Raw genomic sequence first — 286,592 nt, 5'->3', positions numbered from 1 at the left:
ATATCTTACGGTTTTGGATTTGATCGTATGGGGGAAATCAGGGAAGGTAGGTGCGATTGCAGACCCCCTCGACGGGGTGCGAGACAGTGTTAGAGTGGCGCTGTCATCAACGGCGCCAGCCCCTGCTACATCAAGTCCTTTCCCACTTCGAGTGAGAGTACAGATCTGCGGGCACCCTCCCTCTAACAGGGGAGACCCTGATCCGTCTTTATCACACTCATACCAAGTGTTATCCCAATCAGACCCCCCTTCTCCATATGGCCACTGAGGGAATTGATCCCAATTATTTTCGTTTCCTGCCTGTTTGTTCCCCTGTGGGAGAGCAGGATATAACTTAGTCGCTGGCTGCAGCACATTAACCAGTGCAGCGTGACCAGGAGTTAATTCCTTCTTTAGTTTCTCATTCTCCTGTACTGCCTCTTTTAGCTTTTTTTCCTATACTCTTTCGTAGCGAGTAAAGTATATTTTCTTCCGGGTTTTTATTTTCCCCGTAAACACACTTTTAAGTCACATCCCAATTTCTTTCTTTTTCGTCATGTATCTGCCACTACTGGTGCCGGCCGTGCACCAGGGTGGGAGCTACATGCTTGTGCTTTTGCCAATCAATACTCATATATGCTTTCTTTACAGGCGTCTTCGCCCCAAATTCCCTCTGACAAACTCAGCTTTTTCCATATTTTTCTCCTTCTTTTCCGTCAACTTACACTTTTCCGATATTTAAACGGACCCTTCCACCACTTTCTCAAACCATCAGTTAGCGCACATGTTCGGTCTCTTTAAGATTAACTTTTGTCTTGTGTGAGGTAACAGCTCATTCAGTAGGGGGATGTTTTCACTTGGAAAAACCTGTGCATTACTGCACTCATTCAGCTAAGGGCGTCTGTTACCTCCAGATCTAAATGCCTCACTGAGACTTTAGAGAGGACTTACACCGCACTGTTCACAGGTAAGAAACGAGACCTCGAAAACCCCCTTTCCTGATCAGTAATTCACCATCCCCAGAACGCCAGCATCGCTGCTTTTGCCCCGGGGTGGACTTACGCACTGAGCTCAATCAGGGCGATTCTCGGGTCTCAACGTCTTTTAAATCCTGCTACTTAATGCTTTGCTCTTTTATTATGAGGTGTGTTTATGTTAGTGTCGTGCGTGTGTATATGTATTTCACAAACAAGGAAAACACCAAAAACATACACACATATATCTCTTCTACTCCTGTTTCCTTTAAAACAAAAAAAACCACGCCACGCCAGAAACCACGCCACTCCAATCTGTGCACGATCAAGGCGTAGCTAATCTCAGGACCCCGGGCGTAATTAAAGCCCACACCAATCCTGGATTATACGTGCATTTAATGCACCACTCAGCTCCAGAACCCCGGGCGCAATTAAGGCCCACACCGATCCCGAGCCACAGAACTCCGGGTGCAATTAAGACCCACACCAGTCCTGACCTTCAGAACTCCGGGTGCAATTAAGACCCACACCAGTCCTGAACTACGTGCATTTAATGCACCACTTGCTCTAGAACCCCGGGCGCAATTAAGGCCCACACCGATTCTGAGCCTCAGAACTCCGGGTGCAATTAAGACCCAAACCAGTTCTGACCTTCAGAACTCCGGGTGCAATTAAGACCCACACCAGTCCTGAACTTCACGGTAAGGGTCCAAAACCCGTTCAAAACTCCACGCGCAATTAAGGCATACACCAGCTTCGAACGCCTGTACACAATACCGCGGAACCCCTGCCAGACCAAATTCTGGGCTTACAGCAACCAACCCATTACATACACCGGTGCCTTCCCCGGGCCAGAGGAATTCAGAAACTCACGTTTACTCCGTCATCTCGGGCGATTCTCGCAGGGAGCAGAGATTTCCCAATCGGTCAGAGAGAGTCGGGACTTTTAAATAAAAGAGGAGTCCTTACCTCTTAGTTATGTGCGCGCTGACCGTCTCTCCTGCCGATGGGAAGTTCTGCGCCTTCTGGAGCATCCGCCGACTACGCCAAATTTGTTGTAACAGAAGAAATAAGGTTCTTGATCCCGAGATGAAGTAAAACAGATGAGTTTATTGCATGCAAGGAACAATAAAGCCGAAGTCTTGTTTCCCGCAAGAAACAACAAAACCGAAGTATTGTTCCCCGTACTGTTACAAACTTTTGGGTTATATACAGTTTTCTTCTCCGTTTCTGACGTCACTCGGTCTGATGGTAAAGAGGGGGGTTCATGGTATTTGGCCAGTTTACGATGTTCTGGGCAAATGGTCAGTTTAACATTACACCCAGGGGGGTTCCTAGCTGGCATCTGCAATCCTTATCAGTTAACCCCCTTTCCTGCCATAAACCCCAGCTTGTGACTTGGAAGTCTAAACCCCCTACAGAAAAGATTAAATTCAAACCCCCGTCTTCACATCTTTCTTCATATGTGATTGGAACAGGTATGATATTCGGATTTCTGAACAACTTGTTGTTTCTTTCTTTTACTTGTTAACAAACACAGCATAATTCTTTCTATTCTATCTTAAAGATAGATAGACTTTATTGACCCCAAAGGGAAATTAAGGTTAATTAAAGCCTCAATTAATTTGAAGGAAATTAAAGCCATACTGTATGTTATGCAATATTATAGTAAGCATACATTTTTTTGTTGGAATGTCACCACATCGAGCACCTCATTCAATCTTTTACCAAAAGAAGCAGTCACAATTCTATTTTCTTGGTGTGAATTTCACATTTTCTAATTGGTGTTTTTCCTCATTTCACCACTAGAGGTATCGATTGCTATTTCAAGACCCTTAATCCATGTGGCTTGGATTATTCCCTCAATTCAAAACTTTTTGATCATTGCTTTTTGCAAAGTGAACTGTTTCATTTAGTATATTGTAAATACGTCTTTAAGACCAATTAAGTGATATTAACGAGAGTTCACTACAATTTTTTGTTTCTTGGAATTCAGTAGAGTTGGTTACAATGTTTCTGGATCTTCCCACGTTATTGCTTTATTATCAACAAAATGAAAAAGAATTTACTTCTGAGACATGTGGATAATTATTAGGAACATTTCCACAGTTATAAAAGGATTTAATCTTTTGGAAGGAATTCTTGCACGCCTTCCCATCTTTCTGAACCTTCTACTCTGTTACTGGAACAGGAGATATCCTCTTCTTGACTGGAGAGGTGCCATGTGTAGCGGCAATGCTTGTTAATAAGACAGAATTAAGCTTTGGTAAACATCCTAAATGAGGCCCCATCTCACCCTCCATCTCTGTGGTGCAGCCACAGAGAACGTATTCATGCAGGCTGATTTAAGATGTTTTCTTTTGATAAGGAACAAGCTCCCAGACGGGGATGCACTTAGCTAAGCCTGGCTATCATGATCAATGGTCATCCATTGGCGCCTATCTGTCTAGGGAGTGCCAGATGGACATCTGGACTGCATTCCTAAGTATCAGGAGTAAGTGACTCATATCTCACCTTGATCAACCAATCAGGGACTGGTAGGGCCGAGTAACCCAGGTGGGACTCTGATGCCCATGGAACTTTCAGCCAATCAATGAGCTGAAGTTCCTCCAGGTAAAAACAGGCAACACAGAGGGCCTGAGAGATTCAGTAGGATTTCAGAGGAGGATTCTGTGGACTTTTCTAAAGGGAATTCAAAGGAGAATTCCAGGGCAGGACGGCCCAGGAGCAGAAGGCTCCCAAGGGCAGGACATTCTCGCAGCGTGCCTCCTGACCATCCTGAGACTCAGCCCGGACAACCACGGAATGGCCAGTGTGTCCAAGTGCCAGAACTTTCCTTTGTTCTAAGAGTCTAGAGCGGAGGTTGCCAGAGAGTAACCAGAGGATCCACCTGAGGTTAGCACCAGCAGCAGGCCTCGTGAACAGGTCAGAACTGTGGACAGCTGAATCACTATTCAGAACTAGCTCTTCACCAGGAACGAACTGGTCCTCTTCCTGACTTGCTGGGACCCACAGTCATCTTTTCTCCTGTGCACAAACTTTGCTAGTTAAAGCCAACACTAACTAGCCGGTCAATGAGCATCAGCAGTGCACTGTCGCAAACCGCACAGCACAGCCTGGCACCTAGCCAGACAGCGCGGATTGGACAGCAACAAGCCTGCAACTGTTTCTTTGTGCCCGCAGGAGATCTGAATCCCCAAAGATTGGATGAGTATTCAACTTCACTGCATTACAGTTCGAGAATTCAATTGTTATCCCAACCAGTTGATATCAATTTAATTCCTAAGAGTTATGTACTTGTTTTGAGTATCTAATGTAGAAGTTATAACCAAGTTCATTTACGAAACGGTCTAAATGAATGATATACTGAACGTATGTCCTCTTGTTATATGTAACTCTTTGTAACTGACTGAATATATACCTTTTGTATTCTGATAACCCTCTCGATAAGATCTGTTAGGTTTACTTGCATATTCTATGTATTAATAAATGTATCCTCGTGTATTAGTACCTGTGTGTGTGCGTTGTTTGAGCTATATCGCATGGTTGGATTCTAAAGCCATCAAAAGAATCAATTTTGTGATTTACTGCTACAATTAATAATTGTCCCAGTAAATGCCCAAACCCTACAGAACTGGTGCCTTCAGAGAGCACACTACATTACACATGCTTAATTAGCATTCCTACATGGCAGGAGCTTTTATAATGTTGTCTCTTATATTTCCTTGATAAGTAGGTTTATAGTACTTATTGCCTTGTGAAGAAGAGCAGACTTTATTCGGAGATGTCACCTAAGTGGGAAAAGTATACAGACTTGTCTGTTGGCAGCCCCTGAACCCATTACCCTATAAGCAGAGTATGTCTTACAGAGTAGTGGGAAAATAAATAAGGAAAATAGAGAAAATAGCTTGGCTGCAGATAACAAGAAGAACACAAAAGTACAGAGGAGGCAGCAGGAACAGAAGGACAAGACACATCTGTAGGCTCAGTAAATGGAGTCTTGGGCAGCTCAGGGGTTCTTGCAGCCGACTGGAGAGCTGAACCGTGAATGACATTATCAGGCAATGTAGACGTATGCTGGGGCACCAAGCATTGAAGATCATGAAGTATAGTGAGAAGCACTTTCCTTGGGTATTTTTTTTAAGTTCATGTTTCTGGAAATTGTACTGGAGTGTGGTACAGTCCAGCAGTCTTGATTGAATGGAAAAATAGTTGCCAGTGTTCTGAAACACATGTGTTTCTCCAGTGCCAGGGTATGCAGGAGAAACTGCTTGTGTTTCATTTCTATCCTAATATTCTGTTTGCCTATACAAACCCACATTGTTTAGAAAACATAAATAATGTGTCAACAGAAACACCCAATTATTTTTGGTCACAAGACTATATGTATGTTAGTACTCTCTTTTTTGTAATTATGCTTCATGCTACTATGTGTATGTGAAACCCTGCACGTATCGATATTAAGCGTCCCCTGCCAAGCGATTACAGTCTCAAATCTGATCAAACTCATCTTTTCATTTGCTGATTATGGAGTATTATGCTGATAATGGGGTTAATCTTACTGATTGGATATCATATGCAAATAAGCCTAGTTTAACTAGATTAACTAGTGAATCTTGATCTTTGACAGAAATTAAGAAATGCAAGGATTCTTGCACAGATCTCTGTATTGCTCCAGTTGACCAGAGTCAAAGGAGTTTCAAGTAATTGTGTTGACTGAGAGTTTGTGTTCCTGTTGAACTTTGGAAGATTGCCAAATCACATGAAGATTAGGAACATTTCCATGGAAGTGTTGAGTAGGAATACTTTTGTAACAGTATGGGTGTGTGACAGGTGAATTACCTTGAACCTGCACCCTGCTGTATCCATGTTAATCCACACCCACATAACTGATAGTTATTTGGCCTTTTGAGTATCAGATGAATATGAAGCTACACAAATTAAAAAGTAAACTGTATTAGGTTACCAGAAATATTACAAATGATCAGAGGTCATTTATAGCACATCTAAACCATATGTTGAGAAATGATTCAGGGGTATTATTTAGGTTGTTAGTTTTAAATACCAGCTTCAACAAAGTGGTTGGGTAGCTCATTCCATACTTTCACAATCTTTTTGGATAAAGATGTGCCTCCTGTTCACAGCTTTTACAGTTTTAAGAGCACTTCAACATAGTTTGCACTCGTGTCCTCTAGTTGGGTCCAACTGTTGACTTTTTCAATGCATTTAATTGTTTGAATACTTGTATCAGGTCCCCTCCATATTCTTGTCTGTCCAAGGCTTAAAAGTTCAGTTTCTTCAGCCTGTCGGTGTAGGACATTGCTTTAAGCCTCGGAATGGAGTTTTTGAAGCCAAGTCTTCACATCTCACAAAACATCCTATTTTCTCTCAGTCTTCGGCTGCTGTCATTCCTCATGTATTCAGTTGCTCTTGAAGTAAGACACAAGATGTAAAAAGGGTTAACTTAAGTCAGTTCTGCCTGAAAATTAGACTTCTAAGCAACAGGGGTTTATGGCAGGAAAGGGGGTTAACTGATAAGGATTCCAGATGCGAGCTAGGAACCCCCTGTGGGCGTAATCTTAAACTGACCATTTGGCCAGGGTCTCTTAACTGGCCAAATACCATGACCCCCCCTCTTTACCATAACACAGAATGACATCCGAAGCAGTAGTACTGTTTATTTAATATATATGGAATATAATGAATGACCTATTGATATATTGTACAGTATGTGAAATAAAACGTCCGATTGCCATATATTTGACTCGCAAGTTCTCAATTTAAATTATATGTCTCAAAATTTATAGAGATGCAGTCATTCAAAGTCTGCGGTACAAACCAGGAGTGAAGTGGCATAAATATCAATGTCACGAGTACAGACTGACCAAGTCTTAAATATCCCAGAGAACCTGCTGCAGTGTGTCTTCTCACTACAGCCAGGTGCTCTGCAGTTTCTTGTCTCTTCAGTGATCCAATAAAAGTGAAGATGTAGCCGGTGTTTGCTGTAGATGTACAGTAACACGCTCTGCTGGTGCAGCTGGCCAGACAAAATAAGAATAATTCAACAGGTAAATGTCACCAGTCAAGTCAAAACAACTTGCTCTGCAATCTTCTCACTCAATGGAAAGTTGTGTCACTGCCTCTGATCGCTGATCTAAGAAATCTGTTGGCTATTTGGTTGCTTAATCAAAACTATCCACCTTGTTTCCCAAACAAAAGAACTGCTTCTGAAGCGATTGTTGCTGCAGTGGTTAGGGCTCTGGAATTCTTTAAGGGAGAGTGGGAGTTCAGATCCTACAGTAGTTGAGTCACTGCAGCTACAGTATGCCCTTAAGTGAGATCATTTACTCAGTTTGCTTCAGTTCAGTTAAATCGCCTGCTGTATTAGGACAACATTTTATGGATCAACAATTAAAAGAAATTAATGTACTATTGCTGTTACTTCTTGCTGCTATTATTGTTGCTTTGATATCTGCTTATACATCTTGTAATACAATAATCAGATTATATAATTATGGTCTCTACAGCAAACATCTGAAATGAGAGTCTTTCCTTTGTTGTGTTTTTCCTTTTTCATCTGTGACTGGTCAAGAACTGTGCAGATGGGGTAAGGGTTGGTCATGTCCTCATCTCCCTCTATTGAAACTGAGTCTCACAGCACAGTGCTGCAGGTGTAGGCCTGAATTGGGCACAGATTCAATGAGGTGAAGGACAAGGACAGTGAGGTTGAAGAAAATCTTAACATGTTAATTGCAGTAATTACAAGAAATGCAGCTCAAAATGAACAGTAAGAATTATTGAATGTTACAGCTTATAAATATGTGATTTAACACATTTAACAAATTGTGTTTCTTAATATAATATTGTTGAAATCTTTAGCAGTTTCAATAAATGTGTTTAACAAACGCTGAATTTTGTAATTTCTTCTTTTTTGTTGACCTGCATTAATAAGAATATACATTTTTACCAGTATTCCCAGTTGTGTATTTTGTGATCAATACCTACTACTGCAGCAGATAGTATTCAGATGGGAAACCTATCTTCACTGTTACTTTTGACAATCAGTGGATAATTATCTGCTGTGGAAGATTTCTCATATCTGTAGGGTAGCCAGGATTCTCATACTTCAAATTCAGCATGTCAGGACTAAGTTACCTGTTGAAGGTGTAAAAGAAGAACAGAGTTGCAGTGTACTGTATCAATACAGCTTCCCTGACAGCTAAATCCCTCTGGAGAGTGCTGGTGTTTAACACTGACGAATCGGGTGCCCAGTGTCTGAGCTCTGCAGATCTGGATCATTGTGTCCTCTAGTGGCCATCTGAGGTAACTGCACTCATTTGTACTAAACACCCTTTCCCTCACTGTCCCAATCTCTTACTTTGCTGGAGTGCTTTATAAAATCATGGTTTTTGTGTTATATAGTATTTTTAAAAGCAATTTTTATTTAGCTAATTTTATCTCTAAAGACATGAAATTGAAATTAAATATTTAGTCAAGATCTCCCCTTCTCATGTTGAAATATGGCCCTTTTTCTTCAGGAGAAAAAAAGTATTGATAATGAAGTAGAGATGGGTAATAGATTCCTACAAAGGCTGTGTTACCCAAAGACTTCTGCAAAACAGGTTCACAAACACAACCAGACACATAGAAAGAGAACATACAGACAGTTACACACAAGCATACACAAAAGGCAATGCTTTCACCACTTTGTAAACAAAACCAGCAGCCCATACTGTACGTCTGTTAAGGAAAAGCTCTCATCCTCTGTCAACTCATTAATTTTTTGTCTCATTTTTGAAAAGCTGAAATTGTTCCCTGTGAGTGTTTCCACCATCTTTGACTCTGCATCCTCCACGTGAGAGGACCACTGTGGGTAATGGTTCAGAGAAGACATACACCTGCAGTGTTAGACACACAAACACACAGATCAGGAAGGAAACCGAAAACATTTCACCAGTGCATGGATTGTGCACAGCTGACTCCACGGCTCTCCCAGAACCTTCTGGACTGAAATCTGAATTTCCAGGGTTACACTGCACACCTGACTATCAACACAGATCTATTGCTGTTTCTCATCTTTCAGAAAGGGAACTGAATTCACAGGCTCACAGCTGATCTTGGAGCCCAGTCTCAGACTGACCATGTGGATCCTGACACTCCAGACAGGTACATGATGGTGTCCAGAAGGTTCTGAGCCCCCAGCTCACTTAAAGTCCCCATGAGAGCCACCATGGCGCGCAGACCCCCCCCCCAGAGCCCAGCACAGCCATGGGGGAACACAGTCCTGACTGAGGAAGAGAGAAAAAGACAGAATCGAACACAGAGGAAGTTATGGACACCAGGTCTACTAATTCAGTGACTACTAAAATAACATTAATACTTACTCATTTTTATAGTATCATCCTTTCAGCCTCCTCTCATTCTGTTTCAGAGAGAATTGAGCTCATATGTACAGCACTTGAGAGGTTTGAGGTTTTCAGATGTGTAATTTTTTCTGAAGCTCTACTGTTCTGATGCAGTGTTGCCTCTCTATCATTTACAGGCAGTGTGCAGCAGTAATGTCTCTTATCTTGCAAACAGAGGGCTGTGGAATTGTTCTCCTATTGCAGCGCTGGCCATCTGCTGTGAGCCAGACACTTCACCTGAACTGCTCAAGTCTTCCCAGCTGTACAAATGAGAGCAGCATTGCTGAGGATGACCCTATGGCAGACTGGTCTCCAGTCCAGGAGGAGAACCTACAGATCTTCTGTCAGTCTGGACACCAGGATGTGTAGGAAAAATATGATTTCTTGTTCAAATAGATTTGGTTGCTTTCTCTGTGAGTTGCAACATTTTGGCATTATTGTGTTGAAGATAGAGTACTTGGATTAGTTTTATTAAAGAACAGGAAAGTTTAGATATTACTTCAATGCACTATTTTAACTAAATAAAATTGCTGTTTTTTCATTTTTCTGCAGTTCTCCAGTGTGGTTTGCCAGTACTCTCTGACCTGTCTGCTTACCAAGTGTCTTTTTCAACCCTGCCATCCTTACAGGTTAGTGCCAGTTAGAGGAGCAGAGAGTTTTTCACTTACACAAGGTCATCAGAAAAGTTAAGAAAGAGAGGAGGCCATCCAGCCCATCTGCCATGAGGTAGTCAGCCGTTCAAATTGAGTACAAATTGAGAAAGAATTGCTTCCTGTTTTAAATCCTCAATTTTAAATGCATATAATTCAAAGTACAGGATTTTTCACTTCAGCTTGACTTTAACATTCTTTCTTTCACATTCAGTAAGACTGATGTTCGGAATGAAACGATAAACCGAGGTCCTGACTCTCAGTAGTCATTAAAAATTCCTGGGCATTTCCCACAAGAGTAGGGAGTTATCCTGGTGTCCGGGCCAAATTTCCCCAATGATTGGATGCACTTGCCCTGCAATGGACTGACGCCCCGTCCAGGGTGTATCCTGCCTTGTGCTCGTTGCTTGCTGGGTAGACTCCGGCTTCCCGCAACACTGTATGGTATAAAGCAGTTTAGTAAATGACATGACATGACATTCAGTTTGAAACAAATGGAGATAGTCCTCAATAATTATATATTAACACTGTGTTACTCTGGTAGTCTTCAAGTACTCAGAGTATAAGAAGGGAGTTGAAATGCTGGCTTTTAACAACTAATTAGAAGTAGTATAAACACTATTCAACAGTTTTTTGCAATAAGGAATTTTAGTTCACAGCTTAGGACAATATGTTCTTACAGGGCAATATTTGTAGCAGTCAGGACTAAATAGTTTACTATTTAAATCTAATTTGTGTTCCAGAGGACTGCTCACACTATCACTTACAGGCAGTTTGTTGGAGATACCGAAGAATTCTTAATAAAGAATCAGTTTTGGTTATTGATTGAGTGATGAAATATATATATATATATTTGAGTTTTGGGGATTATGTGCCCGCTACAAAGTGTTCATTGTTTGCATTCATTGACCTGTTTAATGCATAAATTACCCCTAATACACTACACAGACATTCTAACCTTTCTTTAGGTTTAGTTTTCAAAGATACTGTAAATACCACTCTTGCATGTGTGCAAGACCTATTTAATTTAGTGCTGGGGATTTCTAGTAAAAAAAACTAGTCACCAGTGTAAAAGACAGAAGCAGCAGGAAACAATTTAAATATCACCTTCTAAGCCTCCAAACTGATTTGATCCCTTGCTTTTTTGGTTAATTATTTTCTACAGTAACCATGTTTCCAAAATTAACTTACCGGCATTAAGAAGATAAATACTCATGTACCGTGTGAAGGTCTGCATTGTCTTCTGCTTATGAAGAATGTGTGCTGTTTTCGTGCTTCAGTGGCTCTGTCAAGGAAACAATGTACTGTATAATATCAGGAGAAAATTCTACACATCTAGAAGACACAAGGACACAGGCACCCAAGAACAAGCTGGTCTAGATCAGATTAGAGAGAGTTACAGACTTACTCATACTAATGTGATTCTCATCATCACACTTCCAAGTTTATCCTGACATATTACCTGAATTGAGCAAGAACCTGTTAATTTCAAGATGGGCTTCCCTGTCATGTCCTTTAACTTTCATTCTGGACTGGTCACTGGAGCAGGAAAAGAATCTCCTGGCAACCTGAGTCTTTTATCTTCACAAGTAAAGCTGACAATTGTTTTATATCTTTGAAGTGCAATACGGTTTATCAGCTAACAGTGATAAACTACTGCCAACATAGACAAGACATATATATATATTAAATCATGCACACTTTAACTCACTTCAGGATTCTTCTGAATTAAAATTTCCCTAAAATCCTGCAAAATACTTTCAGAAATGTGATCCAGCACTGTGTTACGTGAGACAATATTTTTAAAGTGTTCTTCTAAGATTGCACATAATTGACATGAATAATTGCACATTGCAAAAAAAACAACTTTGAAACAGACATTTTATTAAGCACCCAATTTATGCCAGATCTTTATTGCTTTTGATTTCCAAAAAGATTCATCAGTGAGTTAAAGTACAGACAGTATAGCTGTGTAGATGGCAGAGTGGATATAGTGGACAATTATGTAACTGAGGGCTCAGGTGGCACAAAAGAATAGGTTGGTCTTGTGGGAATTGAGTCTGGATCTCCTCACTCAGGCTGTATATCTCCAACAAAAGACGGATAGTCATCTTATCTGCCCATATCTGTTAATCGGCGCTGGTAACTTGACTGTGACAGTATTCAGCTCATGAAAGGAATGTAAGATTGAAAGTGCCATACTAACAGCCACGTGTTGCCATCAAGTTCTAGCTGTCTGAAGTGTCCTCGGATGTAAACACAGTAATGACCACTGTGGCTTTCCAAACACCTGAGAACCTGTTCAGAGCCACAGTCCTCCTCCCACTGATGATCACCTGGCTGGGGCACTTCAGAGTTCACAGTGTGAAAAAAGCAGATAGGTCCCACAGTGCACATGTTCTTAATAGCAGTGGTAGCGTGAATTGAAATTAGTGGAAGTGTAAAATGAAAAAAATATCACTTTTGGCCATGGACACCCATCTGTAATCAATAGAGGTTTAACTACAGTAGACTTCATGATAAAAGCATCTGTCTCTTTCAGTTCCCTTTAAAGACTTTAGAGATCTCAACTCACTTAATACTTCACAAAGATTTCACAGCTCACTTATCACACAGTGACATGACAAACACCTCAAAGATAAAAGAGCTCTCAAAACAAATTGGCAGCAAAGTGGTACAAAGGCCCCGATCATGAGAAGGCAACTTCACTTTTTGAGTACACTCACATCCATCATTAAGAAGTGGAATGTGTGTCATAGCTCCCAGACTTCACCTGCTGTAGATCAGGCCACATTCACAAATGAGCAAAGGGACCGGCAGAAAACATGTCAGGAAAATCAGCAGAAGGCTTTGAAACATTTGTACATTCCTGTTGCTAAGGTGGTAAAATATTCACATAGTCCTAATAACTCAGTGCAAGGGCATTTGTCCATTCTATACCTCACATAAAACAATAGATTGATACAGTAGATTGCATTCAGAAAAAATCACAGCCCTTTTTGACAGTTTAATCTCTTAGTAGTTTTCAATTGGGGGATAAGAGAAGGATGTCCTTCAGGAAGACAATGAGTTGTGAAATACTGTGTATGTTGACATAAGGAAGAATACATTTCATACTGTACGTGTAAAAGAACAGAGAAAGCGAATGGAAGTCTGGGTTAAGGTGTTCTTTAGGATTAAAATGCTTCACAGGCAGAAATAAAATACTAATCTACTTAATAACTACAAAGAAGCTATATCCCTGGAAGAATAAATTAGAAAAATTAATTGCCCTCAGTAGCAAAACAGTATCTAGATATAACTGAAGGATCCTTTTAATATCTTTGGAATCAAACTGTTACTGTGTTTAATTTGAGCAAATGACTATTTCCATGTCTTCTTAAGATCTTCTATAAATTAAAACACTGAAGTGGTTTAAAATTGTCCCTTGGGAAAGGGAAAAACAATACATTTTCAGTCATTATTTCTCCATGTTATGTGCAGAATTTTACAATGTTGAGGAATTAAGAAAGTAGAATTTAAAGTGACTCAGAAAACAGACCTTTGGAACCTGAGCTTATACAATCTTATCAGTCAGTCAGTATTTTAAGCAAACATAATTTGATCATATAGCTTTCTAAGCTGGAATCATAACTGTTAAAAAAATAATAAACGTGCTAATAACATCTTGTTTTCACCTCAGTGTGAAAGATAAGATAGGCTTTTTTATAGCACACCTTGTATTAGAAGAGGAAACTTTTCACAGCCAATTTCAGGGCACCAACATTTCTTTTATCTCCCTATTTCTAATTAAATATATTTTTGCTTAATTGCATTTCTAATGAAACAATGATTCATGAGTTATGTGTTTATATGTTATGTTTAAGTTAGGTGTTGACAGAGATGGATTTCTATTATCAGGTAAGGAGAAATATATCACTGAAACCAGAAGAAACATTGTGAAGCTCGGTCATTAATTTACTGAAAGAATCTGAAATTGATACAGTACATTTTTAGAGTGCTTTGAGGAGTGTTAGGAACCAATAAAACACAGCAATGTACAGTCTCATACGTGGTTTCTGAATACTGTGGAGCAATACTATATATGTGGAACCTTTTTTGCGTGTTTTATTTCCTTACGGGATGTACAACTGTTTAGATGTATACAAGAGACAATACACATTGCTCTTTTATATTAATTAATTTGCAAAAAGAAGAGTATAACAATATTCTTTAATGAAATTTGAACTTTGCATGGAGCAATATTATTGCATATGTATTGCAATGTATAAATAGGGGACAAAGTCGATAGACAAATATTCACAGTACTACTGGGTTTTGTGAGTGCAATTTAATTTTACATTTATAAAATAAATGTTCCATTTTGTAATGTTCTATTAAAAACAGGAACAGGACATACCAAGAAAACCATGTACAGTACCACAGTTTTTAATGAGGCACGTGGGCCGAATACCTGGACATTGTCGCACATCGAGTTATAAAGAACTCGAAGTAGGTCTTCCAAATGAGCCCGAAGCGCTACGAGTCCGAGAAGGGTGAGGCAGAAGAGCAGTCAGTAGTTCCAGGTGAGGCGGTCAAATCCAGGTAGTGAAAACAGAGAGGCAAACAAATCAGAGAGGGGCGAGACAAAAGGGAAGTCGAAAGGGTTCGAGGCGAGAAGAGTCTTCATTGTAGTGGTCAAAGGCAGAGGTGAGCTCAGGAGGCGGAAGAATTCCTAATACCTGGCGAGGACTAGGAGGGTTTAAATAGTGAAGGAAGAGGAGATTGAATAATGAGGATCAATTGATGCAGGTTGTGCTCGTAACAGACATCCAAAACTACATTTTCCAACATCCCACACAAGTTAAAGAATTCTGTGAATTTACAAATTGAAATATTAAAATGACTACATACAATTACTACATAAAGACATATGATCATTAGACTAAGAAAAACACATTTTAAATGAAGCTGCGCACTGTCCAAAAATGTAGTATGCTTATTGTTAAAATGAAATCTGATGTTCTTTCTACATGACTGCATCTGTAATGCAAAATGTTCCAGCATGCATTCTTTCTGGCAGAAATGGCCTCTATATGGCTGGAAGTGGAAACCCACCAGTGTGCTTATGTTGAAGCTCCTCTTTACTTTAAAACATCTTAGTGACCATGTTTAAGCGAGTGTTGAGTGGGTTTGAATGCTGTGTCCTTTCATTGTTGCCACCACAGCTGTTCACCCAATTAAAAGAACATTGTTACATGCACTTTGGGAATGTTGCACTGTGGCTATCTGAAATGCACAGCTGCAGCTGCTGACAGGTAGAGATCCTGATTTTCAGAGGCTGGCGAGGATGCCAGAGTGGAGGATGAAAGAAGGTCACCGGAGACAGCTGAGAGAGAGGAGAAATGGAGAATGGAATCTAGTTCTTTTGAAAACATTAGTAATCTGCATAGCAATGGAGCTAAAAAGGTATTGGATGGGCTTTGGTGTTTCTGGGAGATAATAATAACAATAATAATTATAATGATAATAATAATTGCTTACACTTACATAGCGCTTTTCAGCTATCAGTGGAGAGGAGAGCAGAGAGTAATGAAGCCAATTCATAGATGGGGAGATGTCAGGGTCCAGATCAGGAGTTTCAGGTGTTTAGCTTTCTAGTTTCTGGCAGATGAAAACAGGAAACACCCAGACAATAGAATCAAGAGTCCTCTATAATTCTAAGGGGTATGGTTGAATTAACTTTCTTCCTTTTTACTTGTTATACTGTAGCTATGGCATAACTGCAACAGGCCTAAGTAAGATATATTCTAAAAGACTTCAGAAACTCAAAATTTTATATTTAAGCTCAAGTTTTAAAATTACTATAATTACATTTATTGAAGGTAATTTTATGTAAGTTCTGTCTAGAAAAGTACCCAAGCAGAAGGTAAATGCAAATTGCTTATTCCCTTAGGAAGTACACAGATTACAAATGTTTGGTGTGATCCTATTGCTTGTTTTTGAATATTTGGGAAGATTATCACTTGATAATTGAAGATTGTGTTGTGTGAGATCCAGACTTCGGAGATGATCTGACATTTTTCAAGAGTGCAAGTACATCTGTTGCAGACTAGAGATGGTGGGTAGCATATCAAACTTTGCTTCCCTGGTTCAACAGAGCTCTTCTCTACTTCCTCTTGTTTCTTGGATTTGTCTCTTACTGAGTTGTTTACTTTCCGTTTTTTGTTCTTTTCCGTGATATTCATTAGCTGCAGACAAACAATTTTTGCTTGGCTAGTTTAAATTTAACATTAAAATTCAATCTTTTACCAATAGAAGCAGTCACAATACTATTTTCTTGGTGTGAATTTCAAATTTTCTAATTGGTGTTTTTCCTCATTTCACCACTAGATTTATCGATTGGTATTTCAAGACCCTTAATCCATGTGGCTTGGATTATCCCCCCAATTCAAAATCTTTTTGATCATTGCTTTTTGCAAAGTGAACTGTTTCATTTAGTATATTGTAAATACGTCTTTAAGACCAATTAAGTGATATTTACGAGAGCTTTTTGTTTCTTGGAATTCAGTAGAGTTGGTTACAATGTTTCTGGATCTTCCCACACTATTGCTTTATTATCAACAAAATGAAAAAAATGTACTTCTGGGACATGTGGGCAATTATTAGGAACATTTCCCCAGCTTTTAAAGGATCTAATCTTTTGGAAGGAGTTCTTGCATACCTTCCCATCTTTCTGAACCTTCTACTCTGTTACTGGGACAGGAGATATCCTCTTCTTGACTGGAGAGGTGCCATGCTTAATTAGCATTCCTACATGGCAGGAGATTGTATAATGCTGTCTCTTATATTTCCTTGATAAGTAGGTTTATAGTACTTATTGCCTTGTGAAGTCACAAGAAGAGCAGACTTTATTCCGAGATGTCACTTAAGTGGGAAAAGTATACAGACCTGTCTGTTGGCAGCACATGAACAGATTAGCAGATAGTATGTCTTACAGATCAGTGGAAAAATAAATGAGGAAAATAGAGAAAATAGCTTGGCTGTAGATAACAAGAAGAACACAAAAATACGAAGGAGGCAGCAGGAACAGAAGGACAAGACACATCTGTAGGCTCAGTAAATGGAGTCTTGGGCAGCTCAGGGGTCCTTGCAGCTGACTGGAGTGCTGCACCATGAATGACATCATCAGGCATTGTAGAAGTATGCTGGGGCACCAAGCATTGAAGATCTTGAAGTATAGTGAGAAGCACTTTCCTTAGGTATTTTTTTATAAATCCGTGTTTCTGGAAATTTTACTGGAGTGTGGTACAGTCCAGCAGTCTTGATTGAATGGAAAAATAGTTGCTAGTGTTCTGAAGCACTTGTGTTCCTCCAGAGCCATTGTATGCAGGAGAAACTGCCTGTGTTTCACTTCTATCCTAATATTCTGTTTGCCTATACTGCTGCTTCCCCACGTTGTCTAGAAAACATAAATAATGTGTCAAGAGAAACACCCAATTCTTTTTGGTCACTAGACTCTTGTATGTCAGTGCTCCCTTTTTTGTGTTACTTTGTGTACAGGATGTGAAACCCTGCACGTATCGATATTAAACTTCCCCTGCCCAGCGTTTACAGTCTCAAATTTGATCAAACTAACCTTTTTATTTGCTGATTATGGAGTATTTGTTAATCTTACTGATTGGATATCATATGCAAACAAGCCTAGTTTAACTAGATTAACTAGTGAATCTTGATCATTGACAGAAATTAAGAAATGCAAGGATTCTTGCACAGATCTCTGTATTGCTCCAGTTGACCAGAGTCAAAAGAGTTTCAAGTAATTGTGCTGATTGAGAGTTTGTGTTCCTGTTGAACTTTGGAAGATTGCCAAATCACATGAAGATTAGGAACATTTCCATGGAAGTGTTGAGTAGGAATACTTTTGTAACAGTATGTGACAGATGAATTACCTTGAACAAAAAGGTTACCGCAGTCTGCTCCCTACTGTATCCATGTTAATCCACACCCACATAACTGATAGTTATTTGGCCTTTTGAGTATCAGATGAATATGAAGCTACACAAATTAAAAAGTAAACTGTATTAGGTTACCAGAAATATTACAAATGATCAGAGGTCATTTATAGCACATCTAAAATATGTTGAGAATTGATTCAGGGGTATTATTTAGGTTGTTAGTTTTAAATACCATCTTCAACAATGTGGTTGGGTAGCTTATTCCATACTTTCACAATCCTTTTGGATAAAGATGTGCCTCCTGTTCATAGCTTTTACAGTTTTAAGAGCACTTCAACATAGTTTGCACTCGTGGCCTCTAGTTGGGTCCAACTGTTGACTTTTTCAATGCATTTGATTGTTTGAATACTAGTATCAGATCCCCTCCATATTCTTCTCTGTCTAAGGCTTAAAAGTTCAGTTTCTTCAGCCTGTCGGTGTAGGACATTGCTTTAAGCCTCGGAATGGAGTTTTTGAAGCCAAGTCTTCACATCTCACAAAACATCCTATTTTCTCTCAGTCTTCGGCTGCTGTCATTCAGTTGCTCTTGAAGTAAGACACAAGATGTAAAAAGGGTTAACTTAAGTCAGTTCTGCCTGAAAATTAGACTTCTAAGCAACAGGGGTTTATGGCAGGAAAGGGGGTTAACTGATAAGGATTCCAGATGCGAGCTAGGAACCCCCTGTGGGCGTAATCTTAAACTGACCATTTGGCCAGGGTCTCTTAACTGGCCAAATACCATGACCCCCCCTCTTTACCATAACACAGAATGACATCCGAAGCAGTAGTACTGTTTATTTCAAATATAAGGAATATAATGAATGACCTATTGATATATTGTACAGTATGTGAAATAAAATGTCCGATTGCCATATATTTGACTCACAAATTCTCAATTTAAATTACATGTCTCAGAATTTATAGAGATGCAGTCATTCAAAGTGTGCGATCCAATCAAAGTGGAGATGTGGCCGGTGTTTGCTGTAGATGTACAGTAACACGCTCTGCTGGTGCAGCTGGCCAGACAAAATAAGAATAATTCAACAGGTAAATGTCACCAGTCAAGTCAAAACAACTTGCTCTGCAATCTTCTCACTCAAAGGAAAGTCGTGTCACTGCCTCTGATCGCTGATCTAAGAAATCTGTTGGCTATTTGGTTGCTTAATCAAAACTATCCACCTTGTTTCCCAAACAAAAGAACTGCTTCTGAAGCGCTAGTTGCTGCAGTGGTTAGGGCTCTGGAATTCTTTAAGGGAGAGTGGGAGTTCAGATCCTACAGTAGTTGAGTCACTGCAGCTACAGTATGCCCTTAAGTGAGATCATTTACTCAGTTTGCTTCAGTTCAGTTAAATCGCCTGCTGTATTAGGACAACATTTTATGGATCAACAAATAAAAGAAATTAATGTACTATTGCTGTAACTTCTTGCTGCTATTATTGTTGCTTTGATATCTGATTATACATCTTGTAATGCAATAATCAGATTATATAATTATGGTATCTACAGCAAACATCTGAAATGAGAGTCTTTCCTTGTGTTTTTCCTTTTTCATCTGTGACTGGTCAAGAACTGTGCAGATGGGGTAAGGGTTGGTCATGTCCTCATCTCCCTCTATTGAAACTGAGTCTCACAGCACGGTGCTGCAGGTGTAGGCCTGGACTGGGCACAGAATTAATGAGGTGAAGGACAAGGACAGTGAGGTTGAAGAGAATCTTAACATGTTAATTGCAGTAATTACAAGAAATGCAGCTCAAAATGAACAGTAAGAATTATTGAGTGTTACAGCTTATAAATATGTGATTTAACACAATTAACAAATTGTGTTTCTTAATATAATATTGTTGAAATCTTCTATAATATTGTTGAATTCAATAAATGTGTTCAACAAACGCTGAATTTTGTAATTTCTTCTTTTTTGTTGACCTGCATTAATAAGAATATACATTTTTACTAGTATTCCCAGTTGTGTATTTTGTGATCAATACCTACTACTGCAGCAGATAGTATTCGTATGGGAAACCTAACTTCACTGTTGCTTTTGACAATCAGTGGATAATTATCTGCTGTGGAAGATTTCTCATATCTGTAGGGTAGCCAGGATTCTCATACTTCAAATTCATCTTGTCAGAACTAAGTTACTGTACCTGTTGAAGGTGTAAAAGAAGAACACAGAGTTGCAGTGTACTGTATCAATACAGCTTCCCTGACAGCTAAATCCCTCTGGAGAGTGCTGGTGTTTAACACTGACAAATCGGGTGCCCAGTGTCTGAGTTATGCAGATCTGGATCATTGTGTCCTCTAGTGGCCATCTGAGGTAGCTGCACTCATTTGTACTAAACACCCTTTCCCTCACTGTCCCAATCTGTCTTACTTTGCTGGAGTGCTTTATAAAATCATGTTTTTTTTGTGTTATAAAGTATTATTAATAGCAATTTTTATTTAGCTAATTTTATCTCTAAAGACATGAAATTGAAATTAAATATTGAGTCAAGATCTCCCCTTCTCATTTTGAAATATGGCCCTTCTTCTTCAGGAGAAAAAAAGTATTGATAATAAAGTAGAGATGGGTAATAGATTCCTACAAAGGCTGTGTTACCCAAAGACTTCTGCAAAACAGGTTCACAAACACAACCAGACACATAGAAAGAGAACATACAGACAGTTACACACAAGCATACACAAAAGGCAATGCTTTCACCACTTTGTAAACAAAACCGGCAGCCCATACTGTATGTCTGTTAAGGAAAAGCTCTCATCCTCTGTCAACTCATTAATTTTTGTCTCATTTTTGAAAAGCTGAAATTGTCCCTTATGAGTGTTTCCACCATCTTTGACTCTGCATCCTCCACGTGAGAGGACCACTGTGGGTAATGGTTCAGAGAAGACATACACCTCCAGTGTTAGACACACAAACACACAAATCAGGAAGGAAACCGAAAACATTTCACCAGTGCACGGATTGTGCACAGCTGATTCCACGGCTCTCCCAGAACCTTCTGGACTGAAATCTGAATTTCCAGGGTTACACTGCACACCTGACTATCAACACAGATCTATTGCTGTTTCTCATCTTTCAGAAAGGGAACTGAATTCACAGGCTCACAGCTGATCTTGGAGCCCAGTCTCAGACTGACCAGGTGGATCCTGACACTCCACACAGGTACATGATGGTGTCCAGCAGGTTCTGAGCCCCCAGCTCACTTAAAGTCCCCATGAGAGCCACCATGGCGCGCAGACCCCCTCCCCCCCCAGAGCCCAGCACAGTGATTGGGGGAACACAGTTCTGACTGAGGAAGAGAGAAGAAGACAGAATCGAACACAGAGGAAGTTATGGACACCAGGTCTAGTGATTCAGTGACTTCTAAAATAACATTAATACTTATTCATTTTTATAGTATCATCCTTTCAGCCTCCTCTCATTCTGTTTCAGAGAGAATTGAGCTCATATGTACAGCACTTGAGAGGTTTGAGGTTTTCAGATGTGTAATTTTTTCTGAAGCTCTACTGTTCTGATGCAGTGTTGCCTCTCTATCATTTACAGGCAGTGTGCAGCAGTAATGTCTCTTATCTTGCAAACAGAGGGCTGTGGAATTGTTGTCCAATTGCAGAGCTGGCCTGCTGCTGTGAGCCTGACACTTCACCTGAACTGCTCAAGTCTTCCCAGCTGTAGAAATGAGAGCAGCATTGCTGAGGATGACCCTATGGCAGACTGGTCTCCATTCCAGGAGGAGAACCTACAGACCTTCTGTCAGTCTGGATACTAGGATGTGTGTGGGGTTTAAGAGTAAGCTTTTGGACTGATAACGGACAGGCTGTTTTATTATATAAACTTAGTGTGTTTACAATATATACAGATATATTTCAGAACAATATTCTTCACTTTTTTGAGTGAACGATGTGAAACATAGTACTGTGTACCAGGCCTGTCTGATTCATATAACAAAAGCGCAGTTAATAATGTTCAAAATACAAAACTAAAAATATATTTTGTTAATATAGTTTAAAAATTGTGTGCAAATAACTGAAGGTATCTAAATTAGTATAGAACAAGAAATGAAGTGTGTATAAATGTTAGTAATTAATCATGTTTTAGTTTGTATCTAATCTAATCTAATATAATCTCTTTATTCCAAAGTTAAATGCTTGGTGTTTGTTCAATAAAACCTTGAATCCTGGGTTCCTGGCTCCTGTTTTTTTAAGGAGTTTTTGAATGGAGTTTGACTGGAGGCCAGTACAGTCCCAATGTTCTCACAGACTAATGGAGCTGCACTCCATCTCTGATATCCACACATCAAAGCCAACTAGAGTCCATGGCTTGTGCTATTTTCTACACTAGTTGCTGCTCTTCCTCTAGATTCACACTCCATCTCGACAGTTTAACTAACACAGCAAATGCTGAGGCAAAAATGCCAAACCTTGATTCGGCACTAAAGAGTACTTTGTATTACTGTTGGAGAGTCCACCTGAGGAATGGCTCCAATTTACAGATGAAACAAGGGTGCTGTGTTCCTGATATATTAGAGGATACTGGTTCCTCTTTGTGTTTGTGTAGTGGGCTCGAAATTAGATGTATTCGTTAAAAAAGAAGCACACCTCTTTTTTGTTTGCTTGTTAAAATTTAGTACTTTTTTATTTTTCTTAAAGATAATACACACAATGAAAAATCTGGTTTGAGAACAAGTTTATATGCTGTTTAAAAGTTCATCCTGTAGATGGCATTTGGCAGTGGCAGTGATAAGAAAATGTGGTGTGGAAGTAATTAGAAAGTAATTAGTTAAGCCAGTGTAGAAGCCACACTGGGTAAGGATGTTGTTTAGAGTAAATGTTGATTGGAAATATTATTTTTGCTGTGCGGTTATGCAGGGAAGCAAGATGGCGAACTCCAGGGTAAGGAACGTGGTGCAGATGTAGAGCAACAGGTGACATGGGTGGAGTTGATGATAACAGTGGAACTGTGAATGGACTTCAGTTAAATATGTAAGATTTACACTTGATTTATACCAGGATTGATATTCAGCAGTGGAAAAACAGTCCTCATCTCATCCCAATCAAACCCCCCCCAAAAGAAGTCCTTTAATATCATTTAACACAACAAGATCATGTCAATATCAATTTGTCACAAACCACACGCAAGCATGCAAATGCTCCTGCGTTTCCCCGAGCTCTACTCTCCCTAAACGCCCACGCACCAATTAAATCCACACTATTTAAACCCTCACACATCTCCTTTTCCTCGCTCACTGTTGAGGTTTCCCCCCTGAGCTCAGTACCCTGTTACTTTCCCTGCGATTTCCAAATTACTACTCTCCCGGTATTCGACTCCTAGCTCTCATCCTCGCCTCTCATTAATGTATTTCGCCTCCACCAAACCTTCCTGACCCCAAGCTTTCGTCCAAGACGACTTCGCCTACAGCCTTTGTACTTTGCCTCCTCGGAACCGTCCTGGCTGTTGACCCCTAGCTATTGTCCAAGACGACGACTTTGTCCCTAGATTTGGCACTGAACCACAAGGGATTTCCAGCACAGCCAGGCACAGGGTCCTACCTTCTGTTGCTTCGAGGTATGTGACACAATTAACCAAAATGATGCCAAAAACATTGAGTCCTAAATCCATCTTCCTTACTATTCTAAAATATACATTACAATAGAGTGTTTGGATTTTTTTTTATTTTAAATATGTTGTGCCAAACAAAGGGCATCAGCTGAGAGTTTGTGTGCTAAAAGTCGTCTTTATTTCATATGCATATGGAAGTCTTGCTTTTAGGCACAAGACTTAAAGATAATGCTTACAGTGCTCTTTTATACAGTGAAACAAACGATACAAGATACACTCCCACATGACTCTCTACTTGCACTGTGGCTATGTATGGTCATTCTAGAAAGCTGACCAGGACATTTATTTTCTTTAATGCCAGCTTGCATCGCAAGCATCCCCTTCTGCTGAATGGACCATTTGTTCCAGGAAAGGTCACTGGTCATTTCCCTGAGAACTACGCAAGCTATGCGTAAAGACCCCATGTGACTATCTTATCCTTTGAGACCAGACATACTGGAACGGATTTAGTCAAATCTAAGTAAAAAGATACACAGTTAACAAGATATAATACAAACTTTTAGTTAATTCCCTCAGATATGAAAAGTAAAATGCAACCTACTGATGGAAAAACATGATTTCTTTTTCAAATAGATTTGATTGCTGTCACTGTCAGTTCTACTATTTTGGCATTATTTTGTTGAAGATACAGTACTTGGATTAGTTTTATCACAAGAACAAGAATGTTTAGATTTTCCTTCAATGCACTTTTTTAACAAAATGAAATTGCTGTTTTTTCAGTTTTCTGCAGTTCTCCATTGTGGTTTGCCAGTACTTCTGACGCTTGTGATTCAGCCCCTGTTCCTCACTGGAAGAAGGAGAACCTGCAGACACTTCTCTGACCTGTCTGCTTGCCAAGTGTCTTTTTTGACCCTGCCACCCTTACAGGTTGGTGCCAGTTAGAGGAGCAGAGAGTTTTTCACTGACACAGGGTCATCAGAAAAGTTAGAAAAGAGAGAAGGCCGTCCAGCCCATCTGCAATGAGGTAGTCAGCCGTTCAAATTGAGTACAAATTGAGTAGACAAATTGACAAAGAATTGCTTCCTTTGCTCAATTTTAAATGCATTTTTTCTTTTACACTCAGTAAGACTGAGGTTCGGAAAGAGATGATAAGCCAAGGTCCTGACTCTCAGTGGTCATTAAAAATCCCTGGGCATTTCTCACAAGAGTAGGGAGTTATCTTGGTGTCCGGTCCAAATTTTCCTCCTCTGCCTTTACCGTGGCCTCCAAATTATCCCCATGTGTGATTGGCTTGCACTTGCCCTGCGGTGGACTGACGCCCTGTCCAGGGAGTACCCTGCCTTGTGCTTGTTGCTTTCCAGGTAGACTCTGGCTTCCCACGACACCATATGGTATAAAGCAGTTTAGTAAATGACATGACATGACATTCAGTTCAAAACAAATGGAGATGAGTTTGTGAACTGTATGTCCTCAATAATTGTGTATTAACACTGTGTTACCCTGGTAGTCTTCAAGTACTCAGAGTATAAGAAGGGAGTTGGAATGCTGGCTTTTTTCAACTAATTAGAAGTAGTATAATAACTATTCAACAGTTTATTGTAATGGGGAATTTCAGTACACAACTTGGGACAATATATTCTTAAAGGGCAATATTTGTTGCAGTCAGGACTAAATAGTTTACCATTTGAAATGGAAATCTAATAAGTAAATTGATTCTTAAAATGTAGAGAGCTATGCAAAAAATATATTGGTGCTTTTAGAAAATATATTCTAAGGATGTAACTGCTGTGCTACAGTACGTGCAGATTTTTAGAAAACAGTGCGTCAAAGTACACTGTTTAGGTTACTTTAGAAGACAATGTACGAAAACAATATATGCTGTCTGGGTCGTTAGATTAGCCGAAAGTAACTGATAAGCTTTGAATAACGAATCTAGTGGTGCTTCTTCTTTCGTTTTATGATATAATTTGTTTTGTCTTAGGGAAAGGGGAAATGTTAGAAGAGACAAAGTGCTGAGCTTTCTCTTACAGCGCAACATCTTATAAAAACCCTGTACTGCTTGTAACAAATTGAGTCTCTGATGCACTTTGTAAAGTGGCAGCAGGGCTCCCAATATTGCAATATTGAAATAAAGATAGGTGAGAACTCTCTCTTGTGGCTTCCTTGATAGTTATATTTCCATGACAGAACCCTGAAATTGGAAATCATTAAAAAGTTGGAGCGTGTGGTTGGTGTCTTTGATGTATGAGGGAAGATCTTCAATCAGCGGTCTCATGAGGCTGTCGAGAAAGGCTGAGATGTAAGTACAGATGCAGCCATTCAAAATGGGTGAGGTATTTCGCGGCATACCCCGGTGGGCGTGTCACAGTATCACGCGGTATCACGCATTTCACGTGTGTCACGTGACTAACTATCCGGCGTCGCCTTGTAAAACCGCCAGGGGGAGCTTAACCTCTCATGTACAGCATTTGAGCCTTTAATTTTGAACTGTGTATTACAGCATGTTAATCATCAGTCATTAAAATGTTGGTATATATTATGAAAGCAAGATTGCTCAGTTGGACAGAAGTACACAACCTACCTTTATCAGAAATATTTATGCATCAAAGCCTTTACTGAAGATATTACTAATAGTATTAATAATGGATGACTTTGGACAAGCTGTATACTCAAAGTATAATTTCTTTAGCACATTTGTACAAGCACTTGGAATCTGTCCAAGCCATACTTTGTCAGGCATTTTGTTTTACTTCAACGGGGCATAAAAACTTCCTTGCTTTTAACAGGGCGTTTCATAATTTCTAGCTACGAAAATGATTTAAAATGCGACACCTATCATTCAACTAGAGCTTAAAATATCACAAGGAAAAATACACACCGGTATTCCATTTCTCCCTAAACATTGTAAGCTTCGAAGTCTTTAACTAACGTGATACCGGAGTCAACAAGCATACTTTTAGAATTTGATTAAAAGGGAATATAATATGGAATCGCGTATCTAAAGAATTTAATAACGGTATGATTATATCCGTGTACTGCGGCAGGACTGTGTAAGGCTGTTTCGCCTACCTGAACATGCGAGCTGTCTTGTAGCCTACTGGTCTAGGTGCGTGACTTCCAACTGGTAGGTTGTGTGTTCGAATCCAGCTGGTGCTGGACTTTTATTTTAACAAACATTTCTTCGAAAAAATAGGTAAGCGATATTATGGACAATCAATTGACTTTTATATTTCAAAATATCGCAACATGATCGATATTTGCGATATTTTGAATATATCTTCCCTTCTGACAGTGGTTCCTGCTTCTATTGTGTGTGTGTGTGCAACAGTAAATTGTTATAGAGAAATGGAGGCGGGACAGTATGCGTTACAATATAAACATTTATATTGATTTAAATCGTGTTCTGATTTAAATCGCAAACGCGTGTTTAATTATGTGTTTTTTAATCATGATCAGGCTAATGCATTTCTACATTTTCTGTATGAACCAGCTTAGAGGTTCATACAGAAAGACAGCTTGTGTTTAAATTGAGTGTAAGGTAATTTATGCTTCTAAAGTCATGGTCAGTATTGTTGTACTGTGCTGTACTGTGTCACATTATTTTATAGCGTTTTTATTGCGTTATTAAATCCGGTGGCGCTGTGTTAGTTTCCTGACTCACATTATTTAAACTGCGACACTGATCATTCATCTCTAAATAAACTTTATTTTATATAGCATTTTAAGCGAATAGGTAATTAGATTGCTCATAAACCTAATCACTTTTTCTTCATAAACACAGCGTGATTGCTCTTTGAAAATGCTTTTCCTTTATTTTTAAAGTAGGCTCAGATTTCAACTATAGATCGTATTATTATAAACTTTCTTGGAAAAATGTATTTTATGTAAACCATGTTTGCTATTAATTCATTTAGGGCTAAAATACGTTCATTGTCTTCTAATCGAGTCGAGTTGACATTGGAAGCCTGCCACACCCGGACCGTTAACGCATTAGCACGTCAAAGCCCATTGAGCCAGTATTGGCTTTAGTATCCCCCCCTTCTCCCCTCAATTCAATTCAATTCAAGGTGTTTTATTTACATGACAGATGGGTACAAGCAGTGTTGGGTACTGTATGTATATTGTAACGCTTACGGCAGACAGGCACTGTGTAGGAGCCGACGCACCAGAGCAGCGCCTGCAATTTTTATATTTATAACTTAGTTTTTAAAATTAGTCAAGCAATACGAAGCATCTCCTTTTACTTAGTGCCTGAGCATACTGCAACGCGTGTGAAGCCCATAAACGATATTAATTTTGGAACTTAAACATACAGTATATGGCTGGTCTCGGTACTTTAAAGAAAACATACACACCAGTATTCCATTTCTCCCTAAACATTTTAAGCATCGAAGTCTTTAACTAACGCGATACCGGAGTCAACAAGCATACTTTTAGAATTTGATTAAAAGGGAATATAATATGGAATCGCGTATCTACAGAATTTAAAGACCAGACAATCGCAAACTCGTTTTCAATAAAATTATTTTATTCATTCAGCAGTTTGTGAGAGGGACATCCAGCAGGGAGAGACACACACACCGGTTTTCATTGACAACATTGTTTTTTTTTCAATTCCTCTTGTCTAACAGGAATGTTTTGTTTGTGGACAGACTGTTAGACAAGAGGAAAAGACTGCCTCCTCCTACGAAGCATTTCGTTGATCCGATCACGAATTCTTTTCCAGTCGTACGCAGCAAGGGTTGAGAATCTCCGATTCACCATCGTACTAATGGTTTCCCGGAGATTGGGTTAAAAAAAACAAAAAACATACTAACAACTGTGCCATCCTACTCCTTAGTTAATACATTTTATTATTCATAAACAGTTAACATTGTTAGCAAAATATTTTGAATTATATTTAACCCTATTTTTTCTTTAGTTTTGTATTTAACTTATTATATGATAGTCAGACTTAATGTATATTTGAACAATGAAAATATATTTTTACAAGATTTTACATTAAGCACTTAAAATTAATATGGTTAATAATAGTAAACTGTAACATGCTGTAACAAGATCGGTTACAAGAAGAAAATGCTTTCAGAGAAAATGTTTCAACCAAACTTATTCCCACACACCCCGCCCCCACTACCATTAGAATATACACAAACATTTTAGCGTTTCATTCTGAGCAGAAGACTCTCACACCTGAAGAGTGCTGGCTGTGACGAATTAAACCGGTTTTACAGGTTTCAATCACAGACCATGTGACATGGGACTCAGTAAACTACAGTAACACCGTATTTGATAACGCTTTAAAAACGCTATAAAATAATGTGACTTGGCACAGAACAAGTTTACAACACAGTACAAAGATAAATGCTGACCATGACTTTAGAAGCATAAATTGCCTTACACTCAATTTAAACACAAGCTGTCTTTAGCCCTCTAAGCTGGTTCATACAGAAATGTAGAGATCTAGGCTCAGAACACACAGCTTCATTAGCGAATACATATGCAGGACAACTGGAGAAGACGTTTTACAGAGGATGGATTTTTAGAAACATCCCATCAGACATCCCATCATATTCACAACGTGAAATCTAGAAAATAATATTACGTAACCAAAATCCGCAATATGGAAACAGAACCTGTGTAATTGTTGATAGATGATGAACTCGTAACATTTTTTCAAGACGAACTACAACATTTAAAAAATGACTTGTATGTACTTGATATCTCTAATCAATCCACGGGTCCCAGCACAAAACGAAAGTAAAACGCATACCGTTTCTCGCTTCTTATTGCTCAAAAGTAATTTGACCGTATGAAATGCATAATATAAACCTAGAAACATATACGTGAGCAGTACTTAAGCACTGTAGTATCGGTGTTAAGACATACCTCTCAAATACTGTAAATCAAGTTAAAAATATCTCAAGACCGATTCTGGTCGTAATGAAACCATGCAAGGGAGTTTTTATGTCCGTTGCAGTTCTTTTGCAACATGAATATAATTATATCGTTATTAATTTCTTGAGATACGCGATTCCATATTATATTCCCTTTTAATCAAATTCTAAAAGTATGCTTGTTGACTCCGGTATCACGTTAGTTAAAGACTTCGAAGCTTACAATGTTTAGGGAGAAATGGAATACCGGTGTGTATTTTTTTCTTTAAAGTACCGAGACCAGCCATATACTGTATGTTTATGTTAAGATTTCCCTTCAGTGGTAAAATTAGATATGAATATTCAATACTTAAACGGGCACAGTTAAGACATTAAATATACATGTACATATTGTATACAGTACAGTTTGCATACGGTAATATGTTTATGTTACGCGATTAAAAAAGAAATAAATAAAACTGGAAGGTCCAGCACCACCATTATGTTTATATGGTTGTTTTTGTTGGTTGGTTGTTATTATGGTTATTAATAATTCGATCTATAGTTGTAATCTGAGCCTAAATAAAAAGAAAAAGCAAGTGATTAGGTTTATGAGCAATCTAATTACTTATTCGTTTAAAACGCTATATAAAATAAAGTTTATTATTAATTTGCTGGACAGAGCGGTGAACATTATTATGCATAAGACAAAGATAACGATCCTGATCAGTTTAGAAATCTGTGTACGCTGTAAGGTTTTTACTTCTTAAACTTTTAAAATACACGTTTAGAATTGAAAGAAATTCTCTTCCTGGTATAGCAAACCAGCACGTCTTTTTTCTCCAATCAGAGGGGTGTCAGATGGTGTCAGCCAATCACCATTCTGCGTTGGGTAGCAACGGGTGACTGTTCTCAGGCGGAAGATGTAAACAGCTTAATGTTCGTGTTAAATATATTTTTTTTAATTAAAATTCATTCTATACAGCAATCGCATATTTGGGTACCGTTTCATAAAACTTTCATGCTTAAAATGTTTAGGGAGAAATGGAAGACTGGTGTGTATTTTTTCTTTAAACTACCAAGACCAGCCATACACAGTACAGTTTACATACATACAGTAATGTTTTAAATTAATATCGTTTATGACCTTCAGATGCGTTATGCTCCTCTTCTTTTTATGCTCAGCTACTAAAATTTCCCTTTAGTGGTAAAATCCATATAAATATTCAAAACTAAGCGGATTAAAATGTGCACAGTAAAGACATTAAATGATTCAATCTTTGCACTACCAACCAATGCACCACGAGTGCCCCTGTCGGTCATTTTGGCCAGCCAATCACTTGCCCTGCGGTATGCTCCGGTGCCCCGCGGTGGCTTGTGGGTAGGTTACCGTACCGCGGGTTTTTACCGCGCATTTTGAATGGCTGCATCTGTACGTTCACTTAACTCGATAGTAAGACTAATGCCAAGTGTTATCGCTGTTAACAGTAAACGGAACCCCAACTGTGTGCAAGCTGTAATACGGGTTGTGTGCCGTCCTGGAATTCTTCTTTTTCAAAAAGTTTTTGTTTGTCATTACCCTGTCTCTGTACACATGAATATCCGTGCAAACGGACACACAAATAGTGTTTCTTCTCCCATCAAAATGCACTTTTCCTGCATTTTGCTGTGTAAATCCAAATTCAAATGCATTTGATGTCAGCACACTGTAGTCTAAAAGCTTTTAATCATTATTATAATTGCTTACACTTATACTGTTCTGTATAATGATTATTTTTTTTGTAAGAGGCTGCACAGAGATTACTGTATTATTAGTCAACAGAGGGTTGCACTGAAAACTGAATTGAGAGTCTCCGTCTCTGCTAGCAAACGCTGCTGCTCTTCTTACTGATGTGACTCTTGTCTCAGTGTAATTGCCATATTACTGACACTAGAGGGCAGCACTGAACACTGAATTGAGAGTCTCACTTAAAAAACACTGCTCTGCTCCTCTTATTATGTCACTTGTCTCAGTGTGTGAGAACAGTGCTGCTCTTTCATTTCTCCCTGCCTGTCCAACACATTGTTTCATCCTATAAATACAGCTTCTCTTAAGAATCCAGTCTGCCTGATATTGAGATACCTCACCTGTGAACCTATCTGAGATGATTTGCTGCCTCACACCTCTTCTTTGTACTCGGGATGTTCACCAGTTTCACTCTGTTTCATCAGTTTCTGTATATGATCCACTGAAAGTATTGAAGTAAGAACAGCATTTGAATCTGCAGCTCATAACAAAAAAAACTTGCAGTAAAATAATTATACTTTAAGATTACAGTTGAGAGGGTATCTTTGAAACCAACCCTCAATAGCAGTGATAAACTGCCAAGGTCTTGCAAGATTATTTTCTCTGAGTCAACATACAGTACAGTATGTGTTTTCTTGTAAATAGAGAAGTGTTGGACAATATGAGGTTGTGCAGCTACACAACCTTTCTCTGAGTTCACCAGCCCCGGTTCTGAGCTGTAAAACAGACCAGCTCCACTGGGTTCCAAACTGTATGTTTGGAAAGCCGTGTCATTTCAACTTGTCACAGAAACAGCGATAAACATGCATTTACCCCAGTATTGCTCACTGACACTGTGCTCTACTTCATGTACACAAAAGACAGAACACGTGAAACTGTACAAACATGTACTGTTCATGGGTTTTCTACCAACTCTTTAAACATTGAACAGAGTATATTTACGATGACTTGACACTCAGATGTAATACCTATGTTGGCTTACTTTTACTGTTATTATTGGTCACTCATTAAATCTTTAAACACAAAAAAACTCTATGCCAGCAACCATATCACCCTGCAACTCACAACTGGCAGCCCACTGAAGCTTAGCAGGTGTGAGCCTGCTCAGTACCTGGATGGGAGACGCCTGGGAAAAAACTAAGGCTGGTGCTGGAAGGGGTATCAATGTGACCAGTAGGGGGCACTTATCCTGTGGTCTGTGTGGTTCCTAATTATGGGGACAGTATTCTGTAAAAAGATGCTGTCCTGGTTCTCTGTTACTATAAATCCCAGGGCATTTCTCAAAAAAGAGTAGGGTTGTTACCCTGATGTCCTAGCCAAATTTCCCACTGGCCCTTACCAATCATGGCCTCAATGGCAATAATCCTCCTCTTTGTCACTCTGCTGTCCTCCCCACTGAGAGCTGGTGTGTGGGGAGCGTTCTGGTGCACTATGGCTGCTATTGCATCATCCAGGTGGAGCTGCACAATAGTGGCGGTGGAGGGGATCCCCATTACCTGTAAAGTGCTTTGAGTGGGTGTCCACATTGTCAGTGAACAATACTGGTGCGTGTTTGTTGCCGTTTCTGTGACAAGTAGAAATGACACAGCTTTTCAAATGTACAGTATGTTATTCTTGTTGTAATACAAAACAGTCAATAAAACCAATATTGAGTTGAGCTCTGAATGTCTGAAGCACATTGAGAGCCCAGAAATCCTCTGCAGACTCCACCCACATTCAGGCTGTCCCTGTGAGTGTGAAGGGATCAGAGCCCAGTGGAGCAGCTCAGAACCGGGGCTGGGAAACTCAAGAGAAGGGTAGTGTAGCTGCACAGCCCCGTATTGTCCAACACTTTTCTACTTACAAGAAAACACATATGTTGACTCAGAGATAATAATCTTGCCAGACCTTGGCAGCATATCACTCTTACTGAAGGTTGGTTTCAAAGATACCCTCTCAACTGTAATTTTAAAGTATAATTATTGCACTGCAGATTCAAATGCTGTTCTTACTTCAATACTTTCAGTGCATTATATTGTAACGCTTGCGGCCGACAGGTACTGTGTAAGAGCCGGCTTACCAGAGCAGTGACGTCACCGCCCTTCCCAGTAATAGCAGGACCACAGCCCCTGGGCTGTGAAGAGATCTCTCTTTGGCTCACTGGGCTGGGTCCCTCCTGAGTGATGTGGGAGTCCTGGGTTCAAGCCCCTGATGGTGGTGGACCAACCTAATGCGGCAAGGGCGCCCGCCTAAGCCCCCGTTGTGTTACAATATACAGAAACTGATGAGACAGAGTGAAACTGGTGAACATCCTGAAGTACAAAGAAGTGTGAGGCAGCAAAGCATCTCAGATAGGTTCACGGGTGAGGTATCTCAATATCAGGCAGACTGGATTCTTAGGAGAGGCTGTATTGATAGGATGAAACAATCTGTTGGACAGGTAGGGTGAAATGAAAGAGCAGCACTGTTCTCATACACTGAGACAAGTGTCATATAAGAGGAGCAGAGCAGTGTTTTTTTTTTGGGAAAGACTGAGACTCTCAATTCAGTGTTCAGGGCTGCCCTCTAGTGTCAGTAATATGGAAATTACACTGAGACAAGAGACATCAGCAGAGCAGCAGCGTTTGCTAGCAGAGACGAGACTCTCAATTCAGTTTTCAGTGCTGCCCTCTGTTGACTAATTATACAGAACAGTCTTGTGTGCAAAACTCTTAATACAATGATTCAAATGACTCAAATGAGGAGCAACAATTCTATAATTCTATAAATGGAAGTGAAGAATTCAGTCAAAACTGTAACTTTTAATGATTCAAACAAAAAAGGAAAATGGTCACTTTTAAATTTGCTCCTCAAGCAGAATAATTTGGTCTAAAGTGCAGTTTACTGTACATCAGTCACACTTTGTGCACATCTATCACAGAACCTGTTTGAAGACAGAAATTTGAATATACTGTAGTACCACAAGTCAAGATAAACATACAAATACAATCAATCCACATCTCTCTTATTGGCCTATTTAGGCATTATGTTTGATACTGCATAATTAGGCAGTTGGTGCAGCTCTAATTTCATTTGAGACAGTGGCATATCTGTGTTGTTGACCTCAACAGTTGACCTGTCACCCCTCACGGTGGACTTTCTGGACATCTCGATCCCCGCTTGGGGCAGGGCAGTGTGCTTCCCTGTGAGGGAACCCCGCTCTCGAGTGCTTCGCTCACGTGGTAAATAAAGATCGAAGGGCGATCCGTGAAGGACTTGCCCCCGCGGATCCCATCCTTCTCCCAGAACCATTCTTTTAAGACCAGGAAGAGTTCAGTCCAGCTGTCAAAGTGGACACTCCACAGGGCCTCTCTCTTGTGGAGGGCGAGAGGGGGGTTAAATCTGATGTTCAGAGACTCCTTGACCGTGCCGGTGGACAGGAGGGAGTCCTCGGCCATTGTTTCGACCGAGTTGTCCGTTTTGTGTCTGTTTGTAGCCTGGACACCCCCACTGGTCTGATTTATTTCCAAAACTCATGAATCCAGAAGCACACAGCTGCTCGAAGGTCTTTACTCACAGCCTGAGGCAGCAGATCTGTGCCTCCATCTCTTTTGTAAAACCTGGGGGAAACAGATCAGAAGGACAAATCATTTTTATGTTCCTTCCCATTTCCCAGTACTGTCAATCTGAAAACATCATAAATATGAATATGGTCTCTGTATTAGAATGACTATGTGTCTCAAGACTATAATATGTCATCTCAACACTTTTTGATCAATTTTCTCTGTTTTAAGGAAGAGTCACAAGTTCTAATAGAAATTTAGAGCTGCAGAGATTCTTATTCAGACATTCTCTAGCAGGGATCATACTGCATAGTTCACAAGGAATAACAGCATCCAGGAATCAGGTGCTTTGCAGATATTTGATCATTTGATTATAAAAAGTTTTGGTTTTATCTGCTTGGTTATGAGGAAGCCTATTGGTGATCCAGACGAGGAGGCTCGACCTCCAAAAAGAAACAAGTGAACCCCAAAACTGCACTGCAGAAACAGACAGAAGGAACATTGAAATACAGACATAACATTAAAGGAGAAGGACATTAAAAACTGTGGGACACTCTGACACAGAGACTGACCATCAGCCTGTGTGTCACCTGAGCGACACTTGTCGTCCCAGAGAAAAACTGGGCCAGTCAGTGTGTCCAGTCTCACTCTCTCTGTCAAGATACTGTTACTGACTGTGAACAACCCTGTTACAGCCCGAACTGATCTGTCTAAAATGGAATACTGTATATATCTGAGACATGTTAAAACAAAACGGGCACATTACAGGAAGTAATTGAATTATACTTGGCTTTTTATGCATTTTAGTTTAGTAAATCTTTATGTGAGTGAAAATACAGTTTGGAGGAACAATTTCTTTAGTTCTGTCAATGCTGCCTGGCAGCACTGGGGCCTGGATTCAATTTTATTTCAATTTCTATTTCATTTCAATTCACAGTGCTAACTGTGTGGAGTTTGCATGTTCTCCTCATGTTCTCATGCGGAAAATTAACCCCGGCGTGAGTGTGTGTGATTGTGTCTGGCTGCCCTGCAATGGATGGGAATCTCATCCAGAGTGTATCCAGCCTTCCACCCTTTGTAAGTAACACAAGTAATGTGGCATCGTATTGCATTCTGTATATATGTGTTTCTTATGATTCTCCTTTCTCTTCTTGTATCTTTCTTTTTTTTGGTATCTCTGTTATTTCAAGCACACCACAAAACAAAAGGGTTGGTTTGGCATTAAGTTTACTTTGACTTTGTGCCCCATTACTGGTTAATGTGGTTAGGAAATGGATGGGTGGGTGGATTTTTCTGTGCCACTAGGAAACATACTTCTCATGAGCATGATGAATACCAGAGATATCAGCTGAGATCAGTATCTTGTTTTCCAGCCTCATTATCAAAATGATTGAAATGAGAAATAATATAATTAGATTTCTTTGAATACTGTGACTATGTTGAATGATCTCTTATAGTAGTATAATAAACTTGATCTGTAAGTGCACCTGCAGAAGGTCCCAGCTGCAGCAGTGCAGTCACCGTGCAGTCCTGCTGAGGGAGGTTTTTGTACGGCTGTGTAACACTGTGTGAACACATGAGTACTGCTAGGGTAGTGGAAACTCTGACAGTAATAATCTCCTGCATCTTCGGCCTGGACTCCAGTGATGGTCAGAGTGAAGTCAGTCCCAGATCCACTGCCACTGAAACGCTCTGGGATCCCAGTCTGACGGGTAGTTGCATAATAGATCAGGAGTTTAGGAGCTTCTCCAGGTTTCTGTTGGTACCAGTGGAGGCGATTATTACTGTACACTGCAGGACTGGTCTTACAGCTCACAGTGACTGTCTGTCCAGAGAGAACAGATTTCACTGCTGGAGTCTGAGTCACAGTAAGCTGTCCACTGGATTCTGAAAACAAGACAAAACACAAGAAATACAGGAATTTAATAACTAGAATACATTAATTTATTTTAGGTATTTTACACTTTTCTATAAAGCTTGTTGAAATAATATTTTACAAGGTATATGCTCTATCAAAGTTAACACCTGGATATGTATTAAATCATACCCTGAGCGCAGATGAGGAGAGTCCAGAGGAAGATGGTGATGAAGATCATTGTTGCTGTGGGTTCTGTTGCCATGAAGGGCAGCTCTCAGTCATGAAGTGTTAAACTCACAGGGCTATAAACACTCCCAGAGCACTGAATCTTGTGCTGCCAATGCAAAGTGTCTCTTATATGCAAATTGTCTTCCTTGCTTCAGCAGCACTTGTAGCCAGTCAGTGCTGGAAACACAGGCTTGGTGCTGTGTGTTATGACAGAGCAAGATGAGCAGTTTAGCATGAAAACTCCCAGGACAGCAGAACTAGACAGAGAACAGCTTTATAAGGAGTAGAGGATGACTCCTTATGACTCCTTATAAAGACTCCTTATAAAGTTAACTTCTTCTTAATGTTCAGTACACGCACTACATTTTATATAAACATAACCATAGACAAGTGTTAAGATTTCATAATCATTAAAACATATTTATGGTCTTTTCTAAATCGCAAATGGAACAATACATCAATGGATTGTACTTATAAGATAACAATACATCTGTAGTTTTTCAAATGTTTTTCTATTATTACATAGGCTGATATTCCAGACTTATTACAAATTGATTGCCAAGCCTTTACTAAATTGATATTGCTGCTAAATCACCAAATGGGACCTCGCAATATAAAAGTCACAGTTTTATCAGGGCCCAAAGGCAATTTTTATTTATTGAACAACTTCCCTGTTCACACTAACTCAACAAACATGAAACCTAATATTTTCTGAAAACCTTTTTTCTATTTCTATTTATTTCTTATCTTATCTCTCAGTTACTATAAATTTTAACTTCACTTTTTGTCTCATTTAATCCCAATATTTAAGCAGGGGGCTTAAATATTGCAGCAGGGGGCGCTCACCCTGTGGTCTGTGTGAGTTCTTATGCCTCAGTATAGCGATGGGGATACTATAATGTAAAGATGTGTTGTCCTTTGGATGAAATGTAAAACCAAGGTCCTGATTCTCTGCGGTCATTAAAAATCCCAGGGAATTTCTTGAAAAGAGTAGGGGTGTAACCCTGGCATCCTGGCCAAATTTCCCCCTGGCCTTTACCCATCATGGCCTCCTAATAACCCCCCTCTCTGAACTGGCTCCATCACTCTGCTCTCCTCTCCACTGAGAGCTGGGGTGTGGGGAGCAGACTGGCGGCTCATCCAGGTGAGGCTGCACACTGCTGGTGGTGGAGGGGATCCCCATGACCTGTAAAGAGCTCTGAGTGGAGGGTCCAGAAAAGTGTTGTATACTGTAAGTGTAGGGAATTATTATTATTAGAACAATCATTCTAATAACAAACAAGTACAAACAACTGAAAAGAGAAGAAAGGAAACATAACATTTAAGCTGTAGAGCCTTCTTCTGGTGTGAGGAGCTATAAGATTTGTATTATCATTAGTTGCATTGCAGCTCTGGGGCCCTGGGTTCAAGTCAAAATCTGGGGTGCTGTCTGTGTGGAGTTTGCATGTTCTCACTGTGCTCACATGGGTTTCCTCCGGGTGCTCCGGTTTTCTCCCACAGTCCAGAGACATGCTGTGAGATAAATTTATTATTATATCTCACATATTAATTTATTAATGTGAGAATTTGCCCTGGTATGAATGTGTTTGTCTGTGTGTGTCCTGTAATGGACTGGCGTCCTGTCCAGGATGTACCTTTCTTGTGCCCGTTGCTTGCTGGGATAGGCTCCGTCTACCTGGTGACCATGAATTAGAAGAAGCAGTACGAACATTATCAATAATATAATATACAGTAATATAATATCATATAATATCATATCATTATTACTATTTTAGACTCTTGTTTTCTTTATCATTCTGTGACAGAAGCATATAAACTGCTCTGCAAAATGTTTTGAGTTTCCTCCCCATATTAAATTGAGACTTATTTTGGAAGGTGTGAGAAATCTGGAATCAAATTAGTTATTGTAGGGAGTCCCCGAGTATTTCCTGTCATGCAGCAGAAAATGCCCCCTGTCTCTGCTTCTCTCTGCTCAAGGTAATAGGATTGTCTGTCCTCTCTGGACAGGCAGGTCTGTCTGTGTCCAATCTCTATGGGCACGCTGTGGTCAGTTAGCCTGTACTTCATCAGTATTGATAGTGATGAGGTGATGTGTTATACAGTATGTTTTAATCTTTTCATTGACGCTCACTGTCTGAGAGCAGCTGAGCTCCTCCTCAGACTGTGTCCTGTGTCTTTGTCTTCACCCTCAGCACCTGCAGGAGGTACCAGGTGCAGCCATGCAGTCGCTGTGTAGTCCTGCTGAGGGAGGTTTTTGTACGGCTGTGTAACACTGTGTGAACAGATATTTACTGTTGGTGTAGTGCCAACTCTGACAGTAATAAACTGCTGCATCTTCAGGCTGGACTCAGATCCATTGCCACTGAAATGCTCTGGGATCCCAGTATAACGGTTAGTTGCTGCATAGATTAAGAGTTTAGGAACTTCTCCAGCTTTCTGTTGGTACCAGGACAGTGATAAGTGATCTCATAGTGATAAGAGCCAGCAGTATACACTGCAGGACTGGTCTTACAGCTGACAGTGACTGTTTGTCCATTGAGAAAATATTTCACATCTGGAGTCTGAGTCACAGTAATGCTGCCAATGCAAAGTGTCTCTTCTATACAAATTGTCTTCAGCAGCACTTGTAGCCAGTCAGTGCTGGAAATACAGGCTTGGTGCTGTGTGCTGTGACAGAACAAGATGAGCAGTTTATCATGAAGACTCCCAGGATAGCAGCACTATACAGAGAGCAGCTTTAATAAGAAGCAGAGGATGAGACACAACCAGCTGAGCCCTTATTCCACTCAACACAGCTGGAATGGAGTGAAGTGTTGAGAGTCTGGTTAAAGCAGTATGTGGCTCTGTGTGTTCAGACACAGCAGGACTGATTGTCTAGATTGTCTTTTCACCTGAAAATGGAGCCAGAAAATGATTCCTATACATTGTGTTTCAACATGGAGCTCATGCTTGTCTTGTCTGCTTAGACAAAATGCTCAAAGAAGGTACAAACTGCTCAGAGATACAATGATACAAGAAACAAGGAGCTAGTGGGCCCATCTTGCTCTCTCATTTTCAGTTAGCTAATTGGAAGGCTGTGGGTTGAAATTCCTGTTGTTGTGCCCTTTTAGAACGCACTTCACCCAGATTGCTGCAGTAAAATGCTTGGATGGATCAATGGCAGTCTTAAAAATGACAGCCAAACTAATTAGTGATTTTTGATGATTAGTGGTGTTCTTCCAGCCCAGCCTCTTCTTGAATAGAATCACCTTCAACACTGCAGCTATGACAGCTTGTGCCACACACCTACACTTCAGTGTGTAAAGAAGTACTTCCTGTTTTCAATTCCATAAAATCTCTTTCCTCTCCTATTACTTTCCCGGGATCCAGACAAGATCCGGGTGTTGATTTTGACATAGGATATTTGATAACCTTAGACCCTTTCAGGATTTTGAATTTTTAATCCTGATTCCTCTCCTGTGCTCTCTGTTTTCACTGTGAATAATGTCTGCGGTGCATTTGGCTTCATTCAACATGTTTTAGCCACAATATTTCACCAGAAGCATGTCTCCATTAAAAGTTCTTTTTAAATTATTATTAAGTCTTTTTAAAATATTTTCTAGGCAGATATTTTACAGCAGAGATGTCAGACAGAAAGACGGGAAATGCTGTTCTTCAGCAGCTTTCAAATGGCCTGGCTAAAATCAATCAGAGCCGATTTCCTGGAAAATATAAGGTATGGTGCTACTAATTTACACTGTATCCGAGGTTCATGTGGCCACTGAAGATGAGTGAGATCACCTCAACCTAGTCAAAAGAAGAACGTAAAGGCCAAAACTTACATCCGTAAGTGGCTAAGCCTCCCACAATGTCTTTCAGAGAAAGGACTCTTTGGGAGGAACACTCTCCGGCTTCCTATAAAATCTTTCAGCCTAGGCCAGAAGCAGGAGAAAAGCTTGTTAATCATAGAACAAAGAGAGTCCAGCGCCCAGATAACAGAGGTGTCAATGCACAAGTGCATACTGGGAGAAGTTGTACGGCACACGATGACATGTGGAAGGCAGTGAATAGGCTGCAACACCAGGAGGTGGTTGGCTCAGTCCAAACAGGTTGAGCAGGAGTCAGATGGGGGCAGGCACTTCGCCTGTGGTCCTAAGCTAATGAGAAGGAACAGAAGGAGATGGTGGTCATGGAAGCGACAAAGATAGAAGAGGAGAGATGGAGGGTGTCACATGGACAACAGGGGAGCAGGACTAAGTGGGAGACTGTGGTGAACTGGAAAATCAGCTGGAGGGACATGTGGAAAGTCCCACAAGCATGCTTCAGCTTCCTGATCTGGGCAGCCTATGAAATTTGGCCTTGCTCCAAGAACCTCCATTGATGGTACGGGATAGAGGAGGCCTGCCATCTTTGCAGTACCCTTCAATACTGTAACAAGCGGTGTGAAGAACCCTATGCAGGTCGGGTAGCGAACAAGTCCAGTAGGGCAAGGCGAAGTCGGAGTTGGGTAGCCAGGCAGTGTCATTATCCAGGGAGGCGTTGAGAGGTTGCAAACAAATCCGTAGGGCGGGACGAAGATGGAGTTGGGTTGGCAATCAGTGTTGTATCCAGGAGGCTTGAAGAAAGGGATCGCAAAGGTTTCGAAAGGGAAGAGCTCAGGAAAACAGTAAACTGTTTAATACCAAGCGCTGAAGTGAAGGTTGAGGAGGTTTAAATAGCAGGTGTGGTGAGAAGCGAGAGACGTGATAGGATGACTAGATTGTGCATTGTTGTATTTTGGGAATTGGATCGGGCTGGAGTCTGTTTGACAGGGTTCGTGGGAATGTGCCAGCATTTATTCGCATTATGTGAGAGTGCGACAAATACAAGCCTCCAGCATATTCTGACGGGCTACAAGATGGCTTTCTCGCTGGGCCGATACAGGTGGCGATATGCCCAGGTTCTCTGGAATCTGGCAGAGGTGCTGGAGACCAAGCAGCAGGAGGCAAAGGGAAATAGTCCTCCAGCAGCAGCACAGCAGGTTGAGCTCGTCAGGCGAGGTCAGGAAGTGGGACAGTGCAGGAGGAGGGTGACATCAAAGATCCTCACACCAGGAGTGGAGTGGAAGATGGAGGTGGATCTCTGCAGGCAGCTCCAGTTCCCTAGAGGAATCTGCAGCACGGCACTGATATAATAGTGTGGGCAGAAAAGACCAAGACTTATGATTTTTCTTTCTCTTCTTGTATCTATCTTTTTTGTATCTCTGTTATTTCAAGCGCACCGCCAAAAATTCATAAGAATACAAAGGCACTGTTTGGCATTAAAGTTTACTTTGACTTTGTGCACATGTACTGGGTAAAGTGGTTAGAAAATGGATGGACTTTTTGGTATCACCAGAGAACACACTTTTAATGAGCAGAAAAATAAAATGCCTTGAATATCAGAGATGGCAGATGTGATCAGCATCTCTCTCTACAGCCTCACACTCAAAATGGTTGAAATGAGAAATAATATAATCACAGTTCTTTGAATATTGTGACTGTGTTAAATGATCTCTTATGGTAGTAAAATAAACTTGTAAGTGCACCTGCAGGAGGGCCCAGCTGCAGCACTACAGTCAGTGAGCAGTTGCTGCTGAGGGAGGTTTTTGTATGGCTGTGTAACACTGTGTGAACAGATATTTACTGTTGAGGTAGTGGAGACTCTGACAGTAATAATCTGCTGCATCTTCTCCTGTGACTCCTGTGATGGTCAGAGTGAAGTCAGTCCCAGATCCACTGCCACTGAAACGCTCTGGGATCCCAGTATACCGATTAGTTGCTGCGTAGATCAGGAGTTTAGGGGCTTCTCCAGCTTTCTGTTGGTACCAGGCTAGGTATACATTACCATGCACAGCAGGACTGGTCTGACAGCTCACAGTGACTGTCTGTCCAGAGAGAACAGATTTCACTGCTGGAGTTTGAGTCACAGTAACCTGTCCAATGGATTTTGAAAACAAGACAAAATATGATTAATACAGGAATACAGAAAGCCAAAAAATATCTGTAAAACATTTAAAACATATAAAACATTTAAACTTTAAACATATTATGTTTAAGTCAATATGTAGACAAGTATTAAAGTATACCCTGTACAGAGATGAGGATTGTCCAGATGAAGATGGTGATGAGGGTCATTGTTGCAGTGGGTTCTGTTACCATGAAGGACAGCTGTCAGTCATGAAGTGTTAAACTCACAGGGCTATAAACACTCCCAGAGCACTGAAGCATGTGCTGCCAATGCAAAGTGTCTCTTCTATGCAAATTGTCTTCCTGCGTTCAGCAGCACTTGCAGCCAGTCGGTACTGGAAACACAGGCTTGGTGCTGTGTGTTGTGACAGAGCAAGATGAGCAGTTTAGTATGAACACTCCCAGGACAGCAGGACTAGACAGAGAGCAGCTTTATAAGGAGCAGAGGATGAGACACAATCAGCTGAGCCCTTCTTACACTCAACACAGCTGGGATGGAGTTGAGTGTGGAGAGTCTGGTTAAAGCACATGGCTCTGTGTGTTCAGACACAGCAGGACTGAAGCATTAAAGCTCAAAATGAAAGTTGCCATTATAAGACTTCAGTTAACTTCTGCTTAATGTTCAGTGATTAAATCCCTCCTCAATCCCACTACTTTGTGGGTGGGGCTGGAGAGCCAGAGATTGAACAAGACATCTGTGATTTCACGTAGAAACTCTGGGGGAGTTTGCCCTCTGGTGGCACAAAGTGATTTTACTTTCCTGTGATAAAAAAATTGCAAAAACGGTGAAAAAGAAAAGTACGTTGAATGTACAGTACATTTCTAAGCCAATTCAATTTTCCATCTCAAGAACTCACCTTCCTTGTGCAAACCCTGAAAACCATCAGAGAGCCAAATATCCACTTGTAGCACCAGTTGTGTTTCCTGCTTTTAATGAGATTATTTTTCAAACTACATTCCCCCTCAAATCCAGTACAGAACAGGCTCTGTGCAGGTCCTGGCATGAAAATAGAGTATCATCCTGGTTTCTTATAAAATACAATCATATTTAAAATTATACATACTGGAGCTCATAGGTTTCAGATCTGTACATGCTTTGGAGTTTCACTCTGGTGCCTGAAATGCAACCAATTGGATCTGTAGAAGGAAAAACCTCTTTGTGGGCATGTCTGATACCTTGTCTGCCTCCAAAGTGGGCGTGATCCATAATATGTCACTCCCACTGTGGGCATGTCTGACACCACATCAGACATTCATCTTCAATTGATCAACTAGTAGGAGCTGTTCAATCAGAATAAAATGTTGACAAATTGAGAACAGGCTGTGTAAAGATTTGTGTGCTGACACTGCACAACTAAAGTGTGATAAAAGTCTGAACAAGCAAGAATATCAATGAAGTTATGAACACATGCTGGAGGAGCAGAGCTCAGCTGGAATGAAAACTGCTCTGATTTATTTTCATGCCCAGGGAAATGTGAGAATGACTGTTAGTGAGGCTCTGATCTCTGGAGGGGCTCTGCCTGGGCTTACAGCATCCCAGCCTGTAGAGATCACTGTGCTTTGGAAAGAAGAGCCCAGAGGCCCTGCAGGCTTTTTTAAAGCTCCATCTTTACAAGCAGAATGGCTTTGGCAGATCCTTTGTCGTTCACATGCTGGGCCGCCCGCACAGCGCACTTCCTGGACGTCTCGATCTCCGCGTGGACCAGGATGATGTGCTCCCCTGCTAAACAACTTACACAGACCTGACTGTGTTTCTGTGGAGTAATCACACAAATCATGAAAAGCTTGCCCAATTTGAACATTCAGTGAACACATGTATATCTTTTTAATTTTAAAAGCTTAGCTGGGAATGTATTTTAAAAATATTATAGTGCTTTCGGGTTCACAACTTGTAATGTAATGTAGTCGGCCGTATGTGTTTCAATATTTTACATCGCTATTAATCACAGAATATAAAATAATTAAAAATATACACAAAATATACTTTTTTTCAAGTTGAAAAAGAATGTAATTAATTTCATACCAGTTACACCTCTTTAAAAATACAGCTGTAAGTGCTAACAATGTCAATTTAGGACGGGGCTGAGAAAAGTGTCATTCTAACGGCACATGAAGATTTCACTGTGATGAATGTTAGAAACAGTGGGTTGTGTTCGCTGCTGGTGGTCTTCAGAGCCTCATGGCTTGTGAATATATCCTGGGGGTTTGAACAACAGCAGCAGTGCTGTGGAAACCAGACATTAGCAGAGTCCTCACTAGCTGGGCTGTGACAGTACCCACTTGGATGATGCAACAGCAGCCATAGCGCGCCAGACCGCTCACCACACATCAGCTTTTAGTGTGGAGTAGAGCAAAGTAATGAATCCAATTCATAGATGGGGATTATTAGGAGGCCATGACTGGTAAGGGCCAATGGGAAATTTGGCCAGGACACCGGGGTTACACCCCTACTCTTTTCGAGAAATGCCCTGGGATTTTTAACGACCACACAGAGTCAGGACCTCTATGTTACATCTCATCCAAAGGACAGCACCTGTTTACAGTATAGAGTCCCTGTCACTATACTGGGGCATTAGGACCCACATAGACTGCAGGGTGAGGGACCCCTGCTGGCCTAACTAACACCTCTTCCAGCAGCAACCTCAGTTTTTCCCAGGAGGTCTCCCATCCAGGTACTGACCAGGCTCATACCTGCTTATCTTCAGTGGGTTACCAGTTGTGAGCTGCAGGGTGATATGGCTGCTGGCGATATAATTATTATGAGTTCAAGTAGGAAGTTGCATCAGTAGGGCTAAGCTAAAAATGAAGAGGTAAAGATTGCATGCTGAAAGGAGAAGAAAAGAGACACAACGTTTCGGCTGTGGAGTCTTCTTCACGTGTGAAGACAGCTCCACCCACACCTGAAGAAGGCTCCACAGCTGAAACTGTCTCTGCACAGAAAGAAAAACATTTATCTCTTCCCGAATCATTATTATACACTGATGGACAGGTCTAAACAGAAGAGAGAAGACAATTAACAAAGTTAATTTAGACAGAGGGGGATGAGGAATCGTTGTGTAGAGATGATCACAGACAAACACCCCCCCCCCCCCCGTCTATACAATTCTGTGATGCCCTGGTCATTCCAGTGGACTAGAATACAGCCCAGTGAAGGAGAGGTGCCTGCAGTACAGAGAGAAAGAGTAACACCGCAGAGAAGGAGATCAAATATCACAGCTCATTCCCGCATAGTGAGTTGGGATCGGAGCTGGATCTGGATTTGGACATTTATAAAGAGCTACAGCTACCGCCCCTGTACTTCTAATCTTTAACCTGTAAAGTCTTATGGGGTAGCAGAACAGTAAAGTTACACTCTAGCAGCTATATCACCCTGCAGCTCACTGCTAGTAGCCCCACTGGAGACTGAGCAGGTGTGAGCCTGGCCAGTACCTGTAGGGGAGATTCCTAAGAAAGCCGAGGCTGCTGCTGAAACAGGTGTTAGTGGGGCCAGTAGGGGGTGCTCACCCTGCGGTCTGTGTGTGTCCTAATGTCCTAGTATAGTGATGAGGACACTAGACTGTAAAACAGGTGCCGTCCTTCGGAGGAGATGTAAAACCGAGGTCCTGACTCTCTGTGGTCATGTGTTTCTCGAAAAGAGTAGGGGTGTTACCTTTACTCTGGCCTTTACCCAGAGACAAGCCAGACAGCCTGTGGTTAAAAAGCTGTTACAGAGTCTGGTGGAGCTAGCCTGTACACTGTGATATCTTTTTCCAGATGGTAGGAGGTCAAAGAGTTTATGGGAGAGGTGGGATAGGTCATCTACTACAATGGAGGCTCTGTGTCAGCAGTGTTTGTGATAGGTAACAGAAATGGAAGGGGAGGAGGCTCCAATGATCTTTTCAGCTGTTTCCACAATTCATTGCAGGGTCTTGCGGTCTGAAGCGATGTTTTAACCTTTCTTCCTTTACACAGTACAATTAAGGGTCAGACCACGGATGATATTCTTTAACCATCTTTCATGTAGTGGAATTTGTGTTTGATTCATCATTATGTTGATTGTGTTTTGCTTGCATTTTAGTAACTTTGTTGCGGAAGCTCAGTGTCTGAGTGCAGCTGAGCTCCTCCTCTTGCTGGGTCCTGTGTCTTTGCCTTCACCCTCAGCCCCTGCAGGAGGTCCCAGCTGCAGCAGTGCAGTCACTGTGCAGTTCTGCTGAGGGAGGTTTTTGTATGGCTGTGTAACACTGTGTGAGCACCCATTTCCCGCTGAGGTAGTGTTCACTCTGACAGTAATAATCTGCTGTATCTTCAGCCTGGACTCCTGTGATGGTCAGAGTGAAGTCCGTCCCAGATCCACTGCCACTGAAACGCTCTGGGATCCCAGTCTCACGTCTATTTGCCTGATAAATAAGGAGTTTCGGTGCTTCTCCAGGTTTGTGGTAGTACCAGGCTAAGTATTTGTTATTATAAACTGCAGGACTGGTTTTGCATGTGATAGTAACTCTCTCTCCGTTCTGGGCAGATATCATTGGAGTCTGAGTCACAGTAACCTGTCCGCTGGACTCTGGAAAAAGACAAATAAACAAAGACAAACTTGATAACACGTTTGAAATAAACAATTTTTCAGCTTTTAAATGATGTCTTGTTCTCCGGCCTTACACAAAATACTCCTTTTCACAGTAAATACAAAATAGGTATTGAAAAGGAATCTTTCCCACCCTGAGCAGCGATGAGGAGCGTCCAGAGGAAGATGGTGATGAAGGTCATTGTGGTTGTGGGTTCTGTTGCCATAAAGGGCAGCTCTCAGTCATGAAGTGTTAAACTCACAGGGCTATAAACACTCCCAGAGCACTGAAGCATGTGCTGCCAATGCAAAGTGTCTCTTCTATGCAAATTGTTTTCCTGGGTTCAGCAGTACTTGTAGCTAGTCAGTGCTGGAAACACAGGCTTGGTGCTGTGTGTTGTGACAGAGCAAGAGGAGCAGTTTAGCATGAACACTCCCAGGACAGGAGGACTAGACAGAGAACAGCTTTATAAGGAGCAGAGGATGAGACACAATCAGCTGAGCCCTTATTCCACTCAACACAGCTGTAGTGGAGTGGAGTGTGGAGAGTCTGGTTAAAGCAGCACCTGGCCTTGTGTGTTCAGACACAGCAGGACTGAAGGATTAAAGCTCAGAATGTAAGTTTCCAATGTAAGACATCATTTAACCTCTTCTTAATGTTCAGTGACACAGGTGATTAAGTCCCTCCTCAGTTCCATCACTTTGTGTGTGGGGCTGGAGAGAGAGACATGGAACAGGACAGCTTGACTTCAGGGAGAGACTCTGGGGGAGTGAGCCCTCTGGTGGAACCAAATTATTTTAATTCTTAGGAAAATAAATTTACTGAAACCTCCACTCTACAAATTGTCTTTTCACCTGAAAATGCAGCCTGAAATATCATTCCCATACATTGTGTTTCAGAATGGAGCTCATGCTTGTCATGACTTAGATAAAATGGTCAAGGAAAGTAAAAATTGTTAAAAGACACAAGAACGATTAATGCTTGGCTGGATCAATGGACTGCTTTGAAAGGGATAACCAAATTAATTGGTGATTTTTGATTATCAGAGTTTAATAGAATTGTCTTCACCATTATTGCCATGATAGCTTGTTTCACGCATAGATGCCTCCTGTTCTTGAATGGAAATACTCTTTCCACTCGTATTGCTTTCCCCAAATCCAGCCTTGACCCAGGTGTTGATCTTGACAGAGGGTATCTGATAAGACCCCTCTGGGATTTTGAATTTTCAATCAGTCCTTTTTGTAAGGGTTCGTATTGCTTTCCCCAAATCCAGCCTTGACCCAGGTGTTGATCTGGACAGAGGGTATCTTATAAGACCCCTTTGGGATTTTGAATTTTCAATCAGTCCTGATTCCTCTCCTGTGTTCTGTTTTCACTGTGAATAAAGTACACAGTGTATCTGGCTTCATTCAATGTGTTTTAGACACAATATTTCACCAGAAGCTACTCTACCATCACACACTGGACAAGGGGATGGTGTCCTTAAAGAACAACAGGGCTGGCTAACAGGTGAAGAACCCTTACAGAAAGCACTAGAGAAAACAAAACATCTAAGACCCAAACACCCTCTTGTAGCACCAGTTGTGTTTCCTGCTTTTAGAGAGCTTTCTTCAAGAGTTGCTGGTATAAATAGAGGCACATGAATTATTTGTTCTCTGACACAGCTTTGGTGAAAAGAGTAATAACAGGCACAGTGGGTTAAACACATATTTGTTTACAATGACAATACAAACAGCACACTACACACAATATAAACACACAGTACAACACACGGGTTACTGTATTTACAAGTATACAGACAAGGCCTACATCTAGACTACCCAGAAAACCTCAAGCTGCTACTGAATACTTGGCTTTTTAATAATGCGTACAGAGGCCAAAGGAGAGATAAGCTGCCGAGAGACAAAGTTTTCTAAAAGCTACAGAATAACAAGCTCTGCATGATTCAGTTATCGAGCTTCAATTGAGACTTTTCAGATGATCTTGAAGTAAGGACTCTTGCCTGGTACAATCTTCCAGTTCTGTCTGCTCCGATTTTCTCTTTCTTGTAGTGCCCTACTTTTCCTTCTTCATCTTTTCTGTCCTTCTCTTGATCTGATCTTATATAGTATCTTTCTGGACTTCTGATTGACACTTAAGTATTTACTGAGACCTTAATTAAGGTAAACCAAGGTAAACTTTATGACTGCTTTGATCACAGAATCCGGACTCTCTACACCTCAGCAAACATTTCTCCTGATTTGAAGCTGGAAATGTTTACACTGCCAGTTGTTACACACTTTATCTAGATTCTTAGACACCTCAATTGCCATCTACCTCAGCCTTAACAATATTTACAAAAACAAAAATTCTAATGTTATTTAACAAGAAGAATTTTAATATTAATATGTCAAGGATGATGAGCCCTAAATGTAGGAACTTCTTTTAAATGTTAGCTTTGTACAGTAGCTTACTGACTGCACCACCAGGCACCTTAAAGGGTGCAAAGGCCCCTTTACCCCTGTAACAGGCCCTCATAGACTGTTGACTATCTGTCACTGAGGACACTGTGAAGAGAAGAGCTATTTGTTACTGTTTCTGGTTAAAAAAATGGGGAAGTTGCTCCACCTTATGGCCACTCTGAGTTGGTGTCTCTCCCTTGAGCATGTTTGTGTCAGGACTGTACTTTGATCTGAAACCAGAATGAAGAGCCTCAGGCTTGTGATTGCACTTTTGGTCTAGCACCTGTGCCCTTAACAGTATTATCTGGCATTCTCCAGACATTTTCACTATTGTACTGTTTATGGAGCCCAGAAAAATCTAGCAGCCAGCTTCAGCTAAAGGAAAAGGGAAACTGGACTGAAAAACTGCTTCTGTTTTGCTAAAAAGCAAATTTTTCAGTTTTAATTTTGCCATTTTAAAGTACTTTAACTTTGTCTTTTGTACTGTATAAACTTAGAGTATTTTCTTGTTTCAACATTATTTTCACTTAGAATGTTTTTTAATGCCATTACTGTCTCTTGCTACTAGTTTGTCACATTTTAAATAAGAACCTGTTTCAGTTATGAAAAATTCTGTGTTCACCATTCTTTTATGTTGCAGTTCCAGATGACTGTACTGTTTCTTCCTCACATGTGTAGTATGTCTTTGTAGTGTTGAGTCTGTTTTGTGTCATTTCCTGCTCTGGTGAGGCTGGAGAAGAAGGATGTTCTGTATGATGTGAGATCACCCAGCTCTGCCATAACAAATACACATTTGCTGTTATATGTTCTATATATCTCGTCACCTTCATTAAAACCCATGCCTACAATGCATTTCCTTTGATATCTTCAAATATTCCTATATTCCTATACAACAGTATAAACTTAAACTTGTTTTAAGTTCCTGGTGTTTACTGCTGCCATTCAAGTGTTTGTACACAGCAGTTGCAAGACAATTGGTGTGTTAATCAAGACCCAGGTCAGTGGAAACCCAAATATTCCCAATGTTATTTTGGTGATGAGTAATGTAACTATACTTAGAGATTCACCCAGGTTCAATTACCTTCATTGTTTTAATTAAAAAAAAATATTGGATACTTAAAACAGGAAAGTAATGTAACTTTGAAGTAAGGAACATATACTGTATTTGCATTTTATATCAGAATGATGTTAAGAATAATAACCGCACCTTTGTTGCAATGTAAGGGTTGTTTCATTTAAAGTATAAAATGGAATTTCAGTGGCTCTTACTGAAGAGCTTATTTTTACTAGGGAAGAGTTATTAGTATTAGTAAAGGACGCCTTAGTTTATTTTTTTGTTGAAAAGGCTATGATCGAGCAAACAGTATTTGCCACTGAACAGGGTTTGTGAGGAACAAAATTAATAAATACATCTACAGGTTACTTCTTTTTTTTCAAAAGATAAGTTAAATAGCATTAAGAGGATTATGGTTTTTACCTAATATTTACAGTATAAATGATGTACAAACTCAACCCTATTCAGTGTGATTGAAGGAGTTCTGCAGCTGTTCTCAGTCTCAGTCTTCTGTGGTTCCTGTTGATGAGCCAGAGCAGCTCCTGTAGAGCTGAGGGAGGTTTTTGTACGGCTGTGTAACACTGTGTGAACACATCACCACTGTGGTAACTCTGACAGTAATAATCTCCTGTATCTTCAGCCTGGACTCCTGTAATGGTCAGAGTGAAGTCAGTCCCAGATCCACTGCCACTGAAACGTTCTGGGATCCCAGACTGACGGATTGTTGCTCCACAGATCAGAAGTTTAGGAGCTTCTCCGGGTTTCTGATAGTACCAAGCAAGACAGTGGCTCCATGAACTACCACAATAACAACCGCTGCTGCTCACAGAACTGCTGATCTTGCAGCCCACAGTGACTGTCTGTGCTGGGAGAACAGATGTCACTGATGGAGTCTGAGTCACAGTGATCTGGCCGCTGGAACCTGAAACAAATATTTGCACATTACTAACAAAATAATTGTATTAAGATAAAACATATCTGAGAGGCCTAGAACAGAATTGTGTTTTGTAAAAAAAAAAGCAGGGTTTGAAACATTTAAAATTAAATTTGTACAAATTACAAGTATCCCTGTATTATGTTATACTAATTTAATGACTCACCATGCATAGAACTTACTATGCATTTAGACTGTGGTCAGAAACCAGAGCACCTGGAGGAAACCCACACAAACACAGCGAGGACATACAGTAAAAACTCCACACAGAGAGCAACCCAAGTCCAGAACTGAAGCCAGGGCCCTAGCACATCAAGGTAGCAGTGCTAACCACTGTGCCACCCTATTTATTAACTTAGATACTGTACATTTAAAAGTCATGTGTAAAAAATATAATATAACATATTATACTGTAGATTTGTACATTATGTACAAATTCAGTTTTGTTCAGTTCTCCTGTAGCAGCTCAACTGTTCTTGTCAGCCTCAGAACTGTTGATGAGCCAGAGCAGCTCCTGTAGAGCTGAGGGAGGTTTTTGTACAGACATGTATCACTGTGTGAATGGAGTGCTCCAATCCTGCCCACAGTAGTAATCTCCTGCATCTTCAGCCTGGACTCCAGTGATTTTCAGTGTGAAGACTGTCCCAGAGTAACTGCCAGTGAATCTATCAGGAATCCCAGACTGATGGTTTGTTGCCCAATAAACCAGGAGCTGTGGAGCCTGGCCAGGTTTTTGCAGGTACCAGTTGAGCTCATTGCTAACAGACTGACTGGCTGTACAGCTGATAGAGACAGTTTCTCCTGGGAGAACAGACTGAGCTGGAGACTGAGTCAGAACAATCTGTCCACTGGACTCTGGAGAGGGAATGGTTATACTGTTATACTGTAAGTAAGAGATTATTAATAATTGCTTGTTATAAACATTTCTGTATGGTTTCACTTAAAAAAAAACATTTACTATAATTTTGCATTACGTTATCAATAAGTTTTAGTACAATATTCAGAACAATCTCAGTCACAGAAAACAAGAAACATCTTTCTTTCTAAGCCTTAGGCAAAGAGCCCCAGTAAAATTTATAATTTTATTGGAATACATCAGAGTCCTATTCTCATCAATATGTACAGTATGATTAAGCTGCGATTGAAAGGGCAGTAAGAATAAATAAATACAAGACTGAGTTACACCTCAAAGCAATTTAACCAGAGCCTGTAGATTCACTGTTGGCCACATCTGAGAGGAAAAGGGAATTCTAGTGTTGATTCTACTGGAGAGGGAGGAGATATGACAACCAGGCACCTGCAGTGAGATCACCGAACAGAGCTGTCTGTTGAGGTACAATGAGGCAGCAGATGTTTCCACTGTAAGGTGCTCAGACACTGGTGGCTGATGTTACTTTTATATTTCTGCCAGGTTGCTTGTGAGCCAAATTTATGCCATGGTCACTCCCTGTGTGTAATCAAAATGGAGCAGATTGACTTCCTTATAAATATATCTTTCTCTTTAATAGATATTTGATGTTAAGTCATAAATGTCAAAGCAGTGTGACAAATAATCAAGAAGAATTAGGTTTTGGACCAAATTAGGGATGAAGCGTTCAAGAGGCACAGATCAGAAGAAGAATACTTTTCTCTTTAAGTATAGTGACATTCATCATTATGTCCTGGAATGTGCATCATATCACCCAGACCCCTGTATAAGACTCCTGCTTCTCCTGCTGCTCAGTGTGGAAGAGGGAAGTGATTAGAAATGCTACAGTGAAGCTGTTCTGTGTCTAAACCAGGAGTCATTGTTCACACATTGACATTATTCTAGTCTCTATAGATACAGTAACTCATTTGTATGGGTAGAAATGGACTAAGTAAAGTCTGTGTAATTCTAGAGGAAATCATATTTGACTCACCCAATAAATTAAAAATGAGTAGAAAATTAACTTTTCATTAGCACAATAACCCGAAGCTCAAGTGCAGAGCCACACTGAAGAGGTCTGACAGGAAGAGACTGAGTCCTTGAGTGTTCCAGTCCCAGTCAAAGCCCAGACTTGTATCCCATAGAAAAGTGATGGAGAGGCTTGACAGCTGAAGTTCATAATCAATCCCCAGACCAAGTGAGGACTGAAGCAGTTTTACCAGGAAGAATAAACACAATTACACCATCCTGCTGTACACATTGAGGGAGACATACTGTATCCAGGAATGTTGACAACAGTATTTACAGCCAAATTTGCTTCTCAGCAATGACTGCCTTACAGGACTGCATAATGATGCCTCAGTACATTTCACTGTCTATATCATCCTTGAAGGTTTCACTGACATTTAACTTCCTACACCTATAACAGAGTTAATTTTAAGCTCAATGAATAGAAATGCTTGAAAAAACAAGAATTAGACACATTACTTGGAATTCAACAAAGGGTCTATATCATGAAGTATACTGTTCCTTGTAATACTACAGCGTTACTTGTAGTTAATACAATTCGTTTATACGTGTAAATAGGAAAGCTTTGTGGTACATATGGAAAAAAAGCAGTTATTTTCAAGTGCAAGAAAGTAATCATGTATTTCACGCATTAAAAACCAAAAATCCAAAGTCCAAACTAAAATCACAGACCTGAAACTCATGAAAATATATATTAATTTTTTTTCACTTTTTGTCCTGTAAATCAATGATAGACTATATATTAAACTCTGTGTATTATCTGTACCTGTATAGTTTTTACTTATTGTATTGACATGTTGTATCTAAACAAAGGCATTCAGAATACTGGAAACTGCCTAATTTGCAGAAAGACCTAATTTCATAAACATGACAATATTAGAAACAGATGCCACGATATCTGAAAAAAATTGGATAATTTTATCTTTTATGTGAAATTAATAAATATGGATAAGAGTGTGTCTTTCTTATAATGACTACAAGTAACAGAATACAGTATGGATTTAAAAAAAACTTTCAGTTTTTCACTTGTTAATTCTGTTTTCATGTTTGAACATGTGCATGAAACTTTTATTTTCCCTGTCGTTTAAAAATAGTATAAATATGAAATTCTTGCATTACTCTAATATTTTTCTTCAATGTCAATCAAACCCCATCTACACACTGTTCTGATTGACTGAGTGTGGACTGTGGGCTCAGGATGATCTGGGATATTACACAGGGTCACTATGAGCTCAGACAGTAGAGACAGTGAGAGACTGTAGGTGTGAGATGAGGACGTCAATAACATCACTGTTCCTTTTCACACAGACTTTCAGATTTATCAGCTGGGCTTTATGATCTTGTGTTTGAGCTTTCTTTCTGTTACGGAGTGCATGACTGATTACTTTCAAATGAACACAATTGAATTAAGTGTATGAAATACATTATAGAGTTTGCAAACGTGTTTATATTACACCTAAAAATAGTTTTTGGTATATTTTATACTGTGTTTAATTATTTAAAAATATTTTAATTTAGGGCATTTCAGGAATCCTTCTTCAGGTGCTTAGAAAGAAAGGCAACCATTGGCACAGAGGAGATAAATGCCAACAATCTGCAATGAACTGCAATGTGTTTTGTTGGCTTTATCTATGTACTATTGAACAGCACAGGGATCGATGATCTGTCTCTGTCTTGTGGTCAGAGTTGAAAACTGCAGTCTTCAATGATTGTGTTTCTATGTGACAATAAACACACCAGAAGGAGAATCATCAAGAGCTTCAGTGTCTTCAGGCTCCTGATTCATCTGATTGTCATTCTAACAGATCCAGTGTCCTGTGAACAGGCAGCCCCACTTGTTAATAAGAAATTAACTCTACTGCCTGAACAGTAGCCTTTTCTTTCTCTTCTCAGTGATGGAAGTTATCATTGGAATAAACATAAACAACATATAATATTGTTTAAAATGCTAAACAGATGTACTTTTAAATTTTATCAAGAATTAATAACATATTATCTACTTACTGTAGTTGTTCAAAGCACAAATCATTCATTATTTTTCATTTTCAATTTCATTTAATAATGTGGATTCATGTAGAAGTAATTTGGGTAAAAAATGACTATAACATTAAGATAAAAGTTTAATATATAATATGTACAAACTTAGTTGTGCTCAGTTCACTTGCAACAGCTCTGCAGCTGTTCTCAGCCTCAGTCCTCTGTGGTTCCTGTTGATGAGCCAAAGCAGCTCCTGTAGAGCTGAGGGAGGTTTTTGTACAGACGTGTATCACTGTGTGAAAGGGAAGCTTCTACCCTGCTGACAGTAATAATCTCCTGCATCTTCAGCCTGGACTCCAGTGATTGCCAGTGTAAAGGCTGTTCCAGACCCACTGCCAGTGAATCGATCAGGAACCCCAGACTGACGGGTTGTTGCACCATAAACCAGGAGCTGTGGAGCCTGACCAGGTTTCTGCAGGTACCAGTTCAGGTAGCTGTAACTACCACTGGTAACAGAGCTGCTGGCTGTACAGCTAATCGAGACAGAGCTTCCTAGCAGAACAGACTGGGCTGGAGACTGAGTCAGAACAATCTGCCCACTGGACTCTGGAGGTGAAATGGAAGCAAAGAAAGAGTATTAATACTTGCTTGTTATAAATGTTTGCTGTTTTTACACACTGAACTTTTAAAAATTAGGTTAAATATTTAGACAAAATCATGAAAATCAAATTTACTTTATCACACATTATGAAAGAAGATTTATTTCTTAATCCTCACCTTGAGCAAAGAGCCCCAGTGTCCCCAGCAGTAGAATCAGTGGCATCATTGTCCTGTGTGTCAGTGACTCTGAAAGGGCTGAACAGTGACTGGTCCACACTGTGAGTCTTAAAGGGTTTGGAGCAGTGAGGCGGCACAGGTATGCAAAGCTCCTTTCTGTATACAAATCCTGTCATAGACAGTTAGATGAGATCTGAGCTGTGAAAACAGATGGGGCTTGTTAGGGTTTCATGTCTGTTAATGTTTTGCTCATTTTATCCCAGTCAAAGATGAGTTACTAATCTCTAACATGCTAAAAACACAGCTTATCATATCACAGCTTGATCTTCATACTGTAAATTTAATACTGAAAATACATTGCCACAAATGTACTTTAAGTTTCAATTCTCATTTTATAAGAAGTTCTAGTATTATAAAGATGCTTTGATGGGGAACCAGTAAAGTAACAGAGAAAAGGCTGAATTCATGTCCTCAATAGCACCTCAGTGTGATGGAGACCTGGGAATATTATCCACCTGGATAACTGATTCCTGTTAAAAAGAGATGTGGGGGAATAACCTGTTGGTCTGAAAGAAGTTATATTGAGTGCAGTACCGTTCATCAGGAAAAAAAGAGAACTGTATATTCAGCTTCAGTAATGAGCTCAGATAGAATTAAATTAACTGCAATATAGGGTAATTGATTTAACTGATTAAGGAAGTTGTTTCAAATAAACATTTTGATAAGTTGTGTCCAGTTCAGAAATGTGCAATAAATATATTTCTTTAATACCACCAAAATGTTTGGCTAAACTTGCGACCTCTGAACCTAAGCAGGGCTGGCCTTGGTCAGGACTGTAATGGGAAACCAATAATATGATTGTGTTTCTGTGAGTGGTGCTTGTAGAGCAAGAGTGTGCAGACCTTCCTCTGTATCAGGAATTCAGTAGCTGCGCTGTTGGAGGTGCTGTCCTATTAATAGGGTGTGCGACACAGTGGTTGTTTTCTCACCAGAAGTCCTGCTAGTCACCACTAGAAGGCGCACTGTCAACACAGGACCAGAGTTATTTCAGAACCACAACCCTGTTACAGGTGTTCAGTCAAATTCTTGAGCTGCTGATTATTAAAGACCCATGACACTTTTAGAATGTTCACCACAGAATCCAATGATATCAATTTGCACAAACAATAGTAATGCCATATTTAGTTATCTTCAAGAGTATGGATGCTGAGCAAGTAGACTGATTGATTGAAGTTAGACCATAACAGATGGTATAGTTCAAGTTCAAGCTCAAAACTTAATTGCCATAACAACTAGTTGCATGAAATTTGGTTTGGAAAGCTCACAAAATTAAATACTTGTAATACAAACAAACCCAACATATTCACAGACCATCCTAACTATAGCGTATGTATGTATTTTATGGTGTATTACTTATTTTGACCTTATATTTCTTTGTCATTCCAGAGTAACCAATTAGCATTTGCATAAAACACAATTCATACAGCACATACTGTATACAGCAGTAGCAGATCCTCTTTGAGGTATCATGAATAGAAGGGGTTTTGCAATAAACCCAAAATTTTCTCAGTTTTACTGAGGTTATCCCAAGCTCAGGCAATAACAAAGTGTTATTTTTTCTGCCCTCCCATTATTGTTGTACTTGGTCTTGAACCTTCATTTCTCTTTCATACTGTAAGATTTATTGTTATTTGGTCTTTAACCTTAATTTATCTTTCCACACTCCCTTTTTTACACCTTTCATAACCTGGAGTTCAGCCCAGCAGACACTGTTGGGCCCAAGGCTGCTGATACAGTACATGTGATATAATGAATGACGCAAAGTACTGGCAAAACCTACAGGAAAACATGTTTGACTCACTAATCTAAACAATGGGCAAAAAATTCACTCTTCGTTGTGAATAATGATCCAAATGAACCACAAGGCCAAAACCACACTGAAGAGGTTTGACAAGAAGAGACTGGATGACCTTGAGTGTTCCAGTCCCAGTCAAAGCCCAGACTTGAATTCGATAGCAAAGTGATGGAGAGACTTGACAAGTGTGGTTCATTAACTCTGTCAAGAAGAATGGATACAATTACAGAATCCCACAGTGCAAATCCATTACAGACCTGTCCAAACCTGTAACCTGTGTAATAACTGAGCTGAAAGGAGCACAGTGGTCTAGGCTGGTGATGAATCCTACATGCAGGCAGCCAGATGAGTGAGCAGGAGGGCAGACAGGCGAACAGGCAGTAGACTGCAAGCAGGTGGGAGACAGTCAGAGAAACAGTCCTGTGACCATGCTGTGGTCATGCAAATGGGATATCAAGGATAAGAAGCAATGTGCACACACAAAAGGAGTATAGTCAGGTGAAGTGAGAAGGTCTGTAGCACAGGAGAGGATCCAGACAAGGTAGAAACTGTCTGGGTCAGAGACAGGGGAAACAAGCGAAGCACAAGGGAGATCTGAAACCTAGTATTAAAGCCTAGTTATGGCTGTATTATACAGCAGTTCATAAGAAAGTTCAACTTATCCTTCATGAGCCCTCCCGACCTCTTCATTCCCATTTCCATGAGCTGCCTCCAGGGAGGTGGTTTAGAAAGCTTGTGGCCAAGAAAAATGTCTACAAGAAATCCTCTGTTCCCTGAGGAATTGGTATATTAAACACAGCTCAGTGACTGTTTCCTGTATGGAGCTATGGGAATATGTGTAATGGTAGCGGAGCTGGTTTCAGCACGGTGACGTCATCGCCCTCCCTACGCGTAGCACGGACCTCGGCCGGCTGGGATTGAGGGAGGTCTCCTTTAGCTCACTCAGCTGGTTCCCTGTTGCGTTGCGCCAGAGACCTGGGTTCATACACAGGCGTTGTGGGACAAACCGGTGGGGTGGTGCGGCGAGGGCACGATGCAGAACATAATCGTAGTGTAGTATGGGCAGAGCAAGATGTGTGTACTGTATACAATACATACTTTTGCATGCCTAGTACTATTGTTTGTATTGAATGTGTATTTATTTTATGTTGAGTATTGTGTTTTTTTAGTTTTGTATGGTGATGCCAAAGACAAATTTCCACCCTTTTGGACAGAAAATAACGTTATATCTTAACTTATATCGTTAATGAAGTTCAGCTTTTGTCTCAGTTCAGTTGCTTCCTACAGTAAACTGTGTTCTGTGTCATTGTCTTCATCTCAGTAGGTCCCAGCTGCAGCAGTGCAGTCGCTGTGCTGAGGGAGGTTTTTGTACGGCTGTGTAACATTGTGTGAACACACCACCACTGTGGTAACTCTGACAGTAATAATCTGCTGCATCTTCAGCCTGGACTCCTGTGATGGTCAGAGTGAAGTCAGACCCAGATCCACTGCCACTAAAACGCTCTGGGATCCCAGTCTGACGGGTAGTTGCATAATAGATTAGGAGTTTAGGAGCTTCTCCAGGTTTCTGTTGGTACCAGGATAGGCAGTCATTGCTTGAATAGCAGCTGTATACTGCTGTGCTGGTCTTACAGCTCACAGTAATTGTCTGTCCTGGAGTTACAGATTTCACTGATGGAGTCTGAGTCACAGTAATCTGTCCTCTGGATTCTGAAAATAATAAGAACATCATTATATTTATATTGTTTGTTTTCATTGCCAGCATTATATTTTGCAATGTTCAATGTATTATATTTCAATTATATCCTCCTGAAAAAATAAAAATAAATAATGAAATAATATCTTACTCTGAGTGCAGACGATGAGTGTCCAGAGGAAGATGGTGATGAAGGTCATTGTTGCTGTGGGTTCTGTTGCCATGAAGGGCAGCTCTCAGTCGTGAAGTGTTAAACTCACAGGGCTATAAACACTCCCAGAGCACTGAAGCATGTGCTGCCAATGCAAAGTGTCTCTTCTATGCAAATTGTCTTCCTGGGTTCAGCAGCACTCGTAGCCAGTCAGTGCTGGAAACACGGGCTTGGTGCTGTGTGTTGTGACAGAGCATGAGGAGCAGTTTAGCATGAACACTCCAGTGAACACAACAGATAGTGACTTTATTTTCTATGAAATTACATTTATCGAAATCTCCTCCACACTTTTCACCTGAAAAACCAATCCTGTTCCAAAATGGATCTTACGCTTGTCTTGACTGCTTAGATTAAATGATCAAAGAAGGTACAAGCTGCTCATAGACACAAGAAAGATTGCAAATGAGGAGGCTAGTGGGCCCATCTTGCTTTCTTGGATTCAATTAGCTGATTAGAAGGCTGTAAGTTGAAATCTCAGCTAGACCACTGCTGCCCCTGTTGTGCCCTTTTAGAATGCACTTCACCCAGATTGCTCCAGTTAAACACATGGCTGATGTCCCTGCTATGTGCAGGGAGGGCGATGATGTCACCATGTCCAAGCTACCTCGCTAAACAGAGAATTTAAAAACTAGAATGCTAAAACTTCTTTTAGCTATTTTATACTTTTTTATGAATCTTGTTTACATAATATGGTTAAAGCTACTGTAAATACTTCATCACAAATAAATAAAAACTATGTTTAAGTAAATACACAGACAAAGATTAAATTAAATTATAAAAATATATATATTTTATAATTATAATTATAATATAAAAAATATATTATACAAAAGATTAAATTATACCCTGCGCAGAGATGAGTCTCTTCTATGCAAATTGGTTTCCTTGGTCAGTAAACCATAGGCTGTTATTATAGCAGTTGCTTAGAGCAAGGAGTTTTTTCTGAAGTATGAAAACAACCTTATTTGATACATATCTATATGACAAAAAGAGTTATGATCTGCTTGCAGAGTGAAAGTTCAGTCTGCACCACAGATTTTCTTTTACTTATTGCAGATAAAAACAGTTGACACAGTAGCTACTATCGCTGCCTCACAGCACTTGAGCACTGGGTTGAATTCCTGTGGTGCTCTCTGCATGGTGTTTATATGATTTCACCTGGTTCAAGTGAGTTTTCCCCTGGTGCTTTAGTTTCATCCCACAGTCTAAAGGACATACCAGGCTTATTGGCTTCTGGGAAAGTGGTTTGACAATGACCATGTTTGTTTCTGTGTCTGCCGTGTGGTGGACTGCTGTCACGTACTGTACAGGGTGTATCCTGCCCTGTGCTGTTTGCTGTCTGGGATAGACTCTGGCTCCCTCATGACCACGAATGGGATCAAGCGGCTAGAAAATTGATGGATGGAATATCAATAAAGTCCAACACCGAAATGTATTTTCAAATGACATAGAATGATAATCATTAATCATCATGAGGTAATAACCACTTTATGTGGTTATAGTGATCATTTATTTGTATTTTCTTCCCTCAGCCCTGGAAAAACATTTTGAATGACTCAGTGCTGTCTTTATTCTCTGCAGTGTGGGACAGGGTGTAGTCAAAGGATTTTTACAGGTGTTACAATCCTTCCTCCTACCCCTGTGTGATTGAAGAGACCCCGGAGAGGAGGAACACTCTAACATAACAAGTGTAGCTGCTAGTGGACTGGTGAGATGAGTGAGTCACAAGTTGTGGGCACACTGGAAGAGCAGACATACAAAAGACTTTGAAGACAAGGGAGGACCCACTCCAGATCTGTCCTGCTGTTGTCTCTGTATTAAAATATTTCCCCAAGAAATAAAGTTGCACATGATTTGAAAAAGGGATGAAATTATTTGTTGTTTTGTTTTGAATGTTTCAAAAAAGCATTTAGTAGATGCAAAAAGAGAGAGAACACACTCTGAGTCCTTCCACAGGTGGGATTCAAACCAGAAAAAAATCCATGAGCAGTCAAAGATGTCCAAGTGTCCTTCAATAAATTTGGTTTCCATACATCCTAAATTCATTGTAGTTTAATTCCGTCTCTGTCTTGAGCCTCGTCTGACCACCTAAATGTTCCCATATTATGCCAATACAGATGCAATATTAATAATTCTATTGCTTCTCATTGCAATGCATTTCTCATTGCATTGTCACTGTGCAAAGTGTCATTTGACAAATGTATAGACTTTGTGCAAATATAATATAATAATTTTCAAAAGAAATCAGGGATGTAAAAGTGTCCCATTTCTTCATTCACGAGTACAGGTAAAGATAGCCACAGTTAAGCTTTTCATTACTGCCCTGTAATATTGTGTGAAAAGTGGGTAGTTTTGATCTTTATAAGAAGATAAAATACGCCCAGTGTGAGAGGGGACAGGAGACAAGGAGATAAGCCTGATAGAGCTGGAGAGGAGAGGAAGAAGACTGATAGGCTGGAACCCACTCAGGCCATGAAGAAACAGAAATGTAGCAGCCCTGTGGTATTGATACTGTATGTTGATGTTGTCAATGAGAACCCTCTTGTGGGCATTGCAAGAGCTTTTTGAGTGTAATAAATAGTGTGATGGGCTGGAGCCACAGGTGTTGGTGCAGACAGCATGATGAGTGAGGAAACAGGCCTTCATTGATTAAAGATTATAACATCTCTCACTGCTGAGATATTCAGAAACACTGTTAAGTAAATAAGAATAATTTAAAATAAAGGTGGGTAACTAGATCTGTCACACTGTTAGAGTTTTTACAAAACACACAAACAAATCTCTGTTGTAACTGAACCTCAGCAGGTTTCTGTTTTCACTCGCAACATTTTACCTGAGTGTTTAACCATAATTGTGTGCATCTCTGTGTGAACCTGTGCAAGTATCTATCTGCACAGGTTTTAAGCAAAGTCGGTGTCTGATTCACTAACACTGCAATGAGGTCGGATCAGTGGCGGATTAAGGTGATCAGAGGCCCCTAGGCTACATGTTGTGTAGCCCCCCCATCCCATTACCAGAAGAAAGTGAGAGAAAATACTGTAATAATTCAGTGATGCGCTCGGAGTATGAGCTGCTACCGCCTATTCAAACGGAATGTAAGGCGGCACACGCAGGGAACACACGTGTACACAGGGAGCCCAAATACACACACACAACAAAAGCCTGTAATGTAAGTACAGCAATGCAACCAATAAATCAGATTCACAGCCAGTCTGCGAGCTGACAACAGAAATCATGCGCACGCTTACTTTGAAACCGAAGATACACAACAACAAGATCGGCACAGCAGAGACCAATGACCACCCTGTTTGAGCGCATTATTTCAAGAACAGCAGGACACTCCCAACTTGTGCAAGTCCATTGCAGCCAATAGATTCAAATCAGTCAATACACTGCATCGACGATTAGAAATTTTTCTATATGGGCTTTCAAGAAGGGATCAAACTCGCTGATAACTTCGAGGACACCCATGAAGTTCCCGTTGTCGGGGCGCCCGAAGGTTTTGCTGCATCCCCTAAAAGACAGCCCTCGCTCTGCTAAACACTTCACCACTGCAACCACGCTTTTCAAGACATTAGTCCAATACTCATATTCATTGTCAAACTGTCTTTTTAGTTCTGAATCTAATTTGACCATTATCAGCACAGCGCATAACGTATGTAACCATAGCCTTTTTATGGCTCTCCAACAGTTGTTCAGCCAAGCGTGCGGCGGCATTTTTCCAGTCTCTATAGCCTACGGTCAGTCCGGACTGATTATCGGCGTCCTCAAATAATTTACATTCGAAAACAAAACACTGCACCTTTCGAAGGGGAACACAGCAGCCATTCTCTTGACACATACTCGCCATTTTTGAGTTTTCTGTTGAAGAGGGTTTTAGAGAAATACCTCTTTTGGTGTTTATGTTGTCTTTCTGATGCTGCAACATCAGCGTCTTGGTTTTGACACGATTTCGGGCCCAACCTAGGCCAGTATGCCTGCATCTGTTCATCTATTTTACCCCAGCAAGCTGGGTCTGACCTATACGTGCTGTTAGCTCCATGGCAGCAAGTGCAACAGCCATTGCGGCGGCTCGGATATGGCTCGTTGATCATATGGAGATGGTGGTGGCGTTTCAGATGGCTCTGCCTCTGACTCATGTTCCTTTGATTCCGTTGTGGGAGCTGGCTTGTCCTCATGATTGGTGTTGATGTAGACTGAGCCCAGGCTAGAGCTCGCTGCAGCTAACTTTTCAACCACGGTTGCTGTAGCACTGGCTGTAATGTTAGCCTTAAACTCAGGATCGGGGTCCGGCTCAGCAAACTTGAAATAACCAGTCAATCTGGGGATCTTTCTAAGTAGATCCTGCTCACACGTGCTTTTCGTCTTTGCACCCCACTATCATATTTTCTATCTCACATTTTGAGGCTAGTGAAGTACAAGTAAAGATGGGGGTTAAATTAAGTCCTTTCTGCTTGAAGACTAGACTTCTAAGCAACAGGAGTTTATGGCAGGAAAGGGAGAACTGATAAGGATTCCAGATGCGAGCTAGGAGAGCTACTGTAGGAAACTCCCTGGGGACTCCCTGACCATTTGGCCAAAAAGCTGTAAACTGGCCAAACACGTGACCTCGCCCCCTTTACCATAATAACGAGTGACGTCAGAAGCGGAAAGGAAAGGATATATCAACCTAAAGGTTGTACCAGCACTTGGAACAATATTTCGGTTTTGTTGTTTAACTTCATCTCGGGATCCAGAACCCTATTCTTTCTGTTACAACACTAGCTACCGTAAACTTGATCTAGAGGTTAACTGATGAATCTGACAAAATGAATTTGAACTGCGAAACCATTTCATCTAACCAATCATTGGTTCACAAATTATTCAACACTTTTATGGACCAATGGGGGCCCACAGGTCCATTTAAAAAAATACTCTGGCCAGTCAGGGGCCCCTGATCAATCCAGGACCCCTAGGCTACAGCCTATGCTAGTCTGTTCTTTAATCCACCCCTGCTTATCCTGCTGTTACTGGCATCTCTGTTCATTCTTAAGGAAATGTCCACCTCTCCCACTGAGCCCCTGTGTGTCACTTGTCTCCAACATGAACCTGAAGGGAACTTATACAGGGAGGGTCAGATCTGCTGTCCAGGAAGGCAGTCTCCTGCCCCACTACAGGCAATAACACTCAACCACTGTTACACTACCATCAACGATACCTATCACTCTACTCCTCGTCCGCCTTTCAGTCAATCAGATCAGCCGTCTGTGCTCCTATTTCATGTTCTCAGGCAGAAACAGAACCTGGGAGTGAGAACGATACAAAGCTGTTTTGGATAACCTTTAGATAATTGATTTTAATACAATCTCCCCCTTAGATCTTATACACTCATTGTCCAGGGCAACTGTGAGTGTCACGCCTTCATCCCACCACATTCTCACATGGAAGCCCACTCATGCTAATCACACTCCAGCCCCGAGCACATCTGCTAAACGAGAATGCTCCTGCCAATCAGCCAACCACGACATTCCATCAATCAGCGCACCTTCTCCCTCGCACAATTTGCTCAGCGGGTCATTCGTGACAGTGAGGGTCTTCTCAGACAACCTCTTACACCAAGTGCTCATTTAGGGGGCTGGTGTCCCCCAGGTGCAGCCAATCGCCCTAATTTCCTTGGGGTACTGTGAGACTTTATATTCCACATACTTCCTCTCTCACACTCTTCCTCTCCTCTCTCCTCTCTTTTCCACTCTGTTCTTCCTCTCTCACACTCTTCCTCTCCTCTCTCTCTTTCCCACTCTATTCTTCCTCTCACACTCTTCCTCTCCTCTCTCTTTCCCACTCTATTCTTCCTCTCTCTATTCCACTCTGGTCTTCCTCTCTCACACTCTTCCTCTACTCTCTCCTCTCCTCTTTTCCACTCTATTCTTCCTCTCTCACACTCTTCCTCTCCTCTCTTTTCCACTCTCTTCTTCCTCTCTCACACTCTTCCTCTCCTATCTCTCTCTATTCCACTCTCTTCTTTCTCTGTATTCACCCCTCTCTCTCTGTGTGTTTCTCACGAGACTGAGTGAGTGGGTGGAGCTTCGGTGTGTTTGAATCATGTGGCGGTGTTTCTTCACTGGTTTTGTGTTTTTCTGTCTTTTTTGGGGAAAACCGGAGTTCATTTTCACATTATGGCCGGTTCTGGAGGCTCTGACCCCCCAGACCTCTCCTTTGAGAAATTAACTCGACACCATGGTGTGAAAATCTCCCCTGCGGAGTTCTGTCCGCTGGAGAGGTGCATTCTTGCAGTCGGGGAGGTCGTGGGCTACAGGAACATCAGGTCTGCTTCCCCCACGAGTGGAGGTATAGTCATTTTCCTGCAATCTACTGATCTGGCAAACACCCTGGTGGAGAAGGGGGTCGTCCTGGACGGCACCTTCACCCCGTTACTGCCTCTCGCGGCCCCGGCTCGAAAGATCACCCTCTCCGGTATGGACAGGTGGTCTCTTCGATCAAGAGGGTCCCTCTGGGCTGCAGGGCACCGCAGCTGAAGCACGTCATCTTTTTCCGGAGACAAGTGTACATCATCTTAAAAAACCCCACAGAAGAGATCAATGTGGCCCTTAAATTTCGGATTGACAGCTGTGCCTACGTTATATTCGTGACTTCGGAATCAATGAAGTGCTTAGGGTGCGGGAGCGAGGGGCATGTGGTGAAGAACTGCCCGGAGGTGGAGGACGAGACGGGCAGGGAGCCTCAGCCCCAGGGCGCACAGGAGCCCAGCAGACAGCATCAGGCAGCGGGGAGCTGAGCAGCGCAGGGAGGCAGCGGGGAGTCAGAGCCCACGGCCGGGGTGCAGGAGAGGAGATCGCTGGAGGGAGCAGGTGAGCCCGAGCCGGTGGTGTCCCAAGCAGGAGAACAGACAGTAAAGAGTGGACCACCGCAGCCCTCAGAAGAGCAGGGAGCCCCCCACACCGGAGAGCAAGAGACGAGCGCTGGCGGAGCAGGGGAGCAGCAGAGCCCCGCTGCTCAGGAGAGTCAGGAAGTGAGAGAGAGAGAGAGAGCATGCAGTGACACCGACGGAGGAAAACGCGTCTCAAGTGCCAGCGAAAACTGTAGACACAGTGTGGGGAGGAAATGAATTATCATCTGGAAAAATAGATGATGGTTTTAAGACGCCGCGGAGAAAGCGCACGTGTACAGCTGTCTGTCCACTGAGCCGGGGGTCACTTCTAGAGCTGTCTGTCCACTGGGCCGGGGGTCACGTGTACTGCTGTCTGACCACTGGGCCGGAAAAAATCTGTGCAGAGGGCGGTGCAGAAAAAGCGCAGCACGGAGGGCTCGGTGGAGCCCGGGGGCCGCGAGTGACTCCGACACCGGGAGAGTGAGGACGCGCTGGAGTGTCCTCGCCGCCCGGAGCTCCTCGAAGTTCGGGAGCGACAACGAGGGCGGCTTCACCGACTCCTCTCTTGCCTCGGGCTCCTCGGCCCGGCAGAGCTGCAGAGGAGGCTACAGTTTCCAGAGTAGCAGGGATTTCTTAGAGAAGACTAAAGGTAAGAGGGGAACTGTGGTTGAGGACTTTTTCCCCCGAGACAGAGCTCTTTGTCCTCTCCGTGACGCGTCATCTGAAGAGGGGCTCGGGTGCGAATGACTTCAGCGATCAGGAGAGATGGCGTCTGAAGATCCTATTAGGTAAGATGGGGGTAGGACCACGGAACGCACCTCAGCACGAATGAGTCCTGTCTCTCACGTCACACCACATTTTCGTGTTTTATGTTCTTTCTCTTTTTCTTTTCCGCAAACATGGGCGTCATTAGAATAGGGAGTTTGAACACCAATGGGTGCCGGAGGGCTTTGAAGTGAGCTGCGGTGTTGGAGATTATCAAAGAAAAGAGCCTGCAGGTGACTTTCCTGCAGGAGACCCACACCAACAGCTCCAACATCGTCGCCTGACAGCGGGAGTGGCAGGGGGACATCGTGTACAGTCACGGGTCCCCTGTGAGCGCGGTGGTCACAGTGCTGTTCTCTGTGGGGTTCAAGCCCCTCTCTGTCGCTGTCCAGGAGGTGGTGAAGGGTCACCTGCTACTCGTGCGAGTAGTTCTCGGGAAGAAAACCTTTGTTTTTATTAATGTTTATGCACCCACCGATGGCAGGGAGAGGGTCACCTTCTTCGGGGAGCTTGAGACTGCACTGGCGACCTGCCAGCCTGAAGAGCTGGTCTTCCTGGGGGGTGATTTTAACTGCACAGAGAGCAGCACACTGGACACGAATCACGCAGAGCCACATGGCCCATCGGCCAGGGAGCTGCGCAGGATCCTCGTCCAGTCTGACCTCATTGACATCTGGAGGAGATGTCATGGGGACACGAGGCAGTACACCTGGGCCAAGGTCAGGGGGAATACCCTCTCTCTGGCCAGGCTAGACCGATTCTACTGCCATAAACATCATTACAGCATCGTCAAGCAGTGCTCCATCTGTCCAGTGGGCCTGTCGGACCACTGTCTCACTGTCTGCACAGTTGTTGTGCCATCAGCGAGGTCCTGCAGTGCCTACTGGCACTTTAATATCCAACTGCTTGACGATGCTCACTTCTGTGACTGCCTCGTGTTCTTCTGGCAGCAGTGGAGGAGTCAGAAAGCCCACTTTGTCTCCCTGAGGCAGTGGTGGGATATTGGCAAGGTGCAGATTCGCCAGTTCTGCCAGCAGTACACTGGAAGTGTCACGAGAGGTATCCGTGAGTCCATGAAGGCTCTGGAGAGAGACATTCTGGAGCTCCACCAGGCTCTGGAGTGTCGTGCAGACAGGAGGCTAATTGATGACCTCCACACCCAAAAAGAATCACTCATTGGCCTTCTGGACACAAAAGTACAAGGAGCTCTAATAAATTCTAGGGTTCAGAGTGCATCACAGGTAGACGCCCGGACTCGCTATTTCTTCGGCCTAGAGAAGAAACCGGGCCAGAGCCGGCAGATCCACTGCCTGCGCTCGGAGACAGGGCAGGAGCTGCACGAGGCCGGGCAGATCCAGGAGAGGACCGTGCAGTTCTATAAAGCGCTCTTCTCCAGCGAGGCTAGTGAGGACTCGGTCCGCACACGCAGGTTCCTTGAAGACCTTCCACAGGTCCCCGAAGAGGAAAGGGCAGGGCTGGAGAGGCCTCTCTCCCTGGAGGAGCTCTCCACCGCACTCAGTGGCTTGAGCAATGGCAAGACCCCTGGTCTCGATGGCCTGCCAGCCGAATTCTATCGTGCCTTCTGGGCTGTGCTGGGTCCTGACCTGCTCGATGTATATTTGGAAAGTCTGGAGCAGGGGGATCTGCCACTGAGTTGCAGGAGAGCTGTTGTCACCCTGCTGCCCAAGAAAGGGGACCTGTGTGACATTAAGAACTGGAGACCTGTTGCCCTGCTGTGTGTGGATTATAAAATCCTGTCCAAGGCTCTGGCCAACAGGCTGAAGGTGGTGCTGGGGTCTGTGGTGCACTCCGACCAATCGTACTGCGTGCCCGGAAGGTCAATCTTTGATAACATATTTCTGATTCGAGATGTTTTGGCCACCTCCAGACTATTGGGTTTAGACACTGGTCTCATTTCGTTAGACCAGGAAAAGGCCTTCGATAGGGTTGAACATCAGTATTTGTGGAGGACCATGAGGTCGTTCGGGTTCAGCCCTGTCTTTGTTGCCATGATTCAGGTGCTGTACAGTGACATCTTCAGTGTGCTAAAGGTCAACGGAGGGCTGAGTGCTCCGTTTCCAGTGCGGAGGGGAGTCAGGCAGGGCTGTGCACTCTCAGGAATGCTCTACTCCCTTGCCATCGAGCCTCTGCTACATCAGCTGCGCCGGGTCATCAGGGGCCTGTCCATCCCGGGCTGCCCCGACTCCACTGTCAAGATCTCGGCGTACGCTGATGACATCATGGTCGTGGTCAGTGGAGAACAGGATGTCAGGGCGCTACAGACAACTTTAAGTGATTTCCAGCGGCTATCATCAGCCAAAGTGAACTGGGCCAAGAGTAGCGCCCTACTCCTGGGGGAGTGGAGCGAGATGGGTCCCCCAGTCTTGCCAGAGAGGCTCAGCTGGACCAGAGGGGGACTCAAATACCTGGGGGTGCACCTGGGGGATGAGGCCAGCGTGAAAAAGAACTGTGAGGGGCTCCTCGAAAAAGTGAAAGGTCGTCTGGACCGCTGGCGCTGGCTGCTCCCCCAGATCTCCTACAGAGGCTGGGTTCTGATTGTCAACACCCTGGTGGCTTCGATGTTGTGGCATTGCCTGGTGTGCCTGGAGCCACCAGCCGGACTGGTCGAGGAGCTGCAGGCCACGCTCCTCGACTTCTTCTGGGTCGGACTGCACTGGCTGCGGAGGGGCATCCTCTATCTGCCCAGAGAGGACGTAGGGCAAGGATTCATCGACATCCGGAGCCGGGTGGACGCCTTTCGCTTGCAGACAGTGCAGAAGCTGCTGTTCGGCCCGGCCTCGCTGTCCTGGAGGGAGCTGACCTTTACCCTGCTGCGTCGAGCAGGACACCTCGGGCCCGACTGTGTGCTCTTCCTGATGGACACCAGCAGGGTTGACCTGTCTCCACTGCCGCCTTTCCAGCGCAGTCTCCTGGAGGCCTGGCGGCATCTGCGCGTGCAGAGAGAAGAGGAGCGGCCCAGTCTATACTGGACACTCAGGGAACCGTTAATACACAATCCACGAATGGACATAGAACCGGGCCGCTCCTTGGACTTTACCAGCAGACTGGTCTGCGCCAACATCACACAGCTCCACCACCTGCTGGACGTGGATCAGGGCTGCTGGCGCAGCGTGGAGTGGGCGTGTGACGCGCTGGGACTACACTCGCGGCGGTGTGTAGACAGGTTTCTTAGTCAACTTCGCTCTGCTCTGCCTCTCGAGGAGATGCTGCTGGTCCAGGGTCTGTTTGAGGACCATCGCCTTCCAACCACACAGCCTCCTTTCCCGGGTCTGCTAGTATCTCCTGCGCTCAGTCCCGGACCGACGGGATCTCTCCTTGAGCCCCTTGCTTCAAAGGAGAGGTCTCTAGCTGGTGTTGGGGGGAAATGTCTGTACAGACTAGTCGTAACATCTAGACACCAGGCCCAGCTGTCCGCTCTCCCTGACACTCCCTGGAGGGCTCGTCTGGGAGTGCCGGATTACGTCCAGCCTGCCTGGGGTAGCCTCTACAGATTTCCCCTCAACAAGAGGGCTGGTTAAATGGAGGGTCCCGCACACCATCCTGGGGGTCAACTCATTTGTGTCGGTTCTGGACCCGCCGGTGTCCAGAACGCTCAGAGGGAGACGGTGTTCCACTGCTACAGCGCCTGCCCCCACCTGTCGCCCATGTTTGCCGTACTGATCCGGCTCTTCACCAACCTTGGCCTGGTCTTCATCGACGTTATTTTCGTGTTTGGGGTGGGTCATACGAAAAAATTGAAAACTCGGACCCTCCTCGCCAACCTTCTGCTGGGCCAGGCCAAACTCACCATCTACAAGACTCGGAAAAATAAGATCTCTGGTTCCGGGACTGTAGACTTGGTGAGGATGTTTGAAGGGTTGGTGAAGAGCAAGATATCGTTAGAATTTTTGTTTTATAAATCTCATAATGACCTCGGAACGTTTGAAAAGCATTGGTGTTTTGGAAATGTCCTGTGCAGGATTGTTAATAATGAAAGATTATTATTCCAATTATGATTTTATTTTCTTAATTCTTGAAATGGGGTTTTAAGACTCAAGATTAATACTTTGTTTTTTCTGTCAATAAAGTTTGATTGAACTCTCTCTCCTCTCTCTCTTTTCCACTGTATTCTTCCTCTCTCACACTCTTCATCTCCTCTCTCTTTTCCACTCTATTCTTTCTCTCACACTCTTCCTCTCCTCTCTCTCTTTTCCACTCTACCAGCTACCGGAAAGCTGTCTGATCAGGGTGAGTCTGTGAAGTCTAAAGACTGGTCAGTTACTAAACTGAGAGATCTGTAGCAACTCCATCACAGGCTTGAAGCTCCGCAGTGATTAATGTTTGGGCACAACACACCAGGGTATAGTTCTGCACATCTGTGCCACTGACATCCTCTCTAGAGCACAAAGCTGTTGGCCTTTTGGTATTGGTCCCTTCCTGTATTGTCCAATCTGAATTTTTCTTAAGGCTTGACATCACCTCATCAGCTGTGCCTAGGGGCTGCACAGTGATGCAGAGGTGAGCATAGCAGCCCTGCGGATCCCAGGTTCAATCCCTGACCTGGAGTGCTATCTGTGTGGAGTCTGCATGTTCTCACCTTGTCACATGGGTCTTACAGTCCAAAGCTGTGCTGGTGGGTGTGTCTGTGTGTGCCCTCTGATGGCCTGGAGTCTCCTTACCTGATTTGTAACAGAGGTCTTAAACCCAAGCAGGAGTTAAAATATAGGTATCTAATGAACAATCTGCCAGAACTAACGCTTGCTGTCTACAATTTCAGTAGCAGGCTGATATACAATTTTGGCTCTGCATAAAGGAGAAAGGGCATTGAGTTAAATGACGAGGATGTTGGATATGTACATGTGCAAGAGAGTAGTTCAAGACAGGGCAAACCGCCAGTCCTACTGAAGCCTTCAGTGACTTTTCTTCTGCGCCATTCTTTGAGATTAAAGAGAGAATTCCCCCCGTGATGTTACCAGGTTTGATGTTTAACCAAAGTGAAACAGGAAAAATACCCTTTTTTTCTGTCATTAGGGTCTTAAGGCATTAAGGATCTGTGCCTGTGGCTGGAAGGGTTTGCAGGTTCAAATCCCGCAGCCGGCAGAGGAATCCTACTCTGTTGGGCCCCTGAGCAAGGCCTTTATCCCCAACTGCTCCAGGGGCGCTGTATAAATGGCTGACCCTGCGCTCTGACCCCCAGCTTCTCTCCCTGTCTGTGTGACTCATGGAGAGCAAGCTGGGGTATGCAAAAAGACACATTCCTAATGCAATAAATTGTGGCTGATGAAGTGATCTGGTCTTGTCGATGATTACAACGTTGGAGTTAAAGAGGACATTAGGCGCCCTCTCATGGCTTTGGGCAGAATTACAGGCTGCCCTGCCGCACCTCAGAACAGAAGTTACATCTTTACACAAAGGGTGGTGGGGGTGTGGAACCAGCTACACAGCCATGTTGTTGAAGCCGATACCCTGGCTTCTTTCAAGAAACAGCAGGATGAGATCCTCAGATCATGACACTGGGGGCAGTTCTATACACAAAGAGTAGCGGGGTTGTGGAACATGCTAACCCAGCCATGCTGTTGAAGCCAATGCCCTGGCTTCTTTCAAGAAACAGAAAATGTCCGCTATGATTTTAAGATTTCGCTAGATGATGGCTTGTCTTGCCCAGGTGTGGGCATAGATAACCTGGCGTGATTCTCAAGGAGGGAGGCAGTTCTATACACAAAGAGTAGCGGGGGTGTGGAACATGCTGTTGAAGCCAATGCCCTGGTTTCTTTCAAGAAACAGCAGGATGAGATCCTCAGATCATGACATGGGGGTGGGGGCAGTTCTATACACAAAGAGTAGCGGGGGCGTGGAACATGCTGTTGAAGCCAATGCTCTGGCTTCTTTCAAGAAACAGAAGATGTCCGCTATGATTTTAAGATTCTCCTGGATGATGCTCAGATGTGGGCCTAGCTAGCCTGGCGTGATTCAGTTCCTGGGTGAAAAGGGAGAGTTTGGTGCCCAGCTTGTCCGTGGTTCATTGCAAACGATCACCCTGCTTACTTACAGCCTGGAGGAGGGAGGTAACTGTCAGGTCTCACCACTGGAGGTGTCTATGTTCACTTTGAGCCTCTGGGCAATACATGTATGTGTATTTACAACTCTCCAGACCCTCTGCAGACTGACCATTGGGTACTATTGGCTGCAGAGTTTGTTCCAGCCTGATCCGCAGGTAGAGTGAACCAGTGAGTAGTATTTAATAATAATAATAAGAAGAAGAATAAGAATAATAATAGCTTACACAGGTAATGGGGATCCCCTCCACCCCCAGCAGTGTGTACCCCCACCTGGATGAGGCGCCAGTCCGCTCCCCACACCCCAGCTCTCAGGGGGGAGGAGAGCAGAGTGATGGAGCCAGTTCAGAGAGGGGGGTTATTAGGAGGCCATGATGGGTAAAGGCCAGGGGGGAAATTTGCCCAGGACACCGGGGTAACACCCCTACTCTTCTCGAGAAACACCCTGGGGTTTTTAATGACCACAGAGAGTCAGGACCTCGGTTTTACGTCTCATCCGAAGGACGGCGGCTGTTTACAGTCTAGTGTCCCCCGTCACTATACTGGGGCATTAGGACCCACACAGACCGCAGGGTGAGTGCCCCCTGCTGACCCCACTGACACCTCTTCCAGCAGCAGCCTCAGCTTTCCCAGGAGTCTCCCCTCCAGGTACTGGCCAGGCTCCAGGGTGATTTGCCAGTGAAACCGTCTGGGAGAGGAGAGCAGTATTTCTACTGGATTGGAAGAGCTGGATCCACAAGCCTGCTTGTTTACAGGGTCACAGGGCCGCTCCATCTCACCGGAAGTCCTTCTGCCTCATTCTGAATCCCAGGACATGGCGCTGAGCAGACCTGCAGATTTCCTCTAGTTTGTGATGTGAATTGGAGGTTTTACAAGTCACTGTGTCCAATTGACTTTCATTGTGGTCTGAAATGCACCCCTCAATGCCGATCCTTTTGATCCCCGACACTATAAAAATAGCCGCGCACTGTGGATAATAGGGATTACCGATTGTTTTGTTTGGCAAGTGGTTGTTAAGGCTGGATTCGCACAACAAAGAGTTCCTCCAAGCCTCCTGGGTGATACCGCTTGCTGTAACCTATTCACTGTCCCTGAGCCCTGACCAGACTCCCACTTGGAGCGATGGTGCTGTGGCTGAGGATCTGCGCCTGTGGCTGGGAGGTTGCCAGTTCAAATCTCGCAGCTGGCAGAGGAATCCTACTCCGTGGGGGCCCCTGAGCAAGGCCCTTCACCCCAGCTGCTCCAGGGGCGCCGTATAAATGTGCTCTGTCCCCCAGCTTCTCTCTCCCTGTCAGTGTGTCTCATGGAGAGCAAGCTGGGATATGTGAAAAGACGCATTCCTAATGTAAGAAATTGTATATGGCTGATAAAGTGATCTTATCTTGTCTTACACGAGAAAACTCCAGGGCAGTGATTACAACATTGGAGTTATAGAGGAAATTAGGCACCCTCTCATAGCTTTGGGCAGAATTACAGGCAGCCCTGCCACACCTCAGAACAGAAGTTACATCTTTACACAAAGGGTGGTGGGGGTGGGGAACCAACATCACAGCCATGTTGTTGAAGCCGATATCCTGGCTTCTTTCAAGAAACAGCAGGATGAGATCCTCAGATCATGACATGGGGGGGGGTTCTATACACAAAGAGTAGCTGGGGTGTGGAACATCCTAACCCAGCCATGCTGTTGAAGCCAATGCCCTGGCTTCTTTCAAGAAACAGAAAATGGCTCTTGATGTAATCTCAGGTGTGAAGGCCACTATCCACCCACCCATTTCCTCACTGCTCCCCCCAATTCAGGGTGCACAGGGAAGCCGGAGCCTATCCCAGCAAGCAACGGGCACAAGGCAGGGTACACCTTGGATGGGATGCCAGTCCATCACAGGGCACACACAGACAGTCACATCAGGGCCAAATTTTCCCCAGAAGCCAGCTCACCTTCTAGTATGTCTGGACCGTGGGAGGAAACCGACACGAACACGAGGAGAACACGCAGACTCCACACAGACAGCACCCCAGTTCTAGAACTGAGACCAGGACCTCAGTGCTGTCAGTATCTTATATAAATAGTTGAAGGAGGGAGCTGGGTCAGCATGACTTGGTGGCAAAGGAACAAGTAAAGATTTATTCCACGCTGAAAAGATGAGGAAAAAAACACAACGTTTCGGCTGTAGAGCCATCTTAGGGTGTACTGTTTCTTTTCTTCTGTTTTTCAGCATGGAATAAACCTTTAATTGTTCCTTTTATATAAATATACTTGTTTTCTTTACCTACAAGGATCAGAACTGAACTGTACAGTATATGATTAAGACACGGTGTCAGGTTTCACGCCACCTGCCCTGACCGCGGTTGGAGTTTTTCCCAAGTCATTGCGGGCGCAAGGGATCGTGGTGAAATTGCCGCATCCAGCAGAAACGTAGAATGAAAACAGGTGTCCAGTAGAAGAGACGGTTACACGGTTAGGCAATAAGTACTGGGCTTTTCGAAATATTGTGTTTTCTTGCTGATACCCGACGTTTTCAGAGATTTCCCAGACTTAGCTTTGTCGCTGCATTTAAAGACACATCGTTTTATAGTGTCCCCCTTTAAAAAATAAACTGTAAATGAACAGAGTACCAAGGGGAACCCTGTCTTTCCAGAAGCCACGCTTATTTGTGTTGAAAACAAAGTTCTGCCGTTTTCTAAAAAGTCATAATTAGGCTTGTCACGAATCCTTCGACTCTTGCTGGACACAAATGACCGTAAAACATCTACCGTTAAAATCAGAAGGAATTGTTCATCTCTTTATTTTTTTACCTGTTCACGGGTTCAACCTGTAATATTTTAGCGGGTTAAAATGTGTGTTTATTACATTTAACAACATTCAATCGCAGCCGCGCCGCTTTAAGGTGAAATATGTTCTTTTTCCAGACGCGTCTCTCCCACTGTGACGAATGGAGTGGTCTGAAACCCCCTCAATTTTCTGAGTAAAATTGAAAGACGGGTCCAAGCACACCGAATAATCAACGGGCCTCCCTTTAACACGGCAAATGAACCAGCTCCAGGCGCACAGCGGTCTGAAAGTCGACTTTAACAGAAGTTAAATATTCTTTGTTATATTTTAGAGCGCAGGATGCCTATTTTTACAGTACATCAGTGCACCTCAGGGCGGTGTTCATCAGGTACCTAAGCGATATTACCTCAGGGTGCCGCTGTAACCTGGAGCGCAGATCTGACGGCCACAGCCTGATGTAGCTCTACATTAACAATAATAATAATTGCTTACATTTACAGTGCCTTGCGAAAGTATTCGGCCCCCTTGAACTTTTCAACCTTTTGCCACATTTCAGGCTTCAAACATAAAGATATAAATTTTTTATTTTATGTGAAGAATCACCAACAAGTGGGACACAATTGTGAAGTGGAACGAAATCTATTGGATTTTTGAAACTTTTTTAACTAATAAAAAAAATGAAAAGTGGGGCATGCAAAATTATTCGGCCCCCTTGCGTTAATACATTGTAGAGCCACCTTTTGCTGCGATTACAGCTGCAAGTCGCTTGGGGTATGTCTCTATCAGGTTTGCACATCGAGAGACTGAAATTCTTGCCCATTCTTCCTTGCAAAACAGCTCGAGCTCAGTGAGGTTGGATGGAGAGCGTTTGTGAACAGCAGTTTTCAGCTCTTTCCACAGATTCTCGATTGGATTCAGGTCTGGACTTTGACTTGGCCATTCAAACACCTGGATACGTTTATTTGTGAACCATTCCTTTGTAGATTTTGCTGTATGTTTGGGATCATTGTCTTGTTGGAAGATAAATCTCCGTCCCAGTTTCAGGTCTTTTGTAGACTCCAACAGGTTTTCATCCAGAATGGTCCTGTATTTGGCTGCATCCATCTTCCCCTCAATTTTAACCATCTTCCCTGTCCCTGCTGAAGAAAAGCAGGCCCAAACCATGATGCTGCCACCACCATGTTTGACAGTGGGGATGGTGTGTTGAGGGTGATGAGCTGTGTTGCTTTTACGCCAAACATATCGTTTTGCATTGTGGGCAAAAAGTTCGATTTTGGTTTCATCTGACCAGAGCACCTTCTTCCACATGTTTGGGGTGTCTCCCAGGTGGCTTGTGGCAAACTTTAGACGAGACTTTTTATGGATATCTTTGAGAAATGGCTTTCTTCTTGCCACTCTTCCATAAAGGCCAGATTTGTGCAGTGTAAGACTGATTGTTGTCCTATGGACAGACTCTCCCACCTCAGCTGTAGTTCTCTGCAGTTCATCCAGAGTGATCATGGGCCTCTTGGCTGCATCTCTGATCAGTCTTCTCCTTGTCTGAGCTGAAAGTTTAGAGGGACGGCCAGGTCTTGGTAGATTTGCAGTGGTCTGATACTCCTTCCATTTCAAGATGATCGCTTGCACAGTGCTCCTTGGGATGTTTGAAGCTTGGGAAATCTTTTTGTATCCAAATCCGGCTTTAAACTTCTCCACAACAGTATTACGGACCTGCCTGGTGTGTTCCTTGGTCTTCATGATGCTCTCTGCGCTTTCAACAGAACCTTGAGACTATCACAGAGCAGGTGCATTTATACAGAGACTTGATTACACACAGGTGGATTCTATTTATCACCATCAGTCATTTAGGACAACATTGGATCATTCAGAGATCCTCGCTGAACTTCTGGAGTGAGTTTGCTGCACTGAAAGTAAAGGGGCCGAATAATTTTGCACGCCCCACTTTTCATTTTTTTATTAGTTAAAAAAGTTTCAAAAATCCAATAGATTTCGTTCCACTTCACAATTGTGTCCCACTTGTTGGTGATTCTTCACATAAAATAAAAAATTTATATCTTTATGTTTGAAGCCTGAAATGTGGCAAAAGGTTGAAAAGTTCAAGGGGGCCGAATACTTTCGCAAGGCACTGTATATAGCGTTTTTCTGGACACTCCACTCGGAGCTCTGTACAGGTCATGGAGATCCCTTCCACCCCCAGCAGTGTGTACCCCCACCTGGATGAGGTGCCAGTCCGCTCCCCACACCCCAGCTCTCAGTGGGGAGGAGAGCGGAGTGATGGAGCCAGTTCAGAGAGGGGGGTTATTAGGAGGCCATGATGGGTAAAGGCCAGGGGGGGAATTTGGCCAGGACACTGGGGTAACACCCCTACTCTTCTCGAGAAACACCCTGGGATTTTTAATGACCACAGAGAGTCAGGACCTCAGTTTGACGTCTCATCCGAAGGACGGCGCCTGTTTACAGTCTAGTGTCCCCTGTCACTATACTGGGGCATCAGGACCCACACAGACCGCATTACATGCACCAATATTCACATGTATTTTTTTATAGCGCCTTTCACAACAAGGTTGCCCCCCAGGGCGCCAACAAGCAGGGGATCGTTAGCAATGAAACACCGGAATGTATCTATACCGCAGCGCTGTATGAGTTAGCGATGTTTTTTTTTAAAAAAAAAACTACTGCTTTGCGAGTAATTGCGATACGTCCCACCCCCTGCGTCCGCTGTGCTTTCCTGAGCTCCCAACCCAACCGGTAGCAGGAGTTTGCGTAGTTACCAGGGTTTCACAAGAGAGGGGAGTCCGCAGGGCATTTGGATGAGCAGCAACAAGTGAAAACGGCCAAGAGCCAGCTTTCACCGTCTCTCTATCTGCACACACGGGCGCTGCTGGAGCTGAACCCGCCGCGGACGCGATGTCGGACCCAGGTTAGCCTCGCCCTGTTGGACGCCGGTGTCCTCATTTCGGACTTATCGGGGAGGGCGGGGAGTTTCACACATCCGAACCGCTGCTTCCCTCACTGCAGGCGGAAGCTAAGACAGCGATCGGTAGCGAAACGGGGGGGTTTCACCCCTGAAGTTGTGACAGACGGACCTGTATTCCACATATGCGCGAACAAGGCTGGGTTTTGGCCCGATCGCTTGAGGCAGTCGCTATAGGAGGCAACAAATCTTAATCATTTTTGTGTCAGCTTGGCCCGGAGTTGTGTATTTCCGCGATATAACGTGAGTTCTATGTTGCAGGAGGCGCCGGCTGTGAACACGGCTCGCTCGGACTATGATTTGATCTCATTCAGATTGAACAACCGCTGCCGATCGCCCGTTCAGACGTTTTCACCAAAAAAATCACTCCCACCCACCTTGAAGTATATATGCATTTGTATGTTTAACGCCGCAGGTGAATCGGCCGTTTCGTTTTGCGGTTTAATACTCAAATTTTCCACCTGGGTCCAGAGCGGCTGTATTTCAGTTCTCTGCTAGTTCCGACGGTAGGCTGTTGAATTAATGTGCAGCTGGGAGCGACTGAGCACTTTCGTGACTTCAACACACGGTGTGGCACAGTAGCTCAGGTGGGGAGCCGCGTCAGCAGGCGTAGTCTGCAAAGGAGCAAGTAATAGGTGTATTCCCGGCTGAAAGGAGAAGACAGAAAACGCAACGTTTCGGCTGTGAAGCCTCCTTCAGGTGTAGTACAGTGTGGTGAAGTCTTGTGAATGGCAATCCTACCGCGAAACGTACTGCTCTCGTTCACCTTAACAATCACAGTCTTCATCGCCTTTCAGAGAAGAGCATCATTGTGGTCTTCATAAATTAGTGCTTATTAATAATGTTCGCATATCCCAGTAAATCGAGGCGGAAGCTGCAAAGGTTAACAATCGTTGTTTTAAACCACCGCTCTGTCAGTGTGTCGTAGCATCACGCCCTCAAAGATTAATGGACGGCACTGATTTTTATACCCGAGACGAGCGCCCCCTGGTGTTCATGTTCCACCACAATGACGAGGGAAACGGACCCATCCAGCTTCGAACAGGTTCTGGCAAGTCAGGGGCGCCGGGGAAACCGGATCTTATCCCAGCAAGCAACGGGCACAAGGCAGGGTACACCCTGGACGGGACGCCAGTCCATCACAGGACACACACAGACACTCGCACCAGGGCCAGTTTTCCCAGAAACTAATGAAACCACCAGCATGTCTTTGCACTGTGGGAGGAAACCCGTGGAAAAATAGGCAGAACGTGCAAACTCCACCCAGACAGATGCCCACGACTGGAACCCAGGGCCCAGGTGGTGCAAGGCAACAAGACTAACTGCTGGGCCACCCTGTCAACTCTCTTTCTATTTAATTTGTAATAATTTAGTTTTGTAATAATAATAATCATAATCATTATAATTGCTCACACTTATATAGCACTTTTCTGGACACTCCACTCAAAGCGCTTTACAGGTCACGGGGATCCCCTCCACCCCCAGCAGTGTGTACCCCCACCTGGGTGAGGCGCCAGTCCGCTCCCCACACACCAGCTCTCAGTGGGGAGGAGAGCAGAGTGATGTAGCCAGTTCAGAGAGGGGGGTTATTTGGAAGCCATGATGGGTAAAGGCCAGGGGGGAAATATGGCCAGGACACCGGAGTAACACCCCTACTCTTATCGAGAAACACCCTGGGATTTTTAATGACCACAGAGTGTCAGGATTTACATCTCATCAGAAGGACGGCGCCTGTTTACAGTCTAGTGTCCCCCGTCACTATACTGGGGCATTAGGACCCACAAAGGCCGCAGGGTGAGCGCCCCCTGCTGGCCCCACTAACACCTCTTCCAGCAGCAGCCTCAGCTTTCCCAGGAGTCTCCCCCTCCAGGTACTGATCAGGCTCCCACCTGCTGAGTCTCCAGTGGGGCTGCCAGTTGTGAGTTGCAGGGTGATATGGCCGCTGTTCTGTGCATGAATAGAACAGAAATTGTTAGAAGCAAATTATTATTTTTGCCATTCCACTCTTGCTGTTTAAGTGCTCACGGGGCGGAAGACAGCCTGTGCTGTTTTGGAATACACGTGAGGAGCTGGCCTGGCTGTTTTTGTCCGATACAGTTTGCCCTGAAAGGCGCAGTGATAACTACATGGGTCTCATGGGTCTGTGGTCCCTGCAGGCAAAGTGATCTCCTATTCCGAGCTCAAGGCCCTCCTGGGGAAGAGCCTGGAACTGCTGCTGGTTGACGTGCGCACCCAAGAGGAGGTGGACAAGGGGAAAATTCCGGGCTCTATCCACATTCCCGGTAAGCCTCCTACAGCCCGGCTCTTGAAAACACAAGGCAGGTCCTAACGAGAGGAGGGGGGCATTCAGCCATATCGAGCCCATTCTTGAACAATAAACAGGGTGTCGGGTTCAACAGCCTGGCTGTGCAGCTTGTTCCATACTCCCACCACCCTCTGTGTAAAGAAGGACCTCCTGTCCTGACTGGAGGATCTCACCCAGCTGTGTCTTGAGAGCAGCCAGGGTAGGGGCTTCAACCACAGGTCTGGGCAGCTTGTTCCACACTTCCACCACCCTTTGTGTAAAGGGGTATTCCCTGCCCTGACTGGAGGATCTCACCCAGCTGTGTCTTGAGAGCAGCCAGGGTAGGGGCTTCAACCACAGCGCTGGGCAGCTTATTCCACACCCCCACCACCCTCTGTGTAAAGAAGGGTCTCCTGTCCCGACTGGAGGATCTTATCCAGCTGTGTCTTGAGAGCAGCCAGGGTAGGGGCTTCAACCAAAGGGCTGGGCAGCTTGTTCCCCACCCCCACCGCCCTCTGTGTAAAGTGATGCCTCCTGTCTTGACCGATGGATGGCATCCAGCCATTTCTTAGAAAGCAGCCGGGACAGAGGAGTTTTAAAGCCCCCTCCCTGGTCTGGATTTATGTTTTTTGACCTCTTTGTGTAAAAAAATGTGTAACATTCTGAGCCAGAAGACCGTGACTAACATAATCTGGGTTTCTCACAGGCTAGAGCACAGCTGGGTCTTTCATATATACTGTCAACTCCCTTCAAAGAACGATCAAAGACATCAATAACCAATAAAAAACTCAAATCTGAGCGATAATGTAAGTCCTGCACCTATCGCAATGTTTTGCTCACTTTCCACCCAGAAGCCTGAGGAGTCTTAAGTATAAATGAGCAAAAACCTAGTGTTAAGGACTGTTTTTTTAAAAACTTTTAGGTTAGATACTAAAATTAAAAGTGAATTCATATTTAAGTGCCCACACTTAATTTATGATGTTGCTGAAGCTTCATCAGGGGATAATTAATAATTATTTCTCATTTTATTACTAATAAAATAAGTAATTGGAGCGGTGGCTAAAGATCTGTGCCACTGGCTGGAAGGTTGCCGGTTTGAATCCTGTGGCCGGCAGAGGAATCCTACTCCGTTTGGCCCCTGAGCAAGGCCCTTCACCCCAGCTGCTCCAGGGGTGCTGTATAAATGGCCAACCCTGCGCTCTGACCCCCAGCTTCTCTCTCCCTGTCTGTGTGTCTCCTGGAGAGCAAGCTGGGGTCTGTGGAAAGACACATTCCTAATGCAAGAAATTGTATATGGCCAATAAAGTGATCTGAACTTAAAATTATATATATAAAAACAATGATTTAATTAATTAAATAAATGGAATCTGGTTCTGTTTGACTATATTTCCATTCCCTTATGTCCTACATGACTTCCTTTCAGGTTTATATCACTGTGAAGGTGCCCTGAGCTTTTGCTCGGCCTCACTGCGTGCCCGCTTGCTTTAATCTCGTCTATCCGAAAAGGCCTCGTACCCGGAACCCACCCTCGTCCCCGTTTCTTCCAGATACCAGGGAGTGTACTGTACCGGGATTGTCAGACCTCCCAGCTCCGCAGTTCTGATTGTAACGCAGTGGCGCGTTTCCTCTCCCGCCCTGTAGTGGGCGCTGTGGAGCGGGAGCTGGCCCTGGACCCGGCGGCCTTCCAGGACAAGTACGGCGTGCAGAAGCCCCCCCCAGACGCCCCCCGGCTCGTCTTCCACTGTCAGATGGGTCGCCGAGGAGCAACGGCCACAGAGACAGCACGCGCCCTCGGATTCGAGAAGTATGTTTTCCTGGCGATCCAGTTCGCCCTGTGCCTCTTAAAGCTATTTCAGTACAGGCCTTGCAGTCAGCTGCTGAGCCGCTAATTTGCTCCTTCTATCTGATTAATTAATCATGTTGGTTCGATTTGGTAATTAATTGATTAGCAAGCCAAATCTGGGATGGATCACCCCGTCCGACAGCACCCTGTCACTGGATTAGAGGGTATCGATGAGGAATAGCTGACACTGGTGATAAAGGGCGCCTCCTACTGGTCGACGCCAGGAAGTACTCCCGACAGCTTTGGTCTATGAGTTGGAGCCGGGGTCTCCTCTGAGTTTCCCCCGGGAAAGATCAGGGTTCTCCCAGGGTGGGGATGACCAACAGGTGTGTAGGGAAGAGCACCTCCTACTGTTGGACACTGAGAATACCGATCGGGTCAGTTCAGTCTAAGCTCCTGGGATGACTGAAAGTTGTTATTGCAGTTATGTCATGTAAGTAGTGATGAAACTAATTCAGTTCATCTTCAGCAGGGAAACCAGGATATAATATTGAGAGGAAACGGTATTTGAAGTTTTTTAAGGGAAACTTGCTCTGCAGTGCATCACAGTGCACGCCACCTGGTGTTTTTTCCTGCTGCTTCTTGAGTCCTTCGTACCTGAGGGCGTTTTCTCTCTCTCTCTTTCGTTACTTTCAGGGCCCGGAATTATGCTGGCGGATACAAGGAGTGGGCAGAGAAGGAGAGGTGCTGAAGTTGCCCGCATCGCTATAAAACCCTGCGGGTTCTTGGATCTCCGTATTCCGAACTTGCAACCTAGCGAAAGTGATCAACACACACACTGCTGTGGAAATGCCTACACTTATATAGCGCTTTTCTGGACACTCCACTCAAAGCGCTTTACAGGTCATGGGGATCCCCTCCACCCCCAGCAGTGTGCAGCCCCACCTGGATGAGGCGCCAGTCCGCTCCCCACACCCCAGCTCTCAGTGGGGAGGAGAGCAGATGAAGCCAATTCATAGATTAATCCACAATAGCAGATGAACGTTTTCAGCGTCAAAAATGTACCTACTGTAACAGTTTTACTCGAGTTTTCTAGCATTTTGAACAGCTCCGATCTAGTACTGCTGCTCGGTGTTGGGAAAAACTAGGTTTCAAATGTCATCATCGAGTTAAATCTCAAATTCCCTCCGGCAAGACTGCTTAACGACGTGGTCACGAGATAAACTACTAATGAGCGGCCAGCAGAAAGTGTTGCAGTGGCTGATCTCACCGGCTTTAACCATCTGATTTAATTGGCTCGTAGGCGGGGGTCCTCCTTAACAGCGTCCTCTCCTCTCTATACATAGTTTATAAAATTTAAAAGGCTTCTGGCTGGGCTGCAGAAACACAGGTCAGGACAGTCTGTTAGCATGAAGCATGAAATTGCAGTAGGCGATACCAGAGGCAGGGTGTAATCCGAATTCACGAGCGCATTCAGTAATTAACGAGAAACCGTAATTAACGAGCCCAGGACAGCTGCCCTAACAAGTAGAAGAACTTCCTGAGCGCCGTATCCGGAAGGAATAGGATGAAGATTCGTGTTGCTTTGACTACAGAGCCTTCCGATATTGCTGATCGGTCAACACTGTTGTCTTCAATTAGGCTGTGAAGCTCTTAGCTTCTAGCAGGAATGTCGCCTTTAAATTGTATCTATATGTAATATGATTCTTCACAGCAAAGAGAAACTAGATCCAAGACACGGTTTTAGTCTCTTTAAGCCTGAAATGACCAAATGCAAAATATCCCAGACATCTGCACAGCAGTGTGTATGTTCACGAGGTCTGGAGATGCTAAAACGTCCTTATTTTAGATTGTTAAACTGGAACTGAAATAAAGCCATTTTCCGTTCTGGACATCTGGTCGGTTGTTTTTGTTCGACGGGCTTGACAAAACAAAACGAACGTTTTGTATTCCATACCGAAAAGAAACGAGACACCGTCGTGGTTGAGAAAGAGCCGGCCCTGTTTTCTGTTTTTCAAGGGTCTTTCTACTTTGGGCTTGGTGCGGTTTCTCTCTTTTTTAAAAAAAAACACCTTCACCTCCTCTGGATCACAATTCGGTGTTTCTCCGACGCTGCGCGGCGTGTCGGAAAGCCGAGCTGGTGGCTGCTGTCGGGGCGGATCTGTTGCGACGTTTTTTTTTCTCTTTCTCTCCTGCTGGTTCTCTATAATCTTCCCCCCCCGGTAGGTTTTCCCATCTTTGGATCTTTGAGTCCTGGTGCGCTGTGTGCTTTCTCTTCCCGGAAAGTCTTCATTAGTCTGCCCGAGCCGTTTAGTATGGAAGCGACTTAGTAATTCTTGAGCTCAGCTGGCAAGACCTGGGTTCGAGCCTATGCAGGGAGGCACGAAGTAGGGTGGGAGAGGCGAGGGTACAAGCCCTAGAACCCGAATCCGTTACAATAACAAGAGGACAATGAAATATGGGTTTTTTCGAAGTCGCAAATGTGAGATATAAAGTCGCAATTCTGAGTTACTAAGTCGCAATTCTGAGATACCATAGCGCGTTTTTGTTTTTTACTCCCTGGCGGAAAAGGGCTTCCATAGGTTTAGTCCAAACTTTTGTTCCGCTTGGACTTAAGCGTCCTGGGAGGGTGAATTTGTTTTGTTCCTTTACGGTTCTGCTTCTGAAGTATAACCTTCCTCCCCCCGTCTCTGCCCCCCTCGGTTCACCGCAAGCTCTGCCAACTTTCCTTTAACGTAGCGCTTTTCTAATATTTGAAACCCCCCTCTTTTGAATCGCCTTTAGGCCTTGAACTGGGCTAAGTTTTTATTTTTTTGAAGAGTATTCTGTCATTAGAAATTGCAGTGTTGAACGGTGTTCTCCATGAGCATTGTTTCAGGGTTAAATAGGTTAAGAGTCAGGAATAGCCCATACATATAAGCTGTAACTGTTAAAAATGCCAGTGCATTACATGCCAAACGCAACAGTTTGAAAAGCTGAAGCCTTTTCTTTCAAACTTTTGCTTTTAAGTCATCATTCCCATTTAGGGCAAAGCAGTGCAGAGAGCCATATAGGCAAGAAACAAATTGTGAAGATATAATATCACTTTTCCTAAAAATCCTTTCTGTCCTAGAACACAACCATGCCATCAAACATCCTCCATGTTTTCTAATTATCCTAACCCTAGCTAAGGGTTTGACTAAAGTCCGTTGCCTTCAGCAGTTGGTTGAAAGGGATCGGATCAATAAGACGATCTCCTCTCCTCAGGATGAAATGTTTCCCTCCAACTTGCTCCTTTGCCACTCTGATGGTGCTGCAGCCTGCCTGCTCGGATGTCTTCCCTAGGGGGCGCTCTTACAGATGGGGGGGAGCTCGATTTCAGCTGTAGCACCCTCTTTTCTGACGCTTCCTTGTCCTACAGGCATCTGTGTCCGTGTCAGGTGGTCTTCAGCCACACGCGGGAGGTAGCAGGTGGTCAGAGAGCTGTACCAGATCACCATCATTATGGAAAAAAGCTCTCTATAATGACAAGAAACACCTGCCTTTGCATTTAATAATAATGATGATGTTGCTTTATCGGCCCTATACAATTTCTTGCATTAGGAACGCGTCTTTTCACAGACCCCAGCTTGCTCTCCATGAGACACATAGACAGGGAGAGAAGCTGGGGGCAGTCATCAGTCATTTATACAGGGTCAGTCATTTATACAGCACCCCTGGAGCAGCTGGGGTGAAGGGCCTTGCTCAAGGGTCTAACAGAGTAGGATGCCTCTGCCAGCTGCCGGATTTGAACCGGCAACCTTCCAGTCACAGGCACAGATCCTTAACCACAGAGCCGTATAGCCAATTTGAACCGAGATCTTCGCCGACCACAGTTTGTTCGGGAGATGTGAACCCAGACTCTCGCCGACCGCAGACCAGCGCCCTTCACGACAAGCCACAGCGCCACAATTGTCTCACGTTTGCCTGCATTTGTCTCAGGCGGCCCTCCTCCAGCCTTGCAGGTGCCCCTGGGCTGATCCCTCCTGGGGGGGGTTCAAGCCTCCAATGGCCAGGAGGGCTGCCCGTTAACCAAGCAGGTTAAGCCAGTCGCACAGTGTCGCACCAAGAATTCCACGCGCTCACTCCTTGGATGTTGGTGTCCCCGGTGAGCTATCGACGACACCTCAACACTTCAGCGTTCCCAGCTTGATTTTAAAAGCCGGCATCCTTATGCTCCAGTGCTACAGCTTGAAGGCTATTGGGATGTGAGATTGAGTCCCGCACGTCACCATTAACGTGCGCCCATTAATTCTTATTTATAATCATCTTCATCATTTTACACTTCTATAGCGCCTTTCGGGACCCTCCACTCTGAGCTCTTTCCAGGTCATGGGGATCCCCCTCCACCCCCCAGCAGTGTGTACCCCCATCCGGATGAGGCGCCAGTCCGCTCCCCACACCCCAGCTCTCAGTGGGGAGGAGAGCAGAGTGATGGAGCCAGGGGGGTTATTAGGAGGCCATGATGGGTAAAGGCCAGGGGGGAAATTTGGCCAGGACACTGGGGTAACACCTCTACTCTTTTCGAGAAACACCCTGGGATTTTTAATGACCACAGAGAGTCAGGACCTCGGTTGTACGTCTCATCCAAAGGACGGCGCCTGTTTACAGTCTAGTGTCCCCAGTCACTATACTGGGGCATCAGGACCTACACAAACCGCAGGGTGAGCGCCCCCTGCTGGCCCCACTAACACCTCTTCCAGCAGCAGCCTCAGCTTTCCCAGGAGTCTCCCCTCCAGGTACTGTCCAGGCTCACACCTGCTGAGTCTCCAGTGGGGCTGCCAGTTTGTCCTTTGGCTGTACTAATGCAGTAGCTCCAGGGTTCTGCACTGTATTTTCTGTGCTTCTAGCTCTGTTTACGTTATTTTAAGCAACACACTGACTGCAGACTCTTGCAAGAAGACACGGGCTGTATTTTGACACTTTATTGGCAAAAACGTGGAAAAGTGCAAGTCTAACAGTCAATAATAAGACTGAAGATTTAACAAGAGGGAGCAGTAGAAAAAAAAGTAGGAATCCCATATAGAAATGCAGCATAAAAAATATTCAAAATGCCCTTTATTTCCAAAGTCAGCATTTCACTTTGTCTGTGACAGGTGCAGATCAGCTTTAGGCTGCTAACAATGTTTTTAAAAGCAAGTTTTACAGATTTTTAAGGTGCAGATCTAGCAAGAGAACACAGAAGAGAAATGCCATCTTTTCACAGGATCTTTTTAATCTTGCCTATGGCTTCTCCCCTAGAGTAGAAGGAGTAAGAAAAAAGACGAGACTCTTATTTCACATGCTGTGCGTTAAAACAACCCAGGAGACAGGCACTGTTGTTCAAAAGCTAGAGATATTATTCTCCATCAGGCTTTCTGCCGAGTACTTTTCCAACTTGGTGTGGAAACAGTCCGGATCTGTTACCGTTAGGGGCAATTAAAACCAATTTTTTTAAGCTTACAGTGGATTACAAAGGATCTGTACTCTGCAGTACAAAAAAGCAGCCTTTTATCATGATCTGCAGAGAAGAGCAAAAAAATGTTCATGATGAGGGATTGCCTGTCAATTAGGCCTGGTTGATTCATGCAATTGAACAGCTACTGCAATACTTCCTATTGGCTGCATATGTACTGTATAGTTCACCTTGAGTATTCGAAGACTCGACTGCAAGGTAAATTAAAGGTTTAGAAGCCTCACCAGAGTGCCCTTGCATGGATAACATCCCAAATTGCTAGAATAACTGAAAACACAACTGAAGGCACCCCGAGTCTCAAAGCTGATTCCTGGAGAGTGTGGTGTGTTCTGCTTTTATGCATGGATGCTCCAGCTACGGTGCTCAAGGGAACGTTTCCGCAGGTCTTTCCTCCCGGCGGCTGTCAGGGTGTATAACGCTGCCCTAGGACGAGGCTAGGACTGTTAGCCCCTCATCTGCTAATCTATGGACAGCATGGTGCTCCATTGTACTTTTTGAACAATCTGAATGAACCATATTTGCACAAATTTTATTGTTTTTACAGTGACTATGATCATCATATTTTGCACACACCTATGTATTTATTTTTATTTATTTTGTATAATTTTTCATCTATTCTGATGTCTGTTTTTGCTTGTCTTGGGCTAGACTGTTGTAACACATCAACTTCCCTTTGGGATCAATAAAGTCTTATCTATTTATCTTAAGGTCCAAACTCAGTAAGTCAACCCATTAACCTCATTATGGACTTCATTGAACTAATAAAGGTTTTTTTCATTTCTTAAGATCTTTCACAGTTGGTTACAGTACACGTTGGTACACCTCCGAGCCTCGTTAGGATCACTGTCATTCCTGTTTGTTAAATAATTAGAGCAGGTCCTGACACCCCTATTCTAAGTGAAATGTTGATGCTCGTGTTGCCCACTGGAACTCCTGATTGTGTCTAGGATGTCTGCACTGCAGTGTAAAGAGCAGCTGCCCCAAAATGCCTTTTACAGCAATCCACTGCAGGGTGGTTTGAGAGGAGAGAAATAAGTATTACAAAGCTGACCTCAGACTGAAAGAAATTCATATTTTAAAAAAGCATGACACCTGTGCTCAACTGAGTAAATACTGCAACACATTTTTTTTCATGGATCAGTTATTGGAAATAAGGTTACAAAACCAACTGAAAATAAGTAATTCAGTGGTTTTCAAAACTATGCATATCTGTCAGAAAGTAAGAATCACAAAGTCCACATACTTCTGATGCCTCTGTGAGCATGAGGTCACAGTTCCCAAAGGGTGACTCTCGTTGTACCGAAGACAGGAAACAACGTGTTGAATTATCAAGCGCCCTGGCATGCTTTAAGTGCTAGTAAAGTATAATAAATCTCTTTTGGTTTTTGAGAGCTCTTGTCTCAGGTGAAATCGCACGTCTTGCCTTAAAGCCAGGTCTTCATCCCCGGTCCTGAAGAGTTTCGCCAATTCACTGCTTGGAATCCAGCGATGGCGAAAAACCATGTTTACTCGAACCAAGATCCTTTTAATAAGGTGACTTTTTTTTAAATAAAGCACTTAAAAGATCATTTGGCACCAAAAAACAAAAGTGAAGATACAGCATCCCTCCAGCTAGACTCGAGTTCCCTTTAATTAAACCGGTGACCTGCTTCCTTGATTAACTTACAGGTGTCACCCAGTTGAGAGACGATAAAACAGGCGATTCAAGATGACTTAGTAGACCAACTGTCAGGACATCCTGTGACCCTCGTCCCACGCCAGAATTCCTAAAAACTCGGAATTCTCTCTTTTACCTGGACCATCATCTCTGGAGTCGAGCTTCCAGTCCAATTTTTTTTCCCAGGTAGTCAGGAAAGGGCAGCTCTTGTCTCAAAGCGAGACAGACCTACGACCTGCCCGGACGAGAGCTGGGACGTTTGTTCGTTTTTACCTCTGTGCTCGCGGCGGCCGGGTTTTGAAGGAATCGGGCGATTTCAGTCCGTCAGTACTGGGGGAGGGGGGGGGACGCTGCCGCCGGCGATCTGAAAAGTCGGTCCGAGCCCCTGGAGCTGCGCGGATCTTCCGAAACCTCCGATAGGGGCCCGGGATTTCAGAGTCTTTCGAGAGAAGGCACCTACGGGTAACGTCCGGCACACAAAGGAACAATCTTGGTCCTCGATGTTTTAAGGTCACAAGGGGAGGGGGGAACAAACTTATTCTACCAAGGGATCAGCAGCACTTTTTATTGGGGGTCTTTGTTTCAGTCTCTGCACTGGTCTCGGAGGGGGGGGGGAACTGTGGGGGGTCAGCTCGAGCAGAAAGAGAAATCCGCCAATGGAAGCACCGAGTGGAAAGCGTGAGTCCCGCCCCTTGGCGTTGTCGGACGTGGCCGGGAAATGCGTTTTATTCATGTTTTTGGTGTCTGTCATACAAGACGTCTGCGCTGCGTCCAGACGGTTTTGCTTCACTCGTCCGGGAGACGATAGGAGAACAGCCCCTTAGGAAGAGGCCTCGAGTTCAGTCAGGATTGCGGGGACGCGCGAGTCGACTCGCCCCGCTGACGGCTCCTTCCGGACAGGCGGCCAATCAGGACGCCGGGTGGCAGAGCCTTCTGGGAGTCGGCCATTTTAAATAAGGTACCTGGGGCGGGATGCTACAATCTGTGTGCGGGCTTTTCGGCGTCTCTGTGCCGGTCCCACCCCCTCCCCGACACGACGACAGCCGGGAATCTGTGTCGCCCGTGAACTCTACCTCTCCCCTCCTTCTCGTCTCGGCAGGGCCCCAGAGGCACCCTGCCACAGGAATGCTGGGAAATGACTGGAAGCAGAAGGACAATGACCTGCTGGGAGACCCGTGAGCTGGACGAGCCTTGGGGGGGGGAAAGGGTGGGGGGAAGGCAGAGGGGAGCTGGGGAGAATGGAGACAGAGAGAGACGGGGGGGGCAAGGGGGAGAGAGAGCGCAGGCGCCCAGCGGGGGGCGCTAGGGAGCCCGGCCGCGGCGCACGCAGACGTTGGGCTTGGCGGCATGGCTGAAGCCCTGCTTGCACAGGCACTTGTAGGAGCCCGGGACGTTGACGCAGCGGCCGTTCTGGCAGGGGTAGGCCCGCGCGCTCAGCTCCGCGCACTCGTCGATGTCTGGGGAGAGGAGAGAGAGAGAGGGGGGGGGAACACGTGTCAGCGACTCCATTTGGCACCGCCACCTCCCGAGGAATTCTCTGCTCTTTCAAATGTGTGTCCCCACAACCCTAACTTTAGACTCCACCGAACGCGTCCCGACAGTCACTGGGGAGGGGCCTGGTTTAGTAGCTTGAATACACGCAACACAGCAAAAACAGACTGAGCAGGACTGTGAAGACCAGCACCATCGCTGGTGCAAAACAGCTACAGAAGGCAGAAACAAGCAGCGCAGAAGACCAGTACAATCACCGCCCGTCATCACCTTACACAGCGGAGATCATTTCGAACAACATGACACCTTCCATCCAGATCTATCGATTTAGACCACCTCGATTCAAGTGCAGTACAACTAGGTTATCTTTTATTCCCACAGCTATAAACCTGCTTTATTTGGAGAAAAAAAATCATTGCATATTTTATTTATATTTATATTTAATCTCCTAATGCATGTCTCTTATTAGGTAATGGGTTCATGTGGTGTTAAATGTATTGCGTGCTTTGTTGATTCTGCCTGCAAAGTAAATTTCGGTATCTGGGACAATAACAGGAAGGACGTTCATTTTTCGGCCCAAAACTAATCCAAAACTAAGCAGCTGTTTGTGTTGGGAGAGCCTGGTGGGGGGGGGGTGTCTAGCCCAGTTACTCTCTCTTAAGTGCTGGAGCACTGTTCTGCCATCACTACGGCCAAAAGAGAGGAGAGAGAGATGGATGATGGGAAAGGATGCAGCAAGAGGGGGAATGATGGGAAGGGAGGAAGGAGGAAGAGAGATGGATGATGGGAAAGGACGCAGCAAGAGGGGGAATGATGGGAAGGGAGGAAGGAGGAAGAGAGATGGATGATGGGAAAGGACACAGAAAGAGGGGGAACGATGGGAAGGGAGGAAGGAGAGAGGAGTTTGGAGGTTCTGTTCTGTAGGGTACCTACCGATGCAGCGCATCCTGGTGTGGTCGAGCCTGAAGCCAGGGTTGCACTCACACATGGTGCCCAGGTAGGAGCGCACGCAACGCCCGTTGGCACAGCTGCACTCGTCCGAGTCCTCTTCCGAACTGTCTCCTTCTGGGAGAGAGGGACAGTGAAGGAGGAGGAGACAGAGAAACAGGTGGTGGAGAGAGAGAAAGGGATGACGGGAAAGGGCACAAGAGGGGATGATGGGAGGGGAGAAAGGAGGGAGACGTATAGGAACAGAGAGGAGAGAGGGATGATGGGAAGGGGCACAGCACGAGGGGGGGATAATGGGAAGGGAGAAAGGGGCACGTGAGATGGAGCAAGGGAGGGGTGGCAGGAAGACACAAGTAAATGAGAACGAGACAGTTAGGGGGAGGGACAACATAGCAACATGCTACCTAGGTACAATTCTGATCCTGGTGTCCCGAACTCTCTTGTACCTTTAACAGTCAATGTCTTGACTTCATACGAAGTAAAAGACTATATGTATTAACTATACTATAATAAACTACAATTTACTATACTATAATATATACTATATTAAAAAATAACTCTTTAATTGACTAGTCAGGTTGAAATAAAAACCAGAAGGCCCTGCGGGATCTGGACTGGAGAGCCCTGCTTTAGAGGGATTTAACTGGTCATTAACTTGATGAGACCCAAAATCCAGGAGCACCCAGGCCGTTCGCCCAGTTCTGTGCAGTAACCAAGCCCAGAGGCGTCTGGGGCCGACGGCGCCAGCTCACCGGGCTTGTAGTTGGAGAACGCAGCCAGGAACTCGCCTTCCCCGTCCGACTCAGTGTCCAGGTGCAGCTCGCACAGCCGGTTGAAGATAACTGGCCGGGACAGAAAGGGAGATGGTTGGCCCCCCTGTCCGCCTTGCAAACGAATCGTCCGGGCTTCGCGCATTCGTAGACACAGAAAGGCATGCTGGGAGGGAGGGGGCGCAAACAGGAAAACTGCGCCCCCGGGTACACCAAGCAGCTTTCCGATCATGCGATGTGTGCTGGGGACCACATTGACGATGGTGACCGGTCATGAATCCATGATTTGAACCGGCACTGATTTTGCAACACAGGGTAACAGTTCTAGCCTGCCTGTACGCATTTCTTACGAACAATACAACGGTAACAATTTAAAAATATATATATATTTTTTTAAATGGGAACCGTAGTCCCTAACCCTAACCCTAACCCTAACCCTAACCCTAATCCACTGACGGAATCGCAAAATTTGACAACATTCCGAATTAGGCACAAAATACTTTTGGGAAAATGCTGGAGAGTCTCCGTGTTGTCGAGGGTTTCCACAAATTGTGACATGAAGCAGCCCTTCCTGCTCACTAGTCCCTGTGATGACTAATGCACTGAGATGTACGAGCGAATAAGTACAGGTTGTGCAGCAGACATTTCAGCGCAGAAATGTTCCGGCGTGATCCGCAGGCAGAGTTAACCAGTGAGCAGTATTTGCCAGTGAAACCGCCTGGGAGAGAAGAGCAGTATTTCTACTGGATTAGAAGAGCTGGATTCACAAGCCTGCTTGTTTAGTGTCACAGGGCCTAGGTTAGGTTACCCTCATCCTAACCCTAACCTTAGCCCTAGCCCTAGCAGCAGGGCAGGGAATCCTGATAGCTTGACTGCACCCTGGGTTGCTGGGGGAGTCTGCTGTACCTCCTGGAAACTCTACCATGGCGAAGGTGCAGCAGATGGGGGTACCTGAGTTGCGCTGGGGGCAGGTGCGGCACTCGGGACCCCAGCCCCGGCCGTAGTGGCAGCAGCACTCGGAGTAGGTGACCCGCAGGCGGTTCTGGGGCATGCTGCAGATCAGGTCCTCGTCCACCTGCAGGAAGCACACGTCCTTGTGGGCAGCAGTGCGGTCTGGTGGAGGAGGAGAGGGAGAGAGAGAGAAAGAGACACAGACACGCCTTACAGGTCTGGGAGCGCCTTCCCAGAATGCCCTCGCTGCGGAAGAACGCTCACGTCAAGAGCTACTGCGTGTTCTGGGGGCGGCTTGTCAACTTGAATGCCTGCTTAGCTTCACCGGCAGCCCCACTGGAGACTCAGCAGGTGTGAGCCTGGCCAGTACCTGGAAGGGAGACTCCTGGGAAAGCTTAGGCTGCTGCTGGAAGAGGTGTTAGTGGGGCCAGCAGGGTGCGCTCACCCTGCGGTCTATGTGGGTCCTAATGCCCCAGTATAATGACGGGGACACTATATTGAAAATGGCGCCGTCCTCCGGATGAGACGTAAAACTGAGGTCCTGACTCTCTGTGCGGATTAAAAATCCCAGGGTGTTTCTCGAGAAGAGTAGGGGTGTTACCCCGGTGTCCTGGCCAAATTTCCCCCTGGCCTTTACCCATCATGGCCTCCTAATAACCCCCATCTCTGAACTGGCTCCATCACTCTGCTCTCCTCCCCACTGAGAGCTGGGGTGTGGGGAGCAGACTGGCGCCTCATCCAGGTAATAATAATAATAATAATAATAATAATAATAAACTTTATTTTATATAGCGCCTTTAAAGGTGGCTTCTCAAAGCGCTTTACAGGATGACAATAACAATAAATAAGAAGACTAAACAATAAATAAGAAAATTTCACAAGACAGGACACAATTATAATTACAACAATACAACAATAAAGATAGAGGAGACCGTGGAAGATGGTATTAAGAAGAGCAGAGGGGTGAAGAATGGAACCAGAATGGAAAGGCTTTTCTGAAGAAGAAGGTTTTGAGTCTGGATTTGAAGGAGTTTAGAGAAGGTGACTCTCTAATATCCTTGGGCAAAGAGTTCCAGAGCTTGGGGGCATAGCAGGAGAAGGCCCTGTCGCCCATACAATGTAGACGGGCTTGGGGGACAGTAAGGAGAGCAGAATTTGAAGAGCGGAGGTTGCGAGGTGGGGAGTAGGGCGATAAAAGTTCAGACAGGTATTGAGGTGCCAAGCCATGTAAAGCCTTGTAGGTGAGCATGAGGATTTTAAAGTCTACGCGGAATTTGACCGGAAGCCAGTGCAAGGACTCGAGGATAGGAGTAATGTGAACACTTGTACTAGACCTGGTCAGGATTCTGGCTGCTGAATTTTGGACATACTGCAGCTTGTTCAGAGTAGATTTAGATACACCAGGGAGCAGAGCATTGCAGTAGTCAATTCGGGAGAATACAAATATGTTGATCAGGTGGGGCTGCGCACTGCTGGTGGTGGAGGGGGATCCCCATGACCTGTAAAGTGCTATATTGGTGTTGTTATTATTCAAAACGCGTCTCTGAGGAGCAGGTCAGGCCAGATGGCGTCACTGAATCTGTTCTCGAACCCTGCTTCCGTTCTCGACTGCTTCAGGATCAGCTCTGAAACAAGCCCCCCTCCCCTCCCAGATCCTGCTGCCCAGCCTTTGCTGACGGAGGCAGCTCTTGACCTTTGGATCATTCGGTACAGCGGCCAGGCTGGCGAGACGAGCCGAACAGGTCCGCTCTGCGGTGTCATCTCTGACCTGTTTGCGGCACATTCCTGTATTGACGAATCACCCAGAAGCCAGCAGGCGCGTGCAAGAAACCAAACAGGGCCAACGGGGCCCTTGTGCTCTGGTATGTTCTGTATTAATCAAGGGATTTCAAATCTCATGAGATTGCATCACTACGACCTTTAACACCTGACATTGATTCGTTTTAGCTAGATTTGTACGGCATACTGCCTTGGACTTTCTACAGGGACCTTCATTCGGATTTGAATCAAGTGTGTAGGAATTGGTGTGCAAATCCACACGCATATACCTGTTTGATAAACCTGGTGACATTTTTAGCTGCTGCAACAGTAGTTGTATACAGAAGATGTAGGAGAACAGCACTGTTCAGAAGCCGGAGAGGACACCCTGAGAGAGCAGGCAGGCATCTATTTAAATACCCGAATTACCTTCTGCACCCCTCCAAAGACTGCTGGAATGCACTGGAATTCAATAATGGTGGAGTGTGTGGAAGTGTTGTTGTGCTAGGCTTAAAGAATTGAAAAAAAAATGCTTAAAAATCAGCCCTACATTCTCGTTTTCACGATGCAGATAAATGGTAGACGTATTTCTAAATAGTAAACTGTCACATGGGAATTAGTGCTTACTGCCTCATCGCTTCTGGGTCCCGAGTTTGATTTGGGAGTGAGATACCTTCTGGGTGGAGTCTGCATGGTCTGTCCCATGTTCTTGTGAAGAGTGCATGTGTTCTTGCCCCTACTATTGGGATTCAATCCTGATCGCTCACAGCACAGCGCCCCTCCCTGGACAGGGGATAGCTCCTCCACCATGAGAGAGTTCTACATCTTCCACATGGCCTACATTGCAGGGGGGGGGTGATGTGATGTCACTGCTAGATGTGATGTCACTGCTGGAACTGGCTCAGGCGCGCTGAGGCCCGTTACAGTCAAACAGGTTGCTTCCTCTTTCTCCCACCTTCCAAAGACCTGGCGTCTCTGAATTTATCCCTGTGTGCTTGTGTGTGGTACATCGGTATGGGGTATGGGGGTATCAGCCTGCCTTAAGCCCTAAGCATCCGGGACTTTCACCAGGAATGAGAGCATTTTTTGGGGGGGAACAGGCGAACCGACAATTTGGGGATCGGATCCTTATAGCCGACAAAATCCACACATTCCACTGGAACAACAGATCCTGAAGTCAACAGACTAGCCGCCCTATTCACCCAATGCTGACCTTCGTCTTCGCAAATACAGCAGCCTCACTCATGCAGTTTTAGAGCATGCAATACGTATTCTTGGTTTTTGATACCGAAAACACTCACGGCCAAGTCAGATTGAAATGTAGAGGGGTGCTCTCTTTCCACGGTGTTAAACTATGAGGTTAAATGACATGCGCTAAGTTAGACGTTCCCCCCAGTTCATGAAAACATAAAGAAGTTATAAATGAGAGACAGAGAGCTGGCCTGCCCAGCTCGAGTTGCTAGTGGATACAGTAAGCGACCTACTGATCTCCCTTACGAAAACCTTCAATGTGAAGAGAATTTCACTGCTTTCCTTAATATACCCCAATCCAGGGTCTGATGTTTATTAAAGTAGTCCGGTCAATTCTTTCTTCCAACAAGCACTCTACTGCGTCTGTCCATTTGGACTTTGTCCCTGAGCCCTACATAGGCTCAGAAGTCCTGCTGGCCAGGCCTGTTCCAACCCATAGGGGATCCCTGGTGCTCATCATCACCTCTGCCTGTGGTGTAATAGTTCTTTAGATCGACTTATCTGACCTCTTCCCACCTCTTTGCTGCTATTTTCAGTTAACAGTACCCAGAAAGGTAGGGTATGGAGGTGCAGTGGCAGGTGTTACTGCCTTACAGCGCTGGGGCCCTGGGTTCAGGTCTGGACTCGGGGTGCTATCTGTGTGGAGTTTGCATGTCCCCCTCCCCCGTTGGCATGGGTTTTCTCTGGGTGCTCCAGTTTCCTCCCACGGTCCAAAGACGTACTGGTCGATGTAACTGGCTTCTGGGAAAACTGGCCCTGGTGTGAGTGTGTGTGTGCCCTGTGATGGACTGGTGTCCCGTCCAAGGTGTATCCAGCCTTGTGCCCATTGCTTTCTGGGATAGACTCGGGCCCCCACGTGATCCTGAATTGGATGGAGCAGTTAGAATATGTATGCATGGTTACAAGAACCTCACTGATGAACACACTCCCGTTTTGTATTATTCCTAGTCTTGCTACTGACAGCTACTGTGTATTTAACTTGAAGCCTGCCTGCAGGATTGTCGCCTCTCCTTCACATCGAGCGGTACTGCTCGAGCTCCTAACAGGAGCTCCATAACGACACTTTCTGTGTGCACATTTCATTACCATGTAAATCCCTAAGATACCAGCACATGTGACCAGAAAACATCTTTAATTATATATATATAGAACCTATAAATATATATTTTCAGGTCAACAGTAAACTGGTCACTTCATCTTTTGCTAGAAATTTACAAAAAAGATTTAACAGTTTTACAAACTGTAATAACAACTCTCTGCTGAGATACAAAGGGTCATAATATTGTTAAGAAGCATCTCCAGGGTGTTTTAATTTTATGAGATTTATGGATGTTAAGGAGCTGATGATGTGGTCTTATTACAGTATCTCAGCTTTGAACGAGAAGAGTAAAATGTTCCTCTTTAACTCACATCTTTTTTGGGGGGGAACTGAACTTGGCCATTGAGCACAAGCGCTAAAACCATTCCAGAAAATCAATTTAAGTGGAGGAGATGAGAGATGAATCACTTTGGGTGGGTATTAACCAACTAGAATCAGTAATGTCACAATGCTGAAGGTAAGCCGAGATGATATTAGGGGTTTTCTAGAAGCAGAATGGTGTACCCAACATGAATATTCGGAGTACACTGTCTACACAAAATACAAACTTATAATTCAGTCAACAGAGCATTTTTCTGACTACCCTGTACATTCAACTAATATACAGCCTCTTCACAAATCAACCAGATACAAACATCAAAGCAGTATATAATCTATACTGTAGTATTTGCCTAATATAGTGTTTTTATAAAGTCTAAAATCTGAAATATAGACTACAGGACAACACTTTGGATCAGGGATTTCAAATGGAATTTACAACTACTATGAGAGAACAGTCCTGTCAGGACCACATTCCCCAGAACCCTCTGGGGGAGTGAGCTGCTGCTCTCAAGTCACCTGACCAGTTGCAGGAAGACAATTGGTCAGGTAACGGTTCAAAACCCAGGAAGCAGAGGCGTCCTGTGTCAGTCTGTGTGAATGGAAGCCTACTGTCTTGAGGGGCTGAGGGCGGAACCCCTGTCTGCACCAAGACCTGAGCCAGATAACTTCTGCTTACTGCTTTTTTTAAACAGTCATCTGATCCATTGTCTTTGGGCGACCAATCAGGTGACGGAGAGCAGTGCCTTACTGCCCCCAGAGGATTTTGGGAAATGCAGTCCTGACAGGCCTACTTATAAGGAGCGCTTACTTATATATATATCCTGAAGCATTAACGGCGAGACCGTGATGAAATATTAACTAGGTTCTGCTGTCGACTGGAATTAATAACAACATCATAATCCTGACCACAGCCTGAATCATGACAGTCCTAACTCAAAACATCTAGTTATGCAACATTGTTTATAACTTTGCATTACATCATTAACAACATTATTTTAGACAGGAATACATGCTATAATATACAACAGTATCCTATGTTATTACTTTTTATAGTAATTTATATTATGCAATATCATATTCCTATTATATTACATTGCGGCGCCCTTTCGTACTGAATACAAACTTTGAACCGTTTTTTTAACCTGAATGGTTCACCACTCAGAAAAAGGGATGCGTGTCATGTTATTAACGGGCAGCGGGGTGAGCGCCTGTACGCGGTTAATTGTTTTGTGAGGCCATCACCGCCAACGGTTGCCGGGTAACATCTTTTCAGAGCTCAGCCACCTCCAGATGCAGGAGAACAAGGCGCTTCAACGGAAAGCAGCGTAGCAGCGTCAAGCGCCTGGCAGGAGGGGGGTCATTAAAAGCCGTTAAATGGATTAAGCCGCAGGGCACTGATCCCAGCTGCGCCCGCGCGTGCAGAACTGCCAGGCAGGAATAGCAGATCCAGGCTCTCTCAGCTTTCCTGCCCAGGAAGATCACAAGCGGGCGAGCCGATCACAGAGCGGGAGATCAGGTGCAAGAGAGAGAGAGAGAGACAGAGACAGAGACATGAGGACTTGAAGGAAGAGAAGGTCCTTCCCCACTTTAAGAAGGACAAGGAAGAGGAGGGAGCTAGCCTGGCTAAAGGTGAAAGGGCAAAGGTCAAGGGGCAGTGCAGTGCCTAGGGGGTGGACTGCTACAGTATTGTAACAGACATGGATGGTGTAAAATAATTTTGCCAAAAAAGTTAAGACAATATCAGAAAACCCCTTGGTTTTAATTCCCCAAAGAGTATATAAAGATATTCATGGGGGATTGCAGATATCGCAGTCATGTTTTCATAAGCCCAGAGATACTGTAGAGTACAGGGTTCTGAATTCCCTTTCAGTGAATCATATGCAGTTTTATGACCAAAGGCTTTTGAACAAGAACTTACCTTCTTTTACCTCTCCTTCTAACTTCAGATATTTACGTGACCCAAGTTTAGTTTTTACAGGTCCTAACCTTTAGTATTTGTAATAAATGCTTTGAAGTTCCTGAGAAATCAAAAGTATAAGGCTTGCGATACACTAGAGGTTAAATATGCGATGGTATAGATTCTGTGAAAACACTGAAGTACAGCATTGCAAATATTAAAGTCAATGCTATAATATGCTGTATAATATATAATGTGCTACAGTGTCTGCTGACCCTCGTCATGTCTATCAAAGCAGGTGAATATCAATATCAATATTGATTATGATACGGCAACACCAAGACACCCTCTCCTTTAGGGCTTTCATGTCAGCTGGAGGACGGACACCCAGAATTCCAGATTATGGGGGCTGACATCCCTTTGTTCCCAGTTGCATCGGAGATCTCGTGTTCCAGTCGGAAATGAGTTAGCCAGAGTCGGACGGGTTCGAACCCGCACACCTCTGCCCTCTGCATCTGAGCAGAGGCTTTTCCGTGATGAGATAACAGCTTGGAGGCTGAGAAACACGCATGCTCGACGGGTTCTTCGGTGGGGGTAGATTCTATACTTGTTTGCTGGTGTACCATGGTAAAGGTGGATTGCAGTGCAGTAAAGCATGGTAAAACCACAGTGAAAACGCAGGAAAGCTCCGCTCGCACAGGAACAAAGCTGCTGCCCATTTTTTTGGGAAAATGAACCCAAGAGCAGGGGACAGGTATACCAGATGGCACAAGCAGGGAAAAGCAGGCGAAACAGAAATCCAGAGTCTGTGGTCAGAAACTGGCTGTGGTCAAAGCTGGTACTGGACACTGTAGCGAAGCACAAACAGTCTGTACAGCAAGCCGGGGTCTAAACTGAGATTACCAGTGTAGAGAGAAACCAGAGCAGGGGGTGATCCAAAAGACATGGTAGAAAACAAAACGCTGTCAGGAATCCGAGGAAGTACAGGACAGGAGATGGGGGAATTATAAAATTGAGGGGCTTCCAGCGACACTCGTAGAGCAGACTCAGTCATAGAGGTCACCTCTGTACCCCCTTCCCAGCAAACCTTAGACATTCTGTACCACCTGGTGCGGCTGTTGATGCAAATCACCCTGCAGGTGATGCAGGTTTACTGGAGGACTGTACTTCCCATGGTAACCGGTACAGTGTGACAGGCTCGTGGAGGGGTGGCTGGTTACTGTGGCAAATGCCAGCTGACCCTGCAGCGCTCCAACCCCCTCCACCCCACCCCACTTCCACAGTGGGAGCAAGCCTGACAAGTGACAAGGACTGGACAGCACTGCACACACACGAACACCAAGCAGCAGCCATGTTACCCTGCAATTCACATCTGGCAAACTTCTGAAGCTCATAAGGAGTGATCCTGGCAAGTACCTGGAGGGGAGACTCCTGGGAAAAACCAAGGTTGCTGCTGGAAGAGGTGTTAGTGGGACCAGTAGGGGGCGCCACCCCGGGGTCTATGTGGGTCCGAATGCCCCAGTATAGAGATGGAGACACTAAACCGAGGTGCTGACTCTCTGGGGTCATTAAAAACCCCAGGGCGTTTCTCGAAAAAAGTAGGGGTGTTATCCCACTGTCCTGGCCAAATTCCCCCCTGGCCTTTAGTCATCATGGCCTCCTAATAACCCCCCTCTCTGAACTGGCTCCATCACTCTGCTCTCCTCCCCACTGAGAGCTGGGGTGTGGGGAGCGGACTGGTGCCTCATCCAGGTGGGGGCGGCACACTGCTGGGGGTGGAGGGGATCCCCATGACCTGGAAAGAGCTCTGAGTGGAGGGTCCAATAAGTGTAAGCGATTCTTATTATAATCACAGGAAACATTCATGGGGGGCTGTTGATTTTTACTGCGCTTTCCTCCTTTCCGCGATTCTGTCAAGCTATGAAATGTCGCTCTTCCGAGTGGCGAAACTCAAGTTTTACTGCCTGCCTTCCCGACAACTGAACAAGCACACGGCGCACAAAAAGCAGCTGCAGCCTGTCCGAAATTTGGGACTGGGGAATTGGGAAAGGGAGGGGGAGAAACCCGCAATCTCGATTCCCGGTGACGACCTCCTCCCGGACGCACGCAACGCCACGCTGATGGCTTCCTGCCGGCCAGTCGGCGGCCTGAAGGAGGCTCTGTTGTGCCGAGGGTCGGCCCCGACCCCCTGGGCCCGTCACTAATGGGGGCACCCCCCCCCTCCTGCAGTCAGTACATGGCCCAGCCTTGCCAGCGCCACTCCCACCCTGGCAGCAGCTAGCCCTAACGCTAAAGTTGCTCAGCAGCGTTTGATACCCACCGTCATAGACGCACTGTTTGAGCGCAGCGCTGAAGGTGAAGGGCTGAGTGCAGATGCAGTGATAGGAACCAGGCGTATTGATACACACTCCATTCTTACAATAGGATGGGTCCTGACATTCATTCACATCTGCAAGGGATCACCACAGACATGGGGGTTACACAAGGCAAAAACAATCCGGGTACATCGCACAGGTGTCTCTCTCTCTCTCCCTGCTGTCTCGCCCCAACAAGCGGCACGGGCAGGCAAAAGCAGGACCGCCTCGCCTGGGTCGAGCCCCAGCCCCTCCCCCCCCCGGCCATGGGGGACGTGGAAGAGGGGTGGGGGGGGTAGCAAAAGAGGCATGTGTTTCGGCCCCCAGGGCGAAATCAAAGGAGGGGCTTGAAACACAACCCTTCCTCGAGCCACAGGCATGTGCGCGCACAACACTCGAGCAGACTCCCTGATCGGCTGGCTAGTCAGGCAACTGATCGCGCTGATGACTGCAGGTGGTGCAGGGCGGAAAGACGGGGCGGTCTCGTTGGGTGGAGGCAGTGTGGGGGAGCTGATGCTGAGACTCGAAGTGACGTCATAAAAAGGACAGAGAAACCAACAGGCTCTTTGATTTCTGGGGGTTTGATGGATGCAGATGCAGATGGATGCAGCATGACCACATACTGTATAACACCTGATACACACTCATTCCTGCTCTGCTCACATGTCACAATCTGGGTGTTTTGAGTTACTCAAAACCTGTGCTTTTCTGCGCAGCGATTTTGCACTCTGCAGGGCCTAACGGTTGAAGTCCAAACTCAAGAGATAGATCACTTTTTTGGCCATATACAATGTCTTGCATTATGAATGTGTCTTTTCACATACCCCAACTTGCTCTCCATGAGACACACAGACAGGGAGAGAGAAGCTGGGGGTCAGAGCACAGGGTCGGCCATTTATACAGCACCCCTGGAGCAGTTGGGGTGAAGGGCCTTGCTCCTTGCTCAGGGGCCCAATAGGGTAGGATTCCTCTGCCGGCCGCGGGATCTGAACTGGCAACCTTCCAGCCACAGGCGCAGATCCTGAGCCACAGTGCCATCGCTCTGCCCGAACTGGTGTCAGGTTTAAAAAAACAGCACTATAAAGCCTTTTCCTTATCTTCTGTGATAGACACAGTGTCAGGGGGCCTCTGTCTATCTGATTTTCAAGGATACCTGCTATCGAGAGTCTCCTAGCCTACTTAGAACTGACAGATAAAGACGTGTATATGCTGACGATCTCTCTCAAGACAGACGAGAGATATCTTGGTAAACTGATCATTGTCTTGTGACAGTTCTGTGGCTTTCCCATCATCATTTCCTGGGGGCCAGTACTATAGTAAGCAAGTGAAAACAGAGTAGAGACCCCCTAGAGTCCACAGCAGGAGTATGGTAAAATTGTGGTAAAAGCGCAACATTTATTTACCAGTGTAAAGATCAATAAGAGGTATCCGGTTTGCATCCTGCATTACAAATAGTGGCCAAAACACATACTGGAACACATTTATCAAATGTTAATGACCATCAACAAATATGCATTTTTAAAATGCATATCATTATATCTCAGACATCTGTCATTATATTTCAATGTATACTGACGTTACTCCCGCAACGTTAAAAGACGGATTTTAGACTGCATTCAGATTTCCAGTATCTGGGCACTGTGCAGGATGCACGTTCTACCAATGAAGTGCATTTTCTGCATTGCAATGTTTTTTCACGTGTGCATTCGATATGTTTTTATCTTGGTCATTCCATCCGTATGGCAGCAGGTGATGTACTGTAGTTTCCTTATGTGTGAACTATGGAAGGAAGGAAGACTGAGGAATGTGTGATCCCTGCTCTTGATGTGGAAACCTGTTTCTCTCAACACTGCAGACAACATTCGGAATTTGCCTCGTGGTTGGGACTCGGCTGAGCTGTGTGCGTCAGTCACACTTACCTGTAACGTTCGGGAGACAGTTATCATCTCATCCTTCTGCTCTGACTGAACTGCCCCAGCTTAGATCTCCCCCCCTCCCTGGCCCTCCCTCGTTAATCGCCCATCATGGATTATTCAAGCGCAGGGGTCGTACCAATATTCATATTTTCAAAGAACCCCTTTCGCCTCTTTCAATCAGACAGGGATCGCTTGAAATTGAACGGAACCTGCCAAAACCGGGGACGGCGCAATTCGAGGTCTCCTGTCCCTCTTGTTTTCATCTTGCTGTTAATACCTATTGGCTGACGGGTGACCTCCCTCTGTCAGCCCGACTGAGGAGATCCCCTGCTCGTCTGACGCCCCGAATCTTTTGCAGGATCGCGACGATCGATTTCTGCCTGGCTCGTCACGGGGCCAGGCAGGAAGAACAAGGGCACAAGTCGGAAACCACAGAGCAGTGCACTTAAAAGTGAGAACAGGGGGCAGGAGCCTTTACACTAAGAGGAGTGGGAGTCTGGAACACGCACCCAGCCACGTCACTAAAATGAACACCCTGGCCCCTCTTATTTGTACCTTTTTTATGCTCTTATCACAGCCTTGCTGAAACCAATTTAAAAATATACCGGAGTAACAGTACATGGCCAGAAACACATTCAAAAAGGTGTCTACCCATTATGTGAAATCTGCTTATTCCTGGTAAGAGTAGCAGTGACTCAACACCTATCCCTGGATGGGCCATCGGTTCTTAAAGGGTACGCACACACGCCCAAGCACACTGGGACATTTTAAAGACCCCGACATGCCATTGGAAGACGAGCCAACAACGGAACACCAAAAAAAAGAACATGCAAACTCCACACGGAAGATGCCCCAGTCCGGAACAGAATGAACCCCGGACCGAAGAGCTGCGAGGTGCTCACTGCTGTGCGTATTTAAATATCAGTGAACATATTTAACAATTAGAAGTTTCTACAGTTCCTAAATTCCCTAATTTGGGCCTCTTTTGTTCTTAAAAAAAGAAAAACCACAGTAAGTGCCTCACACTTGCTTATCATTGTATGTTATATGCAATGTCTATGCTGTAAGGGGCTGACTGGTGTAACATGCACCTACAGTAGTTTAAGGGATTAATTTACCCCTGTTCGCCCTCTGATCTGGGGCTCTGGGGGAGCTCTGCTACTAAACCAGGAGCCGCGATCAGTGGAAAACCACATTCAGGAAAGGCACGGATTTCAGATCGTCAGCGCTTGGTTCGTCCCGAAACAGACCCAGGGAGAAGGACGTCCAGAACAGACTAACTCAAGCTGGAAATGTCTTTAGGATGCTTCACAACATTTAGAAGTCACCCCAATATAGTACTCGCACCCTGCTGGAGCTATACTAGAGCTGTGTCTAACCCTAACTCTTCGGTATGGCTCAGAACGTTAGGGCATGGCGCAGGGAGATCTGAACCAGCTCACAACACTTCATCCCACAGGCTTGGGAAGGATCCTACGCCTCTCCCGGAACAAGGACTACCTCCGGGCGACGAAAGGCTAGCCCCCCCATGCCATCGAGAGAGTACGGCCACCGTCGGGAAGAGAAGACGGGGGAGACGGATCGCGAGAAGGGAGAACTCCATCACTAAGGCTGCCCTGCGCTGGACTCCTGAAGGGGGAAGACGCCAGCGAGGAAGACCCCGAACCACCTGGCGGAGATCTGTGGAAGGAGAACCTGCAGGCTGTGAGCCATAGCTGGGATACCATAGAAGAACTGGCTAAAGACCGACGGATCTTTTCCGCTGTTCTACAAGCCAGCAGGCGTGATATAAGAAGACCCCAGGGAGACCGGAGATGAAGGCCAAGGGAGGAGGAGGAGGTCCCGTCTTGCGGCGGTTTTCAACAGGTCCCTTTCCATTTTAAGCAACACCCGCCGGCTTAAAATCGCGCTGAAGGGGTCGGGAGGGGTCAGGGTTGGGGGGGTTGGGGGGCAGTCCTTCGAATATGAAGATGGGTACGCCCTTACTCACCACCCTGTTCCTCGGGGGGGATGCAGCTGTTGCGGTCGGTGGCCAGGGTCCAGGGCAGGGAGCAGATGCAGTAGTAGGACCCCAGGGTGTTCAGGCAACGCCCGTTCTTGCAGTTGGCCGGGTCCTGGCATTCGTCCACATCTGCAACGGCACCCTGCCGTGTTAGGAGGGGGTGGGGGTGGGGGATCGCCTCCAGACAACAGCACACAACACAGAACGGGGCTTCCCAAACTCACTTCCCAAAGTGTGTCCAGCGATGGACTGATGTCCCGTCCAGGGTGTGTGTGTGTGTCTAGTGATGGACTGGTGTATCGTCTAGGGCGTGTGTGTGGCATGTGATGGGACTGCTGTCCCGTCCATGGGATGTGAGTGTGTGTGTATCCTGTGATGGGACTGCTATCCCGTCCAGGGTGTGTGTGTGTCCTGTGATGGGACTGGCATGTCCAGGGTGTGTGTGCGTGTCCGGTGATGGACTGCTGTCCCATCCAGGGGGTGTGTAGGTGTGTTTGCGTGTCCAGTGATGGACTGCTGTCCCGTCCAGGGGTTGTGTGGGTGCATGTACGTGTCATGTGATGGGACTGGCATGTCCAGGGTGTGTGTGTGTGTCCGGTGATGGACTGCTGTCCCGTCCAGGGGGTGTGTGGGTGTGTGTGCATGTCCAGTGATGGACTGCTGTCCCGTCCAGGGGGTGTGTGGGTGTGTGTGCGTGTCCAGTGATGGACTGCTGTCCTGTCCAGGGTGTGTGTGCGTGTCCGGTGATGGACTGGCATGTTCAGGGTGTGTGCGTGTCCTGTGATGGACTGGCATCCCGTCCAGGGTGTGTGGGTGTGTGTACGTGTGTCCCGTGATGGACTGGCGTCCCGTCCAGGGTGCGTGGGTGTGTGTACACGTGTCCAGTGATGGCCTGGCATCCCGACAAGGGGGTGTGTGGGTGTGTGTGCGTGTCCTGTGATGGACTGGCGTCCCGTCCAGGGTGTGTGTGTGTATGTGTGTCCAGTGGTGGACTGGTGTCCCGTCCAGGGGGTGGCCTTACTTTGTGCCCTGTGCTTCTGGGACAGCCTCTGAGGTGCTGTGGCCCTGACGAGGAATAAGCATCTTTCTGACACTTTCTAAATCTCGAAGAGCCGCGCCGCGCTGCTGCAGTGTACCGGCCAGGACCGGTCTGCTGCCCTTCAGAACAGGACTTCCTCCCTTGCCACGTACCTACGACCGCGGGCATCACACACTTCTTCTTGGACGAGTCGGAGGCCCAGGGGGGGGTGCAGGTGCAGAAGAAGGAGCCCCTAGTGTTGACGCAGGCCCCGTTGGCACACAGCGACTCGTCGTGGCACTCGTCCACGTCTGGTGGCACAGAACAGCGCCCGATCAGGGCAAGCTCCCCTCTTCATCGCGGCACCGCAGCAGGGAAGACCCAACTCTCGTCGACTGGGGGGCAGGCCTGCATCTCAGGCTACCCGTGACCCCCAGCTTAGTAAAAGAGGGCTTTTAAGTGACGTTTCAGAGGCGTCCCCAACACCAGTGTTTTGTTTTTTTCAGCTAGCCTAACCTTGCTCCTATACAGCACATAGGTGTTCAAACAGAGATCTTTGACACAGCTTTTAATCATACAAACAAAAAACGACATGGCCAAACGTTTTGCCCTTTCAAAAGCCATTTAGCTGGGCGGAGTGGTTGGCCTTGCGGACTGGGGTGCTGTCTGGGTGGAGTTTACATGTTCTTCATCAGTTTGCACGAGTTTCCTCCTATAGTGCAAAGACATCCTGGCTGGGGGGTTAAGCAGCTTTGGGAAAATTGGTCCTGGTCTGAGTGTGTGTCTGTGTCTGTGTGCGTCCTGTGATGGACTGGCATCCTATCCAGGGTGTACCCTGCCATGTGCCTGTCGCCTGCTGGGATAGACTCTGGCCCCCCAGTGACCCTGAATTGGATAGAGCCGTTAGCAGATGGAAGAATGGCCGGAAAAGCCCTTTAATTTGCGAGAGTCCGCAGCACAGTGCCAGCTGTACCTGTTGGTTTACGCAACGAAGGCAGAAGAGAAAAAATAAAATCTTCGTCCCCTGCATGATCGCCCCAGACACTCAGACGACAAGACAAGAAGAAAGGCTTGTTATCCGTCTCTCTGACTGGACTTGTCAACGCTCTCCCCTGCTTTCCCAGTTACTATCATTTCCAGGTATGGAGACCGAGACCGGATAATAGCTGAGCTACAAACTGCATTGCCTTCGAGGAACGCCCGGAAGGGAAAGAAAAAAGCTATTTTCCTTTTCGGAATCAGAAGTTCACCTCATTGACAGTTCGCCTAGTTAACTAGTTAACGATTTGGCTGTTGTGACCTGTGCGGTAGTGAGTTGTTCGTTTTTCTGAGGACGTCATCCAGCTGTTTCTTGAAAGATGTTCAGCTTCAACCACATGGCTGGGCAGCTTGTTCCACACTCCCACCCCCCTCTGTGTAAAGAAGAGCTTGCTGTCCTGACTGGAGGATCCCATCCAGCTGTTTCTTGAAAGCAGTTCAGCTTCAACCACATGGCTGGGCAGCTTGTTCCCCCTCTCCCACCACCCTTTGTGTAAAGTGGTCCTGACTGTCTGGAGGATCTCATCCAGCTGTGTCTTGAGAGATGCCAGGGTATCGGCTTTAATCACATGGCTGGGCCCCCCTCCCACCACCCTTTGTGTAAAGTGGCCCTGTCCTGACTGGAGGATCTCACCCAGCTGTGTCTTGAGAGCAGCCAGTGTAGGGGCTTCAACCACAGGGCTGGGCAGCTTGTTCCACACTCCCACTGCCCTCTGTGTAAAGAAGGACCCCCTGTTTTCGCTTTTAAATGCGTTCCCACACAGCTTTCACTTGTGCTCTCTGGTTTGGGTTTCACTCTTCAGTCGCTGACTGGAAATCAGCTGCGCTAAGGAAAGTCGGGGATACCTCAGCCCAGCTCTGGGGGTGCTCAGGCAGACAGGAGCCTGTGCTTGGGAGCAAGCAGTCAGGCCAACCAGCGACCAACAAGCTCAGGATGATGGGATGATCCTCTTACTGGCTAAGCTGATCAGCTATCACTGAGGTAAACAGACTGTGCCAGTGGATTGCAGAATGACTGCCCTTGCGTGAGACGTGTTTGATTTGATCAATGAAGGGAACTCGTCTCTGTCTTAATTCTATCTGAACCATTTAGTGGCTTAAACAGCAAACGTTTCTTCTGCAATGCTCCAGTGATTAACAGGGCAAACTCGCCACCGTTGGATGTCTGCTCCAAAATCTGGAAAAATATTCCCCTTTAATTTTGTTTTCCCAATTTGGGGTTTTATTCTGGAGGGCTAAGAAAACTGTGCCAGGACACCTGATTTTATAAAGCCTCACGCAGGATCTGTCTATGAGCCTCAATGTTTGTATCCGAAGGAGGAGACGGGGACAAGCTCTGGGAAAAAAACTGCGACACTCCACACAAGCTACAACTTGCAAAACTGACTTTCGAAGAAAGAAAACTGAATGTTGTTTGTTGTTTTGTTTTTCTCATTTCTGTTTTGGCTGTTTCTTTCTAGTGTGTGTAGTGAGACAAACATAAAAACAATCTGATGGTTCAGACCTGGTGCCCAACGTGTTCCCTTGAATTCAAGCCCTGAACCGAGCCTCTTCCAAGTTAAAGGGGAGCTGCAACGCCATTTTTAAATTTTGAGGTTAGAAAAAGTCGGTAGTGATGAGTGCATTTCAAACTACGGTGAACGTAAATTGTGCACAGTAACTTGTAAAACCTCCTGTTTAGGAGCGGCCCTGTGACCCTGTAAACAAGCAGGCTTGTGGATCCAGCTCTTCTAATCCAGTAGAAATACTGCTCTCCTCTTCCAGACGGTTTCACTGACAAATACTCCTCACTGGTTAACTCTGCCTGCGGATCACGCTGGAACATTTCTGCGGTGAAATGTCTGCTGCACAACCTGTACTTATTCCCTCGTACATCTCAGTACATTAGTCAGTACAGGGACTAGTGAGCAGGAAGGGCCGCTTCTCATCTCAGTACATCAGTCAGCACAGGGACTAGAGAGCAGGAAGGGCCGCTTCACATCTCAGTACATTAGTCATCACAGGGACTAGTGAGCAAGAAGGGCTGCTTCAAGTCGCAGCTCTCATGAAATCTCGACAACATGGCAACCTTACAGTACTTTCACAAAGTTCATGATTGTAGACTTAATTTGGAATTTGTCTTTTTTTCTAAAACGTCAATGAATTGATTGTGTTACGAGATTTGCTAAACGGGTGTGAGACGTTAGGACTGCAGCTCCCCTTATATGATCAGCAAGACATATAAAGGTGGAAACTGCCTCTAGACTGCGGAGAGTGGGTGATGTTTGAAACAGTTTTCTCTCTCTCGAGCCTCTTTGAGGTAAAGGCACTGTTTGGTACCATGTTGAGAAACCGCTGGTCGGGGCCAAGGAACGAGAGTGAGAGTTCAAACGGATTGTGGCATGAAAGTGGCCCTCCCTGCTCACTAGTCACTGTAAGCAAATGAGAAACATGGTTTCCTAACAATGTTAATTATTATGAGTGTGTTTTAGTTAGTTGGCAGGTTGCTCTTTTATTCCAATGCTTAAAAGTACCTAAAAAATGTGTCTGCTTGTATGCGCCAGTTTGATGAAAATATTTTACTGCTAATATTGTAGCGAAATTCACTTGGTCTAAAGAATGTTTACACTGTTAATAGGGCTGTGTTTGCGTCAATAGAAGTTTTGTTGCCTCGCTCTGAAGCGCAGGCGATGACAGCAATATGGCATTACACATACTGCGAAACTTTGTCTCTTTTGGGATGTAAACTGGAGCTTATACACCATCTCGTGTACTTGGTAGTTTCATTGTGGTTTGACATGCATTCATCATTGCTGAAGCATCATAACCCCAAAATGTAAAAAGAGCTTTGCAGTTCCCTTTTAAGATGACCTCTATGCGCCCTCTTGTGGCTTTGGGTAGAACTACCAGCTACATCTCACCTACCTCTGACTACAGCTCAGACACCACAATAGAGAGAACTGAATTACCAATGCACTCCAGCAGGTTACTGTCGTAGTAGAAGCCTTGCTGACAGTAACACTCATACCCAGGCTGTGTATTCACACAGTGGCCTTCTTTACAGATCTCTTCCTTGAACAGCACACACTCGTCGATATCTGCCAAGACACAGAGAGAAACCAAAACACCCAGCAGGAATGAGACAAAGCATTCATGTGAGAAGAGAGAGCCTGAAACTGCACCTACTGTGTGCCAACAGATGCCCATGCCCTCAGGAGAGCTTACTCCCCTGAAGTGCTCAGTTTGGCAAAAACCATTAAGATATGTTTAATAATAATATTAATCGACTCAAAGCTCTTTACAGGTAATAGGGATCCCCTCCACCACCCCCACATGGATGATGCGCCAGAACACTCCCCACACCCCCAGCTCTCAGTGGGGAGGAGAGCAGAGTGATGGAGCCAGTTCAGAGAGGGGGGTTATTAGGAGGCCATGATGGGTAAAGGCCAGGGGGGAAATTTGGCCAGGATGCCAGGGTAACACCCCTACTCTTTTCAAGAAACGCCCTGGGATTTTTAAATGACCACAGAGAATCAGGGCCTCATTTGTCTCATTTGAAAGACGGCACCTTTTTACAGTCTAGTGTCCCCGTCACTATGCTGGGGCATTAGGACCCACACAGACCACAGGGTGAGCGCCCCCTACTGGCCCCACTAACACCTCTTCCAGCAGCACCTTTATCTTTCCCAGGAGGTTTCCCAGTCAGGTACAGGCCAGGCTCACAGCTGCTTTTGTTTGAATACAATTAGACTTTGCATTTTCCACCACAATGCTTGAGAAGGGTGGCTGTTGTTGTTGACAAGCAGTTTATTGAAGCACTTATGTGGAGAAATTAAATCTGCAGGATCTCTATAGTGCACTCCAACAATCAACATGTCGGGCACATTAATTACATTAATACATTTTGTGCTGTCTAAGACAAAACAAACAAAACAGCTTGTATCGGAGGGGAAGTTCAGCTGTATAACAGAAATAGGGGTGTGTATGTATCTCTTGTTTTAGCGAGAACCTACCTCTGTGCGCTGGCAGCCCATACTCTGTGATGCTCTCCTCGATGTAGAAGCCTCTTCCAATCGGACACAGGGAGTGGAACTCCGCTGCGGAAAACAAGCATCGGAAAGCAGCTTCAGGGAAAGAACACGACAGTGTCACAGTTTAAAACGTTGCTGCCTCGCAGCGCTTGGGCCCTGGGCTCAGATGTGGACCTGGGGTGCTTGTCTGGGTGGAGTTTGCATGTTCCCCCTGTGATCATGTGGGTTTCCTCCCACAGCCCAGAGACATGCTAGTAGGTTAACTGGCTTCTGGGCAAACCGGCCCTGGCATGAGTGCATGTATGGGTGAGTGTGTGCCCTGCGATGGACTGGCATCTTGTCCAGGGTGTACCCTGCCTTGTGCCTGTTTCTTGCTGGGATAGGCTCCAGCTCCCCTGTGACCCTGATCTGGAAGATGCCATTTGAAAATGGATGGAAGGCTCATTAGGGCTCACACTGCTGGTCCAGATGCACACCATTTTTTACACACCTTTCCATAAGGGAATTATTATTTCACCCTTCTATAATATTATTTTCCACGATGACTGAAACAAAGACCTTAGACCGTTCCCTTATGTTAAGAAAGCAGGCAGCACAGCGACTTTCTCGGAAACTAGATGCTGGCATTTATATTCTCCAGGTCCGTATGTTCTTCTGCCTTGTCCTGGGGTGAGCCTGTCCTCGTTCTATTCATGGGAACACTGAGGGTATGCCTGTTCATGCAAGCAGGGTCTCAACGTCTGCAAAATGAATGATTTGGTCTCTCCACTGGGGGGGTTGGCTGGAATCAGAGCAGAGCTGGATAAAAATGAGACAAGGGTTGCTCATTTCAACTTCCAAATGATCTTGCACAGAAGAAATGGATCTGAGACGAATCTGTAGTAGTTAGCGAGTGAGCCTCTCCCTGCCCCCTGCCCAAGTACCCACAACCCAGCACCAGCAGCTCAGCCTGCACTGGAATGGACGCTCCAGGTTCTGTGTCAGCAGTGTGGGGAATGACAGTTTTATTGCCCATTTCATTACAGTGGGGCATGCTGATCACAGAGCAGAGAGAGAGGGATTCATGTTGTTTATTGTAGCTGATTACTACACATTTGTGATTGCTGTTGTTTGTTTTAGTTGATCAGTATTATTTTACTTAACTTAAAGCCAATGCATTAGTGTTTTGTTATATAAGAGCTTTACTTATGTCTTTTAAACTGAATACTATAGTATAAACTGCAGTAGATTATGTGGCGTCCAACTTGGACTTGGTTGTATTTGAATCTGGCAATCGGCGATGGTCCTCTGCACCGAACCTTCGCGAATGTCTAGACCCTGCTATACTGTTCTTTTGTATGTGACTGGTGTGACTGATACAGCTCAATGATGAACAGAAGTTTAAATAGAAAGAATCACGACTAGATCTAATTTAGCAAAGTTAGAAAGCTTTGATACTGCCTAGCTTCAGAACCAATTTAATTAGGCCTCATTGCTTAGTATCAGTCTCTTATTTTTTGCACGTTATTGGTGGAAATAAAGCTGCACTGACGTTTGAACTGATAAGACTGAATTTAATATATTTCCCCATTCATTTTAAAGGCTTGTTGCAAAACTGGACACACACACAGAAGTGGGCTGAGTTAAGGGTGGGGGGAGTAGACGGTCGTACCGGAATTGTGGACGGGACAGGGGTAGATCTCGCACCTGTCCCCCCAGCCCACCCCGACGGTGCAGCAGCATTCCTGCTTGGTGATGTTGACGGCCAGGACACTGTCGCAGAATACTGTGTCGTCCAGGTTCAGATAGCACTCCTTCTTGTCGTCGTCGTCCGTCTCGATCTCTGCAGAAGAAAACAGGAGCTTGTCATGCTGGCACCCCCCCCCATGGATCACCACTGAGCCCCCCAGCTAGCATTGCCACAGCATCCAGAGGAGTTTCTACTGGTTGCAGGGGTTATCTGATCCAACAGGAAGCCTGTTCCACCTGTGAACCATTTATGACCCAACCCATCTCAGGTGCAGCAGGCTTCCTGTCGGATCACGTAACCCTGGCAACCAGTACCTTAGCAGTGCTCTGGGCTCTGTTATAGAATTTTGCTCTGAACCACAGCTGAGTTCCCAAGCTTTGTGTTCCCTCCCGTGTGTTACTCTATTGGCTTCCTAGCCTACCTTTGTCTCAATTTCACCTTTCCACTTGTGCTTCGCTCTCGAGTCTACTTGGATTTCATTCTTCCTTTGTTAGACCACAACTCTGGACTGTTTGCTTGCTCGTATCCACTGTGCTGCATCCTCGAACCGCTGCTTTCCCCCCCATATAAGCAGCGGCCACTACAAAGCTGGCTAGCTTGCCTTCACTCGTGACCTCCTTGTATAAAAGCATGTTCTCCAGCTGCCCATGGTCTGAGTAGTCCTTGTTTCCTCTTGCAATTCTTTACACTCGAAGCAAAGGTCTTGGTTTCAGAAGGAGAAGATTTGTTTCAGGGAGTCTTTAGCACTGGATCTGGTGAGGATCCTTTTAGCGGGGTGTAGCAAGGTGCCTGTTTATTCCACCCCCAAGCCACAAGAGGGCACCCATGTCTTCTCAATTCTCTGAATGTGGTTCCTCTCTTAGTGAGCAGTGGTACGGAAACAACATCCCCAACAACCTGCCAGCTCATGTTTCCTGTTAGCGGGTGGAAAATCCAACACTTGATTTCCCAGCTAATCGCTTGGGAACACATAGATCCAATGCATGATGAATTCCCAGCTAATCATGTTTAAAGATACGGATCAATTCAAATGCTGATCCGTTACGGAGGTGATTTTAGAGGGCTGCGATAAAAAAAAAATCTGCAAACACTTCTTCTCACAAGGACCAGACCAGGGTTTTGAGCTTACTGCTTTCTTAAAGGTGTAATGAAATCTGTACTTGGATGCTGGGATCAGGGGATTTTAAAAAGCAGGGACACCTGAGTGTGGCTCAGCTGATGAAAGGCAGATCAGAGGATGCAGGCATTCCTCGGGTGGTTTAGATCTGGACAGCGTCATTGCGACTGGGATTCTCCCCAGAAACCAGGTTACACCACAGGGAGAGCATCGTTGGGGCTGAGCCTTCTCCATAGGGAAGCAGCACCTGTTGCTTGCAAGGTAAGTGTTAGCTTGCAGTGAAGACAGCTCCTCAATTCAGTGCTTCCCTCTACCGGATTTGAAGGCTGATGGTGGCCTGTTTGTTGAAGGACATCAAGAGGAGGTCTTTATCATTCTTTTGGAATTCCAATCCATGACTGTTAGTATCTAGGTATAACAGATTCTCCTGTCACGTAGCCTGCTTGTGGAGGATTCACACACATTAAACCCATCTTCTCTCAGATATTTATATGGGAGGTACTTACTGAGTTTCGGACCAAACTGATATCTTACCCTTCCTGCCCGAGTTAGGTCCTCAACCTTCGCTGTTCCACTTTCCCTGTTACATCTTGATTAAATAGATTTTTAAATCACTGGCAGATCCTGTTTGGCCAGAGGACAAGACTTGAACTTCGGTCATCTGGCAGTCAGAAACAGCAACCTTCAGTTTTAATTTTCCTCTTTACTTGAACAGTCTCCGTAAATGCCCCTTGTTGTGCCTAACCTGAGATATCACAGTTCTATCTCCCTGGGTGTGGCCACTCTCCGTCTGGTTTTGTTCTCCTGTATGACGAGAAAAATCAGCTCCCTTAAGGTGCTACTGAATCCTCTCATTTCCATGTGAGGAATGCACCCCGAGACACTTCTTTGATTCTCAAGAGTTGACACATTGGCCCAGCTGTATGAGCCCAGCTCATCACTGCACTCCTTCGTGTCACATCAGGAATGCCCGACAAAGCCGATAACACCGCCATGCCTTATGGGATGGGTAGCACCGAGTGATGATGTCATGTGTTTCGGCGGTTCACCGTTTAACCAAATCGCCATGAAGGCCCTGGCTGACTAACATTCCTCCTACCCCTTTGGCAGAATGCCTACTGCTCAGGGAATCCCAGCTACGGCAGACTCAAGACCCAGGTTTGATTCAGCGCTGTCTGGGCCTAAGGACTCATGGTGTGTTCCGAGTGAATACATTTACTGGTTGATTCCTGGCTGCAAAATAAAGAAACAAAAGCCGAAGAAACAGCGGGGAAGGTGGCAGGTCTTTTTTCGCAGATCACAGATGTAATCTACCTTCACAGCTGTGCTTGTCCTCTGAGCTGATGAAGCCCTCATGGCACAGGCAGATATAGTTGCCCTCCACATTCTGGCACAGCCCGTTCGGCTGGCAAAGACTCCTGTCGTGCGCGCACTCGTCGATGTCTACGAGGGGACAGAAATAACATGAAGGCAAGGCTGCCAAGATTTCACCTTTACTATGACCAAGAATATATATATATATAAAAAACAGTTTTCCTCAAAGCTGATCCAGACCTTACAAGCAAAGGAGGCAGAGAGTCTACGTGGCCTCCTCTTGTCTCTAAACATCGTTGTTCGGCCACAGAGCCGTACAGATCATGGACTGGAAACCGGATACGCATGGACCTTGTTTCAGAATATATTAACACAGTTAAAGATCTGTACTAGGCTGAATAAAAACTCATTCCATGCTGAAAGGGAAAGAAAGAGACAACGTTTCGGCTGTGGAGTCTTCTTCGGGTGTCACGTACACCTTTACCTGTTCCTGGACAAAAAGCAGTTGCTACGCTATGGAGGGTTTAGGATATTTCAGAAAGCTGCACAGTGCGACAGGAGTTCAGGAGGCCTCCAGTCATTGTACAAAATTTTGCTACCAGAAAGACGGCCTCTTTCTTCCTGTCTTAAAATCCAGCAAGCCAAGCAATTACCCTCCCCCCCCCCCCCCCAATTAAGACTAAGCTAATTTTGTATCAATCCCGAAGTCAGCGCTCTTAGGGGATCAACAGAGGAGACCGGACCAATGTTGATACAGTAATTAACAAAGAGAAGAAAGAAAAACAGGAGAAGGATCAGGACCGCAAGAGAGCAGACCTCAACTGACAGACCGTAAGAACGGAACACCAGTTAATCTGAGCACTAAACTCTAGGCTTTAGGTAAGGGACTGCTCTCTTATCAATGTGTAAATACCGATTTCTTATAGACAGATAGGACTTTATTGATCCCGAAGGGAAATTGATGAGGGATCAATAAAGGTGAAATAATGGATGATTATATGTGTGTAGCTTTCGTCTCTCGCTTGTTTAGTGATGTCAAGTTTGGAGTCGGGAAGAGGTTCCCCACTCATTTAGCGTCCATTTGAGGAAGAAATTTAGTATTGAACAGGATCTTTACTTTATAAAGAACGACATCCCCCATTTTCCTATATACAGTATCCGATAACTCACACTTTTATTAATATCTAAACAAAATAGATGTAGATGTTGTGCTTTGGGGTCTGTAAATTATTGCAAGCAAATATTAGTTTGTTTTTTTTACATTTGCTGCCTGGTTTCTTCGCCCTGCCAGAGACAAAAGAAATCATGTGCCAATAAGCCTTCCCGTTTCTTCATTCCTGACCAGAGGGAATGTGCAGTTCTTAACTTTTTAAGGATTTGCTTGACAGGCAAACTTTATCCAGCAGCCCGATTTTTATCTGCTTCTCTCTTTTTTTTTTTTAATCACTACCACGTGACGCCCTACATGAAATTACTCACACCCCCTAACCCATTACAATACCTTCTGATGGACGATGAGGTTCCAGAAAACAAGAGCAGGAAGGGAAGTTTTGTTTGTGCTGGAAAATGGCGGGCTTTCACAGGAAATAATAATAATAACTGCTTACACTTATATAGTGCTTTTCTGGACACTCCACTCAAAGCGCTTTACAGGTAATGGGGATCCCCTCCACCCCCAGCAGTGTGCAGCCCCACCTGGATGAGGCGCCAATCCACTCCCCACACCCCAGCTGTCAGTGGGGAGGAGAGCAGAGTGATGGAGCCAGTTCAGAGAGGGGGGTAATTAGGAGGCCATGATGGGTAAAGGCCAGGGGGGAAATTTGGCCAGGACACCGGGGTAACACCCCTACTCTTCTCGAGAAATGCCCTGGGATTTTTAATGACCACAGAGAGTCAGGACCTCGATTTTACGTCTCATCCGAAGGACGGCGCCTGTTTACAGTCTAGTGTCCCCGTCACTATGCTGGGACATTAGGACTCACACAGACCGCAGGGTGAGCGCCCCCTGCTGGCGCAACTAATACCTCTTCCACCAGCAACCTTAGTTTTAACCAGGAGGTCTCTTCATCCAGGCACTGACCAGGCTCCCACCTGCTGAGCTTCAATGGGGCTGCCAGTTATGAGTTGCAGAGCGATATGGCTGCTGGCTTGAAATGAACATTTGGACTGGGACATGCTTTCTCTGCTGCACTACAATCACCGTGTCGGACACTAAGCTCAGGGAGACGCGGCCCCTGTGCCCGCTAGTGTCACTGGTGATTATATCTCCTGACCAATGGCAAGCACCAGCCTACCTTGGCAGAGACGCCCACTGACCAGCTGGAAGCCCTTGGGGCACTCGCACCGGTAGGAGCCCATGGTGTTGATGCAGCGGCCCCTCTGACAGTTCGAGGGTCTCTCACACTCGTTGATGTCTGCATGGGGAGGGGGGAGGGGGGGGGAGAAGCCAAACCTGTCAATCTATCAATCAATCAAAGTTGATTTATCAAATGCACAAACAATACAGCATGCAGCAGTAGTTGCTGGCAATGAAATGTATTTTCGACATGCTCAAAGGGAGTGGTATAAATCAGAAAATGAAAGGTTACATAATAATACTGTAGATAATAATGCAATAGAAATGGAATAAAATCAACTCAAGACAGAGCTCAATATACATAGAGCTGCAATGCGTCCAGGGTGTATGCAATACATTATGTCTAAGTAGTGCAGCAGGCCGAATACAGTGAAAACTGTGTGTCAATGTAGCCATTACAGGTGATTTGCTGAAGGTGACTGCAGCTCGGCTATTTAGCAGTCTTATTGGAGGTAGAAGCTGTTCTGTAATCTGTTAATCTTTGACTGAATGCTTCGATACCGGACGGTAGGTAATAATAATAATAATAATAATAATTGCTTACACTTATATAGCGCTTTTCTGGACACTCCACTCAAAGCGCTTTACAGGTAATGGGGTTCCCCTCCACCACCACCAATGTGCAGCATCCACCTGGATGATGCGACGGCAGCCATAGTGCCCCAGAACGCTCACCACACATCAGCTATCAGTGGGGAGGAGAGCAGAGTAATGTAGCCAATTCATAGAGGGGGATTATTAGGAGGCCATGATTGGTAAGGGCCAATGGGAAATTTGGCCAGGACACCGGGGTAACACCCATATTCTTTTCGAGAAACGCCCTGGGATTTTGAATGACCACAGAGTGTCGGGACCTCGGTTTTACGTCTCATCCGAAGGACGGCGCCTGTTTACAGTCTAGTGTCCCCGTCACTATACTGGGGCATTAGGACCCACACAGACCGCAGGGTGAGCGCCCCCTGCTGGCCCCACTAACACCTCTTCCAGCAGCAGCCTCAGCTTTCCCAGGAGTCTCCCCTCCAGGTACTGACCAGGCTCACACCTGCTGAGCTCCAGTGGGGCTGCCAGCGGTGAGCTGCAGGGCGATATGGCTGCTGGCATTTCAAGGCTGAGAAAGGAAAAGGGTCCCATCTACCTCACTGACTTTCTGCTTTTTCAGACTTCACCCCTTTCTTTATGATCAGGTCAGTTTAATCTGCTGCAGGTCCCCAAACTACCTGCTCTGGGTTCCTCACTGGAACAGCCAGACAAGAAGTTTTCCACTGAGACCTTTAAAGGATCTTAACATCCTTCTCTACCAACAAGCTGCTCAACTCCCAGTACTATAAACTGTCTGATTTCCCATCTTTTTCCTTCTTAGTCATTTTCAAGCTCCTTGACTTCTCTTTTAGCTTTTTTTTGTAATTTCTAACTGTGTGGTTTTGCGTGACGTTAATGATCCCTGGCCTCAAAGGAACATCTTGCGGATGACCGAATCCCATTGGTCTGGAACAGAGGAATTTAATTTCTCCAAGCGGTGCGTTTTTCTAGTTGAAGCGGTGCAGTTATCCTACGTAAATTTCATTTGTGCCCAATTTTTTCACGGGGCTAAGCATTTTCAATTCAACTCCAAATACTTTATTCATCTCCAGGAGGGGGTAATTTAAGCCGCAGGCATGCAACAATGACTCATTCCACATAAAATAACATTACTAAGAAAATATCAAATAAAAAACAGCCAACAGACCATAGAAAAGTTGCAGGTGGTGCTTTTGCCTGTATAGAATACCCGGTACCATATGGGGTTGGATTCAAACTGGGCCCAATCCTCCCGGCATAAAACTGGCGCCACATCCACAATGCCGACATGCACTGCAGATCTTGAGCAACCCTGGGAGGGACGTCACCCTTAAAATATCACGTCGAGAGGGCTCATCGCACCCCGTTATTAATATACTGTATACTGTTGCGTAGTGTCAAAGAGTATACTGTATACTATACTGTAAACAGGCGTCGTCTTTCAGATGAGACGTAAAACCGAGCTCCTGACTCTCTGTGGTCATTAAAAATCCCAGGGTGTTTCTCAAAAAGAGTAGGGGTGTTACCCCAGTGTCCTGGCCAAATTTCCCTCCTGGCCTTTACCCATCATGGCCTCCTAATAACCCCCCTCTCTGAACTGGCTCCATCACTCTGCTCTCCTCCCCACTGAGAGCTGGTGTGTGGGGAGCGGACTGGCGCCTCATCCAGGTGGGGCTGCACACTGGTGGTGGTGGAGGGGATCCCCATGACCTGTAAAGCGCTTTGAGTGGAGTGTCCAGAAAAGCGCTATATAAGTGTAAGCAATTATTATTATTATAATCATTATTATAAAGAGTCAGTTTTGAAGGACATGCCGCAGTGATCTCACAGCTTTGACAGTGACGTTCCTGGCAAAGACTTGCAAACCACCCCCCACCCCCCCCAAAAAAACAAACAAAATCTCCACTTCTTTTCTTTAAAAAACACAAAATAAATGAACCGAAATGGCTAACTGGCCACATCAGAACTAGAAATCATTTTGGAAACAGTATTAAAGTGACATGTTGATACTGGGTGCTATGTAAGGGAAATTAATTCTAATGCTGTCAATGCTACAGCTTCCCGGGGTAAAATACGGCACCGTGAAATTGAGGAGATCTGTCCTTTTCTTGGAAAACCTTCTTGATGGGACAGTCTGCCTCCTCACCCCCATCTTTCTTTGTACAACTGTCTGGTAGAGGCCAGATGCGCAAAATCTGCACTTGAAATTTGCCAGCAGCCATATCACCCTGCAGTTCCCCACTGGCAACCCCCCCTGAAGCTCAGCAGGTGTGAGTGTGGTCAGTACCTGGAGGGGAGACTCCTGGGAAAATTGAGGCTGCTGCTGGAAGAGGTGTTAGTGGGGCCAGCAGGGGGCACTCACCCCATGGCCTGTGTGCCTCAGTATAGTGATGGGGATACTATACAGTACTTTAAAAAGGCACCAATGAGACATAAAAATCATTAAAAATCCCAGGGCGTTTCTCGAGAAGAGTAGGGGTGTAACCCTGGTGTCCTGGCCAAATTTCCCCCCTGGCCTTTACCCATCATGGCCTCCTAATAACCCCCCTCTCTGAACTGGCTCCATCACTCTGCTCTCTTCCCCACTGAGAGCTGGGGTGTGGGGACCGTTCTGGTGCACTATGGCTGCCGTCGCATCATCCAGGTGGGGCTGCACACTGGTGGTGGGGGGAGGGGATTCCCATTACCTGTAAAGTGCTTTGATTGGAGTGTCCAGACAAGCGCTATATAAGTGTAAGCAATTATTATTATTATTGAAATGATTTGATCATGAGATACAGACGTTCTCTAGGTGAGAATTAAACAGAGATTGTGTCGGGAAGCTCAGGGCTGGTGCCACAGCTCGTTAATCAAGCAAGTTCTAAAACAAAGGAAGGAGGCATACTCACACGAATATTTTTATTCCACAAGTGAACATCCCTGACTAATACAAGCTCTGAGTGTGTGGCTCATTCTTCCTTTTTAATTCTACCTTGCTCCTGGCTGTTGTCCTAACTGTCTTTACAGACATGGTAAGGGTGTAACACTAGTTAAAGTGCGGGATAATATTCTGAGTGCAACAATAATATTGATAGACAAACTTGAACAATTTCAGACAGTGAAATGTTTTAATCTGATGATGCACGCATACGTTGAATACCCCCAATGCATTCCTAGTTTTAATCTGATGATGCATGCACACGATGGTATCGAAATCTCCAGAGATGTCTGACTTTTATGGGTTTACAGTCAAAGACTGCACAAGACGTGTTAACTAACATAATACACCATTTCGGTTCAGTACAAAATGTTGTTCAGGAATGTTGTTCTACTGTTCTATGTGTGCTATAACTTCTCCATATGACCTCTCCATTGATAATGCATTTAAATGAAAAAAACAGTGTTGGTGAATTCTACATGCTATAACCCACAATTAGCAGTTTTGGTGCCAAACTACCCAAGCAAACTGGAAAAGTATCTAAATGCAATGGGCTGATGTCCGGTTATGATCGCTTGGAATGAAGCGAAGACTTTTACCTCTATTTGAATGGGTATTGTAATGGGTGTCGCTTTCACAGGTGTTTTGCTTCTGAAAAAGAAATTTGGGCTCTAACTGCGCTCGTAAAGCTGGGGATAAGGGTGTCTATTGTCGGGACTCGTGCTTTCTTTCTCCCAGGTTATTTAGGCAGAGCTTTGCTGAAACGGGGTGAGAACGGGACAGGGCAGAGGGAGGCCTACCTTCGCAGTGGCTGCCCTCCTGCGTGGGCTGGTACCCGGGGTAACACTGGCAGTGGAAGGAGCCTTCGGTGTTGATGCAGTGCCCGTTGGCACAGAGCCGGGCATCCTCGCACTCGTTGATGTCTGTTGACAGGGAGCACAGTGGTGGTGGTGGGGGTGGGGATGGGAGTCACGGGCTGGCACAGACCATCATCACGGCGGGAGGGGGGGGGGGAGTGGGCGGATCTCACCTCGGCAGCCCTTGCTGTCGGACTCTGGGACGAAGCCCTCGTGGCACAGGCAGCGGTAGGTGCCCACCAGGTTCTCGCAGTGGCCGTTGGGGCACACGCCGGGGGTCTGGCACTCGTTGATGTCTGCAAGATTCCAGCAAGGCGAGGGTTAACCCGCCTGCTTCCCCCCGCCCCCCCCATGATTCCCTTCACCCACCCCGAAGAGAAACGTCAACCAGCCAAAATGTCAAGAGATCCGAGTCCAAGCCACCTGCCAATCCACCACATCAAACGCAGAACCACCTGGAAACATAACTATATTTTCTAAAAATATAGTTAAATATATAATAATACAAATATTTTTAGCATATTTATCTCTTTTATCTTTAAAAGAGGCTTCTTAAAGCACTTGACAGTAAGGGGAAGAAAAGCACACAGCTGGAGGAGAGAGCAGGATTAGACAATTAAAACAAAGGTTTGGAATACAGCAGGAAAGCAGAGGGACAGACACAGAACCCGTTAAATCAAACCCTTCTGAAGGAGAAGAAGCTGTGAGTTTGGATTTGAGGGAGTTTAGAGAAGGTGGCTCTCCGATATCCTTGGGGACAGAACTCCAGAGCTCTGGAGCACAGCAGGAGAAGACCCTGTCATCCAAAATATTTACTTAACATTAGTTTGATTTAAATGTATATGGAAATGTTTCAAATATACATACTATCATGTACAAAATTATGTAAAATTATGTCTAAGACAGTTAACATTAATGTCAGTTTTCATGTCTGAAATTTAAGATTAAAATATCTAAAATTATACACTAGTGTTTCTACTTTTCTGCAGTATACTGTAGAACACTTATATTTTCTAATGGTCTTTTTTCATATAGATATAGATACGTGTTTAATACTGCAATGCTTCTGAAGTGTCCCTCTGCAGACATGTTCCTGTCGATTTTATCAGCGATTGTCAAATTGTGAAAAATGAGGAGATCTGACTGGTTACTTGGATAAGTGCCCGTAAGACAGTAAGGATGAGCGGTGGAATGGAACTGGCTGGGGAACTGGCCCTCCTTGAGGGCTGGAGTCGGCCTATCCTGATGAAAACCGTCAATCCACGCCCATCATCCTTGTTGAAAGAGCAGCCCATTTGTGATTGATTAAAATCATCAGGAAAAATAGGATATACACCTTCCAACTGAACAGGATAATTACTAAATTAAGCACCTTACATTGGGCTTTTATAAATTTTCAAAAAGTCCATGTATTTTGACATATATACGTTATTAGTATATTGACTTCAGTGGGACACTTTTCCGATCAACAGTGCAAAGGTGCTCCTTTAACTGGCAGAGATTAAGCAAACAGTGATCAGGAATAGTCTGTAAAAATGGTGGCGATGCACAGTGTTAATCTGCAGGAAAATGACCAGCGTAGACAGTTTATTCAGTACGCTGGTTTACGTTGTGCAAACTGTTTTTTGGCATCTCCTTTTGACCTACTCCCAGAAACATCAGCTGAATTGATAACTAATCCCACTTATAAGAACATAAAAACAATCTAAGTGAGGAGATTGGCACTTTTGCCCCGTTAGGTTAATGAATCCCAGGATCTCCTCCAGCTGTCTTGAAAGAAGCCGGGGAACCGCCTTCAACGGCATGGCTGGGTAGCTTGTTCCACGCCCCCACCACCCTTTGTGAAAAGCAGCGTCTCCACACCCGGCACTGGGCAATAAGAGCAGCCCTGGCCCGGCAGACTTTGCGATAAATGTACTGTGGTAGGAACACTAGAGTCAAAAAGCCCCGAGATTATTATCGAGGGAAACGTGCAGAGGCAGTGTCTGGCTGAAAAAGAAAGGACCCTTAATTTACGAAGAGAAAGACTAAACCGTCGGAAGAGCCCAGCGTCCCACGCCATGTTTCAGACAGCTCCCAGCATCCCCTCGAAACAGGCCACGTCTATTCTACAGAGGAAGGAAACAACGTTACTGCACGTGCAGGCTGCTCCGCATTCCCCTGGAGAGAGAAGGTTATCCAGCACCCTGCCTCCTCCCTCCCGCTGGATTGCACTCACTGGCCAAAATATTAGGAACCCCCTCAACGGGTTCGGGCTTCGGCAGCAGGAACAACCAGAAATGGACTCGAAACACTTGCCGCCCGATGTTCCCCCGCAGGATCCCCTTCAGTCCAGGTTGTGAGGAGTGGGGAGTTGGACTGCCGGCCCGCCTGGATCCCGCTGGGGATCAAAGTCCGTTTTACCGCTCCTCGAGGCCCAACCACACCTTGCCGGCCACCGTGGGTGCACGGCAGGGCCCGGCCTCCTGCAGATATACCCTTCCCGGACTCGCAATCCAGTCGGGTCGAAGCCGGGCAGAGCGGGGGGCGACACCAAGCCCGAGGTTGGCATGTGCGGCGGCCCAATTAGCGCCGTGCCGGACCAGGATGGCGAGACGAAATCGAGCGAGCGAGCGAGCCTCTCCCTGCGCCCTGCCCAGCTACCCACTCCCCAGCACCCGCAGCTCAGCCTGCTCAGGGTAACACACCGGAGCCAACGCTCCAGGTTCTGTGTCAGCAGTGCTGGGAATGACAGGCCGGAGACGACTTTGCAGGCTCTCTGACAGTTTTATCCTTCATTACAGTGGGGCGTGCTGATCACAGAGGCAGAGAGAGACTGCAGGCATCCGCTGCACAGCAGAGGAGGGATTCATGTTCTTTATTTTAGCTGATTACTATCAGTTTGTGTTTGCATTTGTTCGTTTCAGTTGATCAGTTTTATTGTGGTTAACTTAAAGCTAACGCATTAGTACTTTAATTATCCGATAAGGGAGGGTTTCCGATGTCTTTGAGCCAATCATTCTATAAACTGCAGTACACGATGGTGTAATTACGGTACAGGGGGGTGAATTTGGCTGTTCGCAACAGTTCACTGCACCGGACCCTCGTGGGTGTGGAGACCCTGCTGTATCCCAACACTGCGGACAGCGAGCACGGGGTGTCGCACGTATCGGAACACATCCATCCGCTTCTGGAGCGAGACCCCCCCCCCCTAGCTAAAAGAGAAACCAGCCGAGAGAGGTCAAGGAAAGGCCACCCGAAACCCAGAAGGAGTGTGTGCATGCAGACCCCAGCACAGGAGCCCAGCTGCCCCCAGCGTGTCAGCTTAGAGAGGGAGACCCGGCCCGACCGAGCAGGTCCCGACGCAAACTGGCCACCCCATTCGTCACACGAGCGAGTTCAACCCGCCCGATACGTGCATCGTGGGATTGCTCAGCAACTGCCTCGTCTTCCGCCACCAGCAATGACCTACTGTATGAATCACACTCACCTCTTCAGGCTGAATAACTTACTGGATCATTTTTCTTTATTAGCTCCTTATCTGCCCAGCACTGCGGCACAGTGGTCAGCATTGCTGTCTCATAGATAGCTCTGGAGCCCTTCAATTCTGGCCTTGTGGTTCTGTCTGTGTGGAGTTTGCATGTTCTCCCCGTGTTCCATGTCTCCTAAGGGGGCTCCGATTTCCTCCAGCACTCCAGAGACATGCTGGGAAATGCCCTGGCTTCTGGGAAACCGTGCTCTGGTGTGTGTGTCTGTGTCTGTGTCTGTGTCTGTGTCTGTGTCTGTGTCTGTGTCTGTGTCTGTGTCTGTGTCTGTGTCTGTGTCTGTGTCTGTGTCTGTGTCTGTGTCTGTGTCTGTGTCTGTGCTCTCTCTGCACTGCGAGCGAATCTCACAGTCTTGTGCCTTGGTCTGAAAACCACACGCATTTACGTCGAGTACTGGGTTGACTAAAAAAAAAATGAAGCGATGAACGGAAAATAGTGAAATTGTTGTGGAGACGAGCGATTCCATTAATTAAGCCATGTGTTTCCGTTCCTGAAAAAAAGGGGGAACTATCGATATGAATAATGCGCTATTAATATTTTTGATGGAAAATTTCACGCATTAGGGATTTGGACCCCGGAGAGCTGCGTTGGTCGATGAAGAAAAAAAACACAGAGAGTTTCCTCGCAGCTGAATCACTGGGTCACAGACAAATACTGTGTACCTTCGTCCCCGTCACTTCATTTTCAAAACGCGTGGGTTTCCTCCCACAGTCCAAAGGCATGCTGGGAGGTGAACTGGCCTCTGGGAAAACTGGCCCTGGTGGGGTGTGTGTGTGTTTGCCCTGTGATGGACTGGTGTCCCACCCAGGGTGTACCCTGCCTTGCACCCGTTTCTTCCCAGGATAGGTGCCAATGTGCCACCTTCTTAATATTCCCAAATTCCTTCAAAAGCTGCTATGGGATGACCAGTGTGCACCGGGGGGGAAGGGGGGGGCGGGAGGCAGGCAGGGAGCTGGATCCGAGAGTACGTGCCTGGACTCCGCTGGGTAACGCTCCGGCTCGTGACACTGTGGGCAGCTGCAAACAGATGCATACGTCAGTGCGTGTCCAGAAGTGCCGTCACTACAGCAGCAAGAGAGAAATGCCCACCCACCTGCTGGTTTCCATTCCAGCCGGGCCTAATGGGGCCTTAATGGAAGTAACAGCTGGGTTGACGGGTGTCTCTGCAGGTTTTCTACATAAGAAGTGACTTGGCTTTTGAAAGGCAGTGGATAAAAGCCGGACCTCCGACGCATGACAGGGCAGAAAGGGGTTCAAATGGATCCCCCTGATAAAGTCAGTTCGGGGCTGACGGCCGGGCTGGAATGAAAACCCGGCAGGTGTGAGTGCTAGGGCTTCCTGGATCAGGATTGGGGAAAAGACGAAAACGGCTGGATTCCAGCTAAAGGAGCAGAGGGAATCATCTGGATTGCTGCCGTTGGCTGCGCCAGAGGAGTTCTGCGATGTGGACAGTGAGGCTTCTGCGATCCGGGTATCAGTAAACCAGAGATGAGCATCACCAGCTGGTAGGAACAGCCTGCCATCCCGTACTCCTATATCCGACTGGGCCAGTGCCCGTTCTTAGCGACTGCTCAGCCCTGTACCGCAAAACGCGATCTGACTTGGCCTTTAACGATGCAGAGCAGCTCTTCATCTGTCGGCTCTGCTCTCACACCAGGCTGCCGAGAAACAGGAGGACGAGACAAAAAAAAGAGACGATTTTGGGGGTCCGGGCCTCGGACAGTCGGGATGGGGGGGGCTCACCGTAACAGATGCCGTCCTTGGCGCGGTGCCCGGGGGGGCAGGGTACACACTCGTAGGAACCAGGCGTGTTCTCGCACTGCTCGTTGGGGCAGGTGTGGGGGTCCAGACACTCGTCGATATCTGGAACCACAGCAAGGGAGCATCTTCATTAAAACTTGGGGGGGGGGGGGGGGGCGTGGGGTGACACACCGCTGCCCCCTCTTCGAGCTTTCCTGAACCCCGTCTTTGCAATTCGCCAGGTCGCGGCAGAGCAGGCCACCCCCGATCTCGTGCTTATACTGGTAATTAACGTTAAAAGTGGCTTCTGAAAGGTACTTTACAGTAAGGACACAGTGAGAGGAGACTGCAGGATTAGACAATTACAGTGAGGTTTTGGGATACAGCAGGAAAGCAGAGGGACAGACACAGAGCCAGTTAAATTAAAACCCTTCTGAAGAAGGAGGAGGTTTGGAGTCTGGATTCGAAAGCGCTCAGGGGAGGTGACTCTCTGCTACTCTTGGGGACAGAACTCCAGAGCTCTGGGACGCAGCAGGAGAAGACCCTGATCTCGCGCCTATACTGGTAATAAAACTTTAAAAGTGGCTTCTGAAAGGTACTTTACAGTAAGGACACAGTGAGAGGAGACTGCAGGATGAGACCATTACAGTGAGGTTTTGGAATACAGTCGGAAAGCAGAGGGACAGACACAGAGCCAGTCTGCATTTGAGGGAGTTTAGAGAAGGTGGCTCTCTGATATCCTTGGGGACAGAACTCCAGAGCTCTGGGGTGCAGCAGGAGAAGACCCTGTCGCCCCCAGAGTGTAGATAGGCTTGGGGGACAGACAGGAGACCAGAGGCTGTGAGGTGGGGAGGGGGAAGACAGTAACTCAGACAGGTACGGAGGTGCCAGGCCATGCAGAGCCCTACAGGCGAGCAGGAGGATTTTGTAGTCGACACGAAACCTGACAGGAAGCCAGTGCGGGGACTCCAGGACAGGAGTGATGTGATCACTGGCCCACGGACCTGGTCAGGATTCTGGCTGCCGAACTCTGGGCAGACTGGAGTTTGCCCAGTGTGGATTTAGAAACCCCAGTGAGCAGAGCATTCCAGTACTCAATTCAAGACGAGTCCAACGTGTTTTCAGCAACAGTCGAAGACAACACAGGACGTAGTCTGGCGATACTGCTGGGGGGGGGGGGGGGGGGGGAGATGATGTTTTTACAATATTTTGCACATGCAGATGAAACGTCACCCCCCCCTCAACCCCCCACCGAGGTCTTCAATTTAGAATGTAATTCAAGTACAGCGCCGTCCGCAGACTGGGTGGTGGAAAAACGGAAAGTTAGATCAAAAGAAAAATTTTGAAAAAAAGGAAGAGATGAATGAGAATGCTAAAGAGAAATAAAGCAGAAATGCGAGCCAAACCGAGAATGAGACGGCGACGAGAGAGGAAGGGAAGCGTGTTGTTCTTGTTCAAGATGGCGGAGCGGCGGGGGGCTCGCTTACCCTCGCAGACGGGGTGCCGGTGGGACTTGCTCTTGTAGCCCTCGTAGCACTCGCACCTGTAGCCGCCGGGCAGGTTGACGCAGCGCCCGCTCTCCCCGCAGGGGTTGTGCTTGACGCACTCGTTCACGTCTGGGGGGGGTGACGGGACAGAGAGGAGACTCAAGAGCCGTCCGCTGTCCGACGACTGGAAATCTCCCCCCCTCTCATAAAAACAAACTACCGATTTCGGCAGCGCGTCCGTGAGAGGAAAAAAAAAACCAGCCCGTTGTTTCTGCGTTTGTAGAGGGGCTTCGCCGCGTATTAAACGCGCCTGCGAGACGTATTTCATCGGGAGTTAACGAGAAAGTTCTGTCCAGGTGCCTGATTGTGGGGGTGCGTAGACCCCCTTTCCCCCCCCGGGGGGGGGGGCACTTTCACTCCGAAACGTGCAAAAAGAGCGGGAAACGCCGATGGAATGAGGTCGACTGACGTGACGCACTTGAAATTAGTCTTCATGGCCGAACCCCCGTGATGGATGGGGCGCCCGTCGCTGCGATACCTCTAGTTTCTGGAACAGCGGAGCGTTTCAAGATGGCGTTCAGGGGGAGAGGCTGAGGAGGAATTGTGAGTTTTTCCATGACCTGAATGTTCCGTTATGACATTATTTATTACAATTATAATATAGGTGGGTAGCTGCATCAGCATGCGTAGGCTGCAAAGGAACAAGTGATTCCAGGCTGAAAAAAAAATTAGAAAGAGAGCACAACGTTTCGGCCGCGGAGCCTTCTTCAGGTGTGAGAAAGTTACCTTTGCCTACTGCCCTGTCTTTCTCACACCAGAAGAGGGCTCCACAGCCGAAACGTTGTTTTCTTTCTTCTCTTTTTTTCAGTATGGAATAAACCTATTACTTGTTCCTAATAATAATATATAATATAATAATGTAACACTACAGGGTTCAGGTGGGCACCCTCACCACTGCCACCATATGCGTTACACTGATGTTATATATATGACATATCATATGAATGTTGACTACAGAAATATAAGGACGTAACACTAGTTGTTTAGACTTCGGTAATAATTTAAGTACAGCTAATAAGGTTGTTTTTTTAAGTTTAAGAATTTTGATATGAGTAGTACCGGGAAGAGAAAAGACAGTGCTGGGTCGTCGAAAGAGAAGTCTAAGATACCTCCATCGTGTATGTATAGCACTACAAGAAAATCAATGGCAACTACTGAGAAAAGCGAAGCAACTGGAGGTGATGTGGGGAAAAAATAATGGAGATGCACTCGTACGTACGCAAGAGGAGCTCCAGACCAACGTCTCGGAGTAGATGTAATACAGTCGGAATTGAAGGTCTTAAAAATAGTCCATGGACTGTGTGTTTAAAGAGGTTGAGGAACTGAAGAATGAAGTTTTGAAATGAGTAAATACTGAACAAGAAAAGCAGATTTAAAGACCTTGAATTGGGTGAAAAAAAAAGTTTGTAGTACAGCTGCTACAGAGGCGTGTGATTATTGATCTGGAGCACCTAGAGAATGCTGTTCCAGCTCGTTTCTCGTGAGTCACTAGTGTGTCCCTCCTTCGTGGGGCCCTAAAGATTTCGTAGGTCCCCAGTCTCTGTGCCTGCGGTGCCTCATGGGAAAATCCGGCGCTGGTTCTGCCATGCAGTAGTTTCTGTTTTACGTTGTCGTGCAGATTTGTTTTTATCATGGTGTCAGTGTAAGAAAAGTTTTAGCTGACCTCTGACCCCAACAGGAGTGTTGTGGTGTCTGGGGATGGGGTTTTTCTTTTTCTTTCTCTTCATTTGTCCCTGATAAAGTTTGATAACCGGCCAGGGTTATCACGTTTTTTTTTAACCTTCCCCGAGTGAAGGAAAGCTTAGGTTAGGAAATTAGTTCAATTGTACTGGAGGTTGATAGGCTTGCTGGCACAGAATACTTTTAAGACATACTTTAAAAGTCTCAGCTAAAACTGTTTTTTTTTGTTGAAATCAAATTATTTGCGCGTATTTCCCATCCTTTCCTGGCTTCGCGTATTTTTCGTTGAGTATTTGTGACGTTTTCCTGCTTCAAAAGGGCTGGTCTTTCCTGGGTCTTGCCCCAGGTGGTACCTAAGGGACACCCCCCCCCCCCCCCCTTACCTGCACAGGTGCGCTTGCCAAGGTGAATCTGCAGCTTGTAGCCATGGTTACAGCGGCAGGTGTAGGACCCGCCCGTGTTGATGCACTGGCCCCGCCCACTGCCGCAGGGCTCCGCCTCGCACTCGTTGTCGTCTGAAACCGAGAAGGCCTCCTCATTTCATCGCCTGGACCACAGTTAGTGCCCCCCCCAGTGCAGTCAAACAGGCAGGCATCTAGTGGGATCTTTCCTCTTACTGGGCGTCCTGGACAAATTTCCCCCTGGCCTTTACCCATCATGGCCTCCTAATAACCCCCCTCTCTGAACTGGCTCCATCACTCTGCTCTCCTCCCCACTGAGAGCTGGGGTGTGGGGAGCGGACTGGCGCCTCATCCAGGTGGGGGTACACACTGCTGGGGGTGGAGGGGGGATCCCCAGGACCTGGAAAGAGCTCTGGGTGGAGGGTCCAGGAAAGGCGATATAGAAGTGTGAGCATTATTATTAATATTATTACTCCTATCCGTGCCCCTGTGGTTGTCACCCCCAAGTGCCACCATGCCTGTGGGCAGCCCCCTCTCCCCCACGGCGTGCCCACTCTTCAGGAGGTGGTCACAAGCTCCACTGCGCCTAACGGGAGGAGCAGCACCTGTTGAAGGACTTTGCTGAAGTCATCAAACAGCGGGCAAAAACGACAGGCGTCACCATTCAGCTGAAAGAGAACAGAGACCCTGGCTGCCCAGTGCCCAGCATAGTGCTAACTGTGAGCTGGCAGTTAAACGAATCCTGGTCCATCCATCCATTGTCTAACCACTATATCCAGTACGGGCTCGTGCGGGAGCTGGAGCCTATCCCAGCATGCAACAGGCGTAAGGCGGGGTACACCCTGGACTGGATACCAGTCCGTTACAGCGCGTGCCCACAGACACACCTGGCCGATTGCCCCAGAAGCCGATTAATCTCCCAGCCTGCCTTTGCACCGTAGGACGCGAGCATGGCGAGACCATGCAGACTCCACACAGACAGCACCCCCAGGTCTGGAATTGAACCAAGGTCCCCAGCGCCGCCAGGCAGCAGTGCTGACCCAGGGTTCATTACGCTGTCACCAGGTCCCTGTCTGAGCTCAACCTCTGCCTTCCCAGACCGACCCACCCGGGACCAACGTTCCCTCTAATTTCTAATGGCCTGCGCACGCAGAAATTTAAAGTTGTGCAAATTTCTTCCCCAGTGACAAAAACCTTGTGCGCACTAAATTGAGCGTATGTCAAATTATAAACCTGAAATTATTTGTTAATATAGCCATCCTCATAGAAGCATAGAGATCCAAAAGATCCGGGACAGCAATTCCATGAGCCCAGTCATAGAGACCGAGTGTCCGTGCGGACAGGAGCAGGGAGGTACGAGACTACAAGAACATCGATATTGATGATCAAGTAGCAAAAATAATGCACACAACTTTTTGTGTGCAATTCAATTTCCTATGTGCACTGATTTCATGACCTGTGTGCGCACGGGCACACGCGCACGGCTAAGAGGGAATGTTGCCCAGGACTCTCTGAGAGCCAGGGGCAGCCCTGGCTGTTCTTGTGAGCGGCGGGGCACGGGCTCCTCACCCACACAGTACTTCCTCTGGGCGTGAGCCTTGTACCCAGTGTTGCAGAGGCAGGCGAAGCCGTTGGCAGAGTTGATGCATTCTCCGTGGCCACAGATGTTCCTGTTCAGCCTGCATTCGTCCGTCTCTGGACAGGGGAAAACACAGAAGGGGGGGGGGGACCCACAAACAATTAGTAACGGAGCAGCTGATGATCACAAGCTTTCAGGCACAAAAAAAAAACAGAGGGCACAAGCAGAAATTATGAGGAAGTGCATTTAAATGAAACAAGCTCCCATGGTGTTGAAGCAGATAGCCTGGCTGCAGTAAGGAAAGACTTTCTTTACACAAAGGGTGGTGGGAGTGTGGAACAAGCTGCCTAGCCATGTTGTTGGAGCAGGTAGCCTGGATCCCACAATGAGGAAAGACTCTCTTCTTTACACGGAGGGTGGTGGGAGTGTGGCACAAGCTGGCCAGTCACGTTCGTGAAGCAGATAGCCTGCTTTCTTTCAAGAATCAGCTGGAAGAGGTCCTGCAGTTAGGAAAGACTTTCTTTACACAAAGGGTGGTGGAAGTGTGAAACTAGCCATGTTGTTGGAGCAGGTAGCCTGGATCCTGCAATTAGGAAAGACTCCCTTCCTTACACAAAGGGTGGTGGGAGTGTGGAACAAGCTGCCTAGCCATGCTGTTGAAGCCGATGTCCTGGATGTTTTCAAGAAACAGTTTGGCTCAACAGGGCAAAAAGCAAGGTATGCTTTAAACACTTATGGAAATTCAAGTAGGTAGCTGCGTCAGCACACATAGGCTGCAAAGGAACATGCTGAAAAGAGAAGAAAAGAAACACAACGTTTTGGTTGTGGAGCCTTCCTCGGGTGTCACACATAGCCAAAATGTGTTCTAACCAACTCCTGTTCACCAGCAGCCATAACACCCTGCAACTCACCACTGGCAGCCCCACTGGAGCTCAGCAGGTGTGAGTCTGGTCAGTACCTGGAGGAGAGACTCCTGGGAAAGCTGAGGCTGCTGCTGGAAGAGGTGTTAGTGGGGCCAGCAGGGGGCACTCACCCTGTGGTCTGTATGGGGTCCTAATGCCTCAGTATAGTGACGGGGACACTAGACTGTAAACAGGCGCCGTCCTTCGGATGAAACGTAAAACCGAGGTCCTGACTCTCTGTGGTCATTAAAAATCCCAGGGTGTTTCTCGAGAAGAGAAGGTGTGTTACCCCGGTGTCCTGGCCAAAATTCCCCCTGGCCTTTACCCATCATGGCCTCCTAATAACCTCCTCTCTGAACTGGCTCCATCACTCTGCTCTCCTCCCCACTGAGAGCTGGTGTTTTTGCAGCACAGGCTGCGTAAGGCCATGAAGCCCTTAACGCAGCTATCCCAGTGCCTCGAAGCTCCGGGTTCGAACCGGAACGGGAAGTTCAAAGGACAGTGGACTCACGGGTGAACTTGGTCTGCCCGATCTCCATTGGCATCTTGGGGTGCGGTTCCGCCGGCACGTTCACCACGGGAGAAAGGGTGGGCCTGGACATGACCTCTGCAAGAGACACAGGACACATGCGAAGAGCTCAGGGTCAGCACGCCTGAGATCTGTTCCCGCATGAGCAGGTGAACACAGCCTGCAGATGATATAAAATGGCTGAAGTGTAAATAGTGGTTGTTGTTAGTGGAAGCAAAAGAATGATCATCAGTAAATATGAACGTTTATTATATATAAACTGTATACTGCCCATGGGAGAGAGCTATGTGCTTGAAGCGCTTTGTTGCTATTTTCTGCCTGCATCAAGACATCCTCGTGTTCTTCTTGGTACTGAAGTGCTGTTCATCATATCGGGCTCATTGCGTCTGTTTTCCACTTCCGCTTTCTAACTGCTTCTTCCAATTCTGGGTCGCAGGGGGAGCTGGAGTCTATCCCAGCAAGCCCTGGTGCAATTCAGGGTAGACCCTGGACAGGACACCAGTTCATCACAGGGCACACACAGACCAGGGGCCAATCTTCCCTGAAGCCAACAAGTTCGCAACGTCTTGCCAACAAGTTCGCAACTTTACATTCGTCGCTTCATATTTTTTAACCAATCTGGAGGACTTGAGGCACGTGCGGGAGATTTTCAGACTCGGGTGAGAGACTGGGATATTCATTCCCAAGGCAGAGACTTAAAGGGGGGGGCACAGTCCCAATTTTCTCAGACGTGTTATTAAATCTCAGTGACAAAACAAATTAGTTGACGGTGTAGAAAAAAATGACAAATTTAGAATTAAGTACAAAATTGCAAACTTTGTGAAAAGTACTGCAAGTTGCCATGTTGTCGAGAGTTCATGAGAATTGTGACATGAGTGGCCCTTCCTGCTCACTAGTCCCTGTCATGACTAATGTACTGAGATGTACGAGTGTATAAGTACAGGTTGTGCAGCAGACATTTCACTGCAGAAATGTTCCAGCATGATCCGCAGGCAGAGTTAACCAGTGAGCAGTATTTGTCAGTGAAACCGTCTGGGAGAGGAGAGCAGTATTTCTACTGGATTAGAAGAGCTGGACCCACAAGCCTGCTTGTTTACAGGGTCACAGGGACCGTTCACCTCACCGGAAGTCCTGCTGCCTCGTTCTGAATCGTAAAACATGGCGCTGCGCAGACCTGTCCTCTAGTTTGTGATGTGTAAAACTTCTGATTTTCATTACTGTGTACATTTTCATTTTTTTGCGATCTGAATTGCACTCCTCAATGCCGATTCATTCTAACCCCCTAAATATGAAAATAGCCTAGCAGTTCCCCTTTGAAGAGCTGGCCAGTGATTTCACGATGATGCATTTCAATAGGTCTCTCGATATGGGGCTCTTGTGCCCATTTTGTCAGCTTTCCGCCATTGGGCCAGGCGGCGCCGATGTTTCTCTCTACAACTGCGGGAAACAGTGCGGGCCCCAAGGAACTCTGGGATTGGAGCATGACTGAGGAGGACTGGCTCATTCTCGGGAGTAAAGAGATGAAGGAACCATACTCTTGGCCAAGAAGGAAATATCGAACACACCTGGGAAGCTAATGATCCATTGGTACTAATATACGCAAAATACAGAGAGCGTTATTAATGCAGGATTATTGGGGGTTGCGACGGCAGACATCTTGGGATATACAAGTGGCTTTATAGTGGCTTATCTTATTTTATCTTATTGACATGAGACCAGGGGTTAGCACAGTCCAAGTTGAAACATGAAGCTCCTATTTCTTGGCGTCTCAACTCCTTTTCTCCAAACTCTTATCGCGCCAAAACCAGGTGGATCCATCAGTCATAAAAAAAAGAGGGTGTTGGGTCTAAAAATCACACAACAGGCAGCCATACACTTCAACCCCCAATGGCACAGTCACAGACAAGGAGAAATGCTTCACCCCGTCTGCAACCACAACCAAGCTCAAACCACGTCTCGTCTCCTGAAGCCCTGCAGTACTCTCTTCCCTGCTGGAGATGTTTGTCTTCCTTGTTGACTTGGACTGGGCTGCAGCACAGATCCACTTCCGTTGAATTGAACGCTTGAGTTGAACTGTATTCTTGAGTCCCTACTCCAACCAGGACTTGCAGCGGTGAAGTTCGGGTGTTGAATCACTTGAAAGCATATAGTTCTATGCAGGGATGTTGTGCGTGGCCTCTCTTTATAGGCTTGCAGCTCTAAGCAGTTGTGGAGAGACCGGCGTCTACGCCTTTATCCTAGGATTTGGCCGAGGTTTCTTTTGGCCCTCTGCTAAAATCAACGGGCCCCGCCTGCTCTGGGCGCCGTTCCCCCAGCCACCTCACAGATCAGGTTGCTGTCCTGGGATACGCTGGCGGATGGGAAAACGCGCTGACTCGACGGATGAGCTGCTTGAAGCATAAAAAGCACATTCGCAAAGGAACTGGTTCCCCCCTCTAATGGAGACGAGAAAAGCAGTCGCACCTCCCTGCTGCACATACACATACACACACGTGCACATGCAGTACACATGCATGCACATGCAGTACACATGCATGCACACACACACGTGCACATGCAGTACACATGCATGCACACACACGCGTGCACATACAGTATACACATGCACACACATGACTGCACACACACGTACACATGCATGCACATACACCCATGCATGCACACACACCCTTTGCACACATGTACATACAGTAGATACATGCACATATAATGCATGCATGCACACACGTGTACATACAGCACATACATGCACGTACAGTACACACTTGCATGCACACATGCAGTAACACACTCAGAAAATCTTTCATCCCATCTGCAATCACACTCTAGAACTATGTCTCATCACTCTGGTGCTATCTTCCTTGTTGGAAACTTATACAGTACATACTGTATATGCATGTACAAACACACACGCACATATATGTGCATACACACAGACACGCACATGTACATAGACGAACACATGCACATGTATAGTACATACACACACAAACACCCACGTACATGTACGAACACAAACATGCACAAACACAACCACAAGCAAGTACATATGCACAAACATGCACGCACATGTACACACACAGGCAAACACACACACACGGACACACCCACAAATGCACACGCGCACACACACCGCCAGGGTGAAAAGAAGAGAACGCACACAGGTCCACTCAGAGAGTAAAGCATCTCTCTGCTGCGGGCCCTGGGCAGTGTGAGTGTGTGTGTGTGAAGCAGGGGTGTGGGGGGCTGGCCGTACCTTGCAAGCGTGGACGGTGGGTGCTGCTGGACGCCGGCTGGACCACGGTGGTCGCCTCCGGGTCCTCAGAATCGTTCTTCCGGGGAGGCTGAGGGGAGAAAAAGCAGACAGAAGGATCAGACCGCAGCACTGCAGAGACAGGAGCAACATCACCGGACGCCCACAGACACCAAGAAAGCAAGGGTCTAAAGCCTACAGCAAACAGATACTTCCACTCCCATGCCCCTGTGCGCTGAGACAAACTATCAAGCGTCTAGCAAGCAGCTATCATCTCTACTGCCCCACCAGCATCTCTGATGGCTGTGTGCACTTTGGGAAGAGTCAGAACTTTATTATTTGAGAGGGTGGCTGTGGAGCCTGTAGCATTGCCACTTGGCATGTAGGCTATTAGTTCAAAAGAAATGACATAAGAAAAAATCACTTTATTGGCCATATACAATTTCTTGCATTATCAATGTGTCTTTTCACAGACCCCAGCTTGCTCTCCATGAGACACACAGACAGGGAGAGAGAAGCTGGGGGTCAGAGCGCAGGGTTGGCCATTTGTACGGCACCCCTGGAGCAGTTGGGGTTAAGGGCCTTCCTCAGGGGCCCAACAGAGTAGGATTTCTCTGCCACCCACAGGATTCAAACCTGCCACCTTCCAGCCACAGGCGCAGATCCTTAGCCACATTGCCACCACTCCACCCTGCATCAGCTTATACACATGATAAAATACAAGCATGTATAGGCAAGCGTGCTAAGACCCACACATATCTGTCTATGTATGCCTAGTCTGTGCATATACAGTAAAACAAATGCAAAATCAAGCAGCCCGTTATAGTGAAAGCAGTACACAGCTCTGTGTGTGCTACAGTCAGCAGAGCATGCAAAGGCTTACCGTGGGTTTGCGATCTGTGGAGGAGAAACAGAGGAAAACAATTAATTTCATTCTCAGGTTACTAGTACATAAACAGATCCAGAGCACACCATTTCGTCAAGTTACTGGCGCACAGATAACAAGCACGTGACACACCGTTTCACCACGTTACTGTCGCACAGATAACGAGCACGTGACACACCATTTCACCACGTTACTGTCGCACAGATAATGAGTACGTGACACACCATTTGACCACGTTACTGTCGCACAGATAATGAGCACGTGACACACCGTTTCACCACGTTACTGTCGCACAGATAACAAGCACGTGACACACCATTTCAACACGTTACTGTCGCACAGATAATGAGCACGTGACACACCGTTTCAACACGTTACTGTCGCACAGATAATGAGCACGTGACACACCGTTTCACCACGTTATTGTCGCACAGATAATGAGCACGTGACACACCGTTTCACCACGTTACTGTCGCACAGATAACGAGCATGTGACACACCGTTTCACCACGTTACTGTCGCACAGATAACGAGCACGTGACACACCGTTTCACCACGTTACTGTCGCACAGATAACGAGCACGTGACACACCGTTTCACCACGTTACTGTCGCACAGATAACGAGCACGTGACACACCGTTTCACCACGTTACTGTCGCACAGATAATGAGCACGTGACACACTGTTTCACCACGTTACTGTCGCACAGATAATGAGCACGTGACACACAGTTTCACCACGTTACTGTCGCACAGATAACGAGCACGTGACACACCATTTCACCACGTTACTGTCGCACAGATAACGAGCACGTGACACACCGTTTCACCACGTTACTGGTGTAGCTGTACACCTCTGATGTTGAAAGCAGAAGGTTGCGGGGTTTAGTTTTTATTCTGATGGAGCTGCTCGAGAGAATACGGTCTAATGTCCCGGGACAATATCCTCCTACTGACCCTTCCTGGTGATCCCGTCCCCTCCCGCTCACAGGGCCCAGTGCATTCTGGGAGGAGGGAGGAGGCGACTACTGGGTGAGGGGACGTCTCCCCTCCAGGAAGGGCCTCGTGGTTAAAATAGCAGAGTTTGAGAAAAAACACTAAGAAGTGCGCCAGAGAGTGACCATAACCATAAATTTAGGACTGTATCCCTACCATAGGAGTAAGGACTCAAGTGAATCCATGAGAAGGAGCCCCAGCCCTGCTCCCCTGACCTCTTTCCTTGTCATTTTAAGGTCACAGTGGGGCACCACCCAGACTGTGTCTTGTGCCTCTGATGGACCTGGGAAAAGAGATATTCCCACCATGGAGGGATGCTATGGTCTTTATTCTGTTGTATATATTCTGTTTCCTATACAATTATGTATGTTGCATAACAGAACTGTATGCACCACTGTCCATGGGTTTCGCTTAGCTTGTTCTGGCAAGGTGGCCTGTAATTCCACCCACAGCCACAAGAGGGCGGCCACGTCCTCTCAACCCCTTGTGATTCTCCTTAATCTCTTCCAGCTGGAAATTTCAGTGGTGGCTGTCAACTGTCACGAAGTCCCGAAGGAACCGCAGATGTGCAACCTATCGCTTTCTTGTATGCCTTTTGAGGTCAGCTATCAGATCCGTAATAATGAATTCAAAACTGGCCCTGGCGCGTGTAGGGTGTGTGTGTGTGCCCTGTGATGGACTGGCGTCCCGTCCAGGGTGTACCCCGCCTTGCGCCCTTTGCTTGCTGGGATAGACTCCAGCTCTCCCGCGACCCTGTGCTGGATAAAGCAGTTAGAAAATACATGAATGGATAGAACCATTTATTCATTTATCCTCCTGAATGTTTTTAATTGGCAAGTTCCACTAGACTCCGTCTGAAATATCCAAAAAAAGCAGTCAGGTCGTCAGTCTGAGATTGTGGCATTGAGGTGCAGTCCTTCATTTCCTCTGGAAGGATCAGCACTTACAGTTTTAGCTAATGCACTGGTCAGTAAGAAAGAAATAAACTGTTTGAAATAGACTAACGACAGAAATGGTAGGTTGATATTCTTCATTGTAGCTCCCAAATAACACAGCGTTACCCTACTGCTTTGGATTAAATTGTGTTAACTGGTCTGTGTTGACACCGAACTGGTGAGTAATGTGCATATTCAGTATATACGCAATGTGTGACACAGTGGCACTCAGGTCCAATATCCTGGCCTGTGGATCTTGTTTTCTTTCCATCAGAAGTGTCTAAGTCTTAAAGATCAAACGTGTTCCATGACACCAATATAGAGTAAAGAGAAAATTGCCCTGGCCCTTTCTATCATCAGGTTGGGCATCTGATCAAAGAGAAAATGGAACAATCTTTTGCTTTCCATTTATCAGTATTACATTTTTAAGCGGCGGTATCTCTCAGCTGGAGTCAAACACTAACTCTTTCTGCCCCTGGAGCTTCTCTTGAAAACTTGCCGAAAATGCAGAACAGCTGTGTATGGTTACAGTCTCCAGTGGAATCTCCTTTTCTCTAAAGTGCACATGAAAATTCTGCAGTTCTCGTTTCTCGGACCGGTTATGAATTCTCTCAGTTAACAAACTAAGTTGACAGTATTGCAAAATTGTATGTATTCTGTATTCAGCACGAAAAGTACTGCAACTTGCTATGTTGTTGAGAGTTTGCACAAATTGCGACATGAAGCGGCCCTTCCTGCTCACTAGTCCCTGTGATGACTGATGTACTGAGGTGTCTCAGTGAATAAGTACAGGTCGTGCAGCAGCTATTTCACCACAGAAATGTTCCAGTGTGATCCGCAGGCAGAGTGAATGAGTAAGTAGTATTTGTCGGCAAAAAAGTCAACATTTCTATTGGATTAAAAGTGATGTAGTCACCAGCCTGCTTTTTGAAAAGTAATAGGGGCTTTTCACGTCACGTGCAAAAGCAAAACTCCAGTATGATAACGACAGCAGGTCTGAAAACAAGGCTATAAAGTCGGCACTGAACTATCAGTGTCACGATCGCCATCCGTCTTCTTAAGGGCGCTCCGGCCCTTTCGTAATTTAAGTTGATCATGTGCACATGCCCCATGTTTTGTCTTTCATTATTTAAGCCCGGCGCTCCCTCTATTCCTGGCTCAGCACTGGGAGATGGACGCCTGGAAGCCCATCTACCAGCAGGTCCAGGAGAGACCTGACGGCACAGGCTTCATCACGGCTTCCTGACCATCTGAGTCTGGAGCTCGGAGCACCTGGCCTCGTCACCCTGGTTTTATTCCCTGTCCCTGTTCCGGATCCCGTTCCGGATGTTAACCTCACTTGTCTCGGATGGATCTCCCGGTTCCTGGACCCTGGACTGCGCCCCAGATTTCCCCCTTGTTTGGACTCGTTTGCCTTCTCCACGTCCCCCGAGCACCGGATCACCGCCGTCACGCCCCCCCTGTCTGTCAACCTGTCCTGATCCTCTTCGTCTTTTCCCTGTTGTCCTCATGCACTTACGTCCAGATTATACCGTCTGCATAGGGTCCTGAACTATGCTTCACGGGAGCCCGGACCAGCTCCCGTTAAAATCAGAACATTCGTTCTCGAAAAAGCTGCTGCAACATCTCCTGTTACAACGATATTGCTTATGATATGGAGGGTCAGCCGGCGATGAGTTCCATCTCAAGTGATCACATCCATGCAATGAGGAAGCTTTGTGTATTTGTAGCTCCCGTTTGGGACTATACATACTGATGGGGAAAAGAAACGCAACACGTCCTCCTCCACACTCTGGCCCTCCCGTCGGCGTGGAACAGGCTGAAGAGTGACTCGTCCGTGAGGAGGACCTGATGCCACTGCTGACGAGTCCATCACGGCCTCTGTCTGGCCCGACCCAGTTGGGTGTGACGTCTAGCAGGTGTGAGCAGAGGGCCTCTGACAGGTCGCCTTGCTCTAAGGCCAGCAGCATGGAGCCTCACCGTCTTGTCACTGATGTGGGCATTGTGTCTGCCGGCAGTCTCAGCAGCAGTACGGGTGGCAGATCTGAAACCATCTCTCAGATGGACCAGTCTGATGTCCTGCTCTGGTGTGGTCACTTGTGGGCGACCGGATCTTGGACAGTCATCTGTCCTGCCGGTCTGCTGAAACCATTTCTGCAGTCAGGACACAATGGAACGGCTTACTCCATAGTATCTGGCAACGCTGGCACATGACATGCCTGCCTGAAGCATGCCAATGGCCCTCTCCCTTGCTTCTGGTGACATTCAAGGCATTATGGGATGCACAGAAAACTGACTAAGCGGGGCCTTTTTCTTGCAGTGACCTAAGGTTTCAATTAAGGCCTTTTTAAAAGGTGACCTGATCAGGCATTGTTCCACCTGGACCTCGTTGGGTAGAAGTGCACTTAACCAGCTTTCATGTGATTGGCAAGTTGCGATGCCTCACTGCACAAGCTGTGTCATAGGGCTTAAAACAAATTGACAACTGTTTGTGAAAGTCCATAAGCTATAACTGTAGTATTCTAATTCCAGAACATGTTGCGTTTCTTTTTTCCCATCGGTACGGTTTATGCTGGCCCAGAATGCGTTAAGATGACGTGCTCGAATTTGTGGAACGGGGAGTTCAATGCTGTATTATGCGGCAGATATGCAGGAGCAGAGTAGGGGTGTAACCCCGGTGTCCTGGCCAAATTTCCCCCCTGGCCTTTACCCATCATGGCCTCCTAATAACCCCCATCTCTGAACTGGCTCCATCACTCTGCTCTCCTCCCCACTGAGAGCTTGTGTGTGGGGAGCAGACTGGCGCCTCACCCAGGTGGGGCTGCACACTGCTGGGGGTGGAGGGGATCCCCATGACCTGGAAAGCTCTTTGAATGGAGTGTCCAGAAAAGCGCTATATAAGCGTAAGCAATTATTATTATTATTATTAAACACAACCACTCCTGGGCACCCGCTCTCACTGTGGGCTAGCCCAGAGTTGGTGCACCTTTCCTGACGGACATCTATTCATCAAGAAGCCCGAGCAGAGAGCGTGGAATGAACTTTCACCTGATCTGCTCCTCACGCCCTTGGTCAGTTGAGTCTTGCTTGGCCAACTCCTGCTGCAATCCAGTTTATAGGAAGCTAGGGGCCACTACCAACCTCCAATCTACTGTATAGAGCACCCCATCATTTTTATTTCTAAAGCACCTTTTCTGAACCCAAGACCTCTGCACTGCCCAAACAATGCAACAAAAACAACGTGAAAAAACCAAGACAAACTGGGAGGCAATCAGACACCGAAAAGGCCGGATTTACTGTTTAGCCTTGAAGAGAGTTGTAGAATTCGGAGTCAGGGCAGTCAAAGTCGGAGAGTTACTCCCTGGGACAGTGGGCAAAAGACCAGCCTCAGCTGAACAGAGCCTACGAGAGGGACTGCACACATGGAGGAGGTCAGAGATGTGTGATGGCGCCAGATTGTTCAGAGCCTTATAAGGCAGGGAGCCCCAGGAGGCCACGCCCCCTTCGCCCAGTCCCCTCCCCCTCGGTCCCGTTTGGTCGGAGCCACGCCCACCTGGCTCCATGGGCTTGGGCGTCAGGGCAGGCTTGCCAGGCTGCTTGGGGCCCTGCTCAGCTGCTCCCGGGTGGAAGTTCTGGGGCTGAATGGACACGATTTGCCGGTAACTCTGCAGGCTGTAGCCCTTCCCTGCCGGACAGATCTTGGTGAAGGAAGCTGGGGAGCAGAGAGCAGGGAGGGAGACAGAAGAAGACCATTAGAGAGCAGTTAAGAGCTAAGTATCCTACTGTTTCTTGAAAGAAGCCAGGGTATCGGCTTCAATACCATGGATAGACAGCTTGTTCCACACTCCCACCACCCTTTGTGTAAAGAAGTGCCTCCTCTTCTCAGTTTTACACCCACTTTCCAATTCTGTCCTCGGGTGCGTTTCACTTTTTAGTCTGAAGATGCACAATGGCAGTGATCTGACAATAGATCTGACAATGATCTGACAATAGAGAAACACTAAGAGAAGATTGTTACAGTGACATCATTGCCACCGACAGAGCTCTGCTCCGTCTTACCCACGCCAAGCACAGGCCTGCTGTTGGCATGACAGGTCTGACAGCTGACAGGGCCTGAGGAGGACCAGGAGCTCATGGCTGCCTGGGGCTGAGGAGGGCAGGGAGCTCATGACTGTCCACGAGGAGGGATAGCAGCTCAGGACTGTCCATGAGCAGGTCTAGTAGCTCAGGACTGTCCATGAGGAGGTCCAGGAGCTCAGGACTGTCTATAATGAGGACCAGGAGCTCAGGACTGTTCATGAGGAGGGCAGGGAGCTCAGGACTGTCTGGGCTGAGGAGGGCAGGGAGCTCAGAGCTGTCCAGGGCTGAGGAGGGCAGGGAGCTCAGGACTGTCTGGGCTGAGGAGGGCAGGTAGCTCAGAGCTGTCCAGGGCTGAGGAGGACTGGGATTTCAAGACTAGCTTGGGGCCAAGGAGGTCAGGGAGCTCAGGATTGTCCAGGCCTAAGGAAGGCCAGGAGCTCAGGGCTGCCTGAAACCACAATCTCAGAGGGCATCCAGCTGCACAAAGTGACATTCACGGGCGTGACAAACACTGACCTGTGCCAACCTGCGGGCAAGTCTCGCAACCCCGGCCCCAGGCCTTGCCCACGGTGCAGCAGCACATCTCCTGGGTCAGCTCGGTGGGCAGGGCGTGCTCGCACTGGCCTTCCACCGTCACCATGCGGTAGCAGGGCCCCGTTTCTCCCGGAGCGTCTGCGCGGCGCACCGGAAGGGCAGAAGAGGGAGACTGGTGAGACCCGGGGCGGAGGAGCAGGAGTCCGATGTCAAACCGAGAAGGGGGCAAGGCATCGTCACGCTGGGAAAACGTCACACTCTCCGCTGGAGCTCGGCGATGGCCGGAGCCGATCGCGTGGAACCCAGCAGCCTCTGACATTTCCCGCTCTCTGACCCTGAACACTGCGATCAGAAGGCTGCCGGGCAATTTGATGTTACTGGATTGAGACATCAAGGTACAGTTTCCCAGCCCAGTGCAGTGATCTTCTAAACTATTGGAATGCTGTTATTTATGTCCACAGCATTCATTTTCTAACAGCTGCCCTACAATTCGGGGTCACCGGCGACCTAAGTCTATCCCAACTGGCAACAGGAGCAAGGCAGGGCACACACACACACACACCAGGGCCAATTTTCCCAGAAGCCAATTCACCTCCCAGCATGCCTGTGGCCTGTGGGAGGAAACTGGAGTGCACCTGGAAGAAACCCATGGGAGAACACGCAAACTCCCCACGGACAGCACCCCCGGGTCCCGAATTGGAGCCAGGAGCCCCCCCGCGCTGGAAATCGTACCAGGAAATCGGCGGGGAAGTAGACAAAGAACAACGGCTAAAAAGGGGAACAGCCCTGTTTCGCTCTGGACGGGAAGGGAAGGCGGCGGGGAGGGCGCTCACCCACGCAGCGCGCCCTCTCCTGGACGAAGCCGGGCTTGCAGGCGCAGCGGAAGCTGCCCTGAGTGTTCAGGCACTCGCCGTTCCGGCACACGCCCTGCATGGTGCACTCGTTGATGTCTGCAGAGAGAGAGAGAGAGAGAGAGAGAGAGAGAGACAAAGTGTCACGCCTGACATCCCTCCCTAGAGGGCACTCCCCTACTCCCGGTATTGTCCCTGTGATTGAGCTCCCCAGGTGCTCTGGAGCAGGAGCGGGCGGGAGGAGAGCAATCGGACAATATCCGAAACAGAACCGAAACAGGCAGGGATCAATCCGGAAGGCGAATCGGACCAGGGTTCGAAACCCAGACGTCTATCCCAAGCACGGGGTCAAACGGTGGGGTTTGTTGTCCCTCCTCTAGAGGGCGCTCCGAGCCTTTTGTGTTTCTCATTATCCCGTTCACCCGCCCCCCCTGTTCCGATCTTTATTTAAACCCGGCGCTCCGGAAAGTTCGGAGCTCTGCATCGAAGACGGAACACCCGGCGGCCAGTCTAGCATCAAGTCGCCCCATATTCGCGGCTCGAGGGCGCAGGCTGCCAATCGGCACCCTGACCTAGCTGAGTCCCACGTCCTTCCGACTTGAACTCCCTGTTCCCGTTCCCCCTTCCCCGGGATTTTTACCGTTCGTGTCTCGGATGGACAACCCGGCTTTGGAATGTGGACTCCTAGTTTTCCCTTTTGGACTTGTTTGCCCTTGCACCTGGATCCACTGTCGGCACCTCCCCCCGTTCGCCACCCCTTCCATTCCGCGGGATTTGAACCAGCAAACCTCCCAGCCACGGGCGCAGATCCTGAGCCACAGCGCCACCGCTCCTCCTCTCCTCCCCATGGTTCACAAACATGGGGAGAACATGCAAACAGCACCCCAGGAACTGAACCCAGGCCACTGAGCCCTCATCTGAAATCTGAACTTGGCAGAAGGACGAGAGGCAGTGTGTGATCCACAGGCCTCGCCCGACTTTGGAGGCCGTACCTTGGCAGTGCGTGCTGTTGAGTCTCTTGTAGCCCTGGGGACACGTGGGGCCCACCTCCCCGATGATGGATCCGGTCTTGGGGACTCCGGAGTCTGGGGAAAAGAGAAGGAACGCGAGTTCGGAATGGGTGTGGGGAGAAGACGGGCCACACCCTGAGAGGGGGGAGGGGGGAGGGGGAAGGGGGTGCGCTCTGTTCTCGACAAGATCGCCAAAGCTGGGGGAGATTCTGGGGTTCACAGCTCTCCTGGCTTAGGAGATCCCAAGCTTTAAACAATTTTTAAAGCGTTAAAGTATTAAGGTGGAAAATTCCCCCTTAAAGTTGAGAACTCTGATCATCTGGCTCCTTTTGACACAGTCCTAGTGGTCACACTCCCAGTGGTCACACTCCCAGGGGTCACAGCTCCAGTGGTCACAGCCCCAGGGGTTACAGGGGTCAGATCCCCAGTGGTTACAGCCCCAGTGGGCAGAGCCCCGTCACAGTCCCAGCGGTCACAGTCCCAGCGGTCACAGTCCCAGTGGTTACAGCCCCAGTGGTCACATTCCCAGTGGTTACAGTCCCAGTGGTCAGAGCTCCAGTGGTCAAGAGTTCAGGTGGTCATAACCCCAGTGGTTCCAGCCCCAGTGGTCAGAGCCCCAGTGGTCAAGAGTTCAGGTGGTCACAGCTCTGAATCAGATCAGTATAAGCTTGAAAGATCACAAAGATTCATTCAGCCAGGTCAGTTTCAAGGTGTCAAGAGATCAGCGTGTGGCCGTAGAAACTCAGGGGACCACGTACTCCGTGAATAATAAAGCACATCTCGGGGAAAACACATTTTTGTTCTGAGACATCAAGCGTATACAGACATGAAAACTGCAGTAAGTTTCACGGAGCAAATTCTCTTTACCACAAATACACATCGCTCGACTTCGAATGTAAAGCAGAAACGATAGCCCCCCACCCCACCCCCAGTGCCAGCCCCCCCCCCCGGATCTGGCATCCGCTGGCCTGTGATCACAGAGCTCCAGGCCGCGGCTCCTGACAGTGCCCGCCTTGTCTGACTCTCCGAGCTGCAGCCGAGGAGCCCAAGACAAGCGCGAAGCCAAGTTTCCAGTCATCAGGCAAACTTCCTTCCAACCGCGGGGGGGAAGCAACCCAAAAAAAAATCGTTTGATCTTCAGAGAGCAGCTCGCAATGCGATCCCGGGGAAGTCTGGGAAGCCCTCGGACTGCTCCCTGCTTGGGTTTTCCAGCGGCCTTGATGCTCTCGGTGGTGGCCAGACGGTTTGAGGTATTTCCGCGGGGGGGAGGAGGGGTGCGGGACCTGATTCGAGGGGAGTTGGGGGGGGCGAGTGTGCTAAATTGTCACGGCAACCTCGGAGACAGTTCTACTTGGGTCGAAGAGGCCAACAAAGCAATATGGTTCCCTCATCCACGCATGGTTCACAGTTACAGATACCTGGGGCAGTGTGTTTTATAAAGTTCACTGAGAGCACTGATGTCACTGTGAAGAGATCCCAGCAGTGCTTATACATGAGATAACCCCTATAATTTAGCCCCGGGCAATGTTGGCTGTGCTTTTGTTGGCTGTGCAATGTTGGCTGTGCTTGGCCTAACACTGCTGGGCCCGGGTTGGCCAGAGGTGTCAGTGACATCAGCGCGCGAGGCAACCGCTCGTCCAATCAGCACGCACTCCCCCGTACAGCACCGTGGACCTGTGATGGCCCCAGCCGGTTGGTACTCACACTGGAGCTTGGGGCACTTGTGGCACTTGTTCTGTCCCCAGGAATTCCCCACGCTGCCACAGCAGTCCTCCTGATTGGTGAGTCCCGGCAGTGGGTTACTGCTGCACTGGAGGACAGGAGACAGGCATGGAGAGACACTCAGGAATGAGCCACCTTAGTTTCTGCATTTCCCATTGCGGTTAGTATTGTCCTTTCAGATTTTTCTGATGTTATTTTATGCACTTTGAGCTGCACTTAATGTATGAAAGGTGGTAGATACAGTAAATAAAGTTATTAATGGTTAAAGGGCGGAGCAGTGGCTCTGTGGCTGAGGATCTGCGCCTGTGGCTGGGAGGTTGCTGGTTCAAATCCTAGCAGAGGAATCCTACTCCGTTGGGCCCCTGAGTAAGGCCCTTCACCCCAGCTTCTCCAGGGGCGCTATACAATGGCTGACCCTGCGCTCTGACCCCCAGCTTCTCTCCGTCTGTGTATCTCATGGAGGGAAAGCTGGGGAATGCAAAAAGACGTATTCCTAATGCAAGAAATTGTATATGGCCAATAAAGCGATCTGATCTTATCTCCAACATGTATAAGAGCTGGGAACACAGTTCAGATTAATCTTGTTATTATGAAGTCAGTGAGGAGGTTTGACTGGGTCACTGAGGGCTTGGCTGGAACACAAACCAGCAGGTGTGTGTGGGTGTACGGGAATGAAAAAATTCAGCAGCAGTGTCGCCACCTTGTAACCTGCTCTCACGAGCGCCCAGACGCTAAGCAAGTAGCAAGGGCCGTCCCAGCTCATGGGACCTGGTGGGACAGGAGACATCTATGGACGGATGCTGTATGTGTTGATGGTGGACCAGTAGGTGGCGCTCTTCTGATACAAATCCAGCTATTTTCTAAGCACTTTATGCAGTACAGGGAGGCAGGGGAGGTGGAGCCTATCCCAGCAAGCAATAGGAGCAGGATGAGATGCACCCTGGACAGGATGCCAGTGCATTGCCAGGCTCACGCAGATGCAGGCACGTAACAAAAAGCCAAGATTATAATAATAATAATTTAATTGCTTACACTTATGTAGCGCTGTTCTGGACAGTCCACTCAAAGTGCTTTACAGGTAATGGGGATCCCCTCCACCCCCCACCAATGTGCAGCATCCACCTGGATGATGCGACGGCAGCCATAGTGCGCCAGTCCGCTCCCCACACCCCAGCTCTCAGTGGGGAGGAGAGCAGAGTGATGGAGCCGGTTCAGAGAGGGGGGTTATTAGGAGGCCATGATTGGTAAGGGCCAATGGGAAATTTGGCCAGGACACTGGTGTGACACCCCTACTCTTCTCGAGAAACGCCCTGGGATTTGTCTGTGTGGCCAAATTTCCCCCCTGGTCTTTCCCCATCATGGCCTCCTAATAACCCCCCTCTCTGAACTGGCTCCATCACTCTGCTCTCCTCCCCACTGAGAGCTGGGGCGTGGGGAGCGGACTGGCGCCTCATCCAGGTGGGGGTACACACTGCTGGGGGTGGAGGGGATCCCCATGACCTGAAAAGCGCTTTCTTAGTGGAGTGTCTAGAAAAGCGCTATATAAGTGTAAGCAATTATTATTATTATTAAATAATTACTTGAGATCACAAAGAAGGTAATTCTTTAAAAGCTATGGAAACTTTGTCAGTGTAACGCTTCCAGATGCCTCCAATAGGAGGCGCTCCTGCTTGCCGACAGCAATTTGATCAGCGCCGGTCTCTACTTGTCAACCCCAGCCTGTGAGACCGGAAACGCGCCTCAGCGGCCTGCGCGTGCGTCCCGGGCGACGGCGGAGGGGGGGCGGGGCTCACGGCTTGCTTGGGCGTGGTCTCCTGGAAGCACCGCCCCCGGGGCTTGTGCGTCTGGGGCGGGAGGCGGGCCGGGGGCTTGTGGGAGGCCTTGGACTCCGGCTGCTCGAAGGGCTGGATGACGACGGAGGCGTCCGGCGGGTGGTGCACCCGCACCTTGACCTGCACTGAGACAGAGAGCGGGAGGGGTGGGCCGGGTTCGCCGACTGCTCACAAGCTCACGAGCGCCGCGCGACGAATTCCACGTCAGGCGGCCCAGAATGCTTTGCATCACTGTCACGTCGCCTTTTATCTGCTGTTACCAGTTACCGCTGTTGGCATCTTCCCCATTGTGAGTTTTCTCTCCAGACTCTGCTCTTACTTCTGCTAAAGCTGATCAACATATCTGTGTTCTCTCGAATTGTCTACTGCAATGCTCTGCCCGCTGGGGTTTCTAAATCTACTCTGAACAAACTGCAGTATGTCCAAAATTCAGCAGCCAGAATCCTGACCAGGTCCAGTGCAAGTGTCCACATTACTCCTATCCTGGAGTCCTTGCACTGGCTTCCGGTCAAATTCTGTGTGGACTGTAAAATCCTCATGCTCACCTATAAGGCTACATGGCTTGGCACCTCAGTACCTGTCTGAGCTATTATCGCCCTACTCCCCACCTCACAACCTCCGCTCTTCAAATTCTGCCCTCCTTACTGTCCCCCCAAGCCCCGTCTACATTGTAGGGGTGACAGGGCCTTCTCCTGTTATGCCCCCAAGCTCTGGAACTCTCTGCCCAAGGATATCAGAGAGTCGCCTTCTCTAAACTCCTTCAAATCCAGACTCCAAACCCTCTTCTTCAGAAGAGCCTTTACTGAACTGGTTCCACTCTTCACCCCTCTGCTTTTCTTAGTACCACCATCCACGGTCTCCTCTATTGTTATTGTTGTATTGCTGTAATTGTAATTGTGTCTTATCTTGTGTATTCTTCTTATTTATTGTTGTAGTCTTCTTATTTATTGTTATTGTCATCCTGTAAAGCGCTTTGAAAAGCCACCTTTAAAGGAGCTTTATAAAATAAAGTTTATTATTATTATTATTATAAAACCCTGAATAAAGGACAGTTATTCACCTGGCTCTGCAGCAAGTGGACGAGATGGGACTGGCGGGGGACAGTATGTTTCTTACAAGTGCAACGGGGCTCACAGCTTAGAAGCGCCCCACAAGGGCAGCGTCACTGTTTCAGGTGCTGGAGAGTAGCAATACCAGCCTGCAATAAGTGTGATGGCATGGGGCGGCTTGCAAACGTTTGTGGAGACTTTTGATCACTCGGTTGTCTTCTCACATGGAATGAAACCTGCTCCTTGGCCATTTGGTTCAGTATTGGCTCGCGAGCTGGCTAGCCCTGCCAAAATCTGGACATTTTTTTCTGAACCGCCGACCACAGCCCGTAACGCTGCAGGCTGTCTGAATTGACACACTATCCGGGTCTGCTGTTGCCTCCATTCACACATCAGAGGCGTGTGCACGAGTGATGCGCGGGGTCGGCCTTTTTATTTCGACCCGCCCCGCGGTTCTGGGAAACGAACCCACCCACCCCGTCCCCCGCCCCGATCTACCAATTTTTTGGGTTCGAACCCGAGCCCGCCCGACCCTAGCGGGCGAGCCCGCACCCCCGCGGGTGTGAGTCAACAAGTGTGCACCCGCCTACTGCGGCCCCGCGGCGGCGCTGTGTCTTAAAGCCCGGTGACGGGTCAGGTCTGCTACTACTTTACACTCCTCAGGAACCCTGGGAGGCGCCGCCCTGCTGTGTCCCTCCTACTCGGCTTCGGACAAGCGACCCATCGCTAGCGCCCGGCGAGAGCAGCGGGCACAGCGGCCATCTCCCGTCCACCCTGGACGAACAGGGTGGACGGTTCGACAGGGTGGAGAGAGCAATGCGCGGCATTCGTCTGCTCAATCATTTGTGGTCGCAGTGGGGGCTCGGACGTGCCTCCGCCGAGCTCAAGTTACAGAGAGAGACCCCCACGCTGGGGGGGAGGGGGGACGGAGGCTACCTTCTGAAGAGTGGTGTCCGGCGCCGGGCCCCATCGGCAGGGTGAAGGTGGAGTGGGTCTGAGCCAGCTGGCCGCCCGCGCCAGGCTGCTCTCCAGGGTTCTTGGCATCAGGCAGCACCTGGGGGGCGTACGCGCCGTGCTTGCCCCCCTGCTGCTCCCCCGCCCCGCCGGCCGGGCCCCCCGCGCCCGCCCCCTGCCCGCCCTGGTGGAGGGGGAACTGGCACAGGCGGCCCGTGAAGCCGGGCGGGCACAGGCAGTGACTTCGGGAGCTGCACTGCCCGCCGTTCAGACAGGTGAGGGGGCACACCACTGCAGAGAGAGAGAGAGAGAGAGAAGGGGAGGGGGGTCACGGCACTGCTGAGGAGCCCTCCTCACAGGAGACACACCGCACAGAGCAGACAGGAGGGGCGAGGAGAGAAGATCACGGGCGAGGAGCGAGATCATGGGGGAGGAGTGAAGATCATGGGTGAGGAGTGAAGATCACGAGTGAACAGTGAAGGTCATGAGTGAGGAGTGAAAATCATGAGTGAAGAGTAAGATCATGAGTGAAGAGTGAAGATCATGAGTGAACAGTGAAGGTCATGAGTGAGGAGTGAAGATCATGAGCGAGGAGTGAAGATCATGAGTGAAGATCATGAGTAAACAGTGAAGGTCATGAGTGAGGAGTGAAGATCATGAGTGAAGAGTAAGATCATGAGTGAAGAGTGAAGATCATGAGCGAGGAGTGAAGATCATGAGTGAAGATCATGAGTAAACAGTGAAGGTCATGAGTGAGGAGTGAAGATCATGAGTGAAGAGTAAGATCATGAGTGAAGAGTGAAGATCAAGAGCGAGGAGTGAGATCATGAGCGAAGATCATGGGTGAAGAGTGAGATCATGAGTGAAGAGTGAAGATCAAGAGCGAGGAGTGAAGATCATGAGTGAAGATCATAAGCAAGGAGTGAAGATCATGAGCGCGGAGTGAAGATCATGAGTGAAGATGAAGATCATAAGTGAAGATCATGGGCGAGGAGCGAAGATCATGAGTGAAGCTGAAGATCGTGAGTGAAGAGTGAAGATCATGAGGGAAAAGTAAAGATAATGTTTGAAGATGAGTGACTAAGAATGAAGATCATGGGTGAAGATGAGTGAAGACAAAAAGTGAAGAGTGAAGAAGAATGACAATGTGAGTGAAGAGTGGAGAAGATGATGACTGAAAAAGGGTGAAGACAACGCCTGAAGAGTGAAGAAAGCAGACAAGAGCTGTACTTCTACACAGACAGGCACTGACCCAGCATCAGGGCCACAGTAAAGACTGGGCTTTTCCACCTTCTGAGCTTCAGAATCAAGTCAATTAAAGTTTAAAGTTTAAATAGGTGCTCTATAAATAAAGTTGTTTGTGGAACTTTAGCTTAATTACATCAAAAACCCTGAGGTACAAACTAAACATTGTTAGGCCTGCTGTAATTATAAAGCTAAATGTATATAATTGGGATATCTGAAATAAAACACACATCTTAGCATTTTAATAGCTGAAAGCTGTTCTGTCGCTGTTTCTAATGTATGCTTTCTGAATGTGCTAGCGTGTTCCTAGAGTCTCCTCTATACCATTCCTGGGGCAAATGACAAATATTACTGCCAAGTTTTTACTGCTGCCTGTAAAAAGGCACAGTGTTTGGGTGTAAATAAGCCTGAACACTGAGTTCACTGCAGTTTCTCATGAAATCTGAGAGAAAAACAACCAGGTCCATTGCCTGAGTTCCAGGTCACCATACTGAGAGCTTGATTTGGAAATCACCCACAGAGATTGGCGCCCCCTACTGGCCCACCAACACCACTGATGGCGGTAATCTGCCTATTAATTGTAATTTATAATTGCTTTCACTTATATAGCACTTTTCTGGACACTCCGCTCAAAGCGCTTTACAGGTAATGGGGATCCCCTCCACCCCCAGCAGTGTGCAGCCCCACCTGGATGAGGCGCCAGTCCGCTCCCCCCACACCCCAGCTCTCAGTGGGGAGGAGAGCAGAGTGATGGAGCCAGTTCAGAGAGGGGGGGTTATTAGGAGGCCATGATGGGTAAAGGCCAGGGGGGAAATTTGGCCAGGACACTGGGGTAACACCCCTACTCGTCTAGAGAAACGCCCTGGGATTTTTAATGACCACAGAGAGTCAGGACCTCGGTTTGACGTCTCATCCAAAGGACGGCGCCTGTTTACAGTCTAGTGTCCCCCGTCACTATACTGGGGCATTAGGACCCACACAGACCGCAGGGTGAGCACCCCCTGCTGGCCCCACTAACACCTCTTCCAGCAGCAGCCTCAGCTTTCCCAGGAGTCTCCCCTCCAGGTACTGACCAGGCTCCCACCTGCTGAGCTCCAGTGGGGCTGCCAGTGGTGAGCTGCAGGGTGATATGGCTGTCTTTTCTTAGTTGTTTCCTTCCCAGGGCTGAGTGGGCCGAGTCTTGCAGAGCACCTCAAACATGCTGGGATCAGGCTACAGGGTGGTGACTTTGCTATTACAGGTGGTCCCGTAGTAGCTCTTTGAGTTGAGTTGCATTTCATTTGTCTTTTTACTTTTTTTAATCCACTTACGTCTGGATCTACAACCCCGAGAATTTTCTTATTTGTGAAATTAGCCGGGTCTGCTACTACATTCCAATCTGAAGGAATAGCCCATTCTATAATATTGTGGCAGGGCGGTATATGTATATATAGAGCTTCTTGGTGTGTCGGGAGCCATCAGACAGTTTGCACTGTGTGATTAACATCATCGTACCGCAGGTTATGTGTTTAATTACTCACAGGCCTCCGGCTGTCTGACCTAAATTGCCTGGGATACATTACTCACATTGCAGAGACAGAGACACACAGGCCCTTGCCAGGGCTGGGTGTCTCACACAAACCTTTTTCATGCTAGACAGGGAGGGAGGAGGAGAGACTGCAACAGCAGTATCGGGTTTCCTCGGAGGAATGAGCAGCATTTCAAGGGAAGAGAGCAGATCACACCTCCCAGCTTAGCAAATGCACAAGTGATCCTGGTATCGTGACTTTGTCAGACACTACGTTTGGTTTCTTGTGTCTGATTAGTGGGCTGTCATAATATTTGTGTCTTGGAAGCAGAGACGATTCAGTGAGGGCTGTTATGAGGTCTTCCAACTCCTGAAAGGAAACAAGCACCTCAGTCCAAAGAGGTCAACAGTAATGGAAGCACTACGGAATGCCAGCAGAAACTAAAATGATCATGAATTTCAAAGAGGATAGGAGACAGTGTGAAAAAGAGAGAGATCAGAGAGAATCTCTCCACAATAAACACACCGCAGGACAGGGGACCATGACAGAGAGGAGATCACAGAGAGTCGCCTTTTATACAGGCGTGAGAGGTCTAGAAGGGTGTTTTCAAGCTCTGGTCCTGTAGGACCAAGATCTCAGCCCGCAGAAGGTGACGTAGGCTCAACATGATAGGCATTATTTTTGACTGAACGTTATTTTTGACTTGAACTTGAACAGACACCGGTGGGAGTGGCACTGTATTGGACACACCCATAAGGGGGTGTGGTTTTGCAACAGGCACACCCCCATGGGGGAGTGGTATTGTATCGGACAGACCCTAGGGGGGGGTGGCATTGGATGATGTACATCTGTGGGGGGCGTAGCATTCTGCCAGGCACGCCCACAGTGAGAGTCATTTCCTCCTCAATTAAAGCCAGTTAGATCTGAAGTGCAGCTCTAATGGGCTGCATTCCAGGCAGCACACCCGAATGAGAGGAGTTCAGTGAAACTGAGAAACAGTGGCAGAGGTGAAACCAACTTCAAATCCCATTTGACCTTTGAAAAGGCCCTGCAGCGGGTGGTCAAAACTGCCCAACCCATCATCGGCAGTGCCTTACCATACATCCAGGAAATCTACAACACCAAGAGTCTGAAAAAAGCCACCAGAACTATGTCTGTCCCCACTCAACCCAGTCACAACTTGTTTGTCCCCCACACTGACAGACTGGAGGAACTGAGTCTCTTTAGTCTGAAGGGAGTGTCCCACACTGACAGGCTGGAGGAGCTGAGTCTCTTTAGTCTGAAGGGAGTGTCGCACACTGACAGGCTGAAGGAACTGAGTCTCTTTAGTCTGAAGGGAGTGTCGTGAGCACGTGTGTCTGTGTGTGTGCCCTGTGATGGCCTGGCATCCCATCCAGGGTGTACCCTGTGCCTTTTGCCTGCTTAGATAGGGTCTGGCTTCTGGTTAGAAAATGAATGGATGATGATAGCTGTCATAGTTGTCTCCAGTACTAGTGAGCGCAAACAGAAAAATGACACCTGGGTCTTCTTTTCCTTAACAACAATAAAGCTCGCTCCGACTCTGGCAGAGACTTAAAGGACGTCCCGGGCTGCGGGCGCCAGGCCTGGGACACGCTAGGGGACAGGAGCTGTCTTGGAAAACTCAACGGCCGTCTGCTTCTCCCATTGCAAGAGCTGGCGCCAACCCGATCCTGCCCCCAGCCGGGGGGAGGGGGGCTTAATGCTTTTAGCAGGCTTCTGGAACGCCCCAGCTCCAAGGATCCGTCATATCCCAGAAGAAAATATCCATCTGTCCATTTTCTAACTGCTTTACCAGTACAGGGTTGCTGAAGAGCTAGAGCCTATCCCAGCAGGCACTGGGCACAAGGCAGGGTACACCCTGGACAGGAGGCCAGTCTGTCAAAGGACACACACAATCACACACCCTGGATGGGACACTAGTCTATCACAGGACACAAACAGACGCACACACACCCTGGACAGGACACCAGTCCATCACAGGACACACACAGATGCACACACACCCTGGACAGGACACCAGTCCACCACAGGACACACACTGACACACACACACCCTGGATAGGACACCAGTCCACCACAGGACACACACTGACACACCCTCATACCAGGGCCAATTTTCCCAGAAGGCAATTAACCCACCCAGCATGTCTGTGGACTGCGGGACCAGAGTACCCAGAGGAAACCCATGCAAACATGAAGGGGAACATGCAAACTCCACACAGACAGCACCCCAGGTCTGGAACTGAACTCACCGCACCAGTACTGCAAGGCAGCAATGCTCACCCCTGAGCCTCCCAAAATATACATTTTGCTTATCTACAAGGTAGTACAAAGACCCTAATCAGTCCCCGTTATCTTAATTTGTTTTCATCAGAGGACAGGAGTGAAAACGTCTGTACACGGACGTGCATTTAACACTGAGAACCGGAGGACATTCTTTGCACAAAGGGTGGTGGGGGTGTGGAACAAGCTGCCCAGCCATGATGTGGGAGCAAATACCTTTCAAGAAAAGGCTCAGTGAGATCCTGCGATCAATTCATTCGTTTATCTATCTGACCAAGCTGGCTAAATGCGCTCCTGTCGTTTGTTATTGTCCTTCAAAACCCTTTAAGTTGGATTTCCTTCCAAAATGTCTGTTTTTTTTTTAGTTCTAGCTGTTAATCATGAGTGGCTGCTCTCTTTTGACCGCCACACTCGCGCCGAAGCCGAGAGATGGATCCGTTGTGTCACGAGTGGTCCAGCACCTTAATTAGAGTAATAATAATAATAATTGCTTACACTTATATAGCGCTTTTCTGGACACTCCACTCAAAGCGCTTTACAGGTAATGGGGATCCCCTCCACCCCCAGCAGTGTGTACCCCCACCTGGATGAGGCGCCAGTCCGCTCCCCACACCCCAGCTCTCAGTGGGGAGGAGAGCAGAGTGATGGAGCCAGTTCAGAGAGGGGGGTTATTAGGAGGCCATGATGGGTAAAGGCCAGGGGGGGAATTTGGCCAGGACACCGGGGTGACACCCCTACTCTTCTCGAGAAACACCCTGGGATTTTTAATGACCACAGAGAGTCAGGACCTCAGTTTTACGTCTCATCCGAAGGACGGCGCCTGTTTACAGTCTAGTGTCCCCCGTCACTATACTGGGGCATCAGGACCCACACGGACCGCAGGGTGAGCGCCCCCTGCTGGCCCCACTAACACCTCTTCCAGCAGCAGCCTCAGCTTTCCCAGGAGTCTCCCCTCCAGGTACTGGCCAGGCTCCCACCTGCTGAGTCTCCAGTGGGGCCGCCAGTTGTGAGCTGCAGAGTGACAGGGCTGCTGCATTAATGTGTGCCTTCGGCGCCCCTTGCGAATTTCACGCCGGGGTGTGTGAAGTCACGCCCGGGTGTGATGGGGAGACCGTGTCTGAGGTCATGGGGCATGGAGCTCGGAACGGGCGCTGCTCAGAATTTCTCCCCCAGGGCGCCTCTTTGCCGCACGGAGAGAGAGACAGGCTGAGAATCATTTGAACCGACAGCAGACAGCGAGACACAGGCACCCACTTGTCTTCCTGATTAGGGATTTTTTTTAGAGTCCAAAAGAATATAATTTTGTGGAATTAAGAGCCTGTGGCCTGTCACTGCGTCAAGTAGAGGCGATTAGCGAATATGCTGTTGTGGCTCTTCATTTTAAAGATGGCTGAAGGACAGGCTTGCTTTTGTCTAGCATCAAGGCTGTTTGCCATCCAGCCATTTTTAACCACTTTATGGTAAAACTCACCCTGGACAAGACACCAGTCCATCACAGGGAACACACACACACTCACACTTTCACACTCACACTCTTTCACACTCACACACACACACTCTTTCACACTCACACTCACACACACTCACACTCTTTCACACACTCACACACACTCTTTCACACACTCACACACACTCTCTCACACACACACTCACACACACACTCACTCACACTCAGACTAACACACTCTCTCTCACACACACTCTTTCACACACACACACACACTCAGACTAACACTCTCTCTCTTTCACACACACTCTCACACACACACACAGACTAACACACACTCAGACTAACACACACTCACACTCACACTCTTTCACACTTTCACTCACACACACACACTCACTCTTTCACACACTCACACACACTCTCACACACTTTCACACACTTTCACACACACTCTCTCACACACACACTCTCTCACACACACTCTCTCACACACACTCACTCTCTCACACACACACTCACTCTCTCACACGCTCACACACAGACTAACACACTCTCTCTCACACACACACTCAGACTAACACACTCTCTCTCACACACACTCTTTCACACACACACACACTCAGACTAACACACTCTCTCTCTTTCACACACACTCTTTCACACACACACATACTCAGACTAACACACTCTCTCTTTCACACACACACATACTCAGACTAACACACTCTCTCTTTCACACACACTCTTTCACACACACACACACTCAGACTAACACACTCTCTCTCTTTCACACACACTCTCTCTCTTTCACACACACTCTCACACACACACTCAGACTAACACACACTCTCTCTCAGATGCCAATTAACCCACCAGCTTGTCTCTGCACTGTGGGAGGAAACCCATGTGGACTAGGGGAGAACATGCAAACTCCCCCCAGACAGCACCCCAGGTCAGACGAAACAGGCTCAGTTTCTTCGGCCTGTCAGTGTGAAACACTCTGAATGCGACCAGGCAGAGACCATGCAAACTCCACACAGAAAGATCCCCAGGTCGGATGAAACAGGCTCAGTTTTTTCGGCCTGTCAGTGTGAAACACTCTGAATGCGAACAGGCAGAGACCATGCAAACTCCACACAGTATATACACCATCAGAAACTGAATGAATGTGACAATGTGACAAAGGAGAAGGAGGACAGAGAAACTAAAGTTCAAGCTTGACAAGCAAGCGCCTCGAGCCCAGTACCTCCCCTTACAGATACGTCAGACACCAGCGGGTTTAAAGACCTCAATCTGGTGGTTTTGGACCAGACAGGATGAGGATGTCACTCGAGGGTTTAAAATCTTGAGGAAGCCAGCTCGGTGAACTGTTTCAGGACACACAGCAAAAGAAAGGGTGCACTGAGGAGAGAAAGCAGGAAGCGTGTTTTTACACAAAAGGTGGCGGGTGTCTGGAGCAAGCTGTCCAGCAGTGTTATTGCAGCAGTTTCCATCGGGAAAGAGATTCTTGGCAGGATTTGGATCACAGGAGGCAGAGGGAGCACACAGTCCTTTCATTTGTCTCCTTTCTTGTGGTCTAACAACCCATTCAAACCGCAGTTCAAAGTTTCTTTGGAAACGGGGTCTAGAAAATCTTACGTTTCACTGCACTTGAGCTCCACTTTTCAGCCAAGCGATCCTCTGAACTGTGAGGTCTTTCATTTTCGACTCCCGGCAGCTTTCTCTGCCCAGGCCAACATTTTCTCAAAACAAAGAAAGGCTGTGGTTAGCGAAGGGGCGGATCTGCGGACAGCCCGGGCTGGCCTGAGAGGCAGATCTGGATGAGATGTCAGAAGGCCGTCTGTGGTTTGGGGGGGGGTGGGGATTTGTTCCGCAACGGTGCTGCAATTTCAGGATCAAGCGCATCGATTTCAGGATCAAACGCGTCAAATTCAGGATCAAGCGCGTCGGTTTCAGGATCAAACGCATCGATTTCAGGATTAATTGCGCCGATTTCAGGATCAAACGCGTCGAATTCAGGATCAAATGCGGCGATTTAATGATCAATTGTATCGATTTCAGGATCAATTGCATCGAATTCAGGATCAATTGCGTCGATTTCAGGATCAAACGCGTCGAATTCAGGATTAAACGCGGCGATTTAATGATCAATTGTATCAATTTCAGGATCAATTGCATCGATTTCAGGATCAAGCGCGTCGATTTCAGGATCAAACTCGTCGGTTTCAGGATCAAACGCTTCGATTTCAGGATCAATTGCGCCGATTTCAGGATCAAACTCGTCGGTTTCAGGATCAAACGCTTCGATTTCAGGATCAATTGCGCCGATTTCAGGATCAGGCGCTTCGATTTCAGGATTAAACGCGGCGATTTAATGATCAATTGTATCGATTTCAGGATCAATTGCATCGAATTCAGGATCAATTGCGTCGATTTCAGGATCAAACGCGTCGAATTCAGGATTAAACGCGGCGATTTAATGATCAATTGTATCGATTTCAGGATCAATTGCATCGATTTCAGGATCAAGCGCGTCGGTTTCAGGATCAAACTCATCGGTTTCAGGATCAAGCGCGTCGAATTCAGGATCAAACGCTTCGATTTCAGGATCAATTGCGCCGATTTCAGGATCAGGCGCTTCGATTTCAGGATTAAACGCGGCGATTTAATGATCAATTGTATCGATTTCAGGATCAATTGCATCGAATTCAGGATCAATTGCGTCGATTTCAGGATCAAACGCGTCGAATTCAGGATTAAACGCGGCGATTTAATGATCAATTGTATCGATTTCAGGATCAATTGCATCGATTTCAGGATCAAGCGCGTCGGTTTCAGGATCAAACTCGTCGGTTTCAGGATCAGGCGCTTCGATTTCAGGATTAAACGCGGCGATTTAATGATCAATTGTATCGATTTCAGGATCAATTGCATCGAATTCAGGATCAATTGCGTCGATTTCAGGATCAAACGCGTCGAATTCAGGATTAAACGCGGCGATTTAATGATCAATTGTATCGATTTCAGGATCAATTGCATCGATTTCAGGATCAAGCGCGTCGGTTTCAGGATCAAACTCATCGGTTTCAGGATCAAGCGCGTCGAATTCAGGATCAAACGCTTCGATTTCAGGATCAATTGCGCCGATTTCAGGATCAGGCGCTTCGATTTCAGGATTAAACGCGGCGATTTAATGATCAATTGTATCGATTTCAGGATCAATTGCATCGAATTCAGGATCAATTGCGTCGATTTCAGGATCAAACGCGTCGAATTCAGGATTAAACGCGGCGATTTAATGATCAATTGTATCGATTTCAGGATCAATTGCATCGATTTCAGGATCAAGCGCGTCGGTTTCAGGATCAAACTCGTCGGTTTCAGGATCAGGCGCTTCGATTTCAGGATTAAACGCGGCGATTTAATGATCAATTGTATCGATTTCAGGATCAATTGCATCGAATTCAGGATCAATTGCGTCGATTTCAGGATCAAACGCGTCGAATTCAGGATTAAACGCGGCGATTTAATGATCAATTGCATCGATTTCAGGATCAAACGCGTCAAATTCAGGATTAAACGCGGCAATTTAATGATCAATTGTATCGATTTCAGGATCAATTGCATCGAATTCAGGATCAAACGTGGCAATTTAATGATCAATTGTATCGATTTCAGGATCAATTGGGTCGATTTCAGGATCAAGCGCGTCGAATTCAGGATCAAGCGCTACGATCTTGAACGCGCTCCTACGGGAACGCGTTGCTCTTTTCCTCAACGCGCAAAGCTCAATGATGATGCAAATGGGAAGGCATAGTGGTTTTGCTGCCTTCATCGCACCAGGGAGGGCCCTGGTTTCCATTCCCAGGCATTTGTCTGTGTGGAGTTCGCATGTTCTTCGGGAAAAAAATTATCCTCCGTCCATTTTCTAGATGCTTCGGGAGAGCCGCTGCCAATCCCAGCAAGCAACGGGCACAGGGCAGGGAACACACCGACACGGACACACCAGGGCCAGTTGTCCCCAAAGCCAGCCTGTCATTGGACCGTGGGAGTAAACCCACCAGACCATGGTGGAACACGCAAACTCCCCACAGACAGCACCCCAGGTCAGGAATTACACCCAGGGCATTGGCAGCCAGGATGACCTCTGTGCCACCTCACCTTTTACCTGCTCCATAAAAAATATCTTTTTAAAAACCAAATAGAAGGGAGTGACATTACTAATAATAATTAATAACACTTCTATAGCACCTTTCTGGACCCTCTGCTCAGTGGGGAGGAGAGCAGAGTGATGGAGCCAGTTCAGAGAGGGGGGTTATTAGGAGGCCATGATGGGTAAAGGCCAGGGGGGAAATTTGGCCAGGACACCGGGGTAACACCCCTACTCTTCTCGAGAAACACCCTGGGGTTTTTAATGACCCCAGAGAGTCAGGACCTCGGTTTGACGTCTCATCCGAAGGACGGCGCCTGTTTACAGTCTAGTGTCCCCGTCACAATACTGGGGCATCAGGACCCACACAGACCACAGGGTGAGCGCCCCCTGCTGGCCCCACTAACACCTCTTCCAGCAGCAGCCTCAGCTTTCCCAGGAGTCTCCCCTCCAGGTACTGACAAGGCTCCCACCTGCTGAGTCTCCAGTGGGGCTGCCATCGGTGAGCTGCAGGGCTCATATGACTGCTGACCAAACTACTACTACTGCGAGAACTCTATCCTTGAGCACTCCTCCTTCTGAATGACTCGTGTTCAACCATTAAGCGGAGTCAAATTCAATTCTCGCCCGAGGGCTGTCTTTTCCTGACCAGCGGTACGGCAAGCTCGTTTTAAAAAACGGGAACGAGATGAAAATGAGCTCGTACAACCCCTCCTGCTCTAACAGAGACCCTCAGGCCTTCCCTGATCTTCCCAAATGCCAGGTACGTTCACATACAGAGACGGAGGAGGAAAATCGGATCAAGACACGAGCCAGTAAACTGTCCTGCACGTGACTTGAGGGGATTTCTAAGCATTCCGCCTTTGAAGCACATTTTAACGTGTCGGGAGGCAGTTCAAAACTGTTAATAAAGATCAGATCACTTTATCGGCCCTATACAATGTCTTGCATTAGGAATGTGTCTTTTCACAGACCCCAGCTTGCTCTCCATAAGACACACAGACAGGGAGAGAGAAGCTGGGGGTCAGAGGGCAGGGTCAGCCATTTATACAGCACCCCTGGAGCAGCTGGGGTGAAGGGCCTTGCTCAGGGGCCCAACGGAGTAGGATTTCTCTGCTGGCCGCGGGATTCGAACCGGCAACCTCCCAGCTACAGATCCTGAGCCACAGACCCAGCGCCTGAGTGTGGTATTTAGTTCATCACGCTATAAGAAAGCCAGATCGCAGGACAAAGGAGAGCTACTTCCCAACCCTGATCATGATCAGACCGTCTGAACTACCCCTGTTCCAGCTGTCGAGGCACGGAGGCACGGAGGCAGAGCCCTAACTCGGATCTGCAGAATCCCGAAAAAGGTATGGGCACTGGCAAATCTGTGGGATCGTCTCCGAACTCCGCAACAAGGATTCGTTGAGCTGATCACACCTCGGAACGCAGGAAGCCCAAAACCAGGAAGAGAGACAAGTCCAGGGCCGGACTCTTAAGGCGACCGAGAGTCCAAATACCCAGGAGATTCGATATTAAAAAACGCCAAGGACACGATCCAAAAACCAAGGTCAAGAGACAGGCCAAAATCCGGAAAATAAACAAGAAACAGCAGGTGAAGACAAGAAGGAGAGCTCAAGGAATTGAAAACAATACTAAATGAAGGATGAGCTAAGAGCAGGGTTTAAATAGGCGTGGGGGAGGGGCTGTGTAGTGATGTCACGACACTAGGCAAACAGGGATTGGCTACTGCTTGGTCGACGCCCCCTTCTGAACGGATGGAGTGGGCAGCGGAAGTTGAGGCGCCCTCTGGTGGCGGGGATGCTGGGACTGTAACCGAACCGGACCCCCCCTCCACTCCCCCGGCAAGACAGGCGCTCGTGTAGGTGCGCTCTGTGCTCGGGGGCTGGGTGCAGGGGGAAAAAATAGAGTCAAGGATCCGAGCGAGCGGCTCTTCAGTCTAGCCCACAAAACCCCCTCCCCCCCCGCGGGATGAGTTAGCGTGCTCCAGGCTTGGCATGGCCAGGGAGATGAATAAGAGATCTCCCACCTGTCACCACCTCCCTGACGAGCCCAAGCCGAGTCAACTCTATACTGTGCCTGCTTCCATTTCAGGATCGCAGGAGTGCAGAAACAGAAGGGACCCCTCCGGCCACTTTATTAGGAACCCCTAATGCTCTGCTGTGTTACACTGCAAACTCTGATCCAGACGGGATGTCCCCCACCGGATGAAGAACGGGCCCGTTCGTCCTGCAGGTCCGCTGACTTGTCATTTCAAAAGGGAGCAGTTTTCATTTTCCCCCAGGACGTGGTGGGGAATCTCGTATTTCCGATCCTGCTATTAAACAGAGGAGGAGGTTCAGGAACCTCGCTCAACAGGTAGCAGAAAAAAACCTGTTTTCTCTCCCTAAAAAACACCCCTCTGTCCATCTTCAGATGTCAGAGGGGATGATAAATCCTAGTGCTGTCTATCTGTAGTCAATAAAGACGCATCCTTCAATCCATATTCTAACCAGCTGCTCCAGGGGTGCCGTATAAATGGCCGACCCTGCGCTCTGACCCCCAGCTTCTCTCTCCCTGTCTGTGTGTCTCCTGGAGAGCAAGCTGGGGTCTGGGAAAAGACACATCCCTAATTCAAGACATTGAATAGGGCCGATAAAGTGATCTGATCTGATCTCTTATTTCATCCCCAAAACCGCACACCACTCCACTATCTCCGTCCCCCATCTCTGATCTCTCGTCGTCCCCTTTTAAAACGCTCCCCCCTCATCGCCTTAATTAATTAATTGGCACAAATGAATTAACATACCAATTAAGGACCGTGACACAGGTTCCACTGAAGCTTAATGGAAGAAAGAATTCCCTGTGCTCTATCATGGATCAGGTGTCAGAGGGGATGTTCAACCCTAGCGCTGTCTATCTGTAGTCAATAAAGATGCATCCTTCTATCCATTTTCAAACCACCTCTTCTGGTGCACAGAGTCTATCCCAGCAAGCAACAGGCACAAGGCCGGGCACACCCTGGATGGGACGCCAGTCCATCACAGGACACACACGCACTCAAATCAGGGCCAGTTTTCCCAGAAGTCAGTTAACCCACCAGCGTGTCTTTGGACTATGGGAGCCCCCCAGAGGACACCCACACAGACCCATGGAGAACATGCAAACTCCCCACAGATGGTCCGGAATTGAACCCCGAGGCCCCAGCGCTGTGCCACTGTGCAGGCCTCAGTAGATTCCAAAGGAAACCCATGTTTCATGTAAACAGTAAGGGGGGCAACATGCAAACTCCACACAGACAGCACGCCAGGTCAAGAACCGCGAGACTGCTGCCTATTCACAACGCAGCATCAAGACCCTCGTCAATGCCCGGCATCTGAATTTGTTTTTATCCGAGAACAAAAGGGGAAACTACACGACCAGCGAACCGGGTGCATTTATGGAGAGACTTTTGCTGGAAAAACAGCGTTCGATTTTTCATTACTCCGGGTCGGAAGGCGCACCATACTGAGGAAAACTCTAAATGTTGGAGACAGTGCGGAAACCAAGGTGATCATTGGCATATATTCTGGAACTGCCCTAAAATAAGGCTTTTCTGGAAGGAGTTACTTGAGACCCTGGAAATTAATTTGAAAGGAATGTACCCTTTACATTTGAGGCTTTGTATTTTGGTCAACTGGATTTTGATTAATAATAATAATTGCTTACACTTATATAGCGCTTTTCTGGACACTCCACTCACAGCCCTTTACAGGTCATGGGGATCCCCTCCACCCCCAGCAGTGTGTACCCCCACCTGGATGAGGTGCCAGTCCGCTCCCCACACCCCAGCTCTCAGTGGGGAGGAGAGCAGAGTGATGGAGCCAGTTCAGAGAGGGGGGTTATTAGGAGGCCATGATGGGTAAAGGCCAGGGGGCAAATTTGACCAGGACACTGGGGTAACACCCCTACTCTTCTCAAGAAACACCCTGGGATTTTTAATGACCACAGAGAGTCAGGACCTCGGTTTGACGTCTCATCCGAAGGACGGCGCCTGTTTACAGTCTAGTGTCCCCGTCACTATACTGGGGCATCAGGACCCACACAGACCGCAGGGTGAGCGCCCCCTGCTGGCCCCACTAACACCTCTTCCAGCAGCAGCCTCAGCTCTCCCAGGAGTCTCTTCTCCAGGTACTGACCAGGCTCCCACCTGCTGAGTCTCCAGTGGGGCTGCCAGCGGGGAGTTGCAGGGTGACAGGGCTGCTGGCTGATTGGAGGGGAACTGATGAATATTTGTTTGGAATATCAGCAGGGAAGAAGGCTATAACCAGAAAGTGGCTTCTCACAGATCTACCAACAATGAACGAATTAATGAAGGAAATATATATAATGGAAAAAAATAACATTTCCGCTAAAATCACAAATGAAAAAATGTGTCAAATACTGGTCTAGATGAGTTCAGTACCTTTACAGATTTTTTTGAGATGCAAAAGAACGGAAATTTATTAAGATACATTTATATAGTCTCCTTCCTTTTCATATTCCTAAATATATACGTCTTCCTTCTTTGGAATGTATATAGTTTTGTTAAAAAATTTATATAATTGTAAAACAAACAAAGGGAACAAACAGGAATTTGGCTGAATAATGGTTGCTCATATGTAAAACGGTTTGGTTTTGTTCTCTAAAATATTTTTTTTTTTAAAAGAACAGCGAACCGGCACTGTGAGGCACCGATGCTGGGGGGGGGAAAAACCGAAACAAAACTCGATCGACGCAAATGAAAATCCCACAGCGCAAAAAGCTTTTAAAACCTGCACGCTGGCCACACTTCTTTTAACATCTTACAGATTCTCCCTGGAGGACTTTCAGACACTCAGACTGGGGCTTTCCACAGCCCCAACTGGGGCAAATTAAAGGACCACACACAGACGCAGCCACACACACGCACACACACACACACACTCTGTCTGGCCTGCTCCAAACCGCTCCAGCTCAGCCTGAGGATCAGAGCAAAGGCGTGCCTCATCTCCTGCTGCCCTCGTAAGAGACTCTAGCTCAGGGGTGGCCTGCTATGCTTCTGATGAGCTGAATTCTGACATCGCGGATCGTGTGAAAATCTACTGGATTAAACATCGCGTGTTGAGAAACAGGACCGATCCGGCCCTGTCCTCTCTGAAAGGCACGAGAAGCAGTTCAAGAGGCGATCGCGCCAGGGGGGAATGAAGGGAGGAGATTGTCGGATGTGGAACGGTCAGGAGCCGCCAGAATAATCGCGATTATGGAAGGAGGGGGTTAAGCAAGAGAGGCAACCGGCACGCAGTCTCTTCGGTCTTGAACGAAGTGCGGAAACAAGCCGGCAACAAGCAGAAAGGAGGATGGCTGAAAGAGAAACAGGAGGGGGTTCTTTGCACAAAGAGTGGTAGGGGACTGGAGCATGCTGTTGAGGCGGGCCTCCGCCTGCGATCCTTCAGAACCCGGCCCCATGCAGAGAAACTGCCAAAGGAACCGACGAAGCGTTTTCCCAGCCTTTCGTTCCTATCCAGCGCTGGGAGCGTATTCATCCCGGATCCATTTCCTGAAACAGAAATTCCCGGAATAGAGCCGGCTGGCCAGTTTTGTTAGCCTCGTCTTTAATTGGGACCCACAGGAATGTCGTCCAGTTGCGCAGAGAACCACAGACAATAGGACTAGGACCGTCCCACAGCGAAGGGATCCCCTCGTTCGGATCCGATCGCCCCCCACATCCTGCGGGGTAGACGGCACGGCTATCTCCCTCCCTCTTAGTGCTCGTCCTCCCCAGGGGGGTCGGCTTTGAACTCAGCAGCAGCCTCCTAGGTCTGGCTCTAATTGCGATCTGACAGCTGAGAGCCACGACCTGTACTTACTGGCCTCCCCAGTGCTCACCGTTAATTAATCCCGATTGGATAATCACTGTAATTAGAGCAGGCGGAGGACCTGAGCCTGCTCATCTGTGGCCCGGGCTTGTCAAGTTCGGCTCAGTTTTCGCCTGAAAAGCTGATGACGCCAGGAGAGAGAGAGAGCAGGAGAGCTGACTGTACAGTACAGCCAGGGACGATCGGAACTGAGGGATAGCAATGGCACCAAGGGAAGAATTTCAAACTGCACCTCATCCATCCCTCCATCCCTCCATTTTCCAATTGCTTCTTCCAATTTAGGGTCATCCCAGCAAGCAATGGACACAAGGCAGGGTACACCCTGGGTGGGACACTAGGCCATCACTGGGCCCACACAGACACAGACACCAGCATGTCTTTGGACTGTCGGAGGAGCACCTGAAGGAAACCCACACAAACCTGGGGAGAACACGCAAACTCCACCCAGACAGCACCCCAGGTCCGGAATTGAACCTGAACCAGAACCTTTTCCAGTAAGCAGCAAGAGGAAGGCGGGATACACTCTGGAGGGGACACCAGTGAAACCACTGACACAGACACACACACTCACACCAGGGCTAATTTTCCCAGAAGCCCCTGAACCTACCAGCACGTCTTTGGACTGGGGGAGGAAACCGGAGTTCCCAAAGGAAACCCCCATGTGAACCCTGGGAGAACATGCAAACTCCACCCAGACAGCACCCCAGATCCGGAACTGAACCTGAACCGGAGCCTATTCCAGTACGCAACAAGAGGAAGGCAGGATACACTCTGGGAGGGACACCAGTCCATCTCATGGCAGACACTGACACAGACACACACACTCACACCAATGCCAATTTTCCCAGAAGCCACTGAACCTACCAGCACGTCTTTGGACTGGGGGAGGAAACTGGACTTCCCAAAGGAAACCCCCATGTGAACCCTGGGAGAACATGCAAACTCCACCCAGACGGCACCCCAGGTCCGGAACTGGACCTGAACCGGAGCCTATTCCAGCAAGCAGCAAGAGGAAGGCAGGATACACTCTGGGGGGGACGCCAGTCCATCTCAGGGCAGACACTGACACACTCTCACACTCCCCCCAGGGCCAATCTTCCCAGAAGCCACTGAACCTACCAGCATGTCTTTGGACTGGGGGAGGAAACCCCCATGCGAACCCTGGGAGAACATGCAAACTCCACCCAGACGGCACCCCAGGTCTGGAATTGAACCTGAACCGGAGCCTATTCCAGTACGCAACAAGAGGAAGGCAGGATACACTCTGGGAGGGACACCAGTCCATCTCAGGGCAGAGTGACACACTCTCACACTCCCCCTATGTCCGGTCTCCAGTCAAGGCAGAAGCAGTGACTGAGTGGAAACCACAACATCCCTTGAGAGGTTTGGAAACAGTTGCTCTCGTGACACCTATCCCAGCAGGAACAGTGGTGTGGGGGGACGATCAATTCCTAGGATACCACATTCACTATCAATTCCCCGAAAGCCACTTATTCCTGGGAAGAGCTGTGGCATCCAGGAGTCCGTACCTGGATGCAAAGCCAGTTATAAGAACAAACTATACAAACAACAAGAGGCAATTTGGAAGTTAGCCGTGAATCCTGTCACTGGAAGTTAATAAGTCCCGATATTAAGAACAACCGGGTAGAAACAGCTCCAGATGAGTGGCAGCTCTTCAACACCCAAGCCATTCGGTAGCTGACTGATCCCAGGATCAGATTCTGCTCTTTCTTCAAACAAGCCGGGGAACTGGAGTCGACCACCAGCTGTTCCACGCTCCCACCCCCCTTGGTGTAAAGACGTGCCCTCTGCTCCCCTCGGGCCGGGTCCGTCGCATGACAACAAACGCACAACAAGCACGGTCAAGACAGCTCAGCCTGTTTTCTAAAGGAAATGTTCAGCCGATCAAGCAACTTTGAGAAAGTATTACCCCAAATGCAGAGGGAAAAAAAAACACTAATTATGTGTTTGCTGGTTTTTGTTGTCTGTGTAGCACAGACGACGTATTTCATTTCAAAAGGACTGGCTGAGCGTTTTTTCCCGACTGAAAAACAAACCAAGCTGTAGCTTGTCTTTGAGAATTTCTGACACCTTGTGTGTGCAGGTGCCAACATCATAAGCAAATGAAATGCTGAAGCAGGTCTTTTTTGACGCTCGTTTTAAAGAGCTAAGTGTTGTTCCCCTCCCCAGGACTCACACTGGAGCAGACTGAAAAGAAGATCGAGATTAATTCTATCTGTAGGCCAAGCTGCAGTCACAGCGTGCGAATGGGTGAAAGGCATAATCTGCGCTCATGAATAAAGTTGTTCTCAGGTTAAAACAAAACGCCAGCGTTCTAGCTGGAGTATAATTACCTGACTGCACAGCGACTGCACATCTCTGATGCTGCTGCAGCTGATCGCTGGCGTAGTTTCTGACTTAGACGGTCCTGCCTAGTTTGGCACTGCAGCGTCTTGTGTCGTCTTGTGTCGGGACAGCGATCAAGTCGCCCCAGATTTCTCTTAAAGGAGGATTTTAAAGGAGAACTGTGGGGCTATGTTTAGATTTCAGGGTTTCAGAAGAATCAGTATGGATGAGCATGTTTCTTTCACAATGAAAGTTCAATGGACACAGCAACTTTGCCACGTTAAAGTCTCGCCTACTTTTAACGTCTAAAAAGGCAAGTGTGACTTCAGTCCAGGGAGCACGTCTTCCTCGGTGGCCTACCAGCATGTGGTAATTGGGTGGGTTTTTTAGACCAACCAGTCCACCAACAGCACCAGCCAGATCATAAAAGTTTTAAAAGCTGCTAGATATTGTCATCACTTTGCCGTTGCTTGTTGATCGAGGCAATTCGAACTTCCCGACAGCAAAACCGAAACTCCCTCCACCAGGTCCGAATTCCAAAGCTTTTTAGACAGGGAATGGATGAAAAGCAACATGTGGCTGCGATCGCCCTGATGAAACTGCCCCTGTCGAGACCTCAGAGGAGCTCAGAGCACGTGTGATCTGTCTCCTGGGGGAAAAATAGCCTTTCTTTCCGAGTCACTGGGGACGTGTTAAATGAGGGCCTCAGATCTCCAGACCACAAGGCAGGGAGACGGAGCCAGGCCAAACGGTTAGAACTGCACCAGAGCTCACAGGAGACGCCAAGATCATCGCTCTCTGGTTTTGAACACAGCCCTCTAAAACCGGCCACAACTTCCCGTGCAAGATGGACGAGAATCAGGAGAGAGACAGATATCCCGGCTGCTGTCTCCTCTTTGGCCCGCTGTTAACTCCTGTATCCCTGCTTTTCCCTGTGTGATCTTTTTTTAATTTTCTGTTCAGAGCTGTTAGGCCGGTCGACCAGTAGGAGGTGCTCCTGCCAATAGCCACATGCTGCAGGGGAAATCATCCCAAAATCCCCCTCTGAAAGCCGTCCGGTCGGAAGTTGGTTCCTCTGCCTCTGAGGTGAAGGGTGGGACGGGTTACCCTGTCTGCCTTCGTCTTCATGGACAAAAACACCTCAACTGGCCCATCAGTGTGTCTGTCTCGCGTCTCGAGCTTTCAGTTTATGGCGAATCCTAAGACAGCCCAGCTCGTCTAGCTCGTTTTGAAATCCGTAGTTAATTGATCCCTGGAAGTTTCCTTGCTGCTGGAAGAGGTGTTAGTGGGGCCAGCAGGGGGCGCTCACCCTGCGGTCTGTGTGGGTCCTGATGCCCCAGTATAGTGACGGGGGACACTAGACTGTAAACAGGCGCCGTCCTTCACATGAGATGTAAAACCGAGGTCCTGATTCTTTGTGGTCATTAAAAACCCCAGGGCGTCTCTCGAGAAGAGTAGGGGTGTTACCCCAGTGTCCTGGCCAAATTTCCCCCCTGGCCTTTACCCATCATGGCCTCCTAATAACCCCCCTCTCTGAACTGGCTCCATCACTCTGCTCTCCTCCCCACTGAGAGCTGGTGTGTGGGGAGCGTTCTGGCGCACTATGGCTGCCGTCGCATCATCCAGGTGGGGCTGCACACTGCTGGGGGTGGAGGGGAGTCCCCATTACCTGTAAAGCGCTTTGAGTGGAGTGTCCAGAAAAGCGCTATATAAGTGTAAGCAATTATTATTACTATAATAAAACACATTTGAGTCTTAAAAGCAGTCTATAGTGCCCCCTGGTATGGATACCACCACAGAGACCAGTCTGTTCTAAAAGGGCCCACACCACTGCTCCATAGAAAACCCACATGAACATGGGGGAGAACATGCAAACTCCACACAGATAGCACTCTGGGTTCAGATTACTAAGGCACATCATGTGAAGAGCTGAATGGCCGGAGGGCAAGGTGATGTCATTTTGTAGCGCTAACTAACTACATTTGGGATCGTTCTGTGGTTGACACTGCATAAACAGCTTGAGCCCTGCTGCTAGGTAGTAACTGTGTTTATGTTTTTTTTTTAAAGTAAAGCAAACATCCAAAATAATATATAGTGCATGGTTTCTGTACTGACATTTTTGACCAAGGTACTTTTGCACTAAAATATTACATGGTCTGTTTATTGCACAATTTAATCCGGCAGTATTTTGAGACATCACACTTGTAATAGGGAAGATATTGAGCAAAAATACCTTTTACAGTCAAGTAAAAAGATAAAGAAAAAAAGATTCTTATAAAATTGCAACAGTCATATCTGGAAGTGAAGCTTAATAAAATGGCACCTCCACAGTAAATTTGTTAAATATACACCGTGATAAACAGGTCGACCTGTGTTCAGGCTGTTTGTTTTAACCCTGATGCCGAGGAAATTTCTCTTTCAAGGGCACTGGGAGTCCAATCCCGAAAACATCCGTGCTCAATGCTAAAGCTCGCTTACTAACGATGTGTTTATCGGAATTCTATTTTCTCATGACGCGGAAATGTCAAATTGTCCGAGCCGCTCAAAGACGAACGGGGAACGTTTCCATCACCCAGCCCAACCGAAAAACAACTTTGCTCCTCTCGCTGTCGACTCAAGTCGAATTGTGTGATCTGTCACAGTGGTTCTATCACAACTCCTGGAGATGCTGTGGCTCCTGGCTTCACGTCCACATTAGTTCTGCGTCACAGGCTCTGTGATTCCAGTTTTCTGTTACAGTCCAACACTCCCTCCATCTTTAACCACCAATCATCCATTCATCACTCCATCAATTCATCCATCTTCTAACCACCCATCATCCATCCATTCATCACTCCATCATTTCATCCATCTTCTTAACACCCATCATCCATCCATTCATCACTTTATCATCCATCCATTCATCACTCCATCATTTCATCCATCTTCTAACCACCCATCATCCATCCATTCATCACTCCATCACTCATCCATTCATCACTCCATCATTTCATCCATCTTCTAACCACCCATCATCCATCCATTCATCACTCCGTCATTTCATCCATTCATCACTCCATCAATTCATCCATCTTCTAACCACCCATCATCCATCCATTCATCACTCTGTCATTTCATCCATTCATCACTCCATCATTTCATCCATCTTCTAACCACCCATCATCCATCCATTCATCACTCCGTCATTTCATCCATTCATCACTCCATCATTTCATCCATCTTCTAACCACCCATCATCCATCCATTCATCACTCCATCATTTCATCCATTCATCACTCCATTTCATCCATCTTCTAACCACCCATCATCCATCCATTCATCACTCCATCATCCATCCATTCATCACTCTTTCATTTCATCCATCTTCTAACCACCCATCATCCATCCATTCATCACTCCGTCATTTCATCCATTCATCACTCCATCATTTCATCCATCTAACCACCCATCATCCATCCATTCCTCACTCCATCACTCAACCATTCCTCACTCCATCATTTCATCCATTCATCATCCATCGATCATCCACCCATCATCCATCCATAACTCTGGCCATCATCCATTCATCAATCCATCACTTCATCTCTCATCCACTCATCATCTGTCGGTCATTCATTCATTAGTTCTGAGTCACAGGCCCTGTGATTTCAGTTTTCTGTTACAGGTGTGTGTTTTGTTTTTAAGATATTTTCTGTCAGGTCTCCAAACGCCGATCGAGATTTCTGATCAATAATTGAACACGAAACCCGGTGCTGATGAGGGCATTTCGGAATGTTACAAACCCCGAGACTTAATCCAGAGAGCAGATTGCGAATGATAGCGCCGTTTTAAACTCAACCACTGGCCTGCTGTCCCTAACCCTGTGGGTACACTGGCTCAGATCGGAGCATTCCTTTCTGAACTTAAAATAGCTGCCTTTTTTTTTTCCTGTTCCCCCTGCAAGAGCTCTTTCAAGTCCTGGAGAGCGAGTTGTGTGCGTGTAAGAGAGTGTGTCACAGCCCGTAACTGCTCCCTTCAGCAAACCCACGAATCACAGGCTCGGCCTGACCACAGCAGAGAAAGGAGAATTAACTCTTACTTAGGGCCGTAAACAAGACTGTTTTTGTCTCCTGGCCCCAGCTGACCCCGGGATGTTTTTTTGAACGGAACTACAAAAAGGTTTTCGAATCTAAAACAGGGAGACGCTCAGACTCCACTACACGTTAACAGGCAGCGGATAAACAGTTCTGCTCGACAAATCTAGATGACACTCCGGAGTTTCACGGTATTTGAACAGGTTTGCCCTGTGATCCCCCTGTTTCATTACAGCTGCAATCTCCAGCAGCTGAGGTGCAGGGAAGTGGAGCACAAGGGGTTAGAGGTGTGGTGGAACAGTGATGGGAGATTCATTCATTCATCCAGCCTTCACTCCTGCATTCCGGCCATCTGTCACCCACTCATCACTCTGTTTAACACTCTGTCCATTCATCCATTCATCCAGCCTTCACTCCTGCATTCCGGCCATCTGTCACCCACTCATCACTCTGTTTAACACTCTGTCCATTCATCCATTCATCCAGCCTTCACTCCTGCATTCCGGCCATCTGTCACCCACTCATCACTCCGTTTAACACTCTGTCCATTCACCCACTCATCACTCCGTTTAACACTCTGTCCATTCATCCATTCATCACTCCAACACTCCCTCCATCTTTAACCACCCATCATCATCCATTCATCACTCCATCATTTCATCCATCTAACCACCCATCATCATCCATTCATCACTCCATCATTTCATCCATCTAACCACCCATCATCATCCATTCATCACTCCATCATTTCATCCATCTAACCACCCATCATTATCCATTCATCACTCCATCATGCATCCATTCATCACTCCATCATTTCATCCATTTAACCACCCATCATCATCCATTCATCACTCCATCATTTCATCCATCTAACCACCCATCATCCATCCATTCATCACTCCATCATTTCATCCATCTTACCACCCATCATCATCCATTCATCACTCCATCATTTCATCCATCTAACCACCCATCATCCATCCATTCATCACTCCATCATTTCATCCATCTAACCACCCATCATCCATCCATTCAGCACTCCATCATTTCATCCATTCATCACTCCATCACTCCATCATCCATTCATCTCCCATCGATCATTCATTCATAACTCGGTCCATCATCCATTCATCAATCCACCACTTCATCCATCACTCCATCCAACCTCCATTCATCCATCCTTCCACCCATCCATCACTCCATCCATCATCATCCATCACTCCATTCAATATCCATCCAACCTCCATTTATCCATCCTTCACTCTATCATTCCAGTCATCCATCGCTTCATTCAACACTCTGTCCATTCAGCCATTCATCAATCCCTCCATCTTCTGGCCACCCATCATCCACCCATTCATCACTCCATCATTTCATCCTTTCATCACTCTGTCATCCATTCATCACTCCATCACTCCATAATCAGAAAGTCACTTAACCCTGGGACAGGAGGAAGCAAGAGCCAGCCCACAGGCACACGCTGGAACTACATCAGCCCACTGACAGGAGTCATCCCCAGCCAGCTGGTCTCGGGGACGAGGGAGACACACAGGGACACACTACAGACAGGAGTCATCCCCAGCCAGCTGGTCTCGGGGACGAGGGAGACACACAGGGACACACTAGAGACAGGAGTCAGCCCAGCCAGCCAGCTGGTCTCGGGGATGAGGGAGACACACAGGGACACACTAGAGACAGGAGTCAGCCCAGCCAGCCAGCTGGTCTCGGGGACGAGGGAGACACACGGGGACACACTACAGACAGGAGTCAGCCCAGCCAGCCAGCTGGTCTCGGGGACGAGGGAGACACACGGGGACACACTACAGACAGGAGTCAGCCCAGCCAGCCAGCTGGTCTCGGGGACGAGGGAGACACACAGGGACACACACTACAGACAGGAGTCAGCCCAGCCAGCCAGCTGGTCTCGGGGATGAGGGAGACACACAGGGACACACTACAGACAGGAGTCAGCCCAGCCAGCCAGCTGGTCTCGGGGACGAAGGAGACACACGGGGACACACACTACAGACAGGAGTCAGCCCAGCCAGCCAGCTGGTCTCGGGGACGAAGGAGACACACGGGGACACACACTACAGACAGGAGTCAGCCCAGCCAGCCAGCTGGTCTCGGGGACGAGGGAGACACACGGGGACACACTACAGACAGGAGTCTGCATAGGGTCCTGACCAACGCATCGCTCCCTAACTCTCTTGATTTGCATGGTGCACTGCGTATACCCATGGTATACTTATTATTGTGTAGTGGTATTCCTGCTATCTGCGTTTTGGGTTATCCACAAACCCTTCAGAGCCGTATCCCCCATGGATACGGGCTGGACGTATGTAGTAAATAGTAATTCCAAACGTAAAAAAAACACCTGGGGCAGGGCAAGGCGTTACAGGTGGTTCCTGGTTTGAGTCCCAGGGCTGTGCCACTAGCTCAGTGCGCGATGAGTGATCCACTTTGCTCTTCGCCCTTTAGAGGAGACATCAAGCCGAGGGCTGGCTGTTGTACCGTTGCCTCAGATCGGTCTGTAGCCTCGGCAAACAGCTGCGGATTAAAGTCTCAGTGCCTAATGATTATTTATCATTCAGCAGCCTAGGAATTACCAAGTCAGTTTGAGCTACGGCTGGTAATGATCCCCTCAGACAGCGTTAATAGATAACAGATCAGCTGTGCTCCCCCAGCCCAGAGGCGGGTCCGGCACTCTGTTGTTTATGTCTTGTGCTGTATGTCCCATAATAACAGTGGATATTATCACATAATGACCGTATGGCTCGAGCAGCATGCACATTATGATAGGGTGCTTGCTGTCCTGGGTCGGTGCTTAGAAAGGGGAGCAGCTAAGGAAAATCATTTTCCCAGAGAGGTTAAAATTGGACTTCTTTTGGTACTGGAGGAAAAGTCAAGAAATCGCATACGCATTCCCACTCAGCAGTGGGAATCTACTGAGGCCTGCACAGTGGCAAAGCGCTGGGGCCCTGGGGTTTGACTCCGGACCATCTGTGTGGAGTTTGCATGTTCTCCATGTGTCTGTGTGGGTGTCCTCTGGGAGGCTGGGGGGCTCCCATAGTCCAAAGACACGCTGGTGGGTTAACTGACTTCTGGGAAAACTGGCCCTGGTTTGAGTGCGTGTGTGTCCTGTGATGGACTGGCGTCCCATCCAGGGTGTGCCCGGCCATGTGCCTGTTGCTTGCTGGGATAGACTCTGTGCACCAGAAGAGGTGGTTAGAAAATGGATAGAAGGATGCATCTTTATTGACTACAGATAGACAGCGCTAGGGTTGAACATCCCCTCTGACACCTGATCCATGATAGAGCACAGGGAATTCTCTCTTTCATTAGGCTTCAGTGGAACCAGTGTCACGGTCCTTAACTGGTATGTTATCTTTTTTTTTAATTGCTTTCTCCTCTTTCTTCAGGCGCTGCTAATTAATTAATTAAGGCAATGAGGGGGGAGCGTTTTAAAAGGGGAAGACGAGAGATCAGAGATGGGGGACGGAGATAGTGGAGTGGTGTGCCGTTTTGGGGGTAAAATAAGATCACTTTATTGGTCCTATACAGTTTCTTGCATGAGGAACGTGTCTTCTCACAGACCCCAGCTTGCTCTCCAGGAGACACACAGACAGGGAGAGAGAAGCTAGGGGGTCAGAGCGCAGGGTCGGCAATTTATACGGCACCCCTGGAGCAGCTGGGGTGAAAGGCCTTGCTCAGGGGCCCCAACGGAGTAGGATTCCTCTGCCGGCTGCAGGATTTGAACCGGCAACCTCCCAATCACAGGCACAGCCACAGATCCTTAGCCACAGAGCCACCGGGGGGAGGTGCAGAAGGTTTAGGGCTCCACGAAGGTGTAGAAGGCGGGAGACATTTTTTTTGGGGTACGTCTTTATCGTAGGCACGACCACCTTCCCCCCCGGTTCCAGTCTATCACGTTTGCTTAGTTTTCTTTTACAGTCAGTTAGCTTTGTTTGGGGTCTTTATTTTCTTTGTGTTTCTCTTTCCCGATTTCTAGTTCCCTGGATGAGCGGCGCACATGAAACAGAGTTGTTTTCCCAGGGGAATCCGATCTCTCGGGTGCTCGTTTTACGGTGCGGCTTTTGGACGAACCCTAGCTGTGTCTTTAAGGTCGCATCACCAGCATGACAATGTCATCATACCCGCCCACAAATCTGCCATGCCTACCTCATTCATAGCTGTTTCTGACTATTGTTAAAAAAACACATACCCAGCGCATACTGTATGTTTTAACAATAATAAAGAGGGTGGAGTGGTGTCTCTGTGGCTGAGGATCTGTGCCTTTGGCTGGGAGGTTGCCAGTTCAAATCCTGTGGCTGGCAGAGGAATCCTATTCTGTTGGGCCCCTGAGCAAGGCCCTTCACCCCAGTTGTTCCAGGGGTGCTATATAAATAGCTGACCCTCTGCTCTGAGCTTCTCTCTCCCTGTGTGTGTGTCTCATGGAGAGCAAGCTGGGGTCTGTGAAAAGACACATTCCTAATACAAGACATTGTATATGGCCGATAAGGTGATCTGATCTTATAGTCCAAGCTCTCATTTCACTTAACCCTAAGCCTAACTCTCACCACGACCCCAACTGCAACCACACCCCATAGCTTTCTGAAACATACATACTCTACAACACTCTGATCGCTTTTGGGTGAAACGAATGTTATCACCTCTAATTTACCGTCAGTGGAAATACCCCAATTCCTAGTCCAAAGCAAAGATCACCCCCCCCCCCCCCCAGATCACCACCGATCAACGATTTGATTCTCCGCCACTGACCAGACCCAGCTTGGCTGAGCTCCTGCGAGCTGACAAGCAGGAGCAATGCGCGATTATAGCAGTGCCCGGGACAGAAAAATGCGCCGAGCTCATCTCGTACGACGTTGAGAAACCCTGGCAAAAATGCAGAAAAAAATGAAAGAAGGTTTGTTTTTTTGTAGGCTGTGAAATAAAAACAATTTGGAGAGAATATTATTGAAATAGACTAGCTATTCTAGACAGTGACCCTAAGGAGCAGGAAGTGAATGTTTGCTTGCTGATGTGTCCAAATCGGAACAGCTAGGGAAGAAATACGCCTGAGGTTTCGATTTTTCAGAAAAAAACTATTGGGAGGGTGACGGCACGTTTTGGAGGGAGAAGTTCGCTCCTGTATCTCAAATCCACAGGCAAGGAAGTGAGATAGCTTGTTACCTGCCTACAGGGAGCTACTGCAGGAACACTTTGGGAAAGATGCTGGAGAGAAATACCTTTTGCTGAACATTGTGTAATGCTTTGGGGATAAAGGGGAGGTCTGAGTGTTCCGTTTATTTAGCACCTTCATTTAAGAAAGGACACTGGCTGGCACACACTGCCCTTACCAAACTGCAGGTGTAGTCTGAGCCAGCAGCCCTGTCACCCTGCAGCTCACCACTGGCAGCCCCACTGAAGCTCAGCAGGTGGGAGCCTGGTCAGTACCTGGAGGGGAGACCTCCTGGGAAAGCTGAGGCTGCTGCTGGAAGAGGTGTTAGTGGGGCCAGTAGGGGGCGCTCACCCTGCGGTCTGTGTGGGTCCTGATGCCCCAGTATAGAGACGGGGACACTAGACTGTAAACAGGCGCCGTCCTTCGGATGAGACGTCAAACCGAGGTCCTGACTCTCTGTGCTCATTAAAAATCCCAGGGTGTTTCTCGAGAAGAGTAGGGGTGTTACCCCAGTGTCCTGGCCAAATTTCCCATTGGCCCTTTCCCATCATGGCCTCCTAATAACCCCCCTCTCTGAACTGGCTCCATCACTCTGCTCTCCTCCCCACTGAGAGCTGGGGTGTGGGGAGCGGACTGGTGCTTCACCCAGTTTGGGGTACACACTGCTGGGGATGGAGGGGATCCCCATGACCTGTAAAGCGCTTTGAATGGAGTGTCCAGAAAAGCGCTATAGAAGTGTAAGCAATTATTAATTATTATTATTATTATAGTCTATGCACAGGAGCTCCCCTGTCCTGTCCTAGTGAGATGGCTTTTGTCCCATGATTCCCGAGGAGCGTCAAGCACCATCAGACCCGTCACCTCATGCTGCATGATTGCCAGGCACACGTGTCTGGCGTGTGAAGTGGGACATGTATATATCTCACTTATCCAGCATCAAAGCATCACCACTTAAGCACATTGTGAGAGGTGTTGATGGGGTGTTGATGGGGTCTGTCAATGTAGCCTCAAACAAAAGTTACGCTAAGATGCCATATAGCTGATTTGCTTTAGCAACCCCAGTGGCTTAACGCTACAGGACAAAAGACAGGAACAACACCCACAGACAGGATAAAGCAGACCAATGTCTGCTGAATATCAAAGGACAGAGCAAGACAGAGTAGGACAAGGAGTAATTACATATCGAAGAACAGGACAAGCTCTCAGATTGTGAAACAAACTTTCTTCTGACTGTATATAAGAGCTGGGAGACCCCTGCAGTTGGTCTGTTCTGCGGGGCAGACCCGGCGCGCGTTCTCGGACTTATCGAACTCCATAAAACTGGATCCGCACGAGATCTGTGTCCTGCTCCCCTGAGGAAGAATTTCCCACAACACGCGCGTCGCGGAAGGCAACAGCAGACCCGACCCCTGCGTCAGCTCAGACAGCCCTAAGGGGTTGACAGGCAGGGAATACTCAGTGCGCCAAACCGTTAGGTCTCTTCTGGGGTCACTTACAGCTGCTGGTATCTCCCTGGCACAGCACGCTGAGCAAAAGGACAACCTGCAGGCAAGACTGGACTCACCACGTGCTGGATCACTCCCATTGATACCACTGTACAACACTCTGGAGGCAAGGACCGGATTGTGGGGGTGCGTAGGCCCTGGGCACTTTCACTCCAAAACGTGCAAAAAGAGGGGTGAACGCCGATTAAACTGTTCTTAATGCCGGACCCCGAGATTGATGGGGCGAGCCGAGTGCCCGTCACTGCGAGACCTCCAGTTTCTAGAACAGTCGCTAGAGAGCGCAGGATTATTGATCTGGAGCACCTACAGGAGCGAGTTCCTTACTGTCCCCCCCCCCCAGCCCATCTACACTCTGGGGGTGACCTCAGGGCCTTCTCCTGTTATGCCCCCAAGTTCTGGAACTCTCTGCCCAAGGATATCAGAGAGTCACCTTCTCTAAACTCCTTCAAATCCAGACTCCAAACCCTCTTCTTCAGAAGAGCCTTTACTGAACTGGTTCCACTCTTCACCCCTCTGCTTTTCTTAGTACCACCATCCACGGTCTCCTCTGTGTATTGTCATTGTGTTTTATCTGGTGTGTTCTTCTTATTTATTGTTGTTGTCATTCTGTAAAGCGCTTCGAGAAGTCACTGTTAAAGGCGCTATATAAAATAACATTTTTCTTCTTCTTCAGGGATTGATAAGCTACAGTAACATAGTTCAATTGGAATAAAAACCAGAAGCTACCAGGGTATCTCAGAACCAGGACTGGGAAACAGTGATGTGGAGGAGGCTATATGATGGGTGGAGCAGTGGCTAAGGCTCTGTGCCTGTGGCTGGGAGGTTGCTGGTTCAAGTCCCATAGTTGGCAGAGGAATCCTACTCTGTTGGGCCCCTGAGCAAGGCCCTTAACACCCCAGGGGTGCCATATAAATGGCCGACGCTGTGCTCTGACCCCCAGCTTCTCTCTTCTTGTCTGTGTGTCTCCTGGAGAGCAAGCTGGGGTCTGTGAAAAGACACATTCCTCATGCAAGAAATTGTATAGGGCCGATAAAGTGATCATCTGTGTTAGTCATACAGCAGCATTGCATTTAAGAGCCTGTTAAAAGCTCATTTGTAACTCTCAATAGGTAACACCATGTCAGTTTAAGTAGTCTAATCTACTTTATCCAAGATAAAGCAGGGGGTAACCACAACAGAGAAAGCATGAATGAGGCTGATGACATCACGTCAGGGTTAAACAGATGAAGGTTTGGGAAGCAGATCAGGCAAATTAGTTGCTTCTTAACGTTAATCAACCAACACCTGGGATGCAATTAGGCCAATTACAAGACAATTTAAGATTTAAGACAGGGAAAGATATCTGGCAAATTAAATTGAATGTAAGTAAAGAGGCACAGTGGCCAGCATTAGTGCCTCAGGTTCAGTTCCGGACCAGAGGTGCTGTCTGTGTGGAGTTTGCATGTTCTCCCTGCGTCAGTGTGAGTTTTCTCTGGGTGCTCTGGTTTCCTCTCACAGATCAAAGGCATGCTGGTGGGTTAATTGGCTTGTGGGAAAACTGCCCCTGGCGGGACCGCGTGTGTCTGTGCGTGTCTCGAGATTGACTGGCGTCCCACCCAGGGTGTACCCTGCCTTGCGCCTGTTGTCTGCTGGGATAGACTCCAGCTCCCATGGGACAAAGGCATCTTTCAAGTGGGATCAGTGGATCTGGAGAAAAACACTCAGTACACTCAGTATGCCAGCAGTCATATCACTCTGCAACTCCCCACTGGCAGCCATACTGGAGCTCAGCAGGTGGGAGCCTGGCCAGTACCTGGAGGGGAGACTCCTGGGAAAGCTGAGGCTGCCGCTGGAAGAGGTGTTAGTGGGGCCAGCAGGGGGCGCTCGCCCTGCAGTCTGTGTGGGTCCTAATGCCCCAGTATAGTGACGGGGAAACCAGACTGTAAACAGATGCCGTCCTTCAGATGAGACGTCAAACCGAGGTCCTGACTCTCTGTGGTCATTAAAAATCCCAGGGCGTTTCTCGAGAAGAGTAGGGGTGTTACCCCGGTGTCCTGGCCAAATTCCCCCCCTGGCCTTTACCCATCATGGCCTCCTAATAACCCCCCTCTCTGAACTGGCTCCATCACTCTGCTCTCCTCCCCACCTTCCGTGCTCCTATGCTTTCATGCACGGTGTAGCTCAGCTGAACAGCCGAGAGGAATGCAGAATAAAGACGGAGTTGGAGAGATGAATTCCACCGTCAGGAAAACACATTATGTGCGCGGGTTGGATCCAGACTAGGTGAGGTCACGAGGAGAAACGGATCATTTCTCACCTCGCAGGATTACGGCGGTCAGGGTGTGGGTCGTTCGAGTGGAGAACTGCAGCCTGCTGACCTGGAAGGTGTCCAGGGCCGTGAAACCACAGTCATGCTTGGATTCTGAGGCACGGCCAGGAGGGAGACTGAAAACAAATTTACCCAGCCGCTGGACGAAATGAACGTTTCAAAGGAGATCTAGAGAGAGATTCAGATTTCAGCCTGGAAAGAGGAAAAAGATGAGCTTGGATGAAAATGAAGGCCGAATGGGCGTTGGTATGGGGGGATTGCATAGCAAAATACTAGGGTTCTAGGCAGCATGGTTCAGTTCCAGACTTGGGGTGCTGTCTGGGTGGAGTTTGCATGTTCTCCCCCCCAGGTGTCTTGGGATTCCACTAAAAGCTTCGTTTCCCTCCCACAGTCCAAAGACTGTGAACAAAGGTGGGTGAACTGGCCCTGGTGCGAGTGGGTGTGTGTCCGTCTTTGCGCCCCGCAAGGACGTTGTTAGAAAACAGACGGATCGGAATATCGTTCAAACGAACCAGTCTGACCCGAGTTACAATGCTGGGGACTATTCCAGGTCACCACACATCACTGCCCCAGAAACGGCGCAAAGAACAAAGCAACCGGAAGAAATCCAAGTCTGAAAGGAGGGCCCGACGCGGATTAAGAGGAACTGAATCTCTTCAGTCTTGAGCGCAAGAGATAATGAGGACGCTGGACTGAAGTATTCAAACAGCTGAGAGGTTATTAACACCAACGTTATTAGTCCCACACCATCTCAGGGGCAAAACTGCGGGTAGTGTGGCGAGGGCGGGGAAAAAGGGAGGTATGTCTGTACACAAAGGGTGGTGGGGGTCTGGAACAAGCTTCAAGAAACAGTGAGACGAGGCCCACAGGAGACAAATACTACTAGCAACCAGACATGACCGGAAGTGCCTCTCCTTATCGGAACCTTTCTTCTGATACCTTTCTAATGACCACAGAGAGTCAGGACTCTCTCACACACACACACTCACGCTCTCTCTCACTCTCTCTTTCACACACACACCCTCGCTCTCTCACACATTCTCACACCGCTGTCAAACCGTGACGTAAGAACGCAAGACCCACCGCCGGCTGGGCGGTGATGACGTCAGGGCACGATACCCTCCCGCCCCAAAGCGGCACTTTTTTTCCCTGTTGTAAATCCTCAGCGCCAAACAGGGTCTGGCCGCTAGCGACCGCAGTGGAAACTCCCCTCCCCAATTAACACGGGCTGTGAAGTCAGAAAACAATTATATTCCGCGCCGCCGCACCGCCGCCCGCCCGACCCTGAAAAGCGCGCACACGCCCCGGCTCAGAGCCGCGGGATATACCGGCGCCACCGACGTGACGGGTCGGAGGGAAGGAGGGAGCGGGAAAACCTGTGGAAAACCGTGGAGGACTGGAGCTCAAGAATCGCAGTTCCCCGGGGAAGGGGAGCACCTCGGTCCTGTGATCGCCAGTGCCTCGGGAAAAAAAAACTGCCCTCCCCGAACAGGAGAAACCTTCGTCGCGTCACTGTTGCCGCGTCTAAACTCGATGTGTTCGTGCGTAATACACTTTTTTTTAATAATACAAAAATATTAAACGTCTGAAGAATTTACAAATACAACTACAACCCGAGGATCAAAAACAGGTACAAGAGAAAAAACACAAACAGAAACCATTTAACCTCCCAGAGGTAATGAAGTAAATTATGTGATCAAATTGTATTTTTTACATATATGTTTTCCTGGCGTTATTATTGATCAATTTTTAATAGAATTTAAAAAGCGTCTCAGCTCCAACTCAGAAGTACTAGAAAGGGGAGTATTATTAGACCCTTTTGATTTCTGGATGTGAAATTTACCCAGAATGATTTATAAATTGACTGTAAATAAATGCTCTTTGTCCAAATTTTCGATTGAACGGTACAATGAAATATCAAGATCCTTCAATCTAAATAAACCCCTTTGACACTACTGCAGGTGGTAAGAGCCGGCTTACCAGCGCGGTGACGTCACCGCCCTTCCCTGGGGGTGACGCCGGAGACCCGGGTTCGAGTCCCTTTAATATAGCGCTTTAATATAGTGTTTTAGGTGTGTCTATATGCATTAATGTAAAGTTCAGGTGAGTAGCTGCGTCAGCAGGCGTAGGCTGCAAAGGAGCAAGTAATAGGTTTATTCCCTGCTGAAAAGAGAAGACAGAAAACGCAACGTTTCGGCCATGGAGCCTTCTTCAAGGTGTCACCCGGCCGAAACGCGGTGTGTTCTCTCTTCTCTCTTTTCAGCCATGGAATAAACCTTTCACTTGTTCCTTAAGGGGACGTTTTCCATTTGGCGATTTATCGGGCTTGATCCGTGAAAATAAAAATAGCTCGTCATTCAACACCGAGATCGGCTCGGATCTGTTCACTGAAACCCACCCGTGTTTCCTCCGGCGGAGTGGGCTGCGAGAATCCCCACTCGTGGCCCGTGGCTTTTTCCGCCCCCACGCTGGGAAACGGGACGCGTTTTCTCGACACATCGGAGTCTCTTGCACGGCGCCCCCCCCATAAACTGGCGCAAGAACCGTTCTCAGCAAAGCGATTTATTTCTGAATTTCATTCCCCTTGAAGATGAAGATGAGTGATGGCAAACGCCAGCTTCCCAAACGAGAGGGAGATATCGAGAATCGTCCTGAATCCCGGCTCACATGAGGTGGGGGCTACACTTTTCTATCCTCCTTCTCAGTTGCAGTGGTGTGGTAGTGGTGATATACGCGCTCTGATGAACAAGGATAAACGACAATAATTATGAGTACAGGTGTCAAACGAGGGTGAGACATATTATTGCTTACACTTCTATAGCGCCTTTCTGGACCCTCCACTCGGAGCTCTGTACAGGTCCTGGGGATCCCCTCCACCCCCACCAGTGTGAACCCCCCACCTGGATGAGGTGCCAGTCCGCTCCCCACATCCCAGCTCTCAGTGGGGAGGAGAGCAGAGTGAGGGAGCCAGTTCAGAGAGGGGGGTTATTAGGAGGCCATGATGGGTAAAGGCCAGGGGGGGAATTTGGCCAGGACACTGGGGTAACACCCCTACTCTTCTCGAGAAACACCCTGGGGTTTTTAATGACCACGGAGAGTCAGGACCTCGGTTTTACGTCTCATCCGAAGGACGGCGCCTGTTTACAGTCTAGTGTCCCCCGTCACTATACTGGGGCATCAGGACCCACACAGACCGCAGGGTGAGCGCCCCCTGCTGGCCCCACTAACACCTCTTCCAGCAGCAGCCTCAGCTTTCCCAGGAGTCTCCCCACCAGGTACTGGCCAGGCTCCCACCTGCTGAGTCTCCAGTGGGGGGTGCCAGTGGTGAGCTGCAGGGTGACAGGGCTGCTGGCACTGATCGCTCATATGCTATGATCTCGGCGCCTCTGGAGAGGACGATGCTATTAGGAGAAGTTGCGTTGGGGTGGCAAATCTTTGAGCCCTTGACCATTACTTATAATCAGAAACAAGAATAATCATGAAACCAATTTCCAAACAAGAGATGGTCCGAAATACGGTGTCTGAGGAAAGCTCTAAGCATCATCAAAGACCGCACACACCCCAGCTACAGACTGTTTGACCCTCTACCCTACGGAACACGGTCCCAGAGCATTCGGGCCCGGACTACCAGACTCGGAGACAGTTTCGACCCCTGCACTATCAAACTGTTAAACTCCCAGCCTCTCTCGCCTACGATCTGAACCCTCACAGTGCCTTCTCTCTTACAAGAAAACTCAAACACACACTGAAATCTACCTCCACCTCACACATCAAGAAGCTCACTCTCCATAATTTTTCTATTATATCTCATCCTGTTGATACGTGTTTTTGCACATCTGATGTTGTTTCGCACATTACCTGCTGTTGTTTCACACACTGCCTGTTATTATACAATTGTATTGTTGTTGTTTTTGTACCACTTATCGTCTGAGAGCTAGCTAAATAGCATTGCGTTATACCTTATACTATAATAATAAACTATTTTATATAGCGCCTTTAAAGGTGGCTCCTCACAGCTCTTTACAGGATGACAACAACAATAAATAAGAAGAACACACCAGATAAAACACAATGACAATACACAGAGGAGAGCGTGGATGGTGGTACTAAAACAGAGGGTTGAAGAATGGAACCAGTTCAGTAAAGAAGAGGGTTTTGAGTCTGGATTTGAAGCAGTTTAGAGAAGGTGACTCTTTGATATCCTTGGGGAGAGAGTTCCAGAGCTCTGGGGCATAACAGGAGAAGGCCCTGTCACCCCTACAATGTAGACAGGGCTTGGGGGGGACAGCAAGGAGAGGAGAATTCGAAGGTTGCGAGGTGGGGATATACCTGTATATGAGTTTAACGACAACAAACCTGAACTTGAAATAGGATCTCGGCACCTACGGAGAGACCGGTTCTATTCAGCAGCGGGGGCATGTTAAATTGCACTTTGCAATTAACAAGAAGAAAATGCAGTTGCCACACCAGAGTGAGACATCAGGGAAGTATTATCCCCGACTCTAAAGGAGAAGACTTATCAGTTTCGCGGTGGCGTTGGTGCGGCAGTGGGTATTATTAACCAGGACGCTTTGGGGCGCTCCCATTAAGAAAAACCAGAATTATTCTGCCAGAGGAGAGTGAGATACGAACATGTAGCCCGTCAGCATGTATGGAGAGGACAGTTTAATCGGCAGACGCAGTGGTTTCAGTCTGGTAGCGGTGATACAGTACTGTACAAGCGCGATCATTTGCACCTCCTTGGGTGTGCTCCCATTAACAACGAGAATAATTCTGAACACCTGCCCTGTCTTTCCCTCACCAGAAGAAGGCTCCACAGCCGAAACGTCGTGTTTTCTCTCTTCTCAGCCTGGAATCAGCCTACTTGTTCCCAATTCTGAGTACAGTTGCCAGAGGAGAGTGAGATACGAACAAACAGCCCGTCAGCACGTATGGAGAGGACAGTTTAATCGGCAGAAGCAGTGGTTTCAGTCTGATAGCGGTGGTACTGTACTTGACCAGCGCGATTATTTGCACTTTCTTGGGTGTGCTCCCATTAACAGCTAGACGAAAACAGCTCAAGAATAATTCTGAACACCTGCCTTGTCTTTCCCTCACCAAAACAAGGCTCCACAGCCGAAACATCGTGTTTTCTCTCTTCTCAGCCTGGAATCAACCTACTTGTTCCCAATTCTGAGTACAGCTGCCAGAGGAGAGTGAGATACGAACAAACAGCCCTTCAGCACGTATGGAGGGGACAGTTTAATTGGCAGAAGCAGTGGTTTCAGTCTGGTAGCGGTGATACTGTACTGGACCAGCGCGATCATTTGCACTTTCTTGGGTGTGCTCCCATTAACAGCAAGACGAAAACACCTCAAGAATAATTCTGAACACCTGCCCTGTCTTTCCCACACTAGAAGAAGGCTCCACAGCCGAAACGTTGTTTTCTCTCTTCTCAGCCTGGAATCAACCTACTCGTTCCCAATTCTGAGTACAGTTGCCAGAGGAGAGTGAGATACGAACAAACAGCCCTTCAGCACGTATGGAGAGGACAGTTTAATCAGCAGAAGCAGTGGTTTCAGTCTGGTAGCGGTGATACTGTACTGTACAACTTTTGCACTCTCTCGTTGGCGCTCTTATCAGCGGCCACCGTGACAGCGCGCCGCCGGCTCACTCACCCACTCTGAAGCCGTTGCCGGTGAGCGTGTCGGCGGACTGGCCGTTCTCGCCGATGAGCGTGGTGTTGCTGCCCTGCTCGCAGGTGTCCTGGCACTGGCCCTTCAGGCAGGTCCGCTTGCAGATGAGCGGCGCGATGACCACCTTGAAGCGCTCCCGGGCCGAGGGGCGCTCGGCCGCCCGCCCCAGGCGCTGCACGACCAGCCACAGGAGGAGGAGGAGGAGGAGACGGGGGCTCATGCTGGCATCCTCGGCCCGCCGATGCGGGGTGAGATCGGGGGGGGGAGGAGGAGGGAGCCTCGCCGGAAAGAGAGCCGTACGACGGCCTCTCCTCTCTCTTACGGTCCCTTCTCAAGCCAGCCTCGGGCTCCCCGCACCACCCAAGCTCGGTTCGGGGAGGCTGCCTGCCGCGGAAACTCTCCGCCCGTCCAAACACCGGCTCCTGCCAAAACCAACCCGCCTCCCCTCTCCCCTCAAGCTCGGCGGCGGCTCCTTCACGCCAGACGGAGGGGCAACGGGACCGTCCGCGCCCGGCGGTCCGTCCGCATAGCGCCGTGCGACGGGTCGGGTCGGGTCCGGTCCGGTCCGAACTTCAGCAAGTAAGTGAAGAAAAAAAAAACTTGTGCCGTCTCCCCTCCTCCTCCTCCGCGCCTCTCAGGGAAAATAAACACCACGAACCGGGAGAAATGACAGCCCTCAGGCAGACAAGCGGGGAAGTTTTCCTCCCCGGCTGTTGCGGAATCCCGTCTCGGCTGTTTTTTGAGTTGGCCTCTTAGCCCGGGGGTGTTGTCTGCCTGGTGTGTTATGTGCGTATCTCTGGGAGCCGGAGAAAAACGAAGAGTGAGAGTGAGAGAGAGAGAGAGAGGGAGAGGGAGGGAGGAGGGAGAGAGAGGGAAAGACGAGCCAATCCTTCGCGGAGAACCGTACCCCCTGGCCGGGGGCCAGGCAGCGGTAGCTCGGCTGAAGTGGCTCCGTTGTTGCTCTCTCTCTCTCTCCCCACACACTGCCCTGGTCCTCCCTCTCTCTCTCTCTCTCTCTCTCTCTCTCTCTCCTACAGGGAGCGATAATGATACAGCTGGACATGTCACTCCCTGCCAGGAGCCCTTTTCCTTTCAGTCGTGCCGGCGTCCCAACACCGAGGGGAGGGTAAACTTTTCGCCGGGGGGGAGACGCGACGGCCTTGCCGGCTAAGTCAGCTCGCGTCTCGTCGTGACGCACTTTTATAAAACCCCACAGACTGGGGGGGTCGTACGCCGCCTCAGGTTGGACCGAGTTACCCCCTGATTCGTGTAGTTGAGGAGGCACTGTTGAAGTCCGCTTATAGATAAAAGTTTTCGGAGCGCGATGGCTCCACAGGACGGGGGACGGGGGTGTTTGGCGCTCGGAGGAGCGAAGATTGTTCCAGAAAACTCCTGTTTCCCCACTTGGTTGACCGAGATGCCGGCCTCATTCATTCCTATATTTCGCCTTCCTCTTGGGATTCTTACTACGACTCACTCGAATGATTCGGTTATCGATCAATTCGGGGGGGGGTTGAAATACGTTTCTTACGTGTGGATAACCACGAACCTCTAAAACGCAGTCTTGAAACGGCCTTAGCGTGAAACGTCATTTTCAGATTTTCGGCTGACACAACCGCAGATTCTACCCCCCTGTCTGGAGGCGAAAGACATGTCCTGGTAAATTGGTGCCTCATCTTGCACTGGTGTCCCACCCTGGTCATAGTCCAGCTTTTGTACCCTAGGAGTTTGGGATAGGCCCAACATTGGTGTCACCCATAGCAGGAAAAGGTGCCTTTCTGCGAACAGGTGAAAGGGGTTAGCGTAACACAATTGAAGGCTGAGAAGCTTGTCCGATCTCCCTTCTTTTCCTTGCCTTCAGGCCGATTCAGGTCAGGGCATCTGCCAGGTGGGGCAGTGAAAGTTGACTGTGGCGTGTGCGAGCTTTTGAGCTGTCGCCAGAAAACGCCTGGTTTCGAACCCCGGTCACTGCTGAGGGACAGTCTTAGGCCAGCAGCCATATCACCCTGCAGCTCCCCACTGGAGACTCAGGAGGTGGGAGCCTGGCCAGTACCTGGAGGGGGAGACTCCTGGGAAAGCTGAGGCTGCTGCTGGAAGAGGTGTTAGTGGGGCCAGCAGGGGGCGCTCACCCTGCGGTCTGTGTGGGTCCTGATGCCCCAGTATAGTGACGGGGGACACTAGACTGTAAACAGGCGCCGTCCTTCGGATGAGACGTCAAACCGAGGTCCTGACTCTCTGTGGTCATTAAAAACCCCAGGGTGTCTCTCGAGAAGAGTAGGGGTGTTACCCCGGTGTCCTGGCCAAATTTCCCCCCTGGCCTTTACCCATCATGGCCATCAGTTATGTTGGTGTGGCAGGGCTGTTAAAAACATTTTAACCTTCACCATTAAAGCCCTCGTGCGTTTCCTTTTCACCACGCCTGCTGTTTTCTCCAGCTCCTACCGGGTCGCAGAGGGTCTGCTACAAGACCCGGCACGGATCTCGGTCCGTGCTCGTAACAGAGGGGAGATTCTCTTGCGTAAAAAAAAACCCCGCTGGCTGACCTCTCCTCGGTCCTCCCCAGCTGACTGCCGAGAGACGATGAAGCCCCCAGCCCCCTGCCTTTCCCAGATCGGCTCTCTGCGCTGAGCAGTGACCTGCCAGATACCTCGCCCGCTCTCCAAATAACAGCTCTCCAGTGTTTTCCATGGTTTTTTTTCTTTTTTTTACATTCCAGCCCCTTTCTCTTTGTTTTTTTCCAGCATTCCAGAGGGTTGGAGCTTTTTTTGTTCCCAAGTTTTCAAGGACTCAAGGGAACAGAACAGTCTTTCTAATAATTTCCCTCTAAGGACAAGACAAAAATAAAGGAAGAGATGGACTGCAGCCCACCAGGAGACTGTCAAGCCCATCTGGGGATTTTTAATCTTTATCGGTTTCTGCCGCAGGGGGGCAGTAAGATGGCTCAGAGCTGGAGACCCTGTGATGGACTGGTGTCCTGTCCAGGGTGTGTGAGTTTGTGTGTGTCCTGTGATGGACTGGTGTCCTGTCCAGGGTGTCTGAGTGTGTGTGTGTGTGTCCTGTGATGGACTGATGTCCTGTCTCTGAGTGTGTGTGTGTCCTGTGATGGACTGATGTCCTGTCCAGGGTGTCTGAGTGTGTGTGTGTGTGTCCTGTGATGGACTGGTGTCCTGTTCAGGGTGTGTGAGTGTGTGTGGCCTGTGATGGACTGGTGTCCTGTCCAGGGTGTGTGAGTGTGTGTGTGTGGCCTGTGATGGACTGGTGTCCTGTCCAGGGTGTGTGTGTGTCCTGTGATGGACTGGTGTCCTGTCCAGGGTGTGTGAGTGTGTGTGTCCTGTGATGGACTGGTGTCCTGTCCAGGGTGTGTGAGTGTGTGTGTGTGTGTCCTGTGATGGACTGATGTCCTGTCCAGGGTGTGTGAGTGTGTGTGTGTCCTGTGATGGACTGGTGTCCTGTCCAGGGTGTCTGAGTGTGTGTGTGTGTGTGTGTGTGTGTGTGTCCTGTGATGGACTGATGTCCTGTCTAGGGTGTCTGAGTGTGTGTGTGTCCTGTGATGGACTTGCGTCCTGTCCAGAGTGTGTGAGTGTGTCCTGTGATGGACTGATGTCCTGTCCAGGGTGTCTGAGTGTGAGTGTGTGTGTGGCCTGTGATGGACTGGTGTCCTGTCCAGGGTGTGTGAGTGTGTGTGTGTGGCCTGTGATGGACTGGTGTCCTGTCCAGGGTGTGTGAGTGTGTGTGTGTTTCCTCTGATGGACTGGTGTCCTGTCCAGGGTGTGTGTGTGTGTGTCCTGTGATGGACTGGTGTCCTGTCCAGGATGTGTGTGTGTCCTGTGATGGACACCCTTGTGTCCTGTCCAGGGTGTGTGAGTCTGTGTGTCCTGTGATGGACTGGTGTCCTGCCCAGGGTGTGTGTGTGTGTGTGTCCCCTGTGATGGACTGGTGTCCTGTCCAGGGTGTGTGTGTGTGTCCTGTGATGGACTGATGTCCTGTCCAGGGTGTGTGTCTCTGTGTGTCCTGTGATGGACTGATGTCCTGTCCAGGATGTGTGAGTGTGTGTCTGTGTGTGTCCTGTGATGGACTGGTGTCCTGTCCAGGGTGTGTGAGTGTGTGTCTGTGTGTGTCCTGTGATGGACTGGTGTCCTGCCCAGGGTCTACCCTGCCTTGCACCAAGGCTTGATGGGATACCCCTCCACCTTAAATCGGAAGGCGTGGTTGAAAACGGATGGATTGTAAAGAGCAGGCACGTTCTGAACAGAAATTGGTGTGGGGGGGCGTTTCTTTACACAGAGAGTGGCAGGTGTCTGAAACGAAAAACCTGGCTCACTGGAATCTTTCTACTGTAATGATGATGTTGCTTTATCAGCCCTATACAATGTCTTGCATGAGGAATTCGTCTTTTCACAGACCCCAGCTTGCTCTCCAGGAGACACACAGACAGGGAGAGAGAAGCTGGGGGGTCAGAGCACATTTATACGGCGCCCCTGGAGCAGCTGGGGTGTTAAGGGCCTCACTCAGGGGCCCCACGGAGTAGGATCCCTCTGCCGGCCGCGGGATTTGAACCAGCAACCAGGCGCAGATCCCCAGCAACAGAGCCACCGGTCCAGAAGAACTGTAGCGCGATTTGATCATTAAAATCCACTTGCAACTGACTGCCCCCCCCGCCCCCTTGTGCTTTTCTCTGTGTTGGGTCCTTAATTCTCAAGCAGCAGCACGCCTGAGATCAGAGCAGTGACAGATGAGCAATCCCCGCCACACACACATTTTGTTGTCGGGGTTCTGAACAGTCTGGGGGACGCCTCCAGGCTTGTAGCCGAAGTGGGTTTTTTTTACAGCTTTTAACAACGCGCCGTGGTCTGGATGAGCAGCCTGATGGCAAACGCAGACCGGGAGAGAGCCGGGCCCGGCGACTCAGACCTGGGAGAGTGAGGGGGGGGGAGAGAGAGAGAGAGAGAGAGGCTTGAGTCATTTCCTTTCTGAAAGTGAGAGTGTTTGTTTTCAGTCGCTAAGGAAATGACTGCACCGCGCTGGAGTCGGTTCACAGGCGGCTCTCGGTGTTGTGTTTTGGCGGGGGGCTGGGGATAGGCAGGTGGCGGAGGGCAGAGGGCAGTCTGGCCTGCAGTGCCCACCCATGGGAAAACCACACACTGCCTGGCTCCTGCAAACTGGGGTTGAGCCGCCCGGAGCCGGAGGATCAGAGCACTCGCTGGCGAACGCTGCTGTTTGCTTCGAACACGTGCAGGCCGGGAACGATGTGCCCTGCACAGCTGGGCCTGGATCAATCAGTCGATCGATCGATCAATCAGCCAGTCAGTCAGGCAATCAATTAACCGAGCAATCGATCAGCCAATCAATCAGTCAGTCAGTCAATCAGCCAAACGATCGACCAACCAATCAGCCGAACTATCGATCAGTCAACCAACCAGCCAGTCAATCGATCAACCAACCAACTGATCGACCAACCAACCGAACGATCAATCGATCAATCAACCAATCAATCAATCAGTCAGTCAATCAATCAATCAGCCAATCGATTAACCAACCAACCAATCAACCGAACTTTCGATCAATCAACCAACCAGCCAATCAATCAATCAACCAACCGACTGATCAACCAACCGACTGATCAACCGAACGATCGATCAATCAACCAATCAATTGATCGATCGATCCTACAGTCCTACTGGCAATTAATTTTTGCCAGTCAAGCAGGCAAGCAAGCAAGCATTCATTCAATCTACCAATCAATGAAACATTCATTCATTCATTCATTCATTCAATCAATCGATCAATCAAACAAGCAAGCAAGCATTCATTCAATCTACCAATCAATTAAACATTCATTCACTCAATCAATCAGTCATTCTAACTGTCTGCCCAATTCACTATAGGCATGAGTCACTATAATGACAGAGAATAGATTGAGCAGAATAATCAATAATTACGATAAATAATCACAACTCCCAAACTGCATAAGATATTTTAAGAACACCTGGACAGTCGGTATCGCTGGGGGGCAATGGAGATCTGTGTTCTGTGGCACAGCTACAATGACAAGAGCAATAAACCACACACACCGAGATAAACAAATACTTCTTACTAGTGACAAGGTAACACACAACACGTTCTCTTTGTGTGTGAGTGGGTTTTTTCCCTGGGTTAAGAGGCTTCTAGGAAAACTGGCCCTGGTGTGAGTGTGTGTCCTGTGACAGACTGGTGTCCCATCCAGGGCGTACCCTGCCATGCACCTGCTGCCTTCTGGGATAGATTCCAGCTGCCCTGCGCCCCTGTACTGGATAAAGTGAAAACTAGAAAGATGTGCAGTTGGATGGATCGATGAGCTACTATCTACTAACTGGACTGAGAGACCCCCTCTCCTGTGGAACCTTTCTTTTTCATTCTATGTTAAGGCTGAGGGCAGGAGGCCGGGCTTTACACAAAGGGTGGCGGGAGAAGGGAGCGCGATGTACGTTGTTGTCTAAAGGCAGGAGGAAGTGGCTCACTAGAGTTTCCACCCTCTCCGGGGTGGCACGGCTTTAATCTGGGGGGGGGTTTCAGAGTTGGTGGGGAACATGAGCGTTTTGTCCCAGCTGACAAATGACTCACAGGCGTCGCCCTGTAAAAACATGAAGGGATTTTTAAAAGCGCCGCCGGTTGTTGTCGGTTCAGTGGGATCTGGCGCCTTCACCACCACAGCCCACGAGGCGTGTAAACAGTGCGTAGAGCTGTTTGCTCTGGAAAGTGTCTGGGTCTGGATGGCGGTGGTGTGTGTGTGTTTATGTGGTTAGCGTGCAGTGATGACTCCCGATGTCGGTTTGGTTCCAGTGTTTTTCTGAGGGGGGGCGGAGAGGATCCGTGACGGGCGAGGGATTCTGGAGCTGCCCCCGCCTGATGGCAGACGTCTGGAGCTTTTGAGCCCTTTTTTTATGTCACTGACCAGAAGTCGGTTCCTGTCTGGGTGGAGCTTGCACGTTGCCCTCGTGTTTGCCTCCCGGTCCGAAGACATGGCGGGAGTCGAATTGGCTTCTGGGTAAATCGGCCCTGGCGTGAGTGTGTGTGTGTGTCTTGTGACAGACTGGCGTCCTGCCCACGGTGTACCCCGCCCTTGCTTGCTGGGATAGGCCGCCCGCCGCGACCCCAGAATTGGAAGAAGCACCGAGCACATAGAAGGCAGTCAGAGGAATCGGGGCTCCCCCCGACTGCAGCTCCGGTCTCCCGGTTTGGCAGTTTGGGAAGACGAGGGAATGTGGCCGGACTGGCTCCGGACCTCGGACGGATGGGAACGAGGAGGGGGGTGTCTGGGAGTGTGTGGGTCACGAAGCGGTTTTTCAGGACCCTATGCAGCCGACATGCAGAATCCGGAGGGGAGTGAGACAAACACAGTGGGGGAGGAGACTGGGATCGGGGCTGGTAGACGAACAGGGGGGGGCGTGTCGACGGGGCGCTGGTGTTCGGGGGGGGCTGTGATCCAAGGTAAACAACTCCGAAGGGGAAATCCAGAGTAGGCAGGAGAGTCCAGAGCCGGGTGATCCATCCATGACAGAGACACGACAGAAGTTGAAAGCCGGAGCGGGATCCGGCGAAGGATCGGGGGGAATATAAAACGGGATAACGAGGCCAGGCGCTCCCAGCCCCGGACCCAGACGGTCAGGACGCTTCAAGGCGTCCATCTTCCAGAGCTGAGCCAGGAATGGCGAGGGCATCTGGCTTCTGTAGGGAAAGGGCTGGGACAGGGGGCAGGTGCCAAAACTCAGGACAAACGAGGAGGGGCCGGAGCCCCCCTTAAGAGGAGGGGCTTCCGATCGGGACAGTGTGTGTGTGTGTGAGACGAGTCCTGCACACACGCACGAGGAGTGGGAGACATTTGGGATCCAGACAAAAGTGAAGCAGGAATTTTTCGGCTGTATCTGTCTGGACCTGCAGATATAAATGTATTTGTATATATGTATTCATTATCCATACCTTTATAATAATCCTAAACCGAGATCATTTGTGATTCATGATATACAATATGATATATAATCATTTCTAATAATACACGCATAAAATATTTGTGATTTTATATATCGGTATACTGTATTCGTAATATCTACAAATGTATCCTAATACTTCTATTTATTACATAGTATACATATTCTTCAAGGTTTAGGGAATTATCATATATAATGATTTGTATAGTATATATTCTTTTATAATATATATTCCAAACTAGAGGTCCATCAATGGACAACGTCTCCCAGCCCCTCTGTGACCTGCTTGTGGAAATGAAGAGCAGGTTCAGCAATAGGCTGATCCATCCCCAGGGCGACAGGGGGCGCTACAGGAGGTCATTCTGGCCTTCTGCCACAAGACTGTACAACGCCTCCGCCTTGCGTCTGGGCAGAGGCAACACTGACAGGGACCTGTGTCTGGACTGAGCAGCAAACTGATACATCTGCTCTTTTTCTTTCCTGTTTACAACCATTTTTGTGCAGTAGATGCCAGGGACCTGTGCAATACATTTATATTTATATTCAGATTGTGCGATACGACTTTTTTGTGGACTGTTCTGTTCTGGTGTGTTCTTTGTGTGTTCTGGACTGCGAGTAAGTCTTCTAAGTGCACTTCTCACTGTTCTGATTGTATTGTATGTGTTGCATTATTATTATTGTATCATTCCATATCACTCTGCAGCTCCCCACTGGCAGCCCCACTGGAGACTCAGCAGGTGGGAGCCTGGCCAGTACCTGGAGGGGAGACTCCTGGGAAAGCCGAGGCTGCTGCTGGAAGAGGTGTTAGTGGGACCAGCAGAGGCGCTCACCCTGCGGTCTGTGTGGGTCCTGATGCCCCAGTATAGTGACGGGGGACACTAGACTGTAAACAGGAGCCGTCCTTCGGATGAGACGTAAAACCGAGGTCCTGACTCTCTGTGGTCATTAAAAATCCCAGGATGTTTCTCGAGAAGAGTAGGGGTGTTACCCCAGTGTCCTGGCCAAATTTCCCCCCTGGCCTTTACCCATCATGGCCTCCTAATAACCCCCCTCTCTGAACTGGCTCCATCACTCTGCTCTCCTCCCCGCTGAGAGCTGGGGTGTGGGGAGCGGACTGGCGCCTCAGCCAGGTGGGGGTACACACTGCTGGGGGTGGAGGGGATCCCCAGGACCTGGAAAGCGCTATATAAGTGTAAGCAATTATTATTATAGCAATGATAATAATAATAGCAATTATTAATTATTTGTTACACTGTTGCTGTGTTGACTGTGTTAAACTGCAATTTCCCTCAGGGGATCAATAAAGTATCTATCATAGTTTCAATAAATATCTCAATCATGTATTTAAAATAATATTAATGTATGTATAAATGTGTTTTTGTAGAAGTGTCCCAACCTAAACCCCAGCCCTACTTCAACCCTAACCTCAACCTTCTGACGGTGCTCCCTGTGGTACGAATCGCAGGCGGATCTGACCTCGCGTCTCCCTGAGAGAGTTTCAACCGCGCCAACGTGTGACATAACATCTTCCCCGCTGGCTTGTCGCGGACTCTACGGCACCGTCCTGAACGACAGCGGGATGTTTCATTCACAGAGAGGCCCGTGTCTCCCTTGCTCGCGAGATGCCTTCGCGTCCGAAGAATGCAGAACATCCCAGTCCAAACATTCCGTCACAAGGAAATGATTTGAATTTGACGTCACTCCGCCATGATACAGTGGGAAACATTTCTCTCAGACACATGGGTTTCATTATTGCCTTGACGCTAGGTTTTTTTTTTTCTGGTTCTGGCTGGGCAATAGCTTTTTATGACTGGATTTCTTCTTTTGTGAGTGGGAGGGGGTCTGGAAGCAGCGATACTCCAGCACCGGGCAGCAGCGGAGCGGAGCTGGGGGTGTATAGCGATCCGATCTCCAGAGAAGCTCAGACGGGACAAGCTTTGTTTTTTTTTAAAAAAACAAAAACAAAATGAATGCGATTTCCGGCCCGATTCCAGATTCTCCTCATAATCCATCTCTCTGTAGCGCACTCTCTGGTCCGCCCTCTGGCAAGTGGACCTGACTCACTCACAAATTATGTACATCTGCAGCGATTTTCCGAGCATAGGTAGTGAAACGTTCGGGCTGAGCCAGGAAAATGCTTTCGCTGTGGAAATTACAGAAAGGGTGCAAGCCGAGCAGATCCGTAATCCGCACAGGGATGAGGTTCTGTCTCTGTTAATACCTGTCGGACGCAGGATGAAGGAAAGTCATCTCGTTCGTTCTGTGACCGAGGCACCTCTCTCGAGATCTCTTCGGTCTTTTCCCGGGAGATTTGTCTCAAAACCTCAGAGGCAGAAGAGTCAAAGAGGGCCCTGGTGCTGTAGCACGTGAATCGCGAAGACTGTGGACCGCGAAATCGATCTGTGGACTGCGAAATCGATTCAAACCCATCGGATCGTTTTGGACCGATATGTACAGCCACTTGCTGACACAATGTGTTGCGAGATCTGGGACAAACTGCTTGAGATATCGTGCCCTGGTGTCGTGCATCTGGGTCGCGCTGGACTCGCAGAAGAGAAGAGAAAACCAACAGTCTGAATGGGCACACACATCCTTCAAAGGCATCGGTCAGCCCTGGAGGGGTTGGAGTCAGGTGGAAGGAGAACCAGCCGACACCGAGCTCCCGAAGGACCAGGGCTCGGGACCACTAGGCTGGACCGCTGATCGTCTTGATCACCATGTGCCTTTGATGCCCACGGAAAAGCCATATCATAGCCAGCAGCCGAATCACCCTGCAACTCACAACTGGCAGCCCCACTGGAGACTCAGCAGGTGGGAGCCTGGCCAGTACCTGGAGGGGAGACTCCTGGGAAAGCTGAGGTTGCTGCTGGAAGAGGTGTCAGTGGGGCCAGCAGGGGGCGCTCACCCTGCGGTCTGTGTGGGTCCTGATGCCCCAGTATAGTGACGGGGGACACTAGACTGTAAACAGGCGCCGTCCTTCGGATGAGACGTCAAACCGAGGTCCTGACTCTCTGTGGTCATTAAAAACCCCAGGGTGTTTCTCGAGAAGAGTAGGGGTGTTACCCCGGTGTCCTGGCCAAATTCCCCCCCTGGCCTTTACCCATCATGGCCTCCTAATAACCCCCCTCTCTGAACTGGCTCCATCTCTCTGCTCTCCTCCCCACTGAGAGCTGGGGTGTGGGGAGCGGACTGGCGCCTCATCCAGGTGGGGGTACACACTGCTGGGGGTGGAGGGGGATCCCCATGACCTGTAAAGAGCTCTGAGCTCTGGAGGGTCCAGAAAGGCGCTATATAAGTGTAAGCAATTATTATTATTATTATTATTATTAAAGTGTGAGCCTTACAGGTTGTACTTCACAGATGATGCAGTACATGAATATGTAAATAGTTTATATATAGAGAGAGAGAGAGTAGTAGATTGAGGGGCAGTTACAGAGTTATGTAGTAAGAGTTTTAGCGCACTGTGTTGATAAAGCGTCCGTTCCTCATTAAGAAGCTGTGTGATTCATGACAGCCCTTGAGAACATAACAGGAGCCGTGCGATGTTTTAATGTGGTTATAGTCCTGGAAAAACAATCCCTTAAATATGTCGGTGTCGTACCATTTGAAAGCCACGGTGTCCTGTTTGCGTAAATAGCGCGTATGCCTTTAAGACGGCCCGTCTCGCCGCGACGCGCTTCGACGTGAACATTCTCGAAGTTTTGAGCGTTCAAAAAAAACCGGGAGGGAAACTGAAGCGTAACGGTTCTGACCGTGTCTGTGGGGGCCGCAGGGTTTAGTTTACTGAAATTTTGAGGAGCAGTTTTTTTTGGGGTTCTGTGGAAAACGTATTTTTGTTTGTCGGCGAAACCAAAGTGCATCTGAATTACAAACCCGTCTGATTTTTCAATACCTGGCGAAGTATTGTGTAAATTGTGGTCTAGTCAGCCATAAGCTCTCATTTCTGACGGTGGATTTCGGATACTACACCCCCCGGTATTGAACATATACAGCGTCCTTACTCATGAATCCATCAATCTGGGGGGAAAATCTGGCCTTCAGCAGAGCCTCAGGAAAAAAATAAAAAAAAACGCGTTATATATTCCGCAGAAATTCAAGCTTCCGGAATCGTACGAACTGGAAAACTGTTCCGACTCTCCTCCACTAGAGGGCGCACTGCACCAAGAAACACCCGATTGCAACTAAAGTTCGTATTTACTTTTTTTTTTAAAGCTTCCCAGTTCACCTGCGAGTTTAGAGGTGCGGCTCCAGTCTGGGAGCCCATTAAGTCAAAAACGTAAAAAGAAATGACAAATTACGAGGTGCATTTTTACTACAGCTGTTGGGAAGTCCCCATCTGGTCCAGATATAGCCAGCAGCCATATCACCACTGGCAGCCCCACTGGAGACTCAGCAGGTGGGAGCCTGGCCAGTACCTGGAGGGGAGACTCCTGGGAAAGCTGAGGCTGCTGCTGGAAGAGGTGTTAGTGGGGCCAGCAGGGGGCGCTCACCCTGCGGTCTGTGTGGGTCCTAATGCCCCAGTATAGTGACGGGGGACACTAGACTGTAAACAGGCGCCGTCCTTCGGATGAGACGTCAAACCGAGGTCCTGACTCTCTGCTCATTAAAAATCCAAGGGCGTTTCTCGAGAAGAGTAAGGGTGTTACCCCAGTGTCCTGGCCAAATTCCCCCCTGGTTTTACCCATCATGGCCTCCTAATAAGCTCTGATTTGGCTCCATCACTCTGCTCTCCTCCCCACTGAGAGCTGGGGTGTGGGGAGCGGACTGGCGCCTCATCCAGGTGGGGGTTCACACTGCTGGGGGTGGAGGGGATCCCCATGACCTGGAAAGCGCTTTGAGCGGAGGGTCCAGAAAGGCGCTATATAAGTGTAAGCAATTATTATTACTATTAAAGTCTCCTGCTACAAATAAACAGGTATGTTTCACAGGGGACCGCATGAAAACAGTTTGCGTTTACATTTCAGAGAAATCGACGTGTCCTTGGGTTCGACACAGTCCAATAGCGCGACCGACAGGTCTGACCGCAATCTACATTCCTATGCAGACCACAGACTGTATGGGTAAATATCGCACCTTCAATACTGTTTTGTGGTATCTAAGCGCCATTGTGAATTCAGGAAGTTGTTAACAACACGCTGCTGGCCTACGTGTGGCTCAGAACAAGGACTGGGGGGGTACACGCGGCTCCCAAATGAAATGTTTGCTTGCTGGTTGGGACACATTTTAAAATGGGCTTCCAGATGCTGAAACGTGTGAACGGGATTGTAGTCGGCGTCGGCCTCGACCCACGGTTCGGTTAGCGGTGTCCCTTGTCCCGTGACCTGCTGGATTCACGCCCAAGGTAAAAAAAACTCAGCAGCAGTGGTTGGCCTTGCTGGGTGCTGTCTGGGTGGAGTTTGCACGTTCCCCCCCTGTGTTTACATGGGTTTCCTCCCACAGTCCTAAAACAGGCTGGTGGGTTATTTGGTTTCTGGGAAAACTGGCATGTGTGTAAGTGTGTGTGTGTGCCCTGTGATGGATCGGCGTCCCGTCCAAGGTGTACCCTGCCTTGTGCCCGTTACCTGCTGGGATAGAATTAGAAAGTGGATGGATGGAAAGAAACTCATTAAGGGCACACAATTACAGTGTCCCTCTCACTCTGATAGTCATCCCCATTATGACTCCTAGCCGAGCCCTCATCTATAGCTCTATAGGGCTAAGGACGGGAAATGTGTCTTTACACAAAGAGTGGTGGGTGTCTGGAACAACCTGCCAGTTACAGAATTAAAGCCGATTTCCCTTGGTCCCCTTTCTGAAAATTAGTGAATGGAGAAAACGGCCCCTCTCATTTGCAAGTCTCACTTTGAGCTTTTAGTTATGTGTGATTTTATAAACTACACTCCTGTTGTGTCTATTTTAATAATGAGTCCCATCAGAAATTAACAGCTGCAGGTACATGCAACACTGAAAACTAAAAAAAAAAGATTAGTAAATGAGATTTTCATTGTGTAGCTAAATGTGGTATAACATAACTCCATGAAATGCAAATCATTTATATGTGGATGTTTTTCCAGATCCTCTTCGGTAAGCACTGTCATTTTTATATAAAAAATATGCAAGCTCCAAGATTAGACAAAAAGCATTAGTAAAGATGCTGTACACCCTGTAGGACTGAGGTGAATGGAAGGGGTGAAGAGGGTAAAAAAAAAGACTACACTTCCCAAAATGCCCTTGGGATTTCAGTGGGCCAACAATGAAAAAACCTGAGTTTCAATTGGTCACACCAGCCCCCTCATAAAGAACTCCCCTTCATGAAAGGGATAGGGCAAGTGTCTATTGAAAGGAAAATTGCGTGCAACAAATCCCACTAGTAACCTCAGATGTCTGAATACTAAAATTTTGAAAGAGCTTTGTTTTTCCACGGCAGAATATTTAGCCATCTGCTACACAGTGGGGGGGAGACTGTGGCTCCAGGCAGAATTAGGAATTGTTGTGTGTTGGCCAGCAGCACGCGAGAGTTAGCATTTCTAACAGATGTCACCACAGAGCAGTGGGAATCGGAGCAAAGTCGCCCAAGGACCTCAAGCCTCCCCCTGTGCAGTCTGGGAAACAGCCGTTACAGACGTCAAGTGTCAGAACCAGTATCGTCGTGGAGAAACCAGCCGCACAGAATAACAACAGTACTTTATGAGGCAGGCAACACGGCGGCAGAGATATCGGAATTAACTTTATTAAAACAATTGCTCTCTTTTTGGCAGCCCTGGTCAGACCTGCGACTGGCACGTGACGCAGGCAAGCGGACAGGTTGGACCGGAAGACTTCCGAGATTGTGCCAGGTACCAGGACTCGGGAACACTCATTAAGGAGCCTTTTGGGGGCAGAAACCAGGAGACGTCTCTTCTCCGGGATCGGAATCCCTCGAGAAACGATGGCCCTCTCGGATCATTAAGACATCCGTGACGGAATAAGCCACGCCGACCCGGTTTCTGACATTCCACCTGTGCCCGTTTCCTGAGAGCACCGTCTGAAACGGGATGAGTCTCCACCCCCCCCAGTTCCTCCCTGGGGAGGATGAGGGGGTTCCGGAGCCATACGGATCGACTGGGACCCTAATTTCCAGCTCATCTGGAATGGCGGCCATCTCTAGTCAAGATCATTACCGCACTGAGAGACATGACATGGCTGAGCAAGAAATCAGGGAAACGGGTTCGGAGGCTCCAATCGTTTTACCTGATTGAACCGTTGAGCAGGAATTTAAAAATCACCGAGCCCCTAAAGAAAGTTCAGGGCTTTCCGATTGAAAGAGGGTTTTGCATCGGGGCTGCAAAAATCACTGTACTGAGCTTCCGAGAGGTGGATTTAAGGCAATTAAGGCATTTCAATGTGATTGGCTTTCCAGACGACGTCACGCGCGGGGGGGGTTGGGTGACGTCATCGCCCCCCCGAGGAGCGTGACTGGAGACGTCTCAGCCCCTCAGGGCCGCTCGGCGTAGAAGAGGCCCCAGCGCTGGTCCCCCATCTCGCAACGCTGCAGTTTGTCCCTCCAGCCGGTCACGATGGCGCTGTAGTCGTCCTCGGAGAACTCCTGCGGGCACAGCCAGACACGGGCACACCCCCCTTCTTAGATCGCCCCGCCTCTACAGCTCAGAGGGCAGGAGAGCTGAGGGAGTGGGGGCCGGCCGAGTCTGTCAGTGGGAAACACTAGGGGGCGCTCTGCGACTTGATAGGTCAGTGACTTCCACTCTGATTAACTTGATGGGAGAGATATTCCTTCTGTTAACACTCACTGGCCTTATACTGCAACCCCCCGGTCAAATCCTCTCTCTCCAAACTTTCTATCCCTGCTACACCTTCCTCTCCCTTTCTCCCAGCTTTCTATCCCTGCTACACCTTCCTCTCCCTCTCTCTCCCAGCTTTCTATCCCTGCTACACCTTCCTCTCCCTCTCTCTCCCAGCTTTCTATCCCTGCTACACCTTCCTCTCCCTCTCAGCTTTCTATCCCTGCTACACCTTCCACTCTCTCCCAGCTTTCTATCCCTGCTACACCTTCATCTCCCAGCTTTCTATCCCTGCTACACCTTCCTCTCCCTCTCAGCTTTCTATCCCTGCTACACCTTCCTCTCCCTCTCTCTCCCAGCTTTCTATCCCTGCTACACCTTCCTCTCCCTCTCTCCCAGCTTTCTATCCCTGCTACACCTTCCTCTCCCTCTCTCTCCCAGCTTTCTATCCCTGCTACACCTTCCTCTCCCTCTCTCCCAGCTTTCTATCCCTGCTACACCTTCCTCTCCCTCTCTCCCAGCTTTCTATCCCTGCTACACCTTCCTCTCCCTCTCTCCCAGCTTTCTATCCCTGCTACACCTTCCTCTCCCTCTCTCCCAGCTTTCTATCCCTGCTACACCTTCCTCTCCCTCTCTCCCAGCTTTCTATCCCTGCTACACCTTCCTCTCCCTCTCTCTCCCAGCTTTCTATCCCTGCTACACCTTCCTCTCCCTCTCTCCCAGCTTTCTATCCCTGCTACACCTTCCTCTCCCTCTCTCCCAGCTTTCTATCCCTGCTACACCTTCCTCTCCCTCTCTCTCCCAGCTTTCTATCCCTGCTACACCTTCCTCTCCCTCTCTCCCAGCTTTCTATCCCTGCTACACCTTCCTCTCCCTCTCTCCCAGCTTTCTATCCCTGCTACACCTTCCTCTCCCTCTCTCCCAGCTTTCTATCCCTGCTACACCTTCCTCTCTCTCTCCCAGCTTTCTATCCCTGCTACACCTTCCTCTCCCTCTCTCCCAGCTTTCTATCCCTGCTACACCTTCCTCTCCCTTTCTCCCAGCTTTCTATCCCTGCTACACCTTCCTCTCCCTCTCTCCCAGCTTTCTATCCCTGCTACACCTTCCTCTCTCTCTCTCCCAGCTTTCTATCCCTGCTACACCTTCCTCTCCCTCTCTCTCCCAGCTTTCTATCCCTGCTACACCTTCCTCTCTCTCTCTCCCAGCTTTCTATCCCTGCTACACCTTCCTCTCCCTCTCTCTCAGCTTTCTATCCCTGCTACACCTTCCTCTCCCTCTCTCTCCCAGCTTTCTATCCCTGCTACACCTTCCTCTCCCTCTCTCTCCCAGCTTTCTATCCCTGCTACACCTTCCTCTCTCTCTCTCTCCCAGCTTTCTATCCCTGCTACACCTTCCTCTCTCTCTCTCTCTCTCAGCTTTCTATCCCTGCTACACCTTCCTCTCCCTCTCTCTCCCAGCTTTCTATCCCTGCTACACCTTCCTCTCCCTCTCTCTCCCAGCTTTCTATCCCTGCTACACCTTCCTCTCCCTCTCTCTCCCAGCTTTCTATCCCTGCTACACCTTCCTCTCCCTCTCTCTCCCAGCTTTCTATCCCTGCTACACCTTCCTCTCCCTCTCTCTCCCAGCTTTCTATCCCTGCTACACCTTCCTCTCCCTCTCTCTCCCAGCTTTCTATCCCTGCTACACCTTCCTCTCCCTCTCTCTCCCAGCTTTCTATCCCTGCTACACCTTCCTCTCTCTCTCCCAGCTTTCTATCCCTGCTACACCTTCCTCTCCCTCTCTCTCCCAGCTTTCTATCCCTGCTACACCTTCCTCTCCCTCTCTCTCCCAGCTTTCTATCCCTGCTACACCTTCCTCTCCCTCTCTCCCAGCTTTCTATCCCTGCTACACCTTCCTCTCCCTCTCTCCCAGCTTTCTATCCCTGCTACACCTTCCTCTCCCTCTCTCCCAGCTTTCTATCCCTGCTACACCTTCCTCTCCCTCTCTCTCCCAGCTTTCTATCCCTGCTACACCTTCCTCTCCCTCTCCCAGCTTTCTATCCCTGCTACACCTTCCTCTCCCTCTCTCTCCCAGCTTTCTATCCCTGCTACACCTTCCTCTCCCTCTCTCTCCCAGCTTTCTATCCCTGCTACACCTTCCTCTCTCTCTCTCCCAGCTTTCTATCCCTGCTACACCTTCCTCTCCCTCTCTCTCCCAGCTTTCTATCCCTGCTACACCTTCCTCTCCCTCTCTCTCCGCTTTCTATCCCTGCTACACCTTCCTCTCTCTCCCAGCTTTCTATCCCTGCTACACCTTCCTCTCCCTCTCTCTCCGCTTTCTATCCCTGCTACACCTTCCTCTCTCTCTCTCCCAGCTTTCTATCCCTGCTACACCTTCCTCTCCCTCTCTCTCCCAGCTTTCTATCCCTGCTACACCTTCCTCTCCCTCTCTCTCCGCTTTCTATCCCTGCTACACCTTCCTCTCTCTCTCTCCCAGCTTTCTATCCCTGCTATACCTTCCTCTCTCTGCCTCACAGCTTTATCAGTGATCAGTGTACAGGAACTAATATGATTAAATAAAGCAATTAGTAATACACTGCATCAAACCCAAGCATTCCAAGTAACAAAAGCTACCGTTCCATGTATATATAAGGCAAGGCCATTTTCTGTGAATTCGTCTTCCACACTTAATCAAGTTTGAGTTTCTTGGCCTTTATAACAAGAGGCATCAAATCTGTAGGATGAGCTGCAGGATGATTTTCAAAAACCCGAATGAGTTCTGTGGTTTCTGTGGTTAGGTCAGCATTGCACGTGGTCTCTCCTGCAGTGAGAGATGCGTCTAATTTCTGTTTGCATCAGGTGCAGAGTGAATGGCTCTTAAAAGAAAACTTTAAAGTGAAACGCGCTCCCAGGAAACACTGTGTGTCAATAAGTACTGGTCTGGGAGGCAGCAGGAACAAGGGTGTGTGACAGCCGGATGGCGAACTCTGACCTCGATGAACTCCTGGCGCATTCCCTCGGCTCTCTCCAGCTCCGCCTTGATGACCTCAATGAACTGGGCCGTCCTGTCCTCCGCGCGGACGTGTCCAAACCCTGCCTCCTCCAGGAACTGATGTCACAGGGGACAAAAACCACGCGCGTGAACAACTGCCTCAACAAGGACCATTGCTCTGTCCATCTTGAGCTCTTTTTCAGAACACCGTTGGAAGTAGCCGTTAATGTGTTCTAAAATGGTTAGATCTCCTATACTTGTACAAGGGAAACAAGGAAATTCAGAAGTGTTTCAGCCTTCTGTCTACCTAGAGCCAAATCATCAAGCTCCATAATGCCTGACAGGAGAGTTAGTGCTGACTGGCTGAGCCAATCACTGAGCTCCATAATGCCTGACAGGAGAGTTAGTACTGACTGGCTGAGCCAAACAACGAGCTCCATAATGCCTGACAGGAGAGTTAGTGCTGACTGGCTGAGCCAATCACTGAGCTCCATAATGCCTGACAGGAGAGTTAGTGCTGACTGGCTGAGCCAATCACTGAGCTCCATAATGCCTGACAGGAGAGTTAGTACTGACTGGCTGAGCCAATCACTGAGCTCCATAGTGCCTGACAGGAGAGTTAGTGCTGATTGGAAGAGCAGCATGGCTCTCAGTGATGTCACATACAGCAGGCGAACTGCCAGTCACCACAAGCCGAGACAGACTGAGTAATGCTCAGACTTAGCGAATGACGCAACGTTAAGTCGGTTTCAACACAAAAGGACACTCTGCCCAAGTGTCCAGAAAAATCCGTACACAACACCAGCCGGAAACAAGATGTTCCCCAAACCCACATAATATTCCACTACTTCACTTAGCTACAAAACAGCGGGCTCCTACCTCAGAGAAATCCTAGGGTGCAAACATGCAAGAATATTGTCCATTGCAAGGTTTTACCATGGTAAACCACAGTTTATCCCAGGGGGGAAAACACAGGCCAAGCAGGAATTGAGCCCTGGTAAGTTACCGTCTTTTCCCTGAGGAATGGGGGTTTACCTTTCCGTAGCGCTGGGGTGTGTAGAGTGTGTAGCCCCGTTGGCAGACGTACGCCTCAAACTGGGGCGACCAGGGCTTCTCCCCGCAACAGTAGTCGCTGATCAGCAGCTTCCCTCCCGGTTTCAGCCACGACTGTGCAGACGAAACCCCCCCCCCCACGCCGACAGTCAGAACACCTTTACACAAAGAGGAGCGGCTGCCTGGAACAACCTCCCGCGCCGCGCCAAGTGTGCGTTTGGACTTGGGGAGGAAACCGGAGCAGGAAAGCCACGCAAATGCAGAGGAGACCATGCAGACTCCACACAGATAGCGCCCCCGGCCCCAGAACTGAACCTAGGGCCACAGTACTGCAAAAATGCAACGCTTGTGTTGTTTTCCTGTCCCCATTCACTGCTTGGAAACCCCTGTTTCTGTTGTGCAGCGAAGCCGGCTGGTACTTGTATTTGTCCCAAGTTTTGATTTTTTTGCCACAGCTGCTATTTAAGAGGAGACTGAAGCCGGGTTTACGAGCTGGCCTGCTGAAGATGTGAAAAGGAGAGCCGACTGCCTCAGGTGACCCATTATGGGATGGACTCCAGGGTTCTGCGCGTGTGTGTGTGTGTGTGTGTGTGTGTGTGTGTGTGTGTGTGTGTGTGTGTGTGTGTGTGTGTGGTTCTGGCCTGTCTGGGTGGAGTTTGCACGCTCTCCGTTGCTGGGAGTGGGGTTTTCTCCGGCTCCTCCAGTGTCTCTCCCCCCACTGCAGAAGAGTTTCCCCCCCTCAAAGAGACGATTTCGGGATTCGACCCCTGAATTCCCCCCTCCCCCCCTCCCCACGAAGACCTCTAGTCAGAGTCAGGCATGGGGCTGGAGCCTGAAGACTCACGTGGAAACGTTTGAAGAGCTGCAGCTTGTCGGCGATGTGCAGGATGGTGTCCCGGCTGTAGACCACGTCGAAGGAGGCCCCTGGGAACAGCCGCTTGGTGGCGTCGCCAACCTCGAACTGCACCTGGAAGGGGGGTGGGTAAGGAGCCGGCGTCGGTGAAGGGCGGACGCAAGGCCACCCTTTCGCACTTTCCTGCGCGTCACGCGAAGTGTCATCGTGAGATCCCGGCGCTAACCGAGATTCATTTTGGCGGCGGTAAGCGCAGTTATCTGCTTATCCCTGTCATGCCAGATCCTATGCTGGCTGTACGAGGTGCGAGGTAGGAATTGGGATGGGCGCACACCCCAACGCATGAGGGACACCGTTGAGGGACACCCCTTACCCAGCATGCCCGTGAAAGGTGGAAAGAGACCGGCGTGCCGAGTCAAAAAAACCCCAGTGTCCCCTCTGTGGGTGCAGGCAAGCTCCACCCAGAAAGTGCCCCAGTTCAGGACTGAGCCCCAGAATTGTGCGGCACCACTGCTCGGCTCTCATCGCCCTAGGTGCTCGTCCACTGATCCCCTCCATCCGTGATGCCAAGTCATCATCTGATCGGGGTTCCTAATCTGTGACAGTTGGGATTGGCACACAGGACGATGTATTGCTAAGAAAAACTCTTTCTTTCGGGGCGGAGAGGTGGCTCTGTGGCTGAGGATCTGCGCCTGTGGCTGGGAGGTTGCCGGTTCAAATCCCGCAGCCGGCAGAGGAATCCTACTCTGTTGGGCCCCCGAGCAAGGCTCTTCACCCCCAGCTGCTCCAGGGGCACCGTACAATGGCCGACCCTGCGCTCTGACCCCCAGCTTCTCTCTCCCTGTCTGTGTGTCTCATGGAGAGCAAGCTGGGGTCTGTGAAAAGACACATTCCTAATGCAAGACATTGTAGATGGCTGATAAAGTGAGCTGACCTTTACTAAAATCATGACCATACTATTAAACCTGCTTTTAAATGAAAAACCTGATGCAACACACTCATTCGAGCTAAGATGCAATGCTTAATGGAAACATGAATTTCCTTCAGGTTAAGGACAGACTGCGATGATCCCGTCCTGCCCCGAGGTGTCCTGCGGGCAGTGCAGGCTCTGCAGCTGCTCTCTCACCAGGGGCAGGTGCTCCTCCTGGGCCCTCTCCATGGCGATCTCCACCATGTTGGAGGACAGATCCATTCCCAGCACCTGCGCGCCAAACGTCTACAATGGGCCCAAAAGCAGAACGAGAACCTTTTAGCCAAAGCACAGTATTTTGTTGATTGTCACATGGAGATTCAATGACTAACCCCACAACCAACCCCAACCTTGACACCAAACCGACCCCTAATCTTCATCTCAAACCTAAACCCAACCCTAAGATTAACTTTAACCTTAACCCCAAACCTAACCTCAACACTAATTCCAACCCCAAACATAAACTCTAACTCTAACCTCAACTCTAAAACTGTCCCTAAATCTAAACATAACCATCATCCTAACCTTAGCCTCAACTCGAAGAGCTTCATAACCATAACCCTGAGCCTAAGCCAAACCTCAAACCCAGCCCTGAGATTGATGCCAAACCCAAAACCCAAACCTAATCCAGATCCCAACCATACCCCTAACCTCAACTCTAAAACTGTCCCCAATTCTAAACATAACCATCATCCTGACCTCAATCCCAACCTCAACTCTAAAAGCTCCAACCAAAACCCTGAGCCTAAGCCTAACCTCGAACCCAAACCCTAAGATCGTCTCTCACCTTCGCCATGTAGAAATCGCCGCCCCCGATCCCACAGCCCACGTCCAGCACTCGCTGCCCAGGCGACAGATTCAGCAGGTCCACAAACTCCTTCCAGGTCAAAGGTCAGGTCGGCGGGGGGGGGGGACGGGACAAGTGACAGGTTATGGGTTTGCCAAATGCTGGTCTTCCCCTACCATTTCCTTTCTTTTTCTTCTCACTGAACACCACAGGACGGGTCAGCACTCCATCTTGGTTTTTAGCTGTCGTTTCTTTGTCTGAATCTGCCCCTTGTGACATCTTTAAGAGGGCGGCAAGTTCAAACAAGATGGCTGCCCCACATCTGGACTACATTTCCCAGAATGCTGCTGGGACTGAGACGCTGCCCTCAAATCACCTGACCAACTTCTGCCAGACAAGTGGTCAGGAGATGGTTTAAAAAAACAGGATGCAGAGGCTTCCAGCGTTGGTTAGATCTGTAATCCTTTATGGTACGCTTGCACCAGAGGAAAATCGGGTTACCAGACGAGGAATTTGCCCATCATTCGCTAACCCCTAGCGAGGAACACTGCACAGAACCTGCAGTCGAGACTGTCATCTCACGTGGAGCCACTGTTTGGGCCAACAGGAGCATCAGTAAAGTAGGGAACATCTACATCACCCTTGGAAATCCTGACCTTTGATGTGGAGCATCTAGAGTCGATCGCAAGCACATTGTTTCAGCTCGTTTCTTGTGAGTCGCTAGTGTTTCCCTCCTTCGTGGGCCCTAAATATTTTGTAGGCCCCTAGGCACTGTGCCTGCAGTGCCTGATGGGAAATCCGGCACCGCAGTCACCAATTAAACCTGTTACTGGGAGGCAGCAGGAGCTCGTGGAACCCTGTGTGTCTGGAAGCCTTGCAGATACAGGCTGGGGACGGGCTCCAGCACCAGCCGGGTGTAGATTTTCCCCCTAGACTTCCAACCACAGGCCCTGACAGCGTTGTGTGGTTATGCCCAGAGGGGCAGGGGCGGTGGAGGGCGGTCCTCACCTTGGTGGTGCTGGGCCCGCCGGTGCTGACGTAGCCCCGGCCGAAGATCTTCTCGTAGCGCAGGATGCCGCGGCGCGAGTACTGCTGGCTGTCCAGGAACTGCTGGAAGGTGTCGAAGCCCCCATTGGCCGAGCGGTCGCGCGGGAGCTTCTGCAGCAGCCAGCACAGCTGGTTCTGGTTGTTCTTCATCTGGAAAGGGGAGGGGAACATGCCAATCAGGCAACAGTACAGGGGGATCTGCAGCCCCTCCCTCTGATGGCCAGAGGTTAGGGGAGGATCTCATGGACATGTTAGACCCTTCGTAGCAGCCATATCACCCTGCAACTCATAACTGGCAGCCCCACTGGAGACTCAGCAGGTGGGAGCCTGGCCAGTACCTGGAGGGGGAGACTCCTGGGAAAGCTGAGGCTGCTGCTGGAAGAGGTGTTAGTGGGGCCAGCAGGGGGCGCTCACCCTGCGGTCTGTGTGGGTCCTGATGCCCCAGTATAGTGACGGGGGACACTAGACTGTAAACAGGCGCCGTCCTTCGGATGAGACATAAAACCGAGGTCCGAGGTCCTGACTCTCTGTGGTCATTAAAAATCCCAGGGTGTTTCTCGAGAAGAGTAGGGGTGTTACCCCGGTGTCCTGGCCAAATTTCCCCCCTGGCCTTTACCCATCATGGCCAACTAATAACCCCCCTCTCTGAACTGGCTCCATCACTCTGCCCTCCTCCCCACTGAGAGCTGGGGTGTGGGGAGCGGACTGGCGCCTCATCCAGGTGGGGGTACACACTGCTGGGGGTGGAGGGGATCCCCATGACCTGTAAAGCACTTTGAGTGGAGGGTCCAGAAAAGCGCTATATATGTATAAGCGATTATTATTATTATAATTAGCAGGGTCCCGAAAGAACATCAGATTGAAGGAAACTTTGGCCTGTCTTGCTGAAAGCCAACCGGGCTAAACCCCTCATCCAGGAGCTGGGTGACGAATCCCTTAAACAGGATTCAACAGACCGATCCCAGCAATGCACGAGATCCAGGATACCACACAGGTCGTTTTCGCGAACGGCTCCTCTTGCACACGAGTGCCAACTGTGGGAATATTTCTCATCCCGCCCTGCTCCAGTTTCAGCTGAGAGCCTTGAGAAAGAAAGGATTTGATCTTGATATAGCAGCTCGGGATACACTACTGAGCCTTCTCCTGATCTTGGTCACACGCGGGGAGGGGGGGGATATTTTAAAAACAAGGGGCTTAAGGAAATCCTTCCGAGGTGTTAAGGGAAAAACAAACCCTTGTCTTTCTTCGGGTTCAGGTAGTGCACAATCCTTTTGAATATACCCCCAGATCCCGGACTAGCACCCTCTGGTTGTTAGTCTTTGGCAACTACAGGCTACCGAAGGAAGACCAAATCACCAAATATTGTTCTGAAAGCATGGACATCTGACACTGTACAGAGCTGACCTCTTCAATTACAATGGAGAGTACTGGTTTCCTGTTGGACAGGAGCTGTGGAGCAATTCTTTAGCGCCTGGGGTCTGCTAAGTGAATGCTTCTTTGCAAAAAGAAGGCCTTCACTGGAAAATAACTAATTTAAGGGGATTCTACCACTCCTTAAGCAGCTATATCACCCTGCAACTCGCCACTGGCAGCCCCACTGGAGCTCAGCAGGTGGGAGCCTGGTCAGTACCTGGAGGGGAGACTCCTGGGAAAAGCTGAGGCTGCTGCTGGAAGAGGTGTTAGTGGGGCCAGCAGGGGGCGCTCACCCTGCGGTCTGTGTGGGTCCTAATGCCCCAGTATAGTGACGGGGGACATTAGACTGTAAACAGGCGCCGTCCTTCGGATGAGACGTAAAACCGAGGTCCTGACTCTCTGTGGTCATTAAAAATCCCTGGGTGTTTCTCAAAAAGTGTAGGGGTATACCCCGGCATCCTGGCCAAATTTCCCCATCGGCCTTTATCAATCATGGCCTCCTAATAACCCCCCTCTATAAATTGGCTTCAATTGGCAATTCAGTGGCTCTCCTCCCCACTGATCGCTGATGTGTGGTGAGCGTTCTGGCGCACTATGGCTGCCGTCGCATCATCCAGGTGGGTGCTGCACATTGGTGGTGGTGGAGGGGATCCCCATTACCTGTAAAGCGCTTTGAGTGGAGTGTCCAGAAAAGCGCTATATAAGTGTAAGCAATTATTATTATTATTATTATTATTATTATTATTATTATTACCCCTGTGGAAAGTGAATCCTTGTACTGGACCTTTGCAGCCAACCCCTCACACAACCACCTGCTGTGAACTTCAGTCACCTTATCAACACTTACAATGACCCTCTGTTGATGCAAACAACTTTGGATAAGATCAGATCACTTTATTGGCCCTATACAATTTCTTGCATTAGGAATGTGTCTTTTCCCAGACCCCAGCTTGCTCTCCAGGAGACACACAGACAGGGAGAGAGAAGCTGGGGGGTTAGAGTGCAGGGTCGGCCATTTATACAGCGCCCCTGGAGCAGCTGGGTTGAAGGGCCTCGCTCGGGGGCCCAACAGGGTAGGATTCCTCTGCCGGCCGCGGGATTTGAACCGGCAACCTCCCAGCCTCAGGCGCAGATCCTGAGCCACAGAGCCACCACTCAGCCCCAATGGATCTCCGTGACATTTCATTCTGCACATGACCAACTAGAGTGCTGTCCACATGAATCTCCCATGTACTGTACACAGCCTCAAGGAGCCCAGATCTGGGGATCAATATGCTAAGATTCTAACTACACTGAAGGGCGATTATGGGAGGGACGGAGAGAGAAGGATCACAACACAGCAGGCCAAATAGTTGCTCTGACCAAATGGAGAAGTCTTTGCCTACGAAGGGGCTGTGGTGCAGCAGTTACGAAGCTCAACTTGCCTTAATGTAGGTCTGCACGGACTTTGTCATGACAATCTCGAACCCGTAGCTCCGGCTGCTGGGCCCCGGCTCCGCCCACACCGCTGACGTCACCAGGTGATTGTAACTGGCTGGCGTCCGGTAGAGGGAAGGGTCGAAGCTTCTCTTCCTGTCCCCTGTAGACGAGAACATTCTGTCATGGCCAGACCTGAAGGGATATAAAGCTGGGAGAGAGGGAGAGGAAGGTGTAGCAGGGATAGAAAGCTGGGAGAGAGAGAGAGAGGAAGGTGTAGCAGGGATAGAAAGCTGGGAGAGAGGGAGAGGAAGGTGTAGCAGGGATAGAAAGCTGGGAGAGAGGGAGAGACCTACACAGACCAGCCAGCCTCAGGACAGCACTGCTAGAGCACCACAACCCAGACTCAACCACATAACAGCACAGATCAAACAGCAATATCTCACACACTGGGACACACACACACACAAACACAACATCAACTGGAATGCTACAGAACCCTAAACAGACAATACACACTAGCTGAATATTTGACCAAAATAAGAAACAACAAACAGAAACAGACCCTGATGAAGTACAGGCTCAGTGACCACAGCCTGGCCATAGAAACTGGGCGACACAGGCAGACCTGGCTGCCCAGAGAGGACAGGCTCAGTGACCACAGTCTGGACACACACACTGGACACAGGCAGACCTGGCTGCCCAGAGAGGACAGGCTGTGCTCCCACTGCCAGCGGGGAGAAATAGAGACAGAGGTGCACTTCCTACTGCACTGTGACAGATACTCTGGGATTAGAGAGACATTCTCCCCGAAATTCAGAAATCTAATTCCAGAGTTCCCACACCTGCCAGAATCACAACGGGTCCCAATCCTAATGGAAGAGGGAGGAGGGAACTCAGTTGAACTGGCAGCCCAGTATGTGATCTCCTGTCCCAGTCTGAGGAACAGTGAGCCTGTCTCTCAATAATAATAATACAGTGTGTGATCTCCTGTCCCAGCCTGAGGAACAGACAGTGAGCCTGTCTCTCAATAATAATAATACAGTGTGTGATCTCCTGTCCCAGCCTGAGGAACAGACAGTGAGCCTGTCTCTCAATAATAATAATACAGTGTGTGAATTGAATTGAATTGAATTGAATTGAGAGGAAGGTGTAGCAGGGATAGAAAGCTGGGAGAGAGGGAGAGGAAGGTGTAGCAGGGATAGAAAGCTGGGAGAGAGGGAGAGGAAGGTGTAGCAGGGATAGAAAGCTGGGAGAGAGGGAGAGGAAGGTGTAGCAGGGATAGAAAGCTGGGAGAGAGGGAGAGGAAGGTGTAGCAGGGATAGAAAGCTGGGAGAGAGGGAGAGGAAGGTGTAGCAGGGATAGAAAGCTGGGAGAGAGAGAGGAAGGTGTAGCAGGGATAGAAAGCTGGGAGAGAGGGAGGTGATGCTGAAGCCGATTCTTTCAGGAAATGGATGGATTTGATCCTCAAATCACGACAGGGAAGGCAGAGGACAAGCATGTCTTTACACAAAGGGTGGTGGGAGTGTGGAACCAGCTGTCCCGCCATGTTGTGGAAGCCGATACCCTGGTTTCTCCCAAGAGATGGCTGGATCAATCAACTACACGGTAAGAAACCAGCTCCATGGGCAGAGCGGGCTGCACTCGTGTTCTCGTTACTGAAGAGCGACTGTCCATGATTACTTTTGTCAGGGATAACAGAACCACTCATTATCTAAACCTTCAAACGCTGAGGTTTAAAACAGGGAAGGACAGAGGGCTCTTGCAGAAATGCGCCTTGGAAAATCCAAAACAGCAATTTCGGAAATGAGGTTGTTGTTGTGTTCCTATAGTTAGTTTACTGTCTCTTGCTACGTTGCATCATAGGAATTTGTTTCTAAAGGAATTGTATTCTAGTTTACCATTAATGTCATGCCAGATAACAGAAAATGATGACATCATAATGGCAATGACATCACAATGCCAATAGCAGTGGCATTATGAGGTCACACAAGTTTCCAGTCAACCCAGGTTATTGGAAACACCATAGAAGTGTGTGGCTGTGGCAACATCACATTCCAAGGGCCAGGATACTATGGTATTTATTAGGGTAAACTATTATCGGACAGAGAGACAGAAAAGGGCAGGGGAGTGTTCACCTGATTTGTGGAAACAAGATTCCCTGAAGAAGAAGTATCCCCCAGGCCTCAGCCAGCCCAGCATTCTCCTGGTGAGGGACAGCAGCTCGGCGTCGCTCAGGTACATGAGCAGCCAGTTGGAGAAGATCAGGTCGAAACTGGGGAGAGGGAGAGAGAGGGCCAGTCAGGGGGAGTGGGAGGTCAGCGCTGGGCTGGGACGCACGGGGCAGAGTCTGCAGCCCAAGGTGCCTGTGGCTGGTCGCCTATAATCACCTAATTCACCTTAGAGCTGCCAGCAGCCATATCACTCTGCAACTCACAACTGGCAGCCCCACTGAAGCTCAGCAGGTGTGAGCCTGGCCAGTACCTGGTGGAGGGACTCCTGGGAAAGCTGAGGCTGCTGCTGGAAGAGGTGTTAGTGGGGCCAGCAGGGGGCGCTCACCCTGCGGTCCGTGTGGGTCCTGATGCCCCAGTATAGTGACGGGGACACTGTACTGTAAACAGGCGCTGTCCTTCGGATGAGACGTCAAACCGAGGTCCTGACTCCCTGTGGTCATTGAAAATCCCAGGGTGTTTCTCGAGAAGAGTAGGGGTGTTACCCCGGCGTCCTGGCCAAATTTCCCCCCTGGCCTTTACCCATCATGGCCTCCTAATAACCCCCCTCTCTGAACTGGCTCCATCACTCTGCTCTCCTCCCCACTGAGAGCTGGTGTGTGGGGAGTGGACTGGTCCCTCATCCAGGTGGGTACCATTCAGAGCAGTGCGCGAGGTATCGACAACCAGTAATGCCAAGGTCATGCCGACTTGAGATTTGATAAGATCAGATCACTTTATTGGCCCTATACAATGTCTTGCATTAGGGATGTGTCTTTTCACAGACCCCAGCTTGTTCTCCAGGAGACAGACAGACAGGGAGAGAGAAGCTGGGGGTCAGAGCGCAGGGTCGGCCGTTTATACGGCGCCCCTGGAGCAGCTGGGGTGAAGGGCCTTGCTCAGGGGCCCAGCGGAGTAGGATTCCTCTGCCGGCCGCGGGATTCCTTCCAGCCACAGGCGCAGATCCTGAGCCACAGTACGAACCGCTCCGCCCCATCATTTGGCAGCGGTGGGATTCAAACCCACGCCCCCCGGTGAGACTGGAGCCTTAAGCCAGCGCCCCAGACCGCTCGGCCACATGGGAGACGTGACTCCCTGCTTTGAGCACCCCAGGGCTTTGACGAGACCCCCATCTCCAAAGAACCAGAGAAGGAGCCCCAGTGGTAAGCGGGCAGGTGTGGTGGAGCACGGCCCGCTCACCCCCCCCCCCCGCCCCGTTGCTAAGTCACCGTCTCGGGAGGCGGGTACCTGTTGTCCGGGAAGCGCAGCTGGGTGACGTCCGATTGGATGAAGTCGGCGTTGCCCTGGTGACCGTTCTCCTGCCGGTTCCTGTCCACGAACTTCTGCATGAAGTCCACGGTGGTCACGTGACGCACCTTCTTCACCAGATGTGCCGTGTACCGCCTGCAGGACCCAAACACGACCTGGTCACTAGGACATCGGTGAGTTTCCCAGCATGCTCCCTGCTCTTGGCGCTTATCTGGTGTGCTGTGATGGACTGAGATGCGATTACTGAAGTGTCTTTGAGAATCCACATTCACTGGTCAACACCTGGCTAAGGTCAACCAGAGGCATTTGCTCTTCTGAAGCTCCCAGAACGTCAAAGCAAACAAAGAACTGCGATAATAATAATTGCTTACAATTATATATAGTGCTTTTCTGGACCCTCCACTCAGAGCTCTTTATAGGTCATGGGGATCCCCTCCACCACCAGCAGTGTGTACCCCCACCTGGATGAGGCGCCAGTCCGCTCCCCACACACCAGCTCTCAGTGGGGAGGAGAGCAGAGTGATTGAGCCAGTTCAGAGAGGGGGGTTATTACAGTGAGCCTGTCTCCCAATAATAATAATAATAATAATACAGTGTGTGATCTCCTGTCCCAGCCTGAGGAACAGTGAGCCTGTCTCTCAATAATAATAATAATAATACAGTGTGTGATCTCCTGTCCCAGCCTGAGGAACAGTGAGCCTGTCTCTCAATAATAATAATACAGTGTGTGATCTCCTGTCCCAGCCTGAGGAACAGTGAGCCTGTCTCTCAATAATAATAATACAGTGTGTGATCTCCTGTCCCAGCCTGAGGAACAGACAGTGAGCCCGTCTCTCAATAATAATAATACAGTGAGTGATCTCCTGTCCCAGCCTGAGGAACAGACAGTGAGCCTGTCTCTCAATAATAATAATACAGTGTGTGATCTTCTGTCCCAGCCTGAGGAACAGACAGTGAGCCTGTCTCTCAATAATAATAATACAGTGTGTGATCTCCTGTCCCAGCCTGAGGAACAAACATTGAGCCTGTCTCTCAATAATAATAATACAGTGTGTGATCTCCTGTCCCAGCCTGAGGAACAGTGAGCCTGTCTCTCAATAATAATAATACAGTGTGTGATCTCCTGTCCCAGCCTGAGGAACAGTGAGTCTGTCTCTCAATAATAATACAGTGTGTGATCTCCTGTCACAGCCTGAGGAACAGTGAGCCTGTCTCCCAATAATAATAATACAGTGTGTGATCTCCTGTCCCAGCCTGAGGAACAGACAGTGAGCCTGTCTCTCAATAATAATAATACAGTGTGTGATCTCCTGTCCCATTCTGAGGAACAGACAGTGAGCCCGTCTCTCAATAATATTAATACAGTGTGTGATCTCCTGTCCTAGCCTGAGGAACAGTGAGCCTGTCTCCCAATAATGCTCCTTCTGTCTACAGTATATGTAAATATTTTATGATATGTCTTTGTTGTAAATGTCTGTAATATGTCTGTAGATTTTATTGTACTTTTATTTTTTGTTTTGTTTCATGCGAATTTCATTATTTTTATTTCCTTTGGCAACACTGATTGCACCCATCAGTCATGCTAATAAAGCACCTTGAACTGAACTGAATTAAATTGAGAGATTTATCTGTAGGTCATATTCTGTTGGTCTAGAAGAAAGGTTTATTTTTTCTTATGGGCCCGTGAAGGTGTTATAGAGGACTCAAATACAGTCAGTTTTTTTTTCTGGGTAGCTAAGAAATAACAACAAAATATACTGCATCCTTATCACATTTGACCAAATGTGTTTTTTTTCCTTTTATGTGGCGCCACTCAAAATGTCTAGATACAAATTAATTGAATGCATAGGATACTGGCCTCTGGGCCGCCCAGAGTGTAAGTTTGCACACAGCGGAACTTGTGTGTTGTATGTGTATGCTGCGTGTTGTTTAGCGTTTATTGTTATTTTTAAGAAATATTTGTTTAAGCTAGTGTGTCTGATTTATTACTTTTTTCCCCAACAAAGTTGTGCCAAAGAGCAAAGAACTCAGGTGCCTCTAAATATATCAACCACACGGTCATAATCTTGACAAAATTCTTACAAATTGGGTGTTATGATCATTTAATTTAATAACTGGTTAATCCCCTTGGCCTTCTGCTGAATTCAGTATTTACATAACCCCCTAGTTCTAACAACTGCATGGCTACTGGACACTTTTCATCTCTTAGTCATTTCAGAATGTAGACACAGGTATGGAAAGACAGTCAGAGAATCACAGAGAGAGAGAGACCAGGAGCTGAAGACGAGGAGAGACTCAGTGCCAGACAGAATTAGCACACACAAAAAGTTACAAAAACGAGAGGAGGCTGTTTTGCCCATCTAGCCCGACTGCTAATTAGTAATTAATTGTGCCGAGAGTCTCCACCGGCTGTTTCTTTAAAGAATACAGGGTATTGGCTTCAACAACATAGCTTGTTACAGACCCCCACCACCCTTTGTGTAAAGAAGCGCCCCCTGTTCTGCATGTATAACCGGGAGCAGGCAACGCTTCTTTACACAAAGGGTGGCGGGGGTGGGGAACAAGCCACCCAGCCACGTGGTTGTAGCCGATACCCTGGCTTCCTTTAGACACAAGCTGGATGGGATTCCCGGTTCATTGACCTAGCTCTCCAACGGACTAGACGGGATGAACGCCCTCTAGCCAGAGAGACCCACAAGCCCCGAGTGCCCCTCTCACCCGATGCCGGCCCCCAGCTCCAGCACGGTCAGGCCCTCCAGATCGGGCAGCAGAGCCAGGATCTCGGGCAGCTCGTGTTGGGTCAGCAGCTGGGCGTTGGAGTCCAGCATCATCTCCTCCACCGTGGCCTGCTGGGAGTGCTCCTGCCAGAACTCGGTCATCTTGTGCCGAACGACAGCTGGGCGGAGACAGGGGGGACAGCAGGGAGACGTGGGTAATGGTCAGAAAGGACTGCTGGAGGGACAGAGCCTTGGGGCGGAGCGGGGGCTCTGTGGTTCAGGATCTGCGCCCGTGGCTGGGAGGTTGCTGGTTCAAATCCCACAGCCGGCAGAGGAATCTTACTCCGTTGGGCCCCTGAGGCCCCTGGGAGCCTTTCACCCTAACTGCTACAAGGGCGCCGAATAAACGGCCGAACCTGAGCTCTGACCCCCAGCTTCTCTCTCCCTGTCTGTGTGTCTCATGGAGAGCAAGCTGGGGTCTGTGAAAAGACACATCCCTCATGCAAGAAATTGTGATCTGTGATCTTATCTCTTAGATCTGGTGCACTGGTCATCTTTAAGAGCTAGCCGACCACATGAAAGCTAGCAGAAAGACATAAAAGAATAAAAATGGCCATTTCTACCCTATACCCACACTGGATGACTCCACCCAGAGTGAAAGATGAGAATTCTGTTGTCCAAAATAAACTTTTTTAAAAAAAAAAAATTCAAAACAGGGTGTGTGTCCTTTTCATTGGTCTCCCACTTCCTCTGTCTGGACGAGCCGTTAAGCACAGCGCAGCGCCCCCTATTGGAAACCCACAGACCTAGCACCTATTTTTATTTCTTTCTCCCGTGTTCTGGAGATCAAACGAGCAGTTTTGTGATCTTGGGGAGGTTTTCTTTTGTTTGGGACTGAAGTGGGACGTGTAAAAATCGAAACTGATAAATCCTTGGGGTTATATTTGATTCTGGCTTAATATTCAACCCACATGTGCAGCATACTGTCCAAACAACACTTTTTTCACCTCAGAAATATCGCTAGACAATGCCCTGTGCTATCACTAACTGTGGGCTGAAAAGCTGATCAACACATTTGTGTTCTCTCGAATCGACTACTGTAATGCTCTACTCGCAAGGGTATCTAAATCTACTTTGAACAAACTGCAGTAAGTCCAAAATTCAGCAGCCAGAATCCTGACCAGGTCTAGTGCAAGTGTTCACTTTACTCCTGTCCTGGAGTCCTTGCACTGGCTTCCGGTCAAATTCCGTGTGGACTGTAAAATCCTCATGCTCACCTATAAGGCTCTGCATGGCTTGGCATCTCAGTACCTGTCTGAGCTATTATCGCCCTACTCCCCACCTCGCCACCTTCTGCTCTCCTTACTGTCCCCCCAAGCCCGTCTACATTGTAGGGGTGACAGGGCCTTCTCCTGTTATGCCCCCAAGCTCTGGAACTCTCTCCCCAAGGATATCAGAGTGACCTTCTCTAAACTCCTTCAAATCCAGACTCCAAACCCTCTTCTTCAGAAGAGCCTTTACTGAACTGGTTCCATTCTTCACCCCTCTGCTTTTCTTAGTACCTCCATCCACGGTCTCCTCTGTGTATTGTCATTGTGTTTTATCTTGTGTGTTCTTCTTATTTATTGTTATTGTCATTCTGTAAAGCGCTTTGAGAAGCCACCTTTAAAAGCGCTATATAAAATAAAGTTTTTTATTATTATTATTATTATTATTATCTCACATGTCCAGTGTTGCAATATGACCCCTTCAGCACACTGTGGATAGGGGTTGCTGGGGTCTGTTCATTTAGCCTTCAAACAAGAAGTAGGCTGAGATGCCATAAAGCTTGTTTATGGCATCTCAGCCTTGTTTTACCGGCCCCAGTGACCTAACGCTACAGAACAAAAGACAGGACCCAGACCCACACAGGATAAAGTAGATCAATGTCTGCTGCGTGTCAAAGGACAGAACCCAGAGCAGGACAGGAAGTAATTATATATCAAAGAACAGGTGAAGAACACCTGAGCCGAAACGTTGCGTTTTCTCTCTTCTCTTTTCCGCCTGGAATAAACGTATTACTTGTTCCTTATCAAAGAACAGGACAAGCACTCAGATTGGGAGACCCTATATAAGCGCTGGGAAGCCCCTGCAAGGTGTCTGTCCTGTGGGGCAGACCCAGTGTGGGCTGGGGTCTTTATTGAGGCTCAACCACACTGCATCTGCACAAGACGTGTGTCCCCGTCTTCCTCTGATGAAGACGTTCCCCCACAACAGCAGAGGGGGGGGGGGGGAATCGTCAAAAAGGAGTGGAGTCATTTTACTCAGGAGAACCACATTCTCCGGATTCCTTCTGGCTGCAGCTGGAGACCCTCCCTTTCTGCAGGTGGTCAGCAGAAAAGGAATCTGGTCTCTCACGCCCATGGGTAGGGGAAGAGACGCAGAGACGCTCAGTGTGTTTTTTTCTCCTCGGGGTCATTTAACCAGAACAGTCCTGAAATATCTAAAGGTTATCAAGCTCTCTTCCCTGCTCAGGGCTCCAAAATCATGCAGGTCCTCCTACCGATGTGCTATAGACCCCTTCTTTTAACACAAGGGGGTGGCTAGATCAGATCACTTTCTTGGCCAGACACAATTTCTCGTGTATTATTCAACTAGTTGTTCTAAGTAACGCAACCAGTCCCTTCACAGCCAGACCTGGATGAGTTCAAACCTCGTTTTTCTCCTCCTGTCCTTAATCAGATCACTTTATCGGCCCTATTCAATGTCTTGCGTTAGGAATGTGTCTTTTCGCAGACCCCAGCTTGCTCTCCATGAGACACACAGACAGGGAGAGAGAAGCTGGGGGTCAGAGCGCAGGGTCGGGCATTTATACGGCGCCCCTGGAGCAGCTGGGGGTGAAGGGCCTTGTTCAGGGGCCCAACGGAGTAGGATTCCTCTGCCGGCCGCTGGATTCGAACCGGCAACCTCCCAGCCACAGGCGCAGATGCAAGCAGCTCCTCTTTTTCCCCCAGCCTGGACCCCGTTAAATGTAGTAATAATAATAGCTGCTTACACCAATATAGCGCCTTTCTGGACCCTCCGCTCAGAGCTCTTTCCAGGTCATGGGGAGGTCACCCCCAACAGTGTGTACCCCCACCTGGATGAGGCGCCAGTCCGCTCCCCACACCCCAGCTCTCAGTGGGGAGGAGAGCAGAGTGATGGAGCCAGTTCAGAGAGGGGGGTTATTAGGAGGCCATGATGGGTAAAGGCCAGGGGGGAAATTTGGCCAGGACACCGGGGTAACACCCCTACTCTTCTCGAGAAACGCCCTGGGGTTTTTAATGACCACAGAGAGTCAGGACCTCGGTTTGACGTCTCATCCGAAGGACGGCGCCTGTTTACAGTCTAGTGTCCCCCGTCACTATACTGGGGCATTAGGACCCACACAGACCGCAGGGTGAGCGCCCCCTGCTGGCCCCACTAACACCTCTTCCAGCAGCAGCCTCAGCTTTCCCAGGAGTCTCCCCTCCAGGTACTGACCAGGCTCACACCTGCTGAGTCTCCAGTGTGGCTGCCAGCGGGGAGCTGCAGGGTGACAGGGCTGCTGGCTGCTGCTACTACTACTACTAGAAAACGACAAGCAGTAGTAGACGAAAGAGGCCTCAGTCTAAGTCCACACCTCAGGTCACCGTAAAGACCCCCGAGGGGCAGGAACTCAAATTAAAAGAGGAAAAATTAAAAGAGGAAGGCAGCCCCGTGTCCCTGTCCCGTCAGTCTGAAGGGGTCGCCTTTCTCTCCCCGCCCCCGCAACGGGGTAAAATATATTTCCTGGCGTCGGGGGTCCGAGATGGTCGCCCCGGATCACTGCAGCCTTGAACAAGTTGCGTTTCCCTTTTCCTCCACCCCCCCACCCTCCTCGAAAAATTCAGAGTGACGCCAGAAATCTTACCTTCGTCCATTCTCCCACGGGTGGGGGGGGAGAAGTCGATGATTTTATTTGACAAAATAAAATAAAAAGGAGGCACAAAAGTTCGCCGGCAGCCCTTAATCAATCAGATTAATTGATTAATTGATGCGTGAATGAATCCCCCCCTCTGCGTCGGCTGGTCCAGTTCGACGGGAACGGGACCGAGTCTCTGAAGCGGTCAGCGTGCGGGGCCGGGTCCGGGTCCGGGGGAGTGGGCGCCGGGCAGGGGCTGGTGAGATCACGGAGTGGATGGCCACTCGCGTCCGGCTGTAGCTGCGGCTGCTCCTGTTGCACAACCGACCCGTCGGCTGCATGTGGAGGGCGGAAAGGGAGAGAAGCAAAAAAGAAACGCCAACGGGGGCGCGCACACACACACTCCCCACCTCAAAAAAATAAATAGCTTAAAAAAACAAAAGAGGAGGATTTGGGCTTATTGACACAGGCGCTAGCAAAATCGTACCTTTAAATAAACCCTGATAAACTCAACCTCGCAGGTGGGTGGCGTCATCCGGCTGCTGATTGGCCAGGGCGGACGTAGGCGGGCCGGGCCGGGACTCCGCCATTGGCTGAGAGCGATAGACCGAGGGCCGGAGCTTCATCCTGCAACAGTAGGGTGAGCCGGCAGGCTCCCCGCTCATTGGCCCCGGTGTGAGACGTGTGGTTTTCTCTCTCTTAACTTTTCGGGATGCTCTTGCAGAATCAACCGTGCGGGACACTACGCTACCCCCCTCCCTCAAAAATAAAAAAAACACGCTGACTTGCAGAATAGACTGCAACCGCTGGCTGAACCCCTGCCCGTAAAAGCCGGGCTGTCGTGCCAGATGCCGCGTCGAGCGATCAATCGATAGGGCAGCCAAAGTTCCGGGGCGTTGGACCTCCGACGTGTCATTTGTGAGGCAGGAAGCAGCGAGACCCGTCTTTAAAGGTGTGAGGCGTTGAAGCGCGAACGACAGATAGCTCAGAGCGATATGCCAGCAGCCATATCACCCTGCAGCTCCCCACTGGCAGCCCCCACTGGAGACTCAGCAGGTGGGAGCCTGGCCAGTACCTGGAGGGGGAGACTCCCGATGACCCAGTATAGTGACGGGGGACACTAGACTGTAAACAGGCGCCGTCCTTCGGATGAGACGTCAAACCGAGGTCCTGCCTCTCTGTGGTCATTAAAAATCCCAGGGTGTTTCTTGAGAAGAGTAGGGGTGTTACCCCAGTGTCCTGGCCAAATTTCCCCCCTGGCCTTTACCCATCATGGCCTCCTAATAACCCCCCTCTCTGAACTGGCTCCATCACTCTGCTCTCCTCCCCACTGAGAGCTGGGGTGTGGGGAGCGGACTGGCGCCTCATCCAGGTGGGGGTACACACTGCTGGTGTTGGAGGTGATCCCCATTACCTGTAAATTGGAGTGGAGAGTCCAGAAAAGTGCTATATAAGTGTAAGCAATTATTATTATTATAATATCTACAGTACGTCCACTTTAAATCAGCCGGTTGTGAAGACCTGTAGCTGGAGCCTGTGAGACGCGATCGGTCTCCTGCGACAAGACAATAAGTTATACTGTAATAAGTCAGCTGGTTCAGTCCAGATCACGAATGGCCAGAGAAGCTGGCCATTGACTGAGCCGTGACTGAGCACACGAGCTGCACACATGATCAAAACGGAGGTGTGTTTGAACAGTGACCCCCAAAAAAGCCGACCGGACTTCTAGTGACGTCACCAGCATCTGGGGTGGCATTCCCTGCTATGAATATAAGGTTTGCTCAGGCCCCAGGGGTTATGGTATAGTGGCACAGTGGCTAGGATTGCTGCCACCTCCCAATGCTGGGGCCCTGGGTTCAATTCTGGACCTGGGGTGCTGTCTGGGTGGAGTTTGCATGTTCTCCCTGCGCAAGTTGGGGCCGGTGTGAGTCTGCGTGACGTCCAAGATGTTTATGGGTTGTTTCTTAAGGTCTTCCACAGATCCAAAGCATTCAGTTCATCAAAGACACAGTCACCTGCAGAGAAAACCTTGGATCCTGGTAAGAATGATTTTTTTTTAACGACAAAATAAATCAAATCATTTGATTACGATCACATGGGTGGCACAGGGGGTCACCGTTGCTGTCTTGCAGCTCTGGAGCCCTGGGTGCAATTCTGGACCTGGGGTGCTGTCTGGGTGGAGTTTGCATGTTCTCCCCCGCCCCCCCATGTTTGTGTGGGTTTCCTGCAGCTGCTCCGGATTCCTCCCACAGTCCAAAGAGACGCTGGTGGGTTAACCGGACTTCTGGGAAAACTGGTGTGAGTGTCTGTGTGTGCCCTGCGATGGACTGGCGTCCCATCCAGGGTGTACCCTGCCTCGACTCCGTTGCTTGCTGGGATAGACTCCCCTGCGACCCTGAATTGGATTAAACCATCAGAAAATGGATGAAGGCCCGAGAAAGCTTCAAAACCGCAGAGTGGTTATTTTTTCTTTCTGGTTATTCCCATCAACAAACATTCTTGAAGGACCGCTCATGTACAGAACGAATGCTTTGGTTCCCTGCGTACACAGTAGATTCGTGCTTCCCAAACGGAGACGTGTCCTAGTCAAGGCATAAATGCCGCGCCTTCAGTCTGATGGCTCAGACAGGGGCAGTAAATTAAGCGAGCCTGTTTGCTGGCCGCGCCGAGCCCCTTGCGAATCAATTATTGACTAATAATGACCTTTGGATCTGCACAGTTGGAAGCTGGCATGCTGGAAAATACACTTGACCTCGCTACACTGTCACCCCATGCCAAGTTTGTGCATTGCCTTCATCACTTCAGTCTGTTCATCTTCGAATAGAATCCAACCCATACTTACTGGGAAGCGCATATGTGCATCAGCGATCCTCCTGTGCACTTCCGTACCTGTGTAAATCCTTTATATTCACCACAATTGACCAACTCCAAACCCTGTGTTGGCGATTTCTGGAAAGCGCGTACTGATAAGCTACAGGGAATGGAAACACAAACAACAGAGGACAAACACCAAGCTTGCCCTGGGAGTTAAGCAGGGATTAAGGCCTGGCACACATTCTCCAGCGCGTGTCAACAGAGGACAAATGGGTTTTGTCTGAAAAGACTTATAACTTTGGGATTTCACATGAAAAGCTGATTCAGTCCTGTGGTCCTTTTTTTTAATGTAGTCCATCCAAGCTATACACAGGCCAACATGGTGGTTGGTATTGCGGTGCTGGGGTCCTGGGATCAATTCCTGGGGGGTGCTGTCTGTGTGGAGTTTGCATGTTCTCTCTGTGTGTTTCCTCGGGGTGCTCTGGTATCACTTTCTCTGACGTCTCAGAAATCGGTCCTGCATTGAAGCAGCTTTCTGTTTTACCCGCACAGAAGCGTACAGGACTCACGGACTGTGCAATGAAACAGTTCCGTCACGTGAAGCAACACGTAACATGTGTTTGTAATGTCCTCATCTCCTGGTTTACTGGCTAGCCGCCATGTCACCCTGCAACTTGCAATTGGCAGCCCACTGAAGCTCAGCAGGTGAGAGAGCCTCACCAGCTCTTTACAGGTCATGGGGATCCCCTCCACCCCCAGCAGTGTGTACCCCCACCTGGATGAGGCGCCAGTCCGCTCCCCACACCCCAGCTCTCAGTGGGGAGGAGGGCAGAGTGATGGAGCCAGTTCAGAGAGGGGGGTTATTAGGAGGCCATGATGGGCAAAGGCCAGGGGGGAAATTTGGCCAGGACACTGGGGTAACACCCCTACTCTTTTCGAGAAACACCCTGGGATTTTTAATGAGCACAGACACAGGACCACAGAGCACACGACCTCAGTTTTACGTCTCATCCGAAGGACGGCGCCTTTTTATAGTATAGTGTCCCCACCACTATACTGGGGCATTAGGACCCACACCCACACATTAGGACCCCCTGCTGGCCCCACTAACACCCCTTCAAGCAGCAGCCATCAAACCAAGTTTATGCCACACATTGACTGGACAGTCTGGACTGGAAATGCTGGGATTAGTGAAGCTGACTGGACAGACTGGACTGGAATAAACTGGGATTAGTGAGGCTGACCGGACAGACTGGACTGAAAAGGCTGGGATCAGTGAGGCTGACTGGACAGACTGGACTGGAAAAGCTGGGATCATTGCGGCTGACTGGGTAGAGTGGACTGGAAAAGCTGGGAGCAGTGAGGCTGACTGGATGGACTGGACTGGAAAAGCTGGGATCAGTGAGGCTGACCTGATGGACTGGACTGGAAAAAGCTGGGATCAGTGAGGCTGACGTGACTGGAAAAGTTGGGATCGGTGAGGCTGACTGGACTGGAAAAGTTGGGATCAGCGAGGCTGACTGGAAGCCTGGGGATTCAGGGCAGGGAGGACAGCCTGGCTGTGGGACAGCTGACAGGACAGGAAAAGACGCTCAGTACAGCGCTGCTAGCGAGCAGCATCAGGAGGCTCAAAGCAATGCAACGGCTAGGAGATCTGGGATCTCGCAACGCCAACTTCCTGACGCAGGCAGGGAAGTGCGTTATTCAGGGCACCCCAATGTCAGAGACACTCGATCAACGCGGTCTTGGGCTAGTTCCCTCTAAGCCGAGCGCGTGTGCGCACACAGGAAATTGAACTGCGCCCCACAAATTCAATTCCCCCCAAAAGATGCTGATAATAAAATGAACACGGTCGTCAATTGAATGATGCTCTGGATGCGAGAGGTCCACCTTGGCTGTGTGTATTACTCTTGCTACTCAATCATCGATATCGATGCTCTCGTAGTCTCATACCTCCCTGCTCCTGCCCGCTCGGACACTCGGTCTCTATGACTGGACTCGTGGAATCGCTGTCCCGGATCTCTATGCTTCTATGAGGATGGCTATATTAACAAAAAAAAATTAATTTCAGGTTCGCAATCTGAAATACGCTCAATGTAGGGCGCACGAGGTTTTTGTCACTGGGGAAGAAATTTGCAGTCCTTGAAATTTTGGGGCGCACAGGCAATTAGAAATTAGAGGGAAGAGTGGTCTTGGGGCTTCACTGTGGTGATTAATTAGACGGTCCATTGGCTGATGGGGGAGGGTTGGTAGGATTGACCGACCGCAAGTGCTCATGGGAATGCTACGGTTACCCACGACAGCCCCAGGCAGCATGGTTCCCAGCCCAGATGCGACACCTCAGGTGTACTTATGTGAATGACTTCCCTGACTCTTCACCTCTTAAAGGACATTTCCCAGGGCAACCAAACTCTAAGAGCTCCTCGTTTTTGTGAGGAATACATGTTACTTTTACACATTTATAAGCGAAAGGGGCCCCATCTGGGTCATTTGATCATCAGCGGCTAATTGATCTAAAGATCCCATCCACCTGTTTCTCAAAGGAAGCCAGCGAATCGGCGTCAGCAATATGGCCGGTACAGCTTGTCCCACACTCCTACCGCTCTTGGTGTAAAGAGGGGCCTCCTTTCCTGACGGGAGGATCTCATCCAGCTGTGTCTTGAGAGAAACCAGAGTTATTGTCTTCGGCCACGGGGCTGGGCGGCTTGCTCCATCCCCCCACCCCCCCTTTGTGTAAAGAAGCGCCTCGTCTCCTGACTGGAGAATCTGACCGGGCTGTTTCTCGAAGAAACCCAGGTTTCAACAACGTGGCTGGGCAGCTTGTTTCGGGACTCCAACAATAAACAAACAAAAAAATAGGATCAAACTTCCAAGCTCTCTCTCGAGAGCAGGCCAGAGGATGGATAAATATACAATATAGGTGAAAACCTTTTTTGTCCACGAAACACAAATTATGTGATTTAAACTTATTGATTTCTAACACATTTCGACAGTATAGAAACTAAAATTGCACTTCACTGTCCTCACAGTTAACTCTTTTCACTGTGTGCTCTAGGAAATACGAGGGATTTCAAATATTATCTATATGAAACAATTATCTGAAACACGAAGAAGCCAATATTTACAGTCTGTACGCTCTCTTTTTTCTTAGAAGTTGGTAATTAACCCACAAATGCGAGTCAGCAAGTGGTAGATTAATAACGTACCGACCACATCAGTTTCGATTTCAGGGTGAGAATTAGGTCAGTTTATCAGATACGCGTTAGTGAAGCTGTTAAACTAAAATTTAAGTTAAAAAGGAACATTATTATTATTTTATAGGCGCCTTAAAAAAGTAATTGCCGTACGTTTTCTTGAGCACTTGTACGAGTATTTTTTTTAATGAAAGCGGACGGGGCGCATTCCGCGGACGCCTCGTCAACAGACGGTTGCTTAGCGACACAGTACCTGGAGGACCCGCTCGCCGGTATTTTCGTCGTCTCCGATTGGCCCGGCTCACCGAGCTCTTCCGTTACGCGGCCGCCGCCGCTGCCCAATGACATCGAGAGGCGTCGGGACGAGCGTCCAGGCGGGCCAATAGCACTTCGACTTCCGTTTCCTCTGGCCCCGTGATCGGGGCGTGGCTTTTGACAGGCACGTCGCTGATCCAATCGGAGGCTGCGAACGCGGGCAGCTGGAGGGCGGGGTGGGAAGCGCGAATTAGCGAAGGGGGAAGAGAGGCCATTTTTTTTTTTACAGGGGTTTGGTTGCTGAGGTGCGTGAACTGAAGGTAAATCAACCGATTAGTTTGGCGCTTCTTTTTTTCCGCTAAAACATGGTTTTCAGAGCTTTGGTTTATTCTGTGGATTCTGAAAAGGGGACGCAGTGATGAGAGTGTTTTCCTGTTGTTTTTTCTTCGGGGGGAAGTAGTCGTTTACCGTATTACAATTGAAAATGTTGAAACTACGCACTGTGGGCTGTGAACTTTAGACTGCGTTTTAATTACTTAGTATACTTAATGAAGTGCTCCCACGACTGCTGTGGTAAGTTTAATGGAGGAATTTCAATTTTTAAATAATTGGAGACAACGTTGCTTGATATTATCGCTTTCTAGACGGGGTTTCGTTAATTTAGTCCTGACCAGGCCGTCGTTTATGGATGCGATGTTCGTGTCATTTTGGGGAGTTTCGGCGATCAGATCTGAAGTGAATAAAATGGCATAATACCTGTTTTTTCTTTTAACTTTGAAACCCAGGTTTCGTTTTTGCTTTCGGTGGTGTTTTCCAGGCGAGGCTCTCGGGTTGAGTAGTTGGTGTACTTTCCGGCTGAACTTTTCGGGGGAGAAGCGCAGAAGTTTGGCGCTGTATACAAAGCGATCGGTACAAAATGGCACGGTTTTACCTTGTCCGAGTTGGGTTTTTTGTTTTGTCGGTTTGGATTTATGCGCACCCTGAAGCTGTTTGGTGATTTCGAGTTTGTATCCGGTTGAAACGCGGAAGTGCGCTTAATCGCTGCTTCGCACAGCCCGACGGCCGGCGGGATCGGATGTTGGAAGCGAAGGATCGATTGGAAAGACATCGAGGTCGGGGCGGGTGGGCTCGTCGGTGGCTACTATTGACGCTTTCGGGAGGATTGCGAACCTGGATCGGCCGCCCTTTGCCTCATTTCCTCGTTCGCCGAGATCGGAAAGTGAAACCAGGGAGAGAGTTGGGGGCAGCTCTGCATGCTTCGAGGCATGGAGTCTGGCCACCCGAAGGCTTGGAGGCAGGAGTCACCTAAAACAACTTCTGCCGCCTTGCTGCAAGCCCCATAGCGCTTTGGGGGCCCTGGGTTCAGTTCTGGGTCTGGGGTGCTGTCTGGGTGGAGTTTGCATGTTCTCCCCCATGTTCGTGTGGGTTTCCTCCCGCAGTCCAGAGACATGCTGGTGAGTTAATTGGCTTCTAGGGAAAGCGTTCCTGGCGCGCGCGCGTGAGAGTGTGTGTTTGTGTCTCCTGTCTCTCTGTGACGGATTGGCATGTCCTGTCCAGGGTATGTGCCCATTGCTTGCTGGGAGAGACTCTGGCGCTGAATTGGAAGAAGGGAACATTCTTCCTCGCAGACAGCGGGCCTTAGCGATTCATTAGGCAGCGCGGAGCTGGGACGGCGGCGTTAAGTGTTGTACGAAGTAAAATCTTGTTTTTAGGGTTTCGCCTAAAGGCTGCTTGCTCTCTGCACTGTTTTTTCGGATAAAACTGTGCGGCTTGTGGGTTGGAACCCCTTGCGGGATATTTCCACACAATCCAGGTAGTGGCCAAACAGATGGAAACACCAGTGGCAGGCCACTTTTAAGAAAGCACTGGGCCAGTGGGGCTTGTACACGCTGGGGCACGGAGTACCAGCGTCTGGAGGAGGAGAGATGCTCGGTATGAAACTCTCTCGGGCATTATTCCAGAATAATAATAATCCTTACACTTAATATAGCGCTTTTCTGGACCATCCACTCTGAAAGCGCTTTACAGGTCATGGGGATCCCCTCCACCCCCAGCAGTGTGCAGCCCCCACCTGGATGAGGCGCCAGTCCGCTCCCCACACCCCAGCTCTCAGTGGGGAGGAGAGCAGAGTGATGGAGCCAGTTCAGAGAGGGGGGTTATTAGGAGGCCATGATGGGTAAAGGCCAGGGGGGGAATTTGGCTATCACTCTGCTCTCCTCCCCACTGAGAGCTGCTGTGTGGGGAGTGGACTGGTGCCTCCTCCAGGTGGGGCTGCACACTGGTGGGGGTGGAGGGGATCCCCCATGACCTGGAAAAGGTGCTATAGAAGTGTAAGCAATTGTCTTGGACACCTGGTGAAACATCTGCACACAGAGACGTTTTGGCCTCTGAAACTCGTGCCCATCACTCCCCAAGAATCAGCCCTCTTTACAAGACACTGAATCCTCTTGCAGCCATAATGACCAGGCCTGTCCAGCAGTCTAATACGTGCCTCGAAGCATGCAGGGATGTCATTTGCTTAACATAAGAGCCACGCCTCTGTGGAAGCCTTTGCTTTCAGTATGCTTGGTGTCCCTCGTCTGCTCGGGTGTTTCCATTTTTTTGGCCACTCCCTGTACTTGACTCGGATTGCTCTAGCAGACCCAGGTGTGTGTATAAATGTATGTCCACATTGGCGTAGAAACACCCCCACATTGATTTTCGGGTATTTCCCCAGGCCCCCCCTGCTGATCAGAAATACCTCACGCTCCATAGCAGTGATCAGGAGGGTGTGATTGAAACCGTTTTGCCTCTAAACTGCCGCCAGTTAAATGGGTTTCGGCTTATTCTTTCATTCAGTTGAGAGACGTTTCATGCCAGCGTTTTATATCTGAGAAATCTTAAGGACGCAGCTCCACATAGTTGTTACTCTGATGTTTATTTCTTTTTTAACCTGATGTTTTTTGCTGCAGTATCAGTCTGAACCAGGGGGGTACCAGCTCGAGCCTCGGTTTTGCTGTCACGCCAAAAAAAACTGTCCGTGTAACTATATCTGGATCTAGGATTGCTCTGGTTTGTTTTCTCGTCTTGCCCTGATGTCTGGATATTGGTAGTCTGTCCGAAGAGCACTGAGTGTACTGTCTACTGCACTTCTTTTGCATTAAAGTATACTGGGCAAAGTAATTTAGATCATTTCAATGGCCTTCTTTGCGTTTGACGGCCCAGCAAAAACAGTTAGCCATTTGGTGAGGTAAATGCAGTGCTTACAGAAAGTCTACAGACTTCCAAAGTACCATATGATGTTGCCTAACAGCTTGAAACCAAGACGCAGTAAATCAGAATTTGTTTATACATTGTAACACACAACCTCCAAGTGAAAGACAAATGTTCAGACATTCTAAATGGAAAGATGAGAAAAAACGAGTTGAATAAGTGTACACAACCCTTAGTTATTAGCAATGGGAAATGATCTCTGGTGTATCCTGTTTGCTTCCAAATCACACAACAACTTAATCCCCTCCACACCCCTGTGGTCAACTGGAGTGATTCGGAATGATTTCAGAATAAAATCCGCTGTTCCTCGAGGTCTCCTCTGCTGGGTAGTGCATCTCAATGTGAAGACTCAGCTATGGCCAAGGAGGAGTGATCATCCCTCTGGGATAAAGATGTGGAAAGGCACGGAGCAGGGGATGGGTACAAAAAGATCTCTAAGGCCCTTGGAGCACGGTCCAGACGGTTATTAAAGGGGAGCTGTGACACATTTTAGGTTTCAGAGTGAGAAAGAACCGGTATTGATGAGCGTATTTCAGACCACAGTGAAAGTCAAATGGACACAGTGGCGTGTAAAACCTCCAATTCATATCACAAACTAGAGGAAATTTCCAGGTCTGCTCAGCGCCATGTTCTGGGACTCAGAACGAGGCAGCAGGACTTCCGGTGAGGTGGAGCGGCCCTGTGACCCTGTAAACAAGCAGGCTTGTGAGTCCAGCTCTTCTAAACCAGTAGAAATACTGCTCTCCTCTCCCAGATGGTTTCACTGGCAAATACTACTCACTGGTTAACTCTGCCTGCGGATCACGCTGGAACATTTCTGCGGTGAAATGTCTGCTGCGCAACCTGCACTTATTCGCTTGTACACCTCAATACAGTGCAGGGACTAGTGAGCGCCGGGGATTCTGAAGCCGTATGGAGAACAGGTTTGGTTCTCTGTAGCAGGGGCCTGGGCAGAAATGCTGTTGCCCTTTGCAAAGAAACAGGGAAGGCCGTTCACCTTTTAGCATGACAATTACCCCAAGCACACAGCAGTGGGAGAATAGCAAGGTAAATAGCTAGCAGCCATATCACCCTGCAACTCACAACTGGCAGCCCACTGGATCTAAGCAGGTGTGAGCCTGGTCAGTACCTGGATGGGAGACCTCCTGGGAAAAATTAAGGTTGCTGCTGGAAGAGGTGTTAGTGGGGCCAGCAGGGGGCGCTCACCCTGCGGTCTGTGTGGGTCCTGATGCCCCAGTGTAGTGACGGGGGACACTAGACTGTAAACAGGTGCTGTCCTTCGGATGAGACGTAAAACCGAGGTCCTGACTCTCTGTGGTCATTAAAAATCCCAGGGCGTCTCTCGAGAAGAGTAGGGGTGTACCCCGGCGTCCTGGCCAAATTTCCCATCAGCCTTTATCAATCCTAATAATGGGCCTCCTAATAATCCCCATCTATCAATTGGCTTCATTACTCTGCTCTCCTCCCCACTGAGAGCTGGGGTGTGGGGAGCGGACTGGCGCACTATGGCTGCCGTCGCATCATCCAGGTGGGGCTGCACATTGGTGGTGCTGGAGGGGATCCCCATTACCTGTAAAGCACTTTGAGTGGAGTGTCCGGAAAAGTGCTATATAAGTGTAAGCAGTTATTCCGAATTATCTCCGAAGGGCCCAGTGGGAGCCCTGGCCTCAGTCCAATCGATAATCCGTGGATTGCCTTGGGAGTTGCAGTTCATCAATAATCTCCCCACAATGTGACCATGCATGAAAAGGTCTTAGAGGAACGGCCCCAACATGGCCAAATCGACACACCTTTCCGAACTGAAGTGGGGGCTGTGACTCAAGTCAAAGGGGATTTTCATTTTTAATTGATTTTCAGAACGTTAACGCGTCTGCCCGGCGCTTGGAGGTTGTGTGTCGCGCCGCGTACGTAAAGGTCAGATACGTTCGGGTTGACCGTGTCTCGGTTTGGGGCCGCAAAATGCGTGACTTTGGAAAGGCCGTGTGCACGTTCTGTAGGCGCTGTACCTTCTTTATCGCCTCTTTGCAACATCCAAAGACTGTAAAACTGACGGTCTTCGCAGGAAGAACCGCAGGTACGTCACCTGCCGAAAGCTTTTCCTAGCTTGTGAGTGAAAGTGCCGGCCGTGGAGGTGGAGGAGGAGGGAATGTCTTGGGGCGGGGGACGAGTGGTGCTCACTTGTGCAAATTTGCTCTCTCCTTTTGTGTAGTGAGGCACTGAAAGATGGTGAAGGTCTTCGTGGGGAACCTGCCCTCGGAGGCGACGACGGACGAGCTCCAGGCCCTGTTCTCCCAGTATGGCACGGTCACGGAGTGCGCCATCATCAAGAACTACGCCTTCGTGCACATGGAGGACCGCAAGGCCGCCACCAAGGCCATCCGCAGCCTGCACCTCTACAAGCTGCACGGCCTGCCCATCAACGTGGAGGCCAGCCACGGCAAGAACCAGGGCCCCACCAAGCTGCACGTGGCCAACATCGACAAGGCCTGCACCAGCCAGGAGCTGCGCGCCCTCTTCGAGGAGTACGGCACGGTCACCGAGTGCGACGTGGTGAAGAACTACGCCTTTGTGCACATGGCCAACTCCGAGGAGGCCACGGACGCCATCAAGGCGCTGGACAACATCGACTTCCTGGGTAGGGCGCGGGCGCGTCATCCTCTGTTGTCTGTCTTGGGCTTAGGCGTGCCTGGCGAGAGCCGACCGTGATGCTGGATGCCGTACGGTCATAGCCGTTGCCTAAGGGACCAGAACCAGTGGTGGTATTGACTACCCATGTAGAGATATAATGGAACAAAGGCAGTTGGGAGCCATGAACTCCCCTTGGTGGAGAGGTAGCTGGGATCATTCGCTGCAGGTGCCTGGTTAAGAGGTATGAGCTCTTTTTGGCCCGCACTGAAGTCAGTGTGAATGTTGCCGGGTGCGTTGATCCATGTCAGCAGGTGAGCTGACGGTTCTTTGAAGACACTGGTTTCTTAGAGAGGCGGCGAAGGAACGCCGAGCTGGAAAACGTGACGGTTTGGTTTGGAGCGGCACGCTGGTCAATCTCGCAAAGGGGCTGGAGAGCGGGCAATCGATGTTAACTAAGTTCGGCGGTCTGAATTTTCCTGCTCGCGTTTCCCGCGTGGATGGGTTAGCCGCGTGCTCGCAGAGGTCTTGTCCAAACCTGTTAGCTTAACTCTGTCAGCTAGGGGACGCCACCAGGGCGAAGGATTTTGCGTTGAAACGAATTGGGCGTGTCCAAGCTTAAGAATACGGGTTTCTTGAAAGATCAGAAGTGGTCGGGGGGGTTCAGTGGGCGCCCGGCATTGACTCCTGTTTCTTTTAAAGGCAAACGGATTCACGTGCAAATCTCTACGAGTCGCCAGCGAACTGGGGAGGAGGAAGATGGACAGTACCAGCAGGGGCCGCCAGGGAGGCCAGGGTTCTGGGGCCCCAAATGGCCCGACCAAAGGCCTGACCCTGGCCCGTCTGGCTTCTACGGAGGCCGATTCAATCACCCGCCTGCTTCCTACGGCCACACGTACCCTCCGCCCCCGCCTCCTCCTCCTCCTCCTCCACCCCCTCCCCCGAGAAGGGCGCCCTACCCAGACCGCGCCTCGGCCTACGAGCGAGAGCGGTACGGGGTGGTGGACTACTACGAAAAGTACCGGGCCCGCCCTTACGGCATCACCTCTTACGAGGAGCGGCGCCTAGGCTCCATCCCCCCACCTCCGCCCCCTCCCGCTTCCTCGGGCATAATGAGGGAGCGCTTGCCCTCCTCCGCCCCAGGTCTCTACGAGCGCCGCCCGCTCCCTCCACCGCCGCCGCCTCCCCCCAACTCCGGGGGCCCGGGCTCGGGCTCCTCGTACTACCCGCGGGACCGCAGCCCCCTCCGGCGGCCGGGCCCGGCCTCGGCGGCCCCCGCGGGGAACGGCTACGCGTACGAGCGCTCCCGCCTCTCCCCGGTGTCGTCGTCAGTGCCCAGGAACCCCGCGTACGGCCTGCCCAGAGCCAGGGACCCCTACGCAGACCGGGCGCCGCCCCTGCCCCCACCGCCACGCTACGCTTACTAACCACACGCGCGCACACACGCGTCCAGACAAGGTGAGAAGAGGTCCATGCCCGGGCTGGGTCCGGGCGGGTGTGGGGTTGGGGGGGGGGGGGGATTGTGGGCGAGAGGGTTCGCTGCCGATCGCGTGTGCCAGCAAAGCCAAGTCATGCCTCTCCAAAAGCTACGTCCCTGGAGAAAGCAATCAGGTGCCTTTGTGAGCGAGCCATCGCAGAGATCGCCGTAGGTCAGGCTTTGGCAGAGCTCTGGGAAAAAAGCCCTGCAAGGTGTCAGGGCACCCGAAAGTCTTCATCGGCCTGTGGAGGCCCAAAGACGCCTAGTTGTAAATATTTAAACACGGGCCGAACTACAGTGCCTGCCTTTTAAAACCTCGTCACCCCTCAGAATTAATTGCTTAATTAATAGTCAGTTTTTTTAAAATAGAAGGTCTATTTCTTAAAGTGTATTAACCGAATCCAAAAAAAGCAAGTTTTCTTAATGGGATGGTTTTAAACTTCTTGCTCCGGGCCTTATAAAACGGCGGGGATTCCTGCTCTGAGGTTGCACCAGTGGCCTTTTCCTTGGGGGACGAAAGCGTTCATTACACTTCACTCAACAGGTCTCGCTTTATTCCAGATCTGAATTTACAATATGGGCTCTTTTATTTTTTTTGCGCCGTGTAAGTGCGGCATCTCTTTGCCGACGTCTGGTGGCCAAACGCAAAGAAGCTCGACTTAAAATAACCCCCCCCCCCCGCGTGGCTTCCTTGAGTCGAATCATCGTCGTGCCATGGTTCAATTTCCAAAACGAATCCAATTTAAATTGTTCAATGTCAACAACAAAAAAAAAACGCCGCGCTTTTTTTCTTTGTCAAAGACGCGCACTGTCTTGGCAACATATACCACAAAAAAAAAACAACAACAAAGGCAGCAAAACCCCGGTTGATTTGAATTTGATCTGCTCTCGTTTCAGGTTTATATTTACCGCGCCGAGATCGTCGTTCCCTGATGCACACGCGACGCACTATCGCCCCCTTGTGTTGAGGCGGACCGCTCTTTTGTTTTTTCCGTTCTCCTGCGGCTCGGAACGGGAAGGATAGTGGCACCCGCCTGCTCGTCCTTAAAGATGTTTTTTTTTTTTTTTTTTTTTAATGTATATTTAAAAACTCTCGTTCCCGTTGGCTTCTCGCGAACATGGTAGACGTTAATTCTGCCCTCATCCTCTCTCTCTCTCTCTCTCTTGTGTTCATTCCTTTTTAATTCGAGAGCTCCTGAGCCGGCCGGCCGGTGCTCTGCTCAGAGGTCAGGGCAGTTCGCTGAACTTCATGTAAAACTTGTCCCACTCCTGGTTGAAACCGGGCATGTCAAATCTCAGTTCTAGTTTTTACCCACTTTACTTAATTGGTTAAAGCAACAGCCCTGTGCAACATGTTGAGCGGGCGTCAATATCAAATCTAATAATTTAAGGGATGCCTCTTCTCCAACGAAAGATCTAAAATCAGTGTCAAATTCAGCACAATGTTGACCCAGTTAATTAACTTTCAAATGGAATCAAACCTCGGGTTTGACAAGTCTAGTTTTATACCTTTGGTGCAAGAAATGTGTTGTTTTTTTTTACCTACCTGTTGCGAAATTGTCATTTTTTTTTATTGTAAGGAGTCGCTTAAACGCCCTGAGAGAGTCAACCAAAGATCTGATCGCCTTCGGCCCAGCAGATAAGCAGGCCTTTCAGTTCTTCAAAGCCGGTGCGATTCGATAAGCAACGACACACAGTGTTCAGCACGAAAAAAGGCGTTGCATTTGTCCAAAAGTGCCCGATATAGCTCTGAATTCACGGGGTTTTGCAAAGTCGAGAAAACAACCAGTCACTCGGGAAGCATCGTTTTCTGAACTGGATCGTTTGGGGTTGTTTTGCTTTTTTTTTTGGCTTTAACGTTTTCAGTTTTTAATAAAAATGGATTTAAAACGAAACCGGCTGCGGTTTGCGTGCGCCTGACTTAATTTCCCTTCTGTCTTTCGACCCCCCCCCCGCCTGAAACAGTTGAGCGAGTGCAGAGGAGCTCAAGACGCTGGCTGTCTCGGTGTTCAAATCCGAAAAGAAAAGGGGCGATTTTTCTCATTTTCAAATATCTGCTGGTTTATTTCAGCGCAGCCTGCGGCGTGCCGAGAAAAGTGAATTTTAGCGTCTCCCGTCATCATGAATCCCGTCTTTGTCCCGCACTGAGCTGCGTCGCTGTCAGTCTCTTGATTTCTCTTTAATTGCTTAATGACTCCATACTTCAATGACGCAAACTCGTGCTCGCCCCGACTTGGCAGCACATCCCAGCGACGCCTCCGACGAGCTGGTTAAAAAAAAAAAATGCCCGTCGTCACACGTGGGGGGGGCTAATCTATTAAAAAGATCGATTTTCTCCTCCCTGTTTGCATGGCCCGAAAAAAAACCCAAACCAAACTTATCTCCGAGGCACCGAACGCTGCAAAGCCTGGAGCGCTTCGGAGCTGGAATCATGGAAGACGGGGACGAAGGTCGCTAGGCTCGATCTCGGGCTACCGCCCCATGCGTGGGGGTCCCCTCCTGGAGTGAATTTCCCTTCGCACGTCATCACCTGAGCCCACCCCGCGTCTCCGACAGCCGGCAAAACTGGAGGTAAGTTGAGCGGATCTGTAGGCGCGGGTCTCCCCCAGTTCAACCGGAAGTGTTGGGAGGGGAGGCGCCACTCAGGTAAGATTGACTCCTGTGCCGTTTGCAGGAGGTTTCAGCATGCAGGCTGCATGCTGGGATGGGGCTAGCCCATCAGGATTTCCGTGTGAAGGCAGCGCATTGCCGTTCATCTCCCGAATCCGTGTCGGTCCGAAGGGGAATTGAGGCATCTTCCATCGGCGAGAGGTCCAATCTCGAGAGGGGTTTTCCGAAGAACCCTTCCAAGCCTCATCGACACTTGGATGTGTCCTAGACGGCTCCTCTCTGAGAGCGCACAAAAGAGCACTCATCTGCGTATCGCAGCCAGAGCCCATCTGGAACCCAAGGCCACGATTGTCTTTTGCTGCCCCCCCCTGCTGGTTGTAACGAAGGTCTCTTGGGTGTGCACCATTTTGAATCTCCTTGCAAAACAGAAGCCTGTAGCGTGGGCAAACCAAAACTTGTGTTGAACCAATGTGGATTCCATGCGGTTCCGGATGGATTGGGATCATTCTACCCCTGCTTTTTCTTCTTCTTCGCCGGATCTGGTAAAGAAAGCAAACAGATTAGCTGCCTTCATGGCCTGTGCCCCTCTTTTTTAAGTGAGGTGATCCAGCGGAAGCAGTCTTGAGACTTGTCTCGTGGCTTGTTAAGAGTGTGGAAAACCGCAGGATTCCCTCCTCTCTTTCAGAGGAGTCTCTCCCATCTGCCCGCGCCAGGCCGCCGACTCAACAAACCAGAAAAACGTCAGGTGTCTAAACAAAGGGGTTCAGGTGGGGAGCTGCGTCAGCTGCTAAGGAACAAGCAGTAGGTTTATTCCAGGCTGAAAAGAGAAGAGAGAAAAATCGCGGCATTTCGGCTGTGGAGCCTTCTTCAGGTGTGAGGTGTGAATCATGTCACAAAGTTCACATTTAAGGAGTAAATTGAGGGCAGTGACCCTGCAGTCTGTGTGGGTCCTAATGCCCCAGTATAGTGACTGTAAACAGGCGCTGTCCTTCGGATGAGACGTAAAACCGAGGTCCTGACTCTCTGTGGTCATTAAAAACCCCAGGGCGTTTCTCAAAAAGAGTAGGGGTGTTACCCCGGCGTCCTGGCCAAATTTCCCATCGGCCTTTATCAATCCTAATAATGGGCCTCCTAATAATCCCCATCTATCAATTGGCTTCATTACCCTGCTCTCCTACCCACTGAGAGCTGGGGTGTGGGGAGCGGACTGGCGCCTCACCCAGGTGGGGCTGCACACTGCTGGGGGTGGAGAGGATCCCCAAGACCTGGAAAGAGCTCTAAGTGGGGGGTCCAGAAAGGTGCTATATAAGTATAAGCAATTATTATTATGATTAGTGTCTGGAAAACCTCTGGAACCAATATGGGAAAGACCCAGTTAATTTTTCCGGATCCTTAGGATGGGGTTATAGGTGTCTTCTATGTGCCTTTTCCCCATGTCTCACTTTCCCTTGGCTTTTGCAAGAGGGCTCTGGTTTCTTCCTACCTTCCAGAGTCGGGCTGTGGTATTTAATTGGCATCTCCAGATTATCCCTGTGTGAGCCCTGCTTTGGACTGGCATCCCGCGTGGAGCCAGGTGGATTCCCAGACAGATGTTTTCCTATTTCCTTGCCAGGAAGAAGTCGTTTTCTGATGACAGGCGGTCTAGAATTCGGTCAAGGCTAAATATTTCTGGCCAAGGGTGCATCTGCTGATACTCTGCTTTATTTCCTGTTTGAATGTGGAGTAAAATCCTCCGTTTGCCAGTTGTTGTCCTGACCCCGGATTCAGAGACTGGAGTGAAAACTGAATTTCCGCCACCCTGGCTTTGTCATTTCTGCCCTCGGTGGACGATTTGGAAGATGAAAGTTGCGCATTGTGCCGCTTGATCCTACTGGGAAAACTGCACCGAAAAAAGATAGCGATTTCCTCTCTTTTTTTCGAGAACACACCCGACTTGTGCATGTGACATTGTTTTAATTCCAGAAACAATAAAATGCCTTTTAAATGTCATCTCTTTGCCTCAATAAAAAAAAGCTGAATCTTCCTCTTGTTTGCATTGTATTCATTGTCGTTTCAGCTGGAGAGGGATGCAGGAATCTGCCTGGGGCATTCTGGGATCGTTTGCAAGACGATGTTTTTCTGCAATTTTATAGTTTTGTTTTTAAAGCCAGTTTCTGGTTAGGAATTTTTACAAATTTCTGAAAGTTTAACAGAGACCTACCAGTTTTAGTTAGGACAAAAGTATTCAGACCCTTGACCAATTCTCTCATCTTACTGAATTACACATCCTACATTGAAATTTTGTCCCTGTGGTATTATTTCAAAGCACTGAAACTCAAAATGAATTATTTTGTGAAGCTGTTTTATGTGAGAAAATATTTTAAAAATCCATCCATCCATTTTCAAACGGCCTTATCTCAATTCGGGGTTGCGGGGGGGGAAGTCGGAGCCTATCCCAGCAGGTAAATGGCACAAGGCAGGATACACCTCGGACAGGATGCCAGTCCATCACAGGATAGACACACATTCGCAACAGGAGCAGTTTTCCCCCAATCTGAGAAGAACATGCAAACTCCTCACAGATACCAGCCCAGGAAATGAACCCAGGGCCCCACTACTGCGAGGCAGCAATGCTGACTCCTGCACTGCCATATTAAAATATTTCTTATGAGGTCCCATGGTGTTCTTGGAAAACAGGAATGAATTGATAGATAACTTGGTAGAGAAGTCAATAGACCTCTGAAAACAGCTTTTATAAAAATGATAATAATATAGCACATTTCTGGACACTCCTCTCAAGGCACTTTAAGGGTAACAGGAACTCGCCACCACCATTCCATTGATCAAGCCAGTTCAGAGGTGGAGGTTATTAGGAGGCCATGATGGGTAAAGGCCAGGGGGGAAATTTAGCCAGGACACCTACTATTTTCAAGACACGCCTTTTAATGACCACAGAGAGTCAGGACCTCAGTTTTACGTCTCATCCGAAGGAAGGTGACTTTTTACAGTATAGCATCCCCATTGCTATACTGGGGCATTAGGACCCACACAGACCGCAGGGTGAGCACCCCCTACTGGCCCCACTAACACCTCTTCCAGCAGCAGCCTCAGCTTTCCCAGGAGTCTCCCCCTCCAGGTACTGGCCAGGCTCACACCTGCTGAGCTCCAGCGGTGAGCTGCAGGGTGATACTGCTGCTGGCTAGATCAATCGGTAAAGAAAGCTTTAACACATTTATCATTCAGGTTTAACAAGTATCGCTTTGAGACTTGCAAGGTGACCCAGAATAGTTGGAAATTAGCTAGTATTTTCATCTTAAAAAGTGTAATAAATTAATTTAGCCGGTGTCTTTAATCAGGGGGAGTTCAATAAAATCACAGTCTGTAGAATCCAGTATTCCAGACTCATTTTTATGACTGTAAAAGCAATAGTCTCATAATAAAGATAGTTGCAGTCTTTTTTTTTCTCCAGATTTATACCAGAGTAAAATGCGGTAGATTTAAATCAATCCATTTTTTTAAGTTGCTTTAATGCTGTAAAGGTTCACAGGGAAGACAGAGCCCGTCCTGAGGAGCAACAGGCCCAGGGCAGGGTACACTCTTTAGGTGGGATAGATGGGATGCCAGCCTATCGCAGGGTGCCTACAGACATGAACACACACGCACACCAGGGCCACTTTTCCCCAGAAACCAGTTCACCAAGAACGTGTGTCTGGACTGTGGGAGGAAACCCACACAAACATGGGGGAACATGCAAACTCCACACAGACAGCTAGGATTCGTGAACTGAGCACAGGGCCCCAGTGTTGCAAGACAGCAATGCTTAGCAATTGAGCCACAATGCAGCCCAAGTATATTTCAACGTACGATCAAAACATTTTAGACTGGGGATTCTTATGGAGGCAGGATCCGGTCCCCTTGTTATGTAATGCCTCTTTTCTGAGCATTGACCTTTATGTTTACTTTGGAATAATATGCCCCTTTCCCCTTTTTTTTCTCCTCTCTTTAAACGACTGACTTCCGGGCCCTGGAAGCAGTGGGCTAAAAAAACAAGTCCGTCTCATTCAGATGCCGGAAACGGGGCCTTGATTGACAACGCCTCCAGCCTTTGACGTCCCGGTATCGCCCAGCGGCAGCCAATGGGGACGGTGTGAACCTCGCCGACGGGCGGAACCGGAAGTGCCCTTGCCGGCGAGCTCCCGGAGCGAGGCCATTTGCCAGTTCAGTGTGCCAGTTGCTGAGGTCTTATCCGGTAAGTCCGCGACAAAACAATTGATTAAGGTACGCGAATTTATGATTTTATCGTTGGGGATTTCGAGGAAGAGAGCAAAAGCACGTAACCGATCCTCCTTTTAGCCACGTAGATTGCTGTTGACAAAGGGGGGAAAATGGATTCGGAACGTCGCTGCACGGCGAACGTAAATTTCCGCCTTTTATCTAAATATCGCAGCGGCGGTTAGCAAGCTGACGCCGTTTCGTCATGCTTTATTTACCGATTGCGTGACTGCCGATGATAAAAAAAAGGGGGTGGTGGGAGTCGAAGGGGCTTTATTTAGCGGGAGGCATGCGTGCTTCACGGCGAGCGCCAGCTGGTGAAAACGTGTAAGATGGTCGATTCGCGCCGTGCAGCTTCGAGGCAGAGAGACAGGTGGAGACGGTGAGGGCTCGTATTTTGCACACCGGCCGCTTTTGTGGCAGGGAAGCGGTGAGTTGGACCTGTCTTTACTCGGCCGGGGCCTAGTGCCTCCCTCTCTCTCTCTCTCCCCGGCGGTGTCTGATGTGTGCTCTCTCTCCTGGGGCAGCGTAGTCGCCTGAAATGTGTGTGTGGTGAATTCGCCTTTGAAAGACGGATCTGGCTCCATCAGGGGTCGTTTTTAGTCGATACGTTGAGCTACGTGTGCGAGAAGATCGCGGTTTCCGCGCCGCCAAACCGGCCTTTGTTGTCGCGGAACTGTCGTCTTTACGAGCCGACGAACCAGCCCGGAGCTTGTCCAAGCGACACCCAGCGCCCCCCCCCCTTCCAAACTGGTGGCTGTAACTTGAAAATTAGGTACGGGGGCTGTTTTTTGGGGGGGACAATCATTTCGATGGCGACGTCACATCCGGTGCGGAATAAGGAGGTGATGGGTAGTGTAGTTCCAGTCGCCGTGTTATCTGAAAAACGGCTCGAACCCGTGTCAAGGGAGTTCTTGTTTCAAAAGGGCACTTTTCGTGATGTATTGGATCACGGGGCCGATGCAACATCGTCGGTAGTCTCATGGAGCGGCGCTCAGACGCGAGTTTTCGGCGGCGGTGAAGCCAGTATTGTGTAGAAAGGTAGAGATTTCCACTAGAGTTAATGATCGTTCTCGGCACACACACACACAAAACCCCGATTTAACTAGAAATAATGTTGTGGATAAGAGATAAGAAGACAGTTTGGCGTGCAATTGGAAGAAAACACAATTCACAGCAGTGGATCTGAGTTATTTAGTTATTTCTGTGTTTGGGTCAGAGCAACACAGGGGTCACTGGGAGGTGAGGGTATGCATTATGCTCAGGGCACAAGTCCAAAACACAGGCTCACTGGGACGGGTACGAGACGCCAGTTAACCCAGTGGCATGTCTCCAAGAGGTAAGGGGCAGAAAGACAGAAAGAGTGCAGTCTGCAGTCAAACCCGGGACAGGTGGGGTATGGGACGGCATCTCTGTACACCAACCCAGACCAGAGTTCAAGAAAATAAGCTAGAAGCATCTTAATCGTAATAGCAAACCTGCACATCGGCAATGTTTAATTAATGTGTGGTGCTGTCTGCCTCCGAGGTTCCCAGCCCTGGTCCTGCAAGAACTGAGTCTCTACAGAGTCAAAAACAACTGACTCCGGGGTTTCAAGTTTGTATTCGTAGAAACTTCAGCTGGCAGGAGTTTGTGTAGCCTCGTCTCGGGCTTGCTGGCCCGATCAAACAGGAAGAGCTGATTGAGGTTCATGCTCACGATGAGCGGTGCACGAAGGGGGCGTGGCTGTGTGTGGGCCACACCCACATATAGGGTGTGGTCGACAACCGCTCCACCCACAAAGGGGAGGGTCGGTATACCGGACACGCCCATGTTTGGGTGTGGTCTCCTCTGGACTACAGGAATTCGTGAGCGTATAAGAGAGAGACAAGAAGGGGGCTGTTCAACCTGCTGGGTAGTTAAGATCTTTATTAGCCATCTACAATTTCTTGCATTAGGAATTTGTCTTATCGCAGACCCCAACTTGTTCTCCATGAGACACGCAGACAAGGGAGAGAGAAGCTGGGGGGGGTCAGAGCGCAGGGTCGGCCGTTTATAAGGCGCCCCCGGAGCAGCTGGGGTGTCAAGGGCCTGGCTCGGGGGCCCCAACGGAGTAGGATTCCTCTGCCGGCCGCGGGATTCGAACCGGCAACCTCCCCAACCACAGGCGCAGAGCCTCTGCACCGCCCCAAGAGTTAGTAGCTCGTTGATCTTGGTGGGGGGGGGGGGATCTCCAGATATTTCCTGGAAGGAATCCAGGGTTTCAGCTTGATCGGCATAGCCGGGCAGCATGTTGCCTGCTCCCACAACTCTTGGGGTAAAGACGTCCCTCCGGTTCCCCAGTCGTGTGTGCCCTACCCCGTTTTTGTTCCCCCCCCCGATGCGCGTGACCGTGCGGTCAAGCCGGTGTCGGGCCCCCGAGCTCACCGGCGGGTGCATCCTCCCCCGCAGCGCCGAAGACGAAGCCACCGCCGCCATGGTGAAGCTCTTCGTGGGCAACCTGTCGCCCGACACCACGGCCGAGGAGCTGCGCGCCCTCTTCTCCCAGTACGGCAAGATCTCGGAGTGCGACATCGTGAAGAACTACGGCTTCGTGCTGATGGACAGCAAGGCGCAGGCCGACGAGGCCATCCGCAGCCTGCACCACTACGAGCTCAACGGGCAGCCCATGAACGTGGAGTTCAGCCGGGGCAAGGCCCGGCCCTCCACCAAGCTGCACGTGGGCAACATCGGCAGCGGCTGCACCAACCAGGAGCTGCGGGCCAAGTTCGAGGAGTACGGCCCCGTGGCGGAGTGCGACATCGTCAAGGACTACGCCTTCGTGCACATGGAGCGGGCCGAGGACGCCATGGAGGCCATCAAGGGCCTCAACAACACGGACTTCCAAGGTGAGGGGGCCCGGGGGGGAGGCGGGCGCAGTTCTTGTGGTGGGAGATGCTTTACACAGAGGGTGGCGGGGGTGGGGAACAGGCCGCCCGGCCTTGTGGTCGAAGCTGGTCCTCTCACAGCACAGCCGGGAGAGATCCTGCAGTCTGGGCAGGAGGCTGTGCCTTACACAAAGGGTGGTGGGGGTGGGGAACAAGCCGCCCGGCCTTGTGGTCGAAGCTGGTACTCTCACAACCAGAGCCAGGCGAGATCCTCCAGTCTGGGCAGGAGGCTGTGCTTTACAAGGAGGGTGGCGGGGGTGGGGAACAAGCCACCCACGCTTGTGGTTGAAGCCAATCCCCTTGCTTCCTTTACAAACTGGCTGGATCAGACCCTCCAGTCTGGACAGGAGGCTGTGCTTTACACAGAGGGTGGTGGGGGTGTGGAACAAGCTGCCCACGCTTGTGGTTGAAGCCGGTACCCTGGGTTCTCTCACAGCACAGCCGGGCGAGATCCTCCAGTCGGCCAGAAGGCTGTGCTTTACATAGAGGGTGGTGGGGGTGGGGAACAAGCCACCCATGCTTGTGGTTGAAGCCGGTATCCTGGTTTCCTTCACAAACTGGCTGGATCAGACCCTCCAGTCAGGACAGCAGGCTCTTCTTTACACAAAGGGTGGTGGGGGTGGGGAACAAGCCGCCCACGCTTGTGGTTGAAGCCGGTGTCCCGTCTTCTTTCAGTAAACGTGTGGCTTTTACTCGGATCCTCAGATCGTGACCAGGACTCTCAGCTTCTGTTGTTACATTCTTGATACAAGAACCTCCAGATCTTTGAAATTTGCTTTTTATACAACGAATCTGTACAGGCATTTAAACACCATCAGAAACTGCTGCTTCTTACATTTTCAGAAATTAGAAAGCAGCATTAGAAAATGCTGCTTCTTACATTGTCTGTGTGTCTGCCCTGTGATGGACTGGCGTCCTGTCCGAGGTGTATCCTGCCTTGTGCCATTTGCCTGCTGGGATAGGCTTCGCAACCATGAATTGGGATAAGGCCGTTAGAAAATGGACGTATGGATTTTATTTTCAATATTTTCTCATATAAAATAGCGTCACAAAAAAAATCATTCTTAGTTCCAGGAGTCTTTGTACGGATTCTAAAGATGCTTAAAGGGGAGCTGCAGTCCCGATTTTCTCAGACCTTTTATTAAATCTCGATGACAAAATAACGCAATGTTATCGACAATTCCAAATCCAGCACAAAATCGGGAGCTTTGTGAAAGTACTGCCGGTCGACGTGTGACAGAGTTTTCACAAATTGTGACATGAAGCGGCCCTTCCTGCTCACTAGTCCCTGTAGTGACTAATGTACTGAGATGTGAAGCGTCCCTTCCTGCTCACTAGTCCCTGTAGTGACTAATGTACTGAGATGTGAAGCGCCCCTTCCTGCTCACTAGTCCCTGTGCTGACTAATGTACTGAGATGTGAAGCGGCCCTTCCTGCTCACTAGTCCCTGTACTGACTAATGTACTGAGATGTGAAGCGGCCCTTCCTGCTCACTAGTCCCTGTACTGACTAATGTACTGAGATGTGAGGCAGCCCTTCCTGCTCACTAGTCCCTGTGCTGACTAATGCACTGAGATGTGAAGCGGCCCTTCCTGCTCACTAGTCCCTGTGCTGACTAATGCACTGAGATGTGAAGCGGCCCTTCCTGCTCACTAGTCCCTGTGATGACTAATGTACTGAGATGTGAAGCGGCCCTTCCTGCTCACTAGTCCCTGTACTGACTAATGTACTGAGATGTGAGGCAGCCCTTCCTGCTCACTAGTCCCTGTACTGACTAATGCACTGAGATGTGAAGCGGCCCTTCCTGCTCACTAGTCCCTGTGATGACTAATGTACTGAGATGTGAAGCGGCCCTTCCTGCTCACTAGTCCCTGTACTGACTAATGTACTGAGATGTGAGGCAGCCCTTCCTGCTCACTAGTCCCTGTACTGACTAATGCACTGAGATGTACAAGTGAATAAGTACAGATTGTGCAGCAGACATTTCACCGCAGAAATGTTCCAGCGTGATCCACAGGCAGAGTTAACCAGTGAGTAGTATTTGCCAGTGAAACCGTCTGGGAGAGGAGAGCAGTATTTCTACTGGATTAGAAGAGCTGGATCCACAAGCCTGCTTGTTTACAGGGTCAAAGGGCGGCTCCACCTCACCGGAAGTCCTGCTGCCTCATTCTGAAGCACAGGCGTGTAGATTTCCTCTAGTTTGTGATGTCAACTGGAGGTTTAACAAGTTACTGGTGTCGAAGAAAACAGGTTAGGAGGCTGTCAAACGGAGATCATTAATTCAGTCGCCCGAAGGGAAGCACATCACAGAGAAAGGGTTTCCCCCTGCCACCCAGGAAGATATGCTCCCTGGACTGAAGTCACACTTGCCTTTTTTTACGTTAAAAGTAGGCGGGACTTTTAACACGTCAAAGGAGCATACAGGGAAAGTGTCCGAAGTCTGTCAAACAGAAACGAAACAGAACAGGAAGACGCCATGTGGCATCTGGCAATGTGTTTTATTTTTGTCTCTGGTGGAACACACACGGCTGTGAAGAATCACGGGTGCGAACAGAAAACCTCCCCCCCGCATAGTCACAGTCTTGACCCTTCCCCCTCGGTCTTCCACACTGGGGACAGTTGACTTCCCCTGTGGTTTGAAAGGCGCTCATCAAGTCCCGATTCCTTCTAACTCCCCCCGAAATATTGAACTGGCGTCGCCTGTGACACACCCCCAGGGCGGCGCAAGGGGCAGAGCTGGCGTTTCCCAGCATGCCGCTGGCATTTCCCAGCATGCTGCAGCCTGGCCAACATTGTTCTCTCTCTCTCTCTCTCTCTCTCTCTCTCTCTCTCTCTCTCTCTCTCTCTCTCTCTCTCTCTCTCTCTCTCTCTCTCCCCTCTCTCCCCTCCCTCTCCTCTCCCTCTCTCCTCCCTCTCCTCTCTCCCTCTCCCCTCCCTCTCCTCTCTCTCTCTCCCCTCCCTCTCCTTTCTCTCCCCCTCTCTCCCCTCCCTCTCCTTTCTCTCCCCCTCTCTCCCCTCCCTCTCCTCTCTCTCCCCCTCTCTCCCCTCCCTCTCCTCTCTCTCTCTCTTCTCTCTCTCTCTCTCCCCTCCCTCTCCTCTCTCTCTCTCTCCCCTCCCTCTCCTCTCTCTCTCTCCCCTCCCTCTCCTCTCTCTCTCTCTCCCCTCCCTCTCCTCTCTCTCTCTCTCCCCTCCCTCTCCTCTCTCTCTCTCTCTCTCTCTCTCCCCTCCCTCTCCTCTCTCTCTCTCTCTCTCTCTCTCTCTCTCTCTCCCCTCCCTCTCCTCTCTCTCTCTCTCTCTCTCTCTCCCTCTCCCCTCCCTCTCCTCTCTCTCTCTCTCTCTCCCCTCCCTCTCCTCTCTCTCTCTCTGTCGCCCCCCGCAGGCAAGCTGATGACGGTGCAGCTGTCCACCAGCCGGCTGCGCACCGCGCCCGGCATGGGCGACCGCACCGGCTGCTACGTCTGCGGGAAGGAGGGCCACTGGTCCAAGGAGTGCCGCCGGGGCCAGAACGGCGGCTTCGCCGGCAAGGGCGCCGGCGGCGAGTTCCCGGGCGCCGGCGGCGGGGGCTTCCGCGACGGCCGCGGGGGGGGCTTCCCCCGGGTCGGGGGGGACGCCGCGGCGGCGGCGGCGGCAGCGGCTGCGGCGGCGGCGGCGTGGTTCAGCGGCGGCGGGGCCGGGCAGGGCTTCGGGGCCGGCCAGGGCTACCCCCGGGCGGGGCCGTACCCCGGGGGGGCGGCCTACGGGGCCGGGGCGGCGGGCTACGGCATGGGCGCCCCGGCCCTGGGCTCCTACGGCACGGAGAGGGGGTACCTGGGCGACGGGGGGTACGGCGGCGGCGCGGCCGGCGGCTACGCCGAGCAGACGGCCGCCTACGCCGCGCAGGGCCACTACGGGGCCGGCGCCGACCCCTACGAGAAGTACCGGGCGGCCGCGGACGGCTCCGGCTACTACGACGAGCGGGCCCCGCCCCCCGGGCTGGCCTCCCCCGCCGTGTCGTCCCCCTACGAGCGGCGCACCCTGCTCCCGCCGCCGGGCACTGCCCCCTCGTACTACCCGCGCGACCGCAGCCCCCTCCGCCGGGCGCCCCCGGCGGCGGAGGGCTACGCGTACGATCCCGCGCACCTGTCCTCGGGCTCCGCCCAGCCCCGGAGCTCCGCCTACGACATGGCGCGGGCCCGGGACCCCTACGCCGAGCAGGCGCGCTACGCTTACTGACGGGCCGCCGCGCAGCTCCTCTGCCAGGTGAGAACCTCCTAGCAGGCGCGGTTACCGCCGACGGCCACCGGGGCGGCGCCGAAGAAGGGGGGGGGTGTGTGTGTGTGCTACAGATGGGGTTTCGTTTGGCAAAAACGGGGTCCCCCCCCCTTGAGTACCGGCGCTTCCTGCGGCCGCGGGTCGATCTCCAGCGTACCGGCGGCAAGTGGGTCGCCGGAGAGAGAGGCCTACCCAGGGTGCTCAGCGGGTGTTGGCGTCTTTTTTTTTTGGCGCCTCTATGGATGTGAACTCTGTAGAGGGTGGAGGGTACATAGGTCCCGCACGTGTTGAGCCATGTCGGGACGCGGACTATCTGTCGCAGGAGGGGCGGGGAGGCCCGGATCGTTCTGCGCCCTGGTTCCGGTGAGGGCTGCCAGAACCGATCCCGGTCCCTAAGACCGGCGGCCTCCGATCCGTGCCCGGGATCTCGCCAGGAACCGCAGGCTGGTCTGCCTTGGTTGGCGTGCTCGGCTGAGTCCGGGTTCAGGGCTGTAGTGGAGTGGGGGAGGTTAATGGGAGCACTGGAACGATGCTGTAGGGCTTGATGCTGTGTGAGACGAATGTAGCTAGGAATCTGAAGTTGGTGGGGTTGGGGGGGGGAGGGGGCAAAACGGGAATTCAAAACCACTCATGTGATCTGCTCTCTTTCCAGGTGTAAATATACCGCAGGGAGGCCCCTTGATGTGCGCGCCGCGAAAACTGACCCCGCCCCCTCCCGGTCCAGGCCCCGCCCTCTGCCCCGCCCCCTCTCTCTATCCCCGCCCCCACCACCACCACCACCGCACCATTCGCTCTGGGATCCTGCCACGCCCCCCACCCCCAGGCCCGCGGCGCGCACACACACGCACGAGACGACCGGTGCGGCGGGGACGGGGGAGGGTGGGGTCGCCCGCGATCTCGCCTGCGGGGGGGGCGAGCCGGCAGCTCTCTCTCCAGCGTCGCGCGCGCGTGTGCGTGCGGCCTTCCTCTGCCTGCTTCCGGCCCGATCCGACTCGGACTTGTTTTCCCGCACATCTGGTGGGGGGGTGACACCCGTCGGGTGGATCAAGCAGTACTTTTTGCCTGCATTTTGTTTCCCGGTTTTACTCAACCTTGGCTCTCAGTTGTTTTTCAGGGAGGGCAGGGGAAACGGAAGGCGAGAGAGGAGAGGTGGCCTTTGCAGTGTCTTCTGTACCCTTATTGCATTTTATTGGCTAGCGGGATTGTGTTAGACATAGCGTTTCTCGTGTCTGCCACTGTAAAGAGGGGCGTTTCCCCCCGTCCCCCGTCCCCTCTCCTCCTCCGCTTCTGTAGCGTCTCCGAATTTCCTCCAAACCGCTCTGAAACTCTGGGAGGGGGTGGGAGGTGCGTGTTTGCACCCACTTAGGCAGATCCTCACCAGCGGGTGCTGTCGAGAGAGATAGTTGGCGCGACCTGCGGGCGCCTTTCCAAAACAAAGAGGGCGGCGGAGCACTGAATGTTTCAGCTTGCTACTGGATCTTACTGTTGTAGATTTTGAGTTCTTCTGTTTGTTATTTTGGGATTCCAGAATCGAAAGCGTTTTGTTTTTTGGCGGGGGGGTGGGGTGGGTGGGTGAGTTGGTTTTCTGCCGAATCATATTTGGAGCTTCCCTATGGGTTGTGTTTTTTGTTTTTGTGCGCGTTTGTTTTGTATCCACTAATAAAGCCACCTTCGGTTTCGGATTCTTTTCCGCCTCGATCTTCTGCCGTATGAGGTCAATAAAACTCCCTTTGGATTTATTTCACGATCATCTTGTCTCAATTTTTCCCACGTAGAAAACAGCGTTGTCTCAGGGCCTGCTCCATTATGGGCAGTACGAGGTAATGGAGCAGAGTTTAATAGGCCATTATCATAGGATCCCCAATAAAGTGTCTGCCAGCGAGCGTTCCCTATAATCTATAAAATATAATCTATAACCTTGGAAGGCCGCTGATCGCTTTCCCCAGAAGGGGTTAAAACCGGGACCCGGATTTCAGGTAGGGATCACGGCGCGGCACGGCGGCGTGGATGAGCTATTTCTTGAGCCGTACTTTGGGAGGACGCCGACACGGAGAGCCCGGTTTTTTGGGGTGGCGTTTTAGCGCCTGCTGGGGAAAGCGATTCCGAGGCCTTCCGAGGGAGGTTGGACTGAAGGAACTAGTTCCGACAGAACAGCCAAGAGGAATTGGGAAATTAAATTATAGGCAAAGCTCATTGGCATACCCTTTAATTGGGGATCCTATTATAATGGCCTATTAAATTATAGGCAGTGCTCATTGGCATACCCTTTAATTGGGGATCCTATTATAATGGCCTATTAAATTATAGGTAGTGCTCATTGGCATACCCTTTAATTGAGAATCCTATTATAATGGCCTATTAAATTATAGGCAATGCTCATTGGCATTCCCTTTAATGGGGGATCCTATAATAATGGCCTATTAAATTATAGGCAACGCTCATTGGCATACCCTTTAATTGAGAATCCTATTATAATGGCCTATTAAATATTGGCGTACACTTTAATGGGGGATCCTATTATAATGACCTATTAAATTATAGGCAGTGCTCATTGGCATACCCTTTGATTTAACTATTAGAATGGCCTGTTGTAGTTCTTAAAGCCTAGATGTGGTTTTCTGCCAAGACACTCTTCACTTGTCCCGTAGGTGTCTTGCAGTGCTTCGAAGCTGGGTGAGCACACAGGGGAAGCTCTTTTGAGTGCCCATGGGGGTTAGTGTCCAGTCGTGGGAGCCCTCCGGTAATCTAGTGCAGGGTGCTAGTCTTCTGCGCGCCCTAAGGGGGGGAGGGGTGGGCACTGATCTCGGGCCGACAAGTCGATTGTACTTGTGAGCGTTTCGTGTCTTGTCTTCGGGGATAAGGTGGCATTCCTGAGGCTGGTGTGCCGGAGATCCGATATTTCCCCCCCCCCCCCCCCCCCTCCTCCCATTCCACAGAGAGTTCTTCTCCTCCCAGTCTGGGGGCTGCGGTGTGGGCGTTGAGGGGGCCGCCAGCTCGGAGCACCTGTGAGGGCTCGTCTTGTTTCGGGGTTGTTTTTATTTTCTACGATGTAAATAAAATGTAGGAGAATTTCAAGCCCTGCGCACATCCTCGTTTTTCTGTACTTTTTGATTATATTTTTTAAATAAACCAAACTTCTTTGGCTGGGAAAACCGGTGTGGAGTGTGTTTTCTTTAAACACCTATCTGGGTGTTGGCCTCTCTCTAACGGGCACGTTAACCTTCAGAAATCGGGTGCCTTTTTACCTAGTTCTCTGGGAATTGATGTTCCAGATTTGTGTCCAGTGTTGGTATCAAAATTTGTATTAATTAGTATTATTAATTAATTAAATATTTGAATTAACAATTAGCATTGTCAGTATTAATAGTATTAGTACTAATCATTAATACTATATATATAGTTCTTAAAGCACTTTTGAGTAAGATCATGAAATACACTGCTCCAGCACTGAGAGAGACAGAGAACAAGCAGGTGAGCCACTACAGACGTCATACTGTCTCCCCACTGCATCATGGGAAATACACTGCTCCAGAACTGAGAGAGAACAGACAGGTGAGCCACTACAGACGCCATACTGTCTCCCCACTGCATCTTGGGAAATACACTGCTCCAGAACTGAGAGAGAACAGACAGGTGAGCCACTACAGACGCCATACTGTCTCCCCACTGCATCATGGGAAATTGAGATGGGGAAAAAGATCATGAAGACAACTGATTATGAAATCAGCTCAGTTAAAAACAAGGGTTTAGAATGCAGTAGAAGAAGCAGGCACAGATGCCAATGACATAAAGTCCTTCTGATAACGGAGAAAGAATGGAGTCTGGATTTGAGGGAGTTTAGAGAAGGTGGCTGTGATATCCTTGGGGACAGAACTCCAGAGCTCTGGGGCGCAGCAGGAGAAGACCCTGTCGCCCCCAGAGTGTAGACGAGCTTGGGGGGGGACAGACAGGAGATCAGAGTCAGAGGAGTGAAGTCTGAGGGGTGGAGGTGATGGAGACACCATGAAAGTATTGCTGGGAGTCTTACGAATCTTAATCTTTAATCTTAATCTTACGAATAGTTTAGTAAAGAACTATTCTTAAAATGTATGCATACAATATTTTATTTAGTTAAATCTCCATTTGGCATCCTGGCCAAATTTCCCCCCTGGCCTTTACCCATCATGGCCTCCTAATAACCCCCCTCTCTGAACTGGCTAAATCACTCTGCTCTCCTCCCCACTGAGAGCTGGGGTGTGGGGAGTGTCCAGAAAAGCTCTATATAAGTGTAAGCAATTATTATTATTATTGATATTATGTTTTGTTAATGGTTAGAAAGCATTAAAAAAAAACTGTACCTAAGCAATATGGCCGTTGGGTTCGCCCACCGAGTCTTTTACCTATCTAGGCGTCTTATATCGATGGTCTGGGCCACGCCGGAAGCGCGGCGTTCTGATTGGTTGCTAGGGGAGGTTGTCGTAAAGCGTGACGACGCCGGCGGGAGATTCTCTTTTCGCGGCAAAAAAAAAAGAGAGAGGACGGTGCAGCTGGGTTTGTAAGAAGGAGCATTGCAAAAAAAAAAAAAACCGATTCCAGAAACAGGCTGTAATTCGCAGACTCAGCGCAGGTCGTGAGCGGTCGCCTCCCTGCAAACGGCGCGGAGAATCGCCCCCGTCAGGGTCCGGATACTTGCAGCCGAGCTGGGCGCCCTGCAGCCGCGGGGAAGATGGCAGCCGTCACGGCCGAGAGCATCGACACGGAGCTGAAGACCTTCGATATCGACTGCGGCGAGGGATCGGCGGTGCTGGACAGACGTAAGCGATTCGTCTTCATTGCTGGGTCCAGTTATGGGGTGATCTTGCCAGATCGCTGCGCATTTTTTGGGGGGGTGTTTGACCTCTCACCCGCAGTTAAACCCCCCTCTCGCTGCTCGGGGTGCGGGGGAGCCGTTTTTTTTTTTTTTTTTAAATCAATTATTGATGCATAAACAATCACAACGATTAGAATACAAGCAAGTCACATTTCAAGACAAAAACATCGCCGGTGGGGGCACATAGGACCAAATAAATTCAAATTATAGAAAAAGTTGGAACACATAAAATAAAGATCACGTCCGCACCGCTTTCATGTTTTTTACATTTTGAAATACTGTAGATATTCTTTTACATCCAGTTTTAAAAATGCTCAAGCAGAGGAGTCTTCCCAGACCGCGGCGTTTTGTGTATGAAATAACGGGCCATTATACGTTGTTATAATTAAATTGATGACGAATGATGTTTTAGTATTGCTTCCGATGGGGCTGAAACTTGACATCGTTTTCTTTCAAACAAATGTCAGTATTGGGCTCTTTTTTTCATAGGAGTGTGCGACTCCGTCCAGAAAGTTTTTTTTTTTTCTCCATGGGACTGAGGCGCCCTGTGAGCGAGTGCCTTTGCCTGAAACAGGGACAGCTTTTCTCTTCGCCGTCCGACAGCATCCATGTCATAACTGGAAACTTCTGACTGAAAGCAATACTGCCAGCAATACATTAGGCTTCAGTCAGTTAAAAATATAGTGCTGGAGCAGTGTATTTCCCATGATGCAGTGGGGAGACAGGATGACGTCTGTAGTGGCTCACCTGCCTGTTCTCTTGTCTCTCTCAGTGCTGGAGCAGTGTATTTCCCATGATGCAGTGGGGAGACAGGATGACGTCTGTAGTGGCTCACCTGCCTGTTCTCTTGTCTCTCTCAGTGCTGGAGCAGTGTATTTCCCATGATGCAGTGGGGAGACAGGATGACGTCTGTAGTGGCTCACCTGCCTGTTCTCTTGTCTCTCTCAGTGCTGGAGCAGTGTATTTCCCATGATGCAGTGGGGAGACAGGATGACGTCTGTAGTGGCTCACCTGTCTGTTCCCTCTCTGTCTCTCTCAGTGCTGGAGCAGTGTATTTCCCATGATGCAGTGGGGAGACAGTATGTCGTCTGTAGTGGCTCACCTGTCTGTTCTCTCTGTCTCTCTCAGTGCTGGAGCAGTGTATTTCCCATGATGCAGTGGGGAGACAGTATGACGTCTGTAGTGGCTCACCTGTCTGTTCTCTCTGTCTCTCTCAGTGCTGGAGCAGTGTATTTCCCATGATGCAGTGGGGAGATAGTATGGCTTCTGTAGTGGCTCACCTATCTGTTCTCTCTCGGTGTTGGAGCAGTGTATTTCCCATGATGTGGTAGGGAGACAGTATGGCGTCTGTAGTGGCTCACCAGTCTGTTCTCTCTGTCTCTCTCAGTGCTGGAGCAGTGTATTTCCCATGATGCAGTGGGGAGACAGTATGGCGTCTGTAGTGGCTCACCTGTCTGTTCTCTCTCTGTCTCTCTCAGTGCTGGAGCAGTGTATTTCCCATGATGCAGTGGGGAGACAGTATGACGTCTGTAGTGGCTCACCTGTCTGTTCTCTCTCTGTCTCTCTCAGTGCTGGAGCAGTGTATTTCCCATGATGCAGTGGGGAGACAGTATGGCATCTGTAGTGGCTCACCTGTCTGTTCTCTCCGTCTCTCTCAGTGCTGGAGCAGTGTATTTCCCATGATGCAGTGGGGAGACAGTATGGCGTCTGTAGTGGCTCATCTGCCTGTTCTCTCTGTCTCTCTCAGTGCTGGAGCAATGCATCTGTCACCGCCTGCAGGCGGACACTATCGTCCTGGAGTGGGTGGCCTTCAGCACGACCAAGAGCGGCCTGACCCTCAGCTTGGAGAACCTGGAAGTCTTCGAGCATGAGGTGAGCGGACCCCCGCCTGTGCGCGCTGTCGGCGAAGTCCACACCCCTTGAGGAGAGGGGAGAGGGCAGCTCCTGGGCGTGACGTGTGTCCGTTCTCTCCCTGCCTCCCAGGTGCTGAACAAGAGGACCTCCAAGTCGCGGCCCAGCCTGGCCAAGAAGGACCTGCGTCTGGACAAGCCCAGGGACCTGCACTCGCTGCAGGAGATGTATCCTTCCAGCCAGGCGGCGGCCTTTCTGGGGAGATCCGGGGTCTCCGGGTTAAATGATCCTTTCGTTTGGCCAGCTGAATTGGTTGTCGGGATTTGCCGAGTCATCAACAGTCTTGGAGTTGGCTAGTTGAACAGGATTCATCAGAGTTTGCTGAGTCATCAGTAGGTTTGGATGGTGTTGGGCAGTTGAATGGGATTGGTCAGAATTTGCTGAGGGCCACCAGGCTATGCTTCATCATTTCAGTAGGTGGTTCGTATTTGAGCCAGAGCTCATCCAGTTTTCTAGGCAGGAAAATCCCAGGGCGTTTCTCGAGAAGAGTAGGGGTGTTACCCCGGTGTCCTGGCCAAATTTACCCCCCTGGCCTTTACCCATCATGGCCTCCTAATAACCCCCCTCTCTGAACTGGCTCCATCACTCTGCTCTCCTCCCCACTGAGAGCTGGGGTGTGGGGAGCGGATTGGCGCCTCATCCAGGTGGGGGTACACACTGCTGGGGGTGGAGGGGATCCCCATGACCTGTAAAGCGCTTTGAGTGGAGTGTCCAGAAAAGCGCTATAGAAGTGTAAGCAATTATTATTATTATACCAGTCAGAGTTCTGGGCTCTGCCTTGCGGGGGCATCTAGGACAGCGAGCTCGTCCCTTTTCTCTCAGGAGAGTGAAGATCTAGTGCAGTTGGCCTGCGCCGCAGTCTTCCGGCGCTCAGTGTTCAAAGGGCAGCTGTAACACTGTTTTTAGATTTCAGGGTTAGAAGGAGTCAGGGCTGATGAGCGCCTCTCAAACCACAATGAAAGTCGATTGGACACAGTGGCTTGTAAAACCTCCAGTTGACATCACAAACGAGAAGACGTTTCCAGGTCTGCGATTCAGAACGAGGCAGCAGGACTTCCGGTGAGGTGAAGCGGCCCTGTGACCCTGTAAACAAGCAGGCTTGTGAGTCCAGCTCTTCTAATCCAGTAGAAATTCTGCTCTCCTCTCCCAGACGGTTTCACTGGCAAATACTACTCACTGGTTAACTCTGCCTGCGGATCACGCTGGAACATTTCTGCGGTGAAATGTCTGCTGCACAACCTGGACTTATTCACTCGTACATCTCAGTACATTAGTCAGTACAGGGACTAGTGAGCAGGAAGGGCCGCTTCACATCTCAGTACATTAGTCAGTATGGGGACTAGTGAGCAGGAAGGGCTGCTTCACATCTCAGTACATTAGTCATCACAGGGACTAGTGAGCAGGAAGGGCCGCTTCACATCTCAGTACATTAGTCAGTACAGGGACTAGTGAGCAGGTAGGGCCGCTTCACATCTCAGTCCATTAGTCAGTACAGGGACTAGTGAGCAGGAAGGGCTGCTTCACATCTCAGTCCATTAGTCAGTACAGGGACTAGTGAGCAGGAAGGGCCTCTTCACATCTCAGTCCATTAGTCAGTACAGGGACTAGTGAGCAGGAAGGGCCTCTTCACATCTCAGTACATTAGTCAGTACAGGGACTAGTGAGCAGGAAGGGCCGCTTCACATCTCAGTACATTAGTCAGTATGGGGACTAGTGAGCAGGAAGGGCTGCTTCACATCTCAGTACATTAGTCATCACAGGGACTAGTGAGCAGGAAGGGCCGCTTCACATCTCAGTACATTAGTCAGTACAGGGACTAGTGAGCAGGTAGGGCCGCTTCACATCTCAGTCCATTAGTCAGTACAGGGACTAGTGAGCAGGAAGGGCTGCTTCACATCTCAGTACATTAGTCAGTACAGGGACTAGTGAGCAGGAAGGGCCTCTTCACATCTCAGTCCATTAGTCAGTACAGGGACTAGTGAGCAGGAAGGGCTGCTTCACATCTCAGTACATTAGTCAGCACAGGGACTAGTGAGCAGGAAGGGCCTCTTCACGTCTCAGTTTTCATGAGCTCTTGCAGTACTTTCCCTAAATTCACGGTTTTGTGCTGCATTCAGAATTTGTCAACATGTTCTAGAACCCGTTTTATTTTGTCACGAGAGAAAGTAACCGGTGTGAAAAACTGGGACTACGGTTCCCCTTGAGCGATCGAAAGGCGACAATTTCAGGATCCTCCCGGAAAATCACTCTGCCTCTGCCACTCGAGTCCTTTAGCACGTGGTCCGCAGGTCCCAGCAAAAATCTGTCGGGAGCAGAGGGACTGAGACACACTATCACAGCCCCGGACAGAAAAATGCCCAGATAATGAAAACTGCTTGGGTGTGTTCCTCCCAGACAAGCAATCAGAGGGCAGAGTGGAGAAAAACACTGCATTTTATTTGGACTCGCGATTTTGTAAACATCTGTGCATTTGAGTTTGGTGTCCGCCCCAAGCGGGAGGGGCTACTTTACCCCAAGAGTGGCGGGAGTCTTGAACAGATGAACGGATTGTCACTTTTTTGATCTTCCGGTCCGGTGACGAAGCTCCACCGCTGTTCCAGACACCCGCTACCCTTTACGTAAGGACGGGAGTGTGTTTGTGCAAAGACCCGTTCCTGAGAGTTTGTGCAGGGCAAGGTCTGCATTTTCTTTAACTTTGGATGCCAGGATCCAGGCAGAAGAAGAAGATGAAAGCCTAATGGATTATTATTCCACCCCAGCGAAGGTGAGAGTCCAGGCAAACATAGGGAACACCCACGAGATTGTCATTGGTGTCGTTATTGATCCTTTGATTCAGGTGCCAACACCTGGATCCCAAACCGCATATTTGTCATAAGGCATAGAAGGGACCGTTTATGTGTTGGTATCATTCTTTTCAGGCTACAGCATCTTTTCAAAACATTTTTCTAGCTGGTGCAGGAAGTCAGTGTATTTGGAGGTGACGTCTGCCTGTTCAGACACACTCCATCTTTACATGAAGAGTAGAGGGTGTCTGGAACAAGCTGGACACACTGGAGCACATCTGTATTGCAGAACACACGTGTATGTCAGGGCTCTGAGAACTATCTGACCGTGTGTGTGTGTGTGTGTGTGTGTGAGTGTTTTAGGACTCTCAGGACTATCTGACAGAGTGTGTGTCTGTGTGTCTGTGTGTCTGTGTGTCTGTGTGTCTGTGTGTCTGTGTGTCAGGGCTCTCAGGACTATCTGACAGAGTGTGTGTCTGTGTGTCTGTGTGTCTGTGTGTCTGTGTGTCTGTGTGTCTGTGTGTCTGTGTGTCTGTGTGTCAGGGCTCTCAGGACTGTCTGACCGTGTGTGTGTGTGTGTGTGTGTGTGTGTGTGTGTGTGTGTGTGTGTGTGTGTGTGTGTGTGTGTGTGTTTCAGGGCTCTCAGGACTATCTGACCGTGTGTGTGTGTGTGTGTGTGTGTGTGTGTGTGTGTGTGTGTGTGTGTGTGTCAGGGCTCTCAGGACTGTCTGACCGTGTGTGTGTGTGTGTGTGTGTGTGTGTGTGTGTGTCAGGGCTCTCAGGACTGTCTGACCGTGTGTGTGTGTCTGTGTCAGGGCTCTCAGGACTGTCTGACCGTGTGTGTGTGTCTGTGTCAGGGCTCTCAGGACTGTCTGACCGTGTGTGTGTGTGTGTGTGTGTGTGTGTGTGTGTGTGTGTGTTCCAGGGCTCTCAGGACTATCTGACCGAGTGTGTGTGTGTGTGTTTCAGGGCTCTCAGGACTATCTGACCGAGTGTGTGTGTGTGTTTCAGGGCTCTCGGGACTATCTGACCGAGTGTGTGTGTGTGTTTCAGGGCTCTCGGGACTATCTGACCGAGTGTGTGTGTGTGTTTCAGGGCTCTCGGGACTGTCTGACCGAGTGTGTGTGTGTTTCAGGGCTCTCAGAAGCGCCCCCTGTCCACTCCAGAGAACCCGCGCTCCAAGAGGAGCCTGCCGGCGCTGCCCAGCCCGCGGGCCCTGCTCTCCCCCGCCAGCTTCTCCCCCAGGTAGGGCAGACTCGGGTTCGACGCCGCAAACTTTTCCACAGATCCGGATATCTGTGGCCGGCGATGGATGGGATGAAATGAAAATTAACACAACGCATGCCATTTCCCAGTTCTGCGGCAATTCTCTGTCTCACAAGAAGAGGAGCCAGCCGATGCCAGCTGGATAAAATGCCCCTAAAAGTGCCCATTAGGGCTGAAATGATTATTTCCGTTGTCCCTTTTTCGTTTATATTTTCAAACGGGCTTCCAACCTCCAGCGAGTTAAGGACTTGATCTGAAGAGGGTGGCTCCTGAGTGACTATGAGTGACTGAGTGTCACTGAGTGACACACACACACACACACAAACTAAGGTTGCTGCTGGAAGAGGTGTTAGTGGGGCCAGCAGGGGGCGCTCACCCTGCGGTCTGTGTGGGTCCTGATGCCCCAGTATAGTGACGGGGGACACTAGACTGTAAACAGGCGCCTTCCTTCGGATGAGACATAAAACCGAGGTCCTGACTCTCTGCGGTCATTAAAAATCCCAGGGTGTTTCTCGAGAAGAGTAGGGGTGTTACCCCAGTGTCCTGGCCAAATTTCCCCCCTGGCCTTTACCCATCATGGCCTCCTAATAACCCCCCTCTCTGAACTGGCTCCATCACTCTGCTCTCCTCCCCACTGAGAGCTGGGGTGTGGGGAGCGGACTGGCGCCTCATCCAGGTGGGGGTACACACTGCTGGGGGTGGAGGGGATCCCCATGACCTGTACAGAGCTCTGAGCGGAGGGTCCAGAAAGGCGTTATAGAAGCGTAAGGAGTTGTTGTTATTAGAATCCTCTCTTCCCCGCAGTGTGGCCTCCTCCCAGAAGTACAGCGCCCGCGCGGGCCGCGGGGACGTGGTGGCCTCGCTCGGCGCGGTGGAGGGCGCTTCCTGGTCGGGCAGGGGGGGCCCGAGAGTCGCGGTGAGGCCCCTGGGGGGGGCCGAGGGGCCCCTCACCCACCCCTACAAGTTCATGTTCCAGAAGCTCCGGGATATCCGGGACGGTGAGTCTGGATCGGCGCCACCTGGTGGGCGGTCGTGCTTTGCGCCGTCAGTTAGCCCTACTAGGGGCCCCGACACCCCCTGAATAGAAGATCTGGGAGCTGGGGCAGCACACATTGGGGCTCTCGCATATCGGAGGTTACAGGTGAGGGGAGGTCCGTTGATCCATCGAGCTAAATTCACGGATTGACCTAAGAATCTCCTCGTCTGGAAGGAAACCTGAGTCTCGGCCTCAACAGCGTGGCTGGGCAGCTTGTTCCACACTCCCACCATCCTTTGTGTAAAGAAGTGCCCCCCCCCCCCCCCTCCCCCATTCTGGGTTTGAAATGTGCTCCGTGTAGCTTCTATGTGTGTCGTCTGGGTTAGTGTTTCAGAGTTTGTTCCTAGTGTGGGACTTCAGACTAAAGAGACTCAGTTCCCTCAGCCTGTCAGTGTGGGACACTGCCATCAGACTAAAGAGACTCAGTTCCTTCAGCCTGTCAGTGTGGGCTACTCCCTTCAGGCTAAAGGGACTCAGTTCCCCCAGCCTGTCAGTGTGGGACACTCCCTTCAGACTAAAGTGACCCAGTTCCACCGGCCTGGCAGTGTGGGGATACTCCCTTCAGACTAAAGAGACTCAGTTCCTCCAGCCTGTCAGTGTGGGACACTCCCTTCAGACTAAAGAGACTCAGTTCCTCCAGCCTGGCAGTGTGGGGACACTCCCTTCAGACTAAAGAGACTCAGTTCCTCCAGCCTGGCAGTGTGGGGCACTCCCTTCAGACTAAAGAGACTCAGTTCCCTCAGCCTGTTAATGTGGGACACTCCCTTCAGCCCTGAACCTAGTCTTGTTACTTTAATCTGGCCTTCCAGCGCAGAAACATGACATGAAATAAGGCCTGACTAGTGTTTTGATATCATTTTAACCTTCTTTGAACTCCATGTCCTATCATTCTGTTTGACCTTTTGGCGGTTTCTTGTGTGCAGACGATGTAAACGATCATCAGAACATTCAGTTCTTTTTCATACGTCCACAGACAGGCAGTTTCCAAGAAAGGAACTTGATGAGATCATCGCTTTCTCTTAGAGGGCTGGTTTTTAAGTCGCAGGCGAGAGGCACAGGCAGTTGATTCCTGTTCTGGAGTGCTGCTTGTCTGACCTTTACTGCACAGTAGTTTCTCCCTCACAGCTGTCCTGTTCTTGAGTGGAACTAATCATTTTTAAAAATGATTTTATGTAGCACTTTTAAAAGTAGGGTCTTGTAGCTTTAAATCGGAGGGAGATACCATTTTTAAATAGGGCTGGGGGGGGGTTACTAATGTTGTCATAGTGTTTTGGTTTCGAAAACTTGAGACGAATAAATCCCCTTCTAAAAAGAATCCTGCTGCTCGGCGTTTGATCTGGCAGTAGGACCTCCGCAGTTGCTCTCCTGACAGGTTTATTGGAGAGGCTCTGCCCCTCTGTGCGCTCCCCGTTCTGGAGGTGGGAGTTGGTTTGACCCCGTCGGTGTGTCTTATAGCGCTGTCCTCTGCCTTCTGTCTCTCAGTGCTGCTGGACAAGATCGAGGAGCTGGGAGAGGAGCTGAGAGCGCACTTCAACATCGAGGAGTTCTCCTCTGTCCGTCTTCCTGCACAGGTACGGCTCTCTCCTGCTCTCTCGATCGTCGGCCCCCCTGAGTTTCATCCCTCGATCCGTCTTCAGAAGACTGTGCCACTCCAGATTCTTTCGTTGTGCTGCTGTTTGTCAAGGAAAGGCGAATGGGCTTTCAAACGCCTGTTATTCAGACTGTTAAAGCGTCGTCTGCAGCCGTATCACCCTGCAGCTCACCGCTGGCAGCCCCACTGGAGACTCAGCAGGTGTGAGCCTGGCCAGTACCTGGAGGGGGAGACTCCTGGGAAAGCTGAGGCTGCTGGTGGAAGAGGTGTTAGTGGGGCCAGCAGGGGGCGCTCACCCTGCGGTCTGTGTGGGTCCTAATGCCCCAGTATAGTGATGGGGGACACTAGACTGTAAACAGGTCCTGACTCTCTGTGGTCATTAAAAATCCCAGGGTGTTTCTCGAGAAGAGTAGGGGTGTTACCCCGGTGTCCTGGCCAAATTTCCCCCCTGGCCTTTACTCATCATGGCCTCCTAATAACCCCCCCTCTCTGAACTGGCTCCATCACTCTGCTCTCCTCCCCACTGAGAGCTGGGGTGTGGGGAGCGGACTGGTGCCTCATCCAGGTGGGGGTACACACTGCTGGGGGTGGAGGGGATCCCCATGACCTGACAGAGCTCCAAGTGGAGAGTCCAGAAAGGCTCTATAGCAGTGTGTTTAAGGAATTATTATTATAATTATTAAAACAGCATTCGTGTTCTAAACCATTCATTTCTCACCCGGGTTCTGAAACGGCCACCTGCCCCCTGCGCTGTGTCGCTCAATCCCACGATCCCCCGCTCTCGCCCCCCAGGACACGGTGACGGTGCTGGGCCAGGTGGGCTGCGACAGCAACGGGAAGCTGAACGCCCAGTCGGTGGTCCTGGAGGGGGATCTGGAGCACTCCAGCGGGGGCCGGGTGCCGCTGGAGCTGTCCGAGCTCCGGGAGTATTCCCTCTTCCCCGGCCAGGTGAGCGCCCGCCCGCCCTTCCTCTCCGTGCTGCTCGGGAACGGGCTCTTTCCATGTGCAAATCCAGCCCCGGCGTCTACTTGTTCGGAATGATAAGGGAGAGAGCCCCCCCCCCCCCTTTAAGAACTTTCGGAACATCGTAGAGATGGCATGACTTCAGGTTCAAGTTTTAGTGTAATATAATAATAAACTATTTTATATAGCGTCTTTAAAGGTGGCTTCTCAAAGCGCTTTACAGAATGAAAACAACAATAAATAAGAATACAATAAAAAGAGGAGACTGTGGATGGTGGTACTAAGAAAAGCAGACAAGACACTGACATAGATAAGATCAGATCACTTTATTGGCCCTATACAATTTCTTGCATTAGGAATTTGTCTTTTCACAGACCCCAGCTTGCTCTCCAGGAGACACACAGACAGGGAGAGAGAAGCTGGGGGTCAGAGCGTAGGGTCGGCCATTTGTATTGTGGGGGACCTGCAGTCTATCCCAGCAAGCAACAGGCGCAAGGCAGGGTACACCCTGGACAGGACGCCAGTCCATCACAGGACGCAGACAGACATACTCACGCCAGGGCCGATTCTCCCAGAATTCACCCCGCAGCATGTCTTAAGACTGTGGGAGGTAAACTGGAGCTCCCAGGAGAAACCCCGATAAAAAGTGGGGAGAACATGCAAACTCCACACACACAGCTTTCCAGGAATTGAGCTCAGGTCTCCAGTGGTGCAAAGCAGTAATGCTAACAACTGCACCACCCTGCTTCCCTTTCAGATTTCCAATATTACTGTCATGAAATCCCACTTTTCTTATTTCTATGTTGATATGTGCCAGCAGTCTGCTTATTTAGCAGCACAGAGATCAGCTCACTTTATCGGCTGTATAATTCGCAGACCCCAGCTTGCTCTCCATGAGACACACAGACAGGGAGAGAGAATCTGGGGGTTGGAATTGGAGAGGATGCCAGTAGGTAGCAGGGTGTTGAGAAGCCAGACAGCCTGTGGGGGGAAAAAGCTGTGACAGAGTCTGGTGGAGCTAAATGTTTGTTTTGTCAGGAAAAAAATTCAGCCCATCAAGCTTGTATGGTAGTCAGTATTTCCTTGGTCTCAACTAGCTGTTTCCTGTTTGTTTGTTGGTAGCTTGTTCCACTCTCCCACCACCCTTTGTGTAGAGAGGTGCCGCCCGTTATAAGGCTCTTATCACACCATTTCTTGAAAGTAGCCAGGGTACCGGCTTTCATAACGTGGCGGGGCGGCTTGTTCCACGCCCCCGCCGCCCTTTGTGTACAGGGCTGTCCCTCCCCCGTCACGATTCAAGGATCGTGTCCAGCCGTTTTCCGGAAAGAGGCCAGGGCATTCTCTTTAATAATGTGGCGGGGCAGCTTGTTCCACGCTCCCGCCACTCTTTGCGTAACGAAATGCCCCCCCGTTCTCACTTGTGTAGGGACGCGAGATGGGGCAGTGAAACTCAAGTGAGATTAATTCTACCGCTCGCCTCACGCAGCACAAGGGGGGGTTCCCGCCAAAAGCTTATCCTCCGAAATCGATCGCCGTCCTTCCTCTCTCCCTCCTAGGTGGTCGTGTTGGAGGGAATCAACACGACAGGCACGAGGCTGGTGGTCTCCAAGCTGTACCAGGTGAGTAACAGACAAGACTAGAGAGTCAACAGCTTAACCTCGTCCCCGTCCCCCCTCGTTTCCCCACAGCCATTCTTGAAGATGAGCGAAATTTCTGGGCAAAAACGGTTTACGATCGCTCAGTAACAGTTTTGGTGCCCTACAGGGTGTAAACCAGGTCAGAAAATTGCGCAGTTAGGTCAGCACTGGGCATTGAACCAAGACCGTTAATTAGACCCCTGTTCCCTGTCACGTTGCTGAATCTAGAGTAGATTCTAGATGAGTGACACCTCCGGTCGAGAGACCCTGGAGAAGCGTGGCCAGCTGGGAACGCGCACAACAGCAGAACGGGTCTTGAGGGCTCCCAAAACGGACCCGGGTTCCTACTGACCGGATCTCTGCAGGATCCGTCTTGCCGCGGATCCGACCGGCTCAAACTCCTTCGAGGGCTGCCGGGGCGAGGGTCCGGCAGGCTGTGTGTGTGTGTGCCAGGCCGGGAGTGAGCTTTGTGCGTTTTTGAGCGCTAGCGTAGGAGAGCCGCTCCTGTGACGCGGTTTAGAGGGAAAAGCCAGGATTCACAAAACTCTCCGCGGCCTGAGCAGCTCAGGGGGTCGGCAGTCGAATCGGTCGGCCGCAGCCGCTCGTCGATTTTAAGCGCCTTGGCGCAACCTTGTTGTGAAAGGCGTGTAGGGAAAACCGGTTCAGGGACGCCAAATATGTAATCATAGTGGCTCTCTGAAGGCACCAGTTCTGTAGGGTTTGGGCATTTACTGAGACAATTATTAATTGTAGCAGTAAATCACAAAGTTGATTCTTTTGATGGCTTTAGAATCCAACCATGCGACATAACTCAAACAACGCGCACACACAGGTACTAATACACGAGGATACATTTATTAATACATAGAATATGCATATAAAACTAACAGATCTTATCGAGAGGGTTATCAGAGTACAAAAGGTATATATTCAGTCAGTTACAAAGTGTTACACATATCAATAGGACATACGTTCAGTATATCATTCATTAAGACCGTTTCGTAAATGAACTTAGTTATAACTTCTACATTAGATACTCAAACAAGTACATAACTCTTAGGAATTAAATTGATATCAACTGGTTGGGATAACAATTGAATTCTCGAGCTGTAATGCATTGAAGTTGAATACTCATCCAATCTCTGGGGATTCAGATCTCCCGCAGGCACAAAGAAACAGTTGCAGGCTGTTGCTGTCCAATCCGCGCTCTCTGGCTCCGTGCCAGGCTGTGCTGTGCGGCTTGCGACGGTGCGCTGCTGATGCTCATTGTTGGCTTTAACTAGCAAAGTTTGTGCACAGGAGAAAAGATGACTGTGGGTCCCAGCAAGTCAGGAAGAGGACCGGTTCGTTCCCGATGAAGAGCTAGTTCTGAATAGTGATTCAGCTGTCCACAGTTCCGACCTGTTCACGAGGCCTGCTGGTGGTTACTCTCTGGCAACCTCCACTCTAGACTCTTAGAACAAAGGAAAGTTCTGGCACTCGGACACACTGGCCGTTCCGTGGTTGTCCGGGCTGAGTCTCAGGATGGTCAGGAGGCGCGCTGCGAGAATGTCCTGCCCTTGGGAGCCTTCTGCTCCTGGGCCGTCCTGCCCTGGAATTCTCCTTTGAATTCCCTTTTGAACAGTCCACAGAATCCTCTCCAGAATCTTACTGAATCTTGTTGAATCTCCCTTTCTGAATCTCTCAGGCTCTCTGTGTTGCCTGTTTTTACCTGGAGGAACTTCAGCTCATTGATTGGCTGAAAGTTCCATGGGCATCAGAGTCCCACGTGGGTTACTCGGCCCTACCAGTCCCTGATTGGTTGATCAAGGTGAGATATGAGTCACTTAGTCCTGACACTTAGTAATGCAGTCCAGATGTCCAACTCGCACTCCCTAGACAGATAGGCGCCAATGGATAACCATTGATCATGATAGCCAGGCTTAGCTAAGTGCATCCCCCTTTGGGAGCTGTCCTAGGACCTTAAATCACCCTGCATGGTTTCTCTGTGGCTGCACCACAGAGATGAACAGAGAAATGGGGCCTCATTTGGGAAGCTCAGAAACACTTAATTCTGCCTTATTAATAAGCCTCGCCGCTACAGGCGCTATATAAAAAATCAGTCGCTTTGATTTCATCACGGACCGCCGGGCACAAGAGGAGGGGGGAACTACGGGGAAGTGCGTGTAAGCCCGACGAACCACTCGCTTCTTTACGCAGAGAGTGGTGGGAGCAGAGAACAGCCAGACGCTTCGTGAGGGCTTAACTGTTAGCTTCTAACAGGCACAGGTTCCGTTCCAGCGCATCCCTGGTTTAGCGCTGAAAACAAAGTACTTAAAGGGACTGTAGCCAGCAGACGGTCAGTCTTAGTCTTAGTCTTAGTCTTAGTCTTAGTCTTAGTCTTAGTCTTAGTCTTAGTCTTAGTCTTAGTCTTAGTCTTAGTCTTAGTCTTAGTCTTAGTCTTAGTCAGGTTGCTTGAGAGAGCCAGCCAGTGTGAGGGCTAACCTGATTCCGATTTAATTCAGCCCGACTAGAGCGCACTGTCTCTCTCCTTCTGTCTCTGGATTGTCAGGGTCTCCCACTGCCGTTCCACAGTCCTGAGGAGCCTGCGGAGGAGGACCTACCCAAAGGTGAACTGCCCTTTTATTGAGTTCGGGAGGCCCTGGGTATCTGTCACTGTGAGCACTGTGCCTGGTCTGTCACGGTGTCCACTGTCACTCGTCTTTAGGGGTCTAATTCAAGCAGTCAGTCAGGGGGCTGAGGATGCAGGGGTGTCCACTGTCACAGGGGGGTTTCATCCTCATCTCTAGGGGTCTAATTCAAGCACTCAGTCAGGGGGCTGAGGATGCAAGGGTGTCCACTGTCACAGGGGGTCTCATCCTCGTCTCTAGGGGTCTAATTCAAGCAGTCTGTCTGGGCTGAGGATTCAGGGGTGTCCACTGTCACAGGGGGTCTCATCCTCGTCTCTAGGGGTCTAATTCAAGCAGTCTGTCTGGGCTGTGGATTCAGGGGTGTCCACTATCACAGGGGGTCTCATCCTCATTTCTAGGGGTCTAAATCAAGCAGTCTGTCGGGGCTGAGGATTCAGGGGTGTCCACTATCGCAGGGGATCTCATCCTCGTCTCCAGGGGTCCAGTTCTCTGTCAGGAATGCTTGAGGATTCAGGGGTCTCGGCTCTGAACCGTTTTCCGCTCGGTCTGCTCTTGACGTGATGGATCCGTCTCGGGGAAGTGCTCATGAATTGCAAACCCCCCTCTGGCCATCCCATCACCCCGTGAGCAGACCGTCGCTGGCGCTCCAGCCGTTGGCGAGAGCTTTCCTTGGCCAGCCTCGGCTGGAATCAGCCCCCCAGTCTCCATCACAGTAGGAGAGACCTCCATCGTCCTGACCGCCATTGAAGGCCGGGGGGGGGAGAGGTCATGAGAATGGGAGACCGCACTGGCCCTCATTCCCCCCCCCCCCCCCGTGCTGTGGCGATCGCCTCTGCCCCTCCTCTTCCAGAACCGGGGCCGCGGATGGTCCTGGTGGCCTGCGGACCTTACACCCCCTCGGACAGCCTGAGCTACGAGCCCCTGCTGGACCTGATCGACACCATCAAGAGGGACCGGCCCGACGTCTGTGTGCTGGTGAGGGGCCGCGCGTTTTCTTTGACCCATGACCCTTGACCCTTGACCCTTGACCCGGCAGGTGTTCCTCTCCGCTGATCCCTGCCGGGGGAGCAGATGTGGGCTTTCTCCAGCAGGGGGCGTGCAAGAGAGTCTTACCAGCATCGTCCTTCCCTTCCAGTGTTTGCTGGGCTGCAATGCGCACTTACTGACGTGCTCTCCTCTCTCTCTCTCTCTCTTTCTCTGGTGCAGCTCGGCCCTTTCCTGGATTCCAAGCACGAGCAAGTGGAGGTGAGGTTCTGCTCGGTTCTGTCCCGATTTCTCTGCCACAGCGCCCGTTGATGGGCATTCGCCAGACCAGCACTCACGCACACGATCCATCTTGTAGGCGGTTCAGAATAATAAACCGAGAGAGAGTTCGGTGGACTTAGGCCAACCCTGGGCAAGTTTGTGTTGCAGGGAAGAGTCTATACCCATCGTGAGCTCCCACGCCTTTCGAAACCCTCTGATCAGGTTCCCCCCCGACGAGTCGCCCTGTCTGCGGATAGAATAATCCTGACACTTATATAGTGCCTTTCTGGACACTCCACTCAGAGCTCTTTCCAGGTCCTGGGGATCCCCCCCTCCACCCCCAGCAGTGTGCAGCCCCACCTGGATGAGGCGCCAGTCCGCTCCCCACACCCCAGCTCTCAGTGGGGAGGAGGGCAGAGTGATGGAGCCAGTTCAGAGAGGGGGGTTATTAGGAGGCCATGATGGGTAAAGGCCAGGGGGGAAATTTGGCCACTGGGGTAACACCCCTACTCTTCTCGAGAAACGCCCTGGGATTTTTAATGACCACAGAGAGTCAGGACCTCGGTTTTACGTCTCATCCGAAGGACGGCGCCTGTTTACAGTCTAGTGTCCCCGTCACTATACTGGGGCATCAGGACCCACACAGACCGCAGGGTGAGCGCCCCCTGCTGGCCTCACTAACACCTCTTCCAGCAGCAGCCTCAGCTTTCCCAGGAGTCTCCCCCTCCAGGTACTGACCAGGCTCCCACTTGCTGAGTCTCCAGCAGTGAGCTGCAGGGCGGTACTGCTGCTGGCTAGATCAATCGGTAAAGAAAGCTCATCTGTGAGCTGACGTACCAGCTCGCTCCACATGTGGGCAGTCATGTGCTGTCTGGTCCCGATCTGGCTCAGAGGTAGTGAGTGTTCGCACCCGGGACCCTGGCGGGAGGGGGGGGTGGTGGGTCGTGATGCCGGCGGTATCAGCGGTCTCTCTCTGTTGTCCCGCCACAGAAGTGCCAGCTGACGGGCACCTTCGAAGAGGCGTTCCGGAGCTGTCTGAGGAGCATCGTGGAGGGCACTAGAAGGTGGGTGAGGTGGTGGGAGTTGGGTGGTGGCGCCCGGCTTCTCCTCTAGGGGGGGCCCTCTTCCCAGCTGCCCTCTGCGTCCCGTCAGCCAGGAGGGCCGAAGACTCAGGGGTGTCACTGTCTTGCCCCTGGGAAGCCGGCATTACATGGCAGGGGATAGAACGCCCTTAGGGCTGTCTGAATTGGCGCACTGCATTGGCCAGGTGAGCTACTGGCTTCCATGGGTTCACGAGTCGCCCTGCTCCAGCAATCAAGTGACCTGCGAGGTCAAGTGCGCTGGACTCGTTTTCATGTGCCTTGGCGTGAAGCGTCACGCGGGGTGCATTAGAAGATGCTTCTTTTCCAGTGCACAGAAAGCTAAGGAAAAAGGCCTGATCTGCTACTGCTTTACTGCTTTAATTGTCCTGAACATTCTCGCTCTCGCTTTGTGAGAGGGCGATTGATTGATTGGGTCTTGCACCCTCTCCCCCTATCTGACGGTGGGATTGATTGATTGGGTCTTGCACACTCTCACTCTCTCCTTAACTGTGGGAGTAATTGATTGGGTCTTGCACACTCGCTCTTTCTCTGATGGTGGGATTGCTTGATTGGGTCTTGAACACTTGCTCTCTATCTGATGGGGGGGAATGATTGATTGGGTCTTGCACACTCGCTCTCTCTCTGATGGTGGGATTGATTGATTGGGTCTTGAACACTCGCTCTCTCCTCGACTGGGGGATTGATTGATTGGGTCTTGCACTCTCTCGCTCTCTCCTTGACAGTGTCAACACTCACCTGGTGATTGTGCCCTCTCTGCGGGACATCCATCACCACTTCGTCTACCCACAGCCCCCCTTCAGCGTCCCAGACCTCAGCAAGGAGGACAGAGAGGTGAGCAGCTTTTATCTCTGAATTAACATGCGGTGTGTGAGGCCCTTGTTCCAATATCTAGTGGTTCATTGCATTCTTGGTGGGCTGACGTGTCCCTGAGGACTCGCGCTGTGCTGGGACCATTGTGTGTCCAGTGGTGGACCAGTCCTGTCCATTCAAGGGTAGAAAACCAGCAAACAGGACAGGAGCTCTTTGTAAAACACGCCAGCAGCCATATCACCCTGCAACTGGCAGCCCACTGAAGCTAAGCAGGTGTGAGCCTGGTCAGTACCTGGATGGGAGACCTCCTGGGAAAAACTAAGGTTGCTGCTGGAAGAGGTGTTAGTGGGGCCAGCAGGGGGCGCTCACCCTGTCCATTGGTGGTGGTGGAGGGGATCCCCATGACCTGTAAAGCGCTTTGAGTGGAGTGTCCAGAAAAGCGCTATATAAGTGTAAGCAATTATTACTTATTATTATTACTTGATTATTTTTTCCAGCTTAAATGCCCAAATTGCATCCTGGAGTGCCATGTTTAACAGAAAATATAGACACATACATCTTGAAAAGCTTTTTTATAGGAAGTAGAATGTACGTTAATCGGGTAGTACTGGGGTGCAGTGCTTTTCATTCACTGCTTTACAGCGCTCTGGCCCTGGGTTCAATTCTGGACCTGTGGTGCTGTCTGTGTGGAGCATAGAAATGGAATCAAACTCAACATGAGTCGGGCTGCTTTGTGTCCTTGGCGTGTGCAATATATATCCAAGTAGTGCAGTTATGCTGAATACAGTGAAAACTGTGTGTCCGTGTAGCCATTACAGGTGATCTGCTGAAGGAGCTGCAGTTTGGCTGTTTAGCAGTCTTATTGCCTGGATGGTAGAAGCTGTTCCGTAGTCTGTTGGACTTGGACTGAATGCTTCGGTACCGTTTACCGGATGGTAGGAGGGAAAACAGTTTGTGACTGGGATGACTGGGGTCCTTGAGAATGGACCTGGCCTTCTTCAGACATCTAGCTGAGTAGATCTGAATAGCCAGCAGCCATATCACCCTGCAACTCACAATTGGTAACCCACTGGAGCTCAGCAGGTATGAGCCTGGTCAGTACCTGGAGGGGAGACTCCTGGGAAAGCTGAGGCTGCTGCTGGAAGAGGTGTTAGTGGGGCCAGCAGGGGGCGCTCACCCTGCGGTCTGTGTGGGTCCTGATGCCCCAGTATAGAGACGGGGGACACTAGACTGTAAACAGGCGCCGTCCTTCAGATGAGACGTCAAACCGAGGTCCTGACTCTCTGTGGTCATTAAAAATCCCAGGGCATTTCTCGAGAAGAGTAGGGGTGTTACCCCAGTGTCCTGGCCAAATTTCCCCCCTGGCCTTTACCCATCATGGCCTCCTAATAACCCCCCTCTCTGAACTGGCTCCATCACTCTGCTCTCCTCCCCACTGAGAGCTGGGGTGTGGGGGGAGCGGACTGGCGCCTCATCCAGGTGGGGGTACACACTGCTGGGGGGTGGAGGGGATCCCCATGACCTGGAAAGCGCTTTGAGTGGAGGGTCCAGAAAAGCGCTCTATAAGTGTAAGCAATTATTATTATTATTATTATTATTATAATTATTATCTCCTGGATGTCTGGTAGCTCACAGCCGGTGATGAGGACTCTCTCTAGTACTTTGTGATCCCGAGCGGAACAGCTCCCATTCCAGGCAGTGATACAACCAGTCAGGATGTTCTCAATAGTGCACCTGTAGCAGTTGGCGTGGATATGTGACGGCATTCCGAACGTCTTTAGCCTACGGAGAAAGAACAGGGGCTGTCGCGCTGGTCTGACCACGGTGTTGGTGTGGTGGGTCTAGGTTAAGTCCTCTGAGATGTTAACTCCCAGGAACTTAACTTGATGTACGATTTTGCACGTCTGATGTTGTGTTTGCACACTGCCTGTTGTCTCTGTCTTTCTTTTCTCATACAATTGTATAGTTGTTGGGATTTTTTTTGTACTTCTTACTGTCTTGAGAGCTAGCTAAATAGCATTTTGTTTTACCATGTACCTGCGTATGGGTATAATGACGATGAACTTGAACTGTCCGGGCAGCTGGTAACGGTTTCCTGTGTGTGTGTGTGTTTCAGCGGGTGACCTTCGTCTCTGACCCCTGCACTTTGCTGATCGATGGCGTGACGTTCGGTCTGACCTCTACCGACATCCTCTTCCACATGGGAGCAGAGGAGATCAGCAGGTGAGGGACGCCTGGGGGTATCTCCTTTACCCCCAAGATCTGATCGCAGCCCTGTCACCCTGCAGCTCCCCGCTGGCAGCCCCACTGGAGACTCAGCAGGTGGGAGCCTGGCCAGTACCTGGAGGGGAGGCTCCTGGGAAAGCTGAGGCTGCTGCTGGAAGAGGTGTTGGTGGGGCCAGCAGGGGGCGCTCACCCTGCGGTCCGTGTGGGTCCTGATGCCCCAGTATAGAGATGGGGACACTAGACTGTAAAATGGCGCCGTCCTTCAGATGAGACATAAAACTGAGGTCCTGACTCTCTGTGGTCATTAAAAATCCCAGGGTGTTTCTCGAGAAGAGTAGGGGTGTTACCCCAGTGTCCTGGCCAAATTCCCCCCCTGGCCTTTACCCATCATGGCCTCCTAATAACCCCCCTCTCTGAACTGGCTTCATCACTCTGCTCTCCTCCCCAGTGAGAGCTGGGGTGTGGGGAGCGGACTGGCGCATCATCATGTTTTAGATCAGAAAATGGGATGGTGTTCTTTACGTAGAGAGTGGCAGGATTTGGGAGACACACAGTGATCATTCTGCACCAGCAGCCCCCACCTGGGAGACACAGTGATCATTCTCCACCAGCAGCCCCCACCTGGGAGACACACAGTGATCATTCTGCACCAGCAGCCCCCCACCTGGGAGACACACAGTGATCATTCTGCACCAGCAGCCCCACCTGGGAGACACACAGTGATCATTCTGCAACAGCAGCCCCCACCTGGGAGACACACAGTGATCATTCTGCACCAGCAGCCCACCCACTAGGAGACACACAGTGTTCATTCTGCACCAGCAGCCCCACCTGGGAGACACACAGTGATCATTCTGCAACAGCAGCCCCCACCTGGGAGACACACAGTGATCATTCTGCACCAGCAGCCCACCCACTAGGAGACACACAGTGATCATTCTGCACCAGCAGCCCACCCACTGGGAGACACAGTGATCATTCTGCACCGGCAGCCCCCACCTGGGAGACGCACAGCAGCCATTTTGCACTCTTAACACCCACTGTGCAGCAGGTCAGGATGAGGAGTGAGAAATTGCCTCACCAACTAAATTAGGGGAGATCAGGAGGCCAGATTGTAAAAGCTTGGGGTTGCACCCATACTCTTCCAAACGGCTTTACTCTCTATCTGGTCTGGACCTATAGCAGATCACCTGTAAGGGCTTTAACTGAAAATAAGAAAGATAATTGCTTCTTGTGCTCGCAATTGATCTTGTCTCTTTGCAGTCGGCATACTGTAGCATTGGACTGGGGGGGACAGCGCCACCTACTGGTTCACCAAAAAAAGCAAGGTTTTCCCTGGAGATCTCTGGGCAGCTCATTCTGTAAGGTGGTAGCTCTGCTGTCCTTAGGCTGCAAATAGCCCGACGATCCATGTGGGCCAGTAATAGTCACCTCTCTGTTGTAACCATTAGTATAGTCCCATAACCTGGGAGAAAACGTCATGTCTCGATGAAGAAAAGTCGTTGGTGGTTTTAAATACGGCCTGAAGCAAGACGGAGCTCAACATGTTAGGTGCTGGCCGGAAGATGTGGAGCCCCCAGGGGCTGGAATTGGGGTTCGCGGGACCCCCAGTCTTTTCCAGACGTGCTGAACTCTTGCCCTTCTCTCTCTCTCTCTCTCTTCTGATTCTTGCAGTGCTTCTGGATCGGACCGGTTAATCCGCATTCTGAGACACATCCTGACCCAGAGGAGGTGAGATGCCACCCTGTACCCCCAAATTGGCAACAAGTGTTGACTGGGAGGGTCCTAATATTTTGGCCACTCCTCATTCGCCTGATCGGTAGCAGGAATAATGTTAGGAGTGTGCAAATAAAGGAAACATCTTATTAATAATAATAAAATAACATTATTATTATTATTATTATTATTATTATTATTATTACAAATTAACAGATTTGTAGCAAAATGTGTGTGGGATTGTGTAGCAAAATCTGTAGCAATACTAGCAGCCATATCACCCTGCAACTCACAACTGGCAGCCCTACTGAAGCTCAGCAGGTGGGAGCCTGGTCAGTACCTGGAGGGGAGACTCCTGGGAAAAACTAAGGCTGCTGCTGGAAGAGGTGTTAGTGGGGCCAGCAGGGGGCGCTCACCCTGCAGTCTGTGTGGGTCCTAGTATAGTGAGGGGGGACACTATACTGTAAACAGGCGCCGTCCTTCGGATGAGACGTCAAACCGAGGTCCTGACTCTCTGTGGTCATTAAAAAATCCCAGGGCGCTTCTCGAAAAGAGTAGGGGTGTTACCCCAGTGTCCTGGCCAAATTTCCAATTGGCCCTTACCAATCATGGCCTCCTAATAATCCCCCTCTATGAATCGGCTACATCACTCTGCTCTCCTCCCCACTGAGAGCTGATGTGTGGGGACCGTTCTGCTGCCGTCGCATCATCCAGGTGGGGGTACACACTGCTGGGGGTGGAGGGGATCCCCATGACCTGTAAAGCCCTTTGAGTGGAGTGTCCAGAAAAGCGCTATATAAGTGTAATTAATTATTATTATTATTATTTATATACAGTGCCTTGTGAAAGTATTCCCTCCCCACCCTGGACTTTTTCACATTGTATGTGTTCCAGCACGGAGCCCAGATGTATTGGACTCTGTATGGTGCTCTGTGAGGGGCGACCAAACCCCCCAAGCCAGACATGTCACGACACGAATTCAGAAGCAAATCCAGAAAAGAATTGGAAAAATTAAAGTGCATCATGGTTCCGTGCTGTAACAGAGGGTGAGGGGGGTGAATACTTTTGCAAGGACGCTGGATGTGTGGTAACTTGATAGAACTTGTTATTTTTCATTTGAATCGGGCGTTGTCACAAGGTTTTTACACATTGTGGGTAAAAAAAAAACGCCAACTTGAAACATTTTCCGGGCAGGGGTTATGGGATCAATAGGCTTCAGAGCCCTGTGCGGCGCTTATTTCCTTCCCCCGTCACGCATCGGCCAGGCTCCTTCAGTTCCCCTCACCAGCTCTGCCTGTGCCCGCAGCTACTACCCGCTGTACCCCCCTGCGGTGGACGTCAACCTGGACTACGAGCACTTCCAGTCCCACGGCCAGATGCCCGTCACGCCCGACGTGCTCGTCGTGCCCTCCGACCTCCGCTACTTCGTCAAGGTACAGAGCTCCTTGCCCTCCCTCCCCTCTTCCTCTGCGAGCCACCCTGGCACTGTCAGACACACGTGGATGGGCCCACCACCCCAGGCAGCGGAGGGGCTGTGGGGTGCCAGCCTGAGCAGGAGGGGGTGTTCGGTAATTCTGGCGCTTGCTGGTAGCGGCTCTGACCACCAGGGGGCGCCGTTCAGACCGAGCCTGGGACATTGGAAAGGTGTTTCAGAAGCTTCTACGTGTTCAGTGGTGGTGATGCATCTGCGGCGCGTGATCAGATTTTAGGAGATAAGAAATTCGTCTGTATCTTTTTTTGAAGGGTTAAAGTTGCATTGTGTATGTTTCAAGTCTCTACTCTGATTTGTTAAGCCCTGAGCTTCGCGAGAAACTGGCAGGCTGGAGGAACTGAGTCTCTTTAGCCTGAAGGGAGTGTCCCACACTGACAGGCTGAGGGAACTGAGTCTCTTTAGTCTGAAGGGAGTGTCCCACACTGACAGGCTGAGGGAACTGAGTCTCTTTAGTCTGAAGGGAGTGTCCCACACTGACAGGCTGGAGGAACTGAGTCTCTTTAGTCTGAAGGGAGTGTCCCACACTGACAGGCTGAGGGAACTGAGTCTCTTTAGTCTGAAGGGAGTGTCCCACACTGACAGGCTGGAGGAACTGCGTCTCTTTAGTCTGAAGGGAGTGTCCCACTCTGACAGGCTGGGGGAAGTGAGTCTCTTTAGTCTGAAGGGAGCTTCCCACACTGACAGGCTGGGGGAACTGAGTCTCTCTAGCCTGAAGGGACTGTCCCACACTGACAGTCTGGAGGAACTGAGTCTCTTTAGCCTTAAGGGGGTGTCCCACACTGACAGGCTGAAGGACATAATCCTTTTTAGTCTTGAACAGAGAAGACTATGAGGGGCCTGATTCAGGTTGTCAAGATTATAGAAAGGCCACAGTCAACACATCAGATTGTCTGGATTCTCTGGAGCAGTGCATTTGAAACGGAGCACATGGGAGTGGGAACAGGCACGTGGAGCCCATCCGAGAGCTTTCTGGCTTCTCGTGAAGTTCATCGCCAGCTGATCCAGCCCGCTTTTCAGCGGCATCTGGGCAGCTCGTTCCACACTCCTACCACCCTTTGTGTAAAGATGTGCCACGCAGATGCGCATTTAAAGCTCAGAATAGGGAAGTACTGAAAGGGTGGTGGGAGTCTGGGACATGCTGCCCAGCCGTTTTGCTGAAGGCTTCTTTCGAGATGCTGCTGGCTGAGGTCCTGGGATGAATTAACTGCCCTATGGGCTGGATGACCCGAATGGCTCCTCTTAGCTGTGATCCTTCTTATGTCACAAGAAGTTTAGGATCTGGGGAGATCAGGGTCACTATTGGGACTGATTTATCAGTTTTCCATTGGTCCTGCAGTGCTTTGCAGGAGGTGCACCAGGCGAGTCGATTTCAGCTCGACTGGCCCCCCTACAGCGCGCCTCTCCCCTTTAAGCTCCCCTCTTACCGAAGGCCCTCCCCCTCTCTCTCCCCCGCAGGACGTGATTGGCTGCGTGTGCGTCAACCCCGGCAGGCTGACCAAGGGCCAGGTGGGCGGGACCTACGGGCGGCTGCTCGTTCAGCGCGGCCCCCCATTGGCCGGGGGAGGGAGGCGGAGCCCGTGCCTCTCCGGCCAGGTGGTGAAGATCTGACCCCGCCTCCGACACGCCCCCTCTTTCTGCCACGCCCCCTCCATCCCCTTGCCAGACTTAACCCTTCACCTTACCATCGGAGCGTGAGTCCAAGAGATGACCTAAATATTCTCCGACAGCTGAGGAGAGCTCTGGATTCACCTCAAAAGAAAGTCTTCAAGCGCTGATCCAGCCGTGGGGCATAGAAAAACTGATAATCCCACCAGCAGGTGGTCCTGTTGATTCAGGAGCACTTAACTTTAAAGTACCGATGAGGCCAAGAAACAGGTTTGAGTGCGGTAGGATACCGTACAAATTGATTCACGGGGGCTACTGAGCAACGAACCCGATAAGAGAGCAATGAACTCGTTTGGGCAGCAGGGGGTTGTTTCTGTGCCGGTCGGGAAGGGATATTTCTGGAGCTGCTCCAAGGCGCGAGATCCGGGCGAGATGAAATCTCGGGAGCCGGTCAAGTAAAATCTCCGACAACAGAGATGCGCCGAAACTCGGGAGTCGGGCTAATTTTTTGGAGCTCACGGTTTTTGTTTTGGGGCTTTTCTATCAGAAGCAAAGGTGGCAACTGGTAAAACAGTTTTTTTTTTTTTTATATCATTGTTACCGGTTGGAAAGATGGCGCAGGGTGGGAGTTTCGAGAGATGATGGCCTGCCAGGTTGTGCACCCAGGTGAATGTGGGGGTGGACGGCCTGCAGAGGAGGACCTGGAGTCTGAGGGGACCCTGCTAGGGTGCGAAAAACACCCCTGCAGACACTTCCAACGCCTGTAGCTAGATTTTTCGCCGGCAAAGTCTGGAAAATGCAAAACCGGTCGATTTAATTACACCTCCGAAAGGATCCGGCTCTCTCAAGTCTGTCTGAGCTGAGGTGGCGGGGGCGAGGCGTCAATGGTATCCCAGCAGTCTCAGCCGGGTCATAAGCGACCTGCGTGGTTCCCGACACGACCTTTCCAGAATTTTTGTTTCCTTCCCATAGAAATCCTCCAGCCGATTCTGACCTGTCGGAAAAAAAAACCCCTCCGGGCCCTCCTGTTTCTTCGCTTGGCGTTTTTGATTCAAATAAATTTTTCACGTCCGAATTGAAGGCTCCTTTATTTTATTCTTCTTGGGCTTTATGTCTAAAATATGATATGGCAGCAGCCATATCACCCTGTAACTCACAACTGGCAGCCCCACTGAAGCTCAGCAGTGTGAGCCTGGTCAGTACCTGGAGGGGGAGACTCCTGGGAAAGCTGAGGCTGCTGCTGGAAGAGGTGTTAGTGGGGCCAGCAGGGGGCGCTCACCCTGCGGTCTGTGTGGGTCCTAATGCCCCAGTATAGTGACGGGGGACACTAGACTGTAAACAGGCGACGTCCTTCGGATGAGACATAAAACTGAGGTCCTGACTCTCTGTGGTCATTAAAAACCCCAGGGCGTTTCTCGAGAAGAGTAGGGGTGTTACCCCGGTGTCCTGGCCAAATTTCCCCCCTGGCCTTGACCCATCATGGCCTCCTAATAACCCCCCTCTCTGAACTGGCTCCATCACTCTGCTCTCCTCCCCACTGAGAGCTGGGGTGTGGGGAGCGAACTGGCGCCTCATCCAGGTGGGGGTACACACTGGTGGTGGTGGAGGGGAGTTCCCATTACCTGTAAAGTGCTTTGAGTGGAGTATCCAGAAAAGTGCTAT

General features: G+C 48.6%; 6 protein-coding genes, 1 long non-coding RNA gene and 1 gene segment (V, D, J or C); 4 read left to right on the top strand and 4 right to left on the bottom strand.

Moving 5' to 3' along the window:
* Positions 1-46,325: 46,325 nt before the first annotated feature.
* LOC148646743 (immunoglobulin kappa variable 3-11-like) lies at positions 46,326-47,813 on the bottom strand. The segment is given in 2 exon segments: positions 46,326-47,310; positions 47,465-47,813. Coding segments are annotated over 2 exon segments (477 nt in total).
* A 3,243-nt stretch (positions 47,814-51,056) lies between these two features.
* Positions 51,057-60,214, bottom strand: LOC148646742 (uncharacterized). Its single transcript, XR_015927532.1, has 2 exons — positions 60,133-60,214; positions 51,057-51,728 (listed from the first exon to the last, which is right to left on the bottom strand). It is a non-coding gene; the product is annotated as an uncharacterized LOC148646742 (long non-coding RNA).
* A 19,154-nt stretch (positions 60,215-79,368) lies between these two features.
* LOC148646741 (thiosulfate:glutathione sulfurtransferase-like) lies at positions 79,369-85,584 on the top strand. The gene is made up of 4 exons (XM_088608847.1): positions 79,369-79,571; positions 81,782-81,907; positions 83,551-83,713; positions 84,389-85,584. Exons 1-4 carry the CDS (start codon positions 79,559-79,561, stop codon positions 84,441-84,443), a joined length of 357 nt encoding a protein of 118 aa, XP_088464973.1. The 5' UTR covers positions 79,369-79,558; the 3' UTR covers positions 84,444-85,584.
* A 3,166-nt stretch (positions 85,585-88,750) lies between these two features.
* Positions 88,751-193,079, bottom strand: ltbp3 (latent transforming growth factor beta binding protein 3). 7 transcript variants are annotated; one of them, XM_088608531.1, is made up of 30 exons: positions 192,088-193,079; positions 154,481-154,789; positions 152,457-152,620; positions 150,646-150,751; positions 148,924-149,016; positions 147,914-148,030; positions 147,063-147,218; positions 146,020-146,178; positions 140,533-140,546; positions 139,653-139,740; positions 136,379-136,474; positions 134,956-135,081; positions 133,369-133,500; positions 131,246-131,374; positions 129,762-129,881; positions 128,991-129,035; positions 124,668-124,790; positions 124,438-124,560; positions 120,101-120,220; positions 117,807-117,935; positions 115,298-115,468; positions 113,629-113,712; positions 112,585-112,713; positions 108,772-108,909; positions 107,569-107,709; positions 103,629-103,757; positions 94,983-95,144; positions 94,014-94,103; positions 93,247-93,375; positions 88,751-92,279 (listed from the first exon to the last, which is right to left on the bottom strand). In XM_088608531.1, the coding sequence occupies exons 1-30, from the start codon at positions 192,323-192,325 to the stop codon at positions 92,125-92,127; spliced, it is 3,915 nt and encodes a 1,304-aa protein (XP_088464657.1). In that variant the 5' UTR covers positions 192,326-193,079; the 3' UTR covers positions 88,751-92,124. The 7 variants fall into 7 exon arrangements, with proteins under 7 accessions (XP_088464657.1, XP_088464656.1, XP_088464660.1 ...); XM_088608530.1 differs by having other exon boundaries at positions 93,247-93,378; positions 192,088-193,078; XM_088608534.1 differs by lacking the exon at positions 103,629-103,757 and having other exon boundaries at positions 93,247-93,378; positions 192,088-193,078.
* A 13,683-nt stretch (positions 193,080-206,762) lies between these two features.
* pmt (phosphoethanolamine methyltransferase) lies at positions 206,763-228,935 on the bottom strand. 2 transcript variants are annotated; one of them, XM_088609020.1, is made up of 12 exons: positions 228,442-228,935; positions 224,533-224,710; positions 221,794-221,949; positions 220,474-220,610; positions 218,344-218,546; positions 215,468-215,656; positions 214,460-214,549; positions 213,829-213,918; positions 212,694-212,816; positions 211,832-211,963; positions 210,797-210,913; positions 206,763-207,633 (listed from the first exon to the last, which is right to left on the bottom strand). In XM_088609020.1, the coding sequence occupies exons 1-12, from the start codon at positions 228,449-228,451 to the stop codon at positions 207,523-207,525; spliced, it is 1,536 nt and encodes a 511-aa protein (XP_088465146.1). In that variant the 5' UTR covers positions 228,452-228,935; the 3' UTR covers positions 206,763-207,522. The 2 variants fall into 2 exon arrangements, with proteins under 2 accessions (XP_088465146.1, XP_088465147.1); XM_088609021.1 differs by having other exon boundaries at positions 218,344-218,498; positions 228,442-228,932.
* Positions 228,936-234,912: 5,977 nt separating this feature from the next.
* Positions 234,913-243,944, top strand: rbm4.3 (RNA binding motif protein 4.3). 2 transcript variants are annotated; one of them, XM_088609026.1, is made up of 4 exons: positions 234,913-235,015; positions 240,157-240,582; positions 241,275-242,030; positions 242,947-243,944. In XM_088609026.1, the coding sequence occupies exons 2-3, from the start codon at positions 240,171-240,173 to the stop codon at positions 241,997-241,999; spliced, it is 1,137 nt and encodes a 378-aa protein (XP_088465152.1). In that variant the 5' UTR covers positions 234,913-235,015; positions 240,157-240,170; the 3' UTR covers positions 242,000-242,030; positions 242,947-243,944. The 2 variants fall into 2 exon arrangements, with proteins under 2 accessions (XP_088465152.1, XP_088465153.1); XM_088609027.1 differs by lacking the exon at positions 234,913-235,015 and adding an exon at positions 235,077-235,268.
* A 4,785-nt stretch (positions 243,945-248,729) lies between these two features.
* LOC148646737 (RNA-binding protein 4.1-like) lies at positions 248,730-256,854 on the top strand. Of its 3 annotated transcripts, none has more exons than XM_088609022.1 (4): positions 248,730-248,887; positions 251,341-251,777; positions 255,196-256,055; positions 256,720-256,854. In XM_088609022.1, the coding sequence occupies exons 2-3, from the start codon at positions 251,366-251,368 to the stop codon at positions 256,026-256,028; spliced, it is 1,245 nt and encodes a 414-aa protein (XP_088465148.1). In that variant the 5' UTR covers positions 248,730-248,887; positions 251,341-251,365; the 3' UTR covers positions 256,029-256,055; positions 256,720-256,854. The 3 variants fall into 3 exon arrangements, with proteins under 3 accessions (XP_088465148.1, XP_088465149.1, XP_088465151.1); XM_088609023.1 differs by having other exon boundaries at positions 248,805-248,916; XM_088609025.1 differs by lacking the exon at positions 248,730-248,887 and adding an exon at positions 248,938-249,340.
* A 3,665-nt stretch (positions 256,855-260,519) lies between these two features.
* Positions 260,520-285,515, top strand: pola2 (polymerase (DNA directed), alpha 2). Its single transcript, XM_088608661.1, has 18 exons — positions 260,520-260,860; positions 262,664-262,788; positions 262,900-262,994; positions 265,534-265,591; positions 266,746-266,855; positions 267,681-267,874; positions 269,395-269,483; positions 270,296-270,451; positions 272,023-272,085; positions 274,655-274,712; positions 275,584-275,708; positions 275,940-275,978; positions 276,969-277,042; positions 277,804-277,912; positions 280,008-280,114; positions 281,792-281,848; positions 283,140-283,266; positions 284,781-285,515. Exons 1-18 carry the CDS (start codon positions 260,773-260,775, stop codon positions 284,931-284,933), a joined length of 1,827 nt encoding a protein of 608 aa, XP_088464787.1. The 5' UTR covers positions 260,520-260,772; the 3' UTR covers positions 284,934-285,515.
* The last annotated feature ends 1,077 nt before the right edge of the window (positions 285,516-286,592 follow it).

This window comes from Lepisosteus platostomus, chromosome 16 (assembly GCF_059453375.1).
Source record: "Lepisosteus platostomus isolate fLepPlt1 chromosome 16, fLepPlt1.hap1, whole genome shotgun sequence".
Classification (NCBI taxonomy): Eukaryota; Metazoa; Chordata; class Actinopteri; order Semionotiformes; family Lepisosteidae; genus Lepisosteus; species Lepisosteus platostomus.
Note: the sequence above shows the minus strand (reverse complement) of the source record. Positions and strands in the feature narration are given on the sequence as shown.

Bases quoted from the DNA above. Each gene is read 5' to 3' on its own strand.
- LOC148646741 (XM_088608847.1), top strand. The intron at 81,908-83,550 runs GTAAGCCTCCTA...CCCGCCCTGTAG, and splicing joins GGGCTCTATCCACATTCCCG to TGGGCGCTGTGGAGCGGGAG. The intron at 83,714-84,388 runs GTATGTTTTCCT...CGTTACTTTCAG, and splicing joins CGCGCCCTCGGATTCGAGAA to GGCCCGGAATTATGCTGGCG.
- ltbp3 (XM_088608530.1), bottom strand. From the start codon at position 192,325: ATGAGCCCCCGTCTCCTCCTCCTCCTCCTCCTGTGGCTGGTCGTGCAG. The intron at 150,752-152,456 runs GTGAGCCCCGCC...CCTGTCCTCCAG, and splicing joins AGACCACGCCCAAGCAAGCC to TGCAGCAGTAACCCACTGCC. The intron at 131,375-133,368 runs GTAAGGGGGGGG...CACCCCCCCCAG, and splicing joins TGGCAAGCGCACCTGTGCAG to ACGTGAACGAGTGCGTCAAG.
- pmt (XM_088609020.1), bottom strand. The intron at 214,550-215,467 runs GTGAGGACCGCC...TTGACCTGGAAG, and splicing joins GCGGGCCCAGCACCACCAAG to GAGTTTGTGGACCTGCTGAA. The intron at 210,914-211,831 runs GTAAACCCCCAT...CTGTGACATCAG, and splicing joins CACCCCAGCGCTACGGAAAG to TTCCTGGAGGAGGCAGGGTT.
- rbm4.3 (XM_088609026.1), top strand. From the start codon at position 240,171: ATGGTGAAGGTCTTCGTGGGGAACCTGCCCTCGGAGGCGACGACGGAC. The intron at 240,583-241,274 runs GTAGGGCGCGGG...TTTCTTTTAAAG, and splicing joins GGACAACATCGACTTCCTGG to GCAAACGGATTCACGTGCAA.
- LOC148646737 (XM_088609022.1), top strand. From the start codon at position 251,366: ATGGTGAAGCTCTTCGTGGGCAACCTGTCGCCCGACACCACGGCCGAG. The intron at 251,778-255,195 runs GTGAGGGGGCCC...CGCCCCCCGCAG, and splicing joins CAACAACACGGACTTCCAAG to GCAAGCTGATGACGGTGCAG.
- pola2 (XM_088608661.1), top strand. From the start codon at position 260,773: ATGGCAGCCGTCACGGCCGAGAGCATCGACACGGAGCTGAAGACCTTC. The intron at 266,856-267,680 runs GTAGGGCAGACT...TCTTCCCCGCAG, and splicing joins CCCGCCAGCTTCTCCCCCAG to TGTGGCCTCCTCCCAGAAGT. The intron at 269,484-270,295 runs GTACGGCTCTCT...CTCGCCCCCCAG, and splicing joins CTGTCCGTCTTCCTGCACAG to GACACGGTGACGGTGCTGGG.